This window comes from Leucopleurus acutus, assembly GCF_964270905.1.
Source record: "Leucopleurus acutus genome assembly, chromosome: 8".
NCBI classification, from domain to species: Eukaryota; Metazoa; Chordata; class Mammalia; order Artiodactyla; family Delphinidae; genus Leucopleurus; species Leucopleurus acutus.
Window position 1 is genome coordinate 32,661,727 of NC_139151.1, and position 288,358 is coordinate 32,950,084.

Genomic DNA, 288,358 nt, shown 5'->3' on the forward strand with positions numbered 1-288,358 from the left:
AATCCCTGCAATCAGCTTGGTAAACCCTGCATCTGTGGAATGTCTGAATAGACAATGAGTATCCCCACAATTAAGGCTGTGGACTTTGGGGGCAAGTACACATAGGAATAAGGCCAGATCAGAGTCTAAGCTGGCCCCACAGTGCCCACAGCAGGTCAAGAGACCTACCTAGAAGTATTGGAGGACTTCCTGGGTAGGCAGGGATTGGCTTTGGCTCACTGTGGGGGCAGGGACACTGACAGCTGAGGCCACAGGAAAATATTATTATTACTATTATTGTTTTCATTTTGTTCTGTTGTTTTTTAATTATTCTTTTAACTTTTATTTTTTATTTACTTTTTCTTTTTATGATTTTATTTTACTATATTTTTTATTTTATGTTTTCTACTTTACTTTTTTGTTGTTTTGGGTTTTTTCCTTTTGTTTTAATCTTTCTTTTGTTTATACTTTTTTAAAAATCATTTTTGTGTGTTTGTTTTATGCTTTTTTTGTCTTTTTAGTTGGTTTTCTGATTTTGATTTGTCTTTGGTTTTCTGTTCATGTTAGTTTTTAGATTTAGTGTTTGTTTTCATTTTGGGGTTCATTTATTTGTTTGGTTGAACTCTTCTTTTATGTTTTCTCTTTTTATTTCTTTTTCTGTTTGTGTGTGTGTTTCTTTGTTTGTTCTTGTCTATTTGGTTTTGCTTTTACCATTTCTCTAGGGCTTTTGTTTAACTGTTCTTTTTTTTTTTTTTTTTTTCTTCCATGCCGTGTGGCTTGCAGGGTCTTGGGGCTCAGAGAGGGGTTGGGCCTGAGCCCCTGAGGTGGAAAAGCCCAGTCCAGGACATTGTACCACCAGAGGACTCCCAGCCTCTGTGAATAGTAATCAGTGAGAGCTCTCCCATAGATCTCCATCTCAACCCTAAGGCCTGGCTCCCCCCACTGGCCAGCAAGATCCACTGATGGATGCCTCATGCCAAAAAACTAGCAAGACAGGAGCACAACCTCACTCATTAGAAGACATGTTGTCTAAAGTCATACTAAGCTCACAGACACCCTAAAACACATAACTAGATGCAGACCCTGCCCATCAGAGGGACAGGTCCAGCTCCACCCACCAGAATGCAGGCACCAGTCCATCCCACCAGGAAGATTACACAAGTAACTGGACCAGTCTCACTCACTGGGGGCAGACACCAAAAGCAAGAGGAAACATGACCCTGCAGCCTGTGGAAAGGAGACCCCAAACATAGTAAGTTAAACAAAATGAACAGACAGTGAAATATGCTGCAGATGAAGAAGCAAGGTAAAACCCACAAGACTGAAAAATGAAGAGGAAATAGGCAGTCTACCTGAAAAAGAATTCAGAGTAATGATAGTAAAGATGATCAAAAATCTTGGAAATAGAATGAAGAAACACAAGAAACATTAAACAAGGACCTAGAAGAACTAAAGAGAAAACAAACAGTGATGAACAACACAATATATCAAATTAAAAATACTCTATAAGGAATCAATAACAGAATAACTGAGGCAGAAGAATGGATAAGTGACCCGGAAGATAGAATGGTGGAAAAAACTGCCATAGAGCAGAATAAAGAAAAAAGAATGAAAAGAATTGAGGACAGTCTCAGAGACCTCTGGGACAACATTAAACACACTGTTCGAATTATAGGGATCCCAGAAGAAGAAGAGAAAAAAAAGTGACATAAAATATTTGAAGAGATTGTAGTTGCAAACTTCCCTAACATGGGAAAGGAAATAGTCAATCAAGTCCAGGAAGCACACAGAGTCCCATACAGGATAAACCCAAGGAAAAACATGCCAAGACACATATTAATCAAACTATCAAAAACTAAATACAAAGAAAAATATTAAAAGCAACAAATAACATACAAGGGACTCCCCATTAGGTTATTAGCTGACTTTTCTGCAGAAATTTTGCAGGCCAGAAGGGAATGGCAGGATATATTTAAACTGATGAAAGGGAAAAACCTACAAACAAGGTTACTCTACCTAGCAAGGACGTCATTCAGATTTGCTGGAGAAATCAAAGCTTTACAGATAAGCAAAAGCTAAAAGAATTCAGCACCACCAAACCAGCTCTACAACCAATGAGAAACGAACTTCTTTAAGCAGGAAACACAAAAGAAGAAAAAGACCTACAAAAACAAACACAAAACAATTGAGAAAATGGTAGTAGGAACATACATAGAGATAATTACCTTCAATGTGAATGGATTAAATGCTCCAACCAAAGACACAGACTGGCTGAGTGGATAAAAAAGACCTGTACATATGCGATCTACAAGAGACCCACTTCAGACCTAGAGACACATACAGACTGAAAGTTTGGGAATGGAAAAAGATATTCCATGCAAATGGAAATCAGAAGAAAGCTGGAGTAGCAATACTCATATCAGATAAAATAGACTTTAAAATAAAGAATATTATAAGAGACAAGGAAGGATGCTATGCAATGATCAAGAGATCAATCCAAGAAGAAGATAGAAAAATTATAAACATATATGCACCCAACATAGGACAATTTCAATGCATAAGGCAGATGCTAAGAGCTATAAAATGGGAAATCAACAGTAACACAATAATAGTGGGAAACTTTAACACCTCACTTACACCAATGGAAAGATTATCCAGACAGAAAATTAATAAGGAAACACAAGCTTTAAATGACACAATAGGCCAGATAGATTTAATTGATATTTATAGGACATTCAATCCAAAAACAACAGATTACAATTTCTTCTCAAGTGCACATGGAACATTCTGCAGGATAGATCACTTCTTGGGTCACAAATCAAGCCTTGGTAAATTTAAGAAAATTGAAATTATATCAAGCATTTTTCCAACCACAACGATATGAGATTAGAAATAAATTACATGAAAAAAAAACTGTAAAAACCACAAACACAGGGAGGTTAAACAATATGCTACTAAGTACCCAAGAGATCACTAAAGAAATGAAAGAGGAAATCTAAAAATACCTAGAGATAAGTGACAATGAATACATGATGACCCAAAACCTATGGGATGCAGCAAAAGCAGTTCTAAAAGGGAAGTTTATAGCAATACAATTCTACCTCAAGAAACATCTCAAATAAACAATCTAAACTTATACCTAAAGGAACTAGAGAAAGAAGACCAAAAACAACAACAAAACCCCCAAAAAGTTAGTAGAAGAAAAAAAATCATAAAGATCAGAGCAGAAATAAACAAAATAGAAACAAAGAAAACAATAGCAAAGATCAATAAAACTCATAGCTGGTTCTTTGAGAAGATAAACAAAATTGATAAACCTTTAGCCAGACTCATCAAGAAAAGGAGGGAGAGCACTCAAATCCATGAAATTAGGAATGAAGAAGGAGAAGTTACAACAGATGTCACAGAAATAGAAAGGGTCATAAGAGACTACTACAAGCAACTATATGCCAATGAAATGGACAACCTGGAAGAAATGGACAAATTCTTAGAAAGGTACAACCTTCCCAGACTGAACAAGAAAGAAATAGAAAATATGAACAGACAAATCACAAGTAATGAAATTGAAACTGTGATTCAAAATCTTCCAACAAAGGTCCAGGACCAGATGGCTTCACAGGTGAATTCTATCAAACATTTAGAGGAGAGCTAACTCCCATCCTTCTCAAACTCTTCCAAAGATTGCATAGGAAGGAACACACCTAAACTCATTTTATGAGGACACCATCACTCTGATACCAAAACCAGAGAAACCAAAGAAAGTCTCCACAAAATACTAGCAAACCAAATGCAACAACACATTAAATGGATCATACACCATTAAATGGATCAAGTGGGATTTATCCCAGGGATGCAAGGATCCTTCAATATTCGCATATCAATCAATGTGATACATCATATTAACAAACTGAAGAATAAAAACCATATGATCATCACAATAGATGAAGAAAAAGCTGTTTCTCCCTCTGCTATATTTTGGAAGAGTTTGAGAAGTTTAGGTGTTAGCTCTTCTCTAAATGTTTGAAAGAATTTGTCTGTGAAGCCATCTGGTCCTGGGATTTTGTTGGAGGATTTTTAATCACAGTTTCAATTTCAGTGCTTCTGATTGGTCTGTTTATATTTTCTATTTCTTCCTGGTTCAATCTTGGAAGATTGTGCTTTTCTAAGAATTTGTGCATTTCTTCCAGGTTGTCCGTTTCATCGGCATATAGTTGCTTGTAGTAATTTCTCCTGATCCTTTGTATTTCTGCCTTGACAGTTGTTACTTCTTTTTCATCTCTAATTCTATTGATTTGATGAGTCTGGCTAATTCTTTTTTTCTTGATGAGTCTGGCTAACGGTTTATGAATTTTATTTATCTTCTCAAAGAACCAGCTTTTTGTTTTATTGAACTTTGCTATCGTTTCCTTCATTTCTTTTTCATTTATTTCTGATCTGATCTTTATTATTTCTTTCCTTCTGCTAACTTTTGGGGATTTTTTTGTTCTTCTTTCTCTAATTGCTTTAGGTGTTAGGTTAGGTTGTTTATTCGAGGTGTTTCTTGTTTCTTGAGGTAGGATTGTTTTGCTATAATCTTCTCTCTTAGAACTGCTTTTGCTGCATCCCATAGGTTTTGGGTTGTCATGTTGTCATTGTCGCTTGTTTCTAGGCATTTTTTGATTTCCTCTTTCATTTCTTCAGTGACCTCTTGTGTATTTAGTAGTGTATTGTTTAGCCTCCATGTGTTTGTATTTTTTACAGATTTTTTTCCTGTAATTGTTATCTAGTCTCATACCGTAGTGGTCAGAAAACAGACTTGATACGATTTCAGTTTTCTTATATTTACCAAGCCTTGATTTGTGGCCCAAGGTGTGATCTATCCTGGAGAATGTTCCATGAGCACTTGAGAAGAAAATGTATTCTGTTGTTTTTGATGGAATGTCCTATAAATATCAATTAATCCATCTTGTTTAATGTACCACTTAAAGCTTCTGTTTCCTTATTTATTCTCATTCTGGATGATCTCTCTATTGGTGAATGTAGGGTGTTAAAGTCCCCTACTATGATTGTGTTACTGTCAATTTCCCCTTTTATGGCTGTTAGCATTTGCTTTATGAATTGAGGTGCTCCTATTTTGGGTGCATAAATATTTACAATTGTTATATCTTCTTCTTGGATTGATCCCTTGATCATTATGTAGTGTCCTTCTTTGTCTCTTGTAATAGTCTTTATTTTAAAGTCCTTTTTGTCTGATATGAGAATTGCTACTCTAGCTTTCTTTTGATTTCCATTTGCATGGAGTATCTTTTTCCATCCCCTCACTTTCAGTCTGTATGTGTCCCTATGTCTGAAGTGGGTCTCTTGTAGACCACATATATACAAGTCTTGTTTTTGTATCCATTCAGCCAATCTATGTCTTTTGGTGGGAGCATTTAATCCATTTACATTTAATATAGTTATCAATAAGTATGTTCCTATTACCATTTTCTTAATTGTTTGGGGTTTGTTATCGTAAGCCTTTTCCTTCTCTTGTTTCCTGCCTAGAGTAGTTCCTTTAGCATTTGTTGTAAAGCTGGTTTGGTGGTGCTGTATTCTCTTAGCTTTTGCTTGTTTGGAAAGATTTTAATTTCTCTGTCTAATCTGAATGAGATCCTTGCTGGATAGAGTAATCTCGGTTGTAGGTTTTTCCCTTTCTTCACTTTAAATATGTCCTGCCACTCCCTTCTGGCTTGCAGAGTTTCTGCTGAAAGGTCAGCTGTTAACCTTATGGAGATTCCCTTGTATATTTGTTGCTTTTCCCTTGTTGCTTTTAATATGCTTTCTTTGTATTTACTTTTTGATAGTTTGATTAATATATATCTTGGCATGTTTCTCCATGGATTTATCCTGTATGGGACTCTCTGTGCTTTCTGGATTTGACTGACTGTTTCCTTTCCTATATTAGGGAAATTTTCAACTATAATCTCTTAAAAATATTTCTCAGTTGCTTTCTTTTTTTCTTCTTCTTCTGGGACCCCTATAATTTGAACATTGGTACATTTAATGTTGTTCCAGAGATCTCTGAGACTGTCCTCAGTTCTTTTCATTCTTTTTTCTTTATTCTGTTCGGCGGTAGTTATTTCCACTATTTTATCTTCCAAGTCACTTATCCGTTCTTCTGTCTCTGTTATTCTGCTATTGATTCCTTCTAGAAAAATTTTAATTTTATTTATTGTGTTTTTCATCATTGTTTGCTCTTTCATTCTTCTAGGTCCTTGTTTAACGTTTCTTATATTTTCCATTCTATTTGCAAGATTTTGGATCATCTTTATTATCATTACTCTGAATTCTGAATTCAGAAATTATCTAAGGCCAGGATAAGAATGACTGTAAAAAAGAAGGTGAAGAATTTTGAAGTTTACACAGAGTAAATTCATGTTCCCAATAGCCAGACTGAAGAAAACTCATAATGTATCTGGCATTGGGTTAAATGCTCATTAAACATTTTTACCTCAGTAAGATCCAAATAGCCCTTAGACTTAAGATTCCTAACAAACCTTAATAGCAACGTTGACATTTGTTTGTTTCCAAATAATTTTACTGGGTTCCAGAAGAATACTAAAAATATTTCAAGAAATAAAAAAATTTCACACCTAAAAATGTAAAACTCATAAGGTCTGCCATTCAGTAAAAACAAATATTTGTTATGCAGAGAAGCAGGAAAATAGAATCCATAATGAGAAGAAAATGAACTCAATAAAAATAGACCCAGAAATGATGCAGACAGTAGAATTATTAGATAAGGACATTAAAGCACCTATTACAAAACACTATATCAAAAAATGTAGAGCAAAGCATAGCATGTTAATGAAAGGCATAGAAGATACACCCCTCCAAATGACAAAGAAAATCCCTTCTAGCAATGACACATACAATAGCTAAGAAGAAAAATATACTGAGCAATATTAATAGCAGATTAGACAATTCAGAAGAAAAAACTAGTGAATTTCAAGTCATAGTGATAGAAATCATCTCAGATTAAACAGAGAAAGAAAAAAGACTAAAAATAAATGAAGAAGAGCAACAGGAAACTGTGGAATAACATTAAGCTGCCTAAGATATGTGTAACTAGGGAACTCCAGGAGAGAAGAATTTGGGGAGTGGCAATAAAAAACAACAGAAGAGATAGTGGATGAAATTTTTCAAAATTTGTGTAAACTATAAACACATAGATCCTCAAAACTCAGCAAACCACAAACGTAGGAAACATGAAGAAAAAACACCAAGATACATCATAATAAATTGATTAAAGCTGGTAATAAAAAGAAACTCTTAAAAACAGCCAGAAGAAAAAAGACACATTATAAAAGAATGAAAAAAGATAAAAAGACAGCTGACTTCTCATCAGAAACCAGGCCATCAAGAACACATTTGATCAATATCTTTAAAGGTGTGAGGGGAGTTAAACTGTCACACATTGGATCAATATCTTTAAAGATGTGAGGGGAATTAATCTGTCAACTTAGTATTCTATCCTCAGCAAAAATAACCTTTAAAAAATGAGGGTGAAATAAAGCCTTTTTCAGACATACAAAAAGTACAACAATTTAACACCAGCAGACCTGCACTATAAGAATATCCTTCAGGCAAAGTGAGATGATGCCAGATGGTAATCTGAATCTACACACAGAACTGAAGAGTGCTGATAATGGTAAATATATGAGTAAATAATAGAGACTTTTCATTTTTAAAAAATAACTTTAAAGATATTTTAACTGTTTAAAGCAAAATTGTAATAATGTGTTATAGATTTATAACACATATAGAAGTAGAATGACAGTAGCACAAAGGTCAGAACTGGTGAAATGGAAGTAAACTGCTACAAGGTATCTATACTATAGTTAAAGTAGAATAATATCACTTGGTAGTAGACTGATAATTTGAAGGTGTATACTATTACCCCTACAGAGACCACTTAAAAAAAAAGAGGAGTATCTAACAAGGTAATAAAGAAACTAAAATGTAATATATTAATTTTCTATTATGTGTAACAATTATCACAAATTTAACAGGTTAAACAACATGTATTTATTATCTCAGCTTCTGTGGGTCAGGACTCCAGGCATGGCTTAGCTTGGTCCTTTGCTGAGGATCTCATGTGGCTGAAATTCAAGGGTTTGTCTTGGATTCATTCTAGTCTGGAGATATGAGTAGGGAAAATCTGTTTCCAAGCTCATGCAGGCTATAAGCAGAATTAATTTTATTGTGTTTGCATGACTGAGGTCTTTTTTTATTGTTGTTGTTGCTAGTAATCAGTCAGGGACTACTCTAAACTCCTAGGGCTGCCCTCAGGTCTTTGCTATGTTGTCCTCACTAGCCACCCCATATCATGGGAACTTAAGTCATCAAGGTCAGCAGGAGAATCTCTGACTTCTAATCTCCCTTTTCAAGGAAGTACTGGACTTTTTTTAAAAGGTTCACCAAGGATAATATTCTTTTAGATTAGCTCAAAGTCAACTGATCATGGGACTTAATTACAGAAAAATTTCTTCATCTTTGTCATATAATGTAACCTAATAATGGGAGTAAAATTCCATCATATTTACAAGTCCTGTCCAATTCAAGGGTAGAGGAATAGACAGGGTGTATAAACCAGGGATAACAATCTTGGAAGACATCTTAGAATTGTGCCTGCCACATGGAAAAATAAAGAAGACTCAAAAAAAAAAAGTACATGGTTAACTTTTGGGCTTCCCTGGTGGTGCAGTGGTTGAGAGTCCGCCTGCTGATGCAGGGGACACGGGTTCGTGACCTGGTCTGTGAAGATCCCACATGCTACGGAGTGGCTGGGCCCATGAGCCATGGTTGCTGAGCCTGCATGTCCAGAGCCTGTGCTCTGCAATGGGAGAAGCCACAACAGTGAGAGGCCCATGTACCACAAAAAAAAAAAAAAAAAAAAAAGACGACTCAACAAATATTAAAGAGGGCAGAAAAAGGAAAAAGTGAACACAGAAGAGTTGGGACAAATGTAAAGCAAAGAGCAAGATGGTAGATTTAAATTGAATAATATGATTTAATAATCATATTAAATTTAAATGGTCTAAACACCAAAATTAAATGGCAGAGACTTTTAGGTTGGATAAAGAAACTGGCAGGCTATGTGCTGTCTATAAGAAACCCATTTAAAATATAAACACACAAATAGATCAAAAGTAAAAGAATAGAAAAAGATAAACCATCCTAACACTAAGCAAAAGGAAAGCTGGACTGGCTATATTTATAACAAAGTCAATTTCAGAAGCTTACTAACAATAAATAAGGTCTATTGAAAATGATTAAAGGGTAACTTCATCCAGGGGACATAGCAGTCTTAATTGTTTCTATGTTAATAACAAACTTTTAAAATACATAAAGCAACAATGTTCTAACTGAAAGGAGAAATAGATTCCAAATGTAGCTGAAGAATCAACACCCATGTCTCAACAAATAGTACAAATAAAAAGAAATTCAGTAAACGAACAGAAGCCTTGAACAACACTACTGATCAGTGTGACCTAATTGACATTTTAGAAACATGCTAACCAGTAACAGCAGGATACTGAATAGTATCCAGTATACTGGATAATTACTTGTGGATGGCTGTCTTATGAATTGTAGTATGTTTCTCAGCATCCTTGGCCTTTACCCACTGAATGCTAACAGTACATTTCCCTCAGTTATAACAAGCAAAAATGTCTCCAGGCTTTGTCAAATATTCTCTCGGGGGTAAAATCACCTCCAGTTGAAAGTCCCTGATTTAGGAGTTAGTTCTATCATGAAATGTATATTTAGGGGAAAAAATGGCTAGCTAGTTTTCTGATGAAGGCAGCTCCTGGATCACAGTTTTCACACACTGTCTTGATAAAATTAGTGGGGATTCAAGAATTTATTAGCAGTCTTCTCATTTTCATTTCAAAATGTGGGCTTGGGCTTATTCATGAATCTTCATTAATATGTTAGTTAGAAATTGGCAAATGGTGAATCAGCACTCCTAGTTTTGTGCCATTATTCATCCATATAATTTAACAAGTGTTAATAAAAGTGACTTCTATCAGCTAGTCACTGTTCTAGCATTGGGAATGTATTAAAGAACAAATTAATGCTCTTGTCTTAATAGAGCTCACATTCTGGTAGAGGAATAAAACAATAAATAGACAAGCAAACAAACATACAGTGTGTTAGATGGTCATAGAACTATGGAGATGAAACAGGATAAGAAAGACAAGGAGTAGGGAAAGTGTTCAGGGATAGTGAGAGTAGTAAAATGACAGCTGAGCAGAGGACCTGAAAGAAATAAGAAAATGAGTAATGTAATGTGTTTCCATTTCAAGTAGAAGGACAAATAATTGCAAAGACCTTGAGGCAAAGCTTGCTTGAGTGTATTCTAGGAAGAGCAATGAGATAGGTGTAGAAGAAGCAAAGTGAGTCAGAGAGTGGCAAAGGTGGTTAGAGGAGTAGCAGAGGGGCTAGATCTCAAACAGCCTCTAGGTCACTGTAAGGATTTTTCCTTTGAGTGAAATGGAAAGCCATTTGAAAGTTTTCAGTGAGACACTACAAATATTGTAAAAGAATCATTTTGTTGGCTAGGTTGAACCTAGACTGTATGGGAACAAGGTGAGAAGCTGAAAGACCAGTTAGGAGACTGTTGTAATATTCCAGGTGAGTCATGATGGTGACTCTGACCACAGTGGAAACAAGGAGGATGGTAAGAAGTGTTGGATTTTGGAGTTTTTTTAGAAACCCAGCAAAAAGGATTTCTTGTCAAGATGTGGGGTATGAAAAAAGGAGAGGAGTCAAGGATAACTGAGAATTTTAGCCTGTGAAATGGGAAGAATTGAGCTGGAGCTATCATTTACTGATGTAGGGAAGATGGCAGAATGATCATGCATTTGGAGACAGGTTAAATTTGAGATGCCTTTTAGGAATTTATGTGAAAATGTCATGAGCCACTGGTTACAATAATTTGGAATTTAGAAAAGAAGTCTGATCCAGAGAGGTAAATTTGAGAGTCATCAATGTTTAGCTGATATTTTATTATTTATTTTCCAGTTTTATGGAGTTATAATTGACATAAAATGTATTCATTTGTGTATAACATAATGATTTGATATATACATATATTGCAAAATGAGCACTGCAATAAGTTTAGTTAACATCTATCACCTCACATAGTTTTTTTTTTTTTTTTTTTTTTTGCGGTACGTGGACCTCTCACTGTTGTGGCCTCTTCCGTTGTGGAGCACAGGCTCCAGACGCACAGGCTCAGTGGCCATGGCTCACGGGCCTAGCTGCTCCGCGGCATGTGGGATCTTCCAGACCTGGGCACGAACCCATGTCCCCTGCATTGGCAGGCAGACTCTCAACCACTGTGCCACCAGGGAAGCCCCATAGTTACATTTTTTTTCTTATGATGACAACTTTAAAAATCTACTCTCTTAGCAACTTTCAAATGTACAATACAGGATTGTTAATTAAAGTCATCATGCTGTATATTACATGTCCAGAACTTATCTTACAACTGGAAGTTTGTACATTTTGACTACCTTCACCCATTTCTCCCATCATCACCACCCCAACTCCCATCTCTGGCAACAGCTAATCTGTTCTCTGTTCCTATGAGTTTGGTTTTTATAGGTTCCACATATACATGAGAGCATACATTATTTGTCTGAATTATTTCACTTAGAATAATGCCCTCAATGTCTATACATGTTGTCAAATATTACAATATTTACTTTTTTAATGCCTGAACAATATTCTGTTGTGTGTATATACTACATCCTTATTCATCCATCAGTAGGCACTTAGGTTGTTTCCATGTCTTGGTTATTGTTAATAATGCTGCAATGAACATGGGAGTGCAGATATCTCTTTGAGATAGGGATTTTGTTTTCTTTAGCTAAACACCCAGAAGTGGGATTGTTAGATCTTATGGTAGTTCCATTTTTGATTTTTTGAGGAACCTCCATTCTGTTTTCCATAGTGGCTGATATTTACATTTCCAACAGCAGTGTACAGGGGTTCCCTTTTCCCCACAACTTTCTCAACACTTACCTCTTAAGTGTTGATGACAGTCATTCTAACAGGTGTGAGGTGGTATCTCATTGTGGTTTTGATTTTCATTTTTGATAGTTGGTATTTTAAAAGCCTTTAAACTGGTTATTTTAAAACTATAAGGGGATGGGTATAGGTAGAGAAGTCAAGAGGCCCTAGGGATGAGCCCTGGGCCAGGTCAATACATAAAGGTTGGATTGATGAGTATACTGTTTTACTATTACTGATGAAACAAATTACCACAAATTTAGTGGCTTAAAAACACTAATTTATTCTTTTATAGTTCTGGAGATCTGAAATGTAAAATCAAGGTTTCATCAGGGCTTCAAATGGCATTCCTTTTGGAGGCTGCAGGGGAGAGTCTGTTTCCTTGGCTTTTTTTTTAAATCTTCTAAAGGTCATCTGCTTTTCTTGGCTCATGCCCCTTCCTTGCATTACTCCAACCTTTTGTTTCCATCATCACATCACTTACTACTGACTCTGATCCTCCTGTTTCTCTTATAAGAACACTTGTGATTACATTGGACCCACTTGGATAATCCAGGATAATCTCTCTGCCTCAAGATCCTTAACTCAATCACATCAACAAAGCCCTTTTAACCATGTATGGTAACATAGTCATAGGTTCCCACTATTAGGACATGGTTACATTTGAGGAACCAATATTCAACTTCCCACAAGTAGGAACCAGAAGATAAAGTCAAAGGAAGCATCATCTTGTGAGGTAGACAGAGAACAGAGGAATGTGTTCTGGAATGAGGTGAAGACAGTTCTTCAAGGAGAAAGGAATGATCACTCTGTTATATGCACTCATTGATCCAGGAAAATGTAGATGAGAATCGACTTTTAGATTTAACCTAATGGAAATCATTGCTGACACTGACAAGAACTACATTAGTGGAAATGTGGAGGATGAAAGCCTGACTGGAGTAGAATCAGAAGATGGAGCAGGCCCAGCTTCGTGGGTATAAGATCTGTACAGTCCCTTAAGGCCCCACTCTTAGATGAGTCTCACATTTGGATTAATGTTCTACTGTCACTGTCTGGTAATTCTTAATTTTGAAAAAGGGGTCCTCACATTTTCATTTTGCACTGAACACAGCAAATTATGTAGCTGATCCTGCAATGGATGAAAAAGAATTGGAAACAGTGGTTATAGATAAATCTGTCAAGGAATTTTATGGAAATGAGGTCAGAAAAATGGAGCCAGAGGAGGAAGTGGAGTCAAGGGAGAATTTTTAAACTTAAGATGGCTGCTTTCTAGTTTGGTGCATCCTATGTAACAACAGAGTTAGGGCTGATCAGGAATGATTGTCCCTATTGCCAGATGTCCCACATGTGGTTTTAGCTGAGTTTACAGCATGATTTCATGGATCCCTGCATAGGAAAACACACCTATGCTTCCTCGGCTCACCATCATTATTTTTCCATTGGGTTGGTGGTTTCATGAAGGAAGGATCAAAACCTTATAAAATTAAACTCCAACATATCTTCTTAATCTATCAAGCTCATGTCACTCTGAACTCTGGTATATGAGATTAATTTTCCAGGCTTTGTTCTTCACAGAGCCATGGTCTTTTAGAAGCATTTGCAAATTGACTTTTATCAGGATTTGCTCTAGCATCTTCCCAGGCATACCAGTTAATCTGACTCAGGGCCAGAGTCATTGATTGCTGTCCTCAGGAAAGACACACTGTTGGCATTTGTCCAAGATTCAGGCATTTTTTTTTTCCCCCTATGCATCATAGTCACTGGAAATAAATTTCACTGTGAAGGCCTGATGACCACACTTAACAAATAACCATCCAAAGAGCTTACACTAAGCAGCCAAACCTATCAACTCTCCCTTCTACCAAGTAAGTAAAGGCCTCATGAAGCAATCTAACCTTGACCGTTATAGACTGGAAGTTTTCAGAAATCCCTGAGATGAATGCTATTGAAACTATTAACTGGAAAAGAAAAACTGCCAGTCTTTCAAATCATCTTTAATACTTATCTACAATTATTTTACTTATTGGAGCAATTATCTTTTGTATAACAGCTTCAGTTTTGCCCAGGGATAATTCTTCAATGAACTCCATATTAGTAATTTATAAAATTTAAATAAAATGGTGCCATCTTATATTTGGAAGTTTCCAATTTATACAGGACTTCCTTTTCTTTCCCCTTAAATTGACAGCATTACAGTGCTTCCCCTAGGTATTTATTCAATTAGTTCCTGAAGGTTTGCAGGTGACAAGGGCAGACGGATGAAACAGTGGACAGATGGATGGAAGGACAGGTGTCAGGATAATTTTAAAAAACACTTTACTCTTATTAATTGTTTCCTTTAAAATTTTTAATTGAAGTATAGTTGACATGCAATATTACATGTTTCAGTAGCATAAAAGTGATTTGAGGATTACATAAATTACAAATTGATCATCATGACAAGTCTAGTAACCATCTGTCACCATACAAAATTATTATAAAGTATAGTATTGTTGACTATATTGTCTATACAGTGCATTGCATCCTCATGACTTATTTATTTCATAACTGGAAGTTTGTACTCTTGATCTTCCTATCTATTTCGCCCAACCCACTTCCATGCTTCCCTCTGGCAAGCACCAGTTTGTTCTCTGTATCTATGAATCTGTTTCTAGTTTGTTTTGTGTGTTTGTTTGGATTTTTAGATTCCACATAAAAGTAAAATTACATGGTATTTATCTTTTTCTGTCTGACTTATTTCACTTAACATAATACCCTTCAGATCCATTGATGTTGCAAATGGCAAGATTTAATTCTATTTTTTAATGCCTGAGTAATGTTTCATTTTATACATATACCACATCTTCTTTATCCCTTAATCTATCAATGAACACTTAGGTTGCTTCCATTTCTTGGCTACTGTAAATAATGCTGCAATAAATATAGGGGTGCTTCCATTTCATGACTATTATAAATAATGCTGCAATAAACATAGGGATGCATATATGTTTTTGAATTAGTGATTTTAATTTTCTTCAGCTAAAAACACAGGAGTGGAATTGCTTGATCATATGATATTTCCCTTTTTTTTGAGGAATCTCCATATGCTTTCCATAGTAGCTGCACCAATTTACATTCCCACCAACAGTGCATAAAGTTTCCCTTTTCTCCACATCCTTGCCAACACTTTTTATTTGTGGCCTTTTTGATTATAGCCATTCTGAGAGGTGTGAGGTGATAGCTCATGAGGGTTTGTTTTACATTTCCCTGATGATTAGTAATGTCGAGCATCTTTTCATGTGCTGGTTGGCCATCTGTATGTCTCCTTCAGAAATATATTTATTAATTTTCTCTGCCTATTTTTTTTGTTTGTTTGTTTTGTTTTGTTTGTTTGTTTTGCGGTACACGGGCCTCTCACTGCTGCGGCCTCTCCTGTTGTGGAGCACAGGCTCCGGACGCGCAGGCTCAGCGGCCATGGCTCACGGGCCCAGCCGCTCCATGGCATGTGGGTTCTTCCCAGACGGGGGCACGAATCCATGTCCCCTGCATCGGCAGGCGGACTCTCAGCCACTGTGCCACCAGGGAAGCCCTCTGCCTATTTTTAAATCAAGTTTTTTTTTTTTTTGATTTTGAGTTGTGTGAATTCTTTATATATATTGGATATTAACCCCTTATTAGATTTATCATTTGAAAATATCTTCTCTCCCATTCAGTAGGCTGCCTTTTTGTTTTGTTGAGAGTTTCCTTTTTTGGCAAAAACTTTTTAGTTTGATGTAGACTCACTTGTTACCCTTGCCTGGGGAAGACAGAACCAAAAACACATAGCTAAGTTTGTTGTCAAAGAGTATACCACCTATACTAGAATTCTTATGCTTTCAGGTCTTACATTTGCATCTTTAATCCATTTTGAGTTTACTTTTGTATATGGTGTAAGAAAGTCCAGTTTCATTCTTTTGCATGTAGCTGTCCAGTTTTCCTAACCCCATTTATTGAAGAGACTATATTTTCCCCATTGTATATTCTTGACTCCTTTGTTGTAAATTAAGTTTATTATAAGTTTATTTCTGGGCTCTCTATTCTGTTCTATTGATCTATGTTTTTGTGTCAATACTTTACAGTTTTGATTACTGTTGCTCAGCAGTGTAATTTTAAATCAAGGATTGTGGTACCTCCAGCTTTGTTCTTCTTTCTCAAAATTGCTTTAACTGTTTGGGGTATTTTGTTTTTCCACACAAATTTTAGAATTATTTGTTCTAGTCCTGTGAAAATGCTATTGGCATTTTGATATGGATTGCGTTGTTCCATAGATTACCTTGGTTAGTATGGTCACTTTAACAGTATTAATTCTTCTAATCCATGAGCATTATATGTTTTTCCATTTGTTTGGTCATCTTCAATTTATTTCATCAACGATGAATAGTTTTCAGTGTATAGGTCTTTCACCTCCTTGGTTAAATTTATTCATAGTATTTTATTCTTTAAATACAATTGTAAATGGGGTTGTTAGTTTCTTTTTCTGATAGTTTATTAATGTGTAGATATGCATCAGATTTCTGTTATATTGATTTTGTATGCTGTGACTTGAATACATTTATTAATGTGTTCTAATAGATTTTGAACTCTTTAGGGTTTTCTATAAATAGTATCATGTCATCTGCAAATAATGACAGTTTTACTTCTTCCTTTCCAATTTATATACATGCCTTTATCTCTTTTTCTTGTCTAATTGCTGTGGTTATGACTTCCAATACTCCTCATGTTTTGCTTTTTCCAAAATTTTTCATGTAGTTGATTTCTAGTCTCATACTGTTGTGGTGGGAAAAGATGCTTGACAAGATTTCTATCTTGTAAAATTTATTGAGACTTGTTTTGTGGCTTAGCATGTGATTTATCCTGGAGAATGTTTCATGTGCACTTGAAAATAATGTGTATTCTGCTGCTTTTGGATTGAATGTTCTATATATATCTATTAAACTTATCTGATCTAATGTGTTGTGGTTACCATGGGTTCATATATAAAAACCTATTTATATAGCAGTCTATTTTAAGTTAAAGTTCACTTACATTCAAATGCATTCTAAAAACACTACATTTTTATTTCCCTGCACCATGTTTTATGTTTTGACATCATATTTTACGTCTTTTTACTTTTTGTATCACTTAATTATTTTACATATACATAATTTTACTACTTTTGTCTTTTGACCTTCACACTAGCTTTATAGGTAGTTGATCTTTACTATATGTTTGCCTTAACTAGTGAGATTTTTTTCTTTCATAATTTTCTTGTTTTAAAAAACCTCTGTTTAAAGAAATCTCTTTAACATGCCTTGTAAGGTGCCAAATTTCTTTCAGCTTTTGCTTTTTATCTCTCTTTCAATTCTGAATGATAGCCTTGCCAGACAGAGTATTATTGTTTGTAATTTTTTTTTCATTCAGCACTTTGAAAGTATTGTGCAATTCCTTATGGCCTATAAAGTTTCTACTGAAACATCAGCTGATAGTCTTATAGGGGTTTCTTCATATGTAACTAAATTTTTTTTCTTGCTGCTTTGAAGTCTGTCTCTTTAACTTTTGACATATTAATTATAATGTGTCTTGTTGTGTGTCTGTTTGTTTTCATCTTGTTTGGGACTCTCTGTGCTTCCTGTACTTGAATATCTGTTTCCCTTGGCAGACTGGAGAAATTTTAGTCATTGTTTCTTCAAATAGATTCTCTGTCTCTTCTCTCTCTCTTCTTCTGGGATGCCCCTATAATTCAAATGTTAGTATGCTTGATGTTCCAGAGGGCACTGAAACTTTCATCATTTTCTTGACTGTTTTTCTCTTTTGCTGTTCTGATTGTGTGGTTTTCACTACTCTCTCTTCTAGATAGCTGAACTGTTAATCTGCCTCCTCTCTGGTGTATTTTTTATTTCAGTTATTGTATTTTCATTTATGACTGACTTTTTATATTTTCTCTCTCTTTGTTGAAGTTCTTACTGGGTTCATCCATTCTTCTGAGTTTGGCGAGCATATTTAAGACTATTAATTTGAATTTTTTTCTAATAACTTGCTTATATTTGTTACATTTAGTTCTTTTTAGGATGTTTGTCTTTTTCTTTCATTTGGAAGGTATCCCTTTGTCTCCTAATTTTGTGTAACTGTGTTTGTTTCTATGTAATGAGTATATCAGCTATGTCTCCCAGTTTTAAAATAGTGGTCTCAGGTAGAAGGTGTCTGTGAAACCCAGAGGCAAAATTCCCACCCTGTTCACCAGAGTCAGGTGCTCCAGGGGTATCCCCAGTGTGGGCTGCATGCACACTCCTATTGTAGTTGTGTTGCAATTGCTGTGAGTGTGCTTTTGGGAAGCATTGGCTCCCAGGCTGGCTGGCTGCAAGGCCCAATTGAAACTGCTATGAACACTCTGCTGGGTGGGGCTGGTTCCTGGTCCAGCTGTGTATGAGGTCAGCCATGGTTGCTGTGGGTGTGCTGGTGTGTAGGGCTGGCCCCTTGGAGTGGGAACCACTTTGGAGGCGAGTAGTGCTGGCAAACACCACTTGCCATGTGAGGCCGAGTTGGACCCCTAGGAGCTCCAGAGCGGTGCCAGTGTCAGCTGGATTTGCCTGCTGGGTAGGGTGGGGTGGAAACTATTTTGGAAGAGCTGGCTGGGCAGGTCACATGGTGTTAGGTAGGTTGATTGAGAGTGACAGAAATAGTATCTGCACTGGGCCAGCTAGGTGGAAGGAAAATTTAAGAAAATTGGTGCCCACCAGCATTTCCTACCCTGGAGAAAAATTCCAACAGATCCCTGTCCCTCTGGCTCATGCCCTAATATTAGTCAATGAATCTTTTTTTTGAATGGCCCAGGTGCTTTTCAAGCTGCTGCCTCTTTTCTGGGACTCAGAGTGAGTGAGTTTGTACAGACTCACTCCCTTCAAGAGTGGGAATCTTGGTTTCCCACAGCCTTCTGGGTCTCCTGGATGTAAGTCTGCTGGTTTTCAGAGCCAGACATTACAGGAGTTCATTTTCCTGGTATAAGTTCCCTTGTCTTGGGAACCCAATGTGGGACTTGAACCATTAACTCCTCTGGGGGGACCTCCATGGTTGTGAAATCATTCCCACTTGTGAGTTGCTTCATCAAGGGTGTGGGTTCTGACTAGACCACATCTTTGCCCCTCCTACATCTCTTGATCTGGCCTTCTCTTTATATCTTTAGTTGTATAAAATCTGTTCTGCTCATCTTCAAGTCATTCTCAGAGATATTTGATCTATATGTAGTTGTAGTTTTGATGTGTCCACGGGAAGAAGTGAGCTCAGGATCTTCTTACTGTGCCACCTTGATCTGGACCTGGTCTCAAGAAAATTGAATCAGACTTTTCATTGATCTACTCAGTTGTTCCTTATCAATTATATACAGTAACACAAGGTTAGAAAATATAATTCTTGCAAGCAAGCTGCTTACATTTTAATTAGAGAGACAGATAAATGGACAAGAAATGCCCACATATTGTGGGAGGTAGAATGTAATCAAAGCCTGAGACTTTGGGATCCTTCCTTTCCTTCCTAGCTTTTCTTAATCTTAAGTCTCTTCATGGTGCTCAGACTTCTCTCCTTGGTTTACTTTCTTTCTCTTATATTTTCCATCCTTACTACCCTTCCATCTACACTTACCTGTTTCCATATTTATTCTTAATTGATAACAAACCATTCCTAATATGTGAGTAAATGAATAGGCTGCCCTTCTTACACAACATTGCTAAAAATTTTAAGTTTAGTTATGATTCTAAAGAGGTATTTTCTTCTCCAACTTTCACTTAAAAATAAACTTTGAGTGACAACTCCAGACATTTTACTAGGCAAATGTGGCACCCTAAAAAAAATCATAGTCATCTAGGGCCAATTAATATCTGCTTTGGGGGAATATACAATTTATAATAATTTCTTAACTTATATAAGATTTTGAAGTTTCATGAATGTTTTCAGGTATGACTTATCATTTGATATTTATATCAAGCTTATAAAAACTAATTCATTATAATTTATAGATGAGAAAACAAAGGACCAGGCCAGAGTCACACAGCTAGTAAATAATAGAATTTCAACCACATCTACTTGCAATTTTCAAATCTAGTGCTTTTTCCAAGATTTTTACTGCTTCTCCAATTCCAAAGGCCAGGTTTCTGAAAGTGCTAGTATTTGACTTGAGCGAAAGGAAGGAAGGAAGAAAGAAAGAAAGTAAGGTAGGGAAGGAGTGAAAAGAAGAGTGAAGGGAGGAAGGAGAGAAAAGAAGAAAGGAAAGAGTGAAGAAAGGAAGGAAGGAAAGAAGAAGAGAGGGAAATGAAGGAAGAAAAAAGGAAGGAAAGAAGGTAATATAATGTAAGAATATCAATTAAGGTACAGATGGGAGTTGAGTCAGCTGACTGAAGATGCCCTATGTCAAGTGTGGTACCCAAGAGGATGTAAGTTTTTTCCATAGACTCTTCTTTTATTGCTTTTCCCAGCAGCAAGTCAAAAGTAAGAGAATTCAGTAAGTTAAAATAGTTGGCTAAGTACAGAATTTCCTTTTTCATATCGAAGCTTGAGTTAATAAATTAGAAAAGTAACAGCTGTAGCGGCATCTGTAGTTTCATAAGTTTAAGATCTCTAAAGCAGTACGGCATATTTATCAGATGATTAGCTAGGTAGAGACTTTATAAAAGATTACCTCTCTGCTGTTTGATGATCTTTGATTACGGTAGAACAACTTTAGTTCTGAAAGATAAAATTAACTTAAAATAGGCTTAATATATTATTCATATCTATAAAAAGAACAGATCAGAGGTAGAAAAATTTAGTGATTTGGGTACTAATCTATAAGGAAGCTATTTTTGATTAAACCAGTCCCCACTAGTATCTCTCCTTTCTTGTTTTCCATATTAATTATTGAATCTACTTTATAGATTTCATCATTTTGCTTGTAGTTTACTGTGGTAATCTTATTTCCCTTCTGGATATTTATCTTGCTATCAGTGACATGTCAAATACTTTTTAAAATGAATTCCTGATAATATTTAGCAGAATAATTGCATAAAGAAATTCAGAAGTACCCATTTTAATTAAAATACCTTGAAAATTTTATCAAACGGATAACTTTCTTTAAGAAAAAATCAAATAAAATCTCCTACTTTATTCTCTTTCTTATATAAGGAGATGATTTCAAATAAAGCTATCCACAAGAGTTGTCTTCAACCATCTCATCTTCTTCATAGAATGCTGCATACAGTGAAATCTCTTTAAACTAATATTGCTATTTCAAATAATTAGAACCTAGAAAAGGTGTGATTCTTAGTTAATTTTCCCTACAGTTCTTTAATAAAAATATTTTTTTAAATGTATAGATCAAGGAAGGTATATTTCATATTGTTACAATACTGAATCTTACAAACCATGGATATGGTACCTCTTTCCATTTATTAAGTCTTCTCTAATTTCTCTCATGTCTAGTAGTTTTGTTTGTAGAGAGTTTGCATATCTCGTGTTAAATTTATTCTGGGTATTTGATGTATTTTAAAGCAATTTAAAAGTTATAAGTATACAGTTTTTATTTTCCAAATTTTGCTTATATTTAGAAATAAATTTGATGTTTATTTTAATATTGTGTACACAAACATTGCTGAAATTACCAATTAATTTTACTAATTTTCCTAAATTATATCATACACAAACAATGACAATTTTTTCCTTCTATTCCAATACTTTTCCTATTTATTTATTTAACCCCAATGCACTGGCCAAGATCCCCAGAAAAATGATGAATAGTGGTGGTGATAGTGACATTCTTATCTCATTCATCTCAAAGGGCAGCTTTCAATAGTTAACCATTAAATGGGATGTTTGCTAGGGGTTTTGTTGGTATCTTTTATCAAATTGAGGAAGTTTCCTTCTATTCCTAGCTGCTAAGAGTTTTTTTATCATGATAAGGTATTGGACTTTATCAAATACCTTTTATGAATCTATTTTTAAAAATATTTTATTGAAGTATAGTTGATTTACAATGTTGTATTAGTTTCAGGTATACAGCAAAGTGAATCAGTTATACATATACATATAGCCGTTCTTTTTCAGATTTCTTTTCCCCATAAAAATATTGATAATTTAAATCTACTTAAGTCTAATTTTGTATTTTTTTTCTTGAATTTTCATCAATATATTTTCTTGAAATATGTTTTGGATATGGTCAGCATTGCTGTCAGGCTAAGAAACTTAAGCAAAATGTTCTTTTCCTCCAAAGTGGTATATTCTCTTCATAATAAGTTACAATGTGTGGAATAGTTATTGTACTTCATAGTGATAAAGAAACTAGTGACTTGAATGGTCATACTTCCTCTTAAAATGAGAAAATTTAGTCAAGTAATATTTAATCATCTTGCTGATACCTTAAATGTATGGGAAATGTCCACTGTAGGAAAGCAATACTTCGAACATTTACATTTTTCATATATTTTTATGAAAATAGAAGCTTAAAAGGAAATTTATCAACTTGGATTTAATTCTAGATCCAAGTTGATAAACAGACACATATTTCAGGTGTAACTTGGAACCACTGAAAGGAATAGTTGCGTTTGTCCAAAAACATCTGAAATAATTAACTTAGTTATTTATTTTTTCAACATTGTCTTGTCCAAAATTATTTATCATTGCTTTGCTTTCAAGATGTTTCTTTTTCTGTCCTAAGACAACATTACACAAGCATACAATGTAAACATTTTTAGCATTTTTCCATTTTAGGCAACCTATCTTTCTAAGGCTAATTTATCTTATAAGCTGAAGAGTACATTCATTTTAACCCGGTAAGGTTTCCACTCTAGGTAGAAATACTGGATCATAAATTTAAAAATTATTAGCTATCAGAACATTTTTAAAAATAAAACTTCTGTTTAGCATTAGTTCAGTGGACCAAGAGGTAAGAGCTATGGGCTTCTGTTCTCCACACCCTGTGGTGTGACATGATGACAGTGTGACCTGGTTACCTGATTTCACTAAGACATGAAGCCTCTTCCTGTACCTGTGACTATGACATCACAGTTCCATCCTTCATCTCTTGTTTGTTCTCATTGTGATTAGTCCAACATGCTTTCAAGACAGCTCTCTTAAATTCAACCCAAACTACCAGACTACATAAAGTGTATCTTGTGTCTTAAACAATTTAATCTGCTGAATAAACAGCGGGTAAATTTTGTCCTTGTGCCTGGATGAAATCTTTGTCTCAGGCAGGCCCAATACTGTTCTGGAACCTTGAGGTAGTGTCAGTAACCCTGAGTGAAGAGTTCTGGGGTCAGAAAACTGTGTGTTATTCTCTGGCACCTCACATGGGCATGTAGCTTCTTTTGTGCTGTTGTGTCTTGGTGAAAACGTTAATGTTAACATCCTGTTTCACTGCTTCACCACAGCTGTCAGGACTGATAAAGGTGACAAACTAGAGCAGGTGGGTAATGAGAGGTAGAGAGTTTCAGCTTCATGTGCTCCTTGAATCTTGAGTTTGACTTAGAGGTTCTTTTTGACTCTGCTTCAAACCCCAGCTTCTTCTCAGTCCATGACTCTCTTCCTATTTCCCTGAATTCCATTTTACTTTTCCACTGTGGTGCAGGGCAGGTACCAGTTGTATTCTCTGGATAGCCAAAACAATTGACTCAATTTTTATTTTATTGTATTAAAATTTTTTCTTTCAATTTTCAGATTCAATATATTCTATGTTCCTAGCTGTTTGGGAAATCAAAGTCTCTTAAGACACGGACTATGCCCTTCAGATTCTTACAATGTAGTTTGCCTATTTATTCAACACAACTTTGCCAGATGTTTTATTGAAGAATAATATATTTATATGAGAAAACACAAAATATGACATAATTTAAGTCATAAAATATTTGGTACTCTTGTCAGTGGCTATGGAAGATGAGTGAGAAGAGTGTAATGTAATGGAAAGAGCGCACTATCTAGCCTAAAACTTTGTTAATGAAAGAATGATCCACATGAATCAGCAATGCCAGTGCTACCAGGAGCTTGTTAGAAATGCAGACTCTCAGAACCCAACCTATACTTACCAAATTAGAATCTGCATCTTAACAAATCTTCAATTAAGCTTGGAAAAGCACTGCTCAAGAACAATTGGATTAATTATTACTTACATGTTTAGTCTATAATATATTTTCTTCCAAACTGTGAAACCCTGAATTTTCTTTTTTTTCTTTTTTAAATTTTTAATTTTTTTAAAATTTTTACTCAAGTATAGTTGATTTACAATGTTGTGTTAATTTCTGATGTATAATAAAGTGATTCAGTTATATCTATATATACATTCTTTTTTTAATATTCTTTTCCATTATGGTTTATCACAGGATATTGAATATAGTTCTCTGTGCTACACAATAGGCCTTGTTGTTTATCCTTTCTATATATAATAGTTTACATCTGCTAACCCCAATCTCTCACTCCATCCTTCCCCCAACCCCCTCCCTGTTGGCAACCATATGTCTGTGAGTCTGTTTCTGTTTCATAGATAGGTTCATTTGTGTCATTTTTTAGATTCCACATATAAGAGATATCATATGGTATTTGTCTTTCTCTTTCTGACTTACTTCCCTTAATATGATAATCTCTAGTTGTATCCATGTTGCTGCAAATGGCATTATTTCATTCTTTTTTATAGCTGAGTAGTATTCCATGGTACAATATATATGTACCACATCTTCTTTATCCATTCATCTGTTGATAGACATTTAGGTTATTTCCATGTCTTGGATATTGTGAATAGTGCTGCTATGAACATAGGGGTGCATGTTTCCAAATGATCATGAGTATTGACATACTAAAGAGGTTGGTAGTAATGCAGAGGTGGCTTTGTTGAATATTGTTTACACTATATTTTGCTTTCACAATGACTTTATTATGTGTATGCAAGCATGTGCACATACACACACACAGAGATATATATTTTTTCTGGGCTCTTAGGCCCACTGCTAAAAGTAGTAGTATGGAGTATCCATAATTACCATGTTTTTTGCATTAGATGTTATGGGAGATGAAAAGGTAAATAACATAGTCTCTTGACCCAGGGAAGAAGTCTTGTGGAGAAAAGATCTACCAGACATATGAATAAATAAATAAATGCAATGTTAGAGGAACAATAAAAAAGATGACATTAAAAATACTCCATGGATCTTGCATTTTAAAATCAATTCTACTAAGATATCATTTATATACAATAAAATGCAACCATTTTTAAAAAAGAACACTTGGATTTAAGTCCTTTTGAGCCACTTATAAGTGAGCACAAATACCTCTCTGATGGCAATGATTAATATCAGCTTCACAGGCTCATAATAAGGTTAAATTGAAGATAATGCATGTGAAACCCTTTATAAATTACCAAGTAATACACATATCAAATTTATCTGTATTTTCAGCAAAACTTTCACGATAATCTGTGTAATAAGCATGCAATCTGAATATCTCTTTTGGTCCCTGGCTTCTACTTAGCTAAACTTTCTCTCTCTCTCATAAGGACACATTATTTTTTTTTTGCAGTACGCAGGCCTCTGTCGGCACCTCTCCTGTTGCAGAGCACAGGCTCTGGACGCGCAGGCTCAGCGGCCATGGCTCACGGGCCTAGCCGTTCCGTGGCATGTGGGATCTTCCCAGACCGGGGCACGAACCTGTGTCCCCTGCATCGGCAGGTGGACTCTCAACCACTGCACCACCAGGGAAACCCATAAGGACACATTTTTTAAACTACATTCCTGGGTTCTTTTCTGAGGTATTTTTACTTCTGTTTTTGTTTTTTCCACTTTAGAACTCCTGAGCCATTCTACTTCTCCTGGAAGAGTCAGTAAGATCTTCTTTAAAAAAAACCCTTTATCAATTAAGACTTAACAATTAACTATTATCATTAATATAGACAATTATTTAATATAAAAAAATCATACTCAAAAGTGATCACATACTTAAGCTCAGGAAATAGGAGTAATCTCTCACAAAATATATGGGATTCTAATTTGTTAGAAATTCAGAAGCATGTGGAGATTTAATTTTTGTAATATTAATCTTGTATCCCATTGGAATGTTGGTACGAGGCAAACAATATCTGATTCAGTCTGCCAAGCTATTCCCCCTTCACTTCTCACTACATAAAGTACTTCAAAGACACAAAACATTAACAATTCATACCATCACTTACAACTAAGATTGATGGTTAACCTAGTTCCAAACTATGGAGCAATTTCCTACTAACCACAAGGCTTAGAGGTCAGAATTAAGAGTTACAATTGCTGACCAAAGTATTTTTCCTTTCAAATAGTTTATTTCCAAAGAATCACATACAGAATATTTAAGGATTAACATACCAGTTTTTCTAGTTATTTGTTGCTTTTGGTAGGGTGGAAAGATGGAGGAAGAGGCAAAGGCTGCCATGTTACATGTGTTTGAGACAAGCTTGTAGTTGATACAATTTCTAGTTGAAAAAAATATTTTAAATTCAGATAATTAAGTTTCATGTCAAAAAGTTTATTTTAGTTGTAAGTATTAAAATGACAACTAGTTCACATATTTTGTCTTCGTCTGGGACATAGTGGGGGTAATTGATATACTTAGAACTTGTACTTCTTAAAAAATTAGATACATAATGCTCATTGTTATCATTCATGCCCCCCCCCAAATATAACTTGTGGGAAAACATTGACTCACAAGCTGCTTTATTATCTGGAATTTATTCACTGTTTATTAATTCAAAAGGAAGTGAGTGCATCCCCATTGCCTCTGACTTTTTCTATGACATTTATGTTATCCAGTTATTGTGACATAAAAAGCAAATATGTTCATATTATATAATGCATTTGATTGGGGTGACATTGTTAGATGCTATCTATGTTTATTAAGTCATCTGCAATTTTTTCAATACCACTAAGTGATAGGTGAGGGCTAGCAAATTGGATTACTCATATTTGGAGAATCAAAGGATATATTTAATGTTTAATTTTTCTTAAGGGACATGTTTATTTAATCTAAATGTTATACAATGACTTTCATAATTGCTTCCAAGATTTTTCTCTCTTTGGAACCTGAAATTTTACAACTATGTTAATTAATAACAATGTTTTGCAGTTCTGTGGCACCTTTTTGTCTGAGAATCTCAGTGTTTACTTAATGTTCATCATATCTTTGGGGAGATGTGATTCTGTGATGTTTTCTTTTCTACTTTTTTCTTTTTAAATACAAATAGTGCATTAATTCAAAGTCCCCACATTTTGTCCAGTAATTCATTTGCGTGGTACATTGTGCAAATAAAAAGAGGATCTCACTCAGCTGTTGTTCTCAGGGAGCCTGAATGGGCCCTAATTACTATCCTGTTTGCATTTGGTGAAGGTGCAACTGGAGTCATTAGCAAGCATGCAAAAGCATTTCATAGGCTTCTTGGAGGTAAAGATCATGCTTTTACCTTCTTTTATTTTTCACATCATAGGTATAACCAAAGTCACTGTGAACTCCAAATATACACATTCTACAGGATAATGGAATGATAAATTTGTAGGCTAAGATGAACTACAGTCATGGAGAACTTTGAGAACTACAGATTAAGGCTAGATTCCTTGTGTTAGCAAACTACTGTTGCATAACAAATTACTACAAACACAGAGGCTTCAAACAACACACATTTATTATCTTATAACATCTGTGGGTCCAAAGTTTTGGGACAACTTAACTGAGTTCTCTGCTTAGTATCTCAAAAAACTGCAACCAAAGTGTTAGCTGGGCTATGTTCACATCTGGAGGCTGACGGGGGATAAATTCACTTCCAAGCTTACTCATGTTGTCAAAAGATTTCATTTCCTTTTGGTTGTAGGACTGAGGACCCTGGCTAGTTGCTGGCTGTTGGATGGAGATCACTTCCAGAACCTAGAGACCACTCTCAGCTCCTTGCCAGGTGGGCCTTCCAATATGGCCACTTTTTCAAAGTTAGGTAGGGAAACAGACTCTGAAATGAATCTACTAAAAAGGCACAGTCTTATAAATGTAATACAAACATAGGAGTGACATCTCTTCACCTTTGCCATTTTCTACTAGGTAGAAGCAAGTGAAAGGCTTTTCCCACACTCAATGGAAGACAATTGCACAAGGCCATGAGCATGAGGAGGTGGGGATTATAAGGACCACTGTAGAGTCTGCTCACACTACTCTTTAACCTGCCTATATTGACTGAGATTAGGGAAAGCTGCAGATAGTGGGAAAGCTAAGTTAATAGTTACTAAAGCAAAATAGAACTTTATTTTTCTCTCATGTGTAAAAAGAGGAAGATAAATCCAGAAGAAGGCATGTCATGACTGATATGGCAGTCCCTCCTGTTCATCTCGGGTCTATACTCTCTCTTTGTCCTGTGCAATTTTTAATATATCTTTCAGTCACAGCTTCTAGTCTTAAGGTCACCTCATGGTTCAGTATGGCTATTGATACTTATAGTCATCACCAGCATAAAGGAGTAAAAGTAGATGGAAAAAATGTTCAACCCAGCTGAAACAGTTCCCATAGCCTTCCTGTATAGTCCACAAAATAGTCCATCAATTTGGACAAAACTTACATATAGCTGAGGGTTACATATAGCTTAGTTACACAAAGCTGAAAGGGAGGTTGAAAAATGTAGTCTTTAAATGAAGCTACTGTTGCCCCAATTAAATCAGGGTTCTTTTACTAAAGAAGAAAATAAGCATAGTTATCAGGTAGTAACTTGCTATTTCTGCCATGCTGGCATTGAAATCTCCTTATAAGCTTGCACTGACAAAATGTTGAACCTCACTGTCCAGTACTAACCTGCTATGGAAACCATGCACCTGGGTCTGCATTCAGCCACCCCTAGACAGAGAAACTATGTTGATCTCTTCCTGTGCTAGTTCAGGTGTCTTCACCATGGAATGTTCCATACATTGACCCTCCCATCCTTGCCAGAGTTCCTGCATTGGTAACATGTGCAGTGAATCAATCAATAGTGCTTGGGCTGTGCTTTGTTTTGACTAATTCCATCCTTCATCTTCAACCCTTGGATCCCAAAGCTCTTGAGTTGGAATCCTGGCCTAGTGCCTGCCTCCTTTCTACTGTGTGATTTATTATCTGCTCTGGAATCTGCATCACTGTGCACTGGCTTCATTTCAGGACACAGATCACTTCCTTTTGTGCCAGGTCCTTGTTTGGGTGAGTCATGTTCTCCATTCCCATGCTCTTGGTTACCATGCTATTCTGTCAGCTACAGCTGGGACTCACTCCAGTGTCTGCCATGTCTCATTGTCTGGGTATAGTTCACAGTTTATCTACCTGCAGCCTCAGCCTGCCACTCCTACAGCAATAATCCATGCCATGCCAGAGGTTGAACAGCTGGCAGTACTAGCCTAGGTGTGTGGTAGGTACTTGGTAAATATTTGAAATGGGTTTAATGAGTACTACATTTTAGGAGAAGATTCTTTGATCTTACTAATGCCAGCTTCCCTCACAAACTCAGGTTATGCTTTTTTCTTCTCCAAAAATATTCCAGTACAAGTCTAAAACCATTTAGGTCTCAGGCAATGGTCTTGGGACGTAACTTTCTCAATTACCCAAATAATTTGGGTGGGAATCTCAATGAGTGGTGAAGTATTGGAGGTGGTGGTGTTTAGCGCTTTGAGTCCCCAGGAATATGGCTGCTGAGGTTGTGATTGTCAGGACAAAGGGAAGGGAAATCAGAATTCTGTTGAGCTGCCTGGGTCTGCTGCCCAACCTTTTCATTTCCCATTGTCGCCTCAAATCTCCTTTCTTCTTACTCTTCCACCACTGTTGCTGGAGATCCTACAAATGTTTTACTCCCGTCGAATTTCACTCTGTTATATGATTGCTTTAGTTTATCTCACTCTCCAAGTTCATCTCCCTGCCCCAATGTCTGACCCACATTGACCCGTAGGTTCCTAGTATGAAATTGCAAGTATAGTGGCAAAAAATCTCACCCTCTCCACTCAAAACAGTTAGGACATCACAGTCTCAGTTTTAATTCACACTACAAATATTTATGAAACCTTGCCTTGTGTAAGACACTGTTCTTGGGGTTTGGGAGACAAGGCTGAATGAAAGAATGTCCTGAATCTCAAGTCATTTATGATCTAGAGAAAGACAGAAACAATGAACAGGGAAATGAATGGACAGACAGGAAAGCATCACGTAATGATAAATGCATTGCAGGGAATTAAAATAAGCTATTGTATTAGTGAGTGACTTAGGTTTAAATAGTTAAGAAAGACCTCTGAAAAATTAAAATATATGTCGGGAGAGACCTTCAAGATGACAGAGGAGTAAGATGGGGAGATCACCTTCCTCCCCACAAATAAATCAGAAATACATCTACATGAGGAACAACTCCTACAGAACACCTACTGAACACTGGCAGAAGACCTCAGACTTCCCAGAATATATATATATTTTTTTCCTTTTGCTCTTTTTGTGAGTGTGTATGTGTGTGCTTCTTTGGGTGATTTTGCCTGTATAGCTTTGCTTTTACCATTTGTCCTAGGATTCTGTCTGTCCTTTTTTTTTTTATAGTATAGTTTTTAGTGCTTGTTATCATTGGTGGATTTGTTTTTTGGTTTGGTTGCTCTCTTCTTTCTTTCTGTCTTATTTTTTTCCTTTTTTTTTTTTTTGCAGTACACAGACCTCTCACTTTTGTGGCCTCTCCTGTTGTGGAGCACAGGTTCTGGACGCGCAGGCTCAGCGGCCATGGCTCACGGACACAGCCACTCTGCAGCATGTGACATCTTCCCAGATTAGGGCATGAACCCGTGTCCTCTGCATTGGCAGGTGGACTCTCAACCACTGCGCCACCAGGGAAGCCCTATTTTTCCTTTAATAACTTTTTAATTTTTAATAATTTTTTCTTATTTTAATAACTTTCTTTTTTCTTTCTTTCTTTCTTTCTTTCTTTCTTTCTTTCTTTCTTTCTTTCTTTCTTTCTTTCTTTCTTTCTTTTTCTTTCTCCCTTTTCTTCTGAGCCATCTGCTGACAGGATCTTGGTGCTCAGGCTGGGTGTCAGACCTGTGCCTCTGAGGTGGGAGAGCTGAGTTAGGGACATTGGTCCACCAGAGACCTCCTGACTCCATGTAATATAGAAAGACAAAAGCTCTCCCAGAGATCTCCATCTCAATGCTAAGACCCAGCCCCACTCAACAACCAGCAAGCTACACTGCTGGACACCCCATGCCAAACAGCTAACAAGACAGGAACACAACCCCACCCATTAGCAGAGAAGCTGCCTATAATCTTAATAAGGTCCCAGACACACCAAAATACACCACTGGACACAGTCCTGCCCACCAGAAAGACTAGATCCAGCCTAATCCAACACAACACAGGCACCAGTCCCCTCCACCAGGAAGCCTACACAACCCACTGAATCAACCTTAGCCACTGGGGACAGACACCAAAAACAATGAGAACTACAAACATGCAACCTGCAAAAAGGAGACCACAAACACATTATGTTAAGCAAAATGAGAAGAAAGAGAAACAGACAGCAGATGAAGGAGCAAGGTAAAAACCCACCAGACCAAACAAATGAAGAGGAAATAGGCAGTCTACCTGAAAAAGAATTCAGATTAATGAAAGTAAAGATGATCCAAAATCTTGGAAATAGAATGGAGAAAATATAAAAAAACATTTAACAAGGACCTAGAAGAACTAAAGAGCAAACAAACTATGATAAACAACACAATAAATGAAGTTAAAAATTCTCTAGAAGGAATCAATAGCAGAATAACTGAGGAAAAAGAACGTATAAGTGACCTGGAAGATAAAATAGTGGAAATAACTACTGTAGAGCAGAATAAAGAAAAAAGAATGAAAAGAACTGAGGACAGGCTCAGAGACCTCTGGGACAACATTAAACGCACCAACATTCGAATTAAAGGGGTCCCAGAAGAAGAAGAGAAAAGGAAAGTGACTGAGAAATACTTTGAAGAGATTATAGTTGAAAACGTCCCGAATATGGGAAAGGAAATAGCCACCCAAGTCCAAGAAGTGCAGAGAGTTCCATACAGGATAAATCCAAGGAGAAATAAGCCAAGACACATTTCAATCAAACCATCAACAATTAATCACAAAGAAAAAATATTAAAAGCAGCAAGGGAAAAGCAACAAATAACCTACAAGGGAATCCCCATAAGGTCAACAGCTGATCTTTCAGCAGAAACTCTGCAAGCCAGAAGGGACTGGCAGGACATATTTAAAGTGATGAAAGGGAAAAACCTATAATCAACATTACACTACCCAGCAAGGATCTCATTCAGATTAGAAGGGAAATTAAAAGATTTACAGGCAAGCAAAAGCTAAGAGAATACAGCACTACCAAACCAGCTTTACAACAAATGCTAAAGGAACTTCTCTAGGCAGGAAACACAAGAGAAGGAAAAGACTTCCAATAACAAACCCCCAAAAATTAAGAAAATGGTAATAGGAACATACATATTAATAACTATCTTAAATGTAAATGGATTAAATGCTCCCACCAAAAGACATAGACTGGCTAAATGGATACAAAAATAAGACCTGTATATATGTGGTCTACAAGAGACCCACTTCAGACCTAGGGACACATACAGACTGAAAGTGAGGGGATGGAAAAAGATACTCCATGCAAATGGAAATCAAAAGAAAGCTGGAGTAGCAATTCTCATATCAGACAAAAAAGACTTTAAAACAAAGACTATTACAAGAGACAAAGAAGGACACTACATAATGATCAAGGGATCAATCCAAGAAGATATAACAGTTGTAAATATTTATGCACCCAACATAGGAACACCTCAATTCATAAGGCAAATGCTAACATCCATAAAAGGGGAAATCAACAGTATTACAATCATAGTTGGGGACTTTAACACCCCACTTTCACCAATGGAGAGATCATCCAGAATGAGAAAAAATAAGGAAACACAAGCTTTAAGTGATACATTAAACAAGATGGAGTTAATTGATATTTATAGGACATTCCATCAAAAACAACAGAATACAATTTCTTCACAAGAGCTCATGGAACATTCTGCTGGATAGATCACACCTTGAGTCACAAATAAAGCCTTGGTAAATTTAAGAAAACTGAAATTGTATCAAGTCTCTTTTCCGACCACAATGCTGTGAGACTAGATATCAATTACAGGAAAAAAATCTGTAAAAAATACAAACACATGGAGGCTAAACAATACACTACTGAATAACCAAGAGGTCACTGAAGAAATGAAAGAGGAAATCAAAAAATGCCTAGAAACAAACGACAATGAAAACATGACAACCCAAAACCTATGGGATGCAGCAAAAGCAGTTCTAAGAGAGAAGATTATAGCAAAACAATCCTACCTCAAGAAACAAGAAACACCTCGAATAAACAACCTAACCTAACACCTAAAGCAATTAGAGAAAGAAGAACAACAAAAAGACCCCCAAAAGTTAGCAGAAGGAAAGAAATAATAAAGATCAGATCAGAAATAAATGAAAAAGAAATGAAGGAAACGATAGCAAAGTTCAATAAAACAAAAAGCTGGTTCTTTGAGAAGATAAATAAAATTCATAAACCATTAGCCAGACTCATCAAGAAAAAAGAATTAGCTAGACTCATCAAATTAATAGAATTAGAAATGAAAAAGGAGAAGTAACAACTGACAAGGCAGAAATACAGAGGATCAGGAGAGATTACCACAAGCAACTATATGCCAGTAAAACGGAAAACCTGGAAGAAATGCACAAATTCTTAGAAAAGCACAATCTTCCAAGATTGAACCAGGAAGAAATAGAAAATATAAACAGACCAATCAGAAGCACTGAAATTGAAACTGTGATTAAAAATCTTCCAACAAACAAAAACCCAGGACCAGATGGCTTCACAGGCGAATTCTATCAAACGTTTAGAGAAGAGCTAACACGTAATCTTCTCAAACTATTCCAAAATATAACAGAGGGAGGAACACTCCCAAACTCATCTATGAGGCCACCATCACCTTGATACCAAAACAGACAAAGATGTCACAAAGAAATAAATCTACAGGCCAATATCACTGATAAACATAGATGCAAAGTTCCTAAACAAAATGCTAACAAACAGAATCCAACAGCACATTAAAAGGATCATACACCATGATCAAGTGAGGTTTATCCCAGGAATGCAAGGATTCTTCAATATACACAAATCAATCAATGTGATAAATCATATTAACAAATTGAAGGAGAAAATCCATATGATTATCTCAATAGATGCAGAAAAGCTTTTGAGAAAATTCAAAACCCATTTATGATAAAAACCCTCCACAAAGTAGGCATAGAGGGAACTTACCTCAACATGATAAAGGCCATATATGACAAACCTACAGCCAACATCGTTTTCAATGGTTAAAAACTGAAACCATTTCCTCTAAGATTAGTAACAAGACAAGGTTGCCCACTCTCACCACTGTTATTCAACATAGTTTTGGAAGTTTTAGCCACAGCAATCAGAGAAGAAAAAGAAATAAAAGGAATCCAAATCAGAAAAGAAGAAGTAAAGCTGTCACTTTTTGCAGATGATATGATACTATACATAGAGAATCCTAAAGATGCTACCAGAAAACTACTAGAGCTAATCAATGAATTTGGTAAAGTAGCAGGATACAAAATTAATGCACAGAAATCTCTGGCATTCCTATAAAATAAGGATGAAAAATCTGAAAGAGAAATTAAGGAAATACTCCCATTTATCTTTGCAAGAAAAAGAATATAATATCTAGGAATAAACCTAGCTAAGGAGACAAAAGACCTGTATGCAGAAAACTATAAGACACTGATGAAAGAAATTAAAGATGACACAAATAGATGGAGAAATATACCATGTTCTTGGATTGGAAGAATCAACATTGTGAAAATGACTCTACTACCCAAAGCAATCTACTGATTCAGTGCCATCTCTATCAAACTACCAATGGCATTTTCCACAGAGCTAGAACAAAATATTTCACAATTTGTACGGAAACACAAAAGACCCGGAAGAGCCAAAAAAATCTTGAGAATGGAAAATGGAGCTGGAGGAATCAGGCTCCTGGACATCAGGCTATACTACAAACCTGTAGTAATCAAGACAGTATGGTACTGGCACAAAAACAGAAATATAGATGAATGGAACAGGATAGAAAGCCCAGAGATAAACCCATGCACATATGGTCACCTTATTTTTGATAAAGGAGACAAGAATATACAATGGGGAAAAGACAGCTTCTTCAATAAGTGGGGCTGGGAAAATTAGACAACTACATATAAAAGAATGAAGTTAGAACATTCCCTAACATCATATACAAAAAGAAACTCAAAATGGATTAAAGACCTAAATGTAAGGCCAGGCACTATAAAACTCTTAGAGGAAAACATAAGCAGAACACTCTATGACACGGACCTAATGAAACTTCAACGCTTTTGCACAGCAAAGGAAACCATAAACAAGACGAAAAGACAACCCTCAGAATGGGAGAAAATATCTGCAAATGAAACAACTGACAAAGGATTAATCTCCAAAATATACAAGCAGCTCAATATCAAAAAAACAAACAATGCAATCCAAAAATGGGCAGAAGACCTAAATTGACATTTCTCCAAAGAAGATACACAGATTCCCAACAAACACATGAAAGGATTCACAACATCACTAATCATTAGAGAAATGCAACTCAAAACTGCAACGAGGTGTCACCTCACATCAGTCAGAAGGGTCATCATCAAAAATTCTACAAACAATAAATGCTGGAGAGGGTGTGGAGAAAAGGAAACCCTCTTGCACCGTTGGTGGGAATATAAATTGATACAGCCACTCTGGAGAACAGTATGGAGTTTCCTTAAAAAATTTACAATAGAACTACCATACAACCCAGCAATCCCACTATTGGGCATATATCCTGAGAAAACCATAATTCAAAAAGTGTCATGTACCACAATTTTCATTGCAGCTCTATTACATTAGCCAGGACATGGAAGCAACCTAAGTGTCCATCAACAGATGAATGGATAAAGAAGATGTGACACATATATACAATGGAATATTACTCAGCCATAAAAAGAAATGAAATTGAAGTTTTTTGTAGTGAGGTGGATGGACCTAGAGTCTGTCATACGGAGTGAAGTAAGTCAGAAAGAGAAAAACAAATACCGTATGCTAACACATATATATGGAATCTAAAAAAAAAAAATCGTTCTGAAGAACGTAGGGGCTGGACAAGAATAAAGATGCAGACGTAGAGAATGGACTTGAGGACATGGGGAGGGGGAAGGGGAAGCTGGGATGAAGTGAGAGAGTGGCATGGACATATATACACTACCAAATATAAAATAGATAGCTAGTGGGAAGCAGCCACATTGCCCAGGGAGATCAGCTCCGTGATTTGTGACCACTTAGAGTGGTGGTTTAGGGAGGTTCGGAGGGAGAAACAATAGGGAGGAGATATGGGGATATATGTATATGTATAGTTGATTCACTTTGTTATAAATCAGAAACTAACACACCATTGTAAAGCAATTATGCTCCAATAAATATGTAAAAGAAAATAAAATATATACCAGTAATTATTTACAATAGAGAAGATATAGAAACAATCTGTCTGTTAACAGATGAATGGATTAAAAAATGTGGTATATATACAATGAAATAATATTCAGGCTTAAAAAGAAAGAAATCTTGCCCATTTTAACAACATGGAAGAAACAGGAGGGCATTATGCTAAGTGAAATGAGCAGACAGAGAAAGACAAATACTGTATGGTTTCATGTATATGTGGAATTTATCTTTTAAAAAAGTCAAACTCATAGAAACAGAACAGAATGGAGGTTGCTAGGGTTTGAGGGTGTGGTTGAAATAGGGAGAGGCTGGTCACAGTTTATAAACTTTCATTTATAAAATGAATAGATTATAAGATTTTAAGACAAAGAGAAAACTGTATGTGTGTTTGAATGTACGTACAAGTTTATACAGCAAAATGTTTATAATCACAGCCTCTAGGTGGTGAGGTTAAGGGTCATCTTTAAAAATTTGCTCTTCATGTGTTTTCTGGCTTTTTTCTTGCACTGTGTAAGATTTTTCCTACAATAAGAAAATAAAAGCAATACAAGTACATCATAAAATAGAGAAAAAGGAATACAGACAGGCTGCTTCTAAGCATTTCCTTTCTGCAGATAAATGCTGATGACCTTCACCATCACAGGGAGGAGCTGCTCTTACACTTTTTTTTGAGGCATCTAGATTAAGTACTACCTAAGACTAGATTTATTAGCAGTCCATCTGAATAAGATGGAGCCATGTGCAGTTTATAGTTTCAGGAAAAAGACACTTCAGACCAGCTAATGTGAGAAGAAAGTAACAGGCCACTGACGATGTCTGCTTGTCACTGAGATAAAAATTCCTTCCCCAATTACTTCTCTTTTGCCAGCTGTGCTAGGTGACCCAGTGCTTTGCCCATGAGACCTTCCATGTTCAATGGATTGTGGTGGAACAACAATTCACCCATGCAAAAAGCAGTTGTATGTTTCCAAAGAGGAGGATTATGCAAGTTCAAGAGAAAAATGAATTCTTATATTGTGCTGATCTCTTTTTTATATACATGCATATATTATAAGTATGCTGAATTTACTAAATAGTTATTTATTATGAAGACATAATACTCCTTGCTGATTCTGAAAGAGGGAATCAGGCAAATTATTATATGAGTACATTTATCACATTTTTCCATTTTATTATACTTCTGGATAATTAATATTCTTCCTAGAACTGCAGTCAGTATGTACTGAAATACAATACACATTGTACTAAAATAACAATTTATTATTTTTTTCAATAAACAGAGAGATTCATTTCTATGTGTGTTACAAGCTACTTACTTCTTGAAGTTGGATCCAAAGCCCTTAGAGTAAGAATGTACCTTAGAAATCATCTTGTTCCAGTGGTGGCAGAGACGCTTATCTCAGGAATTTGAGAATATCAAAAAGCAGGAAAAAAAACTGTAAAGTATATAACCCTTAAAGCAGGAAAACTTCACTGGATGAGATGTACTTTAATAAGGCTTTTTCTCTGAGGGAAGTCTCTAGTCTGAAAGGCACAAAGCAGCTGGAAATAAGCAGAAGGCTATTTTGTTACTGACTAGAGATACCCGAGGATAGAGTTGAGGGCTGCCAGAGGGGCTGGGAACTGAGTGAGGGAATCCTGGTAAGAAGCAAACCACAGAAGGAAGAGCCTTAAAATCTGTGTATAAATTCCCCTCAAATCCCCTAACATAGGGGAGCTGCTCAGGTGCCTTACAAAAAGCAACAGTGGAAAGGTTGAAAAAAATGTCAGTTGCTGCCCTCCACTGTGGAGACAGAGTTTAGAATTTGAGTCTGACCATGTTGGAGCGCTTGGTAAACTCAGGCTATTCATGGAAACCCCACAAGTTTCATTATATTGGAGTAAAGACTATGTGCCAGATCTAAAGAGTTCACCCTAGGTCTGAGCATAAACCATGAGACCCACTCCCAAAAGTATAAAACAAAACCTCCACAAGCTTGATGTAATCAGCCAGTAATGTAACTCCTTGTTAGAACAAAAATAAACACCATCCAGAGGATGATAACAGAATCTAGAGTCTGTATCACCCACAATGTCTAGTACATATTAAAAATTAGTAGGTATGCAAAGAAACAGGAAAATGTGATGCATTGGTCAAGAGGAAAATGAGCCAAAAGAAACCAACCCTGATGACATAGATGTTTAAACTAGCAGACAAGAATTTTAAAGTGGCTCTTATAACTATGAAAACTAGAAGTTATCTATTTATTGTTTCTCAGTCCCAATTCTACCTTTCTTTGCCCTGCTTTGTGATATTGGAGCTAGAGTCTGTAAACATTTCTCTTTTGCCAGCTGGCACAATGAAAAGCTTTGTTAAGAGAAGGTACTGAATGGGTCACTGCAGGAGGTAGAGGCTTCTCTTCCTGGTTATGGTATGCTTTTAACTTTTTTAAAATTCTGGTTCCTGCTGCATGAGGCAGCCAGTAGAATGTGTGACACCCAGAAGGTGGCTTTCCCATGAGTTTTAGCAGCACCTCAGCAGGGAGCTTCCCACTTGTCTCTCCACTGGGCTGGCATCCCAGCAGGTAATTTCTTGCTTGCCTGAAATACATCATGAACTTTCCTGCCATTCAGTGGTCCAAAGACACACTCAATCTAATGATGTATGAATCTCGGTTTTGTAGATGAAAGTGACTTATTCCCTGTCTATTCATGCCTCAGCCTTAGCGGCAGTGGCTGCTCCCTATGTAGGTTATTTATATATTCTTTAGAGTTCTCTTTATCTCTCAGTAGTTAATTCCCTGGAACTAGTTAATAATTCTTTTTATTATATTTTTCCTATTCAAATTATTGGTGTGTTTTCTACCTCCCGACTGGACCCTGAACTACAAAATATATTCAAAGTCCACAAAAAATTGCCTAAAAATATGTTCAAAATGAATAGGATATCTCAGTAGAGTTTCTAGAACTAAAAAAATAAACTGACTAAAATATAAAATAGCTATAATAAATAATTAATGTATAAAATATCTATAATAAAAATTTATGGCATGGACTTATTAACAGATTGAACATGACAAAATAATAAGTCTGAATTTAAAAATTGAATAATGTCTATGTATTTCTCTGATGAACTTAAAAAACAGAGAATGAAAAAAAAAGTGAACAGAGCTTTAGGGACCTGTGGAATACTGTCACAAAAATATAATATACATATAATTGTAGTCTCAGAAAGAGAGGAGAAAGGGAAAATTGGACAGAAAAATATTTAAAAAAAAATGGCTGAAAAGTTCCCAACTTGGGAAAGCATATAAATCTATAGATTCAAGGAGTTCAGCAAACTCTAAAGTAGATAAATATATATGATATCATTCTTAAGCATATCATTGTCAAATTGCTGAAATTTAATTATAGAAGCTCTTGAAATCAGACAAAGAAAAATGATAATTATATAAAGAGTACCAGTAATGTGAATGGCTGCTGGCCTCTCATCAGAACTAATGAAGACCAGAACACAGGAAACATCTTTAAAGTACTGAAAGAAGAAAAAAAAGTCAGCTCTGAATTCCTTCAGTAAAATATACTTCAAAAATATATAAAGATAAGTCGAAACAGATAAGAATTTTCTTAGGAAAAAAACAAAACAAAACTGAAAATTCTTCACCAGCAGCCCAGCACTACAAGGAGTACTAAAGAAATTTCTTTAGAAGAAAGTTACGCTACATGGAAAATCATGTTTACAGTTGGGAATGAAGAGCACCAGAAATTTTAAATATTTGGGTAAATGCAATAGAAACTGATTTTTCTCTTAATTTTTGTAAAATACATACAATCAAGTAAAGTAAAACAAAATTTATAATACATGCAGATATAAGATATATGAAAACAATAACACAAAGGAGATAGTGAACAGAATTACAATGTTTCAAGATTCTTACATTTAAAAAAAAGCAGTACAATTTTAATTCTAAGTTAATGTGACAAGTTAAAATTGCCTAGTGTAATCCCTAGAGGTACAATTTTAAAAGAGAGAGGTATACCTAAATAGTCAGAAGGAATTAAAATGCAATAATACAACTAGTAAATTAATCTTAAATAAGGAATGGAAGGGGAGAAAGCAGAGAGGCAAATATTGTAAAAAGGTAGACAAGCACAACCATGTAAACAATTACATTAACTGTAAATTAACTAAGCACTCCAGTTAAAAGGCAGAAGTTATCAGATTGCAGATTGCTTACCTTCAAAAAAAAGTAATATCTGACTTGTAGTAAATGTAAAGACACAAGCATGTAGACTAAATGGGTTGGGAAAATACACCATTCAAAAAGTAAGTATATGAAAGCTGGTGTGACTATCTAAATATCAGCAAAGCAGACTTTAAGACAAGGAATATTAACAAAGTGCATTTCATAATGATAAAAGAAAAACATATATGATGACATATATGATGTCAACAGGCAGACATCATATACATAAACATACACAGAAACACACATATAAAAAGAAGAGTTTCAAAATACATGAAGCAAAACTGACAGAACTAAAAGGGGGTATAGACAAATCCAAAATCAAAGTGGGGTATTGTACCACCCCCCTCTAATTAATAGGAGAACTGGATAATAGAACAGTAAGAATGTAGAATGTATTTAACAACATAATCAACCATCTTGACCAACTGACATTTTTAGACCAACTGATAGTTATAGAATAACTGAACAATACACATCCTTTCAGGTACACATAAAATGTACATCAGGATAGATTATATGTTGGACCATAAAAAAGTTCTCAATTAGCTAAAATTGATTGAATCTTACAGAGGATGTTCTTTGAGAAAAGTAAAATTAAATTAGAAATCAATAAAAATTAAATTATGGAAAAGGTCAATTATGGAGAAATTAGCAATAAATTTTAAAATATCCTATGGGTCAAAGAAAAAAAACACTAAGAGAAATTAAAAATATTCTAACTTAAAGATAATAAAAGCAATATATAAAAATTGTTAGTTGCAGCTAAAATTGCATTGAGTGAATTTTATAACTTTAAATGCTTATATCAGTAATTTTAAACTTGCTTTTTTAACCTTCCAAATTAAAAAGCTTCAAAAGATGTGCAAATTAAAAACCAATCAATCAGTAGAAAACAGATACACACATACATAAAATTAGCAAAACCTAATGTCCATTCTTTGAAGGGATTAATATATATTTTAAAAACCTAGTTTAGTTATATCAAGAAAGAAAGAAAAGAGAGAGAAAAACATATATCTCCTCTTTAATTCCTGGTATTAACAACTTAACTACCAATGTCATAGACCTAAAAAGGTAATGGAGGGACTAGCATAAATCACTATAACTTTGACAATAAATTGGATACTTTATTGAATTAGAAGAATTTCTTGGAAAAAAAAACTTTTCAAAATAGACACAAGATGAAACAGAAAATATGAACTATATTGTGGAGGTATAAATTATGGTACTTGACAAATTGGAAGGAGAGAGTAGTGAGTAAGAAGGAGGAATCAAACAGGATACCAGAGCCATTGGCTCAAGCAGTTGTGTAGATTATAATGACATTTATTGTGAAGGAAGAGACTAGAGGAGAAATTGATTTTCTAGGGAAGTAGGAGCATGTATGATATGAGTTCAGCTTTGAACATATTAAGTGTGAGATTTCCCAAAGAATATACAAATAGGCAATTGTGTATATAAGTTTGGAATACAGAGGAGAGGGTTGAGTGAGAATTGTAAACATGAGTGGAAATTAAAGCCACGGAAACAATATATTACCTAAAGAGGTAGTGGAATAGAGAAGATGGCTTAGGCTGGAGACCTGTGAAAAACGCTTAGAGATAACAGGGGAGGAGTCTATAAAAGAGATAAAGAAAAAATAATCAGCAGATATGAAGAAAACCTAGAGTATAAAATCATAAAAACAAGGAGAGGATAATGCTGAATTTTGTTTAATGCCTTTTCTGAATCTATTGACAAGATCATCAAAATAATTCTCCTTTGTATTGTTTCATGTGGTTGATAACATTTATTAAGATTTTAATGTTAAGCCAACTTGCATTCCTAGGGAATAACCATACTCAGTCACAATGGCTTTTTTTTTAATATTAATGGGTTTTATTTGATCATGTTTGGTTAAGGATTTTTGCATCCGTATTCATTGTTCATGGTAGATATTGTTCTGTACTTTTCTTCTGTTGTCATGTATCTGGCAAGTTTTGTTATCAGTGTCATACTAGCACCCTAAAACCAGTTGAACAATGTGGCCTCATCCTGTTGTCTGAAATAATTTGTATAATATTAATACTCTTTCTTAGGTGTTTGATACATTTGAAACATCTAGGCCTATAGTTTTTTTCTTTGTTGGGAATTTTGATTGAAAAATATTCAGCATCAGATAGATATTAGGTTATCTCATAGTTTCTGTTGGCAGAAATATTGGTATGACTTAACTGGATGTCTCTGGCTCAAGTTCTGTCATGAAGTTATAGTTAGGCTGTTGACCAGGGTTACAGTCATTTCAGGACTTGACTGGAGCTGAAGGATTCACCTCTAAATCACTGATGGGGTTGTTGGTAAGCCTCAGTTCCTCATCAGCTGTTGGCAAGTTCCTTGTCACATGAACCTCTCAGGCTGCTTGGGTGTCCTCACAAGTGTTACCTAGCTTCCCCCAGAGCGAGCAATCCAAGAGACAGCAAGGGTGCACAAAAGAATTCCCAAGATGAGTGTCAGAGACTTTTTGTAACTGAATCCCAGAACTGATATACCATCACTTCTGTTATATTCTATTCATTAGAAACAATTCACAAAGCGCTGCCCAAACGTTAGGGGAGGGGATCACACAAGGGCATGAATACCAAGAGGTGGGGATAATTGGAGGCCATTTTAGAAGCTGCCCACAATACTCATCATTTCACTCAGTAGTCGGCCTTAATCTTTAGGTGGCAGGTAGCCCTGAGTTCTGGGCAGTGAGGCAGATAATGCACACAAATTTGTGTTGTCGTTAAAGATGTCAGTAATGCTGATTAAGTGCCACCTCTGAAACAAACCTTATAATATATATCACTATAGAGTCATTACAGTTCAAGTGTTATTATAAATTTGGAAACACATTTAAATCATGGGCATAATCAAATTTGAGCCAAAAACTAACTTGTACTATCTAAATTCTTATACTGAAATAGATCTTCAAAAGCTTTAGAATGCATACAGGGATTATTTTTAAAAATCGCCTGACTATATGTTTACAAACAGGAGCTGTGAAAATACTTCTTGGAAAATAAACAAATTAAAGTAGAATATTTTGAATATGTACATAACTCACATTCCTTATCCTAATATTAGATATTAATAAAGAAAATGCTAATTCAATTTTTTTCTCAAAGAAATCAACTTTCTAAGCTAGTATCAGCTTAGTCAGTACTTAATAGATATTCAGTGTCAGCATCTTAGGTCTTAAATAAAGCCACTAAAATAAATACTCATGCCCTATTAATTTCATATTCAATGTCTGGGAATACTTTTAGTGAAGGATTAGATTACATAAGCAATGAGATATGCTAGAAGTTCACAGTACAATGATAAAATTTGGAGTAAATAAGGAGAAGTCGACAGGGCAGGAACAATCAGAAATCAAGCCCATTTGTGTCCACCTGGAGGGGTGGGATAAAGAGGGTAGGAGGGAGACACAAGAGGGGGGGATATGGGGATATATGTATAGTTGATTCACTTTGTTATACAGCAGAAACTAACACAGCATTGTAAAGCAATTATACTCCAATAAAGATGTTTAAAAAGAAAGAAAGAAAGAAAGAAATCAAGCTCAAATAAGTCATCACAAATTCAACTTATTTCTTGATTGGTCATGGACCTCCAAGCCTGGGGTGCTGAATGGGGCAAGTTATGGCATTAGAAGTATGTGTGGAGTACTGGGCATGTCATTGCCAGATAGCAAGTTGGGTCCTTCAGTGGAGGACACCAGTGAGTGAGAATAGACAAGGTCTAGCCTTGGTGTCCTATACCTTCTGTAATGAATCTTTCTCAGACTTATTTGCTGGCCCCTTCTCTTTGGCTTAAACACAATTGTAATGCTTCAGGGCTGTGTTCTCTCTAGCCTCTGATTAACGTGGGGAATCTGTGTGTTCCTGGGTTGGTCTTCAGTGATGTCGGGTGAGGGATGATCATCCCTTGCACAAATAAGATCACTGTTGACTATATATGTATCTTCACTTTCTTAATATTGTCTTTTCATGAGCTCCAGCTATTAAAATTTAACTTAATAGAATATATCAAAATTTCTTTTAAAGTTAATTCTTTTTCTGTCATCTCTAAGAAATATTTGCCTATCCCCAAGGTCATAAAAACATTCTTTTTTGTCCCTTAGGGCTTTATAAATTTTACTAGTCTTCTTAAAGGAAAAAACTTCTGGCTTTATTGATGTTCATTTGTCTTCTATTTCATTCAATTCTTATTTTATCATTTTCTTCTTTCTAATTTCTTTGAATGTTATAGTTTTCCTTCTATCTTCATGAGATGAATATTTAGATCATGCATGCTAAGAGTTTCTTCTTGTCTGATAAGTTGCACTTAAGGCTATAAAATTTCCTCTAAGCACAGCTGTAGCTTAAGTCATGAGTTTTTCTTATTATCTATGTTTTTCTCGAATGTCAGTCCATTCTTATCTTTTAATGCCTGTATGGTTTTGATTGAATGACAGCCTCTGTGTGTAAAAATATCAAGAAAACATTTGAGGCTCTGGTAATGCTATATTCACCCATAAAGGATTTACTTTTTCTTCTAGCAGTCTGTTACATTAATGGCAGACCACTTTAATTCAATCAGAGATTAAGCTGATTTGAGGCTAGAATTTTGGCTCCATGAGGGCTCAGATTATATCCAGTGTACTCTTACTCCTGTGGTACATAGTTCTTTATGTGTCTCCTCTAAGCCAAAAGTGTTCAGCAGCAACTCCCCACCTTGACAAGCCCTGAACTCCATTGAATTTTTTTCCCTTCACAGTCAGACCATTGAGAGCTTAAGCAATGCTTGTTTATCTCTATGCTGCCACTTGAGAACTGGCAAAATACCTAGAGGAGACCATCAGTATGAAGGTTTGGTTTACCTCTCCTTGCTACATTAGTCTTTGATACCTCGGCCACTCAGTGTTGATTGTTTTATTAGCATTCTTATGCCCTCAAACATATATTTTATCCACCTTTGTTAGTTGTTCTTATCTTTAAGATTAGTCTGATAATCTACCATATGCCAAAGCAGAATTCTCTACCAGTCTTCTGCAGAACAGCCAAAATAATGTTTTCAAATCATGGATCAGATCAGATCACTTTTCTAATTAAAGCCTTTTGAAAGCTTTTCAGGGCACTTAAAATAAAACTCAAACACCTTACTGTAATCAACAAGGCCTCACATGATCTGGTCCCTACATACCATGTATTCTCTTCTAACACTGTCTTCATCTTTTACTGTGTTCCACCTATCATGGTCATCTTTCTGTTCTCAAACACATCAAACTCCTACCTGTCTTGGAATCTTTTGTTCTTTTTTTGTTTTTAACATCTTTATTGGGGTATAATTGCTCTACAATGGTGTATTAGTTTCTGCTTTATAACAAAGTGAATCAGTTATACATATACATACGTTCCCATATCTCTTCCCTCCTGCGTCTTTTGTTCTTTTTGCCTGAACACTTTTACTCAAGAGGGTCACACGGATGATACCTTCTTGTTATCCAGGACTCCACTCAAATGTCATCTCATCAAAAAGTCCCTTCCTTGACCAGCTAGGGCTATACAGTACAGTTCAAGGGGACATTATTCACATCATGGTCTGCGCAATGGCACTGGAGTTGAGCAGTGCACAGGCTGGTGCAGCGTTGTACATCCATCATGAATCACCCTGTCTAAAATTGCTCTCTACCATGCTTGAGCACAGAACTTTATCATTACCTGAAATAATGTTATTTATTCATTTACTTTATAGAATGTGTAGTTGCATGCTGCCACTCTTATCCCAAGAAGGCAGCGTCCTTGCCTTATTTTTCACTGCTATATTCACTGAGTTTAAACCTGGAACGTGGTTTGGCACTTCATATATATTTGTGTAATGAATACAGGTGGTAGGAGTGTCTTCATGCTGATCATAGGTTATAGGTCTTGTCCCCCAGGTCTCATTTGCTCTGCTCCTATAGGGGCTCAGTAGCTTACACTGGTTTCTTATAACAGATGCTAGGTGCTTAATACATATTTTTTGAATAAAATTATTTTAAAGATTCATTAATTAAAATGGTATAGTATTCATGCAAGGATAGGTAAACAGAAATATAGAGCACAAGAATGCAGACAATTTCAAAAATTTTTATGTAATGAAAAACAAAATGAATGTTTTTTCAATTAATGGTACTGGGGAAATGGTAAATTCATATGAAAAAAAGTGATCCTTTACCCTCTAACTTACACCATACATAAAAATTTATTTTAGATGGGACATAAACTTTAATGTGAAAACAAGCTGTAGAATTCCTTGAGGAAAACAAGAGAATAGCTTTAAGACTTGGGGTATACAAAGATTTCCTAAACAGAAAACTAAAACACTAGGCATAAGAGAAAAATAATAAATTAGACACTATCAAAATTAAAAATCTGCTAATCAAAAAACATCATTAAGAAAGTGAAAAGGCGGACTTCCCTGGTGGCACAGTGGTTAAGAATCCGCCTGCCAATGCTGGGGACACGTGTTCAAGCCCTGGTCCGGGAAGATTGCACATGCCGCGGAGCAACTAAGCCCGTGCGCCATAACTACTGAGCCTGCACTCTGGAGCCCGCGAGCCACAACTACTGAAGCCTGCATGCCTAGAGCCCATGCTCAGCAACAAGAGAAGCCACTGGAATGAGAAGCCTACACACTGCCTTGAAGAGCAGCCCCCACTCGCCGCAAATAGAGAAAGCCCATGCACAGCAACGAAGACCCAATGCAGCCATAAATAAATAAATTAATTAAAAAAAAAAAAGAAAGTGAAAAGGCAAGACATAGGCTGGGAGTAGATATTCATAATTCATAAATCTGACAAGACCTTGTATCAAGACTATATAAGGAAAAATAAAGACAACCCTATTTTTTAAACACAAGCAAAATAAAATATCTCCAAAGCTGGTAAATGTGTAAAAAGGTGATCAGCATAATTAATCATCAGGGAAATGTAAATTAAAACTGTAATATACCACCACACATTCTCCCAAAGGACTAAAATTTAAATGGCTGACAATACCAAGTGTACTTCCAAGAATTTTGAGCAGATAGAAAGGTTTTTAAAAAAATAATAGCCCAAACTGGAAACAATCCGAAATGGAGAATGGATAATGGTATGAATACACTATAAACAGTTGACATATGCCACATCATAGAAGAATGTTAAAACATTTTGTTGAGTGAAAGAAGTCAAAAGAGTACATAGTATGTGATTTCTTTTGTACGAGGGTCAAGAACAGACAAAAATGATCTGTTAGGGTTGATTGGGAAGGTACATAGGCAGTGATGAAAATGTTCTATATATATATATATTTTTAAATTGGAGTGGTGGTTACATGAATGCCTACATAAGAAAAATTCATTGAACTATACAATGAAGAGTTGTGCATTTTACTGCATGTAAATTATAGTTCATTAATAATTAGACTAAATAAAAAAGAGAAAATATGTATTGAATTGAGAAAAAGGAAATTGTTTACTACATAAAAAGTGCTCAACAAAGGCTGTAATATATTTTTCCTTTAGAACCACATCTCAGTTGATTTTAAGCACTTATTATTGCTGCATGTTGCTTTAAAGTAATGACATATGCTAAAGCAACATCATTTATATTCAGAATTTTGAGCCAAAATTTTAAACTCTTTTTAACTGAAGGAAGAAGGAAGCCATGATTTCTACCCTACAAACAACAGAAATTGTCCTAATGTCAGACTGTTGCAAATAGACTACACCATACTGTGGACAGCAGTTATGAACCTATAATAACAGCAAGGTGACCTTCCCTCTGGTTCTATGAGATAAACAGCTTAACATCCTAATAAGTTACACAAATACTTAGCAGCAAAAATGGGACATATTTATAAACCATGCTTTGTACATTTCACATATTTCCTTTTATGGTTTTCAAATTCTGTCATTTTCCTTCTCTCTGTATCTCTCATACTGACCCCCTACTTTTTAATTCTTAAGAGTTACACCATCATTCAAGACCTTGAACATTTCTCAGGGGGAGTGAAGATGGTATAATAAAGAAGCATGATGACACTTTCTCCAATTATTATTTGATTTTACTTTTAATAATGGCATCCACAGATTCAGGGGCGTCTGCCGGGCCCAACTAAGCATATTATGACCCATGATATTTAAACCAATTTCCCACTTTATTCTCCATCTTCATCATGTGTCCTCCTTTAAGCCTTCATAATATTTTTGTCCCAACTCTTTTCTCCATCATTTTTCTCATAATCCCCTCTACAATTCAAGATAATGACTTTCTACTGCATTTTTTTACTGGTACCTTTCACTCAGCCTTTCTGGATTTGTATAGTATTCTGTGTTTAATATGTACCTACTGTCTTAAGATATGGTATAAATACACGGTTACCTAATGTTCTGGATATTTCTGTTTGCTTTTCCATGTCTACTCTCCAGCTTTGCCACTGGGCTCTGTGCCTTAGGAGACTGACTACTTTAACTGTATCACTCATATTCCTTCACTCTCTAGATTCTGGTTGGATTTTGCAGGTGACTTTTTTTGGCCATATATTAGTAAACAGGAATAGAGAGAAATGGGGGTATTTGTTCTGGGGGTATTATAGTGACTGCATTCCTTTATCTAAGGCCATGGTTATTGTCATATGACGCCTCTCCCACAACTATAAATTTTGCTGAGTTCTTTTAAAAGCTACCTCTCCTTACCCCTTCAAGCCAAAGGAGGGTAGAAGCATCCTGTGATTTCTAGTCCCAGGATTCTTCACCACTCCTTATGAGTTCCAGGACTTGCCTAAGACTCTTAAATCATTTTTTCATAAAAGTCTCTTTCCTTTCTTTTGGTGTGCTATCTCCCAAGACCATGATTAATCTGTTTAATGTAAAACAAAAGAAAATGAGACTTGAATATGAGACCATCTCAGAAAACATGAGTTGTTTTCCTAAGTTTTAAAATAATTTATCTCTATTGCATTTCTAGAAGATGTGTATAGAGTGCAGCAGCAGCCTGGCAGCCTCATGGAACTCTGTCTAGCCTTTTTTTTTTTTTTCCCCTGTTGCGGAGTACAGGCTACGGAGGCACAGGCTCAGCGGCCATGGCTCCGCGGCATGTGGGATCCTCCCGGACAGGGGCACGAACCTGCATCCCCTGCATCGGCAGGCGGACTCTCAATCACTGAGCCACCAGGGAAGCCCTAGACTTTTTTTAAAAATGAGATTTACCTAGCTTGCAGCTTTGGGCTCCAGGTTCACTGGAGATTTGAATCACAGAGCCATGAAATCAGAACCAGAAGGGACTTCAGCTATCATCTAATAAAATACGATTTTTCAACCATATTAATTGGAAGCAGGTCGGATCCTAGGCTGTGGAACTAATGGAGGAGCTGAGCATATAAGATTTCAACATCCCTTGCAATGTTGAAATTTGCATGAGCAGCTCCCTTTTTGTCTGTCTTGCAGCTTGAGCTTTTATAAGTAGTTGGGTTTGAAATATGTCATTTAAGGTCAAACCCCTGAACACAAATATCATGGAAATAGTAAATAATAGCTAGGATTATCTAATGATTACCATATATTGGGATAACTGCTTTACATTCATTATGCCATTTAATTATGACTACATTTCCCCCCCCCCCCACACCCCCTGAACAAAAAAAGTAAAGAAAGCTCACTCCAGACTGTGGGGATTTTACTGAATATGAGTATATAACTCTATGCTGTAATGTTTGGCCCTTTCAGTTGACAACTGTCAAGAGGTTAAGAATATGAAAAGGTACATACTGAGATATCCCAAGATGTCTCTAAAGCTTACTCACTGGAAATATTTTATTTCTCTAATTAAATTCATCCCTGAAACAGTATCCCTAGTTGAATTTTCTTCACAGTGAACTGACTTGTGATGAGGGTTTGCTTTCAATTAACATTTACTGAACATTCACTGAATATCCTCTATGTGTCAGATACTGTTCTTTCAGTGATAGAAAGATGAACAAGGCCAAGCCCTCAAAGAGCTCACAAATGTGAATAGCAACAAAGTGACCATGTGAATATGAAGTGTTATCCACATGAGCTAGGTCAACTGTAGCTCCTGAAGGACCCTTGGAAACCACCTAGTCCATCCTGCTCATTTTATACATTAAACCCAACTCTAAATGATGTCTGCAGTTCCCATGTCTTCTGAATTCATGGGCTCTTTAGTTTAATGTTAAAATTTAAATGGCTACAAGTCCTCATTCCTTGTATTGAGGGACTAGTGTGTCTTGCCAAATGTATACAATTTGTCAGGGATTTAAATTTTTATGGGTCCATTCCACTCCTATGTTTTTAAGAATGCTTGGTCTTATTCAAGTCTTTCTTTCTGCAATCATTCAGTCCTCTGTCTCTGAGATGTTCAAGAGATGGAGCATAGTTCCTTGTCTTTGATGTCTCTGAAGCATCACCCACACAAGGTTGTCAGCAGTTTTGAGTGTAAGGGAGTGGCACACTGCAGCATACCAAATCACATAAAATTTAATATTTAACTTTATGGTTCATAAAAGTCACTCGGGCATTCCCTATGTGAGGAATCATGTGGAAGAAATAGTGTAATGAGCTAGTACTTGAAGAACAATAGGATTTATACATTTAAAAACTGGGGAGAAGGGCATTCCGGAGAGGAAATGCTAGAAACAAAGGTAAGAATAGGGAGTGGGACATGAACAATGATCTTTCATGAAAACACCTTTCCGGATTGTCCACCACTATTCCTTCACATGCACTCTTAATCTGGCCACAACAGAGGTTTTCACTGGCTTAGGGATAGTGGTTTGGCTAAATTGAGGATGCATGTATGAGTACTGTGGATGAAACTTGGGCAAGGTAGTTTGGGGGAAAATAAAGGAGAACTAGCCAAATTTAATTTTATTGTATTTGTTAGCTAGATGAAGGTTTTTTTGAACAGTGGAGTGTCATCACTAAGCCTGGCCTGTCCGGAGATTAATCTGGGGAATCTGGGATAATATGTGTGGTGAACTACAATGTGGAGAGGGTGAAGGGGGAAGCTAGTCATGGTAAACAATGGGATGTGCCCCAAAATTGGGGGAATGCTGCTGGGAGTGTTGTTCATAGACAGCCTTCAGCTGTCCAGCTTGCCATGGATTGGCTCAGCTACCTTGGCCAGGGTCAGGCCGCTAGCAGGATCAACTCCTATCCAATAACTACTTATGCAGGACTATAAAGGCTTGCATATCTTGTCCCAACTTGGTACAACTCAGAAGAGTCATCTTGGCTTCTGAGCTTCCCAAGTGGTAGGTGCTGAGCTCAGGCTGTTCTTGGACCTGACTGTTGCTTTACTTCTCTCTCTGTCCACTCCTGCTTCCTTCTCGTCCCTTCCACAGGTATTGATCCCAAGGAAAATTCTTAATAAATATCCTGTATCCTAAACTCCATCTCAGAGCCTGTTGTCCAGGGAAAACAATCTGTGACATTACTCAGGATATGATTACACTACTAGTCTAGATGACAGGCAATAAAGACATAAATTAGTGTCATTTGGAATAGAAAGGTCAGACATAAAGAAGTCAGCTCATCCATTGAATGGTTTTGCTATCATGTAGACATCACTGGGGATTCTGTAATTAGGATTCACTAGGACCAAATATATGTGACTGCAAAAATGATTCAGCCTAGTCCATCCAAAGTATATGTGAAAACATAATGAGTGAATAACTCAACATGTGAAACAGATGTGGCAAATTCATTTATAGTTCCATGAATAGAGTGGGACCAGAAATACAGATTCTACTGTTTGGAGGGCTATAGTAATAAGACACAGAGAAGCTGACTGGCTGTCTTTGTTCTCGAATCTGATCCTGCTGTACTTGTATATACAAAAACTGTGATGAGTAAAGCAGTGCAGAACATTTTCAATGAGATATTTACTATGCTACAATTGCAAGTCCCATGAATGCTAATCAGGGATTTGAGATACCCTAAATAGGTGCATCTTATCACAGTCCACTGCCAGCTGGGAAACCTGAAATGGCCTTTTTTCCCAATTAAGTCACAAGCTTTATAAAAGGGTACGCTGAAGCATCACCTAACCAGATCCAAATATTTGTAAGTGTGAGGCATCCAGGATTTTTTTTTTAAATCAACACTTTTATTTTATGATCTAGTTAAAAATAAAGCAAGATGATAAACAGAATTTACAGTAAATGAGCTTGTTCTGTTTTAATGTGTTTCTTCCTACTAAAGGTCGAGAGTAAATAAAACCTGACTAATTTTAAATATTTTAGTTGTGCACCAGCTAACTGGCTTTTTATCCTATTAAGGAAAGATAGTTCAGAGGATAGCATAATTTCTACATTGGTAGAGGCAGCTTTCTACCCTGAGTATGTCCATACCTCAGACATAATAGTTCTTAAACAGTAAAATATACTTAAGACCCAAAAGAAGTTCATTTTTGCTCAAGATGTTATCATCAAGGTCATGTTTATTAATTTCAAAAATATTTATTGAGTACTAAACATGTACCAAATACCATGCTAAACAGGGGGATTTAAGTTTATGAAAGAATAAAATCAGCTAAGAAGAGAGGGAGGAGGAAGGAGATGAGGAAGGAGGAAAAAAGAGGGAATGTCTAAAAAGAAGTAATTTTTGACAGTTTCAATGTTTCTGAGGGTTCAAATACAGTAAGAACCAAAAAGCACACATTAGATTTGATACCTGGCTCATAATAAATAACTTCTGAAAATTGGTTTCTGCAGTGAAGAGGCCAGAGTGTAGTGGTTTCATATTAAGGAAGAAAGTGAACACAGCAGGTTCTGAATAGCTTTCAGAGAACTTGGTGTAAAGCAAAGGAAAATGCTGGGGTTGACCTGGGGAGAGGAATCAATGTAGAGGAAGAAGATTTTTTCAGATGTGAGAGAACTGATCTATGCTGAGAGGAAAGAGCTATTAGAGAGGAAAATTTGGAAAATACAGGAGAGAGACAAGATAAATGATGAAGTGAGATCCCCCAGGAGGTCGCCTGGGATAGGACTTCGAGGACAGCTGTTGGGATCAGGTTTGGACAACAATGATAATAATAACAATGATGGTGACTATTAAGTATTGATCACTGCATGACACACCTGTCTCAGTATTACATATTATTTACTCTTCCCCTCAAAGCATTGTCAGATGTGTATAATTATTACTCCATTTTTATAGCTGAGGAAAGTGAGACACAAAGAGGAGAGTGTAGATGCAGATGAGTTTTTAGTTGGGAGAAAGATATCAAGGTATTATTGCTTGTAGACCTCACTTTGGCCCTAGAAAGAAAGCAGAAGGCAAGGAAATCTGCTGAGAATGAGGAGGAAGCTTACACAGTAAAAGACTGGAGTTGGATTTTGAAGGTTGGAAATAGTTGTGAAGGGGCTGAGAGTGAGCTCTACCTAGAAATCACAGGAAGCTCCCTGAGCAGAGATAGCTGAGGTTCAAGATCACAGATTTTCACTATTTGCAATTAATTTAGCTGTGAAGCATTGGCTCCTAGAAGCCAAGGAGGTGAACATTTAGCATTGACACCAGGATCACAGTCTTTATCTGCACCACTAAGAACTTCTAACATCGTGGAGGACATCAGTGTGCACATGCTAGCCCATAGAATACTCCATCATCAACGTTCCTTGACCCTCTCTATTCCAATTGCATTCCTGGCCACTTCATTTCATCCGCTCACCCCATGGACGTTTCATGAAGTTTATTATGAAGCTTATTCACACAATATATCTACTGGCACCTCATTACTTCCAATAACTTAAATTCCCTATCTTCCCCCAAGCTATATGATTCTTCTTATCTCATCCTGTTCCCAGGTTTAATCATTTTATTAATTCATTGATGCCTTTCCAAGCTACCGCCTCCTATCTCCTTGCACATGCTCCTCCCTCTGTCTAGTATATACTTTTTTCTATATATATTTTTTTGCCTGACAAAAGCTGTTCCATATCAGCTTTTCCAGGAAGCCCTCCAAGTCCCCTCATCCCTAAGTTTATTTTTTAGTTATGTGTCTCCCCCTATGCTCCTTCCCAGCTCTGCACAACTCCTCACATCCTGCAAAGTGATGATTAGTTTATTTTCTGGTCTCCCATACAACTAAATGATCAGGCTCTTGAAGCCTGGGATTGTATTTTTGTTTAATGTCTGTATGCATGTAACCTTGCATAGTGACTTATAGTTTATTAAGTAATTCCTTAATAAACACTTGAAAGATATAATCTTTTTCTTTTCTTTTTTTTTTTTTTTTGCAGTATGCGGGCCTCTCACTGTTGTGGCCTCTCCCGTTGCGGAGCACAGGCTCCGGACGCACAGGCTCAGCGGCCATGGCTCATGGGCCTAGTCGCTCTGTGACATGTGGGATCCTCCCAGACCAGGGCACGAACCCGTGTCCCCTGCATCGGCAGGCGGACTCTCAACCACTGCACCACCAGGGAAGCCCCAGACACCCATTCTTTTTGTAAGAATTTAATAAAACTGATTAATATACCAATTTTTAGTAACCTATACCAGTATTCAGACTCTTGATGCTGTGTTAATCCTTTTATTTGTGATTTCTTAAACAGTGATACATCACATGCAATTCCTGAGAAAGTATCTCAATATTAACATCAGTGATGATAGTACTGGACTGACAAAGTTATTATACTTCAAGGAAAGTTTCATTTTGTTTTTGTTTTTGTTTTGTTTTGTTTTATGCACTGGGTATCCAGTGCATAGTCTGCCTGATTTATCTTGTGTGGAGTACCATATACAGAAACTAGATTACGGGTCCATTATAAACAAATATAACTCAGGAACAGCCATGTGGAAGAGATGCATTAGGACAAGGTATGGGGAAAGTGTGTGGAGCTTCCATGCCTTTCCCTAATATGCCACTCTCCCAGCACCTCCACTGGTTCACCAACCTGGAAGCTTGGAAAGAGTTTTTTAAAAGGGAATTATCTTTAAATTCCAAAACTTTGTGCTAAGTTTTGCAATTACAGAGAAATTATCTGTGAGATCCAACAGGGCTCAGCCTCACTCTCTGTGTTTCTTCTCTCTTGGTGTTGCTCTCACATCTATCCTCAATGGAGATGAAACATTGTTTTCACCATTGATAGAGCATTTTGCTATTTAGAAATGGTGATAAATAGTTGGTCTTTAAAAGTTAAGTTTCACCTATTGAAGAGTTGTTTAGCATTTTTAAGAATAAGTAAGAGTATAGGAGTAACAACGTAGTACAAAAGTTTGAAGAAGTTTAGAATTGCATCATTTAAATCTGGAAGTTTATGTTGCAGTTCTCACCTGATACGTCACTGCCTTGCTCCATAACTGATCTAGGTACAGAGCTCACAGTGTGGTGGTCCTTTTGGCAAAAGAACAATCTGATTCTAATGTCACTGAGCTGCCTGCAGATGTCACTCAGAGATAAGACCAATGGCTCTGCACCTGTCTTCCTCTCCTCTCTCTGGACAACTGTTCTCTCAAATAAAGGGGAAGAGAACTAACATTTTGTTGTCTATTATGTACCTGACCTTCTTCTAATTTATTTTATGTTATCTCATCTCATCTCTTCCTCACATAGTACTACAATGTAGGCATTCCCTAAAATTTATAGACATGGAAAATGGGGGCTACCTACATTAATTAGAAATAGTGAGACACCCTGAAAAGGGCACAAGCTTTGAGTTCAAGCATTGGCCTTAACCATTTCCCAGATATTATCTGAGGCAAACTATTTACTCTCTCCAATCCCCAGTTTTTTAATATGTAAATAATGATAATAAATATCTCTCTTAGAGCATGATTTTGAGAGTTAAGGTAACATATAAAGCACTTAGCACAGTGCTAGGAACATAGGTATTGCTACACAGATATATATTATTATGTTAAATTATTTACAGTCTAACTTCTGTATGTATCTATTGCAGGAAAATCAAATATCTCTGGCACTTATTAACCTGGTCTTGAACAGGTCATTTAAGTTCTACAAGTTTCTGCTTCCTTAGTTGTAAGATGGAGATGATGTAGCTATTATAAAGATACAATGAGATGATTTGCAATAATAATATTTTAGTGTTTTCCACTAAAATTACCATAACTTCTACCACTCCTTCTATACCTAGTACTTATATTTCTATAACCACGCCAAGAGCTTTCTCCACATGATTTCATTTAAAGCTCACAAAACCTTTGATATAATGACCTTTATTATCCAGTATTTACAGATGAAGAAATTAAAGCTTAGCGAGTTTAAATCACTTTCTCAAGGTAACAGAGCTATTAAGTGGTAGAGTAACTTGGGACGTAAAGGCACTTTACAAAGTAGTTTGCCAGTAGAGACATGACATGGTGGTAGAAGTTAATTGTATCATGTGACAGAATGTTTAATACTCTCAGCAAGCATTTGGGAATTTTCTCAAGAATTCATACTGAAGCTTCTTATCTCTGAATTAACAGGAGCTGTGGGCAGTTATGATTAGCCCAACATAACTCACCCTGGAAGGATATAGGTCCACTGCTAAGGCAGTAGAGGAAACCTTCACATACATGCCCAGAGCAATGGGGGCTCAGACATTGATGGAGGCAGTGTTAGGCACTGGAAAGAGCCCTGACTTTGTTTCACACACAAATGGACTAGAAATCAGTTTTACTATCTTGTGGCTTTAGAAAGTTAGCATTCTATACCTCATTTTTCACTGTCTATAAATTAGGAATGACTGTACATTAATGACTTCATTAACTTGATAGTACAAACAGTGACTCATAAGCCAGAAGATTTGCAAGAAAATAACTAGAAGGTCAGGGCATGTCTGCAAACCTTCACCAGGAATACGTCACTAAAATAATTGTTCATTCGTGTGGCCCACCTTATAATCCAAATATCCATCTTGAACTGGAACTTGGTTCATGAAAGGTAGAAGAGCCAACATGAAGGGGGAAACCCATACAAATTGTAATCCGAGGAATGGGAACAATACATAGAAATACTGGTTACTTAATAACCCTCACAACTGAAATGTGTCCAATCTGTTAGGATGAAGCATTACCTGAAGATATTCCTTGTTTTTGTATGTGTGTGTGTGTGTGTGTGTGTGTGTGTGTGTGTGTGTGTGTGTATGTTTGTGTGTGTATCATTTTTTTTCTGCTTCATTAATATATTGGTACTTACTAACCCAAATCATTCTGGCATGCCCTTACTGCCGCCTCACAGAGTGGAGTGCAGAAGAGAGAGCCTTTTGAGAAGGAGCCTTCAAACAATACTAGAATAGCACTCAGTCCCCTTGTTCTGAGTCAGAGTTAACAAAGGAACATCACAATTCACATTTAGATCTGCCTAAGGGGGAAAAGTGCATTGACAATAAAGTGTTCAGGTATTTTCTATCTCTAACACAGAGACTCTTCACAATTTTTCAATAGTTTCCCATGCTGCTTACCACAGGAAAAGAATGTGTTTGTCCTACATCTGCTGTCACTGTGGCAGCTGTTTTCCACTGGGTAACGCTAGCCTCTTGTGTATTTTGCCCAGCATGAGTCAGGTTCTCAGGGCTTGACCACCTTGAGGCACTGACCAAATATTGTCTCTGGGCCTATGAAGCAGAGGTATTTTCTCAGAAGGTGCAGCTTCCCCCACACATTAGCCTACTCTTACACAGAAAGCATGCACATTTTGGACAGGAGAAATAAATGTACTTGGAGAACTTCTTGGATCCTAAGGTTAGCATGTAAATGCCCAGAAATTTATAAGAAAATGTACTCTTAAAAGAAATCCATTTTGTGGCCCTAGGCAGGCCATGGGAAAGGTGACCTATGCCAGTACTTCCCATCATCCCTCCTGTGACCTTGTTCCTGCTTCTTGATTCCTCAGATCTGTGTAAACCTGACTGAATCCCAGTGTTGCAAGACAACTTCATAGCATAAATTCAAAATTCACCTGAATATTTTAGTCTGACTTAATAATTTTCCAACTCTAGAAGTAAGTAAACACTGAACACACTCAATGCACACATGTCCACACTACATCTCAGGACAGGAGATGACCGTCTGGACGAATTAGTGAAGTCTTCTATTTATGGAGCATTTCATAAGTTCAAATTCAGGTGAGCACAAAGTAGACAGCATACTCATGGAAGCTCAGTTAGACACATTTTTCTCTTAAACACTGTCCCTCACTTATTAGTTTTCTTCTATCGGCTTGAGTTCACTTGTGTAAAATTCACTTTGAATTTACTTGCATAAAAACATGAGTAAAATACAACTTTTTGAAGACTCCCTAGAGGATACAGAAGAGATTTACCTTACAAATCCCACAGACAACAATTTAGAAGAAAAGACAACTGAAAGAAAGAAAGACTTTTTTCAAGTTCTTTCTTAGCCAGGGATCCTGGGACTAGAGGAAAGGGAGTGTTTTCTCTCTTTTCTTCAAGTAGCATCACTGACACCTCACTGATGCTTGTTTCCTTCCTTTCAGATTTTCCCTTGGGAATTTGAAATATTCCAGCCCTTTTGGAGGATTTCTTTGTCTCACCTCAAGAAACTTATAAGCAGATTGGCCTTGCTGTGTGAGAGATTCTTATACTAGGTCCTAAGGGACAAATTGCATTATTATTTATTATGTAACAATATGAAGAATATTCTTATTGTCATGTGATTGTGCAGTAACATTATGCTATAGAGTGAGGAAGTGTTTTTTTTAATATTTAAGACAATTAAAAATAAAGATAAACCACAAACTTCTATTATTTATAGATTAGAGATCTATCTAGAAATAGTATTCTATACTTTTCTGTGGAATAACTGGTTAATTATAATCAATAATTGAAAAATTATTTAAAAATCTAGTATACAATGTCATAATCAATTATCAATAGTGATTCTGAAAAGAAAAAATTACAATAGTTGTTAGTCTATGTTTTGGAAAAAAATTTAGCTGTACTGTATTTGAGAATGTTTCTCAGACAGAAGACATTTGATTAAGGTTAATCTATTTTGGCACTGGGATCACACCTTACATGTGGTCATATAAATGGTTTAGATGGGATGGATGCTTGATAAGTCAGCATCCAACTGGGAAAAGAGAAACACTTTATCGCTTTCAAATAGATTACATTTAATACAAGAAATTGGTTATACAGGGGTAGAAGTGATTTTTTTAAAAAAGCCAATAGGAGGTGCTGAGGCAACTTAGAGATTAGCAACAGCAGGAAGATAACAGAGAAATGATTCCAGACTCTAAAAACAAGGGCTGTTTGGAAATTGCCAGAAGAAGATAGGAGTTACTGGTTGAGGCAGAGAACACAGATTTTTAAGATCTTGAACTCTAGTGAAGATCTATCTGCTGCCAAATACCATAAGAAGAAGAGAGAGAGGGAGGGAAAACAACGCCCTGGCTTATCCCTTCCTTCTGTCATCCTTTCTTCTACCAATGACACCAACTAGTCAAAATTACCATGAGACCAGAGGGAAGAGGTGCTAGGAAATGTAGCTCCCCATAACACAGAGTACAGGAAGGAAAAGGTAGGAAGTTGATCTAAGAGAAAATGGAGTGTTGACCTGCATTAATGCTATTTTGATAATCTGTATTTGTGCTAAGAGGAGGCTAATAAGGCATAAATTTTGTGAAAAGCATTTAGAGGGGACATAGACATTAACTTTTTCCACTGTCCTTCATCACTCTACCATGCTCTTCTTCATCACACCCATCCTTACTCTTTTACTTCTTTTCTTAAAGAAAAGCTGTCCTTACTTAATCCAAGTTTCATAAATCTAACTGCACTCAGATGCTGTATTGCCATAATATATTTCATCTATTAATTCATGGATCCTCCTCTAACACCCTTGTCTCCCCCATTCTCCCACCTCTCTCTCTCTCTCACTTTTTCTTTTCAGCCAAGACTGTAAATATTTATACACACAACATCAGATAACTTAAACATACAAAGCAAATACTAACAGAACTGAAAGGAAAAGTAAACAAAAGTACAATAATAGTAGGGGACTTCAATACTCCATTACAGTAGATAGATCATCCAGACAGAAAACCCTAAGGAAACAGTGGATTTGAACAACACTATAGACAAAATGGGTCTAACAGACATAAACAAACATTCCATTCAACAGCGCCAAAATACACATTCTTCTCAAGTACACACAGAACATTCTCCAGGATAGACCACATGTAGAGTTTCAAAACAAGTCTTAGCGAATTAAGAAGATTGAAATCATATTGTATCTTTTCTGATCACAGTGGAATGAAACTAGAAGTTAATAACGGGGAAAACTAGAAAATTCACAAACACCTGGAAATTGAACAACATGTTCCTGAAAAGCCAGTGGGTCAAAGAAGAAATCAAAAGGAGAATCTGAAAGTACCCTGAGACAGACAACAAAACAAAACAAAACAAAATAAAACATATCAAAACTTATGGTATGCAGCAAAAGTAGTTCTGAGAGGGAAATTTATAATGACAAATGCCTATATTAAGAAAAAGAAAGATATGAAATAAACAGCTTAACTTTATGCCTCATGGAATTAAAAAAGAACAAAGTAAGCCCACACTTAGCAGAAGGAAAGAAATAATAAAGAGTAGAGCAGAAATCAGTGAAATAGAAAATAGTGAAAGAATAAGAAAAAATCAAATTAAGCTTTTTTTTTTAAGATCAACAAAATTGACAAAATCTTAGCTAAACTACCCAAGAAAAAAAAGAGAAAAGACTCAGATAAAAGTAATAAAGAAAAAGGAGACATTACATTTGACACACAAAAATCAAAGGCTCATAGGAGGCTACACTGAACAATTATATGCCAACAAATTGGACAGAAGAAATGAATAAATTCCTAGAAATATACAGCATACCAAGTCTGAATCATGAATAAACAAAATCTAAACAGATTAATAATGAGTAAGGAGATTGAATCAGTAATCAAAACCCTCCCCCAAAATAAAAGCCAGTATCTGATGGTTTTGCTGGTGAATTCTAACAGATATTTAAAGAAGAATTAACTGAAATCCTTCTCAATTCTTCCAAAAAAATTAAAGAGGATGGAACACTCCCAAATTAATTATTATAAGACCAGATTACCATGATATAAAAGCAAAGATAAGGACACTACAGTAAAAACAACAAGAACAAAAGTCCTGTAACCCTGATGAATACAGATGCAAGTTACAAACCTGTAACTCTGATGAATACAGATGCAAAAATTCCTAAGAAAATACTAAGAAACTGAATTTGACAGCACATTAAAAGGGTCATTCACTATAACCAAGGGGAATTTATCCCTGGGATGAAAGGATGGTTCACTAACACAAATCAATAAATGTGATACCCAACGTTAATAGAATGAAGGATAAAAATAATAGGTTCTCTCAATAGGCACAGAAAAAACTGTTTGACAGAAAGCAATACCTTTTCATGATAAAAGCTCTCAACAAATTTGGTGTACAAGGAACACACCTCAATGTAATAAAGGTCATATATGATGATCCCACAGCTAATATCATATTCAATAGTGAAAAAATTAAAAACTCTTCCTACAAGATCAGAAACAAGACAAGGGTGTGCACTTTCACCACTACTATTCAACCTAGTATGGAAGTCCTAGACAGAGAAATTAAGCAAATAAATACATACGTACAATTAGGTTAAAAAAAAATAAAAGGTATCCAAATAGGAAAGGAAGAAGTAAAATTGTCCTTGTTTGCAGATGACCTGATCTTGTATATAGAAAACCCTAAATATTCCACCAGAAAAATGTTAGAACCAGAAATGTTAAGCAAATTCAGTGAAGTTGCAGAATACAAAGTGAACATACAAAAATCAGTTTCATTTCTGTACACTAACCACAAACAACCTGAATAAGAAATAAAGAAAATGATTCCATTTATAATAGCATCAAAAGAATAAAATACTCAGGAATAAATGTAACCAAGGAAATAAAAGATCTGTACAATCTTATCTGTAATATACTGATGAAAAAATTGAAGAATACACAAATAAATGGAAAGATAGCCCAGGTTCCTGGATTAGAAGAATTAATATTGTTAAAAAGTCCATACTACCCAAAGTGATCTACAGATCCAATGTAATAGTGAACAAAATGGCAGTTTTCACAGATATTTTAAAAATCATAAAATTCATATGGAACTACAGAGGATCCCAAATAGCCAAAGCTATCCTGAAAAGGAGAACAAAGCTGGAATCATCACACTTCCTGATCTCAAACTACAGTGCAAAGCTATAATGATCAAAACAATATGGTACTGGCATAAAAATAGATACATAACCAAAAGAACAGTATTGGGAGATCAGAAATAAATCCATCTATACATGGTGAACTAATGTTTGACAAGGGAGCCAAGAATACTCAATATTAAAAAGACTCTTTTTAATAAATGGTATTGGGAAACTGGATATTCACATGCAAAAGAATGGAAATGGACCCTTATATCTTTCACCACAAAATTGAATTCTAAATGGATTAAAGACTTAAATGTAAGACCTGAAACTGTAAAACTCTTAGAAGAAAATGTAGGGAAGAAGATTCTTTCTTTCTTTTTTTTTTTTAGGGAACACAATATTTTATTACTCAGATTCTATCTTTTTTTTTTTTGCTGTGCCACGTGGCTTGTGGGATCTTACTTCCCTGACCAGCGATCAAACAGAGGCCCCCTGCAGTGGGAGCATGCAGTCCTAACCACTGGACCACCAGGGATTCCCTGGAAGAAGTTTCCTGACTTTGGTTGTGGCAATGACACTTCAGATATAACCCTAAAGCAAAAATAAACAAGAAGATAGCAAAGATCAATAAAACTAAGAGCTGGTTCTTAGAGAAGCTAAACAAAATTGATAAACCATTAGCCAGACTAACAAAGAAAAAAAGGGAGAAGACTCAAAATACAGAATTAGAAATGAAAAAGGAGAAGTAACAACAGACAAGGCAGAAATACAAAGGATCAGGAGAGATTACTACAAGCAACTATATGCCAATAAAATGGAAAACCTGGAAGAAATAGACAAATTCTTAGAAAAGAAAAACCTTCCAAGACTGAACCAGGAATAAATAGAAAATATAAACAGACCAATTGCAAGCACTGAAATTGAAACTGTGATTAAAAATCTTCCAACAAATAAAAGCTCAAGAACAGGTGGATTCACAGGCGAGTTCTACGAAATATTTAGAGAAGAGCTAACATCCATCCTTCTCAAACTCTTCTAACATATAGCAGAGGGAGGAACACTCCCAAACTCATTCTATGAGGCCACGTTCATCCTGATACCAAAACCAGACAATGATGTCACACACACACACAAAAAACTACAAGCCAATATCACTGATGAACATAGATGCAAAAATCCTCAACAAAATACTAGCAAACAGAATCCAACAGCACATTAAAAGGATCATACACCATGATCAAGTGGGGTTTGTCCCAGGAATGCAAGGATTATTCAATATATGCAAATCAATCAATGTGATACACCATATTAACAAACTGAAGGATAAAAACCATATGATCATCTCAATAGATGCAGGAAAAGCTTTCAACAAAATTCAACATCCATTTATGATAAAAACTCTCCAGAAAGTAGGCATAGAGGGAGCTTACCTCAACATAATAAAGGCATATATGACAAACCCACAGCCAACATCATCCTCAATGGTGAAAAACTGAAACCATTTCCTCTAAGATTAGGAACAAGACAAGGTTGCCCACTCTCACTGCTATTATTCAAATGTGGTTTTAGAAGTTTTAGCCACAGCAATCAGAGAAGAAAAAGAAATAAAAGGAATCCAAATTGGAAAAGAAGTAAAACTGTCACTGTTTGCAGATGACATGATACTATACATAGAGAATCTTAAAGATGCCACCAGAAAACTACTAGAGCTAATCAATGAATTAGAGCTAATCACAGGAATCTCTTGCATTCCTATACACTAAGGATGAAAATTCTGAGAGAAATTAAGGAAACACTCCCATTTACCATTGCAACAAAAAGAATGAAATACCTAGGAAGAAACCTACCTAGGGAGACAAAAGACCTGTATGCAGAAAACTATAAGACACTGGTGAAAGAAATTTAAGATGATACAAACAGATGGAGAGATATACTATGCTCTTGTATTGGAAGAATCAATATTGTGAAAATGACTATACCGCCCAAAGAAATCTACAGATTCAATGCAATCCTTATATTACCAATGGCATTTTTCACAGAACTAGAACAAAAAATTTCACAATTTGTGTGGAAACACAAAAGACCTCAAATTGCTAAAGCAATCTTGAGAAAGAAAAACGGAGCTGGAGGAATCAGGGTCCCAGACTTCAGACTATACTACAAAGCTACAGTAATCAAGACAATATGGTACTGGCACAAAAACAGAAATATAGATCAATGGAACAGGAGAGAAAGCCCAGAGATAAACCCATGCACATATGGTCACCTTATCTTTGATAAAGGGGGCAAGAATATACAATGGAGAAAAGACAGCCTCATCAATAAGTGGGGCTGTGAAAACTGGACAGCTACATGTAAAAGAATGAAATTAGAATACTTCCTAACACCATACACAAAAATAAGCTCAAAATGGGTTAAAGATCTAAATGTAAGGCCAGACAATATAAGACTCTTAGAGGAAAACATAGGCAGAACACTCTGTGACATAAATCACAGCAAGATTCTTTTTGACCCACCTTCTAGGGAAATAGAAATAAAAACAAAAATAAACAAAGGGAACCTATTGAAACTTAAAAGCTTTTGCACAGCAAAGGAAACCATAAACAAGATGAAAAGACAACCCTCAGAATGGGAGAAAATATTTGCAAATGAAGCAACTGACAAAGGATTAATCTCCAAAATATACAAGCAGCTCATGCAACTCAATATCAAAAAACCAAACAACTCAATCCAAAAATGGGAAGAAGACCTAAACAGAAATTTCTCCAAAGAAGATATACAGATTGCCAACAAACACATGAAAGGATCTCAACATCGTTAATCATTAGAGAAATGCAAATCAAAACAACCATGAGATATCCCCTCACACCGGTCAGAATGGCCATCATCAAAAAAATCTAGAAACAATAAATGCTGGAGAGGGTGTGGAGAAAAGGGAACCCCCTTGCACTGTTGGTGGGAATGTAAATTGATACAGCCACTCTGGGAACAGTATGGAGGTTCCTTAAGAAACTAAAAATAGATCTACCATATGACCCAGCAATCCCACTACTGGGCATATACGCTGAGCAAACCATAATTCAAAAAGAGTCATGTACCACAATGTTCATTGCAGCAGTATTTACAATAGCCAGGACATGGAAGCAACATAAGTGTCCATCAACAGATGAATGGATAAAGAATATGTTGCACATATATACAATGGAATATTACTCAGCCATAAAAAGAAATGAAATTGAGTTATTTGTAGTGAGGTGGATGGACCTAGAGTCTGTCATACAGAGTGAAGTAAGTCAGAAAGAGAAAAACAAATACTGTGTGCTAACACATATATATGGAATCTAAAAAAAAAAAAAAAGGTTCTGATGAACATAGAGTTAGGACAGGAATAAAGATACAGACTTAGAGAATGGACTTGAGGACACAGGGAGGGGAAAGTGTAAGCTGGGACGAAGTGAGAGAGTTGCATTGACAAATATACATTACCAAATGTAAAATAGATAGCTAGTGGGAAACAGCTGCATAGCACAGGGAGATAAGCTCGGTGCTTTGTGACCACCTAGAGGGGTGGGATAGGGAGGGTGGGAGGGAGATGCAAGGGAGAGGGGATATGGGAATATATGTTTATGTATAGCTGATTCACTTTGTTATACAGCAGAAACTAACACAACATTGTAAAGCAATTATACTCCAACAAAGAGGTTAAAAAATAAAATAAATAAATAAATACGATTTCACTGGAGATTGCAAACCTCCCCATTGAGGGAGAGTTCCTGTCTCAGTCAGTTTACTAGTGAATGTTGAAAGAGGAGGAGAAAAAAATCGTTCTCCTCTAGATAGTAATGGTTAAAGAAAAAGGAACATAAGAGACATTTTTATGCTTATTTCATTTTAATGTGGTGATTCTGCCTTTGTCAATGGACTTTTTGGACTTTCCCTCATTTCACAAGAAAAGACATACTTCCTCCTAACTTCCTGAAAGTAAAGGTTATGGAATGTTCTAGAATGCTTATTCTAACTTTCTTCATGTGGCAAAGAAAACATAAATTATTTCTTTATTGATCTTGGCAGGAACACGGGAATAGCACTGCTCCCCAACCGTCTCTACATTTATGATTCTCAAAATGTAGTGTGCAGAAATACAACTATGAAAGTTTATTAAAATGCAAATATTCTCATTCTGAGAATTCTCATTCAGTATTTGTGAATGAAATATGCTGAAGTCCAGGAATATGCATTTTTAGTAAGCTTTTCTCTGGATTGTTTTTCAGATGGTCCTTGGATTCCACTTTGAGAAACACTCAACATAGTGTCAAACACCTGTACATAAATTTATAAATTCAAAGAAATAATAAACTCAGAAATAGCTTCAGAAAATAAAAATAAACAAGTTGGACTGCATCAAACTAAAAAGCTTTTACACAGCAAAAGAAACAACAAACTGAAAGGCCATCTATGGAATGGGACAAGGTATCCACTAACCATGTATCTGAAAAGAGATTAATACCTAACACATATTAGAAGTTCATACAACTCAATATAATAACAAAAGAAAAATAATTAATTCTATTACAGACCTGAATTGGCAAAGAGTCTATGGGCAAAGGACCTGAATAGGCTCTTTTCCAGAGAAGACATACAAATGTCCAATAAGTACATGAAAAGTTGCTCAACATCAGTACTCATCAGGGAAATGCAAATCAAAACCACAATGAACTATCACCTCATGCTTGTTAGAAAGGGTATAGTAAAAAAGACAAGAGATAACAAGTGTGAAGAAAAGAGAACTTTTGTGCACTGTTGGTGGGAATGTAAATTGGTACAGCCATCATGGAAAACAGTATGCAGGTTCCCTGCAAAATTAAAAATAGAACTACCATTATGAGCCAGCAATTCCACTACTGTGTATATATCTGCAATTATATGGAATCACCATTTCAAAGGGATATCTGTACCCCCATGTTCATTGCAGCATTATTCATAATAGTCAAGACATGGAAACAACCTAAGTGTCCATCATAGATAAATATATAAAGAAGAGGTCATATATGTATACAATAGAATATTATTTTGCCATGAGAAAGAAGGAAATCCTGTCATTTGCAACAAAATGTATGGACCCTGAGGGCATTATAATAAGTAAAATAAGTCATACAGAGAAAGACAAATACTGTATGATCTCACTGTTATGTGGAATCTAAAAAAAGCTGAACATGTAGAAACAGAGAGTAAAATGGTGATTTCTAGGAACTGAGGGGTGAGGGAAATGAAGAGATTTAGGTCAAACAGCACAAAATTTCAGTTGTAAGATGAATAAGTTCCTGGGATAAAAGATACAGCCTGGTGACTATAGTTAATTATACTGTATTATATATTTGAAAGTTGCTATGAGACTAAAGCTTAAATGTTCTCATCATAATAAAAGCAACAGTGACAAAATGGTAATATGTAAGATAAAGAATGTGTTAACAAACTTTTGTGCTAAATATTCTGCTATATATGTGTGTGTATTAAATCATCACATTGTACACCTTACACAATATTATATGTCAATTATATTTCAATAAGCCAGGAGAAAAATAATTTTGCTGCTGAATTTGCTTTTATTGGCCTCTCTCTCCTTCATATTCTCTCTTTACTTGTAGCTGTGAAGCCAGTTCCTCTAAGTTTTCCTCTTTCTTCTGAAATGGGCAAAGGATAAATTTATTATCTTGATGGGAAGGAGACAAGAAGAGGAAGGCAAGGCCAAGTGGGGAAAATAATGGACTTTCTTTCTTGGAAAGAAGAAGTCGGAAGGTAGGTCCCAACAACTCCAGTAATCTCTCAGGGTAAATCTTCTATTTTGTTCCAACTAAATGGATGCTAGTAACTATGATTCCTTGGAAATATGCCACATTTCCCTTGAAAGAGAAAGAAAATCTAATAAAATGTCATATAGTTCCCAGTAGAGTGGATGCTGTCAGCCCCTAGCCTCAGGCCCAGCTACAAATCAGATACCATATGCAAGCTGTGCTCATAATGCAATGAAGCTGAGCTGGGTGTAATGTCACCCCTAGCAGTGGTTGTAAATTACTCAATTACTCAATCAGTATTATCGAGTCTTGTATAGCATTATGTCAAATGGCTAAAATATTGAAAGGAATTAAGTTCTTTGGTGTGAGTTTTAGTAACACTAACAATTGGCCACTCCCATGGAAGATAGTCTGTCCAATCTTTTGGGTTCCAGAATTTCTTTCTCTCTGCTAGGTCACTGGACTCAGCCAGGCATCTTGTACTGTACTTAAGCCAGCTGGCTGGGACTTGCATTCTTTTCTCATTCCTGCTGAGCTTTGTTTCTTTGGGCTCAGCTCTGTTATGAGTATTCATTGGTTCATCTCAGAAAGACATTATCCAGGGCATGTCTCTGCCATCTGGTTGCTATGTTTTTCTCTGCTCTGCCTTCCTAAAATCAAAACTTTCCTTTGTTTCTTGAACTTGAGGCTTTGCTACTTGATGAGAATCCTGGTAGTCACCTTTTCCTAGGGTCAAAAATTTCTAACCCTGGTGGTGTCTCCTCACTTCTGCTAATTCTTTCCTCCCTCATATGTCTTCCTTGGAAGAGAGAACATGGATGGGAGCAAGCAACTGAAATAGTTAAAGCATGCTCTTAGAAGACAGGTTTTCTGTGGCTGGAAACTGCTTATATAATTACTCAATAAGTATTATCGAGTCTCTACTCACACTGTTCCCAACTGTGCCAAATATCTAGGAAGGAGACATAGGAAGGATACCCATAGACCCAGACTCTAAAGAGTTTATGATCTAATTGAACAGATGTATAAACAAGTAATTAAACCTTAGTTCCAACCTGAACTCTGTCACTAACGGTGTGACTTTGAGACTTAAATAGATAAAGCACTTGTCTTTCCTATAGTATATGAATATAAATACATGGAGCAGGAATTGGAGCCCCAGAGAAGCTGCCCTTACCACTGGAGAAGGAGCCCTTGACACAGAGAGAGGGAAAAAAATACCCTGATTTCTCCCTTCATTCTGTCCCCCAATCTTCAGGGAATGTCTCCCATTAGCTGAATCCTGCTGGAAGCCAGTTTACTCAGAACTGGGAAGTGAAGGTGGAAAAGTTTATCCTCCATTCCCTCACTCTCCCTTCAATAAAGCCAGGGAAAAAGATTTAAGGGCAAACATGACATTGGCACAAGCACTTGCTGTAGGTGTAGTGTGTTGGGTGGGGTGGGGAGTAGGGTTAGGGATGTGTAATGTATATGTGCTGGAGACAGAGGTGACACTGGTGGGGGACAGAAGTGCATGTGGGGGCCCTAGGAAAAGTAAGTCTAGGACAGTAGCCAGTGATCATGTTTAAGAAAACCAGATTGAAGTGATGGCAATAGGGAGTCATTGCTGATTACTGAGCGAGAGCAGCGACAAGATGTGTGATGTAGTGTCCAAGCCAGGGCCTTGCAAACACTGGTGACATTTAGAGCCAAATAGGTTTAGTACTTAAAATTTAAGTGGTGGCTAGTCTCAATAATCTACCTGCTGGTCTATCTGGGTAGTAAGAAATGGAAACCCGTACTTTTTAAAAAAAGGATTCTGATTTTGTAGAGCAGTTTAAGTTCAAAACCTCATACTTTTCATGGCAATAGTTTAGGAATGCAAAGGAGACTCTCTCAAGAGTGTTCCTGATTTAGTCATAATTAAAATATACCTGAATTTACTCGGTAAATATAAGACAGGATTAAATGATTATTTACAGAATTTTTTACACGGCTGCTTTGAAAATTTATAGTATCATAAAATTCAACTCTATTTCTAATGAATTTTCTTAGCTGTCTCTATGTAATATAAATCTGGCTATCTCAAATGACGGATCATGAAGCAGAAAAACCTGTGTGTTTCTTCCCACACAGTAAATTGGTAGCGGTGAGGTTCATACTAAAGAGTTTCTGTACTACTCTACAATGTTGTTTCCTTCCCATTTATCTTGCTTGCCCACTGGGCGCTGAGCTCCTCTGGGGCAAGATGTATCTTATTTTCTGATGCTCAGGACTTAGTGTAATGTCTGGCACACAGTAGGGTCCAAGTGCACGTTTGACAATTTGCTCTCATTTAATCAACTGCAGAATATTCTTACCAATGAGGTCACAAGAGGATACTGTTTCTGTCTCTTCTGTTTCTCTGAGGAATTGTCCAAATGGGACTTGAAGTAGTGCTTCTGACAAAGGGTGGACTCATTTTCCCCTCTCATGCCCTCTGATCTGTATTCAGATTTCCTCCGTACCATGTAAAACTAGTCTCTACTCATGCGAAATTAGCTTCTCTGACTTCAGCATTCACATTTGTGAGCTCCCCATAGCTACATTCAGAGAGCTGTGAAGGTGAAAGAAAATCACATAGCTGGAAGCAAACGATGAGGATTAAGCATTTACTATGAGCCTGGCACTGTCAGCCATTAATCTGCTAGAACACGAACTTATTCCCAGTGGGGTAACACTTTGGACTGCTTTCCAGGTGATATGGAAGCCTCACTGAATTTGAAGCTACAGAGTTAACTTCAAGGAAGTTGGCTAGGTGTACTATAGCTGTTGAGCTAAGTATATGAGCACCACATGCATTCAACAATTCTTTTCTTCTATTTATTTGCCATGGCACAAAGTCCTACTGGTTCTTCCTCTGAAATATGCCTTACATTTCATCCCTTCTATCTATTCCCTTTGCTACCATAGGCTCTCAACCCCATGCTGGATTACTGCAATAATTTCGTTATCTCTTCAACATCTATATTTCTGTCCTTCCATTTCCATACATGCCTGCTAGATTTATCTTTCTGAATAATCTGCTGTAAATCTTACTTTGATTAGAATTGTGGTTATAAAGTTTAGGATTTCCAAGAGTGTTTCCAAGCAGTCTCAAAAATAGAACAAAATAAAAGCTAAAAACAAGTTTTCCTTTTTTTTTTTGTGGTACGTGGGCTTCTCACTGTTGTGGTCTCTCCCGTTGCAGAGCACAGGCTCCGGACGCGCAGGCTCAGCGGCCATGGCTCACGGGCCCAGCCACTCCGCGGCATGTGGGATCCTCCCGGACCGGGGCACGAACCCATGTCCCCTGCATCAGCAGGCGGACTCTCAACCACTGCGCCACCAGGGAAGCCCTTTACTTTTTTAGTTAACATTTTAATACAATGATTTTGAAAATAACAGTATAGACATCTTTCAGAATATAGGATATTACATCAATTTGGTAGTTTTTGTTTGATATAAAATGCATTAGTGCTCATATTTTTCTCTCCTGACTGAGATCATTAAAAAATTTACCATAGATCAGTATTCAAAAACACTAAAATATACGTGTCCTTTAACAAGTGTTTTGAACCAAAGGCAATCTCTAAAACCAACTCTAGTAAATAGTCGAGGAATTTGGGGGCTGGGAAGGCAGGATAAAGAAAGGGAATAATTTCTCCCATAAACTCCATTGAACTAGTCTTTTTCCCTTCCTATTTCCTCCCTACCTCTCTAACCTAAGGGACTGTCCCATTGTGCCATTCACTCCCTGGAAGATTTCCATCCATCATTATCCCTGATCACATACACCCTGCCTCGCTCATCACTTAGACTGGGGTAAACAAAGATGGAAAGGCCACGTATCCCAGATCATGAACTTTAGATTTGAGTAACTCTGTGTTAGAAATCTCAGGTCTACAGCTTAACTGTATGACAGGAAAGTTTCTTAAAATATCAGGGTAAAAATGCCTAGTACACATAGTTCTTGATATATCAAAATTGCTCAATAATTGGTAGTTCATATTATAACTATTTTAGGACATGAGAACAGGAATCAAAAAGGTGAAAATATTGTTTCAAAGCTGTTTGTAGGTGCTTAGTCATGAACAAAAAATAATTAAAGATTCTGAGTCACCTTCTTTATTTTCTTTCTCTTGAGCCATCTTGTTGTTACTTTGTCTATTTTGTACAGAGCAGAAACTGTATTTCCTCTCACCAATATGCAGAGAATGAGTTCTGATTTTTCCTAACATCTATGTTAGTTGTCACAAGAGCTCTGACTTATTAATGGAATATGTCACATTATTTCAGAGAAACAAAAATTAACTTAAAATTCACACTTAACTGTTAATTCCATATATATATATGGCAAATCAAGGAGGATGGGAGCAGACAAATCCAGGAAATAAGGATCACAGGACTGGTGGGGGAACGTCCAATAAATCCTCAGAGGGAGGCTCAAAGGAAAGAGGTGCTGCTTAAGCAGAATAGTAAAGGTCACCCTTGCTTATTTTTGCTGTTTCAGGGAGAGAAGAGGCAGACTTAAATATATTCAAGGGATTAAAACAGAATGAAGTTGAGACTGTCTGGGTTATCTGACTGCTGGACTTTTTTAGTTCCACTGCATTCTAAATAGAGTCCATCTGTGCAAAGTGTTGAAAACACACACTGAGAAAGCAGAGGACACGGAACCACAAAGATGCCGTGGAAAACAAACCAAATTTAAGAGAGCTGAGATGCAGGGTTTATGTCCTTGAATATGTAAATATCACCTGTAAATGTCATAAAACAAGGTACATCCTGAGCTCGCACCTTATGAAAGTTAGTTTAACTCTCTTCCCGAAAAATCTGTGAATATGTGGACTTTTAAAACAAAATCTAAGAAAGCGAACATTACATTGAAACATAAAACCAAATTTCTATTTTATTTTATTTTAAAAAGTTTTATTGGAATATAGTTGCTTTACAATTTTGTGTTAGTTTCTATTGTACAGCAAAGTGAATCATCTATACCTATACATATATCCCCTCTCTTTTGGATTTCCTTCCCATTTAGGTCACCACAGAGCACTGAGTAGAGTGCCCTCTGCTATACAGTAGGTTCTCGTTAGTTATCTATTTTATACATAGTATCAATAGTGTATATATGTCAATCCCAATCTCCCAATTCATCCCACTCCCCCCTTTCCCCCTTGGTATCCATACTATTGTTCTCTACATCTGTGTCTCTATTTCTGCTTTGTAAATAAGGTGGTCTATACCAATTTTTTCAGATTCCATATATATGCGTTAATATACGATATTTGGTTTTCTCTTTCTGACTTACTTCACTCTGTATGACAGTCTCTAATACCATCCATGTCTCTACAAATACCCAATTTCGTTTCTTTTTATGGCTGAGTAATACTCCATTGTATATACGTGCCACATCTTCTTTATCCATTCCTCTGTTGATGGACATTTAAGATGTTTCCATGTCCTGGCTATTGTAAAGAGTGCTGCAATGAACACTGGGGTGCATGTGTCTTTTTATGTTTTATTTTTTTGGTACGCAGGCCTCTCACTGCTGTGGCATCTCCCGCTGCAGAGCACAGGCTCCGAACACACAGGCTCAGCGGCCATGGCTCACGGGCCCAGCCGCTCCGTGGCATGTGGGATCCTCCTGGACCGGGGCACGAACCTGTGTCCCCTGCATCGGCAGGCGGACTCTCAACCACTGTGCCACCAGGAAAGCACCCATGTGTCTTTTTAAATTACGGTTTTCTCAGGGTATATGCCCAGTAGTGGGATTGCTGGGTCATATGGTAGTTCTATTTTTAGTTTTTAAAGGAACCTCCATACTGTTCTCCATAGTGGCTGTATCAATTTGCATTCCCACCAACAGTGCAAGAGGGTTCCCTTTTCTCCCCACCCTCTCCAGCATTTATTGTTTGTAGACTTTTTTTTTTAACATCTTTATTGGGGTATAATTGCTTTACAATGGTGTGTTAGTTTCTGCTTTATAACAAAGTGAATCAGTTATACATATACATATGTTCCCATATGTCTTCCCTCTTGCATCTCTCTCCCTCCCACCCTCCCTATCCCACCCCTCCAGGTGGTCACAAAGCACCGAGCCAATATCCCTGTGCCATGCGGCTGCTTCCCACTAGCTATCTACCTTACTACGTTTGTTAGTGTGTATATGTCCATGCCACTCTCTCACTTTGTCACAGCTTACACTTCCCCCTCCCCATATCCTCAAGTCCATTCTCTAGTAGGTCTGTGTCTTTATTCCTGTCTTACCCCTTGTTTCTTCATGACATTTTTTTCCCTTAAATTCCATATATATGTGTTAGCATACGGTATTTGTCTTTTTCTTTCTGACTTACTTCACTCTGTATGACAGACTCTAGGTCTATCCACCTCATTACAAATAGCTCAATTTCGTTTCTTTTTATGGCTGAGTAATATTCCATTGTATATATGTGCCACATCTTCTTTATCCATTCATCCGATGACGGGCATTTAGGTTGTTTCCATCTCCGGGCTATTGTAAATAGAGCTGCAATGAACATTTTGGTACATGACTCTTTTTGAATTTTGGTTTTCTCAGGGTATATGCCCAGTAGTGGGATTGCTGGGTCATATGGTAGTTCTTTTCGTAGTTTTTTAAGGAACCTCCATACTGTTCTCCATAGTGGCTGAACCAATTCACATTCCCACCAGCAGTGCAAGAGTGTTCCCTTTTCTCCACACCCTCTCCAGCATTTATTGTTTCTAGATTTTTTGATGATGGCCATTCCGACCGGTGTGAGATGATATCTCATTGTAGTTTTGATTTGCATTTCTCTAATGATTAATGATGTTGAGCATTCTTTCACGTGTTTGTTGGCAATCTATATATCTTCTTTGGAGAAATGTCTATTTAGGTCTTCTGCCCATTTTTGGATTGGGTTTTTGTTTTTTTGTTATTGAGCTGTATGAGCTGCTTGTAAATTCTGGAGATTAATCCTTTGTCAGTTGCTTCATTTGCAAATATTTTCTCCCATTCTGAGGGTTGTCTTTTGGTCTTGTTTATGGTTTCCTTTGCTGTGCAAAAGCTTTGAAATTTCATTAGGTCCCATTTGTTTATTTTTGTTTTTATTTCCATTACTCTAGGAGGTGGGTCAGAAAGGATCTTGCTGTGATTTACGTCACAGAGTGTTCTGCCTATGTTTTCCTCTAAGAGTTTGATAGTTTCTGGCCTTACATTTAGGTCTTTAATCCACTTTGAGATTATTTTTGTGTATGGTGTTAGGGAGTGATCTAATCTCATACTTTTACATATACCTGTCCAGTTTTCCCAGCACCACTTATTGAAGAGGCTGTCCTTTCTCCACTGTACATTCCTGCCACCTTTATCAAAGATAAGGTGTCCATATGTGCATGGGTTTATCTCTGGGCTTGCTATCTTGTTCCATTGATCTATCCATTGATCTATCTTTCTGTTTTTGTGCCAGTACCATACTGTCTTGATTACTGTAGCTTTGTAGTATAGTCTGAAGTCAGGGAGCCTGATTCCTCAAGATTGCTTTGGCTATTCGGGGTCTTTTGTGTTTCCATACAAATTGCGAAATTTTTGTTCTAGTTCTGTGAAAAATGCCAGTGGTAGTTTGACAGGGATTGCATTGAATCTGTAGATTGCTTTGCGTAGTAGAGTCATTATCACAATGTTGATTCTTCCAATCCAAAAACATGGTATATCTCTCCATCTATTTGTATCATCTTTAATTTCTTTCATCAGTGTCTTATAATTTTCTGCATACAGGTCTTTTGTCACCTTAGGTAGGTTTATTCCTAGATATTTTATTCTTTTTGTTGCAATGGTAAATGGGAGTGTTTTCTTGATTTCACTTTCAGATTTTTCATCATTAGTATATAGGAATGCCAGATATTTCTGTGCATTAATTTTGTATCCTGCTACTTTACCAAATTCATTGATTAGCTCTAGTAGTTTTCTGGTAGCATCTTTAGGATTCTCTATGTATAGTATCATGTCATCTGCAAAGAGTGACAGCTTTATTACTTCTTTTCCGATTTGGATTCCTTTTATTTCCTTTTCTTCTCTGATTGCTGTGGCTAAAACTTCCAAAACTATGTTGAATAAGAGTGGTGAGAGTGGGCAACCTTGTCTTGTTCCTGATGTTAGTGGAAATGCTTTCAGTTTTTCACCATTGAGGATGATGTTGGCTGTGGGTGTGTCATATATGGCCTTTATTATGTTGAGGAAAGTTCCCTCTATGCCTACTTTCTGCAGGGTTTTTATCATAAATGGGTGTTGAATTTTGTCAAAAGCTTTCTGTGCATCTATTGAGATGATCATATGGTTTTTCTCCTTCAATTTGTTAATATGGTTTATCACATTGATAGATTTGCGTATATTGAAGAATCCTTGCATTCCTGGAATAAACCCCACTTGATCATGGTGTATGATCCTTTTAATGTGCTGTTGGATTCTGTTTGCTAGTATTTTGTTGAGGATTTTTGTATCTATGTTCATCAGTGATATTGGCCTGTAGTTTTCTTTCTTTGTGACAGCCTTGTCTGGTTTTGGTATCAAGGTGATGGTGGCCTCGTAGAAGGAATTTGGGAGTGGTCCTCCCTCTGCTATATTTTGGAAGAGTTTGAGAACGATAGGTGTTAGCTCTTCTCTAAATGTTTGATAGAATTCGCCTGTGAAGCCGTCTGGTCCTGGGCTTTTGTTTGTTGGAAGATTTTTAATCACAGTTTCAATTTCAGTTCTTGTGATTGGTCTGTTCATATTTTCTACTTCTTCCTGATTCAGTCTTGGCACATTGTGCATTTCTAAGAATTTGTCCATTTCTTCCAGATTGTCCATTTTATTGACATAGAGTTGCTTGTAGTAATCTCTCATGATCTTTTGTATTTCTGCAGTGTCAGTTGTTACTTCTCCTTTTTCGTTTCTAATTTTATTGACTTGAGTCTTCTCCCTTTTTTTTCTTGATGAGTCTGGCTAGTGGTTTATCAATTTTGTTTATCTTCTCAAAGAACCAGCTTTTAGTTTTATTGATCTTTGCTATTGTTTCCTTCATTTCTTTTTCATTTATTTCTGATCTGATCTTTATGATTTCTTTCCTTCTGCTAGCTTTGGGGTTCTTTTGTTCTTCTTTCTCTAATTGCTTGAGGTGCAAAGTTGGGTTGTTCATTTGAGATGTTTCCTGCTTCTTAAGGTGGGCTTGTATTGCTATAAACTTCCCCCTTAGAACTGCTTTTCTGCATCCCATAGGTTTTGGGTCGTTGTGTCTCCACTGTCATTTGTTTCTAGGTATTTATTTATTTTCTCTTTGATTTCTTCAGTGATCACTTCATTATTAAGTAGTGTATTGTTTAGCCTCCATGTATTTGTATTTTTTACAGATCTTTTCCGGTAATTGATATCTAGTCTCATGGCGTTGCGGTCAGAAAAGATACTTGATACAATTTCAATTTTCTTAAATTTACCAAGGCTTGATTTGTGACCCAAGATATGATCTATCCTGGAGAATATTCCATGAGCACTTGAGAAAAATGTGTATTCTGTTGTTTGTGGATGGAGTGTCCTATAAATATCAATTAAGTCCATCTTGTTTAATGTATCATTTAAAGCTTGTGTTTCCTTATTTATTTTCATTTTGGATGATCTGTCCATTGGTGAAAGTGGGGTGTTAAAGTCCCCTACTATGAATGTGTTACTGTCGATTTCCCCTTTTATGGCTGTTAGTATTTGCCTTATGTATTGAGGTGCTCCTATGTTGGGTGCACAAATATTTACAATTGTTATATCTTCTTCTTGGATCGATCCTTTGATCATTATGTAGTGTCCTTCTTTGTCTCTTTTAATAGTCCTTATTTTAAAGTCTATTTTGTCTGATATGAGAATTGGTACTCCAGCTTTCTTTTGGTTTCCATTTGCATGGAATATCTTTTTCCATCCCCTTACTTTCAGTCTGTATGTGTCTCTAGGTCTGAAGTGGGTCTCTTGTAGACAACATATATAAGGGTCTTGTTTTTGTATCCATTCGGCCAATCTGTGTCGTTTGGTGGGAGCATTTAGTCCATTTACATTTAAGGTAATTATCGATATGTATGTTCCTATTCCCATTTTCTAAATTGTTTTGGGTTCGTTATTATAGGTCTTTTTCTTCTCTTGTGTTTCTTGTCTAAAGAAGTTCCTTTAGCATTTGTTGTAAAGCTGGTTTGGTGGTGCTGAACTCTCTCAGCTTTTGCTTGTCTGTAAAGGTTTTAATTTCTCCATCAAATCTGAATGAGATCCTTGCTGGGTAGAGTAGTCTTGGTTTCAGGGTTTTCTCCTTCATCACTTTCAGTATGTCCTGCCACTCTCTTCTGGCTTGTAGGGTTTCTGCTGAGAGATCAGCTCTTAACCTTATGGGGGTTCCCTTGTGCGTTATTTGTTGTTTTTCCCTTGCTGCTTTTAATATGCTTTCTTTGTATTTAATTTTTGACAGTATGATTAATATGTGTCTTGGTGTATTTCTCCTTGGATTTATCCTGTATGGGACTCTCTGTGCTTCCTGGACTTGATTAACTATTTCCTTTCCCATATTAGGGAAGTTTTCAACTATAATCTCTTCAAATATTTTCTCAGTCTCTTTCTTTTTCTCTTTTTCTTCTGGAACCCCTATAATTCGAATGTTGGTGCGTTTAATGTTGTCCCAGAGGTCTGTGAGACTGTCCTCAGTTCTTTTCATTCTTTTTTCTTTATTCTGCTCTGCAGTAGTTATTTCCACTATTTTATCTTCCAGGTCACTTATCCGTTCTTCTGCCTCAGTTATTCTGCTATTGATCCCATCTAGAGTACTTTTTATTTCATTTATTGTGTTGTTCATCGTTGCTTGTTTCATCTTTATTTCTTCTAGGTCCTTGTTAACTGTTTCTTGCATTTTGCCCATTCTATTTCCAAGATTTCGGATCATCCTTACTATCATTATTCTGAATTCTTTTTCAGGTAGACTGCCTATTTCCTCTTCATTTGTTAGGTCTGGTGCATTTTTATCTTGCTCCTTTATCTGCTGTGTGTTTTTCTGTCTTCTCATTTTGCTTATCTTACTGTGTTTGGGGTCTCCTTTTTGCAGGCTGCAGGTTCGTAGTTTCTGCTGTTTTTTACGTCTGTCTCCAGTGGCTAAGGTTGGTTCAGTCGGCTGTGTAGGCTTCCTGGTGGAGGGGACTAGTGCCTGTGTTGTGGTGGATGAGGCTGGATCTTGTCTCTCTAGTGGGCAGGTTCACGTCTGGTGGTGTGTTTTGGGGCGTCTGTGGCCTTATTATGATTTTAGGCGGCCTCTCTGCTAATGGGGGGGATTGTGTTCCTGTTTTGCTAGTTGTTTGGCATAGGTTGTCCAGCACTGTGGCTTGCTGGTCGTTGAGTGAAGCTGGGTGCTGGTGTTAAGATAGAGGACTCTGGGAGATTTTTGCTGTTTGATATTACGTGGAGCTGAGAGGTCTCTTGTGGACCAGTGTCCTGAAGTTGGCTCTCCTACCTCAGAGGCAGAGCCCTGACTCCTGGCTGGGGCACCAAGAGCCTTTCATCCACATGGCTCAGAGTAAAAGGGAGAAAAAGTAGAGAGAATTAGTAGAAGTATGAGGAAAGAAAGAAGGAAAGGAGGGCAGGAAGGAAGGAAGGAAGGAAGGAAGGGAGGGAGGGAGGAAGGGAGAAAGAAAGAAAGAAAGAAAGAAGCAAAGAAGGAAAGAAGGCAAGAAGGAAAGAAAGGAGGGAGGGAGGGAGGAAGGAAGGAAGGAAAGAAGGAAAAAAAACAGAAAGAAAAGATACAGTAAAAATAAAATAAAGGATAATAAAGTTATTGAATTAAAAATATTTAGGAAAAAAAAAGGGACGGATAGAACCTTAGGACAAATGTTGGAAGCAAAGCTATACAGACAAAATCTTACACAGAAGCATACACATACACCCTCACGAAAAGAGGTAAAGGGGGAAAAATCATAAATCTTGCTCTCAGAGACCACCTCCTCAATTTGGGATGATTCATTGTCTAAAAGAGGGAAGGAAGGAAGAAAAGAAAGAAAGAAAGAATGAAGGTAAAGTATAATAAAGTTATTAAAATTAATTAGTAAGAAAAAAATTTTTAGAAAAACCATGGACGGATAGAACCCTAGGACAAACGGTGGAAGCAAGACTATACAGACAAGATCTCACACAGAAGTATACACATACACATTCACAAAAAGAAGAAAAGGGAAAAAAATCATAGATCTTGCCCTCGAAGCCCACCTCCTCAATTTGGGATGACTCGCTGTCTATTCATATATTCCACAGATGCAGGGTACATCAAGTTGATTGTGGAGCTTTAATCCGCTGCTTCTGAGGCTGCTGGGAGAGATTTCCCTTTCTCTTCTTTGTTCTCACAGCTCACAGGGGCTCAGCTTTGGATTTGGCCCTGCCTCTGCGTGTAGATCGCTGGAGGGCGTCTGTTTTTTGCTCAGACAGGACGGGGTTAAAGGAGCCGCTGACTCGGGGGCTCTGGCGCACTCAGGCCGGCGGGGAGGGAGGGGCACTGCGTGCGGGGCGGGCCTGCGGCGGCAGAAGCCGGCGTGACGTTGCACCGGCCTGAGGACCGCCATGCATTCTCCCGGGGAAGTTGTCCCTGAATCCCGGGAACCTGGCAGTGGCGGGCTGCACAGGTTCCGCGGAACAGGGGTGTGGAGAGTGACCTGTGCTCGCACACAGTCCCCTTGGTGGCGGCAGCAGCAGCCTTAGCGTCTCCCGCCCGTCTCTGGGGTCCGTGCTTTTAGCCGCGGCTCGCGCCCGTCTCTGCTGTTCCTTTAAGCAGCGCTCTTAAACCCCTCTCCTCGCGCACCAGGAAACAAAGAGGGAAGAAAAAGTCTCTTGCCTCTTTGGCAGGTGCAGACTTTTCCCCGGACTCCCTCCCGGCTAGCCGTGGTGCACTAACCCCTTCAGGCTATGTTCAAGCCACCAACCCCAGTCCTCTCCCTGCGCTCCGACTGAAACCGAAACCCAAGCCTCAGCTCGCAGCCCCGCCCGCCCCCGCGGTTGAGCATACAAGCCTCTCGGGCTGGTGAGTGCCAGTCGGCATCGATCCTCTGTGCGGGAATCTCCCCGCTTTGCCCTCTGCACCCGTTGCTGTGCACTCCTCCATGGCTCTAAATCTACCCCCTCCGCCTCCCGCAGTCTCCGCCCGAGAAGGGGCTTCCTAGTGTGTGGAAACTTTTCCTCCTTCACAGCTCTCTCCCACTGGTGCAGGTGCCATCCCTATTCTTTTGTCTCTGTTTTTTTTTCTTTTGCCCTACCCAGGTACGTGGGGAGTTTCTTGCCTTTTGGGAGGTCTGAGGTCTTCTGCCAGCCTTCAGTAGGTGTTCTGTAGTTGTTCCACTTGTAGATGTATTTCAGGGGAATCTGTGGGGAGGAAGGTGATCTCCCCGTCTTACTCTTCCGCCATCTTCAAGGTCCCCTGTTTGTAGATTTTTTGATGACAGCCATTCTGACCAGTGTGAGGTGATATCTCATTGTAGTTTTGATTTGCATTTATCTAATAATTAGTGATATTGAGCATTTTTTCATGTGTTTGTTGGCTATCTGTATGTCTTCTTTGGAGAAATGTCTATTTACATTTTCTGCCCATTTTTTGATTGGGTTGTGTGTTGTTTTAATATTGAGTACGAACTGTTTGTATATTTTGGAGATTAATTCCTTGTCAGTTGCTTTGTTTGTAAATATTTTCTCCCATTCTGAGGGTTGTCTTTTTGTCTTGCTTATGGTTTCGTTTGCTGTGCAAAAGATTTTAAGTTTAATTAGGTCCCATTTATTTATTTATGTTTTTATTCTCATTACGAGGTGTGTCAAAAAAGATCTTGCTGTGATTTATGTCAAAGAGTGTTCTGCCTATGTTTTCCTGTATGCAGAAAACTATAAAATACTGATGAAAGAAATCAAAGATTACACAAACAGATGGAGAGATATACCATGTTCTTGAATTTGAAGAATCAACATTGTGAAAATGTCTGTACTACCCAAAGCAATCTACAGATTCAATGCAATCCCTATCAAATTACCAATGGTATTTTTCACAGAACTAGAACAAGAAATTTTACAATTTGGAGAGGTAAGAGACTTTTTCTTCCCTCTTTGTTTCCTGGTGCGCGAGGAGAGGGGATTAAGAGCGCTGCTTAAAGGAGCTCCAGAGACGGGCGCGAGCCACGGCTAAAAGCGCGGACCCCAGAGGCGGTCATGAGACACTAAGGCTGCTGCTGCCACCACCAAGAAGCCTGTGTGCGAGCACAGGTCACTATCCACACCCCCCTTCCGGGGAGTCTGTGCAGCCCGCCACTGCCAGGGTCCCAGGATCCAGGGACAACTTCCCTGGGAGAATGCACAGCGCGCCTCACGCTGGTGCAACGTCACGCCGGCTTCTGCCGCCGCAGCCCCGCCCCGCACTCCGTGCACCTCCCTCCACCCCGGCCTGAGTGAGCCAGAGTCCCCGGAGCAGCGGTTCCTTTAACCCCGTCCTGTCTTAGCGAAGAACAGATGCCCTCCGGCGACCTACACGCAGAGGCGGGGCCAAATCCAAAGCTGAGCCCCAGGAGCTGTGAGAACAAAGAAGAGAAAGGGAAATCTCTCCCAGCAGCCTCAGGAGCAGCGGATTAAAGCTCCACAATCAACTTGATGTACCCTGCATCTGTGGAATACCTGAATAGACAACGAATCATTCCAAATTGAGGAGGTGGACTTTGAGAGCAAGATTTATTATTTTTTCCCCCTTTTCTTCTTTTTGTGAGTGTGTATGCGTATGCTTCTGCGTGAGATTTTGTCTGTATAGCTTTGCTTTCACCATTTGTCCTAGGGTTCTGTCTTTTTTCTTTTTTTAATTAAAAAATTTCTTTTTCTTAATAATGATTTTTTATTTTAATATTTTTATTTTATTTTATCTTACTTTATTTTATTTCCTTTTATCCTCTTCCTTCCTTCCTTCCTTCCTTCCTTCCTTCCTTCCTTTCTTTCTTTCTTTCTTTCTTTCTTTCTTTCTTTCTTTCTTTCTTTCTTTCTTTCTTTCTTTCTTTCTTTCTTTCTTTTCTTTCTTTCTTTCTCCTTTTTCTCCCTTTTATTGTGAGCCGTGTGGGTGAAACGCTCTTGGTGCTCCAGCCAGGAGTCAGTGCTGTGCCTCTGTGGTGGGAGAGACACTTCAGGACACTGGTCCACAAGAGACCTCCCAACTTCACATAATATCAAACGGCGAAAATCTCCCAGGATCTCCATCTCAACACCAACAACCGGCTTCACTCAACGACCAGCAAGCCACAGTGCTGGACAACCTACGCCAAACAACTAGCAAAACAGGAACACAACCCCACCCATTAGCAGAGAGGCTGCCTAAAATCATAATAAGTCCACAGACACCCCAAAACACACCACCAGACCTGGAACTGCCCACCAGAAAGACAAGATCCAGCCTCATCCACCAGAACACAGGTACTAGTCCCCTCAACCAGGAAGCCTACACAACCCACTGAACCAACTTTAGCCACTGGGGACAGACACCAACAACAATGGGAACTATGAACCTGCAGCCTTCAAAAAGGAGACCCCAAGCACAGTAAGATAAGCAAAATTAGAAGACAGAAAAACACACAGCAGATGAATGAGCAAGATAAAAACCCACCAGACCTAGCAAATGAAGAGGAAATAGGCAGTCTACCTGAAAAAGAATTCAGAATAATGATAGTAAAGATGATCTAAAACCTTGGAAATAGAATAGACAAAATGCAAGAAACATTTAACAAGGACCTAGAAGAACTAAAGATGAAACAAGCAACGATGAACAACACAATAAATGAAATTAAAAATACTCTAGATGGGATCAATAGCAGAATAACTGAGGCAGAAGAATGGATAAGTGACCTGGAAGATAAAATAGTGGAAATAACTACTGCAGAGCAGAATAAAAAAAAAATAATGAAAAGAACTGAGGACACTCTCAGAGACCTCTGGGACAACATTAAACGTGCCAACATTCGAATCATAGGGTTTCCAGAAGAAGAAGACAAAAAGAAAGGGACTGAGAAAATATTTGAAGAGATTATAGTTGAAAACTTCCCTAATATGGGAAAGGAAATAGTTAATGAAGTCGAGGAAGCACAGAGAGTCCAATACAGAGTAAATCCACTGAGAAACACGCCAAGACACATATTAATCAAAGGATCAAAAATTAAATATAAAGAAAACATATTAAAAGCAGCAAGGGAAAAACAACAAATAACACACAAGGGAATCCCCATAAGGTCAACAGCTGATCTTTCAGCAGAAACTCTGCAAGCCAGAAGGGACTGGCAGGACATATTTAAAGTGATGAAAGAGAAAAACCTACAAGCAAGATTACTCTACCCATCAAGGATCTCATTCGGATTTGATGGAGAAATTAAAACATTTACAGACAAACAAAAGCTGAGAGAGTTCAGCACCACCAAACTAGCTTTAGAACAAATGCTAAAGGACCTTCTCTAGGCAAGAAACACAAGAGAAGGAAAAGAACTACAATAACAAACCCAAAAGAATTAAGAAAATGGGAATAGGAACATACATAGAGATAATTACCTTAAATGTAAATGGATTAAATGCTCCCACCAAAAGACACAGACTGGCTGAATGGATACAAAAACAAGACCCATATATATGCTGTCTACAAGATACCCACTTCAGACCTAGAGACACATACAGACTGAAACTGAGGGGATGGAAAAAGATATTCCATGCAAATGGAAACCAAAAGAAAACTGGAGTAGCAATTCTCATATCAGACAAAATAGACTTTAAAATAAAGATTATTAGAAGAGACAAAGAAGGATACTACATAATGATCAAGGGTTTGATCCAATAAGAAGCTATAACAATTGTAAATATTTATGCACCCAACATAGGAGCACCTCAATACATAAGGCAAATACTAACAGCCATAAAAGAGGAAATCGACAGTAACACATTCATAGTAGGGGGCTTTAACACCCACTTTCACCAATGTACAGATCATCCAAAATGAAAATAAATAATGAAACACAAGCTTTAAATACATTAAACAAGAAGGACTTAGTTGATATTTACAGGATATTCCATCCAAAAACAACAGAATACACAGTTTTCTCAAGTGCTCATGCAACATTCTCCAGGATAGATCATATCTTGGGTCACAAATCAAGCCTTGGTAAATTTAAGAAAATTGAAATTGTATCAAGTATCTTTTCTGACCACAATGCTATGAGACTACATATCAATTACAGGAAAAGATCTGTAAAAAATACAAACACATGGAGGCTAAACAATACACTACTTAATAACGAAGTGATCACTGAAGAAATTAAAGTGGAAATCAAAAAATACCTAGACACAAATGACAATGGAGACACAACGACCCAAAACCTATGGAATGCAGCAAAAGCAGTTCTAAGGGGGAAGGTTATAGCAATACAATCCTACCTTAAGGAACAGGAAACATCTCGAATAAACAACCTAACCTTGCACCTAAAGCAATTAGAGAAAGAAGAACAAAAAGAAACCCCAAAGTTAGCAGAAGAAAAGAAATCATAAAGATCAGATCAGAAATAAATGAAAAAGAAATGCAGGAAACGATAGCAAAGATAAATAAAACTAAAAGCTGGTTCTTTGAGAAGATAAACAAAATTGATAAACCATTAGCCAGACTCACCATGAAAAATAGGGAGAAGACTCAAATCAATAGAATTAGAAACGAAAAAGGAGAAGTAACAACTGACACTGCAGAAATACAAAAGATCATGAGAGATTACTACAAGCAACTCTATGCCAATAAAATGGACAATCTGGAAGAAATGGACAAATTCTTAGAAATGCACAACGTGCCAAGACTGAATCAGGAAGAAATAGAAAATATGAACAGACCAATCACAAGCACTGAAATTGGAATTGTGATTAAAAATCTTCCAACAGACAAAAGCCCAGGACCAGATGGCTTCACAGGCGAATTCAATCAAACATTTAGAGAAGAGCTAACACCTATCATTCTCAAACTATTCCAAAATTTGGCAGAGGGAGGAACACTCCCAATATCATTCTACGAGGCCACCATCACCCTGATACCAATACCAGACAAGGATGTCACAAAGAAAGAAAACACAGGCCAATATCACTGATGAACATAGATGCAAAAATCCTCAACAAAATACTAGCAAACGGAGTCCAACAGCACATTAAAAGGATCATACACCATGATCAGGTGGGGTTTATTCCAGGAATGCAAGGATTCTTCAATATATGCAAACCAATGAATGTGATACATCATATTAACAAACTGAAGGAGAAAAACCATATGATCATCTCAATAGATGCAGAGAAAGCTTTTGACAAAATTCAGCACCCATTTATGATAAAAACCCTGCAGAAAGTAGGCATAGAGGGAACTTTCCTCAACATAATAAAGGCCATATATGACACACCCACAGCCAACATCGTCCTCAATGGTGAAAAACTGAAAGCATTTCCACAAAGATCAGGAACAAGACAAGGTTGCCCACTCTCACCACTCTTATTCAACATAGTTTTGGAAATTTTAGCCACAGCAGTTAGAGAAGAAAAAGAAATAAAAGGAATCCAAATCGGAAAAGAAGTAGTAAAGCTGTCACTGTTTGCAGATGACATGATACTATACATAGAGAATCCTAAAGATGCTACCAGAAAACTACTAGAGCTAATCAATGAATTTGTTAAAGTAGCAGGATACAAAATTAATGCACAGAAATCTCCTGCATTCCTATACATTAATGATGAAAAATCTGAAAGTGAAATCAAGAAAACATTTCCATTTACCATTGCAACAAAAATAATAAAATATCTGGGAATAAACCTACCTAAGGAGACAAAAGACCTGTATGCAGAAAATTATAAGACACTGATGAAAGAAATTAAAGATGATACAAATAGGTGGAGAGATATACCATATTTTTGGATAGGAAGAATCAACATTGTGAAAATGACTCTACTACCCAAAGCAATCTATAGATTCAATGCAATCCCTATCAAATTACCAATGGTATTTTTCACAGAACTAGAACAAGAAATTTCACCATTTTTATGGAAACTCAAAAGACCCCAAATTGCCAAAGCAGTCTTGAGAACGAAAAACGGAGCTGGAGGAATCAGTCTCCCTGACTTCAGACAATACTACAAGCTACAGTAATCAAGACAGTATGGTACTGGCACAAAAACAGAAATATAGATCAAAGGAACAGGATAGAAAGCCCAGAGATAAACCCACACACATATGGTCCCCTTATCTTTGATAAAGGTGGCAGGAATGTACAGTGGAGAAAGAACAGCCTCTTCATTAAGTGGTGCTGGAAAACTGGACAGGTACATTTAAAAGTACGAGATTAGAACCCTCACAAAAATAAGACCCATACACAAAAATAAGCTCAAAATGGATTAAAGACCTAAATGTAAGGCCAGAAACTATCAAACTCTTAGAGGAAAACATAGGCATAACACTCTATGACATAAATCACAACAAGATCCTTTCTGACCCACCTCCTAGAGAAATGGAAATAAAAACACAATTAAACAAATGGGACCTAATGCAACTTAAAAGCTTCTGCACAGCAAAGGAAACCATAAACAAGACGAAAAGACAACTGTCAGAAAGGGGGAAAATATTTGGAAATGAAGCAACTGAGAAAGGATTAATCTCCAAAATTTACAAGCAGCTCATGCAGCTCAATAATAAGAAAAACAAACAACCCAATCCAAAAATGGACAGAAGACCTAAATAGACATTTCTCCAAAGAAGATATACAGACTGCCAACAAACACACGAAAGAATGTTCAACATCATTAATCATTACAGAAATGCAAATCAAAACTACAATGAGATATCATCTCACACCGGTCGGAATGAACATCATCAAAAAATGTAGAAATAATAAATGCTGGAGAGGGTGTGCAGAAAAGGGAACACTCTTGCACTGCTGGTGGGAATGTGAATTGGTTCAGCCACTATGGAGAACAGTATGGAGGTTCCTTAGAAAACAAAAATAGAACTACCATATGACCCAGCAGTCCCATTACTGGGCATATACCCTGAGAAAACCGTAATTCAAAATGAGTCATGTACCAAAATGTTCATTGCAGCTCTATTTACAATAGCCAGAAGATGGAAACAACCCAAGTGTCCATCATCGGATGAATGGATAAATAAGATGTGGCACATATATACAACGGAATATTACTTAGCCATAAAAGGAAATGAAATTGAGTTATTTGTAGTGAGGTGATGGACCTAGAGTCTCTCATACAGAGTGAAGTAAGTCAGAAAAAGAAAGACAAATACCGTATGCTAACACACATATATATGGAATCTAAGAAAAATAAAAATGTCATGAAGAACCTAGGGGTAAGACAGGAATAAAGACACAGACCTACCAGAGAATGGACTTGAGGATATGAGGAGGGGGAAGTGTAAGTTGTGACAAAGTGAGAGAGTGGCATGGACATATATACCGTACCAAACGTAAAATAGATAGCCAGTGGGAAGCAGCGGCATAGCACAGAGATATCAACTCGGTGCTTTGTGACCACCTAGAGGGGTGGGATAGGGAAGGTGGGAGGGAGGGAGACGAAAGAGGGAAGAGATATGGGGACATATGTATATGTATAACTGATTCACTTTGTTATAAAGCAGGAACTAACTCACCATTGTAAAGCAATTATACTCCAATAAAGATGTAAAAAAAAATGTTACAATTTGCATGGAAACAAAAAAGACCTCGAATAGCAAAAGCAATCTTTTTTTTTTTTAACATCTTTATTGGGGTATAATTGCTTTACAATGGTGTGTTAGTTTCTGCAGCAAAAGCAATCTTTAGAAAAAAAAAAAAAACGACAAAAAAAAAAAAAAAAAACGGAGCTGGCGGAATCAGGCTCCCTGACTTCAGACTGTACTACAGGGCTGCAGTAATCAAGACAGTATGGTACTGGCACAAAAACAGAAATATAGATCAATGGAACAGGATAGAAAGCCCAGAGATAAACCCATGCATCTATGGTCACCTAATCTATGACAAAGGAAGCCAGAATATACAGTGGAGCAAAGACAGCCTCTTCAATAAGTGGTGCTGGGAAAACTGGACAGCTACATGTAAAAGAACGAAATTAGAACACTCCCTAACACCATACACAAAAATAACTCAAAATGGATTAAGGACCTAAATGTCAGGCCAGACACTGTAAAACTCTTAGAGGAAAACATAGGCAAATTGCTATTTTAAATCTATATTTTAGAGTCAAGAAGCTTTATCTAATAGAGTACTGATTTGTCCAATATCTAACCTGAGATATTTACATAATAGTATGTTTCTTTAAATGTGTGTGTCCCATACATTATCAAAGTGACTGACAGTGAAGACTGGAATATGAGAGAAATACTGGTGGGTCATTCCCTCACCCAGGAGAAAAGTTGCAAAGTGTGAAAAAAAGTCTTAGGAGAAAGAGCTGGAGTGAAGGCAAAGAGAGACAATCACTTAGATCAGATAATTAGCTGAACTGAGATAGCTCATACTTATGACCTTTACTCTCCTGGAACTCTAGGTCATTTGGGTAAACAGTGGGATCCTAGGTCAAACCTGGTAAGAATGGAAGTGAGGGACTACAACTAGAAGAGGAACACAGAACTGTGAGCAGCTTAGAACACTGCACTGGAAACAAGTGAATGTTAAGTCCTCAAGGTAGTTGTGGGTGATGCAGAAAGGTAAGATGGGATTAGAAAGCATTTGTGATGTGCGTAGATCTACCCTGGATGGTTCCCCCTGGTGACTTGAAAGTACCATTACAGCATCTTCTCCATCATCTTCTGTTACTGATAGAGGAGTCACCTCACCAGACACTCATCCCTGCCTATGAGCCACTCAGGGCCATCCTTAAATCTTTTCCATCTCAAATCTTAACATATATCATCATGCTAAGATTTAGTTATGAAAAGAATGGATAAGAAAAACCTAAGCTAGAGGACTACAAAATGAAAATTTGTTGGAAAATTTCTGTGACATTTCTGTATTAGTAAAATGGGAATTTGAGGCTGTTATTAAGGTAGGTTAGACCACTGAATTTCCTCTTACAGTGTATATGTAAAGGAAAATTAGGTTTTAAACATTTTTTTTGGTAGTTAGTTTAATTATCAATTTCATTTTGCTCAAAAGGGCAATATAAAGGTAAGAATGACTTCTGCAAAACATTCTTAGCTTAGATCATACCATTTTAGAGTTATAAGGCTCTTAGAAATAAAGTAATCCAACATTTTAATTTTGTAGTGGAGAGAGAAAAGGCCCCAAAAGATGAAAGAGACTTAAACAAAGTCATAAAACCCATTCATTTATTCCTATTTTAATGGCCTATAATGTGCCAAGTATGTGTACCAGATAATGACAAAGAACACAGGTATTCTCTGCCCTACCTCAGTGGCCTTACTACTAAACTCCACGTTCTGGGTACACCTTGAAGGCCCTAGATCCTCCTGGTTACACCATCTTCTTCAGAGGAAAATGGTGCCAGGTTGTTCTTAATGTATAAAGAATCAACTAATTGCAATCTGCCTGCCTGACTATTGGATTAAGTCAAAGGAAATCTATATCAGGTGGCACAGTCCAATTTGAAATGCCTGGACACTATCAAATTTGTTCTTCGGCAAGGATAGATACTAGAAAAAAATAGGTGAATAATGCAAGCTTTGTTGACCAGTTTGGAGAGCACTAGACTCAGATTGGCTAAATGGAGATAAGGAGATTCCGTGATTTTGTCCACGTAGTGAACGCAAGGTGAAACAATAATATACTATTGTCTGAAGGTACCACAGTTTATTTATCCATTCACTTACTGAAGTACATCTTGATTGCTTCTAAGTTTTGATAATTATGAAAAAACATGCACGTACAGGTTTTTGTGTGAACATAATTTTTCAACTTCTTTGGATAAATGCCAAGGAGGAGGATTGCTGTATCACATGGTAAAATGTTTTTAAATTTGCATTTCCTTGATGACATATGATGTGGAGTACCTTTTCAGAGGCAAATGCTTATTTTCCGTTTGTATATATTCTTGGGTGAGGTGTCTGTCTGTTAAGGTCTTTGGGTCATTTTTAAATTGGGCTATTTCTTTAAAAGTTCTTCGAGTTGGGCTTCCCTGGTGGTGCAGTGGTTGGGAGTCCGCCTGCCGATGCAGGGGACACGGGTTCGTGCCCCGGTCCGGGAGGATCCCACATGCCGCAGAGCGGCTAGGCCCGTGAGCCATGGCCGCTGAGCCTGCGCGTCTGGATCCTGTGCTCCGCAATGGGAGAAGCCACAGCTGTGAGAGGCCTGTGTACTGCAAAAAATTAAAAAAAAACAAAACAAAAAATCAGTTCTTCGAGTTTTTCGGATAACAGTTCTTTATCAAATATGTCTTTTACAAATATTTTCCCCCAGTTTGTGGTTTGTCTTTTTATTCTTTTGATGATGTCTTTTGCAGAGCAGACATTTTAAATTTTCATGAAGTCCAGCATATCAATTTTTTCTTTCATAGATCATGACATTGATGTTATATCTAAAAATTCATCACCAAACTCAAGGTCATCTAGATTTTCTCGTGCTATTTTCTATGAGTTTTATAGGTTTGTATTTTATATTTACGTCTGTGATTCATTTAATTTTCATGCAGAATGAAAATTTTTGTTTAGATTTATTATCTTTTTTCATGCAGATGTCTAGTTGTTCCAGCAGCATCTGTTGAGAAGAACTTCTTTTCTCCATTGCTTTTGCCCCTTTGTCAAAGATCAACTGACTACATTAATATAAATCTATTTCTAGACTCCCTATTCTGTTCCATTGATCTATTTGTCAATTCTCTCATGATTACCATACTGTCTTGATTGTTACAGCTTTATAGTAAGTTTTGAAGTTGGGTAATATCAGTCCTCGAACTTTGTTCTTATCCTTCAATATTGATTTGGTTATTCTGAGTTTTTGCCTCTCTATATAAACTTTAGAATGTTTGTTGATAGCCATAAAATAGCTTGCTGAGTTTTTCATTGGGATTGCATTGAATTTATAGATCAAGTTGGGAAGAAATGACATTTTGACACTATTGAGTCTTCCTATCTATGAGCATGGAGTATTTCTCCATTTATTTAGTTCTTTGATATCTTTAATCAGTGCTTTGTAGTTTTCCTCATATAAATCTTGTACATATTTTGTTAGATTTATATCTAAGTATTTTTTTGAGGGATGCTATTGTAAATGGTATTAGTTTCTTAACTTCAAATTTCACTTGTTCATTGCTGGTATACAGGAAAGCAATTGATTTTTGTATATTAACCTTGTATCCTGTAACCTTGCTCTAATTGTTTATTAACTACAAGTTTTATGGTCAGTTCTTTGAGATTTTCTTCATAGATGACCACGTCATCTGCAAACAAAGCCAGTTTTATTTCTCATCTTTATACCTTTTATTTCCTTTTGTTGTTTTATTGCATTAACTGGGACCTCAAAGTGATGTTGAAATGCATGGTGAGAGGGGATATCCTTGTCTTGTTCCTGATCTTAGTGGGAAAGATGTAATATTTTTCTACCATTAAGTATGATGTTAACTGTAGGTTTTTTTGTAGATATTCTTTAACAAGTTGAGAAAGTTTCCCTCTATTCCTAGTTTACTGAAAGTTTTTATCCTGAATGGATATTGGTTTTTCTCAAATCCTTCTGTATCTATTAATATGATCAAAAAATTTTTCTTTGTTAGCCAGTTTATGTGTTGAAATTACACTAATGATTTTGAATGTTGAACCAGTCTTGGATACCCTGGATAAATCCCACTTAGTCCTAATGTATAATTCTTTTCATATATTGTTGAAATCAAGTTGGTAATATTTTGAGGATTTTTTTGTATCTATGTTCATGAGAGTTTGCTCTGTAATTTTTTTTTCTTGAAATATCTTTGGTTTTTCCTACAATCTTCTGAAAGAGATTGTAGAGAATTGGTATAATTCATTTATGAAGTGTTCAACAGTGACCTATCTTGGCCTGTATATTTTGTTTAGGAAGGTTACTTATTAAATTTCTTTATTAGATATAGGCCTATACATACTATCTATTTCTTCTCGTATGAATTTTGGAAAATTGTGTCTTTCAAGGTTATCTACATTATCAAATTCATGGGCATAGAGTTATTTACAGTAGTTTTTTTTTTAGGTTGATAATATAACATTTGCTAAAATAATGCTATGGGTTAATAGAAAAAAACAAGGACTCAAAGATTTAAAATGCAAGCTATGTAGAATCCCAACTAAACCCCAAAAGTATCTAATGTGTTCATACATTAGTTAACTAAAAGCCCAAGAATGACAAGACACCCAATATAATAAAACACTACAAAATGATTGGCATTTTTCAGTTAACAAAATTGTGGAGTTTTCATTTTTTATCCTTAATCAAGAAAAAAATTCCTTTTGAATGTTATATGACACATATAAAACCGGATAGAAAATATATTATAAATGTGGAATAATGGATGTAAATAAATTATGTTGCATGTTTCTTATAGGCTATAGCTTGGTTATAGTACATACATAGCATGAAATTACTAAGATAATAAAGAATAGACAAAAATACATGTGAGCTGTATGGTAACATACAAGCAACACTCCATCTACACATTCTAAAAAATTACATAATACTGTCAGCAAAAAAGTTCATAGTATTTTTTGATTATTCTTTTAATGTCCATGGGATCAGCAGTGATGTTCTCCCTTACATTTTATTTTTCTTTTCTTTTTTTATTAAAATATAATTGACTTACAATATTATATTAGTTTCGGTGTACAATGTAGAGAGTCAATGTTTTTATAGAATATACTCTCTTTAAAGTTATTATAAAATATTGGTTATATTCTCTGTGCTGTACAATATATCCTTGTATCTTATTTTATACATAGTATTTTGTATTTTTAATTCCCTACCTCTATTTTGCCCCTCCCCATCCCTCTCCCCACTGGTACCTACTAGTTTTTGCTCTGTGAGTCTGCTTCTGTTTTGTTATATTCATTCCTTTCTTATATTTTTTAGATACCATAAAAGTGATAACATACAGTATTGTCTTTCACCGTCTGAATTATTTCACTAAGCTTAATACCCTCTAGGTCCATCCACGTTGTTGCAAATAACAAAATTTCATCTTTTAAAAAATGAATAAGTAGTATTCAATTTTATATATACATACATATATATATCTGTATATATATATATGTATATATATATATATAATTTCTTCTTTATCCATTTATCTATAGATGGACACCTAGGTTACTTCCTTACCTTGGCCATTGTAAATAACACTGTGATGAACATTGGGGTGCATGTTTCTTTTCAAATTTTTGTTTTTATTCTCTTCAGATATATACCAAGGAGTGGAATTGCTGAACTCTATGGTAGTTCTATTTTTAGTTCTTTGAGAAACCTCCGTACTGTTTTCCATAGTGGCTGCATCAATTTACATTCCCACCAACAGTGTACGAGGGTTCACTTTTCTCAGCATCCTCTCCAACATTTGTTATTTGTGTTCTTTTTGATGATAGCCATTCTGACAGGTATGAGGTGATATCTCATTGTGGTTTTGATTTGCATTTCCCTGATAATTAGCAAGGTGAATATCTTTTTCATGATTATTATTTTTTATTGATGCATAGTTGCTGTACAATATTCTGCAAGTTATAGGTGTACAATATAGACATTCACAATTTTTAAACATTATACTCTATTTATAGTTATTATAAAATATTGGCTATATTCCCCCAGGTGTACAATATATCCCCGTAGCGTACTTTTACTTAGTAGTTTGTACCTCTTAATCCCCTATGCCTATATTTTTCCTCCCCCATCTCTCTCCCTAATGATAACCATGTTTGTTCTCTATATCTGTGAGTCTGCTTCCTTTTTGTTTATTCGATAGTTTGTTGTATTTTTTAGATTCCACATATAAGTGATATCATACATTATTTGTCTTTCTCTGTCTTATTTCACATAATGCCCTCCAAGTCTATCAAGGTTGAACATGCTTTCGTGTTGCAGTTGGCCATCTGTATAACTTCTTGAAAAATGTTTACTGTGGTTTTCTGCACATTTTTTAATCAAATTGTTTGGTTTTTTTGAAAATGGAGTTGTATGAACTCTTTACATATTGTGGATATTAACCCCTATCAGACATAACATTTCCAAAAATTTTCTCCCATTCAGTAGGTTGTCTTTTCATTTTATCAATCATTTCCTCTGGTGTGCAAAAGGATTTAAGTTTAACTATGATCCATTTATTTTTACTTTTGTTTCCTTTGTCTGAGAAGACAGATCAGAAAATATCGCTATGACTTATGACAAAGAGTGTTCTGCCTATGTTTTCTTCTAAGAGTTTTATGGTTCCTGGTCTTACATTTATGTCTTTAACCCATTTTGAGCTTACTTTTGTATATGGTGTCAGAAAATGTTCTAATTTCACTTTTTTACATGTAACCGTCAAGTTTTCCAAGCACCACTTATTGAAGAGACTGTTTTTCCCCATTGTATATTTTTGCATTCTTGTCACAGTTTATTTGACCATAAGTGCATGGATTCATTTCTGGGATCTCTGTTCTGATATAGTGACCTTTGTGTTTGTTTCTATGTCAGTACCATATGGGTTTGATTGCGTAGCTTTATAGTCTGAAGCCAGGAAGCTAGATACATCCAGCTTTGTTCTTTTTTCTCAAGTTTGCTTTGGCTACTCAGGGACTTTTGTGGTGCCATATAAATTTTAGAATTATTTCTTCTAGTTCTGTGAAAAATGTCATGAATATTTTGATAGGGATGCATTAAATCTGTTGATTAATTTGGGCAGTATGTACATTTAAAAAATATTAATTCTTCCATGAGCACAGGATATCTTTCCATTTATTTGCATCGCTTCCGGTTTCCTTCATCAATGTTTATAATTTTCAGAGTATAGGTCTTTCACTCTGTGGTTAAGTTTATTCCTAGGTATTTTATTCTTTTTGTCATAATTCTAAATGGGATTTTTTTTCTTACTTTCTCTTTCTGATAGTTCATTATTAGTGTATAGAAAAGCAGCAGATTTCTGTATAGTAATTTTGTATCCTGCAGTTTACTAAATTCATTTATTAGTTCTAATCATTTTTTAGTGGCAACTTTAGGGTTTTCTGTATATAGTATCATGTCATCTGCAAATACTGATAGTTTTACTTCTTCCCTTCTAATTTGGATGTCTTTTATTTCTTTTTATTATCTGATTGCTGTGGCTAAAACTTTCAATACTATGTTAAACAGAATTGGTGAGAGTGAGCATCTTTGTCTTGTTCTTGAATTTATCTGGAAGCCTTTCAACTTTTCACTGTTGAGTATGAAGTTGGCTGTGGGTTTGTCATAAATGGCCTTTATTATGTTGACATATGTTCCCTTTATAACCACTCTGATGATAGTTTTTTATCATGAATGGATGTTGAATTTTGTTAAATGCTTTTTCCGTGTCTATTGAGATAATCATGTGATTTTTATCCCTCCTTTGTTAATGTGGTGTATCACGTTTATTCATTTGCAGATATTGAACTACTCTGCATCCCTGGAGTAAATCTTACTAGATCATGGTGTATGATCCTTTCTATAGGTTGTTGAATAGAATTTGCTAATAATCTGTTGAAGATTTTTGCATCTATGTTCATCAGAGATATTGCCCTTATAATATTCTTTTTTTGTAGTGCCTTTGTCTGTTTTTTTGGTATCAGGGTAACTGTAGCCTCATAGAATGAATTTGGGAGTGTTCCCTCCTCTTCAATTTTTTGGAATAGTTTGGGAAGAATAGGTATTACCTCTTCTTCATATGTTTAGTAGAATTCTCCTTTGAAGCTGTGCAGTCCTGGGCTTTTGCTTGCTGGAATTTTAAAAATTACTGATTTGTTTCACTACTGGTGATTGGTCTGTTCATATTATCTATTTTTTCCTGACTCAGTTTTGAAGATTTTAGTTTTATAGGAATTTATCCATCTTTTCTAGATTGTCCAATTTGTTGACCTATAACTATTTTTAGTATTCTCTCATGAGTTTTTGTATCTCTGTGGTATCAGTTGTAATTTCTTTTCTTTCATTTCTTATTTTGTTAATTTGAATCCTCTCTTTTTTTCTTGATGAGTCTGGACAGATGCTTATCAATTTTGTTTTTCTTTTCTAAAAACCAGTTCTTGGTTTCCTTAATCGCTTTCTTTCTTTCTTTCTTTCTTTCTTTCTTTCTTTCTTTCTTTCTTTCTTTCTTTCTTTCAGGGGGGCTCTATTTTATCTATTTCTGCTTCAATATGCATTATTTCCTTACTTCTGCTGACTGTGTTTGTTATTCTTTTTCTAATTCCTTTACATGGTAGGATAGAGTGTTTATTTGAGATTTTCCTTGTTTCTTGACGTAAGCTTGTATTGCTATGAACTTCCCTCTTAGAATTGCTTTTGTGCATCCCAATGATTTTGGAAAGTTATGTTTTTATTTTCATTTGTTTTGAGGTATTTTCTGATTTTCTCTTTGATTTTTTATTGACCCATTTTTTTTTAGTAGCGTGGTATTTAGTCTCCACACATTTGTGTTTTCCCCATTTTTCTTTCAGTAATTAATTTCTACCGTTTCATACCATTTCATACCATTGTGGTTGAAAAAGATGTTTAAATAATTTCTGTCCTCTTAAATTTGTTGAGGCTTGTTTTTCAGCCCAGCATGTGATCTATCTGGGAGAATGTTCTATGTGCACTTGAAAAGAATGTGCATTTTCCTGTTTTGGGGTGGAATGTCCTGTAGATATCTGTTAAGTCCAACTGGTCTAACATGTCATTTAAGACCATTCTTTTCTTATTAATTTTCTGTCTGAATGATCTGCCCATTGATGTAAATGGGGTGTTGAAGTCCTCTACTATTATTTTATTATTGTCAGTTTCTCCCTTTATGTCTGTTAATATTTGCTTTATATATTTAGGAGCTCCTATAATAGGTGCATATATGTTAACAAATGTTATATCATCTTTTTGTATTAATTCCTTTATCATTATATAATGCCCTTCTTTGTCTTTTGTTATAGACTTTGTTTTAAAGTTTACATTGTCAGATATGAGTATTGCTACCTATGCTTTCTTGTCATTTACATTTGAATGAAATATCATTTTCTATCCCCTCACTTTCAGTCTGTACGTCACTTAGACAGCTGTCATTTCCTTCTAGTGTATTTTTCATTTCAGTTATTGTATTCTTCATCTGTTTGGTTCTTCTAATTTCTCACTCTGTTCATCTAATCTTCTCTTTAGTTCTTTGAACATCTTTATGATCCTAACCTCGAACTCTTTATGGAGTAGAAACACTTAACTCTACTTAGCTCTTCTTTTGGGGCTGTCTTATTCCTTTGTTTGGAACATATTCATCTCTTGCCTCATTTTGCCTAAATTGTTGTTTGTAATTTCTATGTATTTGGTAAGTTTGTTATGTTTCATGATCTTGGAGAAGTGGCCTTTTGTAGGAATATTCTATGAGTCCCACCAGTGCACTCCCCTCTGGTCACCAGGGCTATATGCTCTAGGAGTGCCCTCTACTTGTGTTGCATATTTCCTCCTATTTTGTCAGGCTGACTGTTGGTGGTCTGGCTGGCATGGCCGGCCCCCAGTCCGGTTGGTTGCCAGGCCTTGTCTTGTGCAGAGACTGCTGGCCACTGATGGGAAGGTCCAGGTTATGAGGTTGCTCGCTGTGGGGCCCTGGGTGTTCCCAGGGCTAGTGCTGGCCTACTGGGGCAAAGCTGGGTTATGTAGTGGGTGGTTGTGGACCTGGTGATCTAGTTTCAACCTGCTGGTGGGAAAGGGCAGTCCCTAACACAGTTGGCTGCAGGGTCTGCAGTGTCCCCAAACTGGTGCATACCGTCTGGTGGGTGAGGCTGATCCTGAGGCTAGTGTCAGTGCACTGCTGTGCAGAGCAGAGTCTGGGAGTCTCTGACTGCAGGGCCCTGGGGGTCTCATGCACCAGTGCCAGTGTGCTGGTGTGTGGGGCCAGGTTCTGGGCCTTCTGGTGGACAGGGCAGTGTCCCAGGGTTGCTGTGGGTCCATGGGTTCTGAAGGCAGTAGCCCTGTTGGTGGGTAGGACCGTGTCGCTGCCCAGCTAGTTGCTTGGACTGTGGTGTCACAGTACTGGTGGGCATCCGAGTAATAGACAGGCTGGTGGATGGTGCTGGGTCTCAATGCTAATAAGCTATCAGGAAGATTCCAAAATGGTACTTGTCAGCACCAGGGTCCACATGGTAGAACAAGCTCACCCAAATGGCTGCCATCAGTGTCAATGTCCCCATGGTGAGCTCCAGTTGTCTCTTGACTCTCTGGGAGACTCTCCAATATCAGTAGGTGGGTCTGACCCAGGCTCCTTTCAAATTATTTCTTCTTCCTAGATCATGTGAGATTTTGTGTGTGCCCATTAAGAGTAGAGTCTCTGTCCCCCACAGTCCTCTGGCTCTCCTGAAAGGAAGCACCAATGGGCTTCAATGTTAAATGTTTTGGACGTTCATCTTTCTGGTGCAGGACCCCTAGGCTGGTGAACCCAGTATGCAGGTTGGACCCCTTGCTCCTTGGGCAGAACCTCTATAATTGTAATTATCCTCCCATTTGTGGGTTGCCCACAGGGGTTATGGGTCTTGACTATATGCATCTCTGCCCCTCTTACTGTCTCATTGTGGTTCTTTATATTTTTAGTTGTAGAAGATGTTTTCTGCTATTCTTCCAGTTTTTCTCATCAATAAACCCTTCTCTAAATATTTGATATAATTTGCCAGTGAAGCCATCTGGTCCTGGGCTTTTGTTTGTTGGAAGATTTTAAATCACAATTTTAATTTCAGTGCTTGTGATTGGTCTGTTCATATTTTCTATTTCTTCCTGGTTCAGTTTTGGGAGATTGTACCTTTCTAAGAATTTGCCATTTCTTCTAGGTTGTCCATTTCATTCCATATAGTTGCCTGTAGTAGTCTCTTATAATCCTCTGTATTTCTGTGGTGTCCAGTGTAACTTCTTTTTCATTTCTAATTTTATTGATTTGAGCCCTCTCCCTTTTTTTCTTGATGAGTTTGGCTAAAGGTTTATCAATTTCATTTATCTTTTCAAAGAAACAGCTTTTAGTCTCATTCATCATTTTTATTATTTTCTTTGTTTCTATTTCATTTATTTCTGTTCTGATCTTTATGATTTCTTTCCTTCTACTAACTTTGGGTTTTGTTTGTTCTTCTTTCTCTAGTTGCTTTAGGTGTAAGGTTAGGTTGCTCATTTGGGATTTTTTCTTGTTTTATGTGGTAAGATTGTATTGCTATGAACTTCCATCTTAGAATTGCTTTTGCTATGTCCCATAAGTTTTGGATTGGTGTGCTTTTATTTTCATTTGTCTCTAGTTATTTTTTGATTTCCTCTTTGATTTCTTCAGTGATCCATTGGTTGTTTAGTAACATATTGTTTAGCCTCCATGTGTCTGTGTTTTACAGTTATTTTCTTGTAGTTTATTTCTAATCCACACTCTCTTTTTAAACATTTCTTACAAGGCAATTCTACTGCTAAAAAAAAAAAAATTCCCTCAATTTTTGTTTGAGAAACTCTTCATTCTCCTTCGCTTTTTTTTTTTTTTACATCTTTATTGGAGTATAATTGCTCTACAATGGTGTGTTAGTTTCTGCTTTATAACAAAGTGAATCAGTTATACACATACATATGTTCCCATATCTCTTCCCTCTGCGTCTCCCTCCCTCCCACCCTACCTATCCCACCCCTCTAGGTGGTCACAAACCACCTAGCTGATCTCCTTGTGCTATGCGGCTGCTTCCCACTAGCTATCTATTTTATGTTTGGTAGTGTACATATGTCCATGCCACTCTCTCGCTTTGTCACAGCTTACCCTTCCCCCTCTCCATATCCTCAAGTCCATTCTCTAGTAGGTCTGTGTCTTTATTCCTGTCTTACCCCTAGGTTCTTCATGACATTTTTTTCCCCTTAAATTCCATATATGTTAGCATATGGTATTTGTCTTTCTCTTTCTGACTTACTTCACTCTGTATGACAGACTCTAGGTCCATCCACCTCATTACAAATAGCTCAATTTCGTTTCTTTTTATGGCTGATAAATCACCAGCAGATTAAGCTCTGGTTAACTAGTTTCTCCTGAGGTCAGACCTTATTAAGAAGAAAAGAATGCTCTGGAATATTTAAAAAATGGTTTCCTTTCCACTTCCTCTGCAGGAAGCAATGGGGGTGGGGGGTTCTTCCATATTTACCGTGAGAACCTGATAGAGTTTCAGAAGGTAAAATTCACAAAAGTGTGGGGGCTTCCCAGTGATTGGCTTTCCTGAAGCTTGAATCTTGGATTTGAGAGGGTGATCAGGGATATCCAGACAAATAAAATTTAAAAGAATTTTTCCAAAACTGAACAAAACCAGGTTCTTAGTCTAACTTACAGATGTCTAATATACTCACAGAGTTTACATCCCTGTCTATTTCCACTACATATAGCAGGAGGCAGTAATCACCCTGGAGAGAGCCCACTGGAGGAAATGTTGTGTTATAAAAATAAACTTTCCACCTTTTTATTTTCTCAGTAACTGACAGAAACTGAGTTATCTTTGGAACATAAAGCCTTTTAAAATGTATTTCAGGAATATTTTGGTATCATTCAGCTGGGAAAAAACAAATTTTCTCTCTCCATATTTCCCTCCAATTCCCAGGGGTCTTCTAGGGCAGAATCACAGACTAAAAATAACTTAGACTAATTTAGGTTCTGTTAGGCAAGCTATTCATCCTGTTGTGCATAGCTGCTTTTTTTTTTCCTTTTTGAACATTTAGTCATTCCATTAATGTTATGAAAGCATCTATGTGGTATGAACAAGACTGCTGTACATATTGAGTCACTTCCTTGAAAGTAATGCTCAGAATTCAACTTTTGTTGAGCATCTATATTTGTCTTTCCAACTGCGTTTTGTTACACAATGTTACCACATTATAACCACAAATCCTTTATCATCTGCCTAGTTACTGAACAACATATTCAATTATGCAAACAAGTACATTCTCAACATCTAAATATTTTGGTTGTAACTGAAGAAAATTAAACAGTTTTATACATTTCCCTTTCTTTAATTTCTGGGTTTCATAGATCACTGTATATTGAGTATTTGTGTCTAGATGTTTCTGTAGTTTTTCCCTGCACATATAAAGTTTATTTGAGTGAAGATACTTTCTTCATTTCTTCCTTGCACACTGTGATCATTATTCATTAATGTTTCATCCATGCTTAGGTTTCTTACTCATTATATCTTTCAAATTCTTCCTTGAAATTTTCTTCAATTTATCTAAAATATGTCTATCTCTATTTCTTCATATGGCTTTTTATGAACATCAGTTTGTGATTCTTTCAGTGTGTAGAATAGCTGTAAAGACTAATGGCAGGTGTGTACTTTCCATGGTTAAGTACTTTCTGGTTATGCACTCTCTTAACCATGTTTTAAGTTAACTATTCCATCTTTCAGCAACTTCTAAGTCTTGCCTCACTTCATCACCCTTGTCACCAACAAGTGTCAGGTTCCGGGGCGCATTATATTTTGCTAAATTAATAAAGGGTAAAGTGGCTGAATTGATAAGACCCAAGGCATATTTTTAATGTGGCAAATAATCCTTGAGTACTAATAACATGCCAGGCATTATTATCTGGGCACCAAGAATTCATCAGTAAAGTAGAAAAGTCCCTGTACTCAAGGATCTCATAATCCAGTCAGGGAGACAGCCAATGAACAAATTAGCATTAGCTATAAAGAAAATTGGGAAAACAGGATAGAGAGTGATGTTCTGAATTTCGTTTTCATTGGATACACATTTTTAACTTCGATATTCAGGGAGGGCTTCTCTGATGAGGTAACAATTAAGCAGAAACATGAATGAAGGCAAGGAGTCAGCTGTGTAGGTATCTACAAGGAGGAGCATTTCAGATGGAGGGAGCAGGATGGCCAAAGGCTGGAAGGCAGAAGTGCTCTTGGCATGTTTGAAGAAGAGCCAAGAAAGGAAGTGGAAATGCAGAACCACATTGACCAGTCTCTGAAGTGATCATATCTGCTAATACTTCCTTGCCAAAGCAAGTAATACAGCCAACCTCAGAATCAAAGGATGAGAAAATTGACTCTGCCTCTTTAGCAGGAGAAATTACAAAGGTACATGGCAAAGGGCATAGACAGAAAAATGGATGAAAAATTGACATTATCAGGCTTCCCTGGCAGCGCAGTGGTTGAGAGTCCACCTGCCGATGCAGGGGACACGGGTTCGTGCCCCAGTCTGGGAAGATCCCACATGCTGCGGAGCAGCTGGGCCCATGAGCCATGGCCGCTGAGCCTGTGCATCCGGAACCTGTGCTCCGCAACGGGAGAGGCCACAAAAGTGAGAGGCCCACGTACCGCAAAAAAAAAAAAAAAAAAAAAAAAAATTGACATTATCTTAGGTAATCTTTACTCACACCCCTAATTATTCATTTAGAGTAAAAAAAAAAAACAGGAATTAAGAGATGAATGATTTCTTGAGTGTTTTCCTTTAAATTACTAATACACCAAGTAGCTTGTTTGATTTTTTAATATTAAATCCTCCTTACATTCTTAGGATAAAGTCAATTTGTTCATGATGTACATGATATTTATGTATTTATGTTTTTGGTTTGCTTATATGTGTTTGGGCTTCTGGATGGACTTCTGGAGATACAATGCATAATAAGTGAGATTGGCCTGTAATTTTCTTTCTTACATTGCCCAGTTTGTTTTGATATTAAGACTATGTTGGTCCTATGAAAGTAATTGGAAAGTACCCTGTGTATAAGTTGGTTTCAGATTGGACTCATTGTTTCTTGAAATGTTTGGTAGAATTTTCCTATGAAGTCATTTGGTACTGTTTTCTTTATGGGACAGTTTTAAATGCTGATTCAATTCTTTAATACTATAGGACTAGTAAGAGTTCCTATTCCTTCTTGTGTTAGTTTTTTTTGTTTTGTTTTGTTTCATTTTGTTTTCTGCGGTCGCGGGCCTCTCACTCTTGTGGCCTCTCCCGTTGCGGAGCATAGGCTCCGGACGCGCAGGCTCAGCGGCCATGGCTCATGGGCCCAGCCGCTCTGCGGCATGTGGGATCTTCCTGGACCAGGGCACGAACCCGTGCCCCCTGCATCAGCAGGCGGACTCTCAACCACTGTGCCACCAGGGAAGCCCCTTGTGTTAGTTTTGATAAGTTGTATTTTTCAAGGATTTTGTAGCTTTCATATGGTTATAACTTTGTTAATAATATTTTTTTCCATTAGTGTCTGTAGGAGGTACAGTAATATTCCCTTTTACAATTCTGGAATTTCTTTTTTTGCCCTTTCTCTCCTTTCTTGATAAGTCTTGCATTATGTTTATCGATTTTATTAACTTTAAAAAATTGGACTTTTTATTTTATATTTACATTGAATTTTATTCCTTTATTTTCTGATCTCATTTATTTCCTTCTACTTTCTTTGGGATCATTTTGCTTCTGTTTTTATTACACCTTCGGATGGGTGCTTCAATCATTAATTTTTCATCACTCTCCTTTTGTAATATATGAATTTAAAGCTGAATTATCCTCTAAATGTTGCCTTAGCTTCATCTCTTAAACTATGAAATGTATTTGTGTTAGTAAGATAGGATGGGCTATTAATCCAAAAATCAGTGTCTCAGCATAGTAAAGATTTATTTTTCACTCATGTATGAGTCTAATGTGGGTCAAGTAGATCTCATGGGCCAGTCTCCAGGTAGTCACTGAAAAACCCAGGCTCCTTCCATCTTAACATATGCCAACCAAAACTCCTGCTCTGAGAGAGTCACTATGGATGAGAATTTAAGAGTAAGAGGGATTTATGGTTAGGTATTGAAGTGTCATACATAATTCCCACCCCTGTTCCATTGGTTAGTGTTCTAGTTACTGAAGCTAAATAACAAACTACCCCAAAACTTAGTAGCATGAAATCACCATTTTATTACGTTTACAGATTCTGTGGGTCAGGTATTCCCACAGGGTACATCAGGAATAGCTTGTCTCTGTTCCACAAAGTCTGGGGCCTCAGTTGGTAAAACTTGATAGCTGGGAGTCACTTCAAGGCTCAGGACTGAAATCATGGCTGTCTCCATGCATATGTCTGGGTGTTGATGCTGGTTGTCATCTGGGACTTTCAGCCAGAATACCTGCCTCTAGCCTTTCCACGTGGTCTGTGTTCTTCACAGCATGAAGGTCTCAAGGTATCTGGACTTCCAGTAGGGTCACTCCAAAGGCAAGTGACCCAAGAGAGTTACGTGGAAACAGAAAGGCCTTTTCTTACCTTGCCTTGGAAGTTACTCATCATTGTTTTTGCTGCAGTCTAATGGTTATAAGTGAGTCATTAAAGTTTTTCCCAATTCAAGGGGAGGGGGCATAGGCCCCATATATCAATTGGAATAGTGTCAATTAATGTATAGAAATGTTTAGAACCCCCTCATAGTCAGTTACATGGCCCTTAAGTACAGAAGAATCTGACAAGTGTTACTTTCTTACATGCTCAGAAAGAGGAATATGAAACAGAGTTTTGTGAATATATCACAAGTAGATGCAGCAGGATATTTTATCATTTATTAAAAAAACCATTATGAGCTCCTCTTTGACCAATATTTTAATATTTCAGGTATGTTTATAAAGGGTATGTTCTACAGTCTGTGCAGGGGTTAGCAATTTTTTTCTCTGAAGAGCCAAATAGTAAATATTTTAGGCTCTGTGGGCCACATATGGTCTTTGTAACAAATTTTTCTTTATTTTTTCACAATTCTTTTAAAGTGCAAAAACCATTTTTAGCTCAAATTTCATTCAAAAACAGGTCACAGGCAGAATTTGGCCCAGTTTGCTGGCCCCTGCTCCAGTTCATTGCTCTATATATGACTATTAGGTCAAGTTTGCCAATTGTGTTCAACTCATATCTTTCAATAAAGAAAGATTTCCCACGTCAAACATCAGAAGAGGCATGTTAAAATCTCTGAGATTGTGGATTTATTTCTATTTGTAGGTCTATTAGTTTTTGCTTTATACATTTTGAGGCTTTATAGTTGAGAATTGTTATATAAGCAATTTCTGCTTAACATCAGTAATATGCCCATGGAAAAATGACATTATATGCAAAAACACTAATGGGAGCCAATTTATCATTATTTTAATGGAAAAAAACTATAACACATCTATGTCAATGGCAAACTCTCAACCAATTTCCTAAAATGTTACTAAAACACAGTAAAAAACTTATTTGTAACTATTTATATGGCTATAAGCTAACATGTTAGGCTACAAAATGTTCAAGACACTACGTCCTAATCACCAAAAAACTAATTTATTTGTTAACCAATATCTGCTTTGTATGAAGTAACAGTCTCTTTTAGCACCAATAATACCTCAGATAAACATTGTCTTTGTTGACACTCTGATTACTTTTCAAAACATCTACTTTTATAGCACAAAAATAATGGTACAGATCAATATCTCTTGTGAATATTGGTGTAAAAATCCTAAATAAAATATTAGCAAGCAAAATTCTGCACCATATTTAGAACATAATATATAATGATCAAGTGGAATTTATTCTGGTACTGCAAGAATTGTTCAGTATTAAGATATCCATTAATATAATGGACCACAATAATACATCTCAGGATAAAAGTCATATGATTATCTCCATAGTTATTTGGAAAGCCTCTTCTTAAAAAAATGCAAAAACTCAAGAAAATAGAAATTAGTGGACATTTCTTTAGCATGTGCACATGCGCGCACACAAGCACACATTTGTATGTATTTGTATTTAATCTACATTACTACTGACAATGTACTTGTGGTGTTAACCAATGTAATTAGATAACAGGAAACAACTAGAGTAATAGAAATTGGAAAAAAATACAAAATCTATCTCTAGTTCAAATGATATGATGATATTCCTAGAAAACGTGAAAGAATTAGTGATAAACTGAAACAATAAAAGAATTCAGTAAAGTATCAGGATATAAAATTAACCTAGAAAATAGTGGACTTCATGTAAGCAAAAATAACTGTTTAAATAGTGTAATGGAAGATAAAACATATTCAAAATAGGTTGATAAAATTTTAAAATGGGATTGTGTTTAGAAAGAAATGTGTAAAAATTATATGAAGAAAACTTTAAAACAATTCTACAAGACACAAAAATAGATACGAGCAAATAAAAAGGCTTTCCTTGTATTTGAATATAACTTAGAGTCATAAAGATGTCAGTTTTGCTTAAATTAATTTATAATTGTAATGTGATCCCAATAAAAATATCAACAAATAATTTTTTCTGGAGTCAGAAAAGTTGATACCAAAGTTCATATGGAAAAATAAGCATACAGGAATAGCTAGGAAAACAAAGAAAAGAAAAGCTAAGAGAACGAACTAGTCTTATGATATATTAAAATATACTATAAATCCTCTGTAGTTAAAATAGTTTGTAACTTGCATATGAATAAACAAACATTAATGGAATAGAATAGCAAGTCTGGAAATAGACCCAAGTACACAGGAAAATTTGATATATGATAAAGATGGTATCTAAAATCACTGGGACACTAGTGAAGTTTTTACTAAATGGTGCTGCAATAAGTGGATAGCCATGTGGAAGAATATAAAAGTAAATCCATATCTCATACCATACACGACAATAAACTCCAAAATGGACCAGATATTTCAGTATAAAAATAAAGTCATTCAGGTACTAGAAAGGGTAACTTCCTCTACACCCATACAATCTAACTGTCTCAAATCCCAGATTTGATAAGATTTAAAGAAGTTGTACCACTGTCTTCTGGCCCTCTAGGGAGAAATCACTGTTTAACTGAACTGTTGTTTCCCTGTGTATAACATATCATTTTCCACTGGCTTCTTTCAAGATTGTCTCCTCGTCTTTGGTTTTTAGCAGTTAAGCTATGATGTGCCTACTTCTATACTGCAAATGAAATTCCTATCAGACTCAAACCTCCCGTATGTAACAACTATTAACTCTGGACAAAATACAAAAATATACAAAGGCACTTCAGAGTGAATGAATAACTCAGGATTTTTTTGAGGAGAGTGAAAATTTGAAAGAAGAGGATCACACACAGCAAGTTTTTCCCTTGTACAGCTTTTATCTGAGAAAAGGCCAAAACAGCCACCAAGTACGGTGCGGTGGGTAAACCTCCAAGACTGTAGAACACAGAATAGAATTCAGGGCAATCTCAGCCGCTGGGAAGTCAGGGGAGAGCCCTGAAGTAGAGAGCCAGTGTGGGGTAATTTTCAAATTATGTGAGGGAACTCTAGCCAAGTCTTTGCCTGGCCCTTGAGCTATGCATACATGGAGCAGATTCAAAGTAACAACCACATATAAAAGAATTGAATTGAGATTTGAGTTGCCAGCCAGGAGAAATTGTTTGCAATTTAATTTTGATCAAATAAATTGCTTTCAAAACAAAAATATCAGACTTTTTCCAGAGTCTCCAAAACATAATATTCGCACTTTCCAGGATACAATCAAAATTGATTAACAAATAATGAACCAGGAAAATGTGACCCATTTTTAAGGGAAAAAATAATGAATAGAGATGATCCAGATGCTGGAATTAGTAGGCAAGGATTTAAAAGGAGCTGCTGTAACTGTGTGCAGTGAAGTAAAAAGAAATATTGATGGAAATACAATAGAATAACAAAATATCTGAAGTTTTAAAATCATTGGATGGTTTTAATAGCAGAATTGAGATGACAGAGGAAAAGAGCAGAGAACTTAAAGATAGACCAATAGAATATATCTTATCTGAAGAAGAATAAGAAAAAGATTGAAAGAAAATAAACTTCAGGGATCTGTGGGACAATATTGAGTGGGACATACGTGTATTTGGAGTCACAGGAGAGGAGAGGAGAGGATGGGACAGAAAAAAGTATTTAAACATATAATTGCCTATATTTTATCGAAGTTTAGTGAGGCACAGTTTTTTAGATTCAAGAAACTGCGTTTGCTTTTGATCCTGCTTCTAGGAATTTACCCTAAAAATGTACCTCCAACAATATGAAAATACTTATGTATAGTTATTCATTATAGCATCATTAATAATTACAAATATCAGATACAGTCTTAATATCAATACACTGGATATTATTTGAACAAATTATGAATAACTTTCACCAAGTGAGAGCCAATTTTTTTAAAGGGCCAGATAGTAATTTTTGGCTCATACTGTCTGTTTCAACTACTTACCTCTGTGGTTGCAGAAGTCATAAACAGTGTGTAAGCAAATGTGCATGGCTGTGTGTCAATAAAACTTCATTTACAAAAACAGATAGACGGTAGGATCAGATTTTGCCAGGGGGTTCGCAGTTTGTCAACCCCTGATTTACATAATAGAGTACTGTGTGCTTATTTAAAAAAAAACCCAAAAACTGACTCTCTATAAACACATGGAGTAATTTTAAAGAGGCCAAATAAAAAGGGCCTAATCAAGGGCCATTCGAGTATTAAAATAAATAATGACAATAATGGATTATAACACTTTTAATAAAATACATACCCATGAGTTTATGGAAATGAATGAATGAATGAATGGTAAGGAAAGAAAACATCCTTCTTACAGTAGAATGCCAACAAATGAATATGGAAGGAATGATGGTATTAGAGATATCACTATTTTGTAACCATCATAGTAATAATTAATTCAGACAAGAATCATCAATGGATGCTAAAACTAGTGGGTATAAAGTTTGGTAAGGAACAAGGTATTTATTTTCATAGACCCAATGTTATCACCCTATAAATTACTTATTAATCACAAAGGGAAAATAATAACTTCACAGTAGAATCCAGGAGAATACCATCTTAACCAAGTGATCAAGGTTAACATCACCAATAATGGACAAAATGATATCATATGCTTCCTGATGTGCTGCACCAAGGAGAGCATAATATCACTTTTGTGGTATTCCTACCCATCAATCTAATGATGAAGAAGTGTCAGATGAACCGAAATTGGGGGGCATTTCACAAAATAACTGACCTGTACTTTCAAAATACCAACTTCAGGGTGAAGACAAGCTGAGAAACTGTTCCAGATGAAAGGAGACCAAAGAGACATGGCATGTGAATCCAATGTATGAACCTAGACTGGGACCTAGACCAAAAAAAGAAAACTGCCAAAAAGGACAATCTTGGAACAATTTGCAAAATCAAATTAAGTTCTGGAGATTATATAAGAGAATTGTATAATGTTAAATTGATAGCTGTACCTGAATATCCTTGTTCTTAGAAAATTCACATTGAGGTATTTCGGGATAGAAGGGAATGAGGTCTTCAGCTTACTATCCAATAGGTTAGAAGAAATGTTATCTGTGTATAGAGATGATGATATACCAAGTATGGAATATAAATAAAAATATAACAATTAGTGCATTTGGATGAAGGGTATATGTCAGTTCCTTCTACTTTCTATAAACTTTTCTGTAAGTTTTTATTTGAAATTATTTCAAAATGAAAATTTTAAAAGAAAGAAGTAACACATCAAGCTACCATCTTCCCACAACAGGAGGTTCTCAATAAAACTTCCTACTTCTACGTATTTGTGATTTTCCACCAATTGTATTTGAAATATAACTCAATGAAATGCACATAATTTTGTTAAAACTGTTGTTTTTAGTTTGATATGTAAATATTAATTTATCACTTAGAGATAGTGTCCAAAAATGTATTGAGAACTAGATACTTTCTATAAAGTTTGGGTATTGAAGGAAATTGGAAAATTATTAATAGGGGGGTGCTTTGTGTGGTATGACCATATTTTCTAACAAATTAAATATTTTGTCACTATGAAGTTCAAAAACTCAGGAGTTTCTCCAGTGAAATCTGAAACTGGCCCCCCATACACAGAAGGCAAGGAGAGACTGAAGAATGAGCAGACCACTCCAGATTGGTATGTGGCAGGATTAATAACCAAGCCTTGTCTTGGGCAGCTGCAAGAGATGAGTAGATCTCTGCATCCACCTGCCGGAATCTTAAAAGTTTAACTGGGCCCAGTCATGTATACAGTCCAGATGATCTCAACATCACATGGTCTCTCAAGGCTGTGTCCTTGAAACAGGTCCCACTGTGAGTATTTCCATACATTGCAAGGACAGGGGAGGGTGTAGGAGTCTCTGATTGCTCAGGTGCAGCTTGAGGGTCAACTGGGAGTCATGTCCTCTTGATGACCTCCTCTAACAGAAGTAACCCTTTTTATTTCTGTCACCAAAATTATAATTAGAAGTGGGGTGATTCTGTAAACAAAACAAGACAAACAAACAAACTAAACTAAAATATGTGGCATTTTCTCAGATGCCAGGTGATGACAGACAAGGAATCTGTTATCAAATGCAGGAAAGAGGGCAGTTCAAGAGTTACTGGTGTTATGTGGTAGGAAAAAAGGGCAAAACCTGTCACCTTCAATTACTTGGAAGACAGACAATGTACCTAATGAGGTTTTAATTGTAAAGAAGAATTGAAAAAATCTAATGTTCATAGCAAATGTTGGTTGCTGTTGGCTGCATTTGGCAATTTAATATAAGAAAGAGATGATCTCTACATAGTATTGGAAAGTTTGCAAGCAAAATTGAAAGAGAATAGAGAGTCCTGAAATGCAGAGACCTGTAAGGTTGAAGAGGCTGTTGGTTTTCATCCCCAAACAGTAAACTATAAAACTGTGAAATTATTTGAGCCCCAAAGGCCTATAAATCTCAGTCTTAACATCAAGGATCAAATCCTTGATGCTTGATCCTTGGCTATTGCTAGTAGATAGGAAAAACTACTGAAATTTCTATGCTTGCCTTTGTAATACAACAATGTTCCAAACACATTTCTTACTCTGCAGTTCTAATAATTTTCAGCTAAAAATCTTGAAATTTTTACAGTAGGCAGTTATATCACCTGTAAACTAATAGCTTTATGTTCTTTTTTCAAACTTTTCCCTCTTATTTATCATGTTTTATTTAGCTTATTATAGAAGTTCTTAGCTAATAATTATTAGTAATGATTGTAACATCTTTATCTTATTCCTTACATTGATGAAAGCATCTCTGGTATTTCTCCATGTTGGCTTTATCTGAAATAGATCTTTGTCACCATGTTAAAGACATGCCTTTTTACTAAGCTTTTTTGGAAAAAATAATAAATCAGGAAAAGATATTTAGTTTTATCAATTGTGCATTTTGGATCCACTGAGATGATAATAAGTTTTTGAATTTCAGCCTTTTTCTTAAAGGATCTTAGAGGTCATTTAATTTGCCACAAATACATTCATTTATTTTATAGCATATGTAAAAAACTGAGGTCTAGGCTGCATTTGATAGGAAACTAACTACTTATAAAGTAATTCCATCCATTTTTGATATGTCTCCATCTACTAGGCCTGGGTGACACTAATCCACAGATCAGCAGTCTTCTTAACAGTCTTCTGACTACTTACAAATCATTCCTCCATTACTCAGTCCATATTTTTCAATCTTGCTGACAAATATATTATACGATTCCCTTGGCCAATAGTTTACTGAAAGTATTCTAATAATTCTATTAAAAGAGCGATTAATTCAGTCGAACATGATTTGTTCTGAGACCATGGTAATCACAAGTGCTTAAAAAATACCCATACGATAATGTTAGAATTTTGGATAGTTATGTTAAGCTCAGATCAAACAAAATATTAAAATACGTTGCTACTTTAATTTTACTGTTTCTAATATTTAACATAGTAAAATTTTAATATCTGCAGTAGAGGTTTAAATGTAATTATTAAAACCCCTTTACTTTAAAAATTAAGCAATTGAGGTTCAAAGATCTGATATCACCTGCAACTATTTCACTCAGGCCAGAATTTACAGAGGTCATTTATTTATAGAAGATCAAGCCTTCTGAAGCTTCTAGGGTGTTTTTGGTTTTTTCCCTATGGATTCTACATGCATTAGAATTCAGGGCTCTGGGTCTCCATGCTTTGAATTATCCACACGATTTTCTGACTAAACTGTTGTTTGTAGCTGTTGGCCAACGAACCCCAAACTGCATTTCCCAGAAAAGCTGTTGTGTCAGTGCCTTCCCATCAACAATAGCACCTCATAAACTGCAGCTGCCCAAAGTCTTCAACGTAACACCTTTTTCTTGAGTCATTTGGCAACTAATAATGTTTTCTCAACCTTTTGTCCCTGCTGCCAGTAGCAATATCATTTTCTTTCCCTTTGGGCTCTTAGCCTGAGACCTTCTAGAGGGCAATTCTTTTTCTTGACTTTCAAAATACTGTGTTATATCAAAATCAATCAATCAAACAAACTGCAGGTATGTATAATGAGGTAAAAGTCATCTCTTAATGGCATCCCTCCCTTTCCACATAGAGACACACAGCCTACATTCATCTCCATATCTTGGACCTACAACTTGGTGTTCTTTTTTTTTCTTAATACCATAAACATACTACATAAACATAACAAAATTTCATGGGAATTTTTTAGCTTGTGAAAACTATACTTTCTTTACTCATCCAACTATTTTTTACTTTTTTAACTTCATTCACCAATTTTCTTCATTACTCCAGATCTACTCAGCAATGCCTCACTTGATTAAAAAATATATTAACTGTCTGGGTTGTCTTTGTTTCACTGTTTTTTTTTAACATAATTGAAGAGATAAAACTTCATAGATAAGCATAAAATGCAGAAAATTAGAGATTGAGGAGTACTTAGTAATTATATATCTGCTTACTGATTAGTAAAGGAGGCATAGAGAGATTAGATATCCTCTCTCAAATCGTACAGCTTCAGTTAGGGGAATGGTTAGAACAAGGCTTTCAGCCTTCCAATCTAATGCTGTTTCCACTTCCTCATATCATTAAACTCTTTCAGAATCCTCTAATCCTTTGTACACCACTTTCTCCCTCTTGGGAAAATGTCCCTAGGATTTATTGGTCCTGTACTAACTATATTTAAGAAACAGAGAAAAGCATGTCTTATCTTGCAAAGTGATAAATTGATATCACATTATAAGTTTACTGTAATAATTTTTTCAGTGTGAAGGTTGCTACCTGAGAATGAAAAACTTCATTTTTTGAAATGAAACACTTCATGAAACACTTCAACTAACACCACTGGTCTTTTCTAACTTTTCTTTAACTCATAGAATTTGAAATGTCAAAAAACATTTGAATATTACCTTCCCCACTAAATTGTTTACTATACTTGATGTTCCCAAACAGATTACTTTGGCACTATTTAAATTAAACATTTATTAACTAACTCATTCAAGCATCAAAGCTACTGAGTTCTTACAGATGGCAACTGCCACAGACAAATTTCACTATGTATAATTATTAGGCAAAAGTAAGAATTTTAAACCATGACTCCACATGATGGGAAATCAAAGGAGACTCTTTTTTTTTTAAAATAAATTTATTTATTTATTTTTGGCTGTGTTGGGTCTTCGTTTCTGTGAGAGGGCTTTCTCCAGTTGCGGAGGGCTGGGGCCACTCTTCATCGCGGTGTGCGGGCCTCTCAATGTGGCCTCTCCCATTGCAGAGCACAGGCTCCAGAGCGCAGGCTCAGTAGTTGTGGCTCATGGGCTTAGTTGCTCCGCGGCATGTGGGATCTTTCCAGACCAGGGCTCGAACCCGTGTCCCCTGCATTGGCAGGTAGATTCTCAACCACTGCGCCACCAGGGAAGCCCCAAGAAGAAGATTCTTAAATCACGAATCATGTACTTCACAATGATGGTGATTAGTTTTTCAGGGTAAATGTTCTTTTAGTGGCCAAGACTGTTTTCTTATTTTTTCTGTACTGCGTCCATCCATCTGTTCATTCACTCATTCCACATACCAGTGACAAATACAGACCCAGGCCCTCAGAATACCACAGTTCCTGTCCTCTCTGAGCTTTAGTTCTTAGTGTACTGGCAGAGTCAAAAACACTAAATTTGTGACCTCTTTTCTCCTCCATCAAGTTCACTGCTTTCACACTTCCAACATCCATTTTATTGTCCACCTATTTATGGGAAGCAAAAGTACCATTGTCAACAGAATTTCAGACTGTCTGGCTTTCTTCAATCCTATTGCAACCAGTTTCTGATCTTTTCATGTCTGGCTCCTTGCCCTGTCCATCTCCACTTAACTAGCACCTGCCTGGAAAGGTCTCTTTTAACCTCCTAATAATCTTAAGTAGTCAGTCTCCAGTTACTATCACATCAACCTGTCTTATTTTTATTGTAGCCTTTTTCTCTGATACTTTCTCATTTGCTCGTTTAATCTCTGTCTCCTTCTCTTCCAGGAAGGCAGACAGGCACCTTATCTGGCTAGTTTGCCTCTGAATCCTAAAATGGTGCTTGGCACACAATTGGGATCAATTAAATATTTGTTGAACGAATGGATTCCTAAATGACAACTACTTGAACTACTACAGATAGTGATTCATCCTTGTTGAGTTTCTTTTACTTTGCACATGTATGAAGATTAAATCTGAATTTAAAACTGTCTTAAAATTAAAAACAGTTCGGAAATGTGGGAAACATCTGGCAGAGAGATAATTCTGGCATTTGCAATGATGGAAGGAAAGTTTTTCTCTGAAGTAAGCAGGTTGGTGGCCTCTATTGGTATCATCGGAAAATGCCTATTTTTGTTGATTTGCTCAGGAACTGGGAACATTTGGCATTGGGAACACAGAATGTTGTTCATTTTAAAGTGAAGAGTTATAACTTCGGGGGTTGGGAGTGGGAAAGAAAATGTCCTAAGAAATGAAGGCAGACAGGAGAAAGGAGAGGCTTCTGTCTCTTTTAAAAAAGAGTTCTTTGAGTCTTACTTAAGAGAAGCTTCCTAGAAAGTTCTTAATTTGTATGGTTTCTAAATAAGCAAACTCTTAGGGCTCCCCCCCCCAAAAAAAAAGTGCATGTGTGGCTCCACCTACTTTAGGTTCATCTTGGCCCTGAAAGTTGTGGCTACACGACAGGCTTTGGCTGCTTTCTGGAACATCGTTCCGATCCCTTTAAAGGTGGAATCATGACGGAGGATGCGGGGGAAGAAGGCGGGAGCCGACGGCTGAAGAGTCTCGGTTGACATAGTAACTCTTCAGCTCTGTCTCCCTTGCTCTCAGCTCTCAGGTTCCGCTGCCACCCGCCGCCCCTCCTGCGCTCGCTCGGTCCGGGAGCCCCAGCCGCCTCCCCGGACGAACCCCAGAAAAGGTCCCCTTTGCGACCCGCTGCGTGGTGACTTCTCCCCGCGCCAGCGGGTGAGACGCTCGCGGAGCTCATCTCTCAGGGCGTCTGCCCTCCTCGCCTCACCCTCACCCCCTGAGCACCAGTCTGCCGCGGGCCAGTCCGGCAGGTGACGCGGACCCCTCTGCACCGGGTCCCCGCTGGAACTGCCGAGGCGCCTCCCCCAGGAGCTGGATCCCGGCCAGTCGGGCGTTCCCGCCATGAACCAGAGCTCAGCATTCGGGCCCGGGAGGGGAGGCTCTCCCGGGGTGGTTACCCGGGCCCGCGCGCGGCGCAACGAGAGCCAAGACTATCTGCTCATGGACTCGGAGGTGGGAGACGACGGCTGGCCGCAGCCCCCCCTGCCTCCCTACGGCTACTACCCTTGCTTGTGAGTGCGGGCGCTGCGGGCAGGCCGGGGGCGCTGCAGGCGGGAGGTGTGCGCTCGCCGGGGAAGACCCGGGGCTCCGCGCGCGTCTCCGCACGCGTCTGCCTTCCCAGGGCCGCGCGAGCCGGGCTGAGACCCGAGTGAGAGGAGGGCGCGCGCGGATCTAAGGTTTGCTCCGGGCGAGCACGCACGGGTAGGTTTGCCCGAGAGAGTGAGACCGTGGGGTACCGACGCCACTACAGGTGATAGGTGTATGTCGGTTTCTTTAGTCCCAAGTAATCGGGAGCCCTCAAAGAGACCCTGTGTCGCTGCGCCAAAGGCATGGTCTGGGCGGGGGACTGATTCAAATTTGCGTCCCCAGTGACTCTTAGCATCTGTGGGAGGGATGACCAGAACTCTCGGTCCTGGGCGCAGCTCGGCGCTTCTGCCTGGGGAACTCGAGAACCCGCGCGACCGCCCTCTAAACACTCCCCACCGTTGCCCTTAAGGGGGCGCGCACAGGTCCTCAGCTACCAGACGGCAGCAAAGTTCGAAGGGGCGCGTGGGAGGGGGTGCACTTACCCTAGGCATCCTCTCCCCAGCCTCCGGTTCTCCGAGTTAAATAGGAGAAATAGAACCTCTAGGCTTTCCCACCCATAGCGCGAAACTTTTACCAAGGGCGTACGGGGGAGGCGAGCCTGTTACAGGTGCGGGCCGGAAATTGATAATTGTAGAAGCTGAAGAAGGTCGTCTGCTGTGGACCCTGAGTGACTACGAGATATTATTTAAGAATCTGGAGTTTCTTTTTTGGCGGGGGATGGGTGGCAGGGGCAAGCAGAGGACGGAATGAGGAAGTCTCCCCTCCCCCACACGCCTGGGACCACAAGTGCAGCTGGCAGATAGTGTGTCTGCGTCTTTGCTCCTTTAGTTGATTGGGCAGTATGGTTTCTTGACATGTCACATCCATCCGCATGCGGTTTCCCGAGGAAAGCAGTTCTCAGTAGCAGTTCTGTTAGCAGCTGTAGAGGGGTGTGTGTGTGTGTGTGTGTGTGTGTATGTGTGTGTGTGTCTCACTCTCGGGGGATGGGGGGCAGGATGGATGGGTGCACCTTCAGATCATTGGTCAGGGCTGCCCAGAGTCAAGGCTTGCTGTAGATCCCTTTCCCAATAAGAACTGAGCCCCGGGAAATGGTGCATCTAATTTTTCCCCTAAGTAAAAGAAAAAAAAAATTGGAACTGGTTCCATTCATCTACGTGCTGTATGATTTGAAAGCATTTACTGTTACTTACTTTTTTCTTTTTAAAAAAATTAAGATATATTTCACATTTCATAAAATATATCTATTTAAGTTGTACAGTTCAGTGGTGTTTAGTATATGCACAGAGTTGGGGAAACCATCACCACTATGTTATTCCAGGACATCACCCTCAAAAGAAATCTTGTACTTGACGTTAAATTAGAAAATATTTCTGTGTCTTTTACTACAGAACTTCTCAAGTTTTAATGGCATATGTATTACTTATGGAGCTTGTTAAAGTGCAGATTCTGATTCAGTAGGGTCTAGGTGCAGCCCAAATTTCTGCCTTTCTAACAATCTCTGAGAAGATGTAGAGGCTGCTGGTCTGTGGAGCATACTTTGAGTACCGAGGAGATATATGCCAAGAAAAAATAAAAATAAATAAATTCTGGATATTCTGAATGCAGCTACTTTCAAATTTGCTTTAAGGGTATCTTTGAAACATAGATGGACTTTTTCAGTGACTTAGACTTAAGATCTACCCTTAAGCCTGAGGGTTATGTTTGGTAATGTTACCTGTGGGTAAGTTAAGCAACTTATAAAAGCTATATTGCTTTTTAAAAATTAGACTGTTCCATAGACAAAATCTTTTTTTTTCCTCTTTATCACCTAATCATTCTATAGTCACTTGTTACTGTGTGGGGAAAATAATTTGATTTTAAACACTTGTGGCTATATGTTAGTAGTGAGACAGACTAAATAAAACAATAATTGCAAGTTGTCCTGAAAAGTTTCCCCAATGCTTTCTTCAAATGTGGTTTACTGCCTTATTGATTTATCTAGTTTTTACATCATCTACTATTTAGAGAATAAGTATTTTTCTCCCTTCGTTCAGGAATCCTAGATCACTCTTAATGGATAGGCCTTGGCAGTAGAGAGATGAACAGAAATATTTTAATGTGCTTCAATTCTTATTGAGCACCCCCTGTCATGTCAGAGGTATGATAGTAAATTTAAGAGTGAGCCATGTTTCCAAGTAAGACTTTGGTCTTGTCCAAGTCTATTATTTCCAAAAGGTTCTTAGTTACTTTTCATCACTATTTACTCTGGCAAGGTTTTAATTTTTTCCAGTTAAATAATCAAGTAACTGAAAAATTTTAACCAGTAAACAATAGTACTTCACACCAGTGATGTATGAGAAAGAATGAAAGAAAATTATTTCCCTCCTGGGCTTCCCTGGCGGCGCAGTGGTTGAAAGTCTGCCTGCCAATGCAGGGGACACGGGTTCATGCCCCAGTCCGGGTAGGCCCATGAGCCACGGCCACTAAGCCTGCGCGTCCGGAGCCTGTGCTCCGCAACGGGAAAGGCCACATCAGTGAGAGGCCTACGTACCGCAAAAAGAAATAAATAAATAAAAATAAAAATAATTATTTCCCTCTGTTAGGGAGTACAAATAAGAGCTTCTATATGCTTTTGACTTGTAATTTAAACAATTGTTTGTATATTTTCCTAGAGTGAGAGGCATAATATTTGTGAAAGTGGCAATCACTAGTATACTTTAGATATGGGTACTGCCATTATCTCAAATCACTGAGATTTTTTCCCTTGTAAGATAACAGATTTTTGCAAATTGTCAATTCTGTGGGATAAGTTCTATGACTCTTGCTAAAATATTGTCATAGTTCACTTATGTAGAATGATTTATATATATATTTATGAGGCTTTTACTACTGAAAATTGTGGCAAATTATCTTGTTTGAGAGCAATTAAATATTCTCAGAACTTAAGTGTAAGAAGTAACATTTTGAAGTGGTGCTTAGAAGAAAAAGATTCAAATTCTCCCTTTTTTCAACTTCTAATTGGAAATCAATTAATACAATATATTTTGATCAGTTTGTAATCATGGTTAGCAAGAAATGTCCATGTCCTAGGAGGATCTCAGGAGTTAGAGAGTTCCTTCATTTAGAACTTAAAAATGTCTCTAGTCCATCCCTTCTGAACATGGAGAAGAATTCTGGACATAAAAAATGTTAAGTGTTTCTAAATTCTCAAGATCTGAAATAGTCCAACTGAAATTTCTGCTTGGAAAAGACTAATTATGAATAATGAAACAAACTGTAAACTAAAGCTCTGGCAAAACAACAGACTGAGATATTCTAAAAAAAATTATGGTTACAAACACCTAGCAGTACTGGATAAAATAATCTATATGATTTTAACGTGGTACCCAATTTTGCAAAAAATAAAAGGGATTACCATTTGCCAAAAGCAAAGAAGTTAAAAGACAGAGTATACCCTGAGAACTGATGCTGTGGTTACCCCAGTGATTATGGATCTGGGTGACCAGGAGGTTGGAGTCTAACGTCCATGTGAGATGGAGAAAAGCTAAGGCCTTGGTTCCAGATGAGGCAGTGTTGGAACTGAGACATCCCTGTCCGCTGCATAAAACCAGGACCCTTATTTTAGTGAAAAGTTAGGCTAGCATAATATGCCATCAGCACGGAGTGAGAACAAGAAACTTTGTTAGTAAGAGGAAAAGGAACCTTCCCCTAAGAATTTCATTCTTTGGGCCTGAACATCATGTGACTCTATTTTTGCTTTTGTTTTTTACACTACCTAACTGACCTAGAAATCTTCAAGTTGAAAAATACTCCTGAGGCTCCTAGAAGAGTAAAACAGAAAGGCATTCTGAAAGTGTAGTACCAACTATCTAGACTGCCAAGGATTTTCAGGAAAACAGCAATCCCTGCTAAAGATATGCTCACTATAATACATAACGAAACACACAAGGAAACAATCAACTAAGAACAAAAGTTAGCAGACAGTACAGTCCATGAGGGAGCGTTAACATGAGACATAACAGCAGTATTGGATCCTTAATAACTTGAGATAATATAGCAACATGAAAGAGAATATATAAAATGGGTATGTATAAAATGTTGACAGTATATAAAGAAGTTAAACCCTAACAAAGAATGACTTATTTTTAAAAAACAAATAGAAAACCTGTAAGTGAAAAATATAATTTTGAAATGAAAACTCAATGGAAAGGTTAAAAATGCAGATTAGCCATGGTATAATCGATGATAATACCTAGAATGCAGAGACATAAATAAATGGAAAATATAAACATTATTGAGTTAAGAAACACGAAGGTAGGAGTTCCAGAAGGAGAAGATAGAGAGAATGAGGGAGAGGCAACATTTGAATAGATAATAGATGATAATTTTCCAGAAGTGATTCATTCTCATGTTTATGAAGTACAAGAATACTAGTGTGATACAGAAAAATAAACCCATTTAAATGTATTATATTGAAATTGAAGAACACTAAAGATAAGAAATACAAAAATGAACCAAAATATAAGAGATTCAAATGAGTAAGTTTTAAAATTTAAAATAAGAAAATATACTCATAGTGTATTTTGATACCCAGGTTATGCAATGTGTAGCTTATAAGAACTGTGGTTTTTCTTTTACATGAAGTATTGTTTACTCTCTAGTTATTAATGTAGTTTTTAATACAAAGTCAGTGCTCCATTGCTGGTAGTATCTCTTTAAACATGGATATGGACAAAAAGGGATTCCAAGGGTCATTAAATCATGGTCTCAGGAGAAACCCAAAGAGATTCTTAATTGTATACTTTAATTCATATTATGAAACAAAAGTGACCTTTTAAAAAATGTTTTAATGGTTCATGGATCTTTTTAAATTTTTATTGACCTCAGGATGGTTTTGGATGAAACCCATCTATGAGCTCTAGGACCCAGACTTTGAACTCTTGATTTAAGAGAGGTAACCTAAGGTCAGAGACCACAGATAAATAGATTCCCCCAACATAGCCTTCTTTTCTCCAGGCAAAATAAAATATGCTTGAATTTATTTATGTATTAAAAGGGAATGAAAAATTCAGACTGCAGGATAGAAAATGTTTTCTGACATTAACTGCTGATAGAGTACACGAATCCCTTGAAAAAGTTTAGGATTGAAGTTAGAGTATGGACTCAAGCCTATGAATCACATTACATTTTTATGTGCTTGTTATCCCTCCATTATTTTTGCCTCCCTATGTCTGATAAATATGTCTATTCAAACATCCGTTTTACTTTTTGCTCACAAATCTCTTTCTACCAGACTGTATGCCTCTAGTCCTTCATTTCTCTACTCTTAGCATAGAATCTAGCAAAGAGAAGGTGTAAATTAATTTATTCCTCAACAAAAACATTATCCTCTCATCAGTATTTATTCTAATAAGGAATAACGTGATGCCAGCTCTTTTCATAAAATAACATCTGAGTCCTTTAAGGAAGACAGAAGAGTGAATGTCCACATAGAAGGAGATACCCAGATCTTATATTCCGGCTGCTTGTCCACTTAGATTCACCTTCTTCTGGGGGATCTGTCACTAATTACTATGCCACTACCATGCTGCTCACCTTTTAGCTCTAGCCCCAGACTCTCCCCTTCAAGTTCCTTCTGCTCACCTAAGATGAGGCTGTATCTTTATCAGTACTTGTCAAATGCTTAGGAATAACCAAAGATAATTAACATACAGAGAAAAACTCCTGACTGGCTATAACTGTCTTTCAGCTCATTTGTGGAGTCTCCTAAGGACTGACCCCTGCCTAACCCCAAGTTTTATCCAACTGGCAGAGAGTATTCTTCCCTCCCCTCCTCAGACCATCCACAGACAATCTAGCCCTTAATAGTCAGTGTTCCATAAATTGGGAGATTGGGACTGACATATACACACTACTATATATAAAATAGATAACTAATAATAATCTGCTGTATAGCACAGGGAACTCTACTCAATACTCTCTAATGGCCTACATGGGAAAAGAATCTTAAAGCAGAAGAGTAGATATATGTATATGTATAACTGATTCACCTTGCTGTACACCTGAAACTGGCACAACATTATAAATCAACTATACTCCAATAAAAATCTTAAAAAAAGTTAAAAAAAAAAACAACTCAGTCTTAGCCCAGATGGACAAAGGAATACCACCCTCCTCCCTTTATCCAGAGTAAGATATGCCTCTCAAACTCCATTTCTTTTCCTAGGATCTCCTTCTTTCCTGGATCATTGACATTAGGTATGTCTACTCTTTTAATCAGAGATCCTACCACCTACCCACACAGGTATGGCTTCACTCTCTGACCCATAGGGGCAGTTACCTTAGAACACAGCCACTCAGCAGCAGTATAAGGGATCTCCAAGTAAAATCAAGGACTCATTTCCTTATAAGAACACATTTATCAAATGAAAAATAAAATCAATCAAATAGAGTATGTGTGATATCATGATTTCTTATGATATCACAAACATATGTAGTGGTTTAGAATTCAGAGGGAATCCTAGTATCTATTATGTCCTTTGAAAGAAATAGCATCTATAACCATAAAGCAAAGACTTGGACCTTGGTTAAGGGTATGCAGTTTGGAAGCTGCTGCGCTAGCCGGGGAAAAACAAGTGTAAAAATCACCTTTGGATCTGCTTTCCCTTCTTCATTTAGGAATCAACAACTCCTCCAGCTGCCATTTGGATTAATGGTGTGTCTCTTTTTTTTTTTTTTTTTATACCACATATTCTTTATCCATTCATCTATTTTTTTCTTAACATCTTTATTGGAGTATAATTACTATACAATGGTGTGTTAGTTTCTGCTTTACAACAAAGTGACTCAGTTATACATATACATATGTTCCCGTATCTCTTCCCTCTTGTGTCTCCCTCCCTCCCACCCTCCCTATCCTACCCCTCTAGGTGGTCACAAACCACCTAGCTGATCTGTCTTTTAATTGACCACTTTGAAGTTCTGTGTTCTTTATGACAGAAACCATCTATTTTGTTTCTAAACCTCCCCTGGCTTGAAGTAATCAACATCTGCTGATAACAATTTATTATCATGAAACATCTTTTTTAGGGGTCCAACACCATAGGTTGTGGAGTTATTTCCAGATGTGCTGAAATGCCCACACTTATTCTGTAACATAATGTTTGTTTACCTCTAGGAAGACATTGCATAACTTTTTTTCTCTAGACAGTTATGTTCCTTGAGTTACAAGAGGTAAGTTGACTTCATAAGGCAATTCATCTCTGCCTCTTAGAGAGTAAATCATAAAAGGAAAACATTTTCTTGAGTCCATTCTTGTTTTTCTCCCTCTTTCATAAAAAATGCTGAATGTAATTGGAACCAGTTGGATAAAATTACCGTTTGTGATTGCTCTTTGTTTAGGAAGCTTCTGCTGGCTTTCAGGACATGAAGTGCTCATCTCTATGTCAAATTTCAATTAAACTTTGGCATCTAAAACTTGGTATGCTGTTTAAGACCCTTAAGATATTGGAATGGATTGAATCACATTTCTTATAGAATGTCCTTTTGGAACAGCATATAGAAATGAATGTCACAAATACCCAAACAACATGTTAGTTGCAGTCTAACTATTCTCACCCTAATTCAGGTAACTCAGCCAGAACAAAGAGGAGCAGGGGTACTGACTAGAGTTATTTACAGGTCAGGGCGAGTTGCTGTTTCTGTAGAGGACTAATCTAAAGTATTTGTGTATATTTTGGGGGACTAACATTTTTTGAATACCTACTCTGTAGCAGGTCCTCTTCTAGTTGTCATACAAATGTAATTTGCTCTTCGGAGCAGCCACCTGGATATTTTTAATGTCTATTTTATAAATGACCATGCTGAAGTTTAGAAACATTGAGCAATATTTAGAAAGTTACACAGCTGGAAAGTTGTTGTCAAGTGGACAAAAACCAATACATTTTAGGTAACGCAGGCTGGAACGCATAAACAGAAGGGCTGGCAGGTTGCACAGAGTCCCCTAATCTCCAGGCATCCCACATAATCATGCCTGTGCCCGGCACAGCTGGATACGTGGTGGGTGTCCTCTTGGAGAGCACACTCACTTCCTTCTCCTCTATCTTTTCATAGGTACTTGAGAAGCCACAGGTTGGCTCTGATCTACGGCACCAAGATTCCTGAGCTGTGCTCCTTTTATCTAAGTTATTCTCTGGTGAGGGAAGAAGACAGGAAGAAAGGTTATAATAGCAGTAATATGTGTGTTTCACTTCTACCTCTTCTTTCTATTGAAATCTTAGTCATCCGTGAAGATCAAGCTTTATATTCCACTAATTCATTAATCTGTTAATTCATTCATCTTTGTTGACCTTATATGATTTTGTCACATAATAATAAAAATAACAACTAGACTTATTAGGGATTTCTATGTGCTAGGCCCTCTAAGTGCTTTATATGTACCTCATTTAATACTCCCAGCAAATCTCTGTTTTACTGATGTTTTAATGATAAGAAAGAAAAAAGTAAAAATATACCACAGCAAAGAGAGGTTAAGTGATTTGCCAGGGATTATACAGCCAGTAGTTGACAGAAATGAGAAGAAAGAAAGGAAAGAAAGAAAGATCCTATCACTTATCTAGACACACAGTGAAACTAGGTTTTGAAAAACTGTCAATCTTTGTCACCAAAGGAAGACTGTGAATGCATCAAAACTAAGTAATCTGTAAAGTACTTACTAATTTTAGCAATGGTCCACAAGCTGATCATGACTCTTTTAAGATTAGAAAAGAGGAAGCTTTCTTTTACTCTTGATTTCTATCATGTGGATGAAATTGCTTCTTTGCTATGAAACAGGTTGTATTAGAAAAACTGACCTGACTCAAATGGTAGTGTGAAACTGGATTTCATTGCAGGATTTGCATAATTTGTAAAGCATTTTACATAACTGAAAGTATATATTGCTAGAAATCAATTACAGCATGGATAGTTATGTTAAGATTGATTGCCTTTTCAAGGCAGATTTCACGTTTCAGTTACAGAAACTCTGGTTGCAACACAAAGAACATTTTGTCCTGACATGTATGGGTCAGCACAAAACCCTTGCACAAAACTGGGAAGAGTTCTTTTCATGGGAATTACTAACAAGATTATCTTGAGAATTATAATAGGATTTGGAAATGACATGATTTCTAAAACTCTTTTAAAGATTCTTTTAGGCAGTTTAAACTGTTAGAGATAAAACTTATTTTTATTATTACTATGTTAAACTCTCTGAAACAGAATTTTGCATTGAATAGTTGAAGGGTGGCAGTAGTTGCTATGAAAAGCTGATTCCTGGGCACTGTAAGAATCTTCTCTACTCCCCAGTAAAATGTTTTCTGCAGGACCCCTTTTCTTGGAGGGGCATTCAGGGCCAGACACTGTATTTCGTCTTGAAGAAAGCATTAATTTCTTTCAACAAATATTTGTTTAGCTCCTTTGATGTGCTTAGCACCATATTTGGGAACCACTGTTACTGTATTTCATAGAGTCCAAGGTAGTAAATTTTAACCTGTCCTGATGTTTTATATGCCTTTGAAAACAAGAAAAAAAGTGCTGTATCAATTATATTATACCTTAGATTTTTATATTATATTATAGCTATTGAAATCTTTATACTTAATTAGGTGTAGGTTTGGGTCATATATAACTCTTACACGCATATGGAAAGAAAAAAGTCTAAACAAAATAAATTTAGTTAAGGTATTCCTAAAGCTTCTTCATATTCAGAGATGAACTTTCCTGAGTCATTTTCAACTCAAAATATTTGATGTCTATGTTTCTCTACACGGTCTTGTCTTTGTGCCAAGAAGACATTGGTGATGCAGCATTTCTTTAAAGAATCCAAAGAACCATGATAGACCAAAAGCTTTCAGTGCTAGGCAGTTAAACTGACTTTGCAATTACATAGAGCTAGACTATTTTGACTTAGCAGTTCCTGAATGTTGCTGAACAAATCTGATTCGCCATCGTTCCCCATGTATGATCCACTCTCCCCAATACACATATGCACATACACACATGTATTTGTTTCTTAGGCTTGAAAGGAATCCTTAGCTACTGTTTCCAGGATTTATTTTCAAGCCACTGTCATCCATTCTGAAACTTTGGAGCCATTGCTTTCAATGCTTGTACATGCACTGCTAAGGGTAAACCGTCATGATAATGACTGACACCAACTGGCAGCACTGATAAGACATGTTCTATTCCAGAGAAGTTAAAGTGGGAGAATTATGTATCCTAGAATCAATGAAATTTGGTGTTTGGTGTGCTAGAGTCAGGGTAAATGAAAGAGGAGGTGAGATATGAAAGATTACAAGGCAGACAATACACTTTATTATCTGTCCAGAATTTGAACTCTTTCTCTGACTTTAAAACACAGATAAGACTATGCCAGTCTTTTGCCTTATTTATATTAGCTTATTTGATCATCACAGCAAACTTGTGTGATGGGTAATATTGTTTCTACTTGTAAATGAGGAAGCGAGTTCAGAAAGGTTAAGAATTGTCTAAGAATTTATGGTTCTCAAAAATCTGAGCCTGTACTTAAACTCCTATTTGACTGTTTTGTTTGTTTGCATTTGACCCTCACTGTCTGAACTTCTTCCCCTCACTAGAATGGCAGCTCCTTGAGGGCGGGGATACAGTCTGTAAACTAGCATTTGGTAGGGACTCAATAAATGTTTGCTGGATGAATACAATGTCTTCTTTATACAAAGTGGAAGGCCAGTAGATTGGCCTTATCTCTAAAATTCTTTTCTCTTTGGGCTTCATACAGTTTTGTGAGACTTTGCCTTTAGGATACCACTTTTTCATCTTACCCTTTTCAGAAATACTACAGTATTGGAGTTTTGTATTCTTGCAGCTTAGGTCATTTAATGAATTCTAAGAGCTTTGTGATATATCTGCTTGATCCCTAAAATTGTGCTTGTCAAATATTTTTAAATAATCCTGCAAACAAGAAAATATAAATATAAACCATTTATTTTTTTATATTGTGTTGATAGAACACTCATGGAGATTAGTCTTTTTTGTTTTTACTAAAATGGCAACAGGAAAGGTTCTTGTCTTTTTATTTAAATTAAACTGAAAAAGTTTGTGAAAACTGAATTTCCTGTGACCAAAGCTCATTACATCCCGAGAAGTCTTAAATACTTATATGAAATAATCCAGCTTAAAATTGAGAAAGTGAGAAAAGAATGGTTAAGTAAGAATGATTTTAAAATTACATGTTAATGATATTGTAACTTTGATTTGGATCACATTGTGCAGGGCAAAACTTACACATTTAGTTGATTTTCATGGTAATCTGTCTTCTAGAAATTAGATCAATTATTCTCAAATTGTATTGCAATCCACCTTATGCTCAGACTTAGGCATTAGACTCACTTTCTTACATGCAAGAATTTGATATACTCTCACTACAAAATTGCAGTGAGATATTACTAAAGGAATAGTGTTGCACATCGACTGATGTAAACACAGAAAAAATCAGCAGCCTCTTGTCTAAACATGTACACCAGATGATGGGGATTAAAAAATGTTTTTATCAGTGGGTTGAGAATCTGGCTATATATTAGAATTACCTGGATAATTTTTAAAAATATAGATTCCCTAATAATTACGAGAGTTCAAATAAATCAGTATTTCTGGGGGTTATGGCCTAGGAATAATAGTTTTTTAAAAATTTCCCTAGTTGATTCTAATATGTAGTCAGGTTTAGAAACTTATTGTTTCAGCTACTTTAGATTCACTATGAAAACCAGAGTTAGGAACTAAACCTAATTTCAATCAAGAAAACCTTTACAGTGTATTCATCCATGCAAAAATGTAAGACTGAAAATCATTTTTCCGGCTTCCCTGGTGGCGCAGTGGTTGAGGGTCCACCTGCTGATGCAGGGGACGCGGGTTCATGCCCCAGTCCGGGAGGATCCCGCATGCCGCGGAGCGGCTGGGCCCGTGAGCCATTGCCGCTGGGCCTGCGCGTCCAGAGCCTGTGCTCCGCAACGGGAGAGGCCACGGCAGTGAGAGGCCCACGTACCCCCCCCCCAAAAAAAAAATTCATTTTTCTACCTAAGATCCAATGATTAGTTATTATCAGATAAATCAAAAAATAGTATATTTTAATTCAGCAAATTCTCATCAAATACCTGCTATACACAAGATGCTATTCTTGATATATTTTAGGAGCATAAGTGATGAGATAGGAGATATGCTTAATAAGATGTCAGGAGAGTAACATGTTGTTTTATGAGAAAAACTACCTTTCCAGTTTGTTTCTTAAATCAAAACATGATGCAATAATTTTATATTTAAATTAGAGGAGAAAGTAATTTATTTGAATTTTATTTTTATCTTAATGTTGACCTTCTTTCTGATTTGAATTATCTGTATTTTCAGAAAATATAGAGGAAGTTTGTCCTTTTTAAATCATCCAAGATTTTATGGGGTAAAATTTTCCAAAAGGGTGAAAATTTTGCTATTGAAGAAGCTTATTATCACTTAACTGGATTTCTTTTTCTGAATATTATGAGATTTTGTAAAACTTTCTTGAAATTCTGCCTCCAGTGGAATAGATAATCTTGATGGTCATCCTGTTTCAAAACAACTAGATTCTGCATAAAATATAATTTATATTTCTGTGCTTGTAGGAAGCAAGGGAAATCTTAACCCAACCCCTGTATGCAAACACGAACATGCACAAGTCATAGGCTTCTATCAGAGTAGCAGTGAACTCTCTTGAAAGGTGGAATTCCATAAATAAGGTGCTAATGTCAGCATCGTGGTTAGGAGACTCTGCCTTGGACCTGGTAATCCTCAATTAATCCTGGTCCTCTGGGTTCTCTACAAATTGGTAATCTTTAATTGTGAGTATATATTTAATTTACCTTAGATACACAAGAAAACAGCCATCCTGAGTGGGAGTCAACAGAAATAGCAAGCAAGATATAAAATCCTTAAGGACTTCAATATAAGGATTAAAGTTAAGAACATAAAATTACTTTGTTTGAACTGTATAAAGACATAAAGATGGAATCCCAAAAGAGAACAAGCACAAGAAAACTATCAAAAATGAGCAAGCATATTTCTAAAAAAATTTTATTGGGATATAGTTGATTTACAGTGTTGTGTTAGTTTGAAGTAGGTGTACAGAAAAATGAATCTGTTATATGTATACATATATTGACTTTTTTTAGATTCTTTTCCCATATAGGCCATTAAAGAGTATGCAGTAGAGTTCCCTGTGCTATATAATAGGTCCTTATTAATAATCTATTTTATATATAATAGTGTGTATTGATCAATCCCAATCTTCCAGTTTATCCTTCCCCCTTTGCCCCGTGGTAACCATAAGTTTATTTTCTGTATCTGTAACTCTGTTTCTGTTTTGTAGATAAGTTCATTTATAGCCTTTTTTTAGATTTCACGTATAAGTGATATCATATGATATTTGTCTTTCTCTGAGCAAGCGTATTGAAAAAAATGACAAGACAACAATACAGCTTTCAGAAAAAAAAAAACTATTGAAATAAAAGTATCAATGGACCAGAGTTATTCATGGAAGATTAAGTGTAGCTAGCAAGAGAATTTATAATTTGGGAGATAGATATTAAAAAGTTTCTCAAAATGTAATACAGAAAGATAAGAAATGTTAAATGTGAGAGAGGTTAAGAGATATAGAGGCTAGAATTGGAAAGACCAGTTTACATATATTCAAAGAACCATAAGCAAAGAAGAAAGGGAATGTAGTTAAGAAACAATTAGCAAAATAATGGCTAAGTTTTTTTCAGAATTGATGAAAGATATGAAGCTACAGAGAAAGGAGCCACAACACATATGAAATAAGATAAATAAAAAGAAATTCACACCTAGATACAAGGAACTGCAACTACATTATAAAAAATTTATTTAAAAAGATCTTATAAGCAGCCAGAGAGAAAAATACAGATTATGTACCAAAGAAAGAGAATTTTCTTCCAGCAAACATCTCAACAGTAAGAATGGAAAACAGAAGATAAGAGAATTATATATGCAAAATCATATTAATATTCTGTACTCAGAAACAGCCCCTTTCAAGAAAGAGTTTAAAATAAAGACATTTTCAGGGAAAAAATATAAGAAGAATTTATTACCAACACACTTACATGAAAATAACTTGTAAAGGATATACCGTACTTCAGAAAGATGGAAACTTGTCCTAGGAGGATGGTCTGTGATATTAAAGGAATGAGAGCAATGAAATTGATAAACACGTAGATAACATTAAATAATCATTCTCCTATAATATAGTTATGTCTAATTTGTGTTTTAAAAAAAGGACAGAACTAAAGTACTGAACAGTTTCATGTAAACTGGGAGAGAATTTTCAGACTTAAAAAATTCTAGAGTCCTTATGTTGCTTGGGAAGGGGTGGGGCTTAAACTAACTACATTGTAAAATTTCAAAGGAAGTCCATACAAGAATAAAAATAGAGTATATAATGGTACAAATCAGAGAGGGAAAATAAAAAGAAAGAGGAAAATGAATGGACAGAGAACTGGAAAAAAAAAAAAAAACAAGAAAAAAGCCACCTAGAAAAGAAAAATAGGATAAATTCAAAGCAAAAGTAAGATGGTAGAAACAAGTTCATATATATCTGTTAAGATAATAAATATAAACTGAATAAATTCACCAGGAAAAATTCCCAGAGATTTAGAGAATAGATTTTTCTTATTCTAGTTATTTTTCATTTAAATATGAGACATACCTGAAAAATAAGGACATGGAAGACTGGGAATCAAGACAGGAACAAAGATGTATCTGGCAACACAAAGAGAAATATTGGTAGGTATAATAACATCAAATGACACAAATGTTTTAAAACAAAAATCATTAGTAGGGAAATAGAGGCAACAACAAAATAATAAAAGATATAATTCATCTTGCAGTATTGAAGTTAAAAATTTGCATACCCATCATAATGTAGTCTTAAAAATATAAAAGTGAAAATCAAAGGAACTGTAAGAACAACACTGACAAATCTGTCATCATAGTGAGAAATCTCAATTTTTGATAGGTTGAGCAAATAAAAACATTTAAATAAGGAAAACTTGAAAGTAAAATTATCAAATATTATTTATTGGACATATATGGAACCTGGCTGTTTAAATAATATCCACTATTTCTCAAGCACACATGAAACATTAAAATTTGTTGAGATAACTTTATGGTCTAACACACATAAATGTTACTAAAGAATATATATCTCATAGAAAGACTATCTCATCATGATACATTTGAATTAGAGATGAGTAACAAAAATAAACTGTTGCCATCAACTTGGAAATGTATATATATAAATATATATATATATACATATATAAAATATATATATGCACACACACTCATACACGCACACTTCATGGAGCAAAGAAGAAATCATAATAAAAATTTTAAAATACTTTGAAATAAACTACAATGAAAATAGCAAATTGTAATAGTGGCAGTAGGATTGGTGCTTAACCTTAAATGTTTAAATTAGAGGAAACAAAAGCTAGCAAATATTTTTATTTTGATAATGTTATTTTTGTGTGTGTTTATTCTCTTCTGTGCTCTCTCTTTTCATAAATTGAACACTTAGCTAATGAATAAAATTAATCTAGTTATTTTTCATTTAAATATGAGAGATACCTGAAAAATAAGGACATGGAATAAAATTAAAAAACAATAAAATAGTGGAGATCAACAAATCCAGAAGTTTATTATTTTCAAAAACTAAGAAAGTAGAAAAGGCTGGTGAGACTTATCCAGAAAAGAGAATTCACAGATAAACAATATTAAGCATGAAAAATAGATATATTCACAGGTACCTGAAAGATTGTAAAAAGTGATAATATGGAATGATAGAACATAATAACAGTTATCAGAGGTTGAAAAGGTATGATAATAGGCCAAATTTATGCCAACAATTTGAAAATTTAAGGCACAATGTTCAATTTTTAGAATAATAGAACATATCAAAATTGACTCAAGAAGATTATATAAAAATCTTCTCATAAAAGACACGCTCAGAGAGTTTTATAAATAAAACAAATTTCCTAAGGATAGATCTCACACAAACTTATAGGGAAACCACTGTAACCATGATACACAGTCCAAAACAAGTATAAGGAAAGAAAGTTATGACAATTTTATTCATCAGCATAAATGTAAAACTTTCTAAACAAAATATTAGTAAACCAAACCCAGCGGTTTAATTCTAAGTAAATAATCTATTTAATTCATCAGATCATTAAATTGAAGGAGAAAAGATAAGATATATGATCATCTCAATGATAAGTGAAAAAGCATTTGATGAATTTCAGTATTAATTCATAGTAAAACTCAATAAAATAGGAATATCCCCACATTTACATGAAAATATTCTGACACATTTCTTTTAAAATTCAAGAGCAAGACATTGATAACCACATCACTGCTTCTATACTGTGTCCTGGAACATTAATAAGCACAGAAGAAAAGAGAAAGAAATAAAAATGATAGGCTTATAAAGGAAGAAATAAAACTGCCATTATTATATAAGTATTGTAGCATTATTTATAACAGCCAAATCAACCTACGTGTTCATCAATGAATGAATGGATAATGAAGATGTGGTGTATATGTTTAATGGAATATTATTTAGCAGGATAAAGAAAGAAATCCTGTCATTTGCAACAAGAGGACCTTGAGGGCACTATGCTAAGTAAAATAAGTCAGGGAAAGACAAATATTGTACTGGTATCACTTATATGTGGACTCTAAAAAACAAAACCAAATTTATAGAAACAGAGTAGAAAAGAGGTTGCCAGAGGATAGAGGGTGGGGAAATAGGCAGAGGTTGGTTAAAGGGTACAAACTTTCAGCTATAAGATGAAAAAAGTCTGAGTCTGAGAATCCAGTGTAACATGGTGACTATAGTTGATAACATTGTATTGTATAATTGAAATTTGCTAAGAAAATAGAATTTAAATATTCTCATCAAAATAAAGATAAATATGTAAATATGTGAGGTGTTGGATATGTTAATTAACTAGATGAGGGGAATCCCTTCACAATACATATGTATATCAAATCATCACGGTGTACACTTTAAATATCCTATAATTTTATATGTCAGTTATACCACAATAAAGCTGAAATAACAACAACAAAAAAACCCTGCCATTATTAGCATAAGATTGTCTGCATAGTAAAGCCCCCAAATTCTGCAGACACATATTACAAATAATAAGAGAGTTTAACACATTGTTCTAAGATCAACATATAAAATCAACTACATTCATTTATATTAGCAATGGGCTGTTAGAAATTACAAAAATTACTATTCACTGAAAAAAACAATACTTAAGACATCGGTAATAAATCTAGCCAAAAATGTGTATGCTTTAATGGAATAAAATTTAAAATTATACTGAAAGATAAAAGGTTGTTCATGTAAATGCAAATATACTAAACCATCTTCACACATATTAAAATTTGATATTTTAATGATGTCAGCTTTTTTCCCAAATTAATCTATAAATTAACTGTAATTTCAATGAAAATTGCAAGATTTTTTCTTTCCAGAAGATTGAAAAGTTGATTCTAATATTTATACATATGTGCAAATAACCAAATTATAGCCAATGTCCTGAAGAAGAATCATCTGGAGGGACTTATCAAATATCAGAATACATATTAAGGTTTTAATAATTAAGCTGGTATGACATTGCTGTGATAATAGACTAATTGATTGAATTAAATTTATATGAAAGAGGTGGCTGGGCAGATCAATGAGGAGAAAGCTGATTTTTCATTAAATAGTGATAGAGATATTGGATATCCATATGGGGGTAAAAAAGCAGAAATTGGATCTCTACCTCACGTCCTACAACAAAAATCCACTACAGATGAATTTTTAGAAGCAAAACATCTGTCTTTGTTTTCTTCTAAAAATTTTAATGACTTGGGGTAGAAAAAGATTCTTATGGCATACAAAAAAATCACAAAACATAAATCATAAAATTAATAAATTTAATCTATAAAAATTAAGAAACTCTGCTTACCAAAAGATACCATAAATAGAAAAGGAAGACAAGATTACAGACTGGAAAAAGATACTGACAGCATATAAAATACATGACAATATATAAATTCTCTAAAAAATGGGCAAAGACATACACAGCTTTCTCACAGCAGCAGAAACACAAATGACCAATAATCATCCTTAGTCATATTAATAATCTGGAAAATGCCAGAACAATCACAAAGAGATACCATTTGACATCCACTAAATTGGCAAAAAGTAAATGAGCTCGATAATATTAAGTACCTATGATGATGTAGATCAATGAAACCCTATACCCAGCGTGTAGGAGTATACATCAAAGGGAAGCAACCTTGTTAGAAAAAGAATTTGGCAAAACTTAGTAAAGGTGAAGATGAGAATACCATATAACCCAACAATTTCACTCCTTGGCATATACCTAAAGCAGTGGTCTTAATGTTGTTCAGGTTGGTTACCCTAAAAGAATGTTAACATCTGAAAGTTTTCATCATATGTAATTGCCAGTATATTGTGAAATTAATGTTTATAATTAAAATGGATCCATTACTTTTAAAATTGTATTTTATCACCATTAATTTAAAAATATATATGTTCTTGTCACCATCAATTTAAAAATATATAGGTTCTTTAATTAAAAATTTTTACTTGAAATCATACTTTTACATAACTATCATGTCACAACATATTTTTTGAAGGCTTTTTATTGATGATCCTATAAAAGTTTCCTGAAACAAAAGAAAATCTATGTAAAATTTTTAAATTAAAAAAGTTATTCTGAGTTATTATTACAATTAATAATTACAACAACAACAATAATAGCTAACACAGACAGCATTTCCTATGTGCCAGGTACAATTCTAAACATTTTTTACGTATATTAACATATATAATTTTAATTTAATTTACAGTTTTTATGTATATCATTTAATGCTTACAATAATCATAAAAGGAACTTATCATCTGCACTTTACAGATGAGGAATTTGAGGCACAGAGAGATTAAGTAACTTTCTCAAGATTTCACAGTTAGTTAAGTCTTGGGTTCAGGATTGGATTCTAGACATTTTGGCTCCAGTTTTCAGATTTTTTTTTGATCAAAACTTCGTATATTTTGATCAGTACTATTACAGTTTATTTTTTGTTTAGTAACAACTAGAAATGCATCTCCTAAAAAGATGAATGGGGACTCTTTCATTGCCCTAATTAAAAAAGGCTTAGTTTGAACTTGGGGACATTTATTTAATGTTCAAGAAGCCTTTACACCTTAGGGCAATGCCAAGAATGAATGAGAGTTGTGCTTTTCCTTTGCAAAGTGAGAGAGGGGAGATTGTGGAATGAGAGGTGGGAATGATGAATCAATATGACTAATTGACTACAAGAGTGTTCCGAGGGAAATCTAAGGGAAGTTTTAGAAAAGAGTACATATAGCTATGGAGGATTTGAAAATAGATTTCAGTAAAACTATTTCTGTCCTTGCACCTTTTGCAAAGTTGTTGTGTGCTCCATGGGTAGGGGTGCTCCAGTTTAAAGACAGAAACCCTAGAGCAGGGCTTCTCAAAGTGCTTGCCCAGCATCACCCTGCAACTTGTTAGGAATCCAGATCATCAGGCCTTACTCCAGACTGACTGAATCAGAAACTGAGGGTGGAGTCCAGCAGCCCGTGTGGTTTTTATTTTTATTTTTTTAATGTGCAGCCTGACTTTGGACCATTGTTCTAATTGCCATAGACTCTACACAGCTCTCAGGGCATGATGCTATTTTGTGCTATCGTTATGGTTTCACCCAGTTGAAAGCATCACCATTGTAAGATAAAGTCCAATTTTAAAGATCTTAAAATGTAAAAGAAATGGGTGTCTTTGATTGAATGAAGTATTGCCTTGACTTGCCTTGCCAGAAGTTTTGTCCTATGTGAAGGAAAGAATTGTGGCTTCCTCCCCACTGTGTTCCTCTCACCCTTCAGTACTTAGTTATGTGGGAGGTGTTGAGTAAAGACTTGCTGAGTGCACATCAACATTAGGCTGCTTCGTTTATTAAATGTTCTCTGGGTTCTTACTTTTCTCTTCCCTTTTCTGCCCGGACAAGAGCCTCATCCTGAGGAAATAGTAGATGCTCAATAAACATTTGTGGATTCATTGACCAATTATGAAAGGAGCCGTAGGCTGGTGTCAGGAATTGGAGTCAAGTAGGAATTGAGAACTTGGTGGTGTCTTTACTATGGAAGAAGGGAAATAGCCACTGCTTCTATTCCTGGACAGTGAGAAAGGGGACAGTATCCTTTGCTGTGAGAAATATGGGGTTAGAGTCAAGAGAGAAGTCTCTGATTAACCAGTATTTGTCTCTGCATTATCTGAACTCATGCTGTTTGACTTTTTTCCCCTTGTATCTTCACTAGTGTATAATCTCAGTGAATGTGAGACTTGGAGACCCTTTCTACTATATTCCTAGTACCTAGAATGGCACCTCTCTCATAGCAGACAATCAATCAATATGTTTCGAATAAACAATTGAATAATGTGTCAACTGAGATTTACTAAAGCCTGAAAGGAGTTTTGATGTGTGGAAGTTTTTTACAAAATTATTGTTTTAATTTTATTAATTTACGTTGAGTTGCAAAATTTAAACCCTAGTGTTTCTCAAGCTTTTGTTTTTAAAAATATTTATTTTATTGTTATAATTGACACATAATATTATATTAGCTTCAAGTGTACAACATGATTTGATAAGTATATATATTGCAAAAGGATCACAGTAAGTCTAGTTAACATCCATCACTATGTTACAAATCTTTTTTTCTTAAAAATCTATTTTTTTAGCAACTTTCAAAAATATAATACAGTATTATTGACTATAGTCACCGTGCTGTACATCACATCCCCAGGACCTATTTATTTTAGAACTGGAAGTTGGTGCCTTTTGATCCACTTCACCCATTTGCCCACCCCTCACCCGCCTCCAGTGGCAACCACCCATCTGTTCTCTGTCGCTATGAATTTGGTTTTCGTTTTTGTTTTTTGATTCCACTTATAAGTGCAGTAGCCTGTGTTTTAACAAGCTCTGCAGGTGATTCTAATACATGCTATATTTTGAGAGCTACTACCGAAGAGAAAATTTTACCCATGTGCCCCAGAATATACATACAGGAATGTTCGAAACATTGTTTCTAATATTGAACAATTATGCAACATTACTGAGAAGAAATTGTAGGCTGCCTGTAGGCCTGCCAAGTTTGAAAACAAATTAACAGCAGAGGGTATTAGCAGAGAGGAACCACTCAACTTCCCTCACATTAGATTCCTGATGGGGGTGCTGGGTGCAGGGGAGTTCCTTGGACCCTGGCAGTGTGAGCATGGATAGACATTCTCCATTTCTATAGCTCCATTCAGTAAACAGTATATGTTTGCCCTCTATTCTCAGGCCAGGCCACATTTTCCTTACTCTAAATGTACAAGTAGAAAGTGGAGTAAAGAAGGTAAATACTTAATATGAACCTAGCAGGGCATCCCTAGGCAAAAGCGTGAAGAGGCCTGATCTGCTCTCACCTTTGCTCTCCATCTTCTCCACGCTCACCTCCTCCTAGGCTGTGCTTCGCTTACGCTTACTCAGTTATGCCAGAACCTGTCTCTCCTTCCATCCTGTCCTCTCTCCTCCTCCCTCCAGCTTCATTTCCATATATCTCATCTTCACCAACCTCCCTCCATTCATATTTGACTTTTAAAATTCATTAATTCAACAAATGTATGGTGAACACCTGTTATGCAGTGAACTGTATACTAGGAACAAGAAATTTAAAAGGTGAACAAGACACACATGATGCTGGCTTATGGAGTTGAGATTTTACTTACGAAGATAACCAATTATCAGCTTTAAAATTCTGTAATGTTTTCCTACTGAAAGTCTAATCACCCTTCCATTCTCCTTACAATTAATTTTCCTGATACATCAGCCCCCTCCTGTAGGCACATTTGGACGAACAGAGGCATCATAGTATCTCCTCCGCATTTCATACAGCATCTGGTCCAGATGAAACCCTCACTCCATGTTTAACGACTGCTTGACTCAACGTGTTCTTGTCCTTATTCCATTCCATTCTCTTATTCCATTCCAGTCTCTGTTGTACTACTATTATTATTATCAGTTTCTAACACAGCACTGTGGAATAGAACTTTCTGCAGTGGTGGAAGAGTTCTATATCTGCCCTGTCCAATATGTCAGCCACTGGTATTGAGGTCTTGAAATGTGATTAGTGCAACTGAGAAACTGAATTTTTAGCTTTATTTAATTTTAGTTAATTTGAATTAAAACTTAAATTGCTACGTGTGGCTAGAGGCTACCATATTGGACAGTGCTGTTCCAACACCTTTACACAAGCTAGTTTTCCAGATTCCAGATTTATTAAAGTGCTGAGGGCACTTTAATAAAAAACATACTATGGGGGAGGCATTGTCTTAAGCATTTTACACCTCTTAGTTCATTTAAACCTCACTATAACCCTATGAGGTAGGGTTTAATGGACATCCTTGCAGTCTAAGATGACACATTTAAAATAAAATTCTCTCATAATGATGACTTGAATCGTGCCACTCAGTGGGAGAATCAACAGAACATGTAGGATTTTATTTGTAATTGACCTTCTTTAATTTTGTTCCTATTTATTTTTAAATTTTCTTTTGTTTCCTTGGAAAGATAATCTCAGGTTTAAGCAAGTTTTACATGTTGCTTTGTTGTCATAAGACTGAATGTGTACACAAAAAGGTGTTTTTTTTGTTTACATAGATTTTTTTATGAAGTTATTATCGATGTGACCTTTCACTACCACTCAAGTGGAGTCTTTTATCATAAATACCCAGAAGGCACAGCCTATTTTTATTTTTCCTCTGAGCCACCTCAGATGCTCAGCACATCCCAGCCCATCCTCTCCTTGCCTCTCCTTCAGGACCCACACCTACTCCCCCCGCTACACCCATGGTCACACAGCGTACCTTGAAGGCTCCAACTGCACCAAATTTACCTCTTCCAGAGACCACACCTCCACCCACTGTTATCCCTGTATAGATTAGGAAATATAAGCCGACACGTCTAAAGTAACTTTCCCAAAGTCACACATAGATAATTGTCAGACCTGGGATTCAAACCCAAGCAGTCTGACTCCAGAATCTATATTCTAAATTCTTACTCTCTACCTTCAAGTAAGATATTTTTAATACCCACTTCCAATATCATAATCCAAAGAGTCAAAAACAAGGACAAAGGCACATTTCTTACTACATTTCAACTCAAAATAGTAGGTAGCTACCTACATACGGGTATGAATTGCATTATTTTATTATGCAAACTAGAATTTTTGGTAGGAATATCTGGGACAAAATTTAAGCCACTTATTCTAAAATTTCAGGTTGTACAGAAAGAAGCATTTTCATGAAAGGAGTAAAAAGGAAAGAGAACAGAGAAAGAATTTTAAAACACATGATTTGCAAAGGGATTTACCCTGGCAACATTTTGGGCCTCAGGATGAAGTCATAGCTTCTTGAATTTAGGGAGTGCCCCAAAATGACCATTACTAAATATATGACGGCTCATTCACATCCTAACAAGTCCCTTGAAATTGGGTGATCTCCCCTGGTTTCTTCCCTTCCTCTTTGTACCTTTTCCTTTTTCAGTTCTTTATTTTTAAATTTCTTACTTTTCTTCCTCTTCCATGACCTGACCTATCCATTTTCAGGAGGGTTAGAGGAGAAAGAGAAATCAGAATTAGGAACCACTCATAGTCCAAGCAGATTTGGAATTTTAGTATCTCAAGATATTTATGTCATCACAGGTTCACTTCACTCATCTTGGCAACTGAGGCCATATTTTTGTGATGTTATGGTATATCTTAGACATTTGTGAGGTGTGCCCCAAGCAACTCATTAATAACAAGAGTTAAAGGACCAACATCTCAAAGGAATTTGCTTTTTTTTTAAATTAAATTTTAAGGGACTTAAGGTAATCCCTAGAATCCCCTGGTATTGACATGCCTTTCCATATGTTTTCCTGAGTGGAAGAGAGAGAGGAGTGAGGCTTGTGTATAACCCAGCCTGCACCATCTATATCCCGTCCAAGGAAGCTTCTCTCCCTTTTGATATCCACCAGCTCAGATGTAGAGTGGAAGGATAAAGGGGTGAGAGCCACTGATTTCGAATGTACTCAAGAGTCTGCATGAAAATTAAAAGAAAAAAAAGGGGGTGGTGGTTCTGAGTAAATAAAAGAGTTGGCATGAAGCTCATGCATATCATTTATGAGTGCTCATCTGAACCTAAATGAAAGACATATTGAATGTATTTGTAATGAGTTTGATCCTTTACTTTTAGCCTATGGTGTATCAGAAACAACAAATGAGAAGGGGGAGACAGCACTTGAGACTTCTTACTTTTCTGTCAATTACTTTCAATTTGCCTAACAGATTTATATCAAAAAAGATAAGTTACTCAAATAGAATATTATTAGTGTAGGAGGAAAAGTCCCACTTATAGCATTGATATTTTATTGGCAGCATGGTTTAATCGTTGACATTTATAATGCTATCCTTGAGTCATCAAAAGAAACTTAAATTGAGCATTCTGAACATAATTTAAGAAAGGGGAGATGTATGCAATGCATTTTAGAAAGATTTTAAATCTAACATAATTAACAAAAATGTTCATGCTATAAGACGTGGGTGTAAACTGTAATGTTCCCTTATGTGAATTAGTTTGTTGATGCCAATCAAATGCAATCTGAGACCTTACTATGGGACAACTCGATATACTGGCTTCTACAGACTGACTTCCTCCCTCCTTCTCCAACATCATCTCTCCTCATCTTCCTCCCAATTCTTGTGCTGTCACAATAAATGTACTGATACTTTTGACTGCTGTGCCTTTCTTTAGACTATTCACTCTGCCTAAATTACCCTTATCTCCTTTTTTATCAGGCACACCCCTTCAGAGGCTCCTTCCCTGAACAGTCCTCTCCACTCCAGGCTGGAATTGCTTCACCTCAGAGCTCTTGTCGTGTTCTGAGCAGATCTCTTTCATTCCTTTTACAACACCATAGTTCAGTGATTCATTCCTGCATCTGCTGTATGGGACTTTTGGATATTCAAGGGCAGGGGCTAGGGCTTAGTTATTACTTGCTAGCTGCAGAACAGTGTGTCATATACAATATCTAAAAATATCTGAGGCATGGAAGGCTGGTTGAATGAATCAATCTTGCCAACTCAAATGTCTAGGCAAGTCATGAAAAGAAATAAAGCAAGTAAAGGCTGGGGGTGTTGGGGATGTAGTGACCTTGAGAAGATGCCCTATGTAAAAATGGCAGTCTCCACTTAGCCCTGGTCAATTGCTACCATGAGGCACTAGAGGTCTGTGTTCCTAAATCCTCTGGTTTTTAAAGAGAAACCAGAAGTAAGATTTCATATGTGAAATGTCCTGGTTTTTAAAACATCAAATGGCCCAAAAGGACTGTAGATCAGATCTAACTCCCAGACTGACAATTTTTAAAGATTTAGAATGAATAAAAGGTCAGTTTCCGTGAAACCTTAATTAGTGGTTGAATAAATTTTGCTTGCTAATATACCACTATAATGAAACCTACCACTCTATTGATCAAAAAAAAAGAATGTTATTATATCTTGGTGGCATATAGGTTTTAATTTTTATTTCTCAACTTGGACTTACAGATGTTACTTTTCCACAAGATGGCTAGATGTTGCTTTGAAAAAAACTGTAAAAAAAAGAGTGAACTGATGCTTTTAGAGAAATAAATCTTGAAAAATCACTGTAATAAAAATACCTTCAAATTATCAAGAAATTCTGTTAACTCCCTGGTAAAAAACAGTTCACCTTTACTTAAAGGTACATTCATGATATTACGATTATTAAGTTTTATTTACTCTGTTAAAATATATAAAGATAATTTCATGGAAAACCACTCTCTAGGGAATAACTGGGATAGTGCTCCTCAAAGTTTTAATGAATAAAATTTTATTTATACAAAATTTTCAACATTTTATATCCCCAACCACAGGGAAAAAAAAGGCTGGTTCTCATAGAAATCTGGTACAGCCCACTGGAAGCACAAATATTCTTTGACATCTGTTTTACATTAAAAGTTTGCATCTTATTCCATAATGTTCCCATGTTTATCTGAAAATAGCTTTCCACCACCCGTTCTTCCAAAAGGATGTAATATGTTTATCTATCGCTTTGTGTGCTGTTAGGTCTTGTCACATGCTCAGTGGTACTCATACAGGATGGGGGAAAGCCAGTGATTCATTCACATCAGTGACTATGAACAAAAAAACGTCAACTCAACCCCTTCCCAAACTCAGACCATGAGCAAATACACTGAGCACACAGGAACTTCCTAGACAGGAAAAAGTAGTTAGGGGAGCCAAGAGGAAGCCTTTTTAAAATAATAGAATAAAAGAGAGGTCCCTTTCATCATGGTGAAAGAGTAGGACACAATATGGCAATTTTGAAGAGAGAGGTATTTGGAATGGAAGAAATAAGATGGAGCCACCCATATATTCCATGACCAGTTGACACCAAGCATAAAGCATCCTGCTTTGAAGAATAGGTGAAGAAAGCTGATTTCACCAACAAGAGAGTCAGTTGTATCACCTAGTGAATACACACTCCACGTCCATAACCAGTCACAGAGAAAGAATTCAAAAGCCTGAACTCTTCCTGTCCTCTGCGGTATCTCTACAGCCTAGCACAGGGCTTGTCACAGTGAGAGCTCAGTGAATATCAGGTCACACTGTGCTAGCACTGAAAATCATAAGCAGTAGGAAACGAGAGGAGGTAAACACTAATGCAGCCTAAAGCAGCTAAATATGTGGAATAGAATCTTTGTGGCCTGTTTTAAGACTGAAGTACAGAGAACAAGACAAACTTAGGACAGTGAGGCAACAGAGCAGGGCTAGTGCCCACTCCTAGGGTAAAGAAATAGGACTGGGATCTCTTGAGGGAATATCCAATTCTGATAGCTGGGCCAGCTGCTATCTGTCTGAGCTTGGAGATTAAAATACATTTCTTTAATTTTTAGTAAGTAATTTTTTTGATTGGTTGTATTTCATTTTGGTTTTAAATTTTTCATCACTGTTTGGGTGAGACCAAAAAAGGATGCAGTGAGACAAATAACTTGTCTTTCTTGTTGCCTGGCCCTGGGCAGCTACCAGCTGAAATTGACCAGGGCACAGAGGTTACTGTAGAGGTCAGTTTCTCTCCTTGTAGCCAGGAAGACCCCCATATACCCAATCCATATATATGTCATACTTAGAGTCATACAGGCATGGGAAACATGAAGGATTCCAGCATACTCAGGCTGTTGCTTATTCTCTTAATAGGTTAACTTTCCATTGTTGCTCAACTTTCAGATAAACTTAGGTGTCTGGTTAATATGTTAAGCATAAAATAAATACAAATGAAAGTTTAAAAACATGAATATATGCAAATCAAAACTTTTTTTGTACAGCTTCTCTGAAACTGACCCCTCAATAATAATAAAAAAGAAAGTAAAAAGGAACAATTTCCACTTTCAGTTCTTCCTGTTGAAATGACAGTACATGGTCTCATACATCCTTTCCATTGCATATACTGGTCTGTCTGCCTGAGATACAAGCTGTCTTCCTTCCTCTTCACTTAGCGAACCTCTTTCCATCTTATCAATGTACTTTAAAATCACCTCCCTGTGAATTCAGCTCCAACTCAGGCTGAGTTCAGTGTGTCTGTTTCTGTATTTTCATATTTATTATATAAACTTCTAGTGTAGCATTTAAACCAAATATGAAAAATGCTCACATGAACATTTTTCCCACTGAAGTATGAACACTTACAACAGCTTCCAGGACAGAGCAGAAGTTTACAAAATACTTCTTGTTTGCAAGTGTCTTATATTCCTTTGTGTACATCCTTTTACTATGGGCTTCGCATTTGGAACATGACAAATGTTAAGTGAATTTCTGTGGAGAGAATGAAGTACGGGTGTATTTACTCTTCTAGAACTAACTATGGGAGCCAAAGAAGACATGAATACAATAAAGGAACTTTTTGATACTTATGTGATAGAATATTTTATAATTCTTAGCGGACTTGATACAATGTATGCTGAGATCTCAGCAGGAGAGCTGTTTGAGAAGGGAAGAAAGCCGGAAACTATTAGGAACACGGTCTAGGTTGACTCTAAAGTTTTGATTAGAAGTCTTGATTACAATGTCCAAAGGCATGGGACCAAAATTACTTGGTTTAGGTGAACATCGGCATCCAAAAGGATCTGTTCTAACAGGTGGGCAAGGCAGCAGGAGTCAACTGGTAGTGAGACATTTAGATTCATCCTATGGTGTCATCTTAATTATTATTTTTTTAATTTATGTATTTATTTATTTTATTTTTGGCTGCATTGGGTCTTCGTTGCTGCATGCTGGCTTTCACTAGTCGCCGCCAACGGGGGCTACTCTTCGTTGCGGCGCTCGGGCTTCTCATTGCCGTGGCTTCTCTTGTTGCGGAGCATGGGCTCTAGGCGTGCCTGCTTCAGTAGTTGTGGAATGTGGGCTCAGTAGTTGTGACTCACGGACTCTAGAGTGCAGGCTCAGCAGTTGTGGCACATGGGCTTAGTTGCTCCGCGGCATGTGGGATCTTCCCAGACCAGGGCTCAAACCCCTGTCCCCTGCATTGGCAGGCAGATTCTTAACCACTGTACCACCAGGGAAGTACCTTAATTATTTTTTAATCATCCAATTGAAATGAGATACCAAATCTACAAAAGATTCAAGGAGAGGATTACAAAGCCTAGTTGAGGAGAAACATAAGAACAAAAAAAGGCTGTATCAGGGTTGGCAAATGTGGAATAGGTTATATGGAAGAGTATACCACAGGGGAAATTTGGTTTCTGTACCAGGCCTGTTTCAATTCCTAACTTCACAGGCTAGAGTAATTGTACTGGTCAAGACTAGCTCAGGTTCATGGCCTTGAGCACCAGCTGCTGAGCCAGGCATGGAAAGAAGGGGCTAACTGCCTCATTTTTTTATTACTCCACCCCATAGCTCTTATCTTACTTCCCATTAATACCCTACTTCCTGTTTTCTGCAAAAACAGACTTTAAGGAAGCTTCTCTTTTCACATTAACTGAATACAACTTAGTTTCTTCTCCATTTTCAGGGGAAAAAATGATTTCCCAGTCCTGATATTTTCATTTCATTTCTGCCACTTGAAGCAGAAAACCACACTGGATAAAGTCCAACAATATTTGTAACTATCATTCTTGTTCATGCAATAACGTTTACACATATGTTTTTCTAGGCACTGCCTAGAACTCAGAATTAGACCTGACCCTCATTTATCGGGGAAAGATAAATACTCAGTACTAATACAACATAATAATGTAGGAATTGTAGAGGAAATATGCAGTTTGAGACATAAGCAATTAGACAGAATTTTTAAAAATTGAGTAATCTGATAGCTAAGACAATTTCTTTTAGAATTTGTGGTTGGAGTATTGACCACTGCTCTCTTTTTGTTTGGGGCAACACATAAACAAACCTAAATGGAAAGAAGAGAAGAAGTCTCAAAAGCAAAACTTGAAGTTTCTGGCTCACTGCCTCAGCTTCTGTTTTGTGCCAGAATGTATTGACTAAAGTTTTATTATTTCGTCCAAATGTTTCCTGGACCATTTTGGTTCTTGATATATAAACCACCAAGACAGAAGGTGACAAAAATATTTAGAGCCAAGTAATTTTGGAAAATTCTGCCTCATGCAGCTTTATTATTATTTTTTCAAATATAGGTCATGTTGTGTTTCAAATATGGGTTATGTTGATTTCTCTTTATCATCTATTTCTTTTGTCTCTTACAGCAAGGGGTAGCTAGCTGCACATTGGAAAATGTGCAGTGAGTGGCCCTGGCTTCCTTTAGTTAAAGGCAATCAAAACCAGCTAAATCCCGCAAATATTTTATAAATTGTAAGTAAATTGCATGATCTTACTGATGTCTAGTACTGCGAAGGGTCTGAGATTTTACTTCACTTGCAGACTTACAGTATAGCCTCTCATAGCTGCATGGATACTGGTAGAAGACACAAATCTCCTGGGTCTGAGATAAAGGACAGTTTATTACCCTAGCAGTAACAGTGGCCAGAGTATTCACATTTTTGGATTGGTTCCCCAAGCTGCAGTTTCCACAGGGAGACATGAGAGGTCGAGATGGTGCTGTACTCACAGTGAGTTGCATTACAAGAGAGAAACTCTGAGCTTAGGGAACCTAAATCTTTTGAAATGGACAATAACCATGACTGCCATTGTGCTCTGGAGAAAGACACCATTTCTGTCTTCCAAGGCTCTTTGCTGTTCTAACATCCTTGGAGTTATAGTTTAGAGCAAAGGACAATCATTGCCTCACACATAAAATATGTAGAAACTCTAGACTTATCTGTGAATAATTGGATTTTAGAAGCCTTTTTGAGTCAATAATTGGTAGAGACAATATATTGGGGGAAAAGGTGATTTTAAAATTATTTATAACTACAGAAAAAAATTGCAGACATGACTATATGAGGAAGTAGTGAAAAGCAATTTAACTTAGGTTTGAAAATGTTGTCAGGTTTTTCTAAATGTTATTTCTCAGGAGAGCAATTTAAATAACATTACTCATTTTTCAGTATGAGAAGTTATGCTCCCCAAAGAAAAATAGTTTAAATGGTCAAATCTAACATATTTTAGGCTTTCTTTTTGATGAACTGTTTATAAAAAATTTTTTATTAAGATTGTCACCCTAAATTGGCCATAAATATAGTTTACTCTAATGTTTTAAAGTTTGTCATGCTTAATGAGTGCCAATTCATGATATTCAGTTAGTCCTTTTAATTCATTTAGTAGTTTCACTGAATGTATTTACTGATTAAGTGTTAAATACTCATTTCTAGGACATTTAAAATTGAACTATTTTTTATAGAAGTATGTTGACTTGAAAATATGTTCTTATATCGAGAAGCTATTTTCTGATTACTAAAGTACAGAAGCATTTTCTCCAAGAAAACTAGACTAGAGAACCTGACTACTTTGTCCTAAATACTTACATATTTATAGTCATATAACTGCTCTTAATGAAAATGATTGTTTTAACTTTGGCTAATGCAGCACCAAAAATTAAGTGTTTCATTTTTAAATCACATGGTTCAATTTCTTTTTAATATTACAATCCAATAAAATGTAGGAATCATCTCTTATGCCACAACAATGTTAAGTGAACCTAGTGAACACATAATTTAGCCTGTGTATTATTTTTTAAATAAAAATGAAACATCAACATGGAATATTAAAAAGTACTACATTTGATCCAAACATATTTTTCTAAATTTTGAAAGTTTATACCACCTGCTCTGCATGTATCACATACATTTTTAGTTAATCTGTTTGTGTTTTATGATGTATCACCTTATAAAGTCTCTAAGAAACATTTATATAAACAATAATATAGTATTCAACTGCCCTTTGTCATTTTTTAATTAGTGCTTATGGCATATATTATAAATGTAGCAATTGAAAGTAATTTTTCTTTTTGTTGCTTAAAAACACTACTCTGTTTTAGGGTTATAAAAATTATTATCATTAGTTGCACAAATATTTTCATAACAGCATTAATAGAAATCAAATTAAAATTAAGAAAAAAGTATCAATACATCTGAACTCTAACAAATCAAAATATAATTCTTTTAGTTACCTTCATGTACCTATGCATATATATGTATCATTTTCCACCATAGTATATAACTCTGAACTTTCTAACTGTAATTAGTATTATACCAATTTTTTCACGTGTATAATATATATTTTTTATAATAGTTATGTTGAAAGTCACATAAAATTCTGCTGAGGAACTTTTTTATTAAAGAATTAATTATTATATGATTAATTATTTCCTTATTGTTGGACACTTGTAAGTTGATTCTAAATTTTTGTTCTTATGCATAGTGTTTTGAAAACCATCCAACATAGCATATTTTTTTCCTTTAGACTTTTTTTTTAGACTAAATTCCAAGAAGGAGAATTCTAAAGCACAAAAACTTAATATATGTTCATGATTCTTAGACCATATTATTAAATTATTTTCCAAAAAGATTTTTCCAATTTCTGTGTCATCAGTAAAAAGGGACAATACAAATTTCACTTCAGTCGTATACTTTTGGTGATATCATTCTTTTTATTGCTAATTTAGTATATGAAAAATAATACCTCATTTTAGTTTTAATTTGCTTTTATTTATTAGTTGATTGACTGTTTTTCCAAATTTGCTTGGCTTGTAGTATTTTATAATGTGTGAATTGTATTTCCGTGATGAATATTGTCTATGTATTTATTATAGTCATTATTATTCTCCTCAAAATTTTATATAAGCTCTTTTCAAAATATAGTAACTAACCCTTTGCTGTTTTATCCAGTATAGGGTTTTTCTTTCTACCACTTTCTTTTTACTGAGTTTATTTTATTATAAACATTTCAAACTTTCTTTTCATTATGGTCTCTTCTATTTCATCAAAGTTTATTAACATAATATCTGATAAATATTAAATTCCTTTTTATTGTCCTTTTTTGCTATTTTCTTGGGTTTGTTTTTATTTAGTAAACTAAATAAAACTCATGGAAATATTTTTTCACATATAAGTTTTTTAGTTATACAGTATTATTATATGAAATGTAAGTAATAGAATTATTTTTCCTTATAGCTGATTTATTATCCTCACATAATTTCTTTTTCAGAAAACTAAATTTTTTGCTGTGGTAAAATACATATAACATAAAACTTACTGTCTTTAACATTTTGAAGTGTACAGTTGAGTGGTATTAAGTACATTCATATTGTAGTGCAACCACCAAACATTCCAGAAGTCTTTTGATCTTGCAAAACTGAATTTCTGTATCCTTTAGAAAATAACTCCCCCCAGTCCCTGGCAACAATCTATTTTCTTTCTTCCTTTTTTTTTTTTTTTTTTGGAATCTCCCATTTTTCTCCACTCTCCAGCCTCTGGTAAATCAACATTCTACTCTCTCTAACTATGCATTCAGCTTTTTAAAATAGTATGTTCCACATATAAGTGGGAACATGGATTTTGTCTTTTTGTGTCTGAATTATTTCACTTAGGATAATGCCCTCAAAGTTTATCCACATTGTTGCAAATGACAAGATTCTGTTCTTTATTAAGTGTGAATACTATTCCACTCTCCCTCACTCTCTCTGTCTCTCTCTCTGTCTCTCTCTCTGTCTCTCTCTCTCTCCCTCTCTCTCTCTCTCTCTCTCTCTCTCTCTCTCTATATATATATATATATATATATATATATGTGTGTGTGTGTGTGTCTTTATTCATTTGTCTGTCAATGGACATTTAGTTTGTTTCCATATTTTGGTTATTTTGAATAATGCTGTAATGAACATGGGAATGCAGATATCTATTCAAGATATTGATTTTATATTCTTTGGATATATATCCAGAAGCGGGATTGCTGGATCATATGGTTTTTCTACTTTTAATTTTTTGAGGAACCTTCATACTGAATTTCATATGGCTGTACCAATTTTCATTCCCATCAGCAATGTACAAGAGTTCCCTTTTCTTCGCATCCTTGAGAACTTTGTAAACTTTTGACTTTTTAGTAATAGCCATCCTGACAGGTGTGAGGTGATATCTTATTACGGTTTTGATTTGCCTTTCCCTGATGAGTAATGATGTTAAGCATCTTTTCATATACCTGTTGGCCATTTGTATGTTTCTGTGGGAAAATGTCTACTCAGGTCCTTTGACCTTTTTTGTGTGTGTGTGTGGTATGCGGGCCTCTCACTGTTGTGGCCTCTCCCATTGCAGAGCACAGGCTCTGGACGTGCAGGCTCAGTGGCCATGGCTCACGGGCCCAGCCGCTCCGCAGCATGTGGGATCTTCGCGGACCGGGGTACGAACCCGTGTCCCCTGCTTCGGCAGGTGGACTCTCAACCACTGCGCCATCAGGGAAGCCCCTTTGACCATTTTTTAATCAGATTGTTTTTTCCCCTTCTATTTAGCTGTAAGAGTTCCTTATATTTTTTGGATGTTATACTCTTATCAAATAGATCACTCAAATATTTTCTACCATTCTGTAGGTTGCCTTTTCATTTTGTTAACTGTTTACCATACAGAAAGTTTTTTGTTTGACATAGTCCTATTTGTTTATTTTTGCTATTGTTACCTGCTCTTTTGTTGTCAGATCTAAAGAGTCCTTGCCAAAGCAAATGTCAGGGAGCATTGCCCCTATGTGTCTTTTTAGGACTTTATTTCTCAGGTCTTATGATTAAGTCTTTAACCATTTTGAGTTGATTTTTGTGTCATAAGATAAGGGTCCAGTTTCATTATTTGCATGTAAGACAGTAGTCCAGTTTTCCCAACACCATTTATTAAAGAGACTGTTCTTCCCCCCATTATGTGTTCTTGGCGGCTTTGTCAAAAATTTCATGACTGTATACTGTGGGTTTATTTCTGGAGCCTCTGTTCTGTTCCATTGATCTATGAGTCTTTTTTTTTTTTAATTCAAATACTATACTGTTTTTTTAAAAAAATTTTTAACATTTTTATTGGAGTATAATTACTTTACAATGTTGTGTTGGTTTCTGCTGTATAACAAAGTGAATCAGCTATGTATACATGTATCCCCATATCCCCTCCCTCTTGCAGCTCCCTCCCACCCTCCCTACCCCACCCCTCTAGGTGGTCACAAAGCACCAAGCTAGTCTCCCTGTGCTATGCAGCTGCTTCCCACTAGCTATCTATTTTACATTTGGTAGTGTATATATGTCAATTCTACTCTCTCACTTTGTCCCAGCATACACTTACCCTAAACTTCCCCCTCCCTGTGTCCTCAAGTCCATTCTCTACATCTGAGTCTTTATTCCTGTCTTGCCCACAGGTTCATCAGAACCCTTTTTTTTTTTTTTTAGATTCCATATATGTGTTAGCATGTGGTATCTGTTTTTCTCTTTCCAACTTACTTCACTCTGTATGACAGACTCTAAGTCCATCCATCTCACTACAAATAACTCAATTTCGTTTCTTTTTATGGCTGAGTAATATTCCATTGTATATATGTGCCACATCTTCTTTATCCATTCATCTGTTGATGGGCAGTTAGATTGCTTCCATGTCCTGGCTATTGTAAATAGTGCTGCAATGAACACTGTGGAACATGCTTCTTTTTGAATTATGGTTTGCTCAGGGTATATGCCCAGTAGTGGGACTGCTGCATCATCTGGTAGTTCTATTTTAAGCTTTTTAAGGAACCTCCATACTGTTCTCCATAGTGGCTGTATCACTTTACATTCCCACCAACAGTGCAAGAGGATTCCCTTTTCTCCACACCCTCTCTAGTATTTACTGTTTGGATTCAGTGATATTGACCTGTAATTTTCTTTTTTATGACATCTTTGGTTTTGGTATCAGGGTGATGGTGGCCTTGTAGAGTGAGTTTGGGAGTGTTCCTCCCACTGCTATATTTTGGAAGAGTTTGAGAAGGATAGGTGTTAGCTCTTCTCTAAATGTTTGATAGAATTTGCCTGTGAAGCCATCTTGTCCTGGGCTTTTGATTCTTGGAAGATTTTAATCACAGTTTCAATTTCAGTGTTTGTGACTAATCTGTGTATATTTTCTATTTCTTCCTGGCTCAGTGTCTGAAGGTTGTGCTTTTCTAAGAATATGTCCATCTCTTCCAGGTTGTCCATTTTATTGGCATATAGTTGCTTGTAGTGGTCTCTCATGATCCTTTGTATTTCTGCACTGTCAGTTGTTACTTCTACTTTTTCATTTCTAATTCTGTTGATTTGAGTCTTCTCCCTTTTTTTCTTGATGAGTCTAGCTAATGGTTTATCAATTTTGTTTATCTTCTCAAAGAACGAGCTTTTAGTTTTATTGATCTTTGCTATTGTTTCTTTCATTTCTTTTTCTTTTATTTCTGATCTGATCTTTATGATTTCTTTCCTTCTGCTAACTTTGGGGTTTCTTTGTTCTTCTTTCTCTAATTGCTTTAGGTGTAAGGTTAGGTTGTTTACTTGAGATGATTCTTGTTTCTTGATGTAAGATTGTATTGCTATAAACTTCCATCTTAGAACTGTTTTTGCTGCATCCCATAGGTTTTGGTCGTCATGTTTTCATTGTCATAAATTTACCAAGGCTTGATTTGTGACCAAAGGTATGATCTATCCTGGAGAATGTTCCATGAGCACTTGAGAAGAAAGTGAATTCTGTTGTTTTTGGATGTAATGTCCTATAGATATCAATTAAGTCCATCTTGTTTAATGTATCATTTAAAGTTTGTGTTTCCTTATGTATTTTCATTTCGGATTATCTGTCCATTGGTGAAAGTGGGGTGTTAAAGTCCCCTACTATGATTGTGGTACTGTTGATTTCCCCTTTTATGGCTGTTAGCATTTGCCTTATGAATTGAGGTGCTGCTATGTTGGGTGCGTAAATATTTACAGTTGCTATATCTTCTTCGTGGAATGATCCCTTGATCATTATGTAATGTCCTTCTTTGTCTCTTGTAATAGTCTTTATTTTAAAGTCTATTTTGTCTGATATGAGAATTGCTACTTGATTTCCATTTGCATGGAGTATCTTTCTCCATTCCCTCACTTTCAGTCTGTATGTGTCCCTAGGTGTGAAGTGAGTCTCTTGTAGACAGTATATATATGGGTCTTGTTTCTGTATCCATTCAGCCAGTCTGTGTCTTTTGGTTGGAGCACTTAATCCATTTACATTTAAGGTAATTATCTCTATGTATTTTCCTATTACCATTTTCTTAATTGTTTTGGGTTTGTTATTGTAGGTCATTTCCTTCTATTGTGTTTCCTGCCTAGAGAAGTTCCTTTAGCATTTGTTGTAAGGCTGGTTTGGTGGTGCTGAATTCTCTTAACTTTTGCATGTCTGTAAAGGTTTTAATTTCTCCTTTAATCTGCATGAGATCGTTGCTGGGTGGAGTAATGTTCTTCCCTTTCATCACTTTAAATATATCCTGCCACTCTCTTCCGGCTTGCAGAGTTTCTGCTGAAAGATCAGCTGTTAACCTTATGGGGATTCCCTTGTATGTTTGTATTTATTTGTTGCTTTTCCCTTGCTGCTTTTAATTTTTTTTCTTTGTGATTAATTGTTGATAGTTTGATTAATATGTGTCTTGGCATGTTTCTCCTTGGATTTATCCTGATGGGACTCTATGCACTTCCTGGATTTGGTTGACTATTTTCTTTCCCATATTAGGGAAGTTTTCAACTATAATCTCTTCAAATATTTTCTCAGACCCTTTTTTTTTTCTCTTCTTCTTCTGGGACCCATATAATTCGAATATTGGTGCATTTAATGTTGTCCCAGAGGTCTCTGAGACTGTCCTCAATTTTTTTCATTCTTTTTTCTTTATTCTGCTTTGCAGTAGTTATTTCCACTATTTTATCTTTATCTTATCACTTATCCATTTTTCTGCCTCAGTTGTTCTGCTATTGATACCTTCTAGAGAGTTTTTAATTTCATTTATTGTGTTGTTCATCATTGTTTGTTTGCTCTTTAGTTCTTTCAGGTCCTTGTTAAACTTTTCTTGTATTTTCTCCATTCTATTTCCAATATTTTAGATCATCTTTACTATCATTACTCTGAATTCTTTTTTTTCAGGTAGATTGCCTATTTCCAATGCATTTGTTTGGTCTGGTGGGTTTTTACCTTGCTCCTTCATCTGCTGAATATTTCTTTGTCTTCTCATTTTACTTAACTTACAGTGTTTAAGGTCTCCTTGTCTCAGGCTGTAGGTTCGTAGTTCCCATTGTTTTTGGTGTCTGCCCCAAGTGAGTAAGGTTGGTTCAGTGGGTTGTGTAGGCTTCCTAGTAGAGGGTACTGGTGCCTGTGTTCTGGTGGGTGGGGCTGGATCTTGTCTTTCTGGTGGGCAGGGTTGTGTCTGGTAGTGTGTTTTGGGGTGTCTGTGAACTTATTATGATTTTAGGCAGCCTCTCTGCTAATGGGTGGGGTTGTGTTCCTGTCTTGCTACTTGTTTGGCATGGGGCGTCCAACACTGGAACTTGCTGGCTGTTGGGTGGAGTTGGGTCTTAGTGTTGAGATGGAGATCTCTGGGAGAGCTCTCGCCAATTGATATTATGTGGGACCAGGAAGTCTCTGGTGGTCCAATGTCCTGAACTCAGCTCTCCCACCTCAGAGGCTCAGGCCTGACACCAGGCTAGAATACCAAGACCCTGTCAGCCACACGACTCAGAAGTAAAGGGAGAAAAAAAGAAAGAAAAGAAAATAATAATAAATTTAAAAAAAATTTTAATTACTACTAATAATAACAAAAAGAGACCAACCAAACCAATAAACAAATCCACCAATGATAACAAGCGCTAAACACTAAACTAAGATAAAAATCCAAAACAAATCAGTTCCAGACAACTGTAGACAACTGTAGACAATTGTAGACCCCCAAGTGTACAGTTGCTCCCAAAGTCCACTGCCTCAGTTTTGGGATGCTTTGTTGTCTGTTCAGGTATTCCACAGATGCAGCGTACATTAAGTTGATTGTGGGGATTTAATCTGCTGTTCCTGAGGCTGCATGGAGAAATTTCCCTTTCTCCTCTTTATTCTCACAGCTTCTGGAGTTCAGCTTTGGTTTTTGTCTCACCTCTGCATGTAGGTCACCCTCAGCCATCTGTTCCCATCCAGACAGGCTGGGGTTAAAGCAGCGGCTGATTAGCAGGCTCTGGCTCATTAAGGCTGGGGTGGGGAGGGAGGGGTACAGTAGTTATAATTGGAATGCAGGGTAAGCCTGTGGTGGCAGAGGCCAGCGAGATGTTGCAACAGACTGAGGCACGCTGTGTGTTCTCCCGGGGAAGTTGTCCCTGGATCACAGGACCCTGGCAGTGGCGTGCCTCACAGGCTCCTGGAGGGGAGTGTGGATAGTGACCTGTGCTTTCACACAGGATTCTTGGTGGCTGCAACATCAGCGTTAGCATTTCATGCCCATCTCTGGGGTCCAAGCTGATAGCCGTGGCTTGTGTCCATCTCTGAAGCTCATTTAGGCAGTATTCTGCCTTTTGTGGGCAGATGGGGATGGAGTCCCCTCTCTTCACGGACCCCAAAATAATGGTCTCTTGCCTCTTAGGCAGGTCCAGACTTTTTCCTGGACTCCTTCCTGGCTAACTGTGGTGCACTAGCACCCCTTCAGGCTGTGTTCTTGTAGCCAACACCAGTCCTCTCCCTGGGATCTGACCTCCAAAGCTGGAGCCCCAGCTCCCAGCCCTCACCTACCCCTGTGGGTGAGCAGAGAAGCCTCTTGGGCTGGTGAGTGCTGGTCGGCACTGATCCTCTGTGCAGGAATTTCTCTGCTTTGCCCTCTGCATCCCTGTTTCTGTGCTCTCCTCCATGGCTCCAAACCTTCCCTTTCCTGCCCAACCCCCATCTCTGCCAGTGAAGGGGCTTCCTAGTGTGTGGAAACTTTTCCTCCTTCACAGCCTCCTCCCAGAGGTGCAGGTCCCATCCCTATTCTTTTGTCTCTGTTTTTTCTTTTTTTTGTTTTGCCCTACCCAGGTACGTGGGTATTTTCTTGCCTTTTGGGAAGTCTGAGGTCTCCTGCCAGCATTTAGTGGGTGTTCTGTAGGAGTTGTTCCACATGTAGATGTATTTTTGATGTATTTGTGGGGAGGAAGGTGATCTCTACATCTTACTCCTCCACCATCTGGAACGTCCCCCTGAAATACTATACTGTTTTGATTGCTATAGCTTTGTAATACAGTTTGAAATCAGGAAGTGTGATGTCTACAGATTTGCTCTTCTTGCTCAAGATTGCTTTGGCAACTTGGGGCCTTTTTTGATTCCACACAAATTTTATGATTTTTTTTATATTTCTGTGAAAAATGCTACTGGAATTTTGATAGAGATTGCACTGAATCTGTGGATTGCTTTGGTTATATAGAGATTTTAATAATATTAATTCTCTTAATTTATGAACATGGAATGCCTTTCTATTTATTTGTGTCACCTTCAATTTCTTTTATCAACATTTCATAGTTTTCAGTGTATAGCTCTTTCACTTCCTTGGTTAAATTTATTCCTAAGTATTTTTTTATTTTTTTATGCTATTGCAAATGGACTTGATTTTTAAAATTTCTTCTTCAGATAGTTTGTTGTTACTGTATAGAAATGCAACTTATTTTTCTATATTGATTTTGTATCCTGCAACTTAACTGAATTCACTTATTAGTCCTAACAGTTTTTTAGTAGAGTATTTAGGGTTTTCTATATATAAGATTATGTTTAGCTTGACTAAGGAAAAAAGGGAAGACTCAAGCAAATAAAATCAGAAATAAAAGAGAAGACATTACAACTGATACGACAGAAATACAATGGATCATAAGATACTACTATGAATGATTATATGCCAACAAATTAGATAACTCAGAAGAAATGGATCAATTCCCAGAAACATATAACCTACCTAGTCTGAATCATGCAGAAATGGAAAATCTGAATAAGCCAATAACAAGTAAGGAGATTGATTTAGTAATCAAAAATTTCCCAAAAAAGAAAAGTCCAGGAGTAAATGGCTTCACTGATGAGTTCCACTGAATATTTAAAGAGTTGATAGCAACCCTTCTTGAACTCTTCAAAAAAATTGAAGGTGAAGGAACATTTCCAAGCTCACATTTTGAGGCTAAATTACCCTGATACCAAAGGCAGACAAAGCCACTGTAAGGAAAGAAAATTTGCAGGCCACTATCTTGATGAATGTTAATGCAAAAATACTCAACAAAATATTAGCAAACTGAATCAACAGCATAGCGCATTAAAAAGATTATACACCATGATCAAGTGGGATTTATCCCTGAGATGCACTGATGGTTAAACATATGCAAATCAATAAATGTGATATACCACATTAACAAAATGAAGGGTAAAAATTATCAGATCATCTCAATAGAAGCAGAAAAAACATTTGACAAAATTCAACACCCATAATAAAAATTCTCAAAAAGTTAGGTATAGAAGGAATGTACCTCAACATAATAAAAACCATATATAACAAGCCCATGGTAACATCATACTCAACGGTGCAAAGCTGAAATCTTTTCCTTTAAGATCAGGAAAAAGACAAGACTCTTGCCACTTCTATTCAGAATAGTTCTGGAAGTCCTAGCCAAAGCAATCAGGCAAGAAAAAGAAATTAAAAAGCATCCAAATTGGAAAGGAAGAAGTAAAATGGCCTCAAAGAATTTAATGTAATTTCAATAAATAATTCCTTTATTTTATTATTCCTTTGATTTTGTAATATATCCTTCTTTTTTCATCAAACTGTTGGATACACTGAGTGTATTTCTAGGCTTCATATTCTGTTCATTTTACACAGAGATTAATTTTGCATCTTACTCGCTCTCTAGTCACTTCAGGAGATTAAAGCAGACGTATGTAGTATTCAGTTCCTCCTGGTAGTAGGCCTTACTCTTTATCTGAACATCACACCATCTTTTTTAAAGAAAACTAGGTTTTCCTTTAATAAAAAAGTGATATTTGAGCAGGAAATAAATTAGAAAATACAGAAAGGTAATAAGGAAAACTTTAAGTCTCACTGCATAAGCCCTACCCTCAGTACTACTCCCCAGAGTTACCCACTGATATTTCCTTGCATGTCCTTTCAGAAAATGTCTATACATATGCAGCCCTGTGTATATATATTCTTTTTACAAAGCAAAATCAGATTATTTCTTCATAATTTTCTACACTATGATTTTTTTACTCAACAGTATATGTATTTTGTAGAATCTTGCATTTTATTTTTTTTAAGATATGGATTTTTTAATAATAGTAACTTTTTTAAAAAATTATTTATTTGGTTGCACTGGGTCTTAGTTGCAGCAGGCAGGCTCCTTAGTTGCGTCTCATGGGCTCCTTAGTTGTGGTATGCATGTGGGATCTGGTTCCCTGACCAGAGATCGAACTTGGGCCCCCTGTACTGGAAGTGTGGAGTCTTATCCACTGCACCACCAGGGAAGTCCCGAATCTTGCATTTTAGTAACTACATATAGATTTATTCCATTCTTTCTAGTAGTTGCACTGTATTCCATTGTATAGAAATAATTTCTAAAAAGTTTTTAATAGTTCTTTTATCTCAGTCTTCTTTTTATAAATAAGCATGATTGTTTATGAATGCAGCAATGGGAGGGTATGGAGTTTGCTGTCACATAAGATTGAAGTCTAATTTTGGTTAAATGGCTTGTTTTCTCCTTAGACAAGGTACTTAACCTTTTTAAATCTCACTTTCCTCATCTGTGACATTAGTATAATATGTATATTTTTAGGCTGTTGGGAAGATTAAATGAGGTAGTAAATGTTTAATGCCTAGTATATAGTACATGAAGAGAAGAAAGGAGAGAACTATATTTAGAAAGCCTACTTTGTTGAAGTTCACTTGGTTTCTGGTTGGTTTTATAGAAATCCTATTTTAGCCCCATTACTGAAACAATAGATTCAAAGTATATGGCGAGACTTCTGTGCTCTGAACAGCCTTAAGGAATCTTCAAGTCATAATTGTCATTTCCTAGAGACAGTTTACATGTGATAAGTATGTGTGAATATATTTGAATGTTGTATATTTATTGCCATAACAGTTCTGATGTTGAAATTGGTTGGTAGTCTCATTTTAGTACCCCTTAGTTTGCTTTATAGTCATGAATATCACAAATTAATAAATAGGAGGAGAGAGGCAGCAGGCTAGGAGAATATTGCACCTATTGAGACCAAAGAAAATATAACTGTGTAAAATATACCTGTTCCATTCTCCATGTCCCTGTGTTAGTCTTTGTCTGGCCTTTGTGCTGTCTCTTAGGACACAAGTCTGAAACACTCACAGGAAGATTACCACCTGGATGTCTTTTAGGAAAGCCTGTCTTCTGTACAAGGTTTCTGGTAACTCACTGCTTTCTAAATTACAGACAGGAGAGACATTCTTAAGACTAAGCTATAACAGTAATTGATAGCCGCCTGGGGGTATGCTTGGCATAACCTGCAGGGATCAAAAATCCTCCTTAGTTTGAACAAAGGAGGCTTTGGGGATTTCTAAATCAGGTACTAGAATTCTGAAAAATTTTCCTGGCAGCAGAGTTTTTTTCTCTGCCATTCATCCTGTGCACACTTTGGAGAACTTGAGCTGCTCTGTTATTTCCCATATCAAAAAAGGAAAATTTTACTCTGGTAGTTTATGAGCGCCTAGGAATCTTAGGCCTCGCCTTGCTCCTAGTATAAGTATACTTTGGGGATATTGAGAACCCTGGGTATAAAAGGCCTTTGTCTCTTTCTGTGGTGTCCCTTTACCTGAGACCACAGCCTTGAGACTCTATCTTATTTTTCTTCTCTTATTTATTCATTCAACCATTTATTTATTTATCAACACTTTCCCACTCACAATTGTAACCCAGTGTATAGATCCAAGTTTCTTCCTTTTTTTTTTTTTTTTTTTTTTTTGCGGTACGCAGGCCTCTTACTGTTGTGGCCTCTCCCGTTGTGGAGCACAGGCTCCGGACGCGCAGGCTCAGTGGCCATGGCTCACGGGCCCAGCCGCTCCGCGGCATGTGGGATCTTCCCGGACCGGGGCACGAACCCGTGTCCCCTGCATCAGCAGGCGGACTCTCAACCACTGCGCCACCAGGGAAGCCCCAAATTTCTTCCTTTTAAGACTACATTTTAATGGGGAAACCTGACAAATACATAAGTTAAGCAAATAAAGTAATTTTAAAGAGTGGTAAATATTACTTTAGGAAAATAAAGTTGTGCAGTGGGACATAATATGATAGGCTGTAGAGCTTCCTTAGCGAGGCTGTGCAAGGAAGTAATGTCTGAGGAGCAGAGAGCTACATGTAAATCTGGGGGGAAGTTCATTCCATGTAGATGAGAGAGACCCCGAAACAGGAATGGGCCTGGCATATTCCAGGAACAGCAATGGCAACAAAGCCAGTGTCCCTGGAGCAGAATAGAAAATAGGGAGAAGAGTGAGCCATATATAATCAGACTGCTAGTTACCTATTTGATGTTTTTCCTAATCTGCCTTGGGAAAGAGTTTAACACTATTTGATTGCATTGGGAAACTATTGGAGTTTGTTTGTTTGTCTTTTACCAAAACAAGTATACTGTCTGATTTTATATTTTGTCTTTTACCAAAACAAGTATACTGTCTGATTTTATATTTTGAGGCAAGAATGGATGCAAAAGAGCAGTTATGGAGTTATTGTGGAATATCAGGGAAGTGGCGATGGAGGCTTAGACCAGGATTTTAGGAGTAGAAACATTGATATGTATTAGGTTCCAAATATATTTTGGAGGCAGAACCACTGAAAACTTTATTGATATATAGGTATTAGATGTAGGGGAAAGACAGAGATTAAGGACTACTCTAAGTTTTCTGGCCTAAGGTCGATGGTGGGACCATTTGCTGAGTTAAGGAAAATTGGGAAACAGGAAAAAATGGGATATAAGAGTACCATTTTGGTCATATTAAATTTTTTTTTTTTTTTTTTTTTTTGTGGTACATGGGCCTCTCACTGTTGTGGCCTCTCCCACTGTGGAGCACAGGCTCCGGACGTGCAGGCTCAGCGGCCACAGCTCACAGGCCCAGCCACTCCGCGGCACGTGGGATCCTCCCGGACCGGGGCACGAACCCGTGTCCCCTGCATCGGCAGGCGGACTCTCAACCACTGCGCCACCAGGGAAGCCCGGTCATATTAAATTTTAAATGAGTATTAGGCATCATGAAGTGGGATCAATGGCCTCAGGGATGAGGCTAGATCTGGGTATATTGATTTGACATTTAAAGCCAGATACTGGTTGAGCTCTTCTAAGAAGTGAGTGGAAATACAGAAGAGAAAGGGAAACCAGAACAAGGACCCTGGATATTATAACATTTAGAGGTCAGGCAGAGCAGGAGGGTCTGAAAAGGAGAAGCTAGTATGATAGGAGAAGAACATGGTAATTTGGTATCTCAAGAACCTAGAGAAAATAAATCTTTTAAGAAGGTGAAATACTTGCTTGTGTCTTTGATGCCGGAACAACAAGCAGGATGAGTATAGATGAATTGACTTTGAATTTTCACAGTAGAAGTCAATAACCACCTTGGTGAAAAGTGTTCAATTCAGTAGTTAAATACAAAATCCTGATTAGAATAAGTTGAGGAGAGTATAACGTTGAGAGGATGGAGATAATAGGTCTATTCAAAACTTTTGAAAACTTTTGCTACCTGGGGGTAACTTTTTTAAACCAAACATTCAGTGCCCTCTTCTTGCCTCTTCTTTCCCACATTAACCTGTTGAAAATACAGTAAATGCCTCCTGTTCTGACCCTAATGGGACTAGTAGTTAACAGCTTAATTGGAAGAGTGGATTGAATAAGAGAATTATGAAAAATGCATAAAGTTAAAACACATCAGGATTGACTCACCAGTATTTTGATGCTGTGCTCTTATATTGCTAGTCATATTTCCTTCCCCAGTTTAAGTACAATGATGTATAAAATACTACACAACCTTGTAACTGTACAATATGTTTTGAAATTGTGACCTTTTTCATCCCTTCAGCCTTTGTGTGTACCTTGAAATAGTGTAACTCATTAGAAACGTGACCTAATTAAAAAATGTACATTTCCTATACTTTGGGAGATAAGCCTATCTAATAAAATCATCTTTTGATATCAGAACTTTCTAGAAAGAATTTTTATATACAAACAAAAGACAATTTAGGAATAACACATCTGGAAAAATCCATTCAGTAAACAATAACTGCAGTTATTGATGGTGACTTTAAGAGGAGAAAGGGAAACTAAGATATATAATATTTTTTTGAAAGTTAAAAAGTATATCATATATAAACTTCTAAGGACAGAAAATATACCATAGTTAACTTATGTTCAGTGTTTAATACAATTTTACATGGAAGTTAGCACTCAAAACTTTTATGGGGATGATAGTGGTCCTCTCTCCATTGGAGGAAACAATTCCATTATTTAGAGGTGTTTGCATTATCCCCATGAGTAGTCATTGTTCAAAGGAAAGATGTAGAATGGGAGGAAGAGAGATTCATATTTACGCTTTTTCATTAATGTTGATATATATTAAACACGTCCCAGAAATTGTGTGAGGGCCTGGGGAAAAAATGGTTCTTGTCCTCTTGGAACTTACATTCTACTGTGTGATGAAAATACATTGTGATAAGCACCCTACAATGCAGGTAGTGAGCACAAAGGGCTATGGAGCACAGAAGAGAAGTAGCTGCTCCTATCCTAGGGGATCAGGAAAGGCTTTCCTGATGTGTTCCTTAGTCCCCATTCCTGCTACCTTACTTTAGGTCACCATTGTCTTACACCCAACTTTTAGCCATAGTCTCCTAACTGGTCATCCTGCCTCCTGTCCCTTGCTTCTGTCCACTCTAAATCTAATTTAGAAGCTTTCAGTGTCTCCACATCACCCTTGGGATTAAGTCCAAACACAGCATTATGTCTCAAAAAGTCTTTCTTGGTTGGGATGCCATTTTCCTTCCATCCTAATCTCTAGCTATCCTGTTACACTTGACCCTCAAGTGTAACTAAACTACCTTGAGTTCCAAGGACATGTTATGTTCATGCTCATCATCTGCCCCTTGTGCATGTACTTCCTCTTTCTAGAACATTCTCTTCTCCCTTACTGCACCTGTACCTGGCTAATTCATTCTCGTTGTTTAGGTTTCAGCTCAGATGTATTCATCCAAACCAGAAATATTAGTGTCATCCTTCTCTCTTCCCTTTATCTTGTCCTTTCCATTTAATCAATCATCAAATCCTAAAAATTCTAAGACTAAGCATCTTTGCTGTGGATTACTTAAATTTTTTTCCTACTTATTAAAAAACCCCTGCAATGTTGGTATTCTTACTCCCCTGGTGAAACTGAAGCTAAGAGGGATTAAGTTACCAATTCAGGATCACACATTTAATAGGTCACAAACCTGGGATGCAAGTCAAATTCCATCTGACTCCAAAGCCGAAATGCTCTACCACATTGCCTTTCCACTACTTTTCCAGACTAATGACCATTATGTCTTTGTTCCAAAAATGTTATTACTTTGAGATGTTTAATTTCATTTTGTTTAATTGTTTCTTTCATGGTTATGTAAAATGAGTGGCTAACAAAATTAGGCACTAGACTTTTACTTTATATTTCTAAGGGATAGAAAGTGAGCAATAATTGGAAAGTGAATGAAGCAGGTGTGTTCATTTTAAATCAAAGAAAAAGAAATTATTTAAAAAGTATTTCAGGCTGATGTTACTTCATATGTGGAATCTAACAAAGTTGAATACACAGAGGCATAGAGTAAAATGGAGGTTACCAGGGACAGGGAGCGGGGAGAAATGGGGAGATGTTGGTCAAAAGGTACAAAGTTGCAGTTATGTAAGATGAACAGGCTAGACATCTCATATACAGCATGATAATTATAGTTAATAATTCTGTATTGAATACGGAAAATTTGCTAAGAGAGTAATTTCAGGTCCCTTACCCTCACAAAAAAGATAACTATGTGAATAAATGGATATGTTAATTAGCTTGACTGTAGTAATGATTTTGCTATGTATACATATATCAAATCATCATATTGTAAACCTTCAGTATAATCAATTTTTATTAAAAAAATAATAATAATCAGGCAAAAATGTGATTATAGTTATGAATCTGCTATTAACAAATAAAAAATTTAAAAAATATTGCAAGTGAACTATAGGAAATTCTACCACCCACCCATAGATAACCATTGTTATCAAATTTTGCTGTATTTTATAAAGGTCATATTTATAACACTATACTCACATATCATACTTCTTGCTACTCACTGTTTTGGGAAATGGGGAATATTGAAATGAAAGACCCAATCTTGAAATCAAAGCTCTTACAATATGGTAGAATTACTTTTTGACTTAAATATATTCAGATCTAAAGGATAAAAAAAGGTCTGGCAGACACTGAAGTTCCCATCTCTTGGTAAATTCACCTGAGTCCCTTGACGAGCCCACAGTCCCAAATTTGTAAAAGTAAGACTACAGTAAAGATAAAAAGTAATACAAATGAGAGTCTACTTTTAGATTGGAGAAGTGCTAATGAGCCAATTGGAGGCAGGCAGCTGGCTATCACTGAGTAATCTCACGTTGACTTTGGCAAGGACAGAGCCTGTCTAGCTTAGAGAGATAGCTTCCAAATTAGCCATTATAATTTTAGAACCACAAAGGTATACAGGGGCACAGAAGTGAGAGAGGAAAGAATGTTTTCCTCAAATTTTGACATGGGAGGGGCAGAAAATTTCATGTGGAATCACTGTATCCACTTTTAATCTTTTAATAATCAGAAAAATTTCAAACAACTTTTTTTTTCTATTTATATATACATGACAAATAATCATTGCAAGCAGAGCAGAGTATTCGAGTAGTGATTAGATACATTTTTATGTCAAATGAATAGGTATGGTCTTTTTCAATTTGTTCTGTTTCAATTTCAGCCAGAGATAAGTATTTGTGAAGTGAACAACTGTCTAACCTAAGGGGAAATATGGAATGTTTGCTTTTCTACTCTCTACTGAAGATTGAAATTGGTTTTATCACAGAGTTAGTCTCCAAAGATTAGTGGAATCTATGTTTATTTCTGGTACTGTTGATTTAAAATATTCCAGAATAAAGACAAAAGAACAGAAAATTCCAGGTAATGGAAGACAAGGGCCACTGCCTAGCTTCCAGTCTTCTAATATATCTTACAAACAGTAAGGAACAAGAAAGGGTAAATAAAATTTCACAGAAACCATGCCCATGGTATAACTTGAAAACAGAGAATGATCAAACTTCAAAATAACAGTACTAAGAAAAAGCAAAAAAACCCTACTAAATCCTAGTGCAAGATCTCATCTTCCTGACTCTCCTCCTCTACCCTGGCTTGCTTTGGTGCAAGCAAGGACAAGACCAAGAAAAACTACAGGGAAGAGAGAAGAAGAAGGCTAGTGAATACTCTCTCATTGATCTATAACTACTGTCAGAAATACTAAGCCGACCCTAAGTCTGAAAAATACTAAAATAGGTGCCCTGGTAGATCAGAGCCTGAACTATAGGTAAAGGACTATAGGGAATGTATGGTTTCAAAGAGCATTCTTCAAAATGTGTACCATCTGCGGGAAAGGTAAAAATTATGTGAAAAGCCCCCTTTGGTTATTAGGTAGTGAAAGATAAAAGAAGTGAAAAAGAAGCTTCACTTCAAATTTCTGGTTATCTATTGTCTGTCCTGGAAGACAATAGATAACCAGAAATTTGGAGGATACACAATCTCATCTCCCACCACCAAAATAGCAACAATCCACTAACCTATCTGAGCTTTGAAATACTGACAGAGAGGGTGCAATTGAACTAGGAATCTTGTACAACAAAAAAAAGGAACAGAAAAAAGTTCCAGTTGTCCTGCATCCTTACCAAAACATGGTATGATCATTCTCTTTAATTTTAGCCATCCTAATAGGTATGCAGTTGTATCTGATAAAGGTTATCATTTGCATTCCTTTAATGGCTAATAATATTGAGCATTTTTTCCTATGCTTATTTGTCATTGATATTTATTTTTTGATGATTTCAAATCTGTCAAATCTTTACTTATTTTTAAGTGGGTTCTTTGTTTTATTGGATTCTTTCTTGCCTTTTTAATTGAATTTTTATTATTGAATTTTGAAAGTTCTTTATATATTCTGGATGCAAGTCCTTTATTAGGTAGGTAATTTGCAAGCATTTTCTCCCAGTCAGTGGCTTTCCTTTTAATTCTCTTAACATTGTCTTTCAAAAAGTGAAAGTTCTTCATCTTGATGAAGACTAGTTTACCATTTTTTTAAAATTCATGTATCATTATTTTGGTATCATATCTAAAATCCTTTGCTATTCCAGGTTGTCAAATTTATAGGCATAAGGTAGTTCATAATATTCTCCTATTATCCTTTTAAATATGTAGAATCTGTAATGATGTCACGTTTTTCATTCTTGACATTGATAATTTGTGTTTTCTATCTTTTTTGTTTCTAATCTGCTAGAGCTTTATAGATTGCATTGATTTCCTAAAAAAAAAAAACCCTCTATATAACGCTGTCACCAAACAATTTCTTATAGGCAGTCAATCCAGGTTATATCTACTCATGCTTTCATCCATTCAGCAGACATCTACTGAGAATTTACTAGGTGCATTGAGAATACATTAGGAAAAAGACCCTATACCTTTATAGAATCTACATTCTTGTGAGAGAGGCAGACAGTAAACAAGATAAATAATTAAAACACATAGATGTTGTGATATGTGGTAAGATGAAAAAAAAGCAGGGAATGTTAGAGATTAGGATTTTACCTTTAAATAGTAGCCAGGTAAGGCCTCAATGAGAAGGTGAAGACCTGAATAAACTGGGGGTGTGTACTCAGATACCAGGGGCAGAGTTTCCAGGCAGAGGGTAGAAGAAGTGCAAAAGCGCCAGCACACTTGGTACATAAAGGAAGAGCAAGGAGGTCAGTGTGGCTGGAGAAAAAGGATTGAGTGGGGTTGGGTTCCAATACAGGGTGGATACAGAGAACCAATACAAAGTCAGGTTGTGCTGGGCCTTCCTTATAGGTCATGGTAAGGACTCTGCTTTTGTTTTGAGACAGGGAGCCTTTGTAGGGTTTTGAGATGAGAGGTGATACAATCTAACTAACATTTTAAAAGTATTACTTTGCTATGTGGTAAGAATAGTCTTTCTTGGATGGTGGTGATTGCAAAGAGGCACGGAAGCAGGATGGAAACTATAGCAATAATCTAGACGAAAAGGCCTGGGCTAGGATGGGAGCATAACACCGGGATTTTTTTTTCTTGAGTAACTAGAAGATTGGAGTGCCATTAACTGAGATGGGGAACAAGATAAGAGAAGCAGTTTTGGAGAAAACATCATATTGTTGAATGATTTCCCTCAGTTTTCACCTGATTTCAGGTTATTCTGCTTAGTCTGTATCCTCAAAGCTGTTGAAAATGAAGATAAATATTCGACTTATTTAAAATAAAGAGAATCAAATTAGTATTAACTGTAATGGCCCTTAGAGATTGCTTTAAAAGCAAGAAAATAGAAGACCAGAGAGGAAAACTGAGGCTTTTCTCTGAGTTGAATTGGTGGTAAACATTGGAGTGACCCAGTTGGCTCAGTGCCACAGTAACATCAATGAGTGAATTTACTCATGGATTGTATTACTACTCTGGGCTTCAGCAAAGAAATGAAGATTATAGACCCAGCCAACTCTTTGGCCTTTCCTGCTTTGACCTGGCCACAATCTATATGGGAATAAATTTAGCACCAGCTATGGAAATATCTGAGGAACAATAGTTGTTTGTTAAATTTGATCTTTATCATAAGAAAGTTCCTCTTAACAGGACCAGAAACTAATTTCCTTTAAATAACTAATTTATTTTAAGGCAATAGCATCTTGGAGTGAAAATGAGTCAACAGTTCAGGGTTATAAGAAGCTATTTTACATTGGGCAAGTTACTTTGGGCCTCAATTTTCTCATATAAAAGGTAACTATATAATTTTTTAAAATAATTTATATATATTCCCTCTTATGGAAAAATTTAAGGCAGATACGTGAAAAGTAAGAAAGTTGAAAGAGACAATTTCTAAGTGCCGTTCTGATACTTTCAGTCTGTGATTCTACTATTATTGCCTTGGTAGATGAAGTGAAAGTGATGCAGAAATGTATCCCATACATTTAGACATTTAAGTAACTTACATTCACTAAGTGACTGATGGCAATAATAATCATAGAATAGGATGCTTAGAGAGACTGTGACCCTTGGGCAGGATTCTCAATTATAAACGTTCTAGCAGAGCAATATAATGCAGTTAATAAAAAATGGTTTGAGTTATAACTATAGGAACTGAAGCTCATTATTACCATAAAAGAAGAATTGTAAGTTAAGAATAACTACTCTGTAGAATCGTAGACCCTTATTTTTTGTTCACGTGATACCAAAGCCTCCAGAAGTTAGTCAGCTAGGTTTGCTTTGTGTTGTATCAAAGCAATGACTTTACTGGTTTCACTGAGTTTATTTTTTCCTTTTCCCCTTGCTTTAGAGAAGTCATATAACTTTTATAGCTCAAGTTGTCTTGAAAGTCCCATTTTAACTAGAAGCTCATTGACCATGCCTCTAAAAGTTGAATGTAGCTGAAAATGGAGATAGACACATTCCATCCTTGGCTCAGCATACCTAGTAGCTTTACAGCTAGTACGACTTGTTTTGCTACGTAACTTCCAGTGTAATTCAGTGTTTTGTTTTTGTGAAATTGGTTTTTAAAGATACAGACAAAAGAGGAGATGAAGTGAAGACTTGGCTGATAACCTACATCTAGAGGACTTATGGAATAAGTAGGAAAAGGGCGAGCCCCTCTCCTCTCTGAGGTGATTTGCCTTGACCTACTCCTACAGAATAACTGTAGTATTGTCACGAGCAACAGAAGGCTGGCCAGATGCCTTGCCAGATGTCTGGCCAGATGCTGCAGCTCTGGTGAGCCCCGTGTTTCCTAGGACTCCAGGCGATCCACCACTGCCTAACCTACAGGGGCCCTTGTCAACTGTCAGGGAAGCTGGAGCCAGACAGTGAACCACAGACTCTGCTCTTCTTGTCATATCATAGGAGCCTTCCCCCAACAGTGTAACAGTGGCAATATTTCCTTTTCCTTATTCTTCCAGGTTTGTGCTAAGTACTTAATTTTTCCAAACTGATCTATATTATTTAGGGCATATAAAGATGGAAAAGCTATAGCAATAAAGTTGAGGACGTTTAACCCAAAAGCTAGGTAGTGGTGTAGTGGTCACTTGTTGGAGTTCAGGGGGAGATAGTACTAATTCAAAATGGGCACACAGAGGTTTCCAAAGTTATCAGTGATCTAATTCTTAGAGGACAGATGGGGGGCAGGGTTGGTAAATGGTGTTAATTTTATTATTAAACTTAAATCGTAGCTCTTTTCAGCATGTATGTTTCACAGTAATAAAAATAAGATTTAAAAAATGAAATACAATATCTGCAAAGCTAAGTTTACAATCTTGCTTTACTATTTGTTACTAGTATGAACTCAAGGAGTGTTCTATAGATCATAACTAGTTCTAGGTACTGTAGAGAATTCATAAACATTTTCTTAAGGTACTCAGTCTTAGCTTTTTTTTTCAGCTGTATTAAAAATATAACAACAACAGAAACAACACTTTTCCCTATGCATACCATTTCTGATCCCTATTGATCACCGAACATTTCTTCATGTGTAAAGTGGAAGTAACAAAGCCAACTTTACCAACTGCAGTGAAAATTAAATAAAATAACATCTATAAAGTGACTGACACATAATAAACCCCAGTAGTTGTCGGTTCTCATCCTCCCAGTTCTAGTCAAATTAATATAAAATATATGTTCATAAGTGTTTTTCCAATAATTGTATTTATATTATTTTGTTTTTTGTTGAGAGATAATTGACATAACATTGTATTAATTTTAGCTGTACAACTTAATGATTTGACATTCGTATGTATTGCAAAATAATCACCACAATAAGTTTAGTTAACATCCATCACCACATATAGTTACAGATATTTTTTTCTTGTGAGGATATTTTTTTTGCGGTACGTGGGCCTCTCACTGTTGTGGCCTCTCCCGTTGAGGAGCACAGGCTCCGGACGCACAGGCTCAGCGGCCATGGCTCACAGGCCCAGCCGTTCCGCGGCATGTGGGATCCTCCAGGATCGGGGCACGAACCCGTGTCCACTGCATGTGCAGGCAGACTCTCAACCACTGCGCCACCAGGGAAGCCCGATGATGACTCTTAAGATCCACTCCCTTATCAACTTTCAGTTATCTTATAACTGGTAGTTTGTACCTTTGGCGCCCTTCACCCATTTTGACCCCACTCCCTACCCCCTGCCTCTGGCAACCACCCATCTGTTCTCTGTGTCTATGAGTTCAGGTTTTTTGTTGTTTTGTGGTGCTTTGTTTAGATGCCACATATAAGTGAGATTGTACAGTGTTTTTTTTTTTTCTCTGTCTGACTTATTTTACTTAGCATAATGCCCTTGGTGCCCACCCATGTTGTTGCAAATAGCAGGGTTTCCTTTTTTTTTTTTAACAGCTGAATAATGTTTCATTGTATATATATACATCACATTTTATTTATCCATTCATCCACGTATGGACACTAAAGTTGTTCCCATGTCTTGGCTGTTGTAAATAATGTTGCAATGAACATGGGGGGACGCAGATATCTTTTTGAAATAGTGATTTCATTTTCTTTGAATACATACCCAAATGGGATTACTGAATCATATGGTAGTTCTATTTTTAATTTTTTGAGGAACTTCCATACTGTTTTCCATAGCAGCTGCACCAATTTACATTCCTACCAACATTGCACATGTGTTTTAATTTTATTTATATAAATTTTATAAAATTTTATTTATAAAGCTAGAAAAATTATAGTAACTATATAGTGAACTTACAACTTTACTTGACACAATTGGCATGCTCAAAATCAAACTCTAGCAAGTTGCCATGTTTCATTCTCACTGAGGGTGGACAAGTATATTTGAATTTATTACAAGTAAAAATTATTTTAAAATACAGTAGAATAGTAATAAAAATTAAGACTATTTATTGAGCACTTATTATTATCAAGTAGTAAATGCTTTACATTATCTTTACCTCAATGAGAATAATAAGTACAAACTACATAAGATTGTTAAGCTTCCTTAAGACTTGCAGAGCACTTAGTATTATGCAAGGGCTATAACTGATATTTCCAAATAAAATACATACATTATTATAATCCTCCCACAAATCCTGTGAAATAGGGTCATTATTATCCTTATTTTGGAGGAAGCCAGGGAGTCAAAAAATGGGCACATCAGAACCTGAATCCATGTCGGGTTACTCAAGCATTTGTGCTTTAAACCACTGTGAATCTGAAGCATTTGATGAAAACTTACTAATTTGGTCACAGGATGAGGAAAAAAATGTGTAGCTTTACAAAGTCTGACGTTGCTATACTAGGAATGGTATAAAGGACAAAGTTATATAGATTAGTTTTGAAAGTCATTGAGGCAACATTTACTATTTATGATGATTTCTAACACTTTGCCCTATATTTCAAAGGAACCAGCCTATTTAAAAGAGAGCATTGTGGATTATTGGAAGATCTTAGCTGTATCAAGTGAGTATATAAAAATTGGTTGATTTAGCCTTGTGACCATTCTAATATTCAGACATAAAATTATTTTATCCCACAGATTCATGAGCTAAAACCTGATGTGTTGTTAATTAGATTACATCCTTCTGGGTAGGAGAAATCCTAAATGAATACACTGTCATTTTGTAGGAAGTGAAGCAGATGTGGTTACACCTACAGAGTAGTCTGTCTACCTTCCCCTCAACTGCCTAATGATGCAGGGACATTATGAAGAGTCACCCTTACTTGGTAAATAAAGGATACACTTTTCAAAATTTGACTCTCTGACAGCACAGGAAGCTTGTGTAGTATGGTTGTTATACATTTGATCATTGATGATAAATGATATTCTAATTGTATAGTAAAAAATAAGTTCTTGATATGGAATAAAATGGGTTGGGAAACTCCTAAAAATGTGACAAAACAGAATGCTCTCCATTAATTTTTCTTTTCATCCTTTTTTCTTTCTATTACTTATTCATTCACTTGTAGATTCATAGACATTTTGTGCCTGGCTTGTGCTTGGCACTAGAAATTGAAGATGGATTTGGGTTTTAAGAGCACATGTAAGGGGGACTTCCCTGGCAGCCCAGTGGTTAAGACTTCACCTTCCAATGCAGGGGGTGAGCGTTCGATCCTTGGTTGGGGAACTAAGATCCCATATGCCTCACAGCCAAAAAACCAAAACGTAAAACAGAAGCAATATTGTACGAATTCAATAAAGACTTTAAAAATGGTCCACATCAAAAAAATCTTAAAAAAAAAAAAGAGCTCATGTATACGAGAAGGGTAAGGGAAATACACAATCAAGGGATGAAGATAAAAGAATAGAACATAGTTTAAGAACAGTGTGAGCAAGAATGAAGTACAGAATATTTTAAAGATTAAACAAAAAAAACCTCAGGCAATGAAAATGGCTTGTTAGCCATGTTTACATACAGAGCAAGGAGAAAAACAAGGAATGGTCAATCTGTTATTTTAGGCACATGGTACAAATTTAAGGGATTGCATTGGGGAAAGGAAAGCCATTTAATGACTGCTTACCTTCCACCTTGTTTATTAAACAGAACATCTTCAAACTGGAAAGCTTTGAACAATTATAGTTAAGAAGGGTTTGAAGTCCATAAGAGATGAGGCGTCGAACTGCCTTAAGCTGAATGTCATGAGTCACCAATTTCATAGTAACCCTGCAAAGTAACTACTATTCCCCACCCCCCATCCACCCATTTAATAGCTAAGGAATCTGATGCTCAGAGAGATGATATAGCTAGTAAATGACAGAGTCCAGATTCCCAACAAAGTCCTTCTTTCTTCAAAGCAATGTTCTTCCCAGTATTTGGCATAGCTCCCCAGAGTTGCCTCAAGTCCAGATCCCTAAAGACTCAGTTCTCAGCAACCATAAATTTGTTCTTAATTTTCCTAAACTTGTGAACTTGAATTATGTAAGCTCCAAATGCCTCAGAACAAAACCCCTTGAGCTGGAGACCCAATAGTTGAGTTCTGAAGCTTGAATCTCCTAAAATGGAATCCTTAGCTGGTTGTGAGTTACCTAAATTTTCACCTTTCTGCCCTAAGGTATAAATGCTATGTGTTGAACTGAGGTCAACAATGGAACCCAGACCTCAGCTTCTAAACCCTGAGCCCTCAATTTTCAGTTAAACTGAGCCAGGAATAAGAAGTCCCTTGGGGGAGGGAACTCCTGTACATTCCCACCATAATGGACATCTTTCCATTTTCTCTAGACTACTGACTTATACAAACAAGTATGGTTCTCTTTGCCTGGAGTGTTTTTCTCCTCTTCCATCCCTTCTGCTAACTTTTCCTTCTTTCTTACAAGAAGGGAAATGTCTTCAGAAGGCTTTCCCTGACCAACAGGTTGAGTTGAAAACTCCTTGTTATTCATTTATATGGCACATTATACCTTTTCTTTAATAACATGCATCACCCTCTAATCTTCTGTTTACTTTTCTCTTTTTTCTGCCATGCCTTAAGTGTCTTTCCTTGCTGTGTCCCCCGTGTGCCTAGCATAGTGCCTGGAAGTGCAAATATTTGAACTGATGAGTGAGTGATCTGTTAAGATCCTGATGGTGGATGTGAGGTGTGATAGTGGTATCTAAAATTGTGCTGAATCAGCAGCAAAGAAAGGCATTCCATAATTTTATTTTCTAAATAAATTAAACTATGTGCTGCATCCTTTAGTCATCTTTCTCTGTAGTTGTACTCTCTTATACATTCCAGGTGCATATAGACTTAAACCCACATTATGAGTGGTTGGATCTAGCCCTGGAGGTAGAGATTGAGAGCATGTTCCAGATCTATTATTGCAGTCTAGCACTGTTATCTCGAGCAGTCAGCAGCTTCAGCCTGTGCTGAACACACAATCTAAACAATTCTGAATGTTTCTATATCACATTACCCACTTTCTCATCCTCAGAATCAGAGTTGTTCCTCCTAAGCCTAAATTGGATGGATGATTCTTAGTTAAAGGCTCATTTTTTAAAATAATGGACTGCCTGAAATTGAATGTGGGTATCTTTCCTGACAGATAGATTATAGAGGGAAAATTAAGCTCAGAAAGGTGAGAACTGATGATGCATCAGTGACTCATAATAAAAGATTAAACACATCATTTTCTCTATGCATATGTTTTCATCAGTGATTTCTGAAGGATATAATCATGGCAAAGTCAAATTCACCTAGAGAGTATGTGTTGGGTGTTGTTGGCTTCGCTCTCATGGTCCACTCTCCACCCTTTGCACACTCTCCTCTGCCTGGCAGGTTGGCATCAATGCAGACTGTGTAGACGGTATCAGTGGGCTCCTTTGTCCCCAGCCCTTGGGTTGGGTACAGCCCATGGGAGAGCCCCTCCATCATATCAGAGGGCAGGAGAGTGAGGTCAGGGTATCAATTCCACTGGCTCTCTCCTGGTGGGTTGGCTGTTACCCTCAACCAAAGGTCAGAAATGCTGTCAAGTGGCCCTTGCCTTACAGTTACCCTGTTTAACTGCTTGTAACTTCTTCTTCCTTTTGCCCCTTCAGGCTGAAGCCTACACTGTCCTAGACCAGGTACTGTAGGGCACCATGCTGGATTTCACAAACTTCTGCCAACACATTCCTAGAGTCTCTTCATTAAAGTTGTCAGATTGCCTAATTTAGGTATTTTGTCTTTTTTCTGCCTGGAATCTGTCTTATACAGAAGTTATTGTTGAACAGGATAATATGCTTGTGTAATACACAGGACTATGATGGCTGTTGATAATAGAAGCAAAAGGTTTAAACCTGTTTCTTTGATGAGATAATTGGGGTATATCTTGCTTGTATTAGACATAAACTTTTTTATATTTCCAAGAGTACTCTGTCAAAATAGATCAAAATAAATGCATGTGCCCAGAGATCTACAAAAGAGCATTTCAAAGAAGGATGACATGACACATGAAATAAACCACAAGCTGAAGGCTGAAAAGAAACAATGACATTTCAGACTTAGTTGTTTTACAAAAAGTAAAGTTTCTATAACTGTTCCATTATTTACTCATGTTTTCATTTTCTCATATAGTTTGGTTTCTACTTTGTACAAGTGAGATGCCAACTGGTGATAAAAATAAACAAACAAAAAATATATAACATGCACAAGACATTTTTCAGTCACACTTTTGCTGGTTCCCAACTGAAAGTGACAGACAGTTCAGGTTTCTATCATTTTGCTTCTCAAAGTAGTAAGGCAGTGTTGTGATGTAGTGTGACTGATCAAATAGAACGTTAGTATTTGATGAAATGAGGGGAGTCCATGGGGAAAATCGAAGCTAACTGAATCAAAATAAAGAACTGTTACTTTGAAAAATATCTGGAGGTTAAAGGGATTTGGTAATGCATTGTGAAGATGGGTGTGAAGATGGGTGGTTATGCTCTATGTGCAGTGTCAAGGATAGACAGAGCAATAGAGGTGAGAGAATATTAGTTTTAACTTTAAGGACAAGAAAATCTCCACTTCTGGATCAAAGACAAGTCACAAGGATGCCATTTAAAAAATATGCCTTTCAATTTTCTTCATTCGCTAGCTTGATGCTTATTTGAAATGAATGCAAACTATTATATGTACTCCAGGACACATTGTGGTTAAACCTTCATGTTGTGTTCCTTTTTTTTTTTTTTTTTTTTGTAGGGTTGCATGTCGTGGTGATTTGCTATTGGCTTAATAGAGGGCAAACAGGCTTTGATTTTTTTTTTTTTTCAGTATGTGGGCCTCTCACTGTTGTGGCCTTTCCCGTTGCAGAGCACAGGCTCCGGACGCGCAGGCTCAGAGGCCATGGCTCACGGACCCAGCCGCTCCGCGGCATGTGGGATTTTCCCGGACCGGGGCACGAACCCGTGTCCCCTGCATCGGCAGGCGGACTCTCAACCATTGTGCCACCAGGGAAGCCCAGTCTTTGATTTTTATTCCTTTGACAAGAGGGACTCATGCATTTGAAGTTATGTACAGAGCACTTGCAGTGTGCCTTTCTACTAAGTACTGGGAATCCAGTGGTGAATAAGACAAAGTAGTCCTTGCTCTCGTGGGAGAAAGGAAAACCACTCTGATTGTTTATTGCTCCCTCAACCCCAGAGGAAGGACCAGGAATGTGTGGCTAGAGATTAAGTAGAGTAAAAACAGTCTCATTGTTATAAAATTAGAATAAAATTACTTTTATCATTTATCCTCCTAAAGTAGTATGCAAAATTGCTAGTTGTGTTTGTTGTTAATCTCTAAATATCTACGTCTAATTTTTCCCATGGATAATTGTGCATGTAATTTTTCCCATGGATAATTGTGCATGTAATAAAATATACATTCTAGAATTTTCTTAATTTTCACCTTCCTAGGATACATCTAAAAGTCTACTCCTGTGGCTCTTCCATGCTGCCTGGAATAGTTACATGCCATTTATGTTTCAACACTTCTGCTTTAGTAGAATTGTGCTTTATTTAAATATTTCAAGGATTTTTGAAGCAAAAAATAAAAGTGAAGCTAGATACTTAATATAGAGCTTAGTTTGTATAGAAGCAGTTCTATTTGATAAAAGTGCATCATATTTGAACAGGATGTAGAGGAAATTACTGCACATGCTCTGGCCTCAAGCACACAGTCCATTTGACTCAAAAGCTAATTCACATTGCTGGCACTTTCAGTAGAGATGGATTATTCCACCTCTCACTATCTGGGGCAACAGGCACTATTCTGCCAGCAAAAAGAATAAGGAAAATGAGGTATGTAAAAACTTGTTTCCATGACCTAATCAATATTTGAGTACCATGGGGGAGTGGCTAGATACATTCTTCCTAGAACTGGTATTTATGTACTGTGATAAAGCAAATTACAAAAATACAGTCATGAATATGTAGGTTACTGAACATTCAGCCATGCTAAATGTAGCTAAAAGGATGAAGAAAACAATCTTAATAAATATTTTTCTTAAATAGAAGAGCCCACTTTGCAAAAGTGTGCCCTTTAACTGGAACGAAAATGTGTCTTTTGTTGACATAGTGCTTTGGGCTATTGTTCCTCTTTCTAGTAGACGATTTTTCTAGGTTACATTTGCAATTAATGTACAATTCTATAATATAGCCTTATAAAATCCATTCTATAATCTGGCAACATCTAGTATCTTTCTTGAAAGGCTTCAAATGTTTGTCATTTAAAAAGCTGTTTTACACATTTTGCTTTTGCGTTTCAACAAGGATTAAGCAGCACCACTTATGACAAAATACTATACATGAAGCCTTTTGTTGCTTCTTTAGACTGCAGTTGGGAATGATAAGGAGACAGTAAAGGATGCATTTTGTCAACGTGCAAGCACTTTCCCTTTATCTCACTACCCATGCAAGGAGTACTGCCTTCATTGTACATTTAAGAGTTTTCTTCCTAAAACAATCTTAAACACCTCTGTAAACATTCTTTATCTGGCTTTCTCATTGAGTGCTAAAGAGATGATGATGATCCAGGCCTTTCAATAAAAACATATCTGAAATTTATGTAACTGCAAATGATTAAAATTTGTGATAGAGACAGGAAAAGATTTGAAACTGAAGAAAACATTTTCCCTGGAAATGTCTCTCCTGTTCTTCAAAAGGATGGAAGTTATAGGTATGAAAGCCATAATAGTTTAGAAGGAAATAGGATATATCCTTAGGATTAGTGCCTTGCCAGTATAGAACTTGCCATTATTCAAATTAATAACATTAAAATCATAAATCATTATTTTAAAAGTTTAGAATTAAAAAATGTTACAACTCAGGCTTATTCTACCTCAATGTAAATTTAGACGTGTTATATGAACAAATAAAACTTTGGAAACTAGGTTAAAAATTGAGATATGAGGGGCTTCCCTGGTGGCGCAGTGGTTGAGAGTCCGCCTGCTGATGCAGGGGACACGGGTTCGTGCCCCGGTCCAGGAGGATCCCACATGCCGCGGAGCGGCTGGGCCCATAAGCCATGGCCGCTGAGCCTGCGCGTCCGGAGCTTGTGCTCCACAACTGGAGAGGCCACAACAGTGAGAGGCCCGCGTACCAAAAAAAAAAAAAAAAAAACAACAACAAAAAGAAATTGAAATATGAGTAAAGTTGCTAATCATAATTTTTCTTTCTATAAAAAGACAAAAACCACTTATATCAATTACCATCACAGTCCTTGGCTTTTCGTGGGTTTTCTAATTGAATAACAGCTGAAAAATTATAAAGTCAGTGTCCTTCTTCTTCATATAAACGCATATTCCTATGTCTGTAAAAATGATGAAATCCAAATTTAAGTGCTTTCCACATTCATAATTTCAATTGACCCTAGAAGTAATCCTGTAAATTAGTCTGGTATAATTATTTCTCTCAATCTTACGGGGAAAAAAAGAACAAAAAAGAGGCTTGATCCTTTGTCTTTTGGTATTTGGCATTATTTTGTGTCCTTTTTTTTTAGTTACACAAAAACCTTTCTTGTGCTACCAGTACTTTCATCTCACTTTTATAAATCCCCTGATCCTAGCTCTTTTCTCCTTTAATTTTACAGGTTTTCATTTTCAAAGCATTAACCATGTTCAACAGATACGTCCCCTCCCTGTAATCTTTGAACTTCCTCTTGTCTACAACAGAAACTATGGAAAGTAATTTATACAGAAGACAAGAGAGGAAGTGAAAGGCTAACAAGGTTATTAGAAGTCAGAAAAGTGACTGAAAAAGGGAAGAAGGTTCAGAATTTCAGAAGGAAATGATGGATGGTTGCTCATGCAACAAATCTTGGTGACTTCTCATCTCTTTCACTTCATCCATCCTGTTAACTCAGAAATAATGCTGCTCTTCTAGAAACTCGCTTCTATGTCAAGAGTCACCTTTTGCCAAAATCAACATTAGACGCTGGCTGATTCTTGTAGGAGAAAATTACATTCTCTTTGTAAAGACATTAGAAATAATATTTATTTTTTTAAATGGAAAAGAATATCTCCTAAGGATCACTAGTTATTTGAGGAAAAACTTTTTTTTTTTTTGCGATACGCGGGCCTCTCACTGTGTGGCCTGTCCCGTTGCAGAGCACAGGCTCTGGACGCGCAGGCTCAGAGGCCATGGCTCACGGGCTCAGCCGCTCCACGGCAGGTGGGATCTTCCCAGACTGGGGCACGAACCCGTGTCCCCTGCATCGGCAGGTGGACTCTCAACCACTGCGCCACCAGGGAAGCCCTGAGGAATAACTTTAATATAAAGTATTAAACAAACATAAAAAATATAAAATATAAAAACAGACATAAGAAAAGTGACTTAGGAATAAATTCTCTGAAGTGTTCTGATCTGTGTTAGAGTTTTTATCACTGATGTCCCCAGAATTAGATAAGATACTGTGTCTTTGAAAGCAGAAAAGATCTTATAAACAGAAACATTTGAAGAATAAAAGATGTTCTTAAAAATTAAAAATGTAATAGCAGAAAAAAATTTTCAAAAGATATTAGAGGATAAAGTTGAAGAAATATTTCAGAGTACAATGCAAAAAGATAAACCATTGGAAAATAGAAGAGAAAAGATAAAAAAGTAAAAGGATATTCCAGAATGTCCAACATCCAAAACAAAGGAGTTCCAGAAACAAAGAACACTGTAAGCAAGAATCAAAACTATCAGAGAAATAAATCAAAAATATTCTTCAGAAAAGAAGGACATGTTTTTCCACATTAAAAGTTTTACTGAGTGCCTAGAACTAGAGAGGAAAAGAGATTCCCTTCAATAACAAAGACCATGTAACTGTAGGGCACCAGAGAGAAAGAGAATTTCTAGAATCATATTCCTTGATAACAACTAACAAAAACTAGAATCTAACAGAACCAGACTTTCAAAATTATTGTCATTCTAGAATTCTCTACCCAGCCAAGCTACCAATTAAGTTTGGAGGTAAGACAAAGTCATTTTTAGACATGCAACATTTCAAGAAATTTATTTCCTATGCCTGCTTTCTCAGTCAGCTCCTGGAGGATGTACTCCATCCTCCAGGGAGTAAACTAAAAAAGAGGAAGATCTGGGATACAGACAGTAAGGAACCCAACACAAGAGCAAAGCAAACAGAATCCTTGGAATGATGCTAAAAGGAAGATTCAAAGACAACAAATATTCACCAAGTCTAGATAGCAACTGGTCCAGATGAGCAGATCAGAAGGTGACAGGGAGATTCTTCAAGAAGCTAAAATTGAAAAAAAACACATAGTATGTTGAATGTATTAAAAGAAGATTTATAATGAAGGAGATTAGTTTTGTTGAATTTCATAAATACGTAGAACATTAAGCATATGAATACAGAAAGATGACTTTTAAAGACTAGGTTGCAGGACACAGGGAAGCTGTACCAGAAAAGACACCACAGTATAGTATATACTACTTGTCATAGCTATAGCTAGCACCTGCATTGTCATAATGTAAATAGCTACCTAACAAAAGTTATGATATAACTATACTGGAATGATAAGGGACCATGAAGCATGTGTGTGTGTGTGTGTGTGTGTGTGTGTGTGTGTGTGTGTGTGTGTATGAGAGAGAGAGAGAGAAGGATGTGAAGGTAAGGTGGGAGATTGTGAAAGTGAGCTAAATACTCAGCTTTCATAATGGGAAGTCTGTAGATAATACCAAATCTGAAAAAGCAAGAAATAGCAATATTATGAAGTTATATGGATGTAAGGATTTAAATTATAAAATAACCAGCTAAAATAGTTGAAATGTATTTCCTCTGGGGATCAGGATATGGAGAAGGTGAAGAATAAGGGACTGCTGTTTTTTGTAACAAGCTTTTAGAGTTTGTAAACATGCACATGCATAACTTGGGTACAATTTAAAATGGAATCGGAAACAAAACAATAGCTATAGAAAGCAAAATAGATATATAAATCATTCTCTTATTACTTAATAAAAGCTATGGACACATTATCTAAAGATCTATCTTAAAAATTACTAGTATTATAGCATATGTTTGCCTATGGCCCTTAATGTCATTTTAAAAAAATTTACGTAGTTGTCAGTAAAACATCAGCCTGGTTAGTTTTGAAGAGGCCATGGCTGGCTAAAGGGTTCACTGCTGAACGAAAGTCTATGAAAAAGTTTTGTGAATATGGCAGCAGACTCTTGAAGATCCTTGGAGAGCCACAACCTATTTCTGAGTTGCTGACATTTTGCTAACTTCTTTGGGCATCACACTGCCATTGTCAACATTGCCTGGAGCTTTGGTATAAAGATGGATAAGGGTTAGTATGGAAAGAAAATTAGTTTCTCTTAGCCTGGCCACATCGGAGGGGAAGATGGCTTATGGGGTCTTTGGATCTATTTAAATTCTCTTTATATGGGGAAGTTTGTGACAGTCTTTGAAGAGGGATGGCTTTTAGAACATTTATAAAGAGAAGAAGCATCTATGACATTAATCATCAATCACACCTTTCTTCTTCTCTTCAGGCTCCCCTTTAACCTGGCTCTTCTGTATTCTGCAGGAACTTGTCCTTTTTGGGTTTCCAGTTAGTGATAGTGACAAAGCTTCAGCCCTTCAAACTCAAAAACACCTTAAGACATAAAGTTATGAATCACTAGGGAAAAAAATCCTCATTGTAGCATTTCGATCAGAGGAGGAATCACTGTTTCTTATCACAGAACGAAAGCTGACATTGAAGGCTGGCCTCCTCTTTGACCACGGTCTCCATCACAGACTCATTCCTTCCCACTTACCACCTGGATCACAACTTTCTCAAGTTACCAGTGATGTTTAGAACAATGCCTAACAGAATCCAATCCATTAATTGTCCTTGTTAATGAAACCTATGCTGTGGCAGTTGATCCCTCTGCTGGAGAAAGCTCTTTACCTATACCTGACCTCATCACACTCTCCCCAAACACACTGTCACCTGACTCCTGCTATCCTTCCATTTTCAGCATGTCACTTTCTCCCAGAAGGTAGGTTAGATGCCCCTGCTATAAGTTTATCATGACAATTAAACAGCTGATAACAAGGTAATGTGCTAATTGCTCATTTCTCCCTTTGAACTACAAGATTTTTAAGGACAGAAAGGTTTCTTTTTTTTTTTTTTTACCATTGCTTTTTTCCAGATCTTATATAATGCCTGGCCCTGGCATAGGAGGGACTCAATAAATATATGTTGACTTGAATGGATTTGCTATTTTCCTACTTATTTTTTATATTTTTACACTCTATGTCATAACGGTGACATTTTGGGTCTTTCTTATATCTATAATATCTGCGATTGAAAAACACACATTAATCTCTGTGTGCATGGCACAGAGAGATTATGGGAATTGCCAGAATCTCCACCCCAAATTAAAATTTCAAAATCTGCAAAGTGCTTGGCTTTCTCAAAAGAGGAGTTCTTGGAATCCATTAACAAATAAATGCATCTTCATTTGTATTATAGTTGGTCTAGAGATGATGAGACAACATCTAATATACTTGAGGATTGCATTAGATGAATGGTAGGTCATTTTACACACTAAGATGCTCTTAATATGATTTGTTCACAATCTTTCTATTTTATTACAGCCGGGGCACCGACAATAGACTGACCCACCGGCGGCAGACAGTTCTCCGTGAGAAGGGGAGAAGGTTAGCTAACCGAGGACCAGCATACATGTTTAATGATCACTCAACAAACCTATCTATTGAGGAGGAACGCTTTTTAGATGCAGCTGAATATGGCAACATCCCAGTGGTAAGGAAGATGTTAGAAGAATGCCTCTCACTCAATGTTAACTGTGTGGATTACATGGGCCAGAATGCCCTGCAGCTGGCAGTGGCCAATGAACATCTGGAAATTACAGAACTTCTTCTCAAGAAAGAAAATCTGTCTCGTGTTGGGGATGCCTTACTTTTAGCTATTAGTAAAGGTTACGTTCGGATTGTGGAAGCCATTCTCAGTCATCCAGCTTTTGCTGAAGGCAAGCGGTTAGCAACCAGCCCCAGTCAGTCTGAACTCCAGCAAGATGATTTTTATGCCTATGATGAAGACGGAACACGGTTCTCCCATGATGTGACTCCAATCGTTCTGGCTGCCCACTGCCAGGAATATGAAATTGTGCACACCCTCTTGCGGAAGGGTGCTAGGATTGAACGGCCTCATGACTATTTCTGCAAGTGCAGCGAATGCAACCAGAAACAGAAGCATGACTCCTTCAGCCATTCCAGATCTAGAATTAATGCCTACAAAGGCCTGGCAAGCCCAGCTTACCTGTCATTGTCTAGTGAAGATCCAGTCATGACAGCTTTAGAACTTAGCAATGAGCTGGCAGTGCTGGCCAACATTGAGAAAGAGTTCAAGGTAGGTCTTTAAGAGTCGAAGTCAAGGTATATTTACAAGCTTCCACTATGTACTCACACCCTGTTAGGTATCGTAGACAGTAGGCAATTTTACATGTTTTTTTTTTTGCCAACAAGCTCATTTTTATATAGAGTAAAATTTGTGATCACTGCCATTTGGAGATGATCTACTATACACTAGACATTTTGCATTTATTATGTCTAATTCTTATCACAACCTTGAGAAGATCTTAGTTCCTTTTCAGATGCAGAAATGGAGGCATAGAAAGGTTAAGTAAGGCCCAAGATCCACAACTGGTAAAATGACAGAGCTGGGATCAGAATCCATGGAAGCTGATCTCTAAAACCCAGATTCTGTCTACTGTAAAACACTGTTTCTATATTCAGAGCATGGTGATAGCTGCTGTTGAGGTCAGAAAGATGAATATGATAAAGGAAGTCATCGTTTGACTTGAGAGACAGATGCATGCATGCATAAATATGGTATAAAGAGAAATGAAACTACTAGATAGGGCTATAAGCTGTGTGCTGTAGCGGTTCAGAGAAAGCAGTATTTAATTCACATTAGGTGTCAGGGAAGTTACATGTAAAATGGTGTTTCAGCTGTATATGGCAGAATGAGTAGCATTTTGGAAGGCAGAGAATGAGGAAGAAGATATTTTAGGCCAAGGTAACATCCAAAACAAAACTTGTAGATATGGAAGAAGTAGTCGCTTCGAGGGAAGTTTGAGCAGTCTCTGAATAAAAGGTAAGTGGAGAGATACCGTGTCAGATGCTGCCATTTTCCCCATGGTTTGTGCTACATCTGGAAAGGGTGAAAGTTCAGATTCCTAGTCTAAGGTCACACACCTACACACATACACCTTTAAATTCCCTCTATAGGTTATCTGACCTGTCTTACAGTGTTCATCACGTTCTGCTGTACATTACTGTTATTTAGGGTGAGGTTTTCTCCAATACTCAGCTATACACTGCTTGGAATCAGGCCTGATTCATCAAATACAGTATTACACAAAGATAAATATTGATTTTATTTTCTCTGTTCTCTATGCTATGAGAAAGCATGTCTCTACATTCCACACTTTGGGGGTCTCTCCTGTGCAGTTTCTTGGTGCCTCTGTCATTGCAGGAACACTATTAAACCCAGCATGGTATGTCATGTGTCCATCTATCCTTGGGTCCTATCCATCCAGGCAGGGAGGGGGAGGTAAATGGTGACTGGAACCTTTCAATGGCCCCCAGAATGGAGGATGCTGCTTTTCCTTTAGCTACCTGGCAGCTGAGGGTACAGGACAAGCAAATGATCGCTTACAATCCTGTCTCAGTCTTTCCTACTTCTCACTTTACTCCCATGACTCAGTGAGTCAGAGAGCTATGCTATCTTCAATTAGCGAAGTTTCTTCAAAATCTGATTAATATTATTTTAAAATTTGTATTTAATTTTTTTGAAATTCCACTGCTTAGGTTTCAACATCTCTGTTTCTGTAATTGTATCTTTGTTTACACACTTCTCTAGACCACAGAAGAATATTACATTCTTAATTCATTCGTGCACTTGCTTACATCTTTTGAGCCCATGTTTGTACCAAATATTGTACTGGGGAGAGTTGAGAAGGGAGGATGGAGATGTAGCACGAACACAAAGACAATTCAGTCAGTAATCCTGCCCTCAATTAGTTTGTAATCTAATAGGAGAGGAAAGACCTGTGTGTAGGAACTATAATATAAGGCATGACCTTGTAGAGTGAGGGGGCGGGCAGGTGGGCCAAAGGTGAGAAGAATCACATCTAACCAGAATGTGAATTTTTCACTGTCCCTAAATGCATTTCATAATGTAAGAGCCCCTTTAGGATTAAGAGGATTTAAGGATCCGGACGTTCCTTTATTTGTTCACCACACATTGTTTCTGCTCAGGTGGTGCAAGGTACATGGATCAGGCACTTTCCCTCCATTCATACTTTCTCTGTGTAGTTCCACTCTCTTTAGCAGCTACCTAGAGCCTCTACTCAGGCTTACTCTCTGCTTAATGCCCTGCCTCTGTGAAGGTTTGAAGGCAAAGAAAAAACAAATCTCTCTGAAAACACATATCTCTTTAATAGTATTTTATCCCTAATATCTTTTAAAAATCCTTCACAAATATTACATTAGTTTACTGTTAAAAGAGGATAGCAGTTCAGAAAAATGTTTTTAAAAGTATATCCTAGAACTCGACAATCAGCAGTTTTTCTAATTAGAAATTTGACTCCAAAAGTTCTTGTATTACACAAGGAGAAAGGCCAGTTCTTGACTTTTTTTAAAAAGTCTTTGGCAGATACAAAATAAAAAAGCACAAGGTTTTCTTTCTCGCCAGGCAGAACACTCTAAAACAAATATTTCATTCTCCAGCCTAGTTGGGTCCACAGAGGCAAGAACAGCCTCATACGAGGATGAGCTGCCATTGCCTTTGTGTGTAAACTCAGGGAAAACACATCCTCCATCCACCACCATCCACGGTGTTGTGATGCTAAACTTGTTCCCAGCAGCCCAGCCTCAGTTTACAACAGGATGGGACCTGACAGGGCTAAAGAGATTGGTATCTCTGGTGAGATTTCCTGCTAAGTCTGCTGCTCTACTCTTCAAAAGTAGCTTCTCTTTTCTTACTTTAAAAGGATACAGTTGATCCTTGAACAAAATGGGTTTGAAGAGTGCGGGTTCACTTATATGTGGATTATTTTCACTAAATATAGACTACAGTACTACACAATCCCAGGTTGGTTGAATCCATGAATGTGGAACTGTGGATACCGAGGGTCCACTGGAGAGTTACATGCAGGTTTTCAACTGCGCAGAGGATGGGTGCTCCTAACCTCTGCTTTGTTCAGAGTATATGATCATGTTAGAAAATAATATAAAAATGAAGAAAAGTTTAAAAATCATTTCTATTTTGCCACCAAGAGATAAACACTGATACTGCAAACACGCCAGCACATATCCTTCTATTTGTATTTTTAGTAGTCAAGTCCCTTAGAGTCTCAGGGAACAAAGATTGCAGAGTCTGGACCACCTGAGGCCTGGGATGCCTCACAGGGACCTGAGAGATTGTACTGGCCACAGGCAATCCTTTCTGCTCATAGTCTTCAAATTCTTTTGCTTCTTTTTCACCTGAAAGACATTTGAAAAATTCTGTGCTCATGTGCACATTTTAAAATTGGCATCTAAATATTTTTATTTTTAAGTTTAATTATTTTTAAAAGATATAATTTCTGCATAGTGTAAATATTGACATTTAAAAATAGAACTCTTAGTGCTCCTTCAGATGTATCTAGGGGCCTTTAAGTACTGTGATTTTATGCATAACATCACCTATTTTAAAAATAAGTAAACAACCTCCTTTTTAACATTCAGAATAGCTGCATCTTTCCTTTTCTCCTTGAGCTTGTATTTCCAGTCCAATTTCCTCCACAAATATGATTCCTGATGTAATAGCTTTTTATTGTGTAAAGTCCTTTATAGATCACCCAATTACATATATATTATATATATATATGATATATATTATATAACACATATAAGCAGTATATTTGATCAAAACTACATAAGTTGAACATAATTTTTCAAAATAACAAATATGTACAAATTTTGAAAAGTAAATTTTAAATATATGACACAGTTCTTATTGAAAATGAATTTTTAATGGGATTAATCGTGTCCATACTTTTGTTATGTATTTAGTGAAAGAAAAAGTTATAGCCTGATAAAATAACTTGATTTGTCAGCTATCATATTATTTTAGTTTTTGTTAATAGGATATATAAATTAATAAAATTAAATATAAATTATTTTATGTAATAAAATTAAAAGAGCTGACTGTAGTTGGAATAACTATTTCTTGATGTGATTTGATAACTGCCTTACTGAATTATCCACAATGAATCTGAAAAAAATCACATAAAAGTTTTATCCATGTGTTTTAGCCAATATCCTATGCAAATTTTGAGTCCTGGAAACCATTCCAAATCACATTTAAAGGAATCATCCTCCTAACATTTTCTGCCTTGCCCATTTGAGATGTCTTTCCTTTAAGCTAATAATACATCCAAAAGCTGAGTATTAATAATTTAAAAGAATCACAGTTAAGTACATGAAGTGATTTTTGTATTCAGTATTTCCTACTGATACCTTCTTTGCCATCCTCTTATTCAAGAAGGATGCATTCTTTGACAGTTGTTGAAGAATGAAGAGGCAAAGTACATTAAGCAAAAATTATCATTGTTCCTATCACTACACTGCACCATACATCTAAATTTAGAACATCCCAACATGAACCAGCATGTTGTATTTCTATCATTAAATTTCATCTTCAACAGGAATGTGTATTAGGGCAGGAAAATACAGGAAGCCCCTCAGGTCTATGGTACCTGGGTTAATTATTAAAGGGGAATTCTCCATTGTTTGCTACATGGGTGAGTGAGAGTGGGGAATTATTTTGTAAAGGGATGAAAGATCTATTTTCAAGGAAATCAGTTTTAGGAAAGTTGAAGATCTGGAAATGTATTCCCTTAAAACTATCAGTGTTCTCTGGCCGCTTGGAAAGTCTTCACATATCTCTGTTTGGGGCTTCCCTGGTGGTGCAGTGGTTGAGAGTCCGCCTGCCAATGCAGGTGACACGGGTTCGTGCCCCGGTCCGGGAAGATCCCACATGCCGCGGAGCGGCTGGGCCCGTGAGCCATGGCCGCTGAGCCTGCGCATCCGGAGCCTGTGCTCCGCAACAGGAGAGGCCACAACAGTGAGGGGCCTGCATACCGCAAAAAAACAAAAACAAAAAAACATATCTCTGTTTGAAGGCAACTAATCTTTTTTATGAGAGTTAGAGAATGAGAACTTTCACAAAGATTTTGTAAACTCCAATATATAGCTTCTCTAAGCTCCTCCTAAATTCTCCTTTTCCATAATTAACCCATAGTCCTTTAACAAAAGAGGCCAGAGTAGTTGCTACTGAATTCCTCAAGCAATTGTAGTCTTGCACCTTGAATCTTCTAAACGGAACAAATTGCACTCATTACCCGTATCATCAGGTCTGGAGCTGGCTCCGTGTGGGGGTGACACCCAGACCACAGCAGAGAAATCTAACAATTAGATGGAACCACAGGAATAAGAAGAAAACCCATAGGTCTGAGGGATTTCAGGTCTTCAAAGTGAATGGGGGAGAAACCAGATTTAAAAGTTTTCACCCATTCAAATTTAATTTTTATACTGAATTTTTTTAAAATAAATTTATTTGTTTATTTATTTTTGGCTGTGTTGGGTCTTCGTTGCTGTGCGCGGGCTTCCTCTAGTTGCAGCGAGCAGGGGCTACTCTTTGTTGTGGTGCGCGGGCTTCTCATTGCAGTGGCTTCTTTTGTAGAGCACGGGCTCTAGGCGTGCGGGCTTCAGTAGTTGTGGCTCGTGGGTTCAGTAGTTGTGGCTCACAGGCTCTAGAGTGCAGGCAAGTGGTTGTGGTGCACGGACTTAGTTGCTCCGCGGCATGTGGGATCTTCCCGAGACAGGGCTTGAACCCATGTCCCCTGCATTGGCAGGCGGATTCTCAACCATTGCGCCACCAGGGGAGCCCTATACCGAATTTTTATAAATAAGTTTTTGCTTTGGTAGCAAGAGACCTCAGCCACCTTAAACTTAAAACTTGGGCTAAACCTAATTTTGGCAACAAACACCAAATCGATTAAAAAAACACACACAGAATTTTGACTGTTTTTGATCCTGGTGAAGCAGAGCATAACTCCTGGTTTTTCTCCTTGACTCAAGACTAAGAATTATCATAAAGACAAGGAGATCAGTACCAGGGGTGCTTTTTCAGCAAATTCATTCTCCCAAATTCAGAACTTCCTTTTAGTATATCAATATGTACCTATGACTTATGTCTCCAAACCCTTTTTTGAATATATTTATATTTTAGGTTGTTTGTGGTAATAAAAAGGATTTCCTTTAATTACCCTAAAATTACCCCCTCTGTACATCAGAGTTTGCCCTCTTCCCTGTCATTCTAGATAAGCAGCTTTTCTGAAGCTTTTCCAGATCCTTCATGTCTTCCTGCGGGGTGTGTATCTAAACAGGCACATGGCCCTCCAGATGCCTCTGCCACTGACTTTGAGGAAAGGGAAGACACTCTGCTGTGTCCATTTTTAAACTGTTGCTATGTTCTGGCATTCAAAATGTTCAAAAATTCCTGGCATTTTTGAAAAAGAAATACCCTCTAAGAAACTGACTGAGTTGAAAAGCAGTTTTTGTTAGCAGAAAGGCAGTGTGACTGTTATCAGACCTTAGCAGGGTGACAAAGGTGTCACTTGCATGCTAAATAGCCTACAGAAGCACAAGGCAGGGATCCAGACCAAAGGGGAAGGAGGAAATGAACCATTGTTGAGCTTCATGAATCATTCTAAGTGATTTACACTCTAACTTTATGATATAGCAGCGTTTAAGTTCTCCATAATTAGGAGAAATTATCAAAAGGCCAGAAAATAAAGTAGCCTTTCAAGATCATAGTTGTTAAGTAGCAGAGCAAAAATTCAAACACAGGTATGTTTTATACCCAGTCATGCTCCTTTCTTTATATGACACAACAAAAGTTTTGATTACCTGCTGTGTGCCGCCCACTGTTCTGGAAACTCAAAGGTGAGTAAGATACAGTCTTTGTTCTGAAGGATATTTGATTCTATTCAAGAGAGACAGATACATGAACAAATGCAGTTAAGTATATGAGTCTGTTTGTTCTTGTCTTTGAATTTCCGATCAGTTTAAATAGATGGGCAGGAAAAATCCATTCTGGCAAAATTTTAGATCTAAGGCAAGTCAACAGTTAGGGATGGAAGTTACGTGCAACAGTAACAGTAACAGAGACCTTAGCCCCTGAAGCACCTGTTTACCTTCATTGCTGCTCTTCAATCTTCCTGGCTTCAATGGGACCTGAGAATTTCTATGCGAAGGAAAGGATAAAACCTGTTTATCAAACACTCTATTAAGTTAAATAAGTATCCACTGCTGTGGCAACAATCTAAATAAAAGTCAGTATCGTCTGACAAACCTAGGAAAATGTCTGTCTTCAATTCTTGTTTGAAAATGTATCTCATCTCTTTTTACTTTTTCTTTAGAGTAGTGTCTGATTACCTTTTATGTCCCTCACAACCCCACATATTAGGTGCTATAAAAATGCTTGTTAATCATCCTCACATCAGCTGTGACAGGGTTCAATGATCAATGTGCCATTGAGTGACAATTATTCTGAAAAGCCTTAGAGTTACTTATGGTCCCAAGAAGCAGGACTGGTTAACTCGATCACTAGATAGATAATGATACTCTGTACTTTCTTTACTCTTTAGGAACATAATCTCGTTTTACCAAACTCCCATCTTAGTAAGACTGCTGTATCTATCACAGCACTAGTTGCTGATTGCTTGCTGAACATTTGTAGAATATTTGTTGAAAGAATGAATGAATGAATAATCATTTTATTTTCAGTACATTCAAGTGATACCCAATGTTGATGAAAATAATCTGTAAACAATCTACAATAGGAATAGAAAAGAGTTTTATTTGAGGACTATAGCCTGGAAGACAGCCTCTCAGATAACTCTGAGGAACTGATCTGAAAAAGCATGGTTTTCAGCACAGTTTTATATGTTGTCAGAACAAAGAACATTAAACAAGTCAGGGATATGTTCCTTCAAGGTTTGAAAAAAAAAAAAACAGATTAGCATGTACACAGCAAGTCAGTATGGCCTTGGCACCTGGAAAGGGAGTCTTATCATCGAAGGAGAACCAGCATTGGCCTCCCAGGAAGAGAGGCATTTAATCGTTACTTTTAACATGGATATTCTTTACTTCTGGTCAATGTGCCCTTTACTTAATAATTAAAGCAGGTGTAAAATGTATGTTTGACAGGCCACAAACAGGCAATTTTAGCTGGCATAAAATTCAAGTTAACTCATGTATAAGCTAGAATGACTTACCCATACCTCAGTATGTGGAAATATCTTTTACCCCCAGGAATCCCATAATGGCTTTATTATTTTTTAGCACAATTTTGTGCCTAGGTACTGAGACTACTTGGATATTGTTTATGAAATGATGAAAACAGCAACAATAACAATTGCCATTGATTCATCCCAACCCTGGGCCTGGAAGTGGCATTTGTTATCTCATATAATCTTCACAGTAACCCTAGGAAGCAGGTACTTACATTACCCCTGTTTTACACATGAGAATTCTGAGGCTTTAAGGGATTAAGTAATTTGCCCAAAGTCATGCAGCTAGTAAGTGTTTGCACCTATTTTAAAATCCAGGTCTGCTCTTCTCCAAAACCCACAGGGTTGATTAGTGAGAATTAAGGCATACATTTTCCCCCACCCTCTTGATTTCTATAAAGCAAATGTTATTCTATGTATAGATCCAGACATTAAAATTACACACCATAACATATCTTCTACTATGTAAAATCCAACTAAGATGACCCTTTGACAGGGTGCTTTTAACAGGGTATTTCATGTCTATTAATCTCTAAACTCTGTTCTATTAACCCACTATCAGTCATCTCTTTATAACTCAAAGGTTAATAGGCAAGCACCCACTTCTAATTTATTAATGTATGGTGTGGGTGTGTGAGCCAAAGGCCGAATTAAATCAACCGTCAGCTTCACTTTTTCAAAAAACCAAAATCACAGTGCTGTGTCTGGCTAATGAACTGCCAACATCTCATTTTAAGTGAGTTTACATTTCAATTTGAGAAAACTTAAAATATGAAAATATTTGTAAATGGATTCCCAAGGTAAAAAAAACATGCAATTCTAAAAGCAGTCTTATTCTTTATTTTATTTTTTAATTGTTGGTTTTTGTTTTGTTTTGTTTTTGCTTGGAATATGTCTTGAGAATTAGCAGTGAATTGGAAACAATTTTTTAAGTCAAGATATGAAACAGCACAGAGCTCCTGTCCTTTACTTTTTCAGTCCATGTGGTTTCTACTAAAAATGTTACTCTACACTTGAAGGGTCATACCCTCCTTTGAAATATCTAATTTCACCTGAGCTTTTTTGGAATTCGAGAGAGTACTGGTTTTGAGTCTTACATTTTTATCTCCAAAAGGACTAAAGATACATCTAGAATTGAGCACTATAAACAAGAAAGCCTAGATGCATTAAACTCCATAGGTACTTACAAATGTCAAGAAATGGCCTGTTTTCAGATCTTGCCTTTGATGATATAAATAAAATAATTATGTTTTATCAAATGCTTGCTATGTGCTTTGCAATGTGTGATTTCTTTAACAATTACTCTCACTAAACCTTAGTTTTCTCATCTGTAAAATGAAAATAATAGTAGCACCTACCTCATAGAGTGATTTGAAGCTACCTAAGATCACATGGCTAAAAAACAGAAGAGCTGGGATTCGATTACAGGTATATCTAACCTTAAAAGCCCAAGCTCCTAACCACTATAATATGGAATAGTGGGCATGGACAGCATATGTATGGATGCTTCCACACCTCAAAGTTCTTCCCCATGACCTTAATTGACTATTTCATGACAGGGGTAGAGCTGTTTCCTTGTGACCTTATTTATACTATCTGACCAGATACCTGTTTAGAAGTAGTTTGAGCCATTCTCAGTTAAGACAGAATTTGTTTTATTAATTTTCTTTTATAGAATCTGTTTGAACCTACAGTTAGCAAAGTGAAACTTGGCATGATTTACGGGGAGGAGCCCAGGAAGGTGCTTTGCAAATACCCAAGTTGAAGCTGTTTTCCATTTAGCCGCTCCGCAAATATTACCTATTGATTCACATCCAGAGCCTCTCATATTTCTCCAACATCTTTCTCTCTTGATCCCTGCAAGGAATCTTTTTTTTTTTTAACATCTTTATTGGAGTATAATTGCTTTACAATGTTGTGTTAGCTTCTGCTGTACAACAAAGTAAATCAGCTATATGTATACATATATCCCCATATCCTCTCCTGCTGGAGACTCCCTACCACCCTCCCTATCCCATCACTCTAGGTCGTCACAAAACACCGAGCTGATCTCCCTGTGCTAAGCAGCAGCTTACCCCGAACCGTCCATTTTACATTTGGTAGTGTATATATGTCAATACTACTCTCTCACTTCATCCCAGCTTCCCCTTCCCCCTGACCGTGTTCTCAACTCTGTTCTCTACGTCTGTGTCTTTATTCCTGCCCTGCCACTAGTTTCATCAGTACCGTTTTTTTTAAGATTCCATATATACGCATTAACATATGGTATTTGTTTTTCTTTTTCTGACTTACTTCACTCTGTATGACAGACTCTAGGTCCATCCACCTCATTACAAATAACTCAATTTCTTTTCTTTTTATGGCTGAGTAATATTCCGTTGTATATATGTGCCACATCTTCTTTATCCATTCATTTGTCAATGAACACTTAGGTTGCTTCCATGTCCTGGCTATTGTAAATAGTGCTGCAATGAACATTGTAGTACATGACACTTTTTGAATTATGGTTTTCTCAGGGTATATGCCCAGTAGTGGGATTGCTGGGTCATATGTTAGTTCTATTTTTAGTTTCTTAAGGAACCTCCATACGGTTCCCATAGTGGCTGTATCAATTTACATTCCCACCAACAGTGCAAGAGGGTTCCCTTTTCTCCACACCCTCTCCAGCATTTATTGTTTCCAGATATTTTGATGATGGCCATTCTGACTGGTATGAGGTGATACCTCATTGTAGTTTTGATTTGCATTTCTCTAATGATTAGTGATGTTGAGCATCATTTCATGTGTTTGTTGTCCATCTGTATGTCTTCTTTGGAGAAACGTCTATTTAGGTTTTCTGCCTATTTTTGGATTGGGTTGTGTGTTTTTTTGATATTGAACTGCATGAGCTGCTTGTATATTTTGAAGATTAATCCTTTGTCAGTTACTTCATTTGAAAGTATTTTCTCGCATTCTGAGGGTTGTCTTTTCATCTTGTTTATGGTTTCCTTTGCTGTGCAATAGCTTTTAAGTTTCATTAGGTCCCATTTGTTTATTTTTGGTTTTATTTCCATTACTCTAGGAAGTGCATCAAACAGGATCTTGCTGTGATTTATGTCATAGAGTGTTATGCCTATATTTTTCTCTAAGAGTTTTATAGTGTCTTGCCTTACATTTAGGTCTTTAATCCATTTTGAGTTTATTTTTGTGTATGGTGTTAGGAAGTGTTCTAATTTCATTCTTTTACATGTAGCTGTCCAATTTTCCCAGCATCACTTATTGAAGAGGCTGTCTTTTCTCCATTGTTTATTCTTGCCTCCTTTGTCAAAGATAAGGTGACCATAGGTGCATGGGTTTATTTATGAGCTTTCTATCCTGTTCCATTGATCTATATTTCTGTTTTGGTGACAGTACCATAATGTCTTGATTACTGTAGCTTTGTAGTATAGTCTGAAGTCAGGGAGCCTGATTCCTCCAGCTCCATTTTTCTTTCTCAAGATTGCTTTGGCTCTTCAGGGTCTTTTCTGTTTCCATACAAAGTGTAAAATTTCTTGTTGTAGTTCTATGAAAAATGCCATTGGTAGTTTGATAGGGATTGTATTGAATTTGTTGATTGCTTTGGGTAGTATAGTCATTTTCACAATGTTGATTCTTCCAATCCAAGAACATGGTATATCTCTCCATCTGTTTGTATCATCTTTGATTTCTTTCATCAGTGTCTTATAGTTTTCTGCATACAGGTCTTTTGCCTCCTTAGGTAGGTTTATTCCTAGGTATTTTAATTTTTTTGTTGTTGCAATGGTAAATGGGAGTGTTTCCTTAATTTCTCTTTCTGATTTTTTGTTTTTAGTGTATAGGTATGCAAGAGATTTCTGTGCATTAATTTTGTATCCTGCTACTTTAACAAATTCATTGATTAGTTCTAGTAGTTTTCTGATAGCATCTTCAGGATTCTCTATGTATAGTATCATGTCATCTGCAAACAGTGACAGTTTTACTTCTTTTCTGATTTGGATTCCTTTTATTTCTTTTTCTTCTCTGATTGCTGTGGCTAAAGCTTCCAAAACTATGTTGAATAATAGCGGTGATAGTGGGCACCCTTGTCTTGTTCCTGATCTTAGTGGAAATGGTTTCAGTTTTTCACCATTGAGAATGATGTTGGCTGTGGGTTTAATGTGTCATTTAAAACTTGTGTTTCCTTGGGCTTCCCTGGTGGTGCAGTGGTTGAGAGTCCACCTGCTGATGCAGGAGACATGGGTTCGTGCCCCAGTCTGGGAAGATCTCACATGCCGCGGAGCGGCTGCGCCTGTGAGCCATGGCCGCTGGGCCTGTGCGTCCGGAGCCTGTACTCCGCAACGGGAGAGGCCACAACAGTGAGAGGCCCACGTACAGCAAAAAGAAAAAAAACAAAAGAAAAAAAACTTGTGTTTCCTTATTTATTTTCATTTGGGTTGATCTGTCTGTTGGTGTAAGTGGGATGTTAAATCCACTACTATTATTGTCTTACTGTTGATTTCCCCTTTTGGTTGTATTGATTTCCCCTTTTATGGTTGTTAGCATTTCCCTTATGTATTGAGGTGCTCCTATGTTGGATGCATAAATATTTACAATTGTTATATCTTCTTCTTGGATTGATCTCTTGATCATTATGTAGTGTCCTTCCTTGTCTCTTAAAATAGTCTTTATTTTAGAGTCAGTTTTTCTGATATGAATCTTGCTACTCCAACTTTCTTTTGATTTCCATTTTCATGGAATATCTTTTTCCATCCCCTCACTTTCAGTCTGTATGTGTCCCTAGATCTGAAGTGGGTCTCTTGTAGACCGCATATATGCAGGTCTTGTTTTTGTATCCATTCAGTCAGTCTGTGTCTTTTGGTTGGAGCATTTAATCCATTTACATTTAAGGTAATATTTGATATGTATGTTTCTATTACCATTTTCTTAATTGTTTTGAGTTTGTTTTTATAGGTCTTTTTCTTATCTTTTGTTTCCTTCCTAGAGAAGTTCTTTTAGCATTTGTTGTAAAGCTGGTTTGGTGGTGCTGAATTTTCTTAACTTTTGCTTGTCTGTGAAGCTTTTGATTTCTCTGTCAAATCTGAATGAGATCCTTGCTGGGTAGAGTAATTTTTGTTGTAGTTTTTTCCCCTTCATCACTTTAAATATATCTTGCCACTCCCTTCTGGATTGCTGAGTTTCTGCTGAAAGATCAGCTGTTAACCTCATGGAGATTCCCTTGTATGTTATTTCTTGCTTTTCCCTTGCTGCTTTTAATATTTTTTCTTTGTGTTTAATTTTTATTAGTTTGATCAATATGAGTCTTGACATGTTTCTCCTTGGGTTTATCCTGTATGAGACTCTCTGCACTTCCTGAACTTGATTGACTATTTCCTTTCCCATGTTAGGTAAGTTTTCAACTAAAATCTCTTCAAATATTTTCTCAGACCCTTTCTTTTTCTCTTTTTCTGGGATGCCTATAATTCGAATGTTGGTTCACTTAACATTGTCCCAGAAGTCTCTGAGACTGTCCTCCATTCTTTTTATTCCTTTTTCTTTATTCTGCTCTGTGGCAGTTATTTCCACCATTCTATCTTACAGCTCATTTATCCGTTCTCCTGCCTCAGTTATGCTATTGATTCTGTCTAGAGTATTTTTAATTTTAGCTATTGTGTTGTTCATTACTGTTTGTTTGCTCTTTAGTTCTTCTAGGTCCTTGTTAAACATTTCTTGTATTTTCTCTATTCTATTTCCAAGATCATCTTTACTATCATTACTCTGAGTTCTTTTTCAGGTAGTTTGCTGATTTCTTCTTCATTTTTTTGATATTGTGGGTTTTTATCTTGCTCCTTTGCCTGCAAGATATTTCTCTGTCTTCTCATTTTGTCTGATTCACAGTATTTGAGGTCTCCTTTCCCTAGGCTGCAGGTTCATAGTTCCTCTTCCTGCTTTTCTCTTCCCGCAGTGGAGAGGTTGGTCCAGTGGCTTGTGTAGGCTTCCTGATGGGAGGGACTGGTACCTGTGTTCTGGTGGGTGGAGCTGAGTCTTTCCCTCTGCTGAGCAGGGCTATGTCAGGTGGTGTGTTTTGGGGTGTCTGTGACCTTAGTATGACTTTAGGTAGTCTGTGTGCTGATGGGTGGGTTTGTGTTCCTGTCTTTTTTGTTGTTTTGTATGAAGCATACAGTGCTGGGAACTGCTGGCATTTGGGTGGAACAGGGTTTTGGATTCAGATAGAGGCCTCCGTGAGAGCTCTTGGCGATTAATCTTCCCTGGGGCCAGGAATTCTCTAGTGGTCCAGCTTCCTGGACTCACTGCTCCCACCCCAAAGCCTCAGACCCAAATTCCAGTCGAGGAACCAAGACCCTGCAGGTCACTCATTCCCACAATAAAGGGGATTTAAAAAAAGAAAGACTACCAAAACCCCAGACAAATGGTAAAAAGTAAAATCAAACAAAAACAGAAGCAAGGAAACACACACACATACAAAAGAAATAAAAATAGAACCAAATAAAACAAAAAGCAAAGAACAACCAGACAAATAGAGGAACTCAAAGGCGAAATCAAACAATTAGGATCAAAACTAACAAAACCACAAAACCAAAGCAGTGTGCCAACTGAAGAATAAAGTAAGGAAACAGAACCGATAAAAAGGATTAAAAAATAATAATAAAATAAAAATGGAAAAAACACAAGACAACAGAAAAGCAAAGTAGAAATGGAAATATTTTTAAAATAAATAATATATTAAGGAAAAAGAAGAAGAATAAAAATAAGGGAAAAGAACACAGAACAACAGAAAAGCAAAGTAAAAATAGAAATATATATTTAAGAAAGTTATAAAACATGAAGATCCCAAAAGACTAAATTAAAAAAAAAAAACTAAAACAATAACAACAACAAACAAAAAAAGAAAAAAAAAGAAACAAACAAAAAAGCCAGAACCAACAACAGAATGAATGAAAACATGATAAAATTCTTAGTAATAATTATGTTTCCCTGGGGTCTCCACTGTAAGTGTCCTTGCACATGCAGTGAGACACAGCCCACCTCTGCTTCTCCAAGAGGCCCTCCTCTGCCTCTGGGCTGGTCTCTGGACCTGCTGTGGGCTCTGTGGGAACCACTCAGACTCTGATTGGGCCCAATTCCTCAGTGTGCTTGCCCCCAAAGTCCACAGCTGCCAGAGCTAGACTGTTTTCATTTGTGGGAACACTCATTGTCTACTCAGATATTCCATAGACACAGGGTCTACCTAGCTGATCATGGGGATTTAATCTGCAGCTTGAACAGCTGATGGAAAGATTTTTGATCTTCTTCCTTAGTCACCCTGTTCCTGAGGTTCAGCTTTGGTTTTATCCCCACCTCTCCCTGTGGTCCACCCACAGGAGTCTGGTCCTGAGGCTGCCTTGGAGCTCTTGGGTCTGCCCCTGTGAGGACGGGGTGCAGAGGTGGTATGGCTGCTTGGATCACAGGACCCCTGGTGGCACCAAATGCACAGGGAAGCTGGTGGCCACGGGCACAAGAGATATGGCCCAGTGAGGGCCTTTTCTGGTGCTCAGCATAAGGCGTGTGAGGGCCAGCCCTGAGAAGGCTTCTTTTATTGGTGCCGGTGTGTGGGGAGAGAGAGGTTACAGTAGCGGCTCCTCCCCCTGCAATAGCGCCCTGTTTCCATGGCAGTCCAGTCTTCCTCCATAGGCATTCCCTGCTGCGGATTTCCTCCCTCCCGTCCCCTCAGTTTGTCTCCCCACAGCCAACAGCAGTTCTCGCTCCAGGTCTATTCTCCAATCCCCACAATCCAGCTCCCAGCCCCCTTGAACACCTGTGAACACACATCCCAGTCTGGGGCACATAGGGCTGTGGTACAGACCACCTGTATATTTCTCACTGTGTCCCATCTGCCGTAGATCGGCCGCTTCACCCTCTTCTGACAGGCTCAAATGCTTTTCCCTTCTGTCCCAATTGATTTCCCTGTTGGAGTGGGGGTTTCCCTGAATTCGGGAATCTCTCCTCTGCTTCAGCTCCCTTGCCCCGAGGTGCATGTCCCATCCCACTTCCTCTCCTCCTCCTTCTCCCTCCTTTTTTTCATCCTACCCAGTTATTCAGGGATCTTTATAGTCCCTTCTGGTGTTGAAGGTTTTCTGCTAGTTTTCAGCTGGTATTCTGTGAGAATTGTTGCATCTATAGGTGTATTCCTGATGCATCATGGGGAGAGATGAACTGCATGTCCTCCTACTCCTCTGCTATCTTAACTCCCCCTGCAAGGAATCTTTTTATCCTACAACACAATGGTGGCCTCAAGATGGAGGAGACAACCAATTCTGAACCTACAAAGCTGGCTTTAAGAGTAAACTATGCCATGGAGGCAGTGACCTCAAGGGACCTTAGTTTTGTTTTGTTTTGTTTTTCGGTACGTGGGCCTCTCACTGTTGTGGCCTCTCCTGTTGTGGAGCACAGGCTCCGGACATGCAGGCTCAGCGACCATGGCTCATGGGCCCAGCCACTCCGCGACATGTGGGATCCTCACGGACCAGGGCATGAACCCGTGTCCCCTGCATGGGCAAGTGGACTCTCAACTACTGCGCCACCAGGGAAGCCCGGGACCTTAGTTTTTTGATGTGCAAAATGGGACTAGTATTTCCCTGGCTTGCCTCCCAGTTCTTCATAGATCAAAATAGAGAAGCATTCTACAAAAAGACAAAGTGGCATAATTCTTACAGGCAAGGGGTTTAGAGCAAAACAGGGTTACATTTAAAGCCTCATTTTGATACTTGGTGGCTGCATGATCTTGAACATATTATTTAACCTAAGGGATCAAGGCAACTGTGAAGATTAAATGATATGATCCACTTGGAATGCAACAAGTTCTAACTAATAGGTTTTCTTTATTAACATTGGGTTATAAATGGCCTTATTTCAATGTAAGAGAATAAAGAGGAAAGAAATATCAAATACCTGAATGAATGCATGGTGTATGTAAGTTCAAAATGAGTTTTTGGTGTTTAAATATGATCTGTACTCTCTAAATCCTCCCAAAATACCATTAGTTCATCAGCAGTAAATTACAGTGAAAGCATTTTCATTAAATTTCCTTTTCTCCAAAGAAGAATCTCAATTTGCAGACTTTATATTAGATCTTGTCTTTTGACCCTGTGTTTGGTACATAAAATTCCTCGGTAACAATTTAGTAAATAGATAAGTGATATATGTTTGCTTTTGTGTAGCAAATATATATTATACGCCTAGCTGATGAAGTTATGAACATAAGAGATATAGGTATGCAACATAGTATGAGCATGCTGTGGGAAATGTTGCTTACTTTATATTTCTCCTGAATCAGTAGATGAGTTTGGCACAGTGCAGTACTTTTTGATAACTTTGGTTATGTTTTAGACAAATTTCCTCTTTCAGAATATAAAGAAAATCTTTATTGTGCTAAGATATTTCAGAGATCGCTCAGCAGAACAGCAATTGAAGATGTTAAAAGAATAGTAAACCTAAAAATAGAGTTTTTTTCCTCTACAGACCATCAAATCACTGATAAATTCTGCAGCATAACATAGTAAAATTTGCTACTTCTACATTATTGTTTTTTGCTTTGCTTTGTCTTTCCTAGAATGACTACAAAAAACTGTCAATGCAGTGCAAAGATTTTGTTGTTGGACTCCTCGATCTGTGCAGAAATACTGAAGAAGTAGAGGCCATTCTGAATGGGGATGTTGAAATACACCACAGTGGTGGAGATCACGGTCGTCCAAATCTCAGCCGTTTAAAACTTGCCATTAAATATGACGTAAAAAAAGTAAGGTCAGGCCTGAAGCCCCTTTTACATTATTTCAGTTTTTATTGGTGCTAAATCAGGATGAAGGGTTGGCATAATTAGATTGAGCTGGTTTTTTCTAATTAATTGCACTAGGTAGGTTCTCTAACAATTCTAAGTGCCTGGTTGTGAGGCATTTAACCTACACTAATGCCAGTCTTTAAAACCTAGACTTGTTTATGCAGTGATTGACACTTTCTTTTACTTAACTAATGATACAAAAATGACTTTGTGTGTTCAAACTACAAGGCATTTGTTATAGGATAGGAACATCATTATTTAAGACCCAACTCGGTTTTCCCATTTGTTAATATATTCCAATTCCAGACCAATGACTTCTATTCCTTCTTTAGAGCATTTGAATCTCCTTCATCTTTATTTGTGGAGTATTTTTATTTCTGTCTTCATGTGGTGCCCCCTATCCTTGACTGCTTTCTTAGGTTATGTAAGATATCTTTAAAAAAACAGTTTTTAAAGGTAGGTTTTCTAATAAAAGTAACACAGACTTATGGTAAGCTTTCAAACAATATAGACATTCCATCTTTCTATCTTCTCAATTCTTAACGGAGAGTGGTTAATCAATATTATATTTCTCTCCATAAATTTATACCTTGGACATCTTCACATATCAGTAAATAAACATCCACTTAATCTTTTCAAAGGCTGCATATCGTTATGTTTATTTATATTGTTATGTTCATTTAGTCAGTTTACTATTTAAGGATGTTTATTATTTTCTTTATTTTTTTTGTTATTTCAAAACATTTGCTAAATTTCCCTTCAAAAAATGTACACCAGTTTACACATGTCAACAGTATGTGAGAGGGATTATTTCTTCCACTCATAATGGGTATTATTATTTTTTTATTTTTTAAAAATAGATCTTTATTGGAGTATAATTACTTCACAATACTGTGTTAGTTTCTGTTGCACAACAAAGCGAATCAGCCATATGCATACACATGTCCCCATATCCCCTCCCCCTTGAGCCTCCCTCCCATCCTCCCTATCCCACCCCTCTAGGTCATCGCAAAGTACCGAGCCGATCCCCCTGTGCTACATAATGGGTATTATTAAACCTTACCATTCTGAGAAGACAAACATTGTATCTTGATTTAATTATCTTCCAGGTTAACCATCCTTAAGAAACATTTTTAGTTCCTTTATATAACCTGTCCTTTGTCTAATTTTTAATATTCTTTACCAATTGTTATTTTGAGTTGTTGCTTTTTGTATATTAAATAATGCAGCTCTCTGTCATATGTAGGGTTCATTTGTAAGCAATAAATATGTAAGAATAAAAAATTCTGAAAAATTAAGAGTGAAATTTAATTATAAAGTTTTCTTAATTGAAAGAGTTTATGGTGCAGGAATAAAAAGAAATATCAGTAGAATAGAATAGGCAGTCCAGAAAAAGACCCATATGCAAATGGGAGCCTAGTATAAAATAAGTTTAGCATTTTAGGTCAGTGCAGAAAAGGTCATATACTTTAAAAAAAAAAGTATTTAGAATCTGATCTAGCAGGATCTTTATATCACTCCTTCTAGATGGAAAAAACATATAATCATAAAAGTCCTTTTGTAAAATATTGATGAATCATTTTCCAATATTAAATTTCCAAAATTTGTTTGTGCTTTGAAAGAAAACCCATTAGTCATAAAGCAAAAGTTGGAATCTTTGAATTTATGTAATACATATTAGAACCCCCTGCCATCTTGCTTAATACCTGCCCGCTAGATATTTTACATTTGTTCTTTAATTCTAACAATATTTTTCATGGGTAAGAACAGAACATAATATTAGAATGCAAGAAAAGAGTTTATGCTGAATCTTTAAGCAAGCTGTTAAATGTTTTGTCACTCCCCTGCTAGTTTGTAGCTCATCCAAACTGTCAACAGCAGCTTCTGTCCATATGGTATGAGAACCTTTCCGGTTTGCGGCAGCAGACCACGGCAGTCAAGTTTCTTGTGGTCCTCGCCGTTGCCATCGGACTGCCTTTCCTGGCTCTCATTTACTGGTTTGCTCCATGCAGCAAGGTATGTCTGTGAAGCCTGCACCTCTGTTATCTCCTAGTAGTGTATCTGGTTTATATATCAGAGCCAGTTAAGCAAAGAAAATTCTATTTCCCAAATAAAAATTTCAGGGAAGTCAGAGTTGGGTTTAAATAATCTTATTGTTTTTAATATTATAAAAATAACATATATTTGCTATAAGAAATAATGAAAGCAATGGAAAGAGAAAATTCACCTGTAATATTACCACTGTTAATATGCGAAAGAAAAACTCAGTATATTTCCTATTTGTCTTCTCTCTAGTTATACCTATGCATATATTTTTACATTTTTGATGAGGTATGCATTGAGCAGATATCTCAAATAACACCCTAAAAGAACATGTTTTCTTTTGTTATTTCTCCTCTGGCAAAATTTGAGATGAAAGTTTTTGTTTTGTATTTATTTTAGCGAATATGACCAGATAAATCTTAATATAAATAAAAGACAATTGTGTAAATATTACTATAATGCTTGTTTCAATGAAGACTATTTGTTTTAAGGACAGAATACATTGTAACCTGACAACAAAGATAGCCTGTTTTTTGGGGGGTTTTTGTTTTTGGCAAACTCTGCCCAGGATTTGATGAAACTAATTTGTTCAGATGGACCTAGCCTTTCATTAGTGTGACAGAAGAAGTTTGGAAAATGTTGACCTGTCATTCTGTTAACAGGCATAGAGATTTGTCTGCCCTGCATTGCCAACAATCTTATTCTGCATGTTTTTGAAGCCACATTTCTGGAATTGTCAAAGTTTCAACTCTTAGAGTCAGACTGAAATAACTCTAAAGCTATGTGGCTGAAATGTCTGCTGGACCATCTATTTATGTGCCATGTCTATATGCCAGTTGAATCACTTGCTGTTGTTAAATCTGGGCATGACTCATTTTCAAATATTTGTAACATGTGGGTGCAAAGACATATATCACCATTACCTACATATTTTCTTCTTATTATTACTTAGTCATATATTTGGTGCTTTAACCTTACAGGAATGTTATTAAGTGGCTTATGGTAGGAAGCTGGTGCAAAGCCTTACATAGTGGGAACTTCATAATTACTTCCACTGATGATGATAGGAACTGCTGGAAACTTGGCATTTTCTCCTGAGGGTAAAATCTGTCGTTATAAATGTTTTTCCCTTAAATATATAAGGCCAAAAGTTGGCCTTATATATTTATAAATAAATTATAAAGGAGGAAAATAAAATGAAAATAGTGATATTTACTAGAATTAGAATTTATAGCATGGATTTTTTTCTAGAAAGTTAAGATTTTTCTTTTCTTCCCTTTTTCATAGGAATGACAGATTCCACTTTGAAAAAAGAATTAATTCTCCTTACTAGAACATAAGCTACATCTATGTATGTAGTCTCTGTTCTGCTTCTACTTCAGAGATTTAACCTGAATTAAAAGTGGGGGGGGGGAAAGTGGGGGGGGTTCGGAATTATCCTTGTTATTACTCTGTGATCAGTTAAATTATAATCTTTCTTCTAAGGTGAATAATTGTGCCTCCCCATATCCAGTGAGTTCAAAAGCATAATGCCTTCCAGAGTGTTTGGTGTTTTGACAGACTAGTTTTGGCAGTCCTTAGAGTTGCACATTTCTTAAATTTTGATTGAATCCTAATTAACCTGATTTCCTTCACTATTTCTTCTTTCCTGGCCATGTTTCTTTCTGGTATGTTTTCCACCCTCGTTTATGAACCCTGAGGCAAATAATCAAATTAAAAGGACACTGTCAAGGACACTGTATTTTTTTTCATATGTAAAATCTATTTTACTGTTATTTAATGTTTGAAGCATGATGATAAAATCTATTTTACATTTTTCCCTTTGGTAATATATATAAATATTATTTACAGTTTAGAGAATTGATTTTTTTAAACAGGGGGGAGATTGCTCAAGCTATATTGATGCTTTTATTTAAAATATTATTTAAAATATTAAAAAATTCCAAAGCATCCATGAAAATTAAGCGAGATCAAATTGCAGGCATATGCACCTTGACAGAGTCCTTGTTTCTATTTAAAGTTTGGTTTTCTTTCCTCAAGTCTGCTCTTTTCTTCAAGAAATTCTTTTTGTCCTTACTTGTTCTCTTTTTCCACCATAACCCAAATGTGTTTTATACTCATTATAGTAAAAATAGGTCATGCTGTGATTTCAAATCATTTTGGCTTAAGCTATCTTCAACATTTTCTGCTACTATTGGTATTTGATAGTTATTTGATCATCAGTAAATACTTAAAAAGAGTATGATATAATATTTAAAAGCAGGTATTTCTTTCAGTGCTTACTTTCAGTCATTTTTCCAGGTACATCAGTTTTTCACCTTGTTCAATTTTTCTTTACAGTTATTTTTTAGAAATCTGTTTACATCACAGAATATATAGATGACAAATTTTACTAAAATGAATAACTCATTTCAGTTCCTAAAGTCCATTGAGTGGTACCAGAATCTCCTTTAGTTTAAAGAGAAACACAACTCTCAGTGATTTGTAATAAGAAATAGAAGATATGATTATCCAAACACACCACTTTAGTTTCCTGTCAACCATCTTTTTGTTTATGTGTTTGTTTTTTTAAATTTTATTTATGTATTATTATTTTTTAAACATCTTTATTGGTGTATAATTGCTTTACAATGGTGTGTTAGTTTCTGCTTTATAACAAAGTGAATCAGCTATACATATATTCCCATATATCCTCCCTCTTGTGTCTCCCTCCCACCCTCCCTATCCCACCCCTCTAGGTGGTCACAAAGCACCGAGCTGATCTCCCTGTGCTATGCGGCTGCTTCCCACTAGCTATGTATTTTACGTTTGGTAGTATATATTTACTAAGCAACAAAAGTACCTGGTTTGATTCTCTTCTCTCCCTTCCGAATAAAATAAAGGAGTCATATTGTGTAAGAACCAGGAACCCAGGGAAGAAGGAAGGTGAGGCAGGTGAGGAGTGAGGGGCAGATCAGATACCATGCCCTGAATAACTGAACATTGACTTTAGATGTGTCCAGACAGCTGAACTCAAGTTCCAGACCTCTCAAGCTTGAGGCACACTCTAATGTGGGTAGCTTTATTCTCACCCCGTTTTATGTCTCCAGCCTTTTCTCTTCTCCTTCTCCTATTTTAATTTGTGCTCTCTTGAGTTTTTCGTAATTCTGTATTTTGAAGGCCGCCTCTGATTCTCTCCTGAACAAAACAGGGAATAAATAAGTTTTCCATAGATTTTACTACTAATAGTCAATGCCCCAATCCCAGTTTTCCACAACAGTCAAATAAACTGAGAACTTTAAAAAATTGGTTTAATATTTATAATAATAGCTCTTTTCACCAGGAAGATATTGAACCTTGCAATAAATGATTAAATAAATCTTGTACACTTGATTAAATCTTATATAAAACATGATTAAATAGCCATGATTACAATAAATTGCATATAAAGCAAATGTAGAATTAAAATTGTATATGTGGCACACCATAGAAAAAGAAATTAAAGTCACATTAATGTTCAGTTTTTAATAGTCCATATTTTTTTAGAAAACATTGCTAAGGACAATAGGCAAGAGAAAAATCAAGCCTACTTTCTCTCCCATTTGTTTTAACTTTATTTGAGAGTTCTATTTAAACAAGATCTTAAAAAAACACAGAAAGTACTCTTTGATTCAATCTAATGAGCATTTACTTATGGAAGTATGGTTTTTGGACAACGTTTTTACAGCAACCTTTTACAAAGTAACCTTGGATTGGGCCTGCAATATATCTAACTGTATAGATCCATTGGCTTAAAACTAGATAGATAGAGCGGTTGATCTATTGATCTAGATAAACACACACACACACACACACACACACACACACACGCATGCATGCACGCACATACACACCCTGATATTCTGCCTGACCTAAGATTCTAAATATCAAGAGAGAAGGGACTAAACTATGTGATTCATCCTAGCTCTAACTTTTATGATTTTGAAAACCATATAGACAGATAAAGTGTGTAGGAACAGAGAACATTGATTGCATTCCTTCCATTATAGCATTTAGCTTTTTAAAATCTTAGAACCGTTTGTTCTCTAAGAATTTACATATATATGTACTTCAATGAGAAAATATGAACTTGTTTTGTAAACCAAATAGAAACATTAACTCAAACAAGTATGCCTGGGTTCAGATTCCAGCTCTACCACATATAAGCTGTGTGACCTTTAAGCTAGTTTCTGGACCTCACTTCCTCAGTTTCTTCATCCATAAAATGGGCATTTCAGCAGCATATACCGCTTTATTTTGTAATTATATCATGGAATTAACAGGGTAAAGCACTTAAAACAGTACATAAAAGTACTGGCCAAGTGTTGGTGGTATTATTATTAATTTTTACATTTTTCTGTAATAATAAACTCGTTTGAAAAGCTGTTGAAAGCTATTGGCCCTCTCCTAAGAAAAAATTCTTGCATACTTGTATTTGAGTTTTGTTAACCATTACAGGGGATACACAGAGCCCTTGAGACACATCCTGGGCACACACCATCCCTCTGCCCCAGCTAGGATTCGTGCATCTCAGATGGAAATGATTCCTGTACTATAGATGCAAAAGAGCTTTTATTGTCTCCATATTTCATATGAAGAATCTGACTTTCACATAATTTAGGAAATTCACTCATTGCTACTCAGCTAATGAGGGAATGAAACTGGAACCTGAACCTAAAATGTGTTGGTTATGTGACCAGAGATGTATGTAATTGCCAATCTGCATTTCTTACCACACTGATGCAATTCTAGCCAAAAAACCCCACAAAACTTTTTTATAAATCTTTTCCCGAAGCCTATGAACAGCAAATATAAAGTGATTTCCAATAGGCTTCTGCAAATATAAAAAACGGTTTGAAGACCCTACAGCCACCCTTACAAACTGCTCCCATTGAGTCCCTGTTTCCAGCCTCTGCACCTGAGACCCACCCCCTACTTGGTTTCCGTTGCCTGGGTCAGCTCCAGTGAATTCACCCATTCTTCCTCAAAACTCCCTTCCCAACGCGAGACCAAATGTTTTAACCTTTTGCTCCTATCCTATATTTAAAGATTTAGAGACATTAAAAAAAAAAAAGACACTTGGACTTTTTTCAATCCAGTGTCATTCCAGGACATCTTTCCAGTACGTGATGGGAACTGCCTTGCTGTCCTGTCCTGGGCTGGGAGTTCTCTTCTTGGTACTCCTGACTCTTACTCCATTTACAGCATCACTTGAAGCCTGATTTGCACCCATGTCAGTGAAATGCACATGAGGACAACAAGCAGACAAACATCAACCAAGGGTGTATACACTGTAAAGCAGATTCAGGTTAATATTTTCATTGCTGCTTCCTCAATACTTCACACCCACTAAATTAGTTTTCTTTTTATGAGTAATGGTGATACTATGCTCTGCCTTTTGTCATTATTATATTCATAAAATATTTTGTCAGTAATATCTTAAGAACTTAAATAACATTTAATAGAAATTAATTTATTTAACTATCAATCCAGAATATCAGCATATGTAGCTGAGCAACATGACCAAAATTTTATATCAGCATAAGGAATTATTTTTCTATTATTAGTTATATAAAGGTACATAATTATCTTAGGAGAAGATTGGAGTGCACAGATATTTATTCTTGTGTATACGCATGTGTGTTTTGCAAAATGTACAGAACAAAGCTAAGATTTTCTTTTGGTGTGTGTTGTGGCAGATGGGGAAGATAATGCGTGGCCCATTCATGAAGTTTGTAGCACATGCAGCCTCCTTCACCATTTTTCTGGGGCTACTAGTCATGAATGCAGCTGACAGATTTGAAGGCACCAAACTCCTTCCTAATGAAACCAGCACAGATAATGCAAAACAGCTGTTCAGGATGAAAACCTCCTGCTTCTCATGGATGGAGATGCTCATTATTTCCTGGGTAATAGGTAAAGACTGATTTTTCTGTCATCACTTATTTTTACAGCCTTAGCAGTAGGACTGAATGACACTGATTCCCTCACACATCAGTTATACAGATGTATACAGCATGATACAATGCTCCACATAGCATGTTTTTTTGTTGTTGTTTTTAAAGCACAGTTATCTTGGGTTCATTATCAGTACCACAGCCTTCTCACATGTCACATGCTTTTTAGATTTCTAAGAAAAACTCAGGAAGAAAATGAACAGGATAGTATGAATCAAACCTTGCCAGTGACGAAAAACTGCCATTCATGTTTTAGCAGAGCTGTGACTTCAAGTTTAAAAATAACCACATGATTTTATGTTGCAATTTAATAGGAACTGAAGGTAGTAGCCACTCACATCTATTGAACATTTGTTATGTACCAAGAACTGTTCAAATCACTTTACATACATCATATCACACACTCTGTTTGTGCCTTAGTGGTCCAATCTGTCATATAATAATGTCTACACTACAGCATTAATGTGAAGATTTGCTTTAGATCTCCCAGATGTTAAGTGATACAGAGGGAATGTGGTCTTAATTACTATGCTATTTATCTTTAGAATCACTCATCCATATGGCTTGTCATTAAATATAATGCAAATGAAAGATATTTCAATTGGATATTTATGAATGAATAAAGTCAGTAGCTATTACCTACCTAATAGCTGTCTAACAAAGTGCCCTCATTAGATAATGAGGATACTGAAGTGAATGAAATGCAGTCTTTATAGTCAAGGAAGTTAGGTCTGGGGGGAGGGGACAGGTCAATAAGTAAATCAATAAAGAAAACCTATGTGACACTTACTGTAACTGAGGAGCTATTAGGGTGTTATGAACACACATGGATTGGGCATCTAAATCTGAATGGGGTGGGGTATGGATAGGGCGAAGGAGGCCTCCCTGAACAGTATGTTCAATCTGAGACTTTGAAGATAAGGACATGTTAATCCTACAGAGTGTTTATGGGGAGTAAGGACACTACAAGGTATGGATGCAAAATGTTAGATGCAAAGGTGTGACTTCATGCATAGTCAGGGCCTTATGAAGATCGCTGAAACTTTATCCACAGCCTGGCTTCTCCCAGGGGTTGCAAAGGTCGACAGCTGGCACCTCATTTGCAAAGTCATGTGTTAGGTCCGGCTATAATGCAGGTTCACTTATGGATGTGGGTGATGGGAGATAAGGGTGGTGACATGGCCAGAGGATGATTTTCAGCTGTTGGTGATGTGATCCATCACATTTTAGAAAGATCACAGTGGTTGTGAGGTAGAGGGTGGCTTTGGGGAGGAGTGAGTGTGGAGGCTGAGAGACAATTGAAGTGATCCCTGTGAGGAACATGGTGCCAGAAGTCAGGGCGTGGGGAAAGGAGTTGAGAGCTTCTTAAAAGATACGCTTCAAATAACTTGGTGATGTATTGTACATGGAAAGGGAGAACTGTGGATTCTGCCTTGGATTACTAGGTGGTGACTGCAAGTCTCTAGGAAGAAGAATATAGAGGGAAGATCATGCTTGAGACTGGGAGAATGAAAAGCTGGTAGGTAAGTTTGGGTTGTGATTGACTTTGAAGTGCCCATGGGATTTCCAGTTGAAGATGTCTGCTAAAATGCAACCCCTGGGAGAAGTCAGGCTGTGGATAAAGTTTCAGCAATCTTCATAAGGCCCTGACTATGCATGAAGTCACCTAGGGTGTAATGTGGAGAGTGTCAAGAGAAGAAGGCCCAAGGAATCTTCATACAAAACCATTGGTAGCCCATAAGCTTGGTTCTTCCAGTGATCTGGAGAAGCATCTGCAGTCAGTTTTATATCACTTCTAGGGCAGGGGCTGTCTTCTTGGCTTCCTCATACTGGGGCTGATAGGATGATCCATTGAAATACTACAAAGCACTATACAAATTACCATATGATCGTTTTAAATGCATATGAGGTAATTCAACAGCATTGAGAGTTACTCAAAACTTCTGAATCTCTTCATTTCCTGGAAATGTTCCAAGGAGAAATATAGTGTCTTAACATGTGAATTGCATCACTAAAGTAAACCTTAGATAAAGAAGAGTTTGATTTTCCACTTTTTCTTTTCGAATTTAATTGATATTTACCTTATAACATAATGCTATAAGAAGTAAATTACATTTCATTTTGAATATTTGATTTAAAATAAGAATAATCATTTGGACATTGCCTTTACCTCAAGCTAAGAGCCTATATGTTATAGGTTTTGTTTTATGTTAGTATGTTTAAAGTACATATTACAGCACTTGGCACATAGGAAATGTTTAATAAATTTCAGATAACTATGATTACTATTAAACTCTTCATTAAGAGTTCATGTGTTTTATATGGAAGTGCTATTTCCTACTGAAAACATATTAAGCAAGATATGACACTTCAGTTCAAGATTAAACTTTGAAAACATTAAATTTTATGTAAGAGGATTAAATACAATGAATGCACATTTTATTCTTTATCAAAACTAATTGACTCTCCTCATACTAATATTTTAATATAAACATTGGAAGTTTTTCCTTTTTCACTTGGAAACCTAAACCAAGAATGTTAACTTTTAATTTTATGAATAAAAGCCGTTTCCTTGGAACAACTGGCTGGATAACCTTTACGGTTGAGATTCAGAGATGATCTCACAGCATTCATTTAAAGGGAAGACAAGGAACAACTCAGAATGGACAGCTGATACTTTGTAGCATATGTTAGACTCCTGGTTCAATTTCTGACACTGGTATTTATTTTTCTTTTTGAAGTTATTCTTGAAAGACAGTTGCTGTACTTTCTGGAAATATTAATAAGAAGTGGACTAGTTAGGTCAAGATGCTAGTTGGCTTGAGGGAAAAGACTGACATTATTGGTCACAGAAAGCAAATTTATATAATTTTTAGTAGACAAAATGTTGATAGGCCGGGTGATGGAATTGACATTCCAGGAGATCTTGACAAGGCTGAAGGGCAAGCTGAAACCAATGAGAAGTGTAGCAGGAACACAGGGAGGGGGGAGACACGCTTGATGACGCTTCACCTAAGGAGCACTTTTTAACTTAACATCCAGTGTGAGCTGCTGAGGAAGCAAATGCAATGCTGGGTTGACCCTTCAACAGAAGGAGAGGACTCCAGGCAAGGGCCGTAATTACATTCCTGCTCCACACTCTGGCCACATCCCATCTGCAGGCAATTGGCAAACTAGGGAGCATCCCAAATTGAAAGCAACCAGAAAAGGGAGTGGCTCTTCCAGGGAACAGCACTTGTGGGAACTGCGGAAGCTTACTCTGGAGGGTGGAGGTAGGGCAGAACCCTGGGATTGTGGAACCTGAAGTTTAGTTATTTGGAGGGCCCCATTTAGAGAAAAAGAAGACAAAACAGAGCCCTAGGAGGAGCCTGGGCAGATAAGACATCTTGGAGGTTAAATTTTATTAGCTTTGTGGGAAACCTGCCTCTGCTGTAGAAGCATAGATTTAATGAGTGCACAGGTGTTTGTGCTTTGTTTTATTCTGTTTTGCTTTAAGAAATTTAAAGGCAGAGAGAGCAGATTCATTCTCTTCTCTCAAGGGCAGAATTAGCACTAACAGGTCCACAGTGAAGGGATGCTTCCTAAAAAGTCAACAATGGGATGAGCCGTCTTCAGAAGTAGTCATTCAGGACGAATTCAAGAAGAGGCTCAACCCTGTGGAGAAGTCCCCTGCTTGCTGGAGAAGTTGGACTAGATGGGGGATTTCAATCTATGCTTGGCAGCTCCTGGGGGTCCACAGGGGAAATAAGACGGGAACTCTTCCTTCAAACAGAAGAGTTCGCTCTATCTATTTTATTTTTTAAGCTTTGGTGAGATATCATTTTTTACCAAAAACTGTACATCTTAAAGAGAGAGAAGATGGAGAAGTGGGAGGAAGAAGGAGAGAAGTTTTGAAAACAACTAAATGATATGAATTTAAACCGCCCTTTAATTCCTATTCTTCAGTTACTCTAAACTACCCTTTTGTCCTATTGAGGAAGCTGGCAGGAATCCAGGGACCACAAAAAAAGGCTGCCCTCAGATATTTTCACCCCTGCTCATAGTTGTGTGCGTGCACATATGTGTTCATGAGTGTACACATGTAGTGTGTCCTGTTTTAAATCTGATCCACTAAAATATATATGAATTCAATTCTAGTCTCCTCTGAATTTTGAATAATTCCAAATAAGTAAGTTGTGTGCTACAGTGAATGATCATTTTGAGAAAAGCACATAGTAAGCTGTTGGAAGAGTGGAGACCATGGCTTTTGTAAACCCCTGAAGGGCTCTACAGTCATTCACATGGCAGGTTGTGATAAAGGTTCATGACAAATGTGGGGACTTGGGGAAGGTGCTTGGTAGGAGAAAGGGGAGAAGATTAATTTCAGCTAGGGGACCATGGAGACTTGTTGATGGAGGTAGCCTTTGATGGATTGTTGGAGTTTGGCTTGTATTTCTCCAGATGGCTCTAGGAGGAGGTGGGACATCAGAGCATAGGGATCTAAAGATAATAGGGGTAAAGTAACTTCTTTTTAATAAAGTACGATTTTTCAGATGAAAAAAGAAAATGTGCCAGACATAGGAAATTTTAAATAGTAAATGCTCAATCAATGTTAGTTATTTTTTCAAGTGCCAGGCACTGTGCTGTGCATTTTACATGTGTTATTTAAGTCTCATAACAAACCTGTGAAGTAGGTACAAACTACTATCATCCCCATTTTCCAAATTGAGTTTTAGAAAGTTTAAATAAGTTGCCAAGGATTACACAGCTAATAAGTGGAAGAGCAAAGTCTCAAATCTGCGGCAGTCTAATTCCAAAACCTATGCTCCTTCCTGAGTACCACATTAAGTTTTAGAGTGAATATGCAACATTATTAATAATTCCACCATCAAGAGACAACTACTATTAATATGTTCCTGTAATTACTTCTAGTCTTTTACTATACTTGTTTTAAACATAAAGTCATACAATATATAACATTTTTTATTTAGCATGCTCGAATGTTTATGACATAAACATTTTCCAATGTGTATTAGTCCAGGTCCTCCAAGAAGCATATGCAAGACAGGATTTAATGTACAACAATTTTATTAAGGAAATTCCACGTGAGAGAAAATGGGAGAGAACTGAAGAGAGCTGCAAGGGCTGTAAGACTGGGATGCAAGTCTTATCTTGAGGGAAGGAAAGTAGGGTAGAAGTATCCTAGATCTCCATCCAGTCTAAAGAAAGTTTAACAAGGCCGTCAGGAAATCCTTGAGCCAAAGTCAGCCATCAAAGGAGTCCCATGTCTCTGAAGAAGGACTGCCCTCAGTCACTACTGGGGAGCAGCCCATGGGAAGCATGGCCTTAGGGCAAAAGTGGCAGTAGTTTTCAGAATGCTGTAGCTGATGCCCATGGCCAATTAAATTCCTGTAGTTGGAGGTCTGGGAGGTACACTCCTGTGGCCACTATTTAAAATATTATATGAAATGGCTGCATAATATCCCATATGTAGAAGTCCCATGGTTACTTCTATTTTGAGTGTGTGAATGTGGGTGTGTTTGTATGGTTTGATTGTTATAAAGAACCCTACACTGAACATCTTATTAATGTATTTTTATGTATAGAATTAATGGATCAAATCATGTTTGATCCATTGAATCAAACATTGAATGCCCTTGATGAAATTTGTCACATTGCTATAAGGTATTGCACTGATATTGTTGGACTCTAGGATTTGTGGGGACAAGATAATTATGGCTGGATGGGTGGGATGAGGCCAAATTTTGAAGGGTTTTGAATATCAGCCTGAGATCTTTCAAATTTATTTTGTTTTATTGAAGAGCTAAGGCTGGAATGAAGTTGGATTGATATTTTAACCTCTTTCTAATACAGGCATGATATGGACTGAATGTAAAGAAATTTGGACTCAAGGCCCCAAGGAGTACTTGTTTGAGTTGTGGAATATGCTTGATTTTGGAATGTTGGCAATCTTTGCAGCATCATTCATTGCAAGATTCATGGCATTTTGGCATGCTTCCAAAGCCCAGAGCATTATTGATGCAAATGATACTTTGAAGGATTTGACAAAAGTCACATTGGGAGACAATGTGAAATACTACAATTTGGGTGAGTTTATAGGACACAGTCAATGTAAGTTTATAAAATTCAGAATTTTCTTATAAAAGTAGACATCAGTAACAGTTTGATTACTACTCAGCTCTCATAAAATTGTTGGTCAGTTTCCAGCTTCTTTAGAGTATCTGTATCTGAAGAAGCATGCTTTCTACCTCTTCCCTTGATATTTCTTCTGGCTGGAAACCTCTTTTAATCACAAGAATCATCTCACTTTATCTCTGGGATTAATTGGCTAACCACCAAACTTCATTGAGAATGCCTGTATTATGTCTTGGATTTATTTTTTTCCTCTTGTCCATTAAAAATAGTATACATTTAAGTACTATTTCCATTTAAGGCATATAAACTATTTGAAAGCAAAGGAATCATTGGAGGCTCTAGAGGGCCCCCCATAAATAACACCACTTTTTCTCACCCAGTCTTTGAAACTAGATGAGAGATAAAACCAAAAGCGAACACGGAGGCCAGATCATCACCTCTAATAATGACAAAGTTCAGGGTGGATGACATAATTCTGAGTTTATTAGCCACCTGGCTCAGTAATATTGAACATCAGGCTTAGGCAGATGTATGGACAGGGCAGTCTTCTTCAAAGAGGGGTATGGCAGCAAGTGTCTGATAATGTGAGATTCCCCCATGAAAGACCAGAGGAAAATTCTCAAGAAAAAAGAGGGCAGAGCTGAACCAAGTATGCTCAGTTTCCACCCCAGTTTAGTAATCAGATAAGTCATTCCACCTCCCCAGGAAGAAAGTGACTAAGTGATAGAAATCGATTCAGTTATTTACTTAGGGAAAATCTCTCCTTGTAGAAACCTAGAGTGGGGAAAACAGATTCTCTTTGAATACTTATTTCAAATCCTCTGTTAAGATGTCAGTTAACAGTCAATTGACATCTCTATGGGTTTTACTGGCTATATCACATAGGGATTTCTTTTTTATTATTTCTTTTTAATATTTCTTTTAATATTTAATTAACAACTTTTAGTGCATAATGTAAGGCTTTTATATATTGTACAGCACAGGGAATGTAGCCGTTATTTTATAACAAAAATTTTTATTATATGGAATTTTAAAGTCAGAACTATCTATTTATATATTGTACTTATATTCAAAGTGCTATAAAAAAAGGAAAGTGCTTTTATTAGTTTACTGTATCCTTTCCTGATTCCACTTCTCAGCAAATAAGCAAATACAAATTTATAATTATATTTTTCCTCTTTCCTACACACTGCTTTTCTTCATAATGGTTTCTTAATTAGGTTTTTGATGACCTGATGTAATAATGCTAGAAGAACTCATAAGTGAATAATTACTACATTTTTATGATAAAAATAGACTTGAGTGACCAATATAAATTACTTTAGTAAGTTTAAATAACTCCAAAAGCCCCAAATTACATTATAATGTAATTACAGTTTAAAATTAAATAATGATATCATGTATTTAGGGCCTTCTTTTCTTTTATTATAGTTTAAGATTAAATAGTAAATGCTATCATTTAGTTAGTGCCAAGCAGTTTCTAAACACTGAATGTATGTTGACTTACTGGATTCTCACAACAGATGACAGAGGTAGAAGCAGTATTATCTCATTTTTAAAGATGGGAAAATAAAACTAAGATAAGTAATTTGTACCAGTTCTTCCAGCTGACTTTAGATAGATAGATAGATAGATAGATAGATAGACAGGTAGGTATTGGAATTTTTACATATGCTGAGTCCACAGTTTGTACTCTTTTTTTTTTTAACATTTTTATTGGAGTATAGTTGCTTTACAGTGGTGTGTTAGTTTCTGCTTCATAACAAAGTGAATCAGTTATACATATACATATATCACCATATCCCCTCCCTCTTGCGTCTCCCTGCCTCCCACACTCCCTATCCCACCCTTCTAGCTGGTCACAAAGCACCGAGCTGATCTCCCTGTGCTATGCGGCTGCTTCCCACTAGTTATCTATTTTACATTTGGTAGTGTATATATGTCCATATACACACTACCACTCTCTCACTTTGTCCCAGCTTACCCTTCGCCTTTCCCGTGTCCTCAAGTCCATTCTCTAGTAGGTCTGCGTCTTTATTCCTGTCTTGCCCCTAGGTTCTTCATGACCATTTTTTTTTTCTTTTAGATTCCATATATATGTGTACTCTTAACCATTATGCTATACCCTATGGAAAACTTCCAGCAAACCAGGGGTGTAATTTTCTCAGGAAATTCAGAAGCTCAAATACACCTGACACTTAAAGAAGCCCTTTAAGATAAAAGACTTCTGTCAGGAACTGGATTGCTAATGTAATTTTATTTCTACCCCAGAAAAGAAGTTACCTAAGTAAAAAACTTAAATAAACTCACCATAACTCTTGTCTTTCCTTTCTCCTAGCCAGGATAAAGTGGGACCCCTCTGATCCTCAAATTATATCTGAAGGTCTTTATGCAATTGCTGTAGTTTTAAGTTTCTCCAGAATAGCCTACATTTTACCAGCAAATGAAAGCTTTGGACCTCTGCAGATATCACTTGGAAGAACAGTGAAAGACATCTTCAAGTTCATGGTCATATTCATCATGGTGTTTGTGGCCTTTATGATTGGGATGTTCAACCTCTATTCCTACTACATTGGTGCAAAGCAAAACGAAGCCTTCACAACGTATGTGCTTTCAGATATTTTGATCATGGAGATCATCGATTAAATAAATGTTAGCTTAACAGTGTTCATATGCATCCATGGCATAAATAATGTTTTGGTAAAGACTTCATCTCCAGTTACTCTTTAGCAAAATGAGAGGATTTTAAAATGGGTTGGAAGAACTCAATAATGTAGGCAACCTCTGTAATATTAAGTAATTATAGCTAACATTTTTAAGGCTAGGAACTACCTCACACACATCATTTTATTATCTCTGTTTCAGAAGAAAAAAAGGAGACTGAAGTTCAGAAAAGTTAAATGATGTGCTGAACACTGCATAGCTGCTAATAGATAGAAAAGCCAGGACATAGTCCCTTGTCCACTATAACATCTGTGCTCTTCACTGCTGTGTCCTTCTGCTTACTACAGACTCCTGGGATGCTGACTATGAGAACAGCTGCTTCCTAATTCAATTTGTTGGATCTTATCACTGAGACAATCCAATTTATCAATAGTGACAAGAGTTTTAACTTATGTTCACCATAGACACATGTTTTTTATAAAGTGTGTTTGGAATACATTATTCAAATGTTAGGTATTCAGTGTTACAATAAGTATTGACTGAAGCACAACCTATTACCCATATTCCTGTAAAGTTCAGTTTATGAGAGAAATTAAACCACCTGGGCTAAGCAGAGGGGCTTAGTTTAAGGTCAATAATTATGCTTAAAGCATTGAAATTCCTATGTAAGACATGTCAGTGATTTTGGTAACATCGACTGTAGTTATATTGTCATATTTTCCTTAAGACACCTTTAAGACACATACTATTGTAATCTTTTTATTGGAAATTAGTGGAAGTATAGATGAGCAGGAAACCCAAAAGGACTCTAACAGATAGCATTATCTTTTATTAAGTAATACATTTAACACTTCCATTGCCACAACTATGGATTATTTAAATGTTAATATCTGTGGTTATGTAATTATGCTAGCATTTACTGAGTGCTTATTATGTTCCAAATAATGAGCTATGTGCTTCATATACACAATATTTCCTCATCCTTGCAACAATCCTAGAAATAAATAATTATTGTACCCATTTTATAGAAAAGAAAAACGAGGCTCAGGGAAGTAAAGAGTTTTCTCATGAATATCTAATAATTTTCAAAGACACTAAATCAACTCACTTTTATTATGGTACCATTTTTGTTTATTTGTACACTTTATCATTTCCTTTCTCTCCTTCTTTTTCACCAGAGTGGAAGAGAGTTTTAAGACACTGTTTTGGGCTATATTTGGACTTTCTGAAGTGAAATCAGTGGTCATCAACTATAATCACAAATTCATTGAAAACATCGGTTATGTTCTTTATGGAGTCTATAATGTTACAATGGTTATTGTTTTGCTAAATATGTTAATTGCAATGATCAACAGTTCATTCCAGGAAATTGAGGTATAATCTCTATACATTTGTATACTATGTGCTGCATGTTTTAACTATTCCAGGGATCAACTCAGTATTGGTGGCGACAGTATAGACTGCTTTCCATCTGTTCTTTCCCTTTTTACATACTTCTTTATATACTATATATACTGTAGAGAATATCTATATTTTTGTATACTTTATATACAGGAATCTAGAAAATTTTAATGTTTTGCTTCCAAACACAATATCTATGGGTGTGGTGGGATAGTAAGGCGTAAGGATGAGAAATGATGTGTGATTTGTTATTATTATTTACAAACTCTTTAGAAATACTATATCAGCATGAATTTATACTTTATTTTAAAAATTATTGCTTCCGAATACCACTATTCTCCAAATCTTGTTTTGAGTGATGTTCAGAATTGACCCTTTCTCAAACTCAGAGTGATAGTGTACATCTTTATTCCAGAAATCTTGGTCTGTCTCCCAAATTAATCAAAGTAGTGATCTGTTGCAGAATAAAAAAGTGAATAATTTTTCATAGTGTTTTCTCGAATGTAGGAAAATGCATTTATATCTTTCAATGTATTTATAAACACATGCAAGTTTTGAGATCTATAGATCTATAAGCCTGATAAAATTTTAGGCAGATTTAGGAAAGAGTGTGTGAATAGTACCTTAACATTTTTGAAAAAATCTTGGAGTGGTCTTTGGGGCCTGAGAGTGTTGTAGGCATCATTACTTCCATCTAGTCACGCAATGTTAGAAGCATCCCAGTAATTCTTTTTACGCATTTCCTTGCTGAACTGTCATATGTATTTGTATAGGATGATGCTGATGTGGAGTGGAAATTTGCAAGGGCCAAACTTTGGTTTTCCTACTTTGAGGAAGGAAGAACTCTTCCTGTTCCCTTCAACCTGGTGCCAAGTCCAAAGTCCCTGTTTTATCTCCTACTGAGGCTTAAAAAATGGATTTCTGAGCTGTTCCAGGGCCATAAAAAAGGTTTCCAGGAGGATGTGGAAATGAACAAGGTGATTTGACTTGATAATTTAAAAGTATATTTTTAAATGCTGAGACCATTATAACCACTGTGCCACATCCCTTTATAAAGAAGCAGTCTGTGATGACATGTCCATCCATTCCCAAATGTAGTCACTTAGCTCAGAGCAGTCCTTTGGCTTGTGTCTGTTTATTAGGAGAACACTGGGCATTTCTGCTTAAAAATATAAGAAAAATTCATGAAATGTAACTAAAATAATGTACTACATTATCTGGAGTGGGTACTGAAAGGGAGAGCTATTCTGGGCCCCATTTTTGCTGTTGTGGCTACATGTCCCTCACTTCACCTTCAATTTATACAGCTAGGTATATTTATATACTTCAATTTATACAGCTTCCATTTTTTGCATGTTCAATTTATACAGCTAGCTGATTATGACTTGGGGGAATCTGACAGACAAGTAAGTCGTACATTGAAAAGTTCAGAAATCAATTGATCACATGTAATATGGGAGACCAGGTTTGGCGTTAAGTAGTTCAAGAAAGAAATATCTAAGGAGACTAATTGGAAACAGTAATCCCATGAGGCAGTACCATCTTAAGAAGCCATGAAAGTGAAGAGGTCTAGTGCTTAGATGAAGGAGTAGAACAATCACAGTGGGTTTAGAAATGTGTGGAGCATGTGGAATGCTGTGTGGAATGCATGGGGGTGGGGAGGTTACTCTCAGCAGGGAACTCTGCAGGGGACAGAACTCTATATCCAGAAGGAGCACTGAGGGACTAGATACCTCCAGAGGAGGAGGGCCAGGAAGGGAACAGGTGTGGATATGGTGTCATATTATGGGGACGTGAAGGAGCTGGCTGCTTCCAATTCCCAATTTTAATGAGGAAGCACATTTAATTTTCTCTTCAAAAATAGGAAGAGAGACAATGGGCAAAAGTTGCAAATAGTTCATTTTTAGTTCTATGTAAATAAAATTTGTAACAACAAGATCTGCCCAACAGAGTGGTGGGCTGTCCTGTGAAATAGTGAGCTCCCCATCATTGCAGGTAATCAATAAATGTTGGCTGACCAACATTAGGAATTTATAGGTTTTCCTACACTGGTGAGCAACTGAGCCAAATGATTGTAAAAGTTCCTTGCAGCTATAAGATTCTATTATTGAATGATTTGCTACTTACTACGTGAGATTCTCAAGTTAAGCTCCCAGAGCTCCAATTTCCTCAACTGTAATATGGGAATAAAAATTGCATCTACATCATGAAAATCAAATCAGATAAATATGTAAAAGTGCTTTGAGAATTCTAAAGCCCTCTTTAAATGTATTATCATTATTTTGTATAGGAATTTTGGAAAAATATGCCATCTTTGGTGCTCTCCCAAATGTATAACTTACAGAACTCAGTGTGTTGAGTGGCAAAAATTTCCCTCACTTTACTTAATGTTATTAAGTGTGTAGTTTACAGGTGTGATTAGAGCTGCAACCCAAGACAATTCAGTCTCCAAAAGGAAATGTCCAAGTACTCACCAAAGGGAAGACCTGAATAAGAATATGTTTCTCTCATTGAAACTTGCTGGAGAATTGGACCAGATGGCTTTTAGAATATGGAATAAAGAAAGAGTGAAATTCGTTTTATAATTCCCAATGTAAAATTAGTGATTGTACCTATTTTACTCTCTATCTTTAAAAGAGAAATGAAGAAAAGAAATTTGGAATTCTGGGAAGTCATGAAGACCTTTCAAAATTATCACTTGACAAAAGACAGGTAAGATCACATTTGAAAATATGAAACCACGAGTAGGTTCAGGCTTTCTACTCAGAGAAAAGGACAGATGTTCAGAAGCAATTTCAAGAAACAGTAGACACATTAAAGAATTAACAATTTAACAATGCTCAAAGAATCTGTTATTGAGAAGTAAAAATAAGCCTGTGTCCTGTTAGTCAGCAAAAAGAATTACATGGCTGTTTAAGACAGATAGTAAACAAGTATACTGGGGTACTTATGGGTGATGGAATATAGAAATTGTGATGTAAAGAAGGGAAAATTGAAACAATAGGGACCTGATGGAGATATAATTAACTTAATTCTCGGCAGCTCAGGTGGAGATTATGCACACCTAACAGAGCTGCATTATTTGTCAGTAATCGAGAAGCTGTCACAAAAAGGCACCCTGAGAATTTAATGGCTCCTGTCGTCAGCCCAGTTTATAATGAGCAATGTACCCTGGAGCTGCATCAGCTCCTTAATTTGGAGCGGCAAAATCCCTGATGCTGAGGACTTTTGCTTCATTCTGGCAGCAGGCACATAGTAGGGATACAATAAATGCATGTTGCTGAGGGAAATTTTGAGTGAATTCATTAGGAGAAGGCAGTGTATCCGGTGGGACTAGCATTCAGTTGCACATATCATGGTGTTTTCAACAAGACAGTTGTTTTTCCCCCCTCTCATTTAACTCTCCAGAGTTGGCAGTACAGGACTGTTGCCAGGAGTGAGTCTCTCTGATTCTCCTGGATTTTTTTGTCATAGTCAGATGCAAGATGACACCTTCACCTCCAGACATCACACCCACTTTTCAGGCATGAAGAAGGAATGGGGCAAAGGAAAAGTGGGCTCCTAGCTGAATCACCCTCAGAGATGCCTCCCAACAATTTCTGTTATTATATCTCATTAGACAGAACTCTGCTACAGGGCCACCCCATGGGACACAAATGCCAAGGAGGGATGCTATTTTGTTTTGCTTTTAAGCCAAGTATGTTAACTCCTCCAACAAAATAGGAATACTCTTATGTATTGATATAGTATTGATATAGCCAGATCATTGAACCAAGTAGTCAGAAGATTGGGATCTCATCTTATCTCTGCCCCTTTAGCAATTCGTTTGACTTCTCTGAACCTTAATTTCCTCATCTACAAGATAGGAATGATCAAGTTGTACAGCCCATCACACAAAATCGTTGAGAGGATTCAGTTGATGCTTTGTAAATCACAAACACTATTATACAAATAGTGAAGTACTTGTTATAAAGAAGCAGCTTTTTGTTATTTGGTTATGAATAACTCAATAAAAATTTTTCAAAAATAGGTCAGTGTGAGTTGGATTTTATAGTTTTCCAGTAAGAAATTACTTGTGCTGAAAGTATGATGAATGCATGATAACAATAAAGCGTTGGACAAATATGAGAAAAATTCAAGGGGGATCAACATGGCTTTTTTCTTTATGATAGAAACTATAGTGTCTTTCAAATCAAATAATTTTATTTTCTTTAGAGTTTCTCAAAAAATGTGGAAACTTAAAATTTGTTTTAATCATCTGGAAAATACATTTTATATTTTTTAAACATAGCTTGGATTACTCTACACTTTCCGATAGCACATATTTCAATCCCAGGCGAAAGCAAATTCTTTAACAGCAATACGAAGCCTCTGGTATCTGATCACAGTGGTAGATCGATGAAATGTTGATTCCAATGTCAGCTGAACCTTCTAGAGACCCTTTTGAGAGACTGTTTATTGTGGCAGCCATGGGAATGTACGGCTCATGTTTTCTTTCGAGAGAGAGCCTGCTTCAAGGAGTTCGGTCAGCTGACAGCCTCCGGCTGCAGCATCTTTGGGATCCCCTCAGCTTTCCCGCCATGGCCATGCTCTTTAGGTCCCAGATAGTTCAAGCCAACACAGGACCTCTCTTGGGGCATTCTGCACCGCAGCTCCCCATTGGGCTGGCTGACTTTCCCAGACAATCTTACTACCTTTCCCTCTTTCCCAGGTGAGCCGTGCCTCACGGTCTGGGAGCTTTTTATGCCTTCTGCTGCCACTTCCCATTATCTTTCACAGGCATAATTCTGAATACATCTCATATTTCTCACTTTGTCTTGGCATTTGATTCCTAGAGGACCAAATCAACACAAGTGTCTATTTTCCCTTACCATTTAAGCTTGTGGTGAACAAAACTGAGGCATATTTCACATAGCTTGCTTTTGCTTGATACTTTAACTACCTTCCTGAGAAAATGTTTTTTAAAGCAACCATTTATAGTTCCAATCACTTTGCCTGTTGCTGTGTGTTTTCCCTAACCCATTTGCATGGCTTTTGTTCATTCTTTTTCATAAAGTCTATGTCTAAAATGGCACAGTTAAGTTTCTATTTTGCTGGGGTCTTCTTTCTTGGCTCCTTGAAAGTTAAAGTGGTTAGGTCGCACAAACCTTCCTTCACATCTGCTTCCTTCACATCTGCTCCACGGACACTATATAAATCAGTCAGATGAGCCATATAAAAATACTTTTTAGCATATCTGTTTATTATCTTTAATCATCTTCAGCTCCGAGTATCACTGACTTTGGTGGTTAGCATTAGCTTTTCGGACATATAGTCTGAAAAGACAGCATACATTAATATTCAGTCTCTGCCATACTGTATTACATGTGTAAACCTGAAAATGCCAAATAACTTCTTCAATATTTGCTCTGTTCTAGCTCTAGAACAGATCCCCTTCAAGTAGTCAGTTTCAGAGCAGGTTTTACATGCCATGGACCATAGGCAAGTATGGAGCGTAGATGTTATTTTAGGATTTGGGGTCCATTCTGTACTGGATTGAATGAGATGTGGAGATTTTTTTGTTTTAGCAGTTACATATCCAGGAACTATGTCCTTTAGCTTCTAATTAGGTCAGGGGCTTTCTTTTTAGTCATCTGATGAACCAGTTATATAATGTAGTGGTTCCAATTTGTTACTATCACCAGGGTCACTTCAACAGATGAATTTGTACAAATTACCCATCCTCTTCTCCGGGTCTATAGAGTTAAAATCTCTGGCCATTGGGCCTGGAAATGTGCATTTTAATAAGTACTTAGGAGATCTAATGCTTATCTGGGTATGGGAATCACTGAGTATTTCATTCCCTGGATGACTTAGTCATGGACATGAGCACATCAGTAAAAAGCAATATTCAGCAAAGTGTCTCCAAAAGAAATAGAGCAGATTAAAACTAACCATGAAATAGGCCTAAAGCCACATAGTAGATAATTATCCTTCTGTACAATAATAATAGCTGTTGACACTTGTACAACATCTACTATGTCAAGCTACACACCTTATCTCTTTAATCCTCATATTAACTCTAGAAGGTAGGTAATATTATTTTCCCTATTTTATACATGAGAAACCTTAGGTTAACAGAGGTGAAATGACTTGCTCAAAGTCCCACTTCAGACACATGACAGAGCCAGAATTCAAATCCATATCTGTTTGATTTCAAGCAAGAGCTTTTACAAGCACTGTACCACATGGTTTCATGTCATATGTGCACCCCCTGCTGACTGATCATATTTCCTCTACATTTTCAGTTCATTGCTTTGATCCCTGCCTCAGACCCCTCAACGTGGGGAATGGGAGACTGACTCCTAGTACTATGTCCAACAACATAAAAAATTCCCAAGCCTGAGGCTTACTTGTTATTCTTAATGAATAACAAACAAGTTATTTAGTGTTCCTCACTCTAATCCTACAATGAAGCTGCAGCAAGATAAGAAATGCTAATATCAAACTAATTACTAGGATTAAAAAAGAAAAGAAACATAAAGAATGCAGGAAATGCGGTAGAAGGTATGGGGAAAAAAAGGACAGGTAGTGCTTTATTCAGAATCAGAGTGTGTATTTGCATTACACAGGAAGAAAGCTTATTACACCCAGTCCTTCCTGCTTCTACTCAACAAGCTCCCCTTTCCCACTCCCATCACATTATGCGTCAGTGCCATCTATAAATGTCCAAATCACTAAGGTTTAAATGCTATTCATATTGCCAACTGAATTCCCTTGACTTCCCAGTCTATTTTAGTAGCTGTACATCAAAACAAATATAAATTAGAATTTTCTGCCACCAAGTGGCAATAATGCTTCTTTGCACCATTGGGTAAGTTTCTTCTTACATATTACTCCTTTGTGTTATTAAATTTTTAAACATGTATTTGTTGAATACCTACTATATATCAGAAACTGTTTAGAAATTTTTGCTAAATAAATGTTATATTTGCATCCAAATTCATACTTCAGATTTAGAGCAGAACTCTTCACATAAAAGTGATCCAAATTAATTTGTAACTGTTTAGTCATATACCATTTAACTATACTAGTGGTTCCCACCGAGAGGTAATTTTGATTCCACACTACCAGCAGTCCAGGGTGCATTTGTAATACCTGGAGACTTTTTTGGTTGTCACAACTAGAGAAGGGAACTGTTATTGGCATCTAGGGTATCAAGGCCATGGGTGCTGGCAAACATTGTACAATGTACTGGAAGCCCCCCACAATAAAGAATTACCCAGCCCAAAGTGTCAAAAATGTTGCAGTTGAGAAATCCCAGACTCTACCCATTGGGTGCGTGCAAAGAGGAGCTGTGTGTTATAAAACTGTATGACACACTGTAGCTGCAGTCATTGACACGTCAAGATCTACAATCTGGAAAATCTACAATTATACCCATTCTCAAATGAACAGAAAACTGTTTTCTGGCTTTCCTGGTACTGTTACCTCTTCTGTGTCATCCAGGGTATTAATTTGTAAGTCATCTGCCTCAGACCTTAAAACCATGTTTCAGATTTATCTTTCCCGTGTGGTTGAGCTGCAGCCAATTGGTTCATGAACCTGTATTGTACACGTCTTGTATAGCAAGTTGTTCAGAAACCAGGTGAACTCTATTAGTGACCCGAAAGCACTTCTCCCTTCATTCATTCACCAACCAACAACTTTTGAGCACTTACCATCTGCGGGACAGCGATGGCTCTTAAGGCACTGAGATAAACTAAACAAAGTCCCTCCTTCTGTAGAGCCCAGGAGGATGTAGACAATAACCATGTAAACAAGCCAGTGAATAAAGTAATTAGCAATTGTGAAGCATGTTTTGAAGGGTACAAAAGGCCTAGCTTGCTCAAGATCTATTTTCATGGGGTAGGCAGAGAAAGCCATTTGAGGAGCTTATGTGCTGAGCTAAACTCCAGAGGATCAGACAAAGCAAGTCAGACAGGCAAAGAGCCAGGAAAAGAGTGTTTCAGGAATTGGGAATAACAAACCTTAAATTAGAAAAGAGCAAATGAAAAAAAGCCTGCATAGTGTTCATATAATATTAAATTTACAAAAAAGGATGATTACCATAGTCATGGTGGGTTGTGGAGCTGCCTTAATTTGGAATGACCGGCACGAGTATTAAGGTCCACACATTCATCTCTAAAAAACTCTCAAAGAAGTATAATTTTTCACTTTCTTTTTTTCCATGAACACCATTTGGATGTGTTAGTGGCCTCTAACAAAAGAAGGAGACATCAAATTAATGATTTGCCACCATGAGGCTGTGCATTCATGAAGAGATGGATGTGATGCACACAAAGATTCCCTTTGCCTGGATCCTTTCGCTCTGATTATGAACCTGTCCTCACCCTCCATGCTTTATCATAAAAACTGGGGGATGGAAGTGATGACTCTGGTCATCATGTTTAATGATGTCTTTAAAGCATAAATCATAGTTTGAAATCCAGGAATCATATCTAATATATTAAATATCATTATATTTTATAATATTATAAAAATAAATGATTATGTAATTTGAAAATAAACATTAAAATATGTTGAAGTTTGCATTTGTTTCACGAATTCATAAATTAGTAGGACTTGAAGGACTGTAGAGATCAACTAGGGCATTCCCTTCACTGTCAGAAGAGATTGTAGGGTTTCAGCTTCTCACCTATTATCCCACAGCTAACTTGTGGCAGAGCCAGATTTGAGTTTTCAGGTTTCTGTCAAGTGCTCTTCTACAGAACCCAAGCTGCCTCTGGTTAATTTGGTCAATTGTACAATTTTATCTTAATTTTTTAAAAGTTAATATAAAGTTAAAAAAAATACGGACATTTTGCTGACATTATTAGAGAGGGTGAAATAAAAGGCAAATAACTACATGGAAAAGGATGCTATCTAAACAATATCTTCACAATGAATATGAATCTTGTCAGCCTTGCCATACTTTTCCCATTATTATAACTCAGCTAGATCATAGTTATTTATGTTATTCATTAAATACTCAGAACATAGCACAGCACCTTATATATAGAGGTCACTCACACATACCTGTTTAATGGATGAATGTGTGCATAGCTGCTTGAATTCAGCATGTGGCCATTTAAAGCATCAATGCATTGAAGTCAAGGATTTTAATTGAGTCTCATCGAGCTTTACCTGTAGCAACTTAGATGTCATTGGGAAATATAAATCATGGCTGTCTTAGTAGATAGTCTTGAAGTTTCTTCTCCCCTGGAAAAGAGTTTTGCACCCCCAAAAATGTATATTTGGAGATGCTGTGTTTTGCTCAATTTCTCCTACTTATTTCTTTGTAAAACCAATTTTTTCCCTTTAGAAAATGCCTTAAAGAGGTTTTTAATCATCCTCTTATCATGTTAATATGGTACTTTACCACCTCTCTTGCAGATTACTTTCCTTGTTATTTTCCTATTCAAGCAAATGTATTATTTGAAAAGTGCTGCCCAGATAGGATACTATATATATCCTAAAATTCAAATGGTTTATTAGTGCTTTCTTGGCACCTGAATCCTATCCTACAACAAAGTCTTACCCTGGTGTTTCTTCAGGAGTCTTAGCACAGTCTCTACTGCAGGTGTGGATGGTGTAGTCAATCATGCTGGACTGTGGATCCCTCATCAATGGACTTCTGAGATCACCACCGTTATTTTCTCAACTTGTTTGCCTCTTCCTCCACCAAGGGTGTATCTGTGGGAATGTTAAAACATGACTCTCATGACAAAATGATTGATAACCACAAAGTCTAAGAGTGTCCTCAGACAACCTCTAATAGACACTGAGAGGCTGAACACACCTAAAGTGTCTATGATTTGTCTTGGAAGGCAGAATATTAAGCAAATTAAGTTAAAATGGCACTATACATATAGAAAAGATTATTTATATATATGAGACTTAGTTCACATATATAACAATGAGATAAATATCATCACATTGAAAAAAATTAAATGATAATCAATTTCTAATTCTTTTCAAAATACAGTTTGGACATAGTAAACAATCAAGCTTAAGAAGTTCAGAAGATTTCCAGTTAAACAGTTTCAGTAATCCTCCAAGACAATATCAGGTAAGCATTAATTTTTAAAGAAATAAGACTAGTTATTTGTAATATTTAGAAACTCAAACTATGTGATTATTTAAGTGAAAATGAACTGTTATGATATTTTTCTCAATATCAAAATAATACACTAATTCAAAAAAATATTTATTGAGTAACTACCACGTACCATGCACTTTCTAAGTACTAGAGATATAGAAGCGAACGAAATAGATGAAGTCTTGCCATCATGGAACTTAGAGCCTACACGTTTATTGTAAAAAGCCTATCTTACTAATGTGAACTCTCCATTGTTGTTCTTTTCCAAGTTGTTTGGGTTATTCTGTTTCTTTGCCTTTCCATATAAATTTTAGAATTGATTGTGTATTCCAAAACTGTGACTGTGTTGAATCTATAGATCGATTTGAGTAGAATTGTTGTCCTAACTATATAAAGTCTTCCAATACATGAACACAGACAAAAAAAAAAAAAGTCTATCTTACAAAAAACATAAAGAAGAGAGTAAAAAACCCCACCACTGAGAAGTAAAGACTACTTACTGTTCGTGAATATTCTTCCAGGTGATTATATGTATGTATATAATTTTACATATAGTTTAATATTATTATAGAAATGTATATGTAATATTATATAAATGAGTTAACAAGACTTATATAATGAATAATAGTTTTTCACTTCACAAAACATATATTCATATTAATTTTAATGGGTGTACTATATTCCTTTGTACAAATAAATAATCCTCTATTGATGGACATTTAAGGTTTTTTTTTTTCACTATTATAAGTAGACTACTATGAACATACTTGTCCATGTACCTAATTACATCATTAGGATAAGTTCTTGAAAGTGGGATTTGACTATCATTTAGTTTAAGGTTTAGGTAGCAAGATTTGGTTTAGCTATATATCCACCCAGGACTTCCTGCATACTTGCTGAGCCTCTTACTTTTTATGAAAAGTACATAGTAAAAGCAATATCCTCATGGTGGAAGCTCAAGTGCTGGAGAAATATTATTACATTGAAGCTAGCCATTCCTAAATTATTAACAAGTATAAAATCAAAACTGGCTCCATTTCTTTGTAATGGAGGGGAAAAGCCATAAATGAGGGCACATTTGCTTAACTTTCCATTTCCACGTGCAGAAGTGCACACCTCTGACCTGCCCAGCTGTTAAGGCTGTGTCTTGTTCTAACACTTTCAAGTGAAATACAAGCAATGAACATCAAGGATTAGATGTTTGCTCTGAATTTATTCTTTTCTCAAGAATTAACTTTTGAGTCAGTCCTGGTGATGTGAAAATTACTTTTAAAATCTGGAGATAGTATGCATCCCCTACCAGATAAATCATCTTAATCTTTCATAGCTATCATTTCTGAAGTGCTTACTAAAGAGAGAAAAAATCAGAAACTTATTCCAAATGAGTGATTTATCATGAATGTAAAACTAAGATGGAGTTCTCTTTTCTCTGTCTAGAAAATAATGAAGAGGCTCATTAAAAGATATGTATTACAAGCCCAGATAGATAAGGAGAGTGATGAAGTGAATGAAGGTGAGTTGAACACAGGGACAAGTCAGCCCCTGAGCATAAGCCAGGACCTGGGGCCTGAAGCAGAGCTGAGGAAGAGCTGGAGAGATGGGCGTGGGAAGGGTGAGCTTCAACAGGAGAAGACAGGATCTCGCCAACCATCAGTATTGCTACACACTGGGGAAATAGGCTATGTCTCCGCAGTTGGGGGCAGATGACACTTGCTAGATAAGTAACTACAGTCATCTCTTGGTATTCATGGGAGGTTGTTTCCACGACCTGCGTGGATACCAAAATCCATGGGTGCCCAAGTCCCTTATATAAAATGAAGTAACTACTACAGTCTACCCTCCACCTCCGCACACATAATACCCAAGGATAGGGAGAGCGAACAGTGTTATATCCATGGGGGGCTTGGAGGGAGAAGGAAGTGGTTGGGAATAGTAAGGGTCCATTGCCCCCAAACCCTGTAACATTTGCCACCAGTGTTTCCCTCCCACTGACTTCAGGAGGACGACGTTGTAAGTTTTCTCTATAATCTTTTCACTAACCAAAATACTGAGCTGAGAAAATAGAAACCTGCCCCTATTAAAAAGTGATTTCCTTTGAAGGGATTCAAAATACAGATGTGTGTGGCATTAAGGCTCATTTCAATCTATTCCAGAATCACTAGTTTCTCTGCATTACGTATTTACAATTGACTTCTTATCACTCTTGTTTTGCAAAGGGGAGCTGAAGGAAATTAAACAGGACATCTCAAGTCTCCGCTATGAACTTCTTGAAGAAAAAACTCAAAATTCAGAAGACTTGGCAGAACTTATTAGAAAACTTGGGGAGAAATTATCAGTGAAACCAAACCAAGAGGAAAGCAATAGATAATGCAAAGTCTTTCTTTAAAATTCATATTTATTTGTCCACTTGAAGCCATGTTATTTTCTGATTTATTTTTTTAACTGGCAATATGACCAGCTTTTAGAGAAGAAAATGTTCAAAGATAACTTGGGTCATCCTATTATTTGGAACTCTACTATTTAATATTTTTGATGATTAAATATCATTATTCAGGCTAAAGGTTGCAGATTATGATGAAAATTATTCCCAGTTGTTTGGTGCTTGTTTTGTAAACTGCTTTCTTGGGTACAACTATTGTGATGATGTGATTGCCATGTAGTGTTTGCCTGGGAATCATTTTAGCTGGCAGGGCAGACACACTATATTGTGGTATTTCCCTGATGGAGATTTCAGGTACCTTCTTGCCTGCTCTATGGATCCCTTGCTGGTGACTTCCAGACTTGAAATCTAGAGAAAAATAATCTCTTGCCATTTAGAGAATACTGTTTAATCATCTACCCTTCTTAGCCCCCACAGAATATGATTGATAATATCTGCAAAATGGGGTTAAATCTTCCCTAAATTTTCTGATTCATCTCTTTGAAAATGTTACACTTACCAGTGAAAAAGTGTTTCCTTCACTGAACTCTGGAAACATAGTTCAGTTCTGTGTGTGTGTGTGTGTGTGTGTGTGTGTTTGCACATGTGCATGTGAAATACTTGTCCTAGTTTCTTTTGCAGCCAATACAGATACTCAAAAGCTCTTTATATTATACTTTTTATTGTACAATGTACAATTTTTTATTTTATTGAAAAATTATTGGCCAAATAAGAACACTTTATTGGAGAAGTATCAAAGCCACAAACAATTATCGTTATTTGCTTCAATTATAGCACAATTTTTGTGCCATTTCCAAGGGGCTTTACAGGTGAATTCCTATGTTTGGCCTCAAATGTAAAGCAAAAAACGTGTTGAGGGAACTTTCAAATACTTAGTATGTCCTACCCTCCTCTCAAAATATATAAAACAGGAATCTGAATTCATGAGCATTTACCAAGAGGTTGCTATTACTTACTGATGATATGGGGCCATATCTAAAACAACTAAAAGAAAGAAATGAAGGTTCACTATTCAGCTACCCAAAGACTGTCAACATTTGGATGATGCTGAGCATTGACTGGAAGTGCTGCTTTAAATTCAAGCAAATTTTAAATTTCATTTTAAAGATAAAATGGTCACAGGGGCTTCCCTGGTGGCGCAGTGGTTGAGAGTCCACCTGCCCATGCAGGGGACACGGGTTCGTGCCCCAGTCCGGGAAGATCCCACGTGCCACGGAGCGGCTGGGCCCGTGAGTCATGGCCGCTGAGCCTGCACGTCTGGAGCCTGTGCTCTGCAATGGGAGAGGCCGCAACAGTGAGAGGCCCACGTACCGCAAAAAAAAAAAAAAAGATAAAATGGTTAAAGAGAATCTATTTAGCCCCAACTTTGATTTAGTTTACATCAAAAAGCCTTTATGTAACCAGATCAGAAAATATAGCTGAGATTTGTGATTTTGTGTTTGGTTATTACTTATTGAGAAATTATTTAGTGATACAGAAAAGGTCTGTTTTCAAATGTTTTGTGACAACATTTGAATCAGAAATTTTAAAAATCAACCTCAAAACCAAATGCACTATCTGCAAATTAAAATAATCTAAATGCATAAAGCTTGTGTGTCATGCCATGCAAGAGACTGGCCTCCAAGCCACTATGACAGCAAATGGGCTTGACTCCAGAAGATTCTGGAAAAGGTATTTAGATGTCTCAGTGTCTTTTAAGTTGGGTTGACTTGACAAGATGTAAGTTTTAGGAAATGCAACAGGCATGACAATGAGTTCCTCAGTAAAAGACACTGCCATCAAGGGCCACCTGTTATTGTTCAAAATTAAATGTCCTGAAGTCAACACATTTTCCTTGAAGTGCAGCTGAATTGGCATCTCTTCTAATTTCCTTTTAATTGGAAGATGAAAAGACAACTCAAGCGTATTTTAAGAAAGGCTTTAAAAATTCCAGCAAGAACTTAATTCAAGGCATATTGGCAAAGGATTGTCAAAGCACAATGATCCTTCAAATATCTCAAGACCACTGGCTTTAAATCCTGTATTCATGTTGCAGTAAGCTTAATCTTTTAAAATTAGGTGGTTAAGAAATTTAAATGTGTTTATCCAAACTGCTGTCTCTCATATTTCTCCTCTGTGGTTTGGTGCTTTCTGGAAGTTTGGGTACCATAAGAAGGACAGAACAATGATATCTGGCACTCTGACCATACAGCTACTCCCTGAGGCGCCAAGCCCTGCCCACTCCTCATGGCAGACCATCCACCAAAGAACAAAATGAAGCCCCTGGTTTTGTACATCGCTGCCTGGTTTGACTCTCTGCTGTTCTCATTACTCTGAGACTGAGAAATAACACAAATTCAATATGATTTTACTAGGAATATAAAATGAATCACCAGAATCTAGTCTGCTTAAAACTTTGCCAGGGATTAAAAGGAATAAAAAATGTGTCTGACCTCAAGGAATCTGCAACAAAGTAAAGAAATAAGACTTAATACAACTATAAGAAGTGTTTATTGAGCACCTACCATGTGCCATGCACTGTGATAAATGCTTTCCATGCTCTATATAATTTAATCTAACTTAATGCTTACAACATCTATATGAGGTAACTATTGTTACTATCCTCATTTTAGAAATGAGAAAACAGAGACTTTTAGTGGCTAAGTAACTTGCACATAGAGCAAGTGTCAGAACCAGGAACAAAACCTAGGCCTGCCTCTCAGCAGAGGCCTCACAGTTACCTGGGATCTTGAACAGCTATTTTGGAGTGTGGTTGTCTCATTGTGAAGCTTATATTTCAACCTCTAGGTGAGGAAAAATGGGCTGTATCTGAAAAGCCAAAATTCCATTCTATACCCAGTCCAGAGATACGCAATCATGTTAATCAAGAAAGGTTAGGGGTAAAAAGAATATTTGGCTTCAAAACGATTGCAGATACAAAAAAGAATAAAAGATGGAGATTTATATTAAGAGGTGGGGATAGTGTGAGCAAGACCAGGAGTTGGGCATGAGTGTGGGACACTAAGGGAGAAATAGTGAATTCAGTGGCTGTGACTTGGTGAGAACAGATTGACTTTATTTGGACAATCTCTGCCACCCATCCAGCACTATTCCAGTATTAATCTTATCACTATTTGAATAGTAAAAGAAAACCAAAAACTAAAATTTTACTTAAAATAGAGAGACTATACAGTAGTATTTGCCAAACAGGCAGCCTGACCTACGAGTGCCCCAATAGAATCACTGTCAGGACCAATTTCCAGCTTTGGGCCAAGGGTTTTCTCTAAGTGCCACATTCTAAATATGGCCTGCATCTATTCTGATTCTAACAAGCAGATACAGCCTCCTTCTTCACTCTGAAACCGTCCGTCGTCATTGTGTGCCAGGCAGGGTTTATGAAAGCCATGGCAGCTGTCCCCGCAGCTCTGTTGAGTGGTGCTGGGTGGGAGGTCCTACACTGTAGTTAGAGTCTCTGCCCTTCAGTGCAGAGGGTGCAGGTTGAATCACTGGAGAACAAAAAAGGATGTGAGTTCCTGACCCAGACCTCTGTGTTGTACTCTGGAAACTTACCTGAGAAAGTTAACCAGAGGTTGTGTAGGAGCACAGCTTGGCACCCTACCACTGGCAGAAGTTGAAAATTCAGCCAAACATCTTTTACCGTACACAACATTGACTTATATTCTGAGTCTTTACTTTTATGTGTGACTAGCTGAGGTTAGAGATACACCACAAACTCTATGAAAGACCCAGGTAATTAAGGCAAATGTATTGTTTTTCTTGAATCACTAGAATGATTGCTTGAAGTTTCTTCTGTACTCTATTTACAGCAACAACTGTAAATGTTTCTATGGAAACTTTTAAAAATACTTCTCCAGGATGAATATGATAACACCTATTCACAAGTCCCAAAAGCTTTCATTTTGGAATCAATTTTTGTAGAAATTTTGTACAACTGAGTAAATAGCTAGAGACACTGACCAACTGTATGATAGGCTTTTTTTATATTAGTGCCACTTGATAGAGAATTTATCCAGTGTAAGTGAATCATAGGGATATTGATTCATGTTTTTCAAACTCTTTGAAAATGACAGATCAAATAGCCCCTATAGTCAATGGTAAGGGGAGTTCTACATACTAAGGAGATTACATAAGTCACAGTACTAAAAATTAGTTTTTCAGATTCATCATAGTCATAGTACTCTCTAAGTATAATGTTATCGAAGACACTGAAGTAAAAACCAAGAGAAAATAGGTATGTCCAGAATCTCAGAATGCTTTACCTTTCTTCTTTTTCTAATGCCCACTCTGAAAGCCATTGTCCACTGATAAACTGTAGGAACAGTGTGTAAAAAGTAGGCAGACAGGCATGTCCTCTAGTAAATGCACAGAACATTACTTTTTTTCCTAAATCATTAGAGGAAGCCTTGATGATGACATTTGAGAAGTGAGTCTTGAACTTCACTGCCCTGCCTTTTTGTCCTCATCATTGTTCATGAAAATAGACTTTCATAGCACCACAAGAACAGACTCAGAATAAATTAAGTTTACTAATTATCATGTCTGAGACTAAAAGTACTATGGCAATGCTCTGCTTTTGCCTTAACCTTTCCAGTATTTTGTGATTCAGTCATCTGACATTTACCTTTCACTCTTCCTCAGAAAATGTACTCTCAGACTAGTTGTAAAAGGTCAAATTTCAGTGTTACCTTATATTTCAAAAAATGTTAACATGTCATATCATCGCTACTATTAATATGTAGACGAATATATGTACACACTATACATATATATAGTTTGTCATTATATTTAGTCTATAACCATATAACACATATATAATATATGCATGTTATGTATATATATACACACATATATGTGTATATATATATGATCAAAGACATTTTTCAAAGCATAGTAATGATCTTAGAAAAAAACATTATGCTTACAAATCTGGATTTTATTTGTTTCTTTTCTCACTTGTCCTTTTCTTTCTTTTTTCATTTCAATGATTTCAACCTTTTTTCCTAGTCTCTATATGTTTTCTACCTCTTCTACTGAGTTCTTTTCAGTCTAGTAGCTCAGAGTATAGGATCTAGAGCCAGAAAATATGGGCTTGAATCCCAGCTCTGACAATTACCAGCTGTGCATTTTTCACTAAGTTGTTTAACCTTTCTGGGTCTCATTATCCAAATTCCACAGATTAAAAAAAAAGCTAACATCATCTCCTGCATAAAATTTCTGTGAGGATGAAATGGGTTAATACCTCTTAGACTCAGAAAATCATGCTTGGCACATATAAGCATTCAGTTAATGTTAGCAACTGTGGAGAAAGGATATAGCTCTCAAATTCCTTTTTCTACCCTGTCTTAAATCTCTCCCTCTTAAACCTCATAAAATCTTATGACATTTAAGTTTCAACTCATGTTTCTCTGATTGGTTGATATACAGTGTCTGGAGCATTGTGCTGAGAAGGAATCTGAGGCCCCTGTGGAGAAAAGGAGGAAAGAGAGATATAGAGACAATTAACAATGCTTGCTATGCACATGGGAAGTTGGCCCTCATGCCACATATTTGCCATCCTTGAAAAAAAGGAATCATATATGAACAATATTTAGGAAAATTTCAAGGCACATTTGTTACTTTTCACTGTAATAATTTTGTTATCATTTTAAAATAATATCACAAGATGGTTTAGGGCAGGTACCATATTAAATTCCACGCATAGAACTTTTATTTAAAACCTATTATATTCATTGCAATGTGCTGTGTACCAGTGCCAATAGCAGTACTAGAAACAGAATACAGAACTGACTTATAATCAGTAGTTCCATGAGGCCTATTTTAACTTGTTCATCCTAGAGAGCTATACAACACTTGGGAAGAAATTCTTCAGCATCCACAAAGTAGGAAATGAAGCCTGGACTCATTTGTGTTAGGTTTAGTTTACCTGCTAGGGTTTGTGGTTTCATCTCATTTCTTAGAGGACATACCAAACCCATGTAAGGAAATCTTGGCATTCCTGATTGATTTCTACCTCCTTCTTGGAGGGTAAGCAACATGACTCATTCACTTCATACTTTTGTTTAATAAGATAGTTATCCTTTGGCTCAAGAAGTAGTAGGCAGTAATGAATTGATCATATGCCAGCTTTTTTCTTATTAATTCATTTATGGGTCTAGCCTATTGAGTTTTCTCAAAGACGTGATTCAGTCGTCTTTCACAATTGAATATGAGGATACTGTTAATCCTCGGCTGTGTCATTAGTTCACTCAGCGTTTAGCCTCATTAATAAAGAGGAACAGACTGTCATAGTTTGTTGCTTCTCCCTGATGCTGTCCATTCTGGAGCCCAGTTACTTTTCCTCACAAACCCCTAACTCAGGTCTCTAATTACCACCTGGAATATGTTTGAGTTTTTCTCTCTTAAACCGATGACATCTGCCTGATGGCTTAAGAGCTTGGTAGGCTTTATAAAGATAACCTTGGTGTGAGGAGTGGTCAAAGGCTAGAGCGTTTTGAACGTCCATCCTTCAGGACAAATCAGAAGTCCTGAAGTATTGTTTGTGCTTGGAAATATCATTTAATATGTTACAGGATCAGCACATTTAGAAAAAAACAACTTTATTCTCTAAGCAATCTGGGCTGAGGTTGTGGCATTATGGGAGAATAATGATTTTTCCAGCAATCCACTACCACCTATTGTTAGAGAATCTGGACGTTAATTGTAGCCTCTCTGCAGCTGACTGTAACTCATTCCTCTTCCTCCTCCAAGCAGGCGCCAGGCCTGCAGCCTGCTAGTACTTTACAATATATCATGAAAATTGCAAATATACTAATATCAAATGCATTATCATAAATTAAAATAATACTATATTCAGTGTGCTTTGACCTGTGCTTTACAAGAGAAGTATCTAATGCTATTGATACTTTCATTCCAGTGATTTTTATGCATCTCCATGCCCGGTGCAGCACCTGGGATGTTGTGGGTGTCAGCAATAGGGGTTTATTCAGTCATTTCACTTAAAATTCAAACAACAGTCAGGGCACAGTTTCTGCCCTCAAGGAGTTCTTAGTCAGACACAGGAGTCAGTCATGTCGCCTGATCGATGCCATGAAAGTCCCCAGGAGGAGCATCAGGGTGTAGGGGGGCAGTGGAGTGCTTTATTTCAGGTCAGAGAGGCTTCTGGTTGGAAGTAGCATACATTTCAGACAAGCCTGCATTAGGCTGAAGCATTGCTCCTTTTACCCTCTGGGAACAGCGGTATTGGAAGTACATCTGTGGCTTGGCACGCTGCTTGTCTTTATGTAGCCTGTCTTAAAGAACGTTCCCCAGAAGCAGACTTGGAATGAAGCAATGCTTCCAGGCCCAGGACCAACTGATGAAGAGTTGGGGAAAGCAGGACAGGGAAGAAGAAATCCACACAACCGTCTGATGCAGGCAAAACCCTGCTAAGGGTAACTTCAGCCTGGTCCTGCAGAGGAATTCTGAAGTTCTGCCTCTGGACTTTCATGCCCTGGCCCACCAGTCCTTTGCTTAAGGGCTGCCCCAGGGGGATGCAAACTCCCAGGCATTTAATATATAATATAAACCTTCAGTGGCCCAAGGGCAGTCCCTCCAGAGAACATGTCACATACAGGCATTTAGAAGCAAAAGCACACAGATGTCAGGAGGAGATGCGCTGTAAAGAGGTCTGCTGGCATCTGTAGAAGCATTGACCGCGTCCACTCCACTCCCAATGTACAGTGCCAAGGATGGTATTCTTTGTAACTATAGATTGTGTCAGAATTCTAAAATGCTACTTGGTTTTCTACGGATCTTTGGAAATTTGAGAAATGGTATCTGTTTTTGAGTCTGCAGAGGAGATGGTTAAAATCTTCTTGAAATCAAGAAGATTCTGGGTTACTTGTACTTGGTGGTTTAACCCCAAGTGTGTACCCTCCAGAAACAGGGCTGTTTCCACAGGTGGCTGCTTACTTCATTAAACTAAATAAGTGTTGAGAGTTACACATATATCCTGGACCAACATACCTCATGACGCAACTAGGTCCTTCAAATTGCCCAAAGGAATTAGTATTCCTTTAAGTAGAGGTATAGTATGTTCCTCTGAAATGTAATTTTAATAAGGGTGATACATTAACCAATTAGGATCATCAAACTGAATGAATTTATCTAGACCTCTAGAGAATGAGACCCAGAATTGATAACTTTAGATGTAGGTGGGTCCAAGAAAAAATCCAGAATATGGGGCCATTCAATTAGACACTTTACAGCCAAGAATATCATAGCAGTGTCCCTGGCTTAAGGCACAGCAGAAATGTAATAGAAGGCTGTGGAGAATGCAGGAGCCAAGGGCAGCCTTTACAAAATGCATCAAAGAGCAGCAATGACTAATTTTTCCCTCGTGTGGCCTACTTCCCCATATTCATGATGCCATTGCCGCCAAAGAAGACTTTGCATAACCCTACGAGAACCATAACCCAAGGATTTATGTCACAGGCACTTTCAGTGTTCCCAGCACATACTGGGTGCTCAAAAAATATTTTCTGAACGAATACATTTGTTGGATGAATGTGTTTGGTGCCACTTAATACCCCAACGGGGCTTGCTATACCTCGGGAGAAGAAAAATAGAACAGGCTTTAGGCAGAGAAAACTCCTGAGGGAGACCTGTTTAAGAATTGCTGGCCAAACACTTTGACATGAGACCCCCAGTAACCTCCTGCTGGCTCGGTCAGCAGCGCGGTCTAGTGAGGGACACAGATCTCTAACGCTGTGAGGCTCTCTCTGTCTGGCCACCATAGGGATCTACCCATAGACTGAGAGAGAGAACACACAAATCTGCCTTGACTTGGGCTCTTTGTTTCCCCACTTTTTGAGGACTGTATTCTGCTCCCAACCTTCTGGGTATCACCTTTCATCCACACCAGAAGAGAGATTAGAGTTGAGAAGAAGTCTGCCTGGGTGACACCGTGCAATCAGAATTGCCAGGGAGAAAGGGGCAGAGGGAAGCAGGCTTTATCTCTGCCACCTTGGTTTCCTTTATCATCAGATGAGGGGAGTAATCCTTGCTGTACACTTGACATCCTGAGATTAACGTGAGGTGCCAAAAAAAAGTGATGTCTCTAAAGTTTTTAAAAATTTCTCCACAGAGCAAGACAGCTATCCTGAACAAAAAGTCAGTGATGGCATTCTACCCCTTAAGGGTTTCCATTTGCTTGGAATAATTGAGACTCTTCTACCAAAATCTCATTGACAACTAATGGGAAGAGAGCAAATATCAACCCAGTCTTTGACTGGTTGGTGGTAATTACCACCAACCAGGTAATTACCACCTGGAAGGTGCTAATCTGTGGGTCCATGGAATCCTGTGACTTTGACTTTTACCTCTCAGAATTTCTTTCATTCTCTCTCTCTTTTTTTTTTTAATTAATTTATTTATTTTTGGCTGTGTTGGGTCTTCATTTCTGTGCGAGGGCTTTCTCCGGCTGCGGTGAGCAGGGGCCACTCTTCATCGCAGTGCGTGGACTTCTTACTATTGCGGCCTCTCCTGTTGCGGAGCACAGGCTCCAGACACGCAGGCTCAGTAGCTGTGGCTCACTGGCCCAGTTGCTCCACAGCACGTGGGATCCTCCCAGACCAGGGCTCGAACCCATGTCCCCTGCGTTGGCAGGCAGACTCTCAACCACTGCGCCACCAGGGAAGCCCCTCATTCTCTTTTTTAAAAAATTGAGATATAATTGACATGTAACATTATGTTAGTTTCAGGTATACAATATAATAATTCTATATTTGTGTATATTGTGAAGTGATCACCACGATAAGTCTAATTAACATCCATCACCACAGTTACAATTTTTTTCTTGTGACAAGAACTTTCAAGATCCACTCTCTTAGCAACTTTTGAATATACAATGCAGTATTATTAACTATAATTACCATGTTGTACATTACATCCAACTTGGGCCTTTTTTGTTCCCATTATGCCTGGCTGCTAGCCAAACCACAAGGTATTCTATCCAGACCTGGGAGGTCACACTGACACAGTTCAGGCAGGCTGGTGACAGGATGTGTGAGGAACCGGGCAGGATGGTCCCAGCCTGCTGGTGCCAATGTGTGGCAGTGTGGTTCAGAGAAACACACAGAGCTTCAGAGACAGATCTGGAGGGAGACCCCATGCTGCCACTTACCACCCCCCGTGTGAGCTTGGACTAACGTTGAACTTTTCTGAGGCTCATTTTCCTCAGCTGTTTAACAATGCCTTCCTCATGAGGCCAACGTGAGGATTAAATAAGAATATGTGCAAGAAGCACTTCATCTTTGAGGATCTTACAATTGAGCATCTCTGTCAGACATTGGGTGATACAATCCTCAGACATCTTTTACCCCTCGTCTTCCCAGACACCCAAATCACTTTTTGAATAATTGAAGTAGAGTTGATTTACAATGTTGTGTTAGTTTCAGGTGTACAGCAAAGTGATTCAGTTATACATACATATATATCTATTTTTTCAGATTCTTTTCCCTTATAGTTTATTAAAAATATTGAGTATATTTCCCTGTGCTATACAGTAGGTCCTTGTTGGTTATCCATTTTACATATAGTAGTGTGTATATGTTAATCCCAAACTCCTAACTTATCCCTCTTCCCCCTTTCCCTTTTGGTAATCATGTGTTTTCTATGTCTGTGGGTCTATTTCTGTTTTGTAAATAAGTTCATTTGTATTGTTATTTTAGATTCCACATGTAAGTGATGTCATATGATATTTGGCTTTCTTTGTCTGACTTACTTCCCTTAGTATGATAATCTCTAGGTTCATCCATGTTGCTGCAAATGGCATTGTTTCATTCTTTTTTATGGCTGAGTAATATTCCACTGTATAAACATACCACATCTTCTTTATCCATTTATCTGTTGAAGGACATTTAGGTGGCCCGACTCACTTTTGAGATACCTGTAAAATAATCCCAGGACAAGCCTCAGGATATGCACCTGGGCCAATAAAGACCAGGCTAAGATGTGTGCTGACCTTTGCCAGGTAGTTGGGGGAGGGGAGTGGTCCAGAGGCACATCAAGGCCCACATGCCCCCTTCTTGTCTGTAGGCCTTGGTTCATCTGGATCTGAAGTTTCCCCTCCAAACTTCACACATAATTTACCTTCAATATATGGCTGCTCTTCCTGATAGAGACAAGAGTTTCATTCTGGGCTTTGTTTTCTCATACCCCTGGGGTCCCAATGGCAGGGGCTTAATTATTGGTACCCCCAATCTTATGACTATTCCTCAAAGTTACCCCCCCACACAGACCGAAGGCCTCTACTGCTGAGTCTTAAACACATTGACACACGGAAACCCCACTGGATCAGAAGCCCCACCTTGACACTCCTGTGTGAGCCCCTTGTGCTCAGGACTCTTGAGTCCCTTGACTTTCTGTGCCCCACCCAAGACACGGTGCTGAGAACGGCAAGTCCAACATTAATTTCCTGTGGAACAACTATGCACTGGGCGCTCACGTGTACGAGGCACCACTCTGGATGGTGAAGTGCACAGGAAACCTCTGCCTCCTCATGGAACCTACGTTCAGAAAGGCATAGTAGACTAGAAGCAGAATAAATAAGTGAAGCACACATTGTGTAAAAGGGTGACATGTGCTATGAAGAAAAATAAAGAGGTGAGGGAGTTGCAATTGAAGGGTAAGCTGGGACAAAGTGAGAGAGTGGCATGGGCATATATACACTACCAAATGTAAAATAGATAGCTAGTGGGCAGCAGCCGCATAGCACAGGGAGATCAGGTTGGTGATTTGTGTCCAGCTAGAGGGGTGGGATAGGGAGGGTGGGAGGGAGATGCAAGAGGGAGGGGATATGGGGATATATGTATATGTATAACTGATTCACTTTGTTATACAGCAGAATCTAACACACCACTGTAAAGTAATTATACTCCAATAAAGATGTTAAAAATTAATAAATAAGTAGAGTGGCTAGAAAAGGTCTCATGAGAAAAGACCAGAAGGAGGCAAAGGAGGGGATTTAGCAGATGTGTGAGGAGAACATTCTCGTGGGAGAACCTGAGAGCAAAGACGCTGAGACAGGAGCGTGTCTGGTGTGTTTGGGGAACAGCGAGGAGGGGAGTGGGGTTGGCACAGAGGGACGGAGGGGAAAGCAAGAGAAGATGAGGGCAGACAGGAAACAAGTGCTGGCCGGGTTGCTGGCCTTGAAGCCAGAGATGGCAGAGGCTTTTATTCTGAGTGGCATCGGAAACTGTAGAAAGATCTTCAATCAGTGAAAGCAACATTCTTCCCCAGTTATCTCTCTGGGGTCTGATTCTTACCCTCATTTCTAGAAGCTGAGCCCTGTCTTTCTTCATCTCACATTGCCATCATCTCACGAATGGAAGGTTGGTGAGGAGATGCTGGGAGCATCAGAACTGGCTGGGTCAGAGTCCACCTGGTGACGTTCTCTGCACACCTTTGCTCTTGACATACCTGCAGGAAATGAACTGGGTCAATCACATCCCTGTATATACTCTCTCTGATTACAGCTTATACATGTAGGCTTCCAGCTGAATCTTTCTCTCCTTTCTCCCATCCTTTCCCCATAATTTCCTTGAAATGGGCTATTTTGTCCTTATCATGTCATGAAACTGGCACCAGTCTCAGGGCTTTCTAAATATCTGCTAGAAGCTAGTGACAGATGCCAAGCTGCCTGGTGATTAGTGGGAAGATTCTGTATCCCCCTCTCTGCCCATTTCTATCAAGAAATTATAATAAAAGTAACATAACGTTTGCCTCAAGAAATATAGGTCAAGAGGAGAACAGATAAAGGAAAGAAGGTAGGAAGGAAGGAAGGAAGGAAGGAAAGAAGGAAGGAAGGAAGGAAGGGAGGGAGGGAGGGAGGGAGGGAGGGAGGGAAGAGGGAAGGGGAGAGAGAGAGAGAGAGAGAGAGAGAGAAAGATCTCATCAACTTGTTTCTTCATGAAATTGACTGACTTAAGCCAGTATTTCAGAACAAGATGCGCTTGGTTACTCAGCGGCCAGTATGAGCCATATATCCAGGTCACCCTCCAGCATCACTCTCTGGCTGAGGAAGAGTGATGCTGTGGTTCTTCAGTTAGCTGGCCTGGCTTGAAGACCAGCATGTCTTCCAGCTTCTGAAGCAGGCTGCCTGGCAGCCCAGAGCACTGTGCTGCCTCCGTAGCTTTTCCAAGGTCCCTGGTGACCTCTAATAGCCCTGCTTATAACCATGGCCTTTGAGAAGGGGCCCTGAAGACTGTCTGAAGAGGGAATGCAATTATGGCCTCGACTTATATCAGGGTCACACACAATTTTCTCCATCATATTATCTTCCCCAATAATGTGTGGGACTCTGCTGTGATATTTGAGTTTTGCAAGTAAATGTGTTCAAATATAACATGAAGAAAATCTAAAATTATAAAGATTTTTAAATGATAACATTTTTATTTTATAGTTTGAGATTTTATAATTTATGAATCCTTATTATTTGTAGAAGATTTAGTAAGATTAGTCAGCAGCAGTTGTCATCTAGGAAACACACATCAGTGCCAGATTCTGTGCTACATCTCTCCCTGCTGTCTCATGTAATCTTCAGACAACCCTATGAAGGAGATATTATTGTTTTATCAGAGATGAGAACATTCAAGCTCAGTTAAATCACTTAATTTGCCCAAAACCATGCAGCATTAACGGTACCTCATATTAATGTGGTAGAGTCAGGACTTAAATACAGGTCTGAAAACTACAGTGCTGTGGAAGCAGCGAAGGTGTTGGGAGTTAAAATGCCTGCAATTCGTAAAGCTGTGGTGGCTTCTCTGGACAGAGGGTGGTTTGCAAGTGTTCAATGGTGTTGCACAGTGGGTGTAACAGCGTTGCACAAATGGAAGGATGTATCTCAGCTCCCACTTCAGTCTCCATTCCACTTGCTATCACAGCCCATGGAGAACACTACTCCTGAAGGGGACTGTGACAGCAGAAGTCTGCAGAGCCCCCCACCACAGCGACAACTCCCGCTCTGCACTGCCGTGTCCCGAGATCACAAAAACAAAATACTTACTTTGGTTGGTTCCAAAGGTCCAAAAATATGAAGCTAACATACAAAGAGTGGTTTAGCTGCTTACCCAATTAGAATTCTCTTCCATTCCCTTATCATATGGGTTAAAACAAACCCTAGCTCTACAGTAGGAAGAACTTGGAGCCTGAGTTCTGCAACTGCTGAAAGAGATACACAGAAGGTTCTAATGAGTATACAGGCCAAGCTGTGTTTAATTCTCTTAGCAGAGCATTTAACTCCATACTAAATAAAGATGACTAAAAGATTTATTAAGAATCCCTATGCCCCTCTGGTCATTTTTATATATTTGGATCCTATCTGACTATTAAAGTCAAATTTCTGATACCCAGAGTAAGAACAAATAGGTGAGCCCTTGGAGAATACCTGTTTAATGTGTACTGTTTTTCTCTGGGTGTACTTCATGTGATATCTTACACATTTGCTTATTTTAATCTTCACATCAGCGCTCATACTGAGGTTTAGAGAAAAAAGGAGCTAACATTTTTCTGGCTTGAGACCATGATTCTAATCCCAGATCTTTTGATGCCAAGGCTGGTACTTTATGCATGCATTTTCCATAACAATAAAAGAAGAGACTATCTCCAAAACGAAGAGTGTTGAAGCAATCTTCAGACACTGGTCAAGTGGCTCCTGTCCATCAGCAGCGAAGTTAGGCAAAGAAGAACAAACTGTCTTTTAATTTACCAGGCAAGGAGAGCAGCAGAAACCATCCTGAAAAATGTCAGCCACTAGAGGGTGCCATTGCCCTTCTGTGCGCATGTGGTAAAGCACTCCTAGGATGCTTGCCCTGCCTGCCTTCAGGAAGAGGTCCAGGTGAGAGGTCCCCAAACTTCTGAGGATATATATATATATATATATATATATATATATATATATATATATATATATATAATGAGGATATACGCCCCTGCATCTTCTTTCCTCAAAATTCAAGAGATCAATAAGAAAATTTTCCTTTAAGCAAGTAGGGAGTTGCACTTTATGGATACAGATAATTTGATGTCTTTGAAACTGTCTTCAGATTTTTTAACTCACTAAAAAATATTTTTAAATGACTAAATGAGACCCAGGAGGGAAACAGTAATTCCTATTGTCTTTCTTGAAATAACTTTAATTTCCTCTTTTAGGCAGAAAGGATTAGTTTGTAAATAATCAGCTTTTCCTAGTTCTGTCAGGAGAGCCAGAGAGTTTAAACTTTGACAGAGAATGATCTCTAACCTTATTCCTCAACCACCACCAATTCTGAATTCTCATCCAGCCATTTTACTGGACATGGGAGTAAAACAGTGGACAATACAGGGACAATACAGGGACTTCTGTCAACAGTGAGCACTTAATAACTGCTGGTCGAACAAATGATTGACTGACTCAAATCTCTGCTTAAATACCACCAACAGTAACAAGGTGATGGAAACCTTCCCCAGCTACCCCTCCTGCCATGGTCTTGAGCTGCCTGCCTTATACCTATCAGTAGTGAGCATGTTGAAGATCGAGTATAGATGACGTTTAAATTTGTCCTTTTCCTATCCATGATTACAGACACAACTTACGCTCCTGGTAGATGCTTTATAAATACCTGATGAGTTGAATAAGTAGGAGCTGGCTCTAATTAGGAGTGCTAGATGAAACTGAGCCCTGGAAAACTGAAGATGGAATAGTTTAAGTGGGAGAAAGTAATGGTAAAATCTGCTGTGTGTAATCACCTCCCATCAATAGCAGTGGCTGTCCCCTACCTTAATTAACTTAGAAAAAGAAATAGCTCAGCCCAGAGGCCGTCTTGCAGGGATGCTATGAGAGAATGAGAGAGATAAGAGAAGCACAGTAAAGATGCCCTAATGGGTTTTCCACATCTAGGTTGATTGACTGTTGAGAAAAGAAAGAACAGCTTGTACTATTCTGGGTAGCATGAGCACTGTAATTTGTGACAGCTATAGGTCATGTATCTATTTTTCTGTCTGACAAGGACAAGAAGCAGCTGGTGGGTGGTACAAACCAAGATTGGCTTGTTCAGGCTGTAAACTATGGAGATAGAGCCTTGGTTTTCGATCTGAGCTATACAGGAGATAGAGCGTGTGGTTAATGCTTGCATGTCTGTGCAAACGGAGTTAACAGATTTCTGGCTGCAGGTAGGAAAATGAAGCTTAATGATTCTAAGAGCTCTGTCCCTAATTTCCTTCTGAGCATGAAAAGAAAGTCAGTTTTATACCTGTCTCTCCCCTCTCCACTCCCATCTTCAATTCAATTAAGTCTAACAAACATCAATGGAGTTCTTACACCTCACACCATGCTGGGCACTGAGGCAGTGAGGTGAGTGTGGCCTGCTCCCTGCACCTCCAGAACTAGTTTTATACAGAAGGCAGGCAAGTGATCATATAGAGTAGTAATCGTGACAATAGATCAATGCATAAAAACTACAAGATGCAGTACAGAGAAGGGAGCGATTTATTCTATTGCTATAGATAAGGAGAATTGTAGAAAACTTCTGAGTTCGTGGATATGAGAACATCATACTAAGGAATGAGAATGGCTTTCCAGCACATAATCCTAACGTTCCCCTCCTGTAAACTGATTAGAAAAGAGCTGAGAGGTGAAAGGACTCATCTAGATAGCTGTAGGTTCCTTCCAGCACGCCCCAACTGCCACTCTCCCTTCCGTGCCAAGGGGTGAGCCTCCTTACTTGGGCTGTTCCATTGGCAGCTGCTCCACTCAAGCTCCCAGGATGGTGCCATTAGGGTCTGTGCCCCCAACTTTATCTCATTTCTTGATTTTTTTTCTCCTACAAAATTGTGATCTTCATTTTATCTCCTTTAGACAATAAGAGAAAAATTCTGGCAAATGCATTCAGCTAGAGTGTTCTTGTCTTTTACAAGCCAGACGTGCCAAAATTTCCCTTAAGAAAAGGGTATTGTCAAAATCCATGAAGTTAAGCCACAGGGTGAATGCATGTAACTAAATCCGGTAGTTTAGAGGGTCAGGCACACACGGTTTCCTGACATCTTCTAGTTGTTCTTTACATGCCCATTAAGTCTGTCCTCATTTCCCCTTAACCCTCCTCTCACAGACCCTCTCCCTGCCTGCCTGTGATACCTCAACAAAGTCCTCCTCATATAAACTGTCAAATTTTGACAAAACTAAAACAGTTTAGTCAAAGTTTGATGTCCTTTATTCAATGGAAACAGTCCATGGGTTGGGGAAGTACATTGCTCACAAGCAGTGGAGCATTCTGCCCAAGGGATTTGGGGCAAAAGTGAGTTTTAACAAGAGTTAGAAGCAGCAACATAGAAACAGGGCATAATTGGCTGGAAGGTCAAGGTCAAGGCAAGCGGGTCCTATTTTTTAGGGAAAGGTAAAGTAGCTAAAGCTGAGTTGGAGGATTGCAATTGGTGTTTGTTAGGTTTCCTTGACAAGTGTTTCCCATAAGTGCAGGCTGATGTAGGTTTAGATTTGTGATCTGGGCTGGGTCACTGGGATGGCCTCCATCTTGAGGTCTTGATATATGAATTAATATTATTGACATCTGACACTTCTCCAGGAAAAAAAAAAATGGCAAAGTGGAAAGTCCTGATGTCCTCTTGTTATAGGAGTGTCAATGTATTCACTTTGGGACACTGATGCAGAATAAGCAATGTAAGGATGGAAAACAAGTCTGTGTATCTGGAAAAAAAATCTCATGTTCTTGGAATAAATCCATGCCCTCAGATTCTTAATGGAAGAGAGTAATAAATCCATAAATAAAAATATAAATTGAAGTAAATTCTCCATGTTAAATGAAGAAAATTCAAGGAGATTTTTAAAGAAATTACATGTAACAACTGGAATATTCTACTGTGCAGCAGCAAGTGCCTTTACATTTGAGGACAGTCCCCTGAAGCCAGATGGAGCCTCAAGATTGTCAGAAAACCAAAAAACATCCCCACAAGGGTATTCCTCTCTAATCCTAGGATTTGCTGTATCAGCCAAGCACTTAAGTCCTTTCCATTTGATTTAGGCAGTTTTCTCTACTTGAGTCTGTCATGCTCATCTATGTGGCAATGACACACTCCTCTCCTCCAGAGAGGAGTTGGCAAAAGGGTTCATTCTGAAGCAATTCAGGTTATGTTTAGGCTGCAGCGCATATCAGGAAGCCTGTGAACATATATGCATCCTGGAGGAGTTTGCTAAGCATTGGATGGGGATGTGCAACAGGTTTAAAGACAAACCACAACTTAGGAGGCCTTCAGACCAAAGGGCAGTGTGGACTCATGACTGTTATGGTGTGTCAGGTAAACAGGAACCTTTTATTTAGCCAAAGCTTGGAAGTTTTAGTGTTGTCAAAGGAGATATCCAGGGACACAATCCGCTCCCCTTCGTTACCAAATGAATTCACACTGTGACCTGTTTTTCTCAGCCACCATGAGTTTGTCTTCTGATGAGACTCAGTTGAACCTGGGAAAAAGGAACTAAAACCATTAACTGTACACCTCATAGTCTGGATCTGGCAACATTTAAAGTTGAAGGCAGGGCCTAGATTTAAACCCTCATGTTGCCAGAGACGCATCCAGGACATTAAAATCAATTTTTTTCCATTCTTAGCAACCTAAATGTCCATCGACAGATGAATGGAAAAGAAGATGTGGCACGTATATACAATGGAATATTACTCAGCCATAAAAAGGGTAAAATAGATAGCTAGTAGGAAGCAGTCGCATAGCACAGAGAGACCAACTCTGTGCTTTGCGACGACCTAGAGGGGTGGGATGGGGAGGATGGGAGGGAGGCTCAAGAGGGAGGGGATGTGGGGACATGTGTATGCATATGGCTGATTCACTTTGTTGTACAACAGAAACTAACACAGCACTGTGAAGCAGTTTTACTCCAATAAAGATATATAAAGAAAAATCAAATTGTTTCCAGTCTTAATGGCTCAGGCTGCAGGAAGCTCCATGGGAGGAGCAGCAGGGATCAGGCCTATTCCACTTGAGACTGGGACCTCAAGGCTTTACTCATTAGACAGAGGACAGCAGCCTACATCCTTTTCATCACTCCACCTCAAATTTTGCACATGTCAGGCCCTGAGGCATTACCTGTGGAAAGTTACCCTGCAAACGTCAGGATGGACTCGGGGGGGTTTGTGGTAAATAATTTTGGCAAATGTTAACTATTTTATTCCCTCCTGAAGAGTCACAATATTCTTGGTCATTTTAAAGACATCAGAAATTCTGAAGTCAAAACATTTTCTTTTTTTTTGTATTCCTTTACATATTTTTTAGTCCAGCATTTTCAAAATTTCTTTAACCATTGTTAAAAGATAAACTGAGGCATATTGAACACCTTAAGAGTTTATTTGAGGAAAATCAATTTATAACAGGCAGCACCAAGCTGAAGTGGTTAGGAGTACTCCAATAGGAGCTAGAAGAAAGACTTATAAAGTGAAGAAGAAACAAACAAATTACTGATTATCTATGGCTTAAATCCCAGTTGGCGTTTGTGATCGGCTGTCCTTAGGTATCAGTTCCTTAATCTTCAGGCTGTTACAGGCTTAGATTTGGTTTGCTTGCATAGGTCACCATGATGTTAGAGCCGCCTCAGTCTAATGGCCTTCAGGTTTAATTAATTTAACACCATGGAACCCTTTTTTTTTTTTTTTGCGGTACGCGGACCTCTCACTGTTGTGGCCTCTCCCGTTGCGGAGCACACTCTCCAGACGTGCAGGCTCAGTGGCCATGGCTCACGGGCCCAGCCGCTCCGCGGCATGTGGGATCTTCCCAGACCGGGGCATGAACCCGTGTCCCCTGCATCGGCAGGCGGACTCTCAACCACTGCGCCACCAGGAAAGCCCCATGGAACCCTTTTAGCAGAACAATTATTAGCATCTCAAGAAATGAGTGTTCGGCAATACACCTTTCTATTTTTTTTTTAATTTTTATTTTATTTTTTAACATCTTTATTGGAGTATAATTGCTTTACATTGTTGTGTTAGTTGCTACTGTATAACAAAGTGAATCAGCTATACGTATACATACACCCCCATATCCCCTCCCTCTTGCATCTCCTTCCCACTTTCCCTATTCCACCCCTGTAGGTGGTCACAAAGCAACAAGTTGATCTCCCTGTGCTATGCAGCTGCTTCCCACTAGCTATCTATTTTACATTTGGTAGTGTATATATGTCAATGTCACTCTCTCACTTCATCTCAGCTTACCCTTCCCCCTCCCCATGTCCTCAGGTCCATTCTCTACATCTGCGTTTTTACTCCTGTCCTGCCCCTAGGTTCTTCAGAACATTTTTTTTTAGATTCCATACATATGTGTTAACATATGGTATTTGTTTTTCTCTCTCTGACTTACTTCACTCTGTATGACAGACTCTAGGTCCATCCACCTCACTACAAATAATTCAATTTCGTTTCTTTTTATGGCTGAGTAATATTCCATTGTATATATGTGCCACATCTTCTTTATCCATCTGTCGATGGACACTTAGGTTGCTTCCATGTTCTGGCTACTGTAAATAGTGTCTCAATGAACAAAAAAGGCACACCAAAGTGGCAAGCACCTCACACAGCAAGTTAACATGGTACAGAGCTACCTGCAGGTGAGGAAGGATATGAATATTTGTATAAATCCATGCTCTCAGAGCCTCAGGGAATACTGTGATGTAGGCAGTCAATACTGGCCAGGTGATTCCTTGCTTACAAGTGAGGGTGTACTTGGTGGAAGTGATTGTTAATTTCAGCTCAAAGCAAAGGTTATTTGCAGGGGGGGACTCCAACATTTAGGTAGTTCCATCAGACCTGTCAGATCACAAAGGCCCTGGGCAGGGTGGATCCTGAAACCTTATCAGAACCACACGATGATTCGCCTTGGGTGGGCCACATGTGGAACAGGGCTTGTGGCTCCCGCATGGGCCACCTACAATACTATGAAGAATAAGAGTAAAGGGAGGGAGGGAGAGACCACACAGACTAAGATCAGCAGTTTTCCTTTCGCTTTAATGATCACCAGTTACAGCTGATTTGGAATAGGAGCCCCGAGCATAAACTGAAGGCCTCTGGCCTGGGAGGCCTGAGTTGGGCTCACATTCTTCCAGCCCTGCTGTAGTTAAAATTTATAGCTCTGCTGTGGACGGGAGTAGCCTTAGGAAATAGAATTCCTAGTCTGAGAGTATAGGGATAGCTTGGGGACAAACAACACATTACTTGAGATTGTTTATCAGAGATTTGGGGAAAATATCCAAGAGAAAAAAATTCCTCAAGAAAAACAAGCCTTGATGGAGTTTCTCTTTCTGGCTTTTTTCCTCATAGACTAATACCAAAGGCTCCTGTGTTAGTTTGGACCCTCCTAAAAGCAGACTCAAGACAAGATTGGATGCATAGGAGACTTACTGTAAGGATAAAGGGGAGAGAAAGTGAGAAGGTGGGCAGAGACGGGCACCGGTGAGGGAAAGGGGGCAAGAAGGACAGTCCAGGCGGGTGGGAAGAGACTCATTGGACCTGGAATGCATGTGTCTTCACTGCACTAGCCACCTTCTCCTTGTCCTGTCTGATGAGCTCATAGTCACTGATCAGGTTTACCAGGCAGCTGAGCATGGGGCACACTGCAGTCTGTCCCAGGATCCGTCTTGTTTCTGCAGAGGCCAGCCTATGACTTAAATGGAGATATGACAGGGACCATGAGTTCTGCATCTTGAGGTGTCATCCCTCCCAGGATGAACTATATCAATCAGCATCTGAAATTTGGCTTAGGTCTGGGAACTGAGCACGGAATTTTGACTTTGTATTGGGATAGCTGTCTTCAGTCTCATGCTCCTCCGTTCTTCCTTTTTCTGGCTGTAGGTTTTTACGGCTCCCTTTTTGGCTGCTGTCCATTTTGCTCCTGGGAACGGTATGCTCAATTAACCATCTACAAAACTCCCTGAAGATCAAGCCCTCCTGACTTCCCTCTCTACCTGCCAGTTATTGTGGTAATTATGGTCTCCTGGCTTCTGGCAGTTAAGTGCTAAGGGCTGCCACCTAACATCTAATACCTCAAGGTTCCGTCATCCCCAATGGACACTAACAAGGCCAGCTCTGTCAGCTCTGTAGCACTGGCCTGCAGAGGAGAGCTCCCACTAAACTGCTGTCCTTGTCATCAGTACATTCCTGATGGCCTTGGTGAATGTTGTGTCCTCTGGGCCTTCCTGCAAAACAGAATTCTGCTGGCTCTTCTGCCACCACAGAATATATCCATGCTGGCATGTCCACATCCCTCAGCCCCTTTATTCCTTCCTCTGCTGTCTTCCAGGACTCAAGCATTTGCACTTTACTCAAACTGGGCCATCAATTTCTCTAGGTTTCCAATACCACCCTAGTAGTGAATTTGCCTCATCCCCTAGGGTCCTTGCCAGGGTGGGTGTTAAATCCAGTGTCTTGAGAAATTTCCCCCAAGTCAATGAATTCTTGCTTATCCACTCTTTCATTCCATCACCCTTGATCAAATACCCTCAGAATACAGTAGTGGTACAGGCTAGCCAGTTTTTGTGGCTCCTCCTAGTATATAGTCTCTTCCTTCTCTTATCAGACCCAGCATATCTTCAACTGGTTATCAGTCTGGATCACAGGAGATAAAGTAGGAGTAGCTCTTATGTGGGGAGGGTGCCTCTTGCATTGTTGGGAAGAAGTCTCTGCTGCATCTTCCAGTATAGGGGAAAGTGTTAGCTCTTACTAGGGAAGGGTAGCTACCTGCTACAAGCTCTGAGGATTGGCAAGGGGGCTGTGGTGTGTGTACAGAGCCAACATTCTCATACTCACTGTCATACTTCTTGATGCCCTCATACCATTTTTCAGGGTCCCAAGTTTTCTCAACCTTTTCCAAGCTTTCTCACCCTTTTCCAAGCTTTCTCACCATTTTTTACATCTTAGGAGCTCCAACTTCAAAATTCAGATCGCTGGTCAGCTACTCAACTGTGTCAGCTTTCCCACTGCAGGAGATAAGGTTTTAAAGAAGCCCTCTGGCTCTCACACATAGCCTTTAAATGCTTGTTGAAGGTCCTCAGTTTTTCATTATCCTTGCATAGGACATCACTATAGTTTAGCAGTCACTGACCAACTTCTCTGTCCCCCAGACATTGCATCTCCCAAATTTTTCAAAAACTTGAACTGTGTACCTGCAGTGATGCCCCCCTCCATGGGGGAGTTTCTCCAGGTCATGATTTGTGAAATCTTTAGCATCTGAGAGGACACCTTGTGCCAGAGACTACCCATGCACTATATACACCACTCAGGTTGGCATCCTCCCTGGGCAATGAGCAAGCCAGTCCCAAATTGCCATCTTACTGCCTTTTTCTTGGATCACTCCAGGCTCCACTTGTGTTAGTTCAGTTCCTGTGAGAAGCAGGTATCAAGATGAGATTTGATTTAGTGAAGGAGATGTCAATTAAGAATTAAGGGGACAACACCAGAGAAGGCAGGGAGAGCCTTTAGGCCATGGTACAGGTCTTAAAGCTGTGAAGACAAGGAGGTTTTGAGAAAGCGAAAGGAACTGAGTAATAAGAGTCTCAGACCACAGCCCAGTTCTATGAAAATTTCAGCCAGGTGGAAGTTCCCAAGCAAAGCCACACGCTAAAAGAGTCTGTGTTTTGCAGGAATAGTCCTTCATTAGTTCTTTGACTACACTCATCTATTAGCTAGGAAGAACCCATGGGAAGCATGGTCCTAGCATGCCACCCAGAAGAGCAGCAGCTGAGGCCACCAGTCAATTATGCTCCCTGAAGCAAGAGATCTGAGCGTCATATTTTCATGGCACCACAACCTCCCTGATACAGTGTGGCTGTCCTCAAGACCTACCTGTCATTGAGGTGGTGTTCTGGAGGAGTCTGTCCACACCTTAAAGAGGCCTATTCTGTAGACACATATTATCCCTGTGACTGACTCCTACCTAAACTGAAGGATGAAATAGCTCCTCTTTTCTGTTAAAATTTAACAGAAAAGTAGAAACCAGAAAATGAAGAAGGGCTAAGTCGGTGTTAGCCAGAGAGACTGCAACAACCAACAGAGAGAGGACTGCAACAGCCCCCAACATGATTTAGGGAAGGACAAATGTTGTCTGCCCTTACTCTGCCTTGCATAGCTTGGGAGTTAGAGCTTTAAAAAGAGAGGAAGGGCTTCCCTGGTGGCGCAGTGGTTGAGAGTCTGCCTGCCGCTGCAGGGGACACGGTTTCGTACCCCGGTCCGGGAGGATCCCACATGCCGCGGAGAGGCTGGGCCCGTGAGCCATGGCCGCTGAGCCAGCGCGTCCAGAGCCTGTGCTCCGCAACGGGAGAGGCCACAACAGTGAGAGGCCTGCGTACCACAAAAAAAAAAGAAAGAGAGAGAGGGAAAGGAAATATCCCAGAGGCAGGTCATGCTTCTTCTGGTCTCACCCAAGCTGAGAGTGCAAGAGCCTCCCTCCTCCAACTCCACCCAACTGACTAACAAGAGGAACAGAGGAGATCAGATTAATCTTCACTAGGAGATTTGAGTTTTAAACTTGATAGACTTTTTAGTTTAATACATATGTTAAAAAAAACAACAACCCTAAAGCAAACACATGATGTAACTCAAGAGATCAAGAATCATCAATATCTCTTAAGCCTTCTATGGGTTTACCACTCCATACTGTGTCCTTTTTCTTTTTTTTTTAATATCTTTATTGTAGTATATTTGCTTTACATTGTTGTGTTAGTTTCTGCTGTATAACAAAGTGAATCATCTATATGTACACATATATCCCTATATCCCCTCCCTCTTGCGTCTCCCTCCCACCCTTCTAGGTGGTCACAAAACAACGAACTGACCTCCCTGTGCTATGCGGCTGCCTCTCACTAGCTATCTATTTTATATTTGGTAGTGTATATATGTCCATGCCACTCTCTCACTTCATCCCAGCTTACCCTTCCCCCTCCCCATGTCCTCAAGTCCATTCTCTACATCTGCATCTTTATTCCTGTCCTGCCCCTAGGTTCTTCAGAACCTTTTTTTTTTTTTTTTAGATTCCATATATATGTGTTAGCATACGGTATTTGTTTTTCTCTTTCTGACTTACTTCATTCTGTATGGCAGTCTCTAGGTCCATCCACCTCACTACAAATAACTCAATTTCCTTTCTTTTTATGGCTGAGTAATTTTCCATTGTATATATGTGCCACATCTTCTTTATCCATTCATCTGTCGATGGACACTTAGTTTGCTAAACTTGATAGACTTTTAATAGACAAAAATTACCTGGGGTTAAAGAATCTGCCCAATATGTCATGAAAGACCCTGCTCCTGAGCAGGAAGTGTTGATATTGACCACCAGCAGTGAATGGAGAAAATTAAAACCATTTCAAGGTTATGTGCCTCCAAATTGAGATAGTTCAACAAACTAATTATAAGAATTTGAAGTTCTCCTCACGGCCATGAGGAGACATAAAATTTTTTAAAGGAAGAGGATCAATTGATCATATTCACATTTAGACGGATCACTTGGCACAATGTGAAGAATGGGTTGTAGGTGAGTACGTCTGTGTGTAGGCAAATGGCAGGGGGAGAGCATTTGGAAATCAAGCTAGAAGGAGGCAGAGCAACTAGAAGGTGGAATAGTGTTGGTGGAAATAGAGACAAGAGATGAATTTTGCAAAGTGAATTGAATTAAAAGTCCTTTGTAGTTAACTGGATATTGGGGGTGGGGAGAGGTGGAACAGTCAGAATAATTTCCATGTTTCCAGCTTGAGCAACTGGGTGGATGGCACTGCCATTTACCTAGATGAGGAACATGGGAAATAGCATGTTTGAGGACAAGATAATGATTTTATTTGCAGACGTGCTGATTTGAGGTATTTATAGGAAAGTCAAATGAAAGATAATGTTCAGTAAGCAGCTGTAAATAATGATCTGGACTTCAAGAGGAAAGAGTAGGATTTGGGTGGGAGATAGAGACTTTAGAGTCATCAGCTTATATATAACAGTTTAAACAATTGACATAATAAGAATAACCAGAAAGAGTAAGAAAGTAAGAGGTACCTGAACAGAATCCTAATGGTGCCAATACTGAAAGAGTGGACAGTAAAAAAGAAGGTTAAAAGAAAACTTTAATAAGGAGTGTAAGAGAGTCAGGACATGCTGTTTCTAAGAGAAGAGATGGTTTCAAGAAGGGGGAAGGAGTGGTTATCACTTTCAATATGTGGTCATGTGGCACTTGAATGTAAAAGTGACTTTGGGTTTAGCAAGAAGAAAATCATTAGTGACCTTGATAGTTGTAGTTTCAATGGAGCTGAAGAAGCTGAGCCCAGATTACAGAGGGTTGATGAGTGCAAGGAAGCTGAAGAAGAAGTGAAAACAGGTGTAGAAAACTACACTTTAGTAGCTAGAAGTTTATCATATTGGAAAGAGGATATTATTATTAAGATAGGAGACATTTAAACATATTTAAATGCTGCTAAGCCTCAAGTTGAAGAGATGAGAGAGATCACTAAAGCAAGAAATCAAGTTATCTGTGGAAATAAGAGGGCATGCAGGAGTACAGAGGAAGAGCTTACCCTTGGACAGGAAGGCAATACCTCTTTATTTAATGGTCAAGAAAGAGGAAGGATGCCAGTGTGGATTCCATAACTGTGTAAGTTTGGTGGGAGAGTATTTAAGGAGTTACTGTCTGTTGGCTCTTATTTTCTCTTTAAAATTGGAGAGAAAGTTTTTATTCCCTAACCATTCTGTGCCTCCTGTCCCTTGATCATTATTTCCATGTTTGTCCTTTCCCAATATGTACATTGAATCCTTTATGATTTTGTATGGATTTCAAAAACAATGTTCCTTTTTTATGGGGTGACTGTATAATTTATCTTCCAAACTAAGACACTTTGGAGAGTAAAAGGTAACAATAATTAAGCCAGGCAACAGATTTTAGGCTGGGTCCAAATTTGGATATAAGGTCAATCCTACCTATATACTCACTATTTTATTTATTTATTTAATTTTTTTTGCGGTACGCGAGCCTCTCACTGTTGTGGCCTCTCCTGTTCCGGAGCACAGGCTCTGGATGCGCAGGCTCAGCGGCCATGGCTCACGGGCCCAGCTGCTCTGCGCCTCGTGGGATCTTACCGGACTGGGCCAGAACCCATGTCCCCTGCATCGGCAGGCGGATTCTCAACCGCTGCACCACCAGGGAAGCCCAACTCACTATTTTAAAAGAACTTTTCCTAAACCTCCTTGACCTAACTAAATCATAGCTGTTCCCAGAAGGTACAATTCCTCTGAAGGCCTCTTCCATGAGGGCTGCATATTGTCTTATATTTTATAAAGGGGAAGGTCAGAGGTGTAGTCAGCATTCTCCTAATTCCTCAATGATGGTTGCATGATATAATTCAATTACTCCTTGAGGCTCACATATCTGACTATACATCTTCTCATAATCTTGTCTGTTACTAACCAATCCTGTGGTTATAGATTAAAACTTAGTCTCGTCTGATATTGTTCCACTCAGAAATTGTAAATGTTGAAATTCCTTTGATAGTAATCACTTTTTACAATCCTCTCATAACTTTACAACTATTATAGCTTCTCTTCATCACTATGACTTAAAGTGTCTTAATAGAATAGACCATCTTCTCATCAGACTGATGGGTAAGGGCCCATGGAACATTCCATAAAAACTGACCAAACTTAAGGCACAAAAAACCTCAATACATTCACCAAACTAGAAATTATCTGACCCAAATTCAATAAAATTAGAAAATAATTCCAAAGAAAAATATAAAAACAAAAAATTTCCATCAATTCAATTTTTATAATCTCTCCTAAATAAGAATTTCAAAGAAAATTAAAAAAAAAACTAAAATTTCAGAATATTTAAGAGACACTAATAATGAATATACTATAGATAAAAATCTAGTAAATAACTCTTAATAAATGATGTCTCACCAACCCTCTTGATGGCACAGAGGACAACATCATATATGAAGAAATTGTGTTCTGAGAGTATCTTTACCATTTTATTTCTCTTGTCTTTTCCTTTTTTTAAGGCATGCACACAATTGTTATAAATTAACAACCAATATCTAAATATTGTATTTATGAGTTGTTTCAATTAGTGCAAAATTGTGGTTCTAATAAATGCATTATTTTTTCTTATATATTTATTTGTTTATGTTTATTTGTAATATACTTTGTATTTATTATTATATAGATATTTATACATTAATTGACAGAAGTTTTTATTTCACAGAGGTGAAAAACAAAATGGTATACATATAGCTAGCTTGCAATTCCCTGGTGACATATGGTATTGAAAATCTTTTCATATGCTTCTTTGACATTGTCTATTTTCTTTAGGGTGGTGTCTGTTCATGTATTTTGCCCATTTTTAAAAATTAGATTGTTTATTTTCCTATCATTGAGTTTTAAGAGTTCTTTGTGTATTTTTGATACCAGTCCTTTACCAGATATGTATTTTGCAAATAATTTCTCACAGTCTGTGGTTTATCTTTTTATTCTCATAGTGCTTTCATAGAACTGAAGTTTTTACTTTTAATAAAGTCTAATTTTGCAATTAAAACTATCTAGTAAATAAAATTAAATCTATGACCAGAAGAAAATTCATAGCTTTAAACATTGTATGTTTACATAATTTTTAATGATATAAGTATTTAACTAATGAAGCCAGAAAAGAGCAAAGAAATGAATCTATACAATTAGAAGAAAAGAAATAATGATAGACTCTTAGAAACTAACGAGTTAGAAAAGAGAAAAATAACCTCAGAGATCAAGATCTCCAAGGAGTAGGAGAATGTTGAGCTCACTTTCCCTCATGAACAGATAAAAAATACATCTATGTGTGAAATAATTGTCACTGAAAACAGACTGGACACTGGCAGAAAGACTCATACAATCAAAGCTGTAAAAAAGAGCTACATGGAATCAGGTAGGAAGGAAAGAGAAGCGATCAGGTTGGGACCTGTGTCCCTGTTCGGGGGGACACAGAGAATGAGGGGGATTACATGGGATTGCAGATCCTCCCTGGGGAGTGAGTGATTTGAACTACATATTGGGTGCCCCAACCCTGGGGATTGATGCCAGGAGGATGAGTATCCTTAACTGGTTTGAAAGCCAGTAGGACTGAAAGTGGAGTTGTAAGAAAAGTGTGTGACTCCATGTATACACACTTGCTTACTCCCCAAACAAGGTGGCAGAAGCAGATTTATATGCCTGGAACTCTGGCTGGTTTCCTGTGACTGCCCCAGGGCACCCAGGCCAAGCCAAGCACCCACTCTGGCACATCTAACTCCTGCACAGCTTCACACTAGTGCAAATGCTGCCGTTGCCAAGGAGAGTGTGCCATTGAGGGGTATGGAGCCGACTTGGACCTAGCACAGCCTCCAAACTGGATGAGGGCAGCCATTACATGCATTCATGGAGATGACAGATTGGGAGCAGTCTGGAGCACTAACTGGTGTGACAGTTCTGCCTTAGCACACACCCTGGCCCATACCGAGCAACCACTCTGGCCTCTCTCGCTTCAGTGCTGCTCCCCTCTGGGGCGAAGTTACCACTGATGGGATGGGGAAGAGAGCACACTTAGATGGACTAGAACTAGCTCAGACATGACCTCCAGGGCTTCTGCTCCAGCACCTTGTGACCCTAAGGTGGTGACAGCCACTGAGCATAGGAATAGCCCCAGCTCACATCAAGGTGATACCTGTCAACACACCCTGGGGGAATATGTGGCCCATGCTCACTTCAGATCCAGCTCTCCCACCAAAGACACTAGGCACATATAGACTGCATAAGGACACTTTCACACAAGGATACCCATCTAGACCAGGGTAACTGTTTCACCTAATTTCATAGACATAGAGAAAGTTAAGCAAGATGAGAAAATGGAGGAAAATACAACTAATAAAACAAATAAATAATCTACCAGATAAAGAGTTCAAGGCATTAGTAATAAGAATGCTAATGGAACTAAGGAAAAGAATAGATAAACACAGTGAGAATTTTAACAAGGAACCAGAAAATATTAAAACAAATAAAAAGTCAGAGCTGAAGAATACAATAACTGAAATGAAAAACCACTAGAAGGAATGAACAGCAGATTAGATGATACATAAGAAAGCATAAGTGATCTGGAAGATAGAATAATGGAAATCACTCAATAAGAAGAGCAAAAAGGAAAACAAATTTTAAAAAATGATAATAGTTTATATGACCTCAGAGACAAAATCAAGCATACTAACATTCACATTATAGGGGGTCCCAGAAATAGATGAGAGAAAAAAAAGGGTCAAAAATGTATATGATGAAATTGTGGCTGAAAACTTCCTAAACCTGAAGGAGGAGACAGATATCCAAGAGTCCCAAACAAAAAGAATCCAGAGGAGTCAAGGCAGAGTAGGAGGACATGGAGTTCACATCTCCTAAAATCTAGGACACCTACCAGGCCCAGGTGGGGGACATCCAACACCTAACGGGATGAGAAGAATCACTGTGTGACCAGGTAGGATGTGGAGGGGCAGGAGTGGGAGAGGAAAAGTGGAGGTGGAACAGGACTAGCACCCTGAGGAGCATCTGGGGGAGGGGAGGGGTTCCCATGATCAGAGGGGCACACCCACAGAGTGGGGATTAGCAGAGATTGGGAGAGATATTTGGAGGATTGGAGGGGAATGAGGCTAGTGTCTCCCTTGCCCACATGGGCCCCAGCAAGCCTGCTGGTGTCCGAGGCCTAAATCTCAGCCCTCTGGGGTCCCCTCCAGCCACACCAGTGCCCCTGAGGGGAAGTGGTTGGGGGGAAGGGTTCCCACACTTGGAGGGGCCCATGCACAGAGTGGGGATTAGCGGGGATGGGGAGAAACCTTCAGAGGATTGAGGGATTGGAGGAGAATGTGACTAGCATTTCCCCTGCCCACTCAGACCCCAGTGAGTCTGCTGGGGTCCCAGGCATGAACCTCTGCCCTCCAGGTCCCCTCCATTGACACTGAGCATAAGTCCTGCCCCCCATCACACAACCCCCCAGGGCCTTTTCCAGCTGTGCAGGTCTTGAGCTTAGTACCTGTCCCTGGCTAAGCCCTCCCCCCACAAGCCTGCCCCCCAGGGCCTTTTCCAGCCTTTTTTTTTTTTTTAATGTTTCGGTTCTGTCTTGCCTTGTTGTTGCTGTTTCATTTATATTTTTATTTTCTCCAATATATGTTTTATTTTCCTAATTTTACTTTACTGTTTATTCTTTGTTATTCTTCTGCTCTTTTATTTTTTTCTGTGCTGGGCAGTTTGTGGCATCTTGTTTCCAAGGCTGGCGTTTGGGACTGAAGTCCTGTGGTGGGAGCTCGAAGTCCAAACCACTGGACTAACAGAGAACCTCAGACCCCAGGAAATATTCATTGGAGTGAGGTCTCGCAGAGGTCCTCAACTTAGCACCAAGACCTGGCTCCACCTCATTGCCTGCAAACTCCAGTGCTGGACACTTCAGGCCAAACAACCAGTAAGACATGAACACAGCCCCACCCATAAAAAAAAATGAGACAACAAAAAAAGATGTTACAGATGAAGGAACAAGGTAAAAACCTATAAGACCAAATAAATGAAGAGGAAATAGGCAACCTACCTGAAAAAGAATTCAGAATAATGGTAGTAAAGATGATCAAAAATCCCAGAAATTGAATGGAGGCCCAAGATCGAGAAAATACAAGAAATGTTTAACAAGGACTTAGAATAATTCAAGAACAAACAAACAGTGATAGAGAACACAATAACTAAAATGAAAAATACACTAGAAAGAATCAATAGCAGAATAATTGAAGCAGAAGAAAGAATAAGTGAGCTGGAAGAGAAGATGGTAGAAATAACTGCCAAGGAACAGAATAAAGGAAAAAGAATGAAAAGAAATGAAAACAGCAGCAGAGACCTCTGGGACAAGATTAATTGCACCAATATTTGAATTATAGGGGTCCCAGAAGAAGAAGAGAAAGAAAAATGGTCTGAGAAAATATTTGAAGACTTTATAGTAAAAAATTTCCCTAACATCAGAAAGGAAATAGCCAATCAAGCCCATGAAGCACAGAGAGTCCCATACAGGATAAACCCAAGAGAAACACACTGAGACAATATTAATCAAATTAACAAAAATTTAATAAAAATATTAAAAGCAGCAAGGGAAAAGAAACAAATAACATACAAGGGAATCCACATAAGGTTATTAGCTGCTCTTTCAGATAAAACTCTGCATGCCAGAAGGGAGTGGCAGGATATATTTAAAGTGATGAAGGGGAAAAACCTACAACAAACATTACTCTCCCCAGCAAGGCTCTCATTCAGATTTGACAGAGAAATCAAAAGCTTTACAGACAAGCAAAATCTAAGAGAATTCAACACCACCAGGCCAGCTTTACAACAAATTCTAAAAGAACTTCTCTAGGCAAGAAACACAAGAGAAGAAAAAGACCTCTAAAAACAAACCCAAAACAATTAAGAAAATGGTAATAGGAACATACATAGAGATAATTACCTTAAATGAAAATGGATTAAACACTCCAACCAAAAGACACAGACTGGCTGAATGGATACAAAATAAGACCCATATATATGTTATCTACAAGACATCCACTTCAGACCAAGGAACACATACACACTGAAAGTGAGAGGATGGAAAAGATATTCCATGCAGATGGAAATCAAAAAAAAAGCTGGAGTAGCAATATTCATATCAGATAAAATAGACTTTGAAATAAAAACTCTCACAAGAGACAAGGAAGGACAGTACATAATGATCAAGTGATCAATCCAAGAAGAAGATATAACAATTGTAAATATTTATGCACCAACCATAGGAGCAAATCAATACATAAAACAAATGCTAACAGCCAGAAAAGGGGAAATTGACAGTAACACAATAATAGTGAGGAGCTTTAACACTCCACTTACACCAATGGACAGATCATCCTGACAGAAAATACATAAGGAAACAAAAGCTTTAAATGACAGAATAGACCAGATAGACTTCATTGATATTTATAGGACATTTCATCTGAAAGTTGCAGACTACACATTCTTCTCAAGTACACATGGAACATTCTCCAGGATAGCTCATATCTTGGGTCACAAATCAAGCCTTGGAAAATGTAAGAAATCTGAAATCATATCAAACATCTTTTCCAACCACAACACTATGAGATTAGAAATCAATTACAGGGAAAAAAATGTAAAAAACACAAACACATGGAAGCTAAACAATATGCTACTAAATAACCAAGAGATCACTGAAGAAGTCAAAGAGGAAATAAAAAAAAATACCTAGAAACAAATGACAATGAAAATATGACAACACAGAACCTATGGAATGCAGTAAAGGGGCTCTAAGAGGGAAGTCTAAGCAACACAGTCCTACCTCAAGAAACAAGAAAAATCTCAAATAAACAATCTAATCTTACACCTAAAGGAACTAGAGAAAGAAGAACAAACAATCCCAAAGTTAGTAGAAGGAAAGAAATCATAAAGATCAGAGCAGAAATAAATGAAATAGAAACAAAGAAAACAATAGCAAAGATCAATAAAACTAAAAGCTGGTTCTTTCAGCAGATACACAAAATTGATAAACCTTTAGCCAGACTCATCAAGAAAAAAAGGAAGAGGGCTCAAATCAATAAAATTAGAAATGAAAAGGAGAAGTTACAATTGACACCACAGAAATACAAAAGATCATAGAGACTACTACAAGCAACGGTATGCCAAGAAAAAGGACAACCTGGAAGAAATGGACAAATTCTTAGAAAAGTACAAACTTCCAAGACTAAACCAGGAAGAAATAGAAAATATGAGCAGACCAATCACAAGTAATGAAATTGAAACTGTGGTTAAAATTTTCCAACAAACAAAAGTCCTAGACCAGATGACTTACAGGTGAATTCTATCAAACATTTAGAGAAGAGCTAACACCTATCCTTCTCAAGCTCTTCCAAAAAACTACAGAGGCAGGAGCACTCCCAAACTCATTCTACAAGGCCAACATCACCCTGATACCAAAACCAGACAAAGATATCACAACAAAAGAAAATTACAGACCAATATCACTGATGAACATAGATGCGAAAATCCTCAAAAAAATACTAGAAAACTGAATCCAGAAAACATATTAAAACGGTTTGGGCTTCCCTGGTGGCACAGTGGTTGAGAGTCCGCCTGCCAATGCAGGGGACACGGGTTTGTGCCCTGGTCTGGGGAGATCCCACATGCTGTGGAGCAGCTAGGCCCGTGAGCCATGGCCGCTGAGCCTGTGCATCTGGAGCCTGTGCTCTGCAAAGGGAGAGGCCACAACAGTGAGAGGCCCGTGTAACACAAAAAAATAAATAAATAAAAATAAAAATGGTAATACACCATGATTAAGTGGGATTTATCACAGGGATGCAAAGTTTCTTCAATATACACAAATCAAACAATGTGATACACAATATTAATGAATCAATAAAAATCATATGATCATCTCAATAGATAAAGCTTTTAATAAAATTCAACAACAATTTATAATAAAAACTCTCCAGAAAGTGGGCATAGACGGAATCCACCTCTACACAATAAAGGCCATACATGACAAACCCACAGCAAACATTATTCTCAGTGGTGAAAAACTGAAAGCGTTTCCTCTAATATCAGGAACAAGACAAGGGTGCCCACTCTCACCACTATTATTCAACATAGTTTTGGAAGTCCTAGCCATGGCAATCAGAGAAGAAAAAGAAATAAAAGGAATCCAAACTGGCAAAGAAGAAGTAAAACTGACACTGTTTGCAGATGACATGATAGTATACATAGAAAATCCTAAAGATGCCACCAAAAACTACCAGAACTCATTAATGAATTTAATAAAGTTGCAGGATACAAAATTAATACATAGAAATATCTTGCATTTCTATGCACTAACAGTGAAAGATCAGAAAGAAATTAAGGAAACGATCCCATTTACCATTGCAACAAAAAGAATAAAATACCTATGAATAAATCTACCTAAGGAAGCAAAATACCTATACGCAGAAAACTGTAAGATACTGATACAAAATCAAAGATGACAGAAACAGATGGAGAGATATACCATGTTCTTGGATTGGAAGAATCAATACTGTGAAAATGACTATAGTACCCAAAACAATCTACAGATTCAATGCAATCCCTATCAAATTATCAATGGCATTTTTTTCACAGAACTAGAACAAAAAATTTTACAATTTGTATGGAAACACAAAAGACCTCGAATAGCAAAAGCAATCTTGGGAAGCAAATATGGATCTGGAGGAATCAGGCTCCCTGATTTCAGTCCATACTACAAAGGTACAGAAATCAAGACAGTATTGTACTGGCACAAAAACAGATATATAGATTAATGGAACAGGATAGAAAGCCCAGAGATAAACTTACACTCCTACAGTCACCTAATCTATGACAAAGGACACCAGAATATAAAATGGTGCAAAGATAGCCTCTTCAGTAAGTGCTGCTGGGAAAACTGGACAGCTACATGTAAGAGAATGAAATTAGAACACTCCCTAACACCATACACAAAAAATAAACTCAAAATGGATTAAAGACCTAAAGGTAAGACCGGACACTATGAAACTCTTAGAGGAAAACATAGGAAAGACGCTCTTTGACATAAATCACAGCAAGATCTTTTTGACCCACCTCCTAGAGTAATGAAAATTAAAACAATAATAAACAAATTGAACCTAAGTAAACTTAAAATCTTCTGCACAGCAAAGGAAACCATAAGCATGATGAAAAGACAACCCTCAGAATGGGAGAAAATATTTGCAAATAAAGCAACTGATAATAGATTAATCTCCAAAATATACAAACAGCTCATGCAGCTCAATATCAAAAAAACAAACAACCCAATCCAAAAACGGGCAGAAGACCTAAAAACACATTTCTCCAAAGATGACATACAGATGACCAACAAACACATGAAAGATGCTCAACATCACTAATATTAGACAAATGCAAATCAAAACTGCAATGAGGTATCACCTCACACTGGTCAGAATGGCCATCATAAAAAACCTACAAACAATAAATGCTGGAGAGGGTGTGGAGAAAAGGGAACCCTCATGCATTGTTGGTTGGAATGTAAACTGATACAGCCACTATGGAGAACAGTATGGAGGTTCCTTAAAAAACTTAAAATAGGGGCTTCCCTGGTGGCACAGTGGTTGAGAGTCTGCCTGCTGATGCAGGGGACACGGGTTCGTGCCCCGGTCCGGGAAGACCCCACATGCCACGGAGCAGCTGGGCCCGTGAGCCATGGCTGCTGAGCCTGCGCGTCCGGAGCCTGTGCTCCAGAATGGGAGAAACCACAACAGTGAGAGGCCCGTGTACCGTAAAAACAAAAAAAAAAAAACAAAAGAAAAAACCAAAAAAAAAAAAACTTAAAATAGGACTACCACATAACCCAGCAATCCTACTACTGGGCGTATACCTTGAGAAAACCATAATTCAAAAGGACACATGTACCCCAGTGTTCAATGCAGTACTATTTACAATAGCCAGGACATAGAAACAACCTAAATGTCCATCTACAGATGAATGGATAAAGAAGATGTGATACATATATACAATGAAATATTACTCAGCCATAAAAAGGAACGAAATTTGGTCATTTGTAGAGATGTGGGTGGACCTAGAGTCTGTCATACAGAGTGAAATAAGTCAGAAAGAGAAAAAGAAATACAGTATATTAATGCATATATGTGGAATCTAGAAAAATGTTACAGATGAACCTATTTGCAGGGCAGTAATAGAGACACAGACATAGAGAACAGACATGTGGCCACAGTGGGGGAAGAGGAAGGTGGGATGAATTGGGAGATTAGGATTGACATATATAAACTACCATGTGTAAAATAGACAGCTAGTGGGAATCTGCTGTATAGCACAGGGAGCTCAGATTGGTGCTCTGTAATGACCTAGATGGGTGTGATGTGAGTGTGTGAGAGGGAGGTCCAGGAGGGAAGGGATATATGTGTACATATTGCTGACTCACTTTGCTTTACAGCAGAAACTAACACAACAAAAGCAACTATACTCCAATAAAAAGAGAAGACTTCAAAGAGACCCTTTTCAAGACATATCATAATTAAAAGTAAAAGATAAACAGAGAATTCTAAAGGCAGCAAGAGAAACCAAATAGCTACATACAAGGCTAGCAGCAGACATTTTTGCAGAAACTTTGCAGGCCAGAAGGGAGTGGTATGATATATTAAATTGCTAAAAGGGAAAAAATCTGCAACCTGGGATAGCCTACACAGCAGAATTGAAGGAGAGATACAGAACACCTCAGAAAAGCAAAAACTAAGAGTTCATCAGTAATTAACCTATCCTAAAAGAAATGTTAAAAGCTCATCTCTAAATTTAAAAGAAAAGGTTACATCAAGAAACAAGATTTATAGAAAAGGAAAAATCTACCTAGTAAAGGTAAATATACAGTAAATGCTGTCAATCCACCAATTAAATAAGCTAGTATAGGATTAAAAGAGTAAAATCAACTATAGCTAAAATAAACATTTAAGGGATAAACATGAAGATGTAAAATATGACATCAAAAATACAAAATGTGTGGGAGGGAACTAAAAACATGTATATCTTTTAGAATGTGTTTTAGCATAAATGACGATCAATTTAAAATAAGTAGATATAGTTATATGTAAACATATATGAACACAATAGTAATCACAAATCAAAAATCTACAATAGATATAGAGAAACTAGAGAGAATGAAACAGGAGAATACCACAAAAGAAAATTATCAAACCACAAGGGAAGAAACTAAAAGAAGAAAAGAACAGAGAAGAACTACTAAAACTAGCAGAAAACAAGTAACAAAATGGCATAAAGTACGTACTTAACAATCACTTTAAATGTCAACAGAATAAATGCTCCAATCAAAAGACATAGGGTGGCTAATTAGGTTAAAAAAAAAAACAAAACAAGGCCAGTCTATATGCTTCTATGTTGCTTACAAGGGACTCAATCAGAGCTAAAGACACACAGAGACTGAAAGCGAGAGGATGGAAAAATATTTCATGCAAATGTAAATGACAAGAAAGCTGGGGTAGCAATCCTCATATCAGAAAAAGTAGACTTTAAAACAAAGTCTGTAAGACAAAGAAGGGCATTATATAATGATAAAGAGATCAATACAAGAGCAGTATATAATATTTGTTAACATATATACACCTAAAATAGGAGCACCTAAATATATAAAGGAAATACTAACAGACATAAAGGTAGAAATTGACAATAAGACATAATAGTAGAGGACTTTAATACCCCACTTAACATCAATGGACAGATCATTCAGACAGAATACCAATAAGGAAAGTGATCTTATGACAAATTAGACCAGTTGAACTTAACAGGTATCTACAGAACATTCCACTCCAAAACAGCAGAATACACATTCTTTTCAAGTGCACATAAAATGCTATCCATGTTAGACCACGTGCTATGGCACAAAAGAAGTCTCAACAAATTTAAAAGGACAGAAATTATATACAGCATTTTGTTCTGACCACAAGGGTATGAAACTAGTGTTGGGCCGGGGGGGGGGGGGGAATGGGAAAATACAATCATGAAGAGAGTAAATAACATGCCATTAAAAAACCCGTGACCAATGAAGAAATCAAAGAGAAAATCAGAAAATACCTCAAGAGAAATGAAAATGAAAAACACAACTTTCCCAAATCTAAGGGATGTAGGAAAAGCACTTCTAAGAGTAACATTTTTAGTGATACAGGCCTACCTCAAGAAATGAGAAAAATCACAAATAAACACCCTATTGTACCATCTAAAGGAATTAGAAAAAAGAAGAACAAACAAACCCAAAAATCAGAAGTAGGAAGGAAACAACAAAGATCGGAAAATAAATACATAAAATAGACATTAAAAAATCATAGAAAAGGTCCATAAAATCAAGAGATGTTTTTTGAAAAGATAAACAAAATTGATAAGCCTTTAGCCAGGCTCATTAAGGAAAAAAGAGAGAGGACCCAAATAAGCAAAGTAAGAAATAAAAGAGGAGAAATTACAACTGATACCACAAAAATAGAAATATGAACAGTTACATAAAAACAAATTGGACCACCTAGAAGACATGGATAAATTTGTAGAAACATACAGTCTTCCCAGATGGACTAGGAAGAAATAGACAATCTGAATAGACCAAATACTAGTAGTGAAACTGAGTTGGTAATCAAAAACTCCCAGCAAGCAAAAGTCCAGGACCAGATGGCTTAACAGGGGAATTCTGCCAAACATACAAAGAAGACCTAACACCTAAGCTTCTCAAACTATTCTAAAAACTTGAAGAGGAGAGAACACTCCCAAATTCATCCTACAAGGACACCATTATCCTGATACTGAAACCAGTCAAAGACACTACAAAAAAGAGAAAATTACAGGCCAATATCTCTGATGCATATAGAGGCAAAAATCTTCAACAACATATAAGCAAATCTAATTCAACAATATATTAAAAGGATCACACACCATGATCAAGTGGGATTTATTCCAGGGATCCAAGAATGGTTCATATCTGCAAATCAGTCAATGTGATACACCACATCAATAAAAGAAAAGATAAAAATAACATGATCATCTCAGAAGCACAGAAAGCATTTGACAAAATTTAACATTCTTTCATGATAAAAACTCTCATGAAAGTTGGTATAGAGGGAACATATCTAAACAAAATAAAGGTATTTATGACAAACTTGCAGCTAACATCTTACTCAATGGTGAAAAGATAAAAGCTTTTCCAAATCCAAACTGGAAGAGAAGTAAATCTGTCACTATTTGCACATGACATGATACTATATATAAAAAACCCTAATGTCTCCATCAAAAAACTATTAGAACTAATAAATGAATTCAGTAAAGTTGCTGAATTCATTTATTAGTAATCAACGATTAATATACAGAAATCTATTGTTTTTCTCTACATTAATAATGAACAATCCAAAAGGGAAAGTGGTAAAAACAACCCCATTGAAAACCACATCAAAAAGAATAAAATACCTAGGAATGAACTTAATCACAGAGGTGAAAGACCTATACTTTCAACATTATATGACACTGATAAAGGAAATTGAAGGTGATACAAAGAAATGGAAAAATATCTCATGTTCATGGATTGGAAGAATTAATATTTTTAAATGTACATACTACTCAAAGTAATCTATAGATTTAATGCAATCCCTATCAAAGTATCTGTGATACTTTTCACAGAAATAGAACAAGTACTCTTATAATTGATATGGAACTACAAAAGACCCCAAATAGTCAAAGAAATCTTGAGAAAAAAGAATAAAACTAGAAGTATCATGCTCCCTGAATTCAGACTATACTGCAAAGCTTCAATAATCAAAACAGTACATTTGACACAAAAACAGATATATAGATCAGTGGAACAGAATAGAGAGCCCAGAAGTAAGCCCACATATTTATGGTCAATTAATCTATGACAAAGGAAGCAAGAATATACAATGGAAAAAGACAGTCAATTCAATAAGAGGTACTGGGAAAACTGGACAGCTACTCGTAAAAGAATGAAATTAGAATATTTTCTCACACCATATACGAAAAATAGACTCAAAATGGATAAAAGCCCTACATGTAAGACTGGAAACCATAAAATTCCTAGAAGAAAACATAGGCAGAACACTGACATAAATCATAGCAATTTTTTTTAGACCTGTCTCCTAAGGCAAAGGAAACAAAAGCAAAAATAAACAAGTAAGACCTAATTAAACTTAAAAGCTTTTGTACAGCAAAGGAAACCATTGGCAAAATGGAAAGACAACATACTGCAGAGGAGAAAATATTCTCAAAAGATGTGACTGATAAGGGGTTAATATCCAAAATATGTAAACAGCTCATAAAACTCAATATCAAAAAAACAAACAACCTGATTAAAAAATAAGCCAAAGACTTGAATAGACATTTTTCCAAAGAAGACACAGAGACAGTCAATAGGCGCATGAAAAGATGTTCAACATCCCTAATCATTAGAGACATGCAAATCAAAACCACAATGAGATATCACCTCACACCACCACAGAATGATATAGTCACATAATGACTATTATCAAAAAAATAAAAAATAAATTGTTGTTGAGAATGTGGAGAAAAAGGAACCTTTTAATTCCTGTTGGAATGTAAATTGGTGCAGTCACTATGTAAAACAGTGTCAAGGTTCCTCAAAAAACTAAAAACAAAACTACCATATGATCCAACAATTCCACTCATGGGTATATATTTGAGGAAAATGAAAACAACAATTCAAAAAGATACATGCAACCCAATGTAATAGCAGAATTATTTACAATTGGCATGATATGGAAGCAGCCTAAGTGTCCATCAACAGACGAATGGCTAAAGAAGATGTGATACACACACACACACACACACACACACACACACACACACACACACACACACACACCATGGAATATTACTCAGCCATAAAAAATGAAATGCTGCCATTTGCAACAATGTGGATTGGCCTGGAGGATATTATGCTAAGCAAAGTAAGTCAGACAGAGTAGGACAAATTCTGTATGTTATCACTTATATGTGGAATCTAAAAAATAAGGAATGAATGAATATAACAAAACAGAAACGATTCACAGATATAGAGGACAAACTAGTGGTTACCAGTGGTGAGAGGGAGGTGGGGGTGAGAGGATGTTCGGGCTAGGGGAATAAGAGGTACAAACTACTACGTATAGAATAAATAAGTTGCAATGATATATTGTACAGCACAGGAAATATAGTCAATATACTATAATAACTTTAAATAAAGTATAGTCTATAATTATACTGAATCAATATGTTGTACACCTAAAACTAATCTAATATTTTAAATCAACTATACTTCAATAAAAAAAGAAAAGAGGAAAACAATAGGATCACTAAAACATATATGATGTGTTTAAAGGTACACACATTAAAATATATGACCATAGCTAACCTAATTAGGAAAAAAAGAAAGAAGATTCAAAGACAAAAATGTTGAACACTAAAAGAAAAAATGTATTCTATCAGAAATTATTGAGTACTTTGAAAAATATGGCAACAGATTTGAAGAGATAAATGAGATGTATAAATTCATAAGGAAATATGAATTATCTATCTCTGGTTATTTTGATAACACTTTGACTTCTTGCAAAGCATTGATCTGTTTAGGTTTTCTAAGAGTTAATTTCTCACAAAAGGCCTACATAGTCACTGAAGTGTTTTAAGCAGAGAGGTGAAGTGATCAGAATTGTATTTTAAGAGATTATTCCCTCCCTCCAACTGGACCATTCCTTATTCTGAAGCCAGAGAGAATGTTGGCAGAACTCTACTCTGTGCTCTGTGGTGACCTAAATGGGAAGGAAATTCAAAAAAGAGGGGATATGTGTATATGTATAGCTGATTCACTTTGCTGTACAGCAGAAACTAACACTACATTGTACAGCAGCTATACTCCAATAAAATTTAATTAAAAAAAAGAAAAGAAGCTATTGCAAAACACCAAAGAAGGATGTTGGTGGCTTTGACTGGGGTAGTGGCAGTGAAGTTAAAGAGATGTGCACAGATTCAAAAGGTATTGAGCGGAATCAACATGATTGGTGATTAAGTGGATGAAGGAGAGGAATGGGGATTGCACACAGCAAATTGATCATATTCATTCTTTCACTTGTCTCTTTCCCTTGATTGTCTTCATAGCCCCAATACCTAGCATAACGTCTATCACATAACAGATATTCTGTGAATTGCTCATTGGTTTACTCAACACATATTTATTCTCAAATAACACTCAAGAGATGTTGATCTATTTTCTGGGTGTTTCAACTTAGACAATAAGTGTTATAAAAATTATCTAGATGTAAAAATTGCTAAGGAAATAAAAAATTTTAATAAACAGACCATGACTCTTGATTTTCATTAAAAAGGACTGTAGTGAATGCATTATCAAAATTCTAAGAATTTGAAGAGTGTGGGTTGGCATTAGAGTGGCCATTTTCCACAGAAAAAGACTATCAACTTATGACCCTATTCACAAAGATAGTAGACAACAACTTTTGGTTTGTCCATACTTGATAAAACATAAGCCCATATGAATGAATTTGAAATGAAATCTGAGGTTTTAAAAGCATATTAGAAAGTACATAATAACTAAGCATATTGAAAATGCGATAGACTGTTATTCTGCCAGCATACAATAAGTCTTAACTTGTAGTCAAAATTCCCAAATATTCAAAATGTTTTTTTTTAATTTTCATAACTAAGAGCCTTTTCTGCTTGCCCCAGACAGGGTTCCTTGACTTCCCTTCCTCTATTACAGCACTTACATTACATAAAAATAATTGGATTTTTCGTCAGCCTACTTTCACTTGAGTTTGAACTTCCTAAGGACAGCAATAATGGCTTATTTATTTTTATGTCCTCATGGATAGTATTTAGCACACAATCAAGGTTTAATAAATATTGAATAAATGGAACTCTGCGTCAGTGCTCCCTCCAAAAAATATCTTTGGATTGTCAAAGAATGGATGAGTTGAGAGAGAGATGCAGTTTAAAAATGTTTCTGTTCTTTTTACCATGAGCTACTGCCAATTCAACACTTACTATTTCATGACTTAGTCTCCCAATTTCTTCTTTTTGTCCAGGGTTTCTTAGTCTCAGCACTGTAGACATTTGGGGCCAGGTAGTTCTTTGTTGCAGGGGGCTTCCCTGTGCATTACGGGTTGTCCAACAGCACGCTTGGCCTTACCCACTAGATGCCAATACCTCTCTCCTTGTTGTAATCGTGAAAAATGTCTTCAGGGATTTCCCTGGCGTTCCACTGGTTAAGACTCCATGCTTCCACTGCAGGGGACGTGGGTTCCATCCTTGGTGGGGGAACTAAGATCTCACATGCCGTGTGGTGCGACCAAAACAAAACAAAAAAATCTTCAGACACTGTTGAATGTTTCTTGTGAGGTAAAATCACCCTAGGTTGTGAACCACTGCTTGTATCTGACTGGGACTTTATGGTACAAAGCAGTAAGGAAAACAAAACAAAACAAAACAAATCCTTGTCTAAGGTCAGTTGGCATGTACAAAATTACATGACTCCAAAGTGAGAGAGCAAACCCAATCCTCAGTTGAGTTACAATGGGAATAAAGCCTACTCTAAAGATTTGTGGTGGGAATTACATGTGATAAAATGTGTAAGAATGCCTGACATACTTTTCTTGGCTCATATTGGCCATGGGAATCACCTGTTGAATGTGAATGCTGATTGATGTAGGATGTCTTTAGAAAGAGGTATAATTTAGCAAAAACTGGCAACAAAGTCATTTTGGGTTTGCTGTCAGCATGTTCGGCTGCTTTAGTGGTGTTTTTCACATTCCAGTGTTTCTAGTTTCCATCTTTTCTCACATGTCCACTCCAGTTGCTGCATTAGTAACCCATGCAGAAATCATGCTTGTCTACCAGTGTGCTTAGGTAAAACTCCTGCATACAGTGGGGGAAAGATGCCCGCTAACAATTTAATTATTTCAGGATAGTTCATAATGTCAGCAATAACCTGGCTCCATTGGCATGTGAATGATGTTTTATTTGTAAAGTTTCCACTTAAAAATAAATTAAGACCAACATGACAGTCTTCATATTTAGAACAATTTCCAAAGGAAGGATTATATTATTTCTATCAACATTATTTATAGAACATTGTTGACATGCAAAATAAAAGGCTGAAATGGCCTATTTTTAGTATTTGGAATCCTCTCACCTCTTTATCTTATGTTACCATTTATAAAAAAATAAAATGATAGTTTTTAATAGAATTTTTATAGATTTTTTATAGAATTTTTAATAGAATTATTTACTTTAGTCAAATTTTAATTTAGTCATGCCCTATTAAAATTCATTTTGACATAGATGGAGCCTCACTATCACCAAAGTCAACATTTAACAAAAGTCATTACATGAATCTAAATACTGATTTTCTAAATTTTCTAGAATGCTTTAACTATCTTTAGTTTTGACTCTGACATAAAAATGGAATTAAGGAGAGGAATTAAACCTAACTCTACATGTGTTTATTGACAAATCATCTCATATCCAAATGTTTGCATTAATCAAATCTTAAACAAGGAGAAGCTTAAAAAAATACACAAGTGTGCAACATGGCATTTTCTAGAAACCTGAATAGAAAATATTTTCCCGAATGGGATATATAGCTTAAGTGGCAGATTCTGCCTTATTTCCTGGCCCAGACTTGAACATGTAAGGTCATGTTGTCCTGCAGAACAGGTCTCCATGGCCTTGGGTATACTTTCATTTTGCTATGGGAGAAGGAAAAAATAAAAAGAACTGTTTTCCTCTGCTTTCAGGCAGGGGCAGCTCATCTCTTGGCAAGCCTGCTGCATTCCTCGTGGCTTTGGAAGCAGCCCACACAGAGTCCTGGAAGTCTGACTACCCTGGGACTTCTCTGTATGAGAATCGTGTTTGAGACAGGGGCAGTACATAGCCTAAAAGACGGCTACCCGATCTTGCAAAGGTATCATCTGAATGATCAGGTCTTGACTCTACCACCAACCTAGCCCCCCAGTTCCCCAGGTCTCCACATCTGGCCTTGGTGCAGGTGCCTTAAAAATGTCTCCCTCTTCATTATTCAGGGCTGCCTTGGGGACCTTCCACAAGCCCTTCCTCTCCCAGTTCCACCACTTCTCCAGACACTGCTTCAGATCTAGTCCCTGCAGTCTAGCATCCCCATGACCATGACTTATCATGTCTCATGGCAACTCTTATAAAGAAACCTAATTTTCTTTTTCTGTATGCACAGGGACCACAGTTGCCTGTGATTGAGGATTTACTCCTCTGGAAGAATCCTAAAGGAACCATATAGAGGGGCTTACATGCTTAAGGCATATACCTTTCTTTGCAGGTAGTAAGAATCTAATACCTTGGTTTTACAGGCATCAGGACTCAAAGTTGTGTTCACATTCATCTAAGCTTAAAGGCAGAACCAAATACCATTCTTATTTTGGGATATAGTTTTGGAAAAAAACAGTGCTGTTCCTTGTCAATGCTGTCTGTGGTAACAATAAAGATGTCTGCACTAGGCATTCTGGGAAATGGCAAGATAGTCCCTTGTCAGCAGCTGGACTGAAGTTACTTACTGTGGCAGGACTGTTTAGTTGCAGCTGAAAGGAACTGGAAAGAATGATGAATCTGGAGACAGACTAGTAATAATAATTAATAACTCCATAGATCATGTTTTTTAATCCTCATATAATCCTTTAAAATAGGTATAACTATTATCCTTATTTTAACCAAAGTATAAAATAGTTAAGGAACTTACCTACTGTCTGACTAATACTTAATGGAGGCATGATTCAAATGCAGCTCTGTGATTCCAGCATCTCTGTTCTCTGCCAACATGCTCTCATGCTCCAGAGAACATAGATTCATATTAGTCCTAGTTTTGGAACTTAGCTGTGACTTCCTCTTGTTTACCTCAGTTCAAACTCTTAGAGGAAAACATAGGCAGAACACTCTATGACATAAATCACAGCAAGATCCTTTTTGACCCACCTCCTAGAGAAATGGAAATAAAAACAAAAATAAACAAATGGGACCTAATGAAACTTCAAAGCTTTTTCACAGCAAAGGAAACCATAAACAAGACCAAAAGACAACTGTCAGAATGGGAGAAAATATTTGCAAATGAAGCAACTGACAAAGGATTAATCTCCAAAATTTACAAGCAGCTCATGCAGCTTAATAACAAAAAAACAAACAACCCAATCCAAAAATAGGCAGAAGACCTAAATAGACATTTCTCCAAAGAAGATATACAGACTGCCAACAAACACATGAAAGAATGCTCAACATCATTAATCATTAGAGAAATGCAAATCAAAACTACAATGAGATATCATCTCACACCAGTCAGAATGGCCATCATCAAAAAATCTAGAAACAATAAATGCTGGAGAGGGTGTGGAGAAAAGGGAACACTCTTGTACTGTAAATGTAAATTGATACAGCCACTATGGAGAACAGTATGGAGGTCCCTTAAAAAACTACAAATACGGGGCTTCCCTGGTGGCACAGTGGTTGAGAATCTGCCTGCTAATGCAGGGGACACGGGTTCGAGCCCTGGTCTGGGAAGATCCCACATGCCGCAGAGCAACTAGGCCCGTGAGCTACAACTACTGAGCCTGCGCGTCTGGAGCCTGTGCTCCACAGCAAGAGAGGCCGCGATAGTGAGAGTCCCGTGCACTGCGATGAAGAGTGGCCCCCGCTTGCTGCAACTACAGAAAGCCCTTGCACAGAAACGAAGACCCAACACAGCAAAAATAAATTAATTAATTAGTAGACTCCTACCCCCAACATCTTAAAAAAAAAAACAAACTACAAATAGATCTACCATATGACCCAGCAATCCCACTACTGGGCATATACCCTGAGAAAACCATAATTCAAGAAGAGTCATGTACCAAAATGTTCATTGCAGCTCTATTTACAATAGCCAGGACATGGAAGCAACCTAAGTGTCCATCATCGGATGAATGGATAAAGAAGATGTGGCACATATATACAATGGAATATTACTCAGCCATAAAAAGAAATGAAATTGAGTTATTTATAGTGAGGTGGATGGACCTAGAGTCTGTCATACAGAGTGAAGTAAGTCAGAAAGAGAAAGACAAATACCATATGCTAACACATAATATATGGAATCTAAGAAAAAAGAAAAATGTCATGAAGAACCTAAGGGTAAGACTGGAATAAAGACACAGACCTATTAGAGCATGGACTTGAGGATATGCGGAGGGGGAAGGGTAAGCTGTGACAAAGTGAGAGAGTGGCATGGACATATATACATTACCAAACGTAAGATAGATAGCTAGTGGGAAGCAGCCGCATAGCACAGGCAGATCAGCTCTGTGCTTTGTGACCACCTAGAGGGGTGGGATAGGGAGGGTAGGAGGGAGGGAGACACAAGAGGGAAGAGATATGGGGACATATGTATATGTATAACTGATTCACTTTGTTATAAAGCAGAAACTAACACACCATTGTAAAGCAATTATACTCCAATAAAGATGTTAAAAATAAATTAAAAAATAAATACCAGTATAAGTTAAAAAAAAAAGTAAATTGTAGAGCAACACTTATCTCAGAGGACCTTTGTGGAAATGACAGAGATAATGGACCTAGAAGTGAAAATATTTAGATTTTAGGATCTGTCACTGTTATAACAGGATGTGGAGCATTGTGGAACTTATGGTAATACTGTGGACTGACTTCCAAGAGATGCTTTTCATAACTGAATTTAAAGGAGTATGCCTCTATCTTTGTGCCCCGATTTTTTTGGAAACTCAGTTTGACTTACATTTTATGACCAAGTTGAGTTTCAAACAAAACACTTTGACCTGGGCTTTGCCAACCTGGATTAATTGTCAGGTTGTCACTCTGATCCTTAAAGAGCAAACAAAGATTGGGACAACATCTGGCATGCTTATCACGGGCAGTCATATGGTCAAAACAAACTTGGAGCTTCAGTCAAGGTTTGTACTTGCAGAAGAAAAACAAATGCTATTTAATAGCATTTCAAGAAACTGGATACTAACATATCCTGAATGCTGCAAAAACTACTAGATACTGGAAATATTGGATAACCAAGGGAAATACAATGTAAAATAAGAGTGGTTGAAAAGAAATGATGAAGTTTGAGGATGGCCCATAGGAAAATCATGTGAATGCCACTTTATAAGCACAGAAGCATTCTCCTCCCCCAAATTGGTACAGTACAGATATCTTTTTCCCTGTTGGACCTATTTAGAAACTGTTTTCTCTTTATTTTCTTTCTCTGCCCCCATTTTATTATTTAAATCCCTTAAAGGAATTAATTCCAGGTTCTAATGTATTTTTGTTGTTGTTGTTTATTCTCTGGCCTCCTCTCGCTAGGATGTGAGCTACCTGTACAACAAACTGTGTTTTTTTTAACTCTGCCTGAGATTCTGCTATTGGAGAGTCCTTCTTTGTTCTAAGTATCACTCTTTTAAACCTATCCTTCCTTTTTAAAGGGGAAGCCATTATGAAGGGAGGCCAGGGGTACTACTAGCATGAGTGATTTCTTCAGTTTCTCAGAGTATTTTACTTAAGTGTCTTGTAATGGAAGTAGAACTTGTTTCTAAGTCAAACTATTAAGTCATGTCAAATTTCAGCCTTGCCACTTCCTAGATTTGTGATTGTAAGTGAGTTACATAAGCACTCTGCAACTCAATTTAGTCCTAGATCTAACAGTAAAAATAATAACAACTTTGTAGACTATTTCATGTAATTCTTACAAGATACTGGAAGAAATGCATGTAGATCTGGGCTTGTTATACAGGAAACACTTGGTAAACTGTTTCCTGCCCTGTCGCCACCTTTGTTCCCCAGGATTATTCAATTCCAATGTCTGGGAGATGGAAGGAAAAGGAAAGTAGGAAGCTAGAAGTGGCTATCACCTTAGGAATAGTCATGCCAGTTTTAACTAAATTTAGACAACATGTTCTCCCTTGGGTTATTACTCTAGCTATAGGCAGACTTCTCATGCTGGAGGGAGCAGTTAGTATTTAATTTAGAATTAGCAGTAGTATTTAGGGACAATTAGCAGTTAGTATTTTTAAAATGATGGATCACTTTTTTTTTTTTTTGTCTAGTGCTTTACACTATAGAGATGAATAAGGCAGAATTCCTTCCTTCAAGGAGATTCCAATCTTGAGATAGCAATTCTTAAATTTCAGGTTTCACACAGGCTATACAAGGCTGCTTGTTTGTTTTTTACGGACATAGTAATCAGGAGGTAGCATCTGATTAAACCATGTTTCCTTCAGGTTTTCCAGATTAAATTTTCTCCCTTCACAGAGTGCAAAATTCTAGAGCCTCACCCCAAAGCTTGTGCCAGTTTTGGAGAAGAGATCAAGCTCTTTCCTGAGGAAAATGCTGTTTCCTCCTGCTGCAACCCTTCTTGCTGCTCCCTCCACCTCATGCCGAAGGGGCTTCCCGCCTGCCCCTTTGTCAAGGCAAGTCTACAAACCCCGCTCTCCATCTTCCCCACATAGCGGCAGCCTGACCCTTTCCAGACTTGAGAACTACACCACTTAACTCTCACTAAAACCAGCACAGTATCCGTGCTTTAAGAAATTCAGTCCTGTGGTAGGTAAGACAAAAATAGAAAACAAGGCACAGCCTGCCTTACAGGCAGCTCACATTCTAGTGAGAAGAGGCCAGAGAATAAACAATTAGAGCCCAGATTTACTTCCTTTGAGGCACTTAAATAATTAAAAAGGGGCGGAGAAAGAAAATAAGGAGAAAACATTTTCTATAATAGGGCAGTCAGGAAAAAATGATATTTCAACTTAAAAAAAGCAAGTCATGCAAAGGGCTGGAGAAAGAGTAATTTACCTGGGGAGCCAGTGGGTTTAAGGCCCTGAGGAAGAAAAAAGCTTGGTGCGTTTAGAGGAAACTGAAGGGATTGTGGGCAGCCCAAGAGAAGGACATTTCGGGGAGGAGGCTGAAAAGTGGTTTGAAAATGGAAACCAGGGGAGAGAGCATGTACCTCATAGCCCTCTTCCCCTGCTTCATGGAACAGACTAGATGAAGATATCCTCATGTGAACATCAGGACACCTGATTCTTGTCTTGAGGTTCAGTTTCAGAGGGGAAAGGATTACAGTGCCATCGGCCACATCAGTTTCCCCTGAACCTGCTAGAGGGCAGGTAGAATGAAATAAGCTGCCTTGACTCCTTACTCAATTCCCTGAAGGAGCCCCTTCATCTCAAAGACCTTGCCTGACCTCTTGAAAATGCTTTTCTGTTCAACCCACCAGTGTTTTGCCACAGCTCATACTAAGCCTAGGAACATTAGCGGTAATACTGGAATGTTTTAGTGTTGGACAACTATTCACTAGTTTGGCTTAGAAGGAATATTGGAGTCTAATTTATTAGACTGAGGAGATTAAGGACCATTTCTAGAGAGCTGTCAAGGAGCCCAAGCTCTTCCTCTCCTCTACCTGAAGTTCTCTCCTCATGTCCATATGCCCCAATTTCCCCCATCTACTCTGTAACTGACTGCTCTTTGCAATGACCCAAATATGCCATCACTTGACAATTTTCAATAATCTACAATCCATTCCTACTGGCCACATTACTATCCAAACTCTTTCCCAAAAGAAAAAGATAATTTTAGCTTATGCTTGATGTTGGGATGGGAGTGGAGAGATGAATCATTAAAAAGAATCACACTCAGTTGTAAATAACTTACTGAGATTCCACTTCATACCTCCCAAAGATATTTCCATTTTTGGAGAACAGTCCAATACCTCACAAAATAATAATTCTCTGATGGTAAAATCCTAGAAAAGGTAACTTTGACTTTGTGTATATTAAACTTAGCTGAGTTCAATAAAAGATTAAGAACTACTGAAGAGATTTCAGACACTCATCTAAGTTTTGATTCCACTGTCTCACCTCATAATCACCAGTTCCAAATTTACATAAAACATTCTATTAGGTAAAGATGAATTTAATGAAATAAAATTAACTCTTAATCTAAATGCCCAGCTTGATTCTAGCAAATATCAAGCATATTTGTATAATTAGTGTAGAATTTATTTTGGAATGGTTTTTAAGCATTAGATGATGTGGGCCAATAAAAAGAAATGAAATTGAGTTATTTGTAGTGAGGTGGATAGACCTAGAGTCTGTCATACAGAGTGAAGTAAGTCAGAAAGAGAAAAACAAATATCATATGCTAACACGTATATATGGAATCTAAAAAAGAAAAACAAATGGTCATGAAGAACCTAGGGACAAGATGGGAATAAAGACGCAGACCTACTAGAGAGTGGACTTGAGGACACGGGGAGGGAGAAGGGTAAGCTGGGACAAAGTGAGAGAGTGGTAAAATAGATAGCTAGTGGGTAGCAGTCGCATAACACAGGGAGATCAGCTCGGTGCTTTGTGACCAGCTAGAAGGGTGGCATAGGGAGGGTGGGAGGGAGGGAGACGCAAGAGGGAAGAGATATGGGGATATATGTATATGTATAACTGATTCACTTTGTTATAAAGCAGAAACTAACACACCACTGTAAAGCAATTATACTCCAATAAAAATGTTAAGAAAAATAAAATAAAATAAAAAAGTGACTGTGAGGTCAAAAAAAGAGAAGATGTGGGCCACTGATTCACTCAAGATCTGTATGATCCTGTTTGAGCAGTTTCTTTATTCTCTGGGTCTTTTTCTTCATTAGTAAACTGATGGAGTTGAACTAGATATATAATTTTGGGGATTATAGGAATGTATGATTTGTATTACTTATGAGTCCATGAAATACATACAATTTTTAACACACTAGCTAAGTCACACAGGCTTCTTTTGATACAGTCTTTCAGTAGATATTCATCTTAATCACAGCATCTTTCCTATAGGCAGTTGAAAATGTTATTGATCTAAAAGGTAGAATTGTTCTACTTAATAATGCCTGAACTTTATTCCAACAAGGACAAGATATTTTAAATTATAGCAGTAAAAAAACACCTGTAATAGGAACTCCCCTGGCGGTCCAGTGATTAAGACTCCATGCTTCCAGTGCAGGGGGTGCGGGTTCAACCCCTGGTGGGGGACTAAGATCTCACATGCCACTTGTTGTGGCCAAAGAAACAAAACAACCCCCTCCAAAACCACCTGTAATATAATCATAATACATTTTGCCAAATATATATTTTCTTAATCTTCTATTTTTATATTTGCTTTCTATGTGAAGACAAAATACCAGATTCTTTTTGTTTGTTTGTTTTACACAATGAGATTCTTTATCCTAAAGAGCAGCGTTAAAGTACATTCAGCAAAAGCGGGATAGAGTTTATGCACTGCCATGCACACAGCTAGGCAGAGGCAGGACTCCGAGGACAATTTAACATAATTTGAAGATTTTTATACAGTTGGCTGAGTAGCATGACCCAGGAGTTAAATTGAGTAAGGATTTTGATCAGATTAGATTTCTGATGACAATGAAAAAGAAGCCTGGAAACAATCCTGAAAGGAAGAAACTCATTCCTTAAATCTGCTACTTTCATCTTTTCCTTTTAACGGTCCATCAAAACCCCTCATTCCAGCCTTTTCTGTTCTTGAAACTTTGATTGGTTTTGATTTAAAGCTCAGTTGCATCTCTTCCTGAAAGATTTGTCATCTAGCCTAATTCCTAAGTAATAGTACGTGTTTCTAAACATCTTTTCTTACTCCAAAGAGTATTCATATTTTATATTTCTTTCATCTGCCCTAACATCCTTCCAAATTGTACAGTTTTGCCATTTTACTCTAAAGAAAATTATGTTCTGTTTTTCCAGAAAAATCTCATTTTTCTATCTGAATTCTCAGAGTCTGAACATCTTTGAAGCATGTGGGACATTAATTACTACAAGATAACTCCTTAATTCCTGAAATTCAGGCTGTTAGTCTAAGGAAAGAGGCCAAAATTCAAGTCGAAGGGTAATCATCCATGCATTTTAATTTTGTACCAAATTTTTCCTATGTGAGGTTATCATGTTACTTACTGAAATTTCTGTTTTTTATGTAACTAGTGGATTGCTGAAGCTCCCTGTAAAAACTCTACACTGAATAAAGAGATGATCCTATACTTAAGCTATTTAAAATTTTTAAAGAAAGAAGAAGACAGCTCATGCTCCCTACCATATTTTCTGGGGATTGAGTGTGTTTAGACATAACTCCAGCTACTAACTTTAGTCTGGAACAAGTCTTGTGTTAGTCACCACTGCCATACATGGTTCCTGTCTCTCTATTTAAATACTCAACAAATGGATATGCTCACCAATGCTGCTGCTGTTGTTTTGTTATCATTATCATTACCATCATTATTATTATTTACCATGTAATGTACTAAGTGCTTTATAATACTTCATTTAATATTCACAGCAGACTCTTTGACGTAGGTAATATTTTCTTTATGCTACATTTAAGGAAAATGAGGCTCAGAGAGGTTAAATAACCTTTCAGAGGTCCCACAGTTAGAAAGTAATTAAATGAAAGTGTATCAGTGATCCCCTAGAGTTGTGTTTTGCATTGTATCATATGATTTCCTTGGAGGCTGGTATTCCAAGGATACACAGGAAAGTAAAGCCATATTGCCTCCAGGGACCTAGGATTAAATGGATTTCACAGTTTCCCCCATGTGTCCTTAATGCCCCATTATAGTCCTGGAACTTCTCCCATCTAACTGGAATCAATTTTCCATTCTTAGTAAGTTTAAATCACATTTAAAGCATACCTCTTTGGCCTGTTTTCATTTAGTCCAAACTGTTCAAACTGAAGATAAAATTAAGTCTGCTTTCAACAAGTTAAGTATCTGCTCCATGAGTGCTCTGATTTTTTGATCCATAGTTTGTACATCTTTTTGTTGCAAGAAGCCCAAACCAAATTGACAAAACAATAAGGAAATGTGTTATCTCACATAATAATAAACCCAGAAGTAATGTGGGCTCCAGGGTTAGTCATTTCATCCTCAACACTGTCTTCAAGTATACAGAATAAGCATTTTCTTCTCAATAGCAAAGTGGCTATAGCAGTTCCAGGAGTTGCCCCCAGAAATAACAGGGTCTAGTGGAAGAAGAGGAACCACCTCTCTATACTGATCTCTCTTAGGAGAAGTAAAACTTGTAGAATGAAGGTGGAACTCTCAAGATTGTCTGGGTGTATAGATGTTGAACAGTCAAGAACATTGTCATTTCAACTTGTAGACTGCTTCTACCCAGGATGATTCACACCTAACCATAGCTCTCACGTATATAACTGTTTAACAATGCTGTTAGATGGATGTTACTTGATTCCCAGTTCTACAGATGTAGAAACTGAGGCTCAGAGAGGATAAGTGTCTGTCCATAGTGAAAATGCTAG

The 288,358-nt window shown here is 37.2% G+C and overlaps 1 protein-coding gene across 2 annotated transcripts; it reads left to right on the plus strand.

Annotated features, from left to right (window-relative positions):
• Window positions 1-117,353: 117,353 nt before the first annotated feature.
• TRPC6 (transient receptor potential cation channel subfamily C member 6) lies at window positions 117,354-233,282 on the plus strand (the record flags this gene model as incomplete). Of its 2 annotated transcripts, XM_082843913.1 has the most annotated exons (13): window positions 117,354-117,523; window positions 183,998-184,772; window positions 202,352-202,537; window positions 204,428-204,592; window positions 210,337-210,553; window positions 216,448-216,681; window positions 219,068-219,332; window positions 220,572-220,767; window positions 221,568-221,771; window positions 223,432-223,506; window positions 230,801-230,884; window positions 232,352-232,427; window positions 233,131-233,282. In XM_082843913.1, 13 exons carry the CDS (start codon window positions 117,354-117,356, stop codon window positions 233,280-233,282), a joined length of 2,799 nt encoding a protein of 932 aa, XP_082700039.1. The 2 variants fall into 2 exon arrangements, with proteins under 2 accessions (XP_082700039.1, XP_082700040.1); XM_082843914.1 differs by lacking the exon at window positions 223,432-223,506.
• Window positions 233,283-288,358: the final 55,076 nt, after the last annotated feature.